General features: G+C 43.4%; 12 protein-coding genes across 21 annotated transcripts; 8 read left to right on the forward strand and 4 right to left on the reverse strand.

Moving 5' to 3' along the window:
• Positions 1-15,551: 15,551 nt before the first annotated feature.
• On the forward strand, positions 15,552-66,105 carry nrxn1a (neurexin 1a; the record flags this gene model as incomplete). Of its 6 annotated transcripts, none has more annotated exons than XM_084568020.1 (25): positions 15,552-16,284; positions 22,559-22,576; positions 23,332-23,361; positions 24,382-24,393; positions 35,025-35,326; positions 36,356-36,379; positions 38,280-38,441; positions 40,250-40,321; positions 40,633-40,857; positions 41,379-41,526; positions 42,277-42,407; positions 43,125-43,377; positions 46,597-46,800; positions 47,869-47,895; positions 50,728-50,850; positions 51,125-51,506; positions 51,919-52,109; positions 52,831-53,004; positions 54,260-54,379; positions 55,189-55,370; positions 57,035-57,206; positions 58,166-58,255; positions 59,371-59,681; positions 65,068-65,146; positions 65,759-66,105. In XM_084568020.1, 25 exons carry the CDS (start codon positions 15,552-15,554, stop codon positions 66,061-66,063), a joined length of 4,470 nt encoding a protein of 1,489 aa, XP_084424146.1. In that variant the 3' UTR covers positions 66,064-66,105. The 6 variants fall into 6 exon arrangements, with proteins under 6 accessions (XP_084424146.1, XP_084424144.1, XP_084424145.1 ...); XM_084568018.1 differs by lacking the exon at positions 24,382-24,393 and adding an exon at positions 53,338-53,364; XM_084568019.1 differs by lacking the exon at positions 24,382-24,393 and having other exon boundaries at positions 36,356-36,400.
• A 6,873-nt stretch (positions 66,106-72,978) lies between these two features.
• Positions 72,979-84,494, forward strand: fshr (follicle stimulating hormone receptor; the record flags this gene model as incomplete). Its single annotated transcript, XM_084567728.1, has 14 exons — positions 72,979-73,166; positions 76,172-76,243; positions 76,354-76,428; positions 76,637-76,711; positions 76,802-76,876; positions 78,076-78,150; positions 78,478-78,558; positions 80,221-80,289; positions 80,383-80,457; positions 80,916-81,101; positions 81,200-81,417; positions 81,591-81,772; positions 81,869-82,060; positions 82,771-84,494. The coding sequence occupies 14 exons, from the start codon at positions 72,979-72,981 to the stop codon at positions 83,323-83,325; spliced, it is 2,118 nt and encodes a 705-aa protein (XP_084423854.1). The 3' UTR covers positions 83,326-84,494.
• A 1,572-nt stretch (positions 84,495-86,066) lies between these two features.
• On the forward strand, positions 86,067-98,299 carry fbxo11b (F-box protein 11b). 2 transcript variants are annotated; one of them, XM_084566973.1, is made up of 22 exons: positions 86,067-86,528; positions 87,827-87,990; positions 88,146-88,227; positions 88,444-88,588; positions 88,702-88,831; positions 89,928-90,011; positions 90,110-90,242; positions 90,418-90,524; positions 91,648-91,759; positions 92,449-92,555; positions 92,660-92,797; positions 92,873-93,090; positions 93,174-93,354; positions 93,449-93,571; positions 93,734-93,819; positions 93,927-94,003; positions 94,081-94,224; positions 94,321-94,431; positions 94,513-94,620; positions 94,710-94,818; positions 94,915-95,013; positions 95,377-98,299. In XM_084566973.1, the coding sequence occupies exons 1-22, from the start codon at positions 86,441-86,443 to the stop codon at positions 95,504-95,506; spliced, it is 2,676 nt and encodes an 891-aa protein (XP_084423099.1). In that variant the 5' UTR covers positions 86,067-86,440; the 3' UTR covers positions 95,507-98,299. The 2 variants fall into 2 exon arrangements, with proteins under 2 accessions (XP_084423099.1, XP_084423100.1); XM_084566974.1 differs by having other exon boundaries at positions 88,447-88,588.
• A 539-nt stretch (positions 98,300-98,838) lies between these two features.
• msh2 (mutS homolog 2 (E. coli)) lies at positions 98,839-108,610 on the reverse strand. The gene is made up of 16 exons (XM_084566972.1): positions 108,392-108,610; positions 107,922-108,070; positions 107,551-107,838; positions 107,298-107,444; positions 106,874-107,023; positions 106,549-106,682; positions 106,129-106,328; positions 105,491-105,600; positions 105,262-105,385; positions 102,411-102,561; positions 102,215-102,312; positions 101,663-101,908; positions 101,167-101,371; positions 100,823-101,070; positions 100,215-100,390; positions 98,839-99,134 (listed from the first exon to the last, which is right to left on the reverse strand). Exons 1-16 carry the CDS (start codon positions 108,597-108,599, stop codon positions 98,958-98,960), a joined length of 2,811 nt encoding a protein of 936 aa, XP_084423098.1. The 5' UTR covers positions 108,600-108,610; the 3' UTR covers positions 98,839-98,957.
• Positions 108,611-115,571: 6,961 nt separating this feature from the next.
• On the forward strand, positions 115,572-121,239 carry gch2 (GTP cyclohydrolase 2). The gene is made up of 6 exons (XM_084567730.1): positions 115,572-117,550; positions 117,969-118,078; positions 118,279-118,334; positions 118,885-118,916; positions 119,599-119,683; positions 120,165-121,239. The coding sequence occupies exons 1-6, from the start codon at positions 117,178-117,180 to the stop codon at positions 120,292-120,294; spliced, it is 786 nt and encodes a 261-aa protein (XP_084423856.1). The 5' UTR covers positions 115,572-117,177; the 3' UTR covers positions 120,295-121,239.
• A 1,174-nt stretch (positions 121,240-122,413) lies between these two features.
• On the reverse strand, positions 122,414-124,971 carry cript (cysteine-rich PDZ-binding protein). Its single transcript, XM_084566819.1, has 5 exons — positions 124,797-124,971; positions 124,497-124,562; positions 123,990-124,044; positions 123,767-123,870; positions 122,414-122,775 (listed from the first exon to the last, which is right to left on the reverse strand). The coding sequence occupies exons 1-5, from the start codon at positions 124,810-124,812 to the stop codon at positions 122,711-122,713; spliced, it is 306 nt and encodes a 101-aa protein (XP_084422945.1). The 5' UTR covers positions 124,813-124,971; the 3' UTR covers positions 122,414-122,710.
• Positions 124,972-125,700: 729 nt separating this feature from the next.
• pigf (phosphatidylinositol glycan anchor biosynthesis, class F) lies at positions 125,701-129,506 on the forward strand. Its single transcript, XM_084566923.1, has 5 exons — positions 125,701-126,116; positions 127,077-127,168; positions 127,441-127,557; positions 127,661-127,769; positions 129,060-129,506. Exons 1-5 carry the CDS (start codon positions 125,889-125,891, stop codon positions 129,171-129,173), a joined length of 660 nt encoding a protein of 219 aa, XP_084423049.1. The 5' UTR covers positions 125,701-125,888; the 3' UTR covers positions 129,174-129,506.
• Positions 129,507-137,873: 8,367 nt separating this feature from the next.
• On the reverse strand, positions 137,874-144,486 carry cox7a2l (cytochrome c oxidase subunit 7A2 like). Its single transcript, XM_084567012.1, has 3 exons — positions 144,328-144,486; positions 138,856-138,987; positions 137,874-138,250 (listed from the first exon to the last, which is right to left on the reverse strand). The coding sequence occupies exons 1-3, from the start codon at positions 144,397-144,399 to the stop codon at positions 138,110-138,112; spliced, it is 345 nt and encodes a 114-aa protein (XP_084423138.1). The 5' UTR covers positions 144,400-144,486; the 3' UTR covers positions 137,874-138,109.
• Positions 144,487-147,954: 3,468 nt separating this feature from the next.
• kcng3 (potassium voltage-gated channel, subfamily G, member 3) lies at positions 147,955-151,059 on the reverse strand. 2 transcript variants are annotated; one of them, XM_084567926.1, is made up of 2 exons: positions 150,360-151,059; positions 147,955-148,841 (listed from the first exon to the last, which is right to left on the reverse strand). In XM_084567926.1, exons 1-2 carry the CDS (start codon positions 150,983-150,985, stop codon positions 148,196-148,198), a joined length of 1,272 nt encoding a protein of 423 aa, XP_084424052.1. In that variant the 5' UTR covers positions 150,986-151,059; the 3' UTR covers positions 147,955-148,195. The 2 variants fall into 2 exon arrangements, with proteins under 2 accessions (XP_084424052.1, XP_084424051.1); XM_084567925.1 differs by having other exon boundaries at positions 147,955-148,907.
• Positions 151,060-152,990: 1,931 nt separating this feature from the next.
• Positions 152,991-179,158, forward strand: mta3 (metastasis associated 1 family, member 3; the record flags this gene model as incomplete). Its single annotated transcript, XM_084567729.1, has 19 exons — positions 152,991-153,221; positions 154,966-155,033; positions 156,808-156,901; positions 159,412-159,538; positions 159,718-159,781; positions 161,885-162,002; positions 162,204-162,306; positions 163,256-163,355; positions 163,441-163,629; positions 164,256-164,330; positions 165,825-165,883; positions 165,999-166,117; positions 166,861-167,018; positions 168,705-168,927; positions 170,647-170,739; positions 170,862-171,023; positions 171,644-171,675; positions 171,768-171,886; positions 178,987-179,158. The coding sequence occupies exons 1-19, from the start codon at positions 153,194-153,196 to the stop codon at positions 179,156-179,158; spliced, it is 2,103 nt and encodes a 700-aa protein (XP_084423855.1). The 5' UTR covers positions 152,991-153,193.
• Positions 179,159-189,178: 10,020 nt separating this feature from the next.
• Positions 189,179-215,937, forward strand: ppm1bb (protein phosphatase, Mg2+/Mn2+ dependent, 1Bb). Of its 3 annotated transcripts, XR_014699609.1 has the most exons (7): positions 189,182-189,998; positions 202,734-203,576; positions 205,961-206,078; positions 206,569-206,680; positions 209,052-209,109; positions 214,220-214,815; positions 214,996-215,937. XR_014699609.1 is itself a non-coding variant. In XM_084566860.1 (6 exons), the coding sequence occupies exons 2-6, from the start codon at positions 202,746-202,748 to the stop codon at positions 211,400-211,402; spliced, it is 1,458 nt and encodes a 485-aa protein (XP_084422986.1). In that variant the 5' UTR covers positions 189,179-189,998; positions 202,734-202,745; the 3' UTR covers positions 211,403-214,206. The 3 variants fall into 3 exon arrangements, 2 of the variants coding, with proteins under 2 accessions (XP_084422986.1, XP_084422987.1); XM_084566860.1 differs by lacking the exons at positions 214,220-214,815; positions 214,996-215,937 and adding an exon at positions 211,064-214,206 and having other exon boundaries at positions 189,179-189,998; XM_084566861.1 differs by having other exon boundaries at positions 214,220-215,937.
• A 10,827-nt stretch (positions 215,938-226,764) lies between these two features.
• Positions 226,765-230,237, forward strand: six3b (SIX homeobox 3b). The gene is made up of 3 exons (XM_084566862.1): positions 226,765-227,984; positions 228,085-228,768; positions 229,416-230,237. The coding sequence occupies exons 1-3, from the start codon at positions 227,947-227,949 to the stop codon at positions 229,552-229,554; spliced, it is 861 nt and encodes a 286-aa protein (XP_084422988.1). The 5' UTR covers positions 226,765-227,946; the 3' UTR covers positions 229,555-230,237.
• Positions 230,238-233,225: the final 2,988 nt, after the last annotated feature.

Raw genomic sequence — 233,225 nt, forward strand, 5'->3', positions numbered from 1 at the left:
TGAAAGTAAATAACTTCATGCATATAGGTGGCAGTAGTCGGTATTCATCATTCAAAAGGGAAAATGAGAAGTGCTACTATTAGCTGGGAGGATAGAAGGCTAGGAAGACCTGCAAACTGTCATATAGAGTTGCCCTCTCCTGAATCGTCTGGATCAGTTGGTCTACATCCAAGATGATCACTTCTTTAGAAGAATATTTGTGTATTTGAATGTGAATTTGAATCAGAAGAAGATGTAAAACAACAATAGCCATCTGAGTGCCCCTTGAACTTGAGTTCTCCACTGATTCAATATACTGAATCGGCTGAAAAGCTGCCGACAAGGGTCTGACTGGGTGCAACGGTGCCGGACACGCTCCAGAAACTAGGGGTCAAGGAACAGTCGACGGTCGGCTTTGTGTGTCGCCTCCCTTGTGGCTTAAATCTGTGACTTGCAGTTCTCTTAGCTGTACGGAAGCATAGGCGTGCCCCTTTAAGATGAGCTGCACTCCTCACTGTTTGTTTTCTTGTATTGTCCGTCCTGCTCTTAGTGGATTTTGATGTCGGGACCAAAACTCCAGGAAAATGTGCCTATTCCCCTCTTTGTCGCCTGCGTTCTGTGCCAAGGTCTTATTCTCTGACGTTGTACTTCGTTTAATGGAGCTTCCGACGTCCAGAACTTCTTTTGTGTATTCCTGCCAGAAGTGGAAGGGTAGCCAGAGGTTCTGTTTCACTCTGGCCAGCTTAATCAATTTACAGTCAATGTTCCTTGCTCCCACCTGTAATGAGCAAACACTGCACTGTCACTGTTGCTTTCTTTAGTCCGTCCTCTGGCTAAGCTTTGAAAGATGATTTTTATTTTCTGCCTTTTCTTCCCACCATCCACTTGCAAGATCATCCGACTAACCTCCGATATTTAGTTGTTCTACCGCGGCGATTGAGGTCTACGAAACCCATCCAAAGGTCTCCTCCGTATTGACTCACTCTAGCAGCACTGGTTTCACACAAAAAAAGCTCTTGAACCTCTGACTCTATCTCGGCAGCTTTAGTGAGGAATTGGCCAGCTGAGCCATAAAAGTATACTATGTGCAGGGAGCAGAGTTGAGTGGGCCATTTTGGGCTCTGAGGCCTCGGACTGTTTGATCCTGAACTGTTCATATGACTCCCGAGATTTCTCTTGCAGGCTCACACACTGTACGGGCTCGGTGCGTGCAGCCACATCTATCAGCAGTATTGTACTTGCCCGAGAATGTGAATCTATTCCGGTATAACAGCTAATAATGATATGAAGGACTGTAAGATAAGAAAACCATTATTACAGAGTCAATATTATCTATTTTGACTCAGTTTTTACACTGGGACTGCAAAAACCCAATTTGTAAAAAATGTCAGACCAGCACAAGCATTGACTAATTAGAATAAGAGAGAATCATGTTCACACATCGGCATAACAGATATTGTTCCTCTGTCTTCAAACACTATAAATGTATAAATAGAAATGATGATTTTAAAAAAAGGAAACGATTATTAGATGATGAATTCTTCTCCCTATTAGAAATTAAAAGCAACACATTTGGAGTTCACGTGATGAGCTTCTCATTTAACAGAATTTATGCAATGTCTCAGGCCTCTTTTAAGACAAAAAACTGCCAGCTGGTGTAGACTTTTCTCCACCATTAAGAAGAGAACAATATCTAAATTTGGGATAATTTAGAAGAACTGTCCAGTCGCTACAGAGATGCATATTCCGCACTTGCGGCTGATGTTACGGAAGGGATTTGAGATATTTTCCCTTGCAAAATTGGTATAAATAGGGCTTAAGTACAGTCATTGCAATGGAAACTAATACTCTAAATCTTCCTTGAGCTCTTCTCTTCCCAAAGCAATAACTGTATCAGTAAGTTTGAGTGAGAACCATAAAGTGTTATAGGAGACTGATTGGTAAAAGGAACTCCCTTTGGTCTTTCAGGCTGACAGATTGTTAGTTTAAAATTAATTCCATCTTGGGAATCCATTGCACATTTTGTAATGATGTGGGGGATATTAAAAAAATGTGAATATCTTCATAAAAAATAATAAAGGAGGAATATGGTACGGGTGGTTTGTTGGTACAAATCGGTAGTCTCTTTGCTCCATTCAAAGTGTGACTCTTAAATTAAGAGTAGTCACCCATGCCCCCTTCTTCTAGCTAATGCTACAGTATTTGTATTGATGGCAATCCTCAATGATTGAGCAGCATTGTCAGCAACACCTCGAGCTAGCTGCTAAAGTAAGCCTGCTACCATCTGATAATTAGCTGTAAATGCAAAGTAGAGCTTGGCAGTCACTTGGTCCTAAATCTATATTGATGGTAGCGCTAGGTAAAGACAACAGGGGATTGTCAACATCCTCTGGGGAACATGAGAGTCTACACCAAAATTCACAGCAGTGCATTTGGTAGTAGCTGAGACATGTCACTGAGAACCGCTTCTAAACCTTGTGGTGAAGGGGAAAAAAATGAAAGGATCTGTAAGCTATTCAAGATATATCATCTGGAAACCATGAACGACAACGTTTACTGCCAGTCCTTTTATGTTGAATTGTTTCACTGTGTTAAAGCCATCTGTCAGCTGGATTCTTCCTCTGGGCACTATGAGTAGGCTGTTTACACCAAATTCCACTTTTCAGGAAAGACATGGAATCTCTAAAATCATAGCTCATGGCCGTCCTTGCGATTTGAGATTGTGCTAAAGTGGTGAACTGAATGAATGAGAGACCAACATTGCTATATAGCGCTCCGGGCATCACGTGACTTTTTTTTGTTGACGTCGCCATATTGGCAGGAAAACTCTGAGGAAAAATGAATGGCGCCAGCGCTGATTTCAGGCCGTCAGAGTTTACTGCGCACTTCAAACAGATAGAAATTGACCAGTACAAGGCAGAACTCGACAGATTAAATGTCACAGACCCTTATCATTCCCCAGGGGTGCTTTTTTCGAACGTTGAAGCCGGCGTGGACAATGTTCCTGACCTGCAGTATCTGGATATATGTCACTACCTCATTAACTTTCCTTCGTCCACTTCCAGAGAGTCACTGAAAGCATATATTGAAGAACCACAACAAGAAGTAACTGTTAAATCCCGAATTTCTTTCTCGGCGTGAGTAGTTTTAGTGCTGAATGAGCAACACCCCTTTGTAATCCACATTATAAATATTAGCCTAACCTGCCTTTATGAAAAAAATAATCTGTTGGACATCGTGTTAAAAACATGCTAAATAAACCAGACACACTGCACTTGGAAAACGCTGGATTCTGTACCTGATATAAAGTGATCGCTACACAAGCGAAATCCGTTTGTTGAGGGATGCCACCGCTCAGTTTTCTCGTGCCTGTTTCTTGTGCGTTTTATTGCAGTAATTCACATCTGCTGTCTTGCGGGATCTTTGGGAATCCTGTAAAACAATTTCCCTTTTGCTTGTAATAGTAGCTCTTCTCGTTTCCCCTTGTTGTTATTCTGGCCTCCTGGGGCACAACAGCTGTCGACCATTTTTGGATATAACTGGTGCAAGGATAAGTTAGTTGCTTGCAGTTGTCAACCAAATAGTAGTTCGAAAAGTGCGCTTTCCTGCCAACAAGGCGGTGTTGTGATTGCTGATGCAGGGTGACGTCAGCTACCGGAGCTCTCCAGAGGAACACTGCACCCTTGAACGGGCTGCAACTCAGGCAGAACTTCGAGTACAAAAGAAAGTCTCGAGCCAGGACTGCGCTGGCATAACTTTTGGATTGGAAAGAGGACAGACTTGCGTCTGAGGTTTAAGAGCAGAGATGAGTCAAAGATGGATCTGGCGGGCAGCTGGCATGGAGTCAGGGCCAAAGCGGAGTCATAGCCACATCACAGCAGAGGCAGCTTTTGGTGTCAATCTGACTGAAGAGCCACAGTGGAGATGGAGATGAGATTTAGTCAGCACCAGAGAAATGTTTGAGTAAAGATAGAGCTGATGCCCGTTTTGGAGACGAGTGGGAGTTTATGTCAGAGAGGGAGTCTCGCTTTTACCGAGGAAGCAGGAGCTGATGACGAAGAAGAAGATGAGTGGAGTCTTGAGTTGCGTCAGAGTGGAACCGACCAGATAATTGCTGGAGAAGAGCCAGCATAAAGCTGTTGGAGTACTGAAGTCAGAGAAAGAACTGGAGTGGGGGAGGAGAACAGAGAGGAAGAGGTGTAGGAGAATGGGGATTCATGAAAGTAATTTTTTTCCTTTTCATTTTATTTCATTCTTTTTTCTTTTTTTTTTAAATGTGTTGATTTTAGGAGCGTACGCCAGTGTGAGGCTGACGAAGAAAAATCGCGCTGTCAATGAATATGTTGAGCTTGGCAGGTGAAGAGGACTGACTTGATATGATGAAAGGGAGTCTGTCACTCTGGCTAGAGACAGAACATTTTGGCTCTGGACACTTGACAGACGCACTGAAAAGAACATTTTGTGTTTCTGCTGTAAATATTGTCATCTGCAGCTCCTTTGCTGACCTCCAGCGATGAAACTACTTTTTCAAAGCTCGAAATCAAATCAGTCATTTATTTAATTTTCCCTTTCAGCCAGAGGACCTATACTGCCTTCTCTGAATGAAATTATTCACTGCGGTGAATGAAATCATTTGCCGCTAGTGAAATGAATGGCATATTTGTCTTTTTTTTTGCCTTTTTCAGTCTATCTCTATTTTTCTATCTGCTCTCCCGTGTAATATTTCATTAGAAAAGAAAAAGTGCCCAGCATAATCCGTTGATTCGACTGTCATAATAAAAATATTAGGTATACATTTAGTGTCCCCAGAGGGTGAATCCCTCTTACTAGCTGACCCAAGAAAACCTTTTACATTCACATCTTACAACGTCTTCAGCTTGTCCTTGATGCAACCGAATGTCTTCGAGCTCTTCGCTGAGAGTCTGTTAAGCGTATTTACCTCTGACTTTATCACAGCGACAAGCTTTTAGTGTTTTTACTGATGCATCTCAAGGTCTTTATCTCAATGAACCATTCTTCTCTCTCTGCCTCAGCCTTCCAAAGAGCCCCATTCAAAAGTCTTTCTTTTTGTGTCCAGGCTTTAAGTTTAATTGATGAGCACGCAGCGTTCAAGGTCCCGGCACGGTATGCTCCGTACTTACACATGTTATAATCGTCTCTTTTTGTTTCCTGCGCCGTGAGTTGTCAGAATATGTAATCACAGCCATATTTGTAGTCCCCAGCTCTAAGATAAAGCTCGCACACCGCCACCTCAAATATTTTTTTTTGCTTTTTTTTTTTATTATGAAGTGCAGAAAGAATTTATGCCATCGTCATTTTCTATTTTCTACTTTTTCTTATCTACCGTACGTCTGTATGTTGTTGTAGAGGGCATCGACATATTTTTTCATTAAATTCGAAGGACGCCACAAAATTGTGCGTCACTGCTCTGCTGACTACAGCGTAGCACAAAGCACATTAAGGCCACGGGAACTTGACATTGATGAGCAGCAGGAAAGAAAGGAGGAAAGTCTCATTAAGTCGAATCTTCTGGAGGCACGTGGCATACGTACATTTGAGACGAAAATGTTGGGTTTGGGATTTTTCGAGTGAAAGTGTTTTGAGTTGCGACACGTGTTCTCCCCGTGTCTGCGTGGGTTCTCGCCGGATACTCCGGCTTCCTTACGCCTTCCAAAGACATGCTCGTTAGGTTAATTGGTGATTCCAAATTGGACGTAGGTGTGATAGACTGGGGACCTGTCCAGGGTATACCCCGCCTCTCGCCCAATGACAGCGGGGTTAGGCTCCAGCCATCCGGCGACCCTTCACAGAACAAGCGGTTACAGAAGATGAATGAATGAATGACTGAATATCATTTGAATTGTCGTTCACGTGTTCCCGCTCCTAATTATAAAAACTCACTTCTACAAGGCCAGACAGGAAACAATTCCCCCCGAAGGGGAACGACACATTTTAGAAAAAAATCATTTTATTCACTTTCTTTTTCGAGATGGGGAGGAAGGTCGGCGTCACTCTCGCGTCTGTTAAATGTGAAGCCGAAGTTGATTAGTTGGGGATAAAGACGCCTGAGGGAACAGCTTGTTTGGGTGTGCCCAAAGGTTAAAAAACAATGCAGCCTGTAGCACTTCCAAAGCTGACAAATTAACACATTAAACCTGGTTTGTTTAATAATTACACTTAGAAGTATAAAAACTAAAAATGCTTAAATAACCTAAAAAAAAAATAATGAATGAGTAATGAGAATGAATGAGCAACAATTGTATCTCTCACTTCATCTAATTGACAGAATTGGTTTATTTGAGCAATTTGTCACTTGATTTAACGAGAAAATTCAAGCGAATTAAGTTTAGCCCTCTGCACGACGTGCTCGGGAAAACCCGTCCATTTTACGCCAAGTCCTCGGACCGCTTCTCCTTCCACCATCTTCTCCTTTGTTTCATTTTATTGTGACAGTGCGAGTAACGATTGCAGAAGTGGAGGCACAAATGGAACGGAGCCAGTTTGTAGCCGCCGATGATGAGGTGGCCGTGACTGTGTGATGGGTCAGATTGGAAATTTAGCCAGGCCAACGGGGAAGGTAATTGTTTTCCAGGGATGGCAAGGGTTACACTGGATAGCTGAGGGAAGAAATGAGAGGGAATGAGGAGAGGGAAACGGTGAAGGGAGGGCGTGAGTAGGTAAGCAACACAAAGAGCCATTCTCTCCTCCTCCTCCTCCTCCTCTTCTGTCATTTGTATCACTCTGTCCCTCCTCCTTGTCTCCTCCCGTTCCTTGTCCTTATCAGATAAGCGGACGCCTTCGTTCTAAAGGTGCTACTAGACATCTCCAATAACTGCGTGTGTTCGTGTGTGTGTGTGCCTGCGCGAGTGTGTGTGTGTGTTTTCATGACAGTTATGGGAGCTTGTCATCGTGCTCCCCTAGATCAATGGAGCACAGTTGCCTAGCAACCTGCTGATCGGGAGGAAAGAGGCGGAGGGGAGAGAGAGGAAGAGAGAGAGCAAGAGCGGCATAAGATTAGCAATGAGGGAGATGGAGAGGTCTGGGGAGGGAAAGAAAGAAAGAAGAGAAGAGAAGTGGGTGAGATCAACAGTGGAGAATGCTCTGGTTGGATGACAAGAAACAAAACCGAGGACTGTAGCGCTTAGCGTGTCATATGTCCCTTTGTGTGTACAGTAAGAGTAGGAGGAGGAGGTAGGAGGTAGTAAGTGGAACATGGTCCGCGAATGCGCGAATTGTGCGTATGTGCGCGACCGTGTGCAACAGTAGCTTGGGACTGATGAGTTGATGTTGATACTATCGCGCCGAAATAGAACATCAAAGTGCTACCATGGTGACGCCAGCAGCACAGTCGCTCTCTCATTTAGCTGCTGATTTAATTATCTTTATCTTAAAGGGGAACAAAGTGGTTAAACGCAGTGCATTGGGAGGGAGCGGCGGCGGAGATAAACAGCAGGAGGCTGAATAAGAGGAGGGGAGGGGACTCGGAGGGAGATGAATTTGGACGGGAGGAAATGAGGAGAGAGGCGGGGAGCAAGGACGAGCGCGATGGATGGAGGAGAGTCTGATGATCAGGTGTTGGTGGGCCTCATGAGACGCGCACACGTATGCTCCGCGTCCACTGTGATATTTACATAGTCTCCCCTACCCTGCATGTAATGGCAGGAGGAAGGAGGGGGGAGATGAAGGGCGGGATGAGGGAAGGATGGAGTGTCATTATAAATGGGGGGAAAAAAAAGAGAAAAGAAGGGAGGGTGAGGGAGGAATAGCTGTACATCCCAGAGGTATACTCTGTGACTGAGTTAGAATAACATGTGGAGGCAGAGTGGCTGTTAAAGTTTATGGAGGATTGAAAATGGACAATTAGCATCTCAACGATCTCACTGTCACCTGGAACGTTCTCCCCTGTTGTCATAGTAACCCTCCTCTCCCCGCTCGCACTTCCCTAATTCATGCTTCTCCTCTCCGCCACGGCCCGGGTGCTCACACTTTGCACCTGCATGCTCCTGCACGCACAAATGGAGCAATTCATGTGCGTGATCAATGCAAACTGAATTTCGTGTGCTCCTGGTCCGGGACGGTTTTTCATTGAGGGGAATCTTGTAACGTCGCAGCGTCTTGAGTGATGAGACGACGCCCGCGGCCTTGCAGATCCTGAAAAACCCTTTAAAATCACATACAAAGCAGGGTCGGGGAAATAAACGGTTCCCAGTAGTTTAGTGTGGAAGAACCTGATTGCGCTGCACAAAGCCATGACCTCAGCCCCGTCCGGCATCTTTGGGACAAACTGAAATGCCGACTGTGAGCCAGAACTTATCGCCCAAATTTAAGTGTACCGTGAACCAGCATCCAGACTTTGGTCCTGTGTTTGAACACCTTCTGTCTTGTAGCATCCTGAAACACATTGTGGTTTGTGTGTTTTCTCTGCAGCTCCGTCCGCTTTATTTGATTCCCTCCTTCACTGACTGCGAGGCGCATGTACCCTCGGGTAACAGGGCTCTGTAGCATTCTCCGTGCGTGCCGCGCAGCTAATATGACATTTTGGAGGACACGAGATAAGAGGTCAGGGGTCGGAGGTAAAAGGTGGCAGTGTGTTCCTTGTTACTGGTTTCCCCTGTTCATTATCCACTCTGAAAGTCCGCTCCACAGCACAAAACTGCTCCGACCCCTGACCCCTAACTGTAGGGCATCGAGTGCCGCCGGGGCTGAGAGGATCTACATCGCCATGACAACCAGAAGCCGCTCTCGGGTCAAGATTTATGGTCACTTTGATGCGTGTAGACACACTGCAAAGGTCTGCACATAGACACACGCAAATCAGTGATGCAAAGGCTAATGAACTATGGATCTTGATATATATATATATATATACATTTTTTTTTATTGTCCATTTTGGCCACTCATGTAAGCAAGCCCAATCTGACACACCTCCCCTCCTCTCATTCATCCTCTTCACCCGCTCCTGTGCACACACATACATACACACAATCAGACCGGCTTTGTTTGGTCCTTGTCGGTCACTCTCCATCTGCTGGTCAGATGATCAATGCTAATGCCTGCTGAGAGTTCTAATGACACACAGATCCATACACAGATGGACTGCACGCTTGCGCCTACGTGTGTGTGCGTGCCTTGTGTGCATGCCTGTGCACGGGGCGTGGGCACCCGTGTGTGGACGTTTCGCGCACATGAGCTAATGCTATTTGTGTTTAGAAATTGCAATCCTTTGATGAGGACAGGTCAGTGCTATTGTTATAAATGAGAGTAAGATTGCAGGGAGGTGACCTCTCGCACCTCGCCGGCGCAGGGACACGCACACACGCATGCCTGCATGCATGCACGTGGCCGTTCGCACTATTGGCAAGTGGAATTAGTAAATGTATGAGCTACACAGAAACTCATTACAACACGATTAGAGACAAACCTCCCATTTAATCTCATTTAGAAAAGGGTGGTTGCCTGTCAAACACACTCACACACACGCACGCTAACTCACTTATGCGCATGCACGGATGCACGCTTACACAAACGCCGCCCTCTCCGCCTGACAGCAGGGGGTTCTGACTCATAAAATGATACCCGTGTAATCATATTCTCATATTCCCCGCCGTGGACGTGTCCTAAATGACGGAGGAAGCCTACATACATATAATCTCACCTTTCATTTTACGCCGCCGTTAAAAAAAAAAATAAAAAACCTCCACGCGTTTGTCACCGCTCACTACTAGGTAAGCCTTCACCGCCTCAGACTCAAACACAGAGGCGCGAACTGACACGAGCACAAGCACAAAATACGAGCGCACAAAAACACACACACACACACACACACACACATACCCACTGGATGCTGACAGATGAGTTTTTATTTTTGGCTGTATATTCTCTCTGCTGGCAGTTCAGACACACATTACCCGTGCACGAGCGCTCCTGCACACACGCACGCACACACACACATATATATATATATATAAAAAAAATATATATCTACACACACTCAGACACACACACATATACAGTGACCTTCTGTTTGCTGAGTAGGCAAAGAGTCAGGGGTCACTGCCTGCTGTCAGCCTGTCAGAGAGAGGGGAAGTGGGAAGAGGCTGAGGAAGAGAAAATGTGGTTGGAGCAACGTACAGAATGGAGCTCCTGCACCTCATCATTCAATAAAGACTAATGCAATCAGAGGCGGCCCATATCTGTCACGGTTAATGTTGGCTGATAGAGTCGCAGCAATTTAAAATGCTCATGGTATAATGCATTTCCCCGTGCCTCTTACAGACTGATGATGCATCACATCACGCCTTGATGGCTCTTGTAGAAACAGATAACCTGCTCCGCGGCATGCTGAATCGAGTCTCCCATTATGTCTGACCATTTTGCCCGTTTTTTTTTTTTTTTTTATCTCCGGCCCGGCTGCGAGTCTCATTCCGAAATCCAATTAATAAAACAAAAGTTACCTGAAGTTCACTGCTCGTTCTTTCAGAATTATTGCAGATAATTATATCCTCTGTTGTGATGTCGTCAGGCAAAAATAATGCTCTCTCGACGGCCACAAAGGGGGATCCATCAATGAGCTTGGGTTTAGCAATTACTTTTTCTGTGAGGTTCTTTTTATGCACATACTTTTAGAATATGCTTGGTGATTTATTTATTTTTTTATTTTTTCATAAAATTGATTGCAGTGCCGTGATTTGCTTCATTCTGAGATGTGCTTACTTCAAATTACCTTATTTAAAAAACACATTACCGACTCAACGTAAACCTTCACTGTGTTCGTTATGAAGTATTTGATCAATGCTTCGTTTGTCAAGGCACTAATCAATCTCTTTTATTGTTTATTCCTCCAAACTGACAGTGTGTTTCTACCAGATGTTTCTGTGGTGTTTTCATTCCACCAGGAAGAATGCTATTATTTGATAATGTCATTTGGTCCTAAAGGTCAGCACATGGGGGGAGGAGAAGGAGTAGAGTATGAGGGAGTTGTGCTGCTGGTGGTGGTGGTGGTGGTCAGTCCAATGGGAAACCAGGTGGTGATGTTGAGATAGTTTCCATAGTAACTCCTCCTCCTCCTCCTCCTCCTCCGTTTCTCTCTCTTACTGTCTTCACTCTGTAACACTCTCCTCACACACAAAAACATGTGCACAACTCCTTCCCATCTTTATCTCAGCGCTGCTCTCTGTGGTCAACCCCTTTCGCTTTAATATCTGTTGCTCGAATCAATTTGAGCCTCCGTGTTCCAGCTGTGCGGTCATACTGTGGCTCAACCATAAAGCTGCCTCTTTAACAAGTCGTCTGCCTCGCCCTCGGAGTAAATATGTGCGTAAGCGAATATCTCATAGATTTAAACAGCTGTCTGGCTGTGCATTCCTCTGCAGACAGACTTAAAAAAATAAAAAAATAAAAAAATACTGTATAAACATCTGGAATAAAGAATGTGTGCAGGTAATGTACATCTGTGTAAAGTGCTCCGTTCTTTGTTTCTTTACAGTGCATCTCTTCCAGTGAGGTCAGGGATGTTCCTTTGAATTCATCCAGCTCGTCAGCTCTAGCTCCTTCAGCTCCAGCGCCCGGCGATAGTGTCGGTATGAGAAAATAGTAGTAAAGCAGAGTGAAAGGAGTAAAGCCGGCCAGTTGGAGACAGACAGATCCAGTGAAAGAAGAAGGAAAAAAAAAAAAAGAGCAGCAGTAGCAGCTGCTGCAGCTGGCCCAGGGAGCCCAGGGAGCCCAGGGAGAGCACCTCTGAGCTGGGTGCCATACAGCTGGAGTCCCTCCATGGGAAGGGGAGAGAAATAGAAAAAAGCTGTGTGTATTTACTGATCAGGCTGCATGAGGTTGTGTATAGCCTGTTTAAGAACATGTAGGCTACATTTAGAACAAATGTAGCATGGGTGTAAATGCACAAACAACCAACACCTCAACAGTAAATCAATATGTTTTTGCCGTACTGTAAAAGTCCTTATTTTATGCATCCAAGCGGATACACCTGCATAAAATAAGGCCTGGCTGGCGCACAGTGAGACGTTCATCCCAAAGGTGTTGGAGGAGCGGCTGAGGTCAGTGTGTCGGAGGGTGTAGCGGAAATTTGAGTTAGATGGGCTCACAGCACGGACAAAAAGCACAAAAGCATCGATAGCGGCAAAACGAGCAAAGAGTTCCCAAAACAGATTCGCGTCATACCCCCCCTATCTGCTGAAGGTCACATTCCTCCAGCCCTTCCGCCAGGCTCTTCCCCCGCCCTTACAGAGATAACACGACCTGAACTGAAAAGCAGTAAAACAAAAGTAATATAATAAGCGTCGGTGGCAGCAACTCAACTTGCTTCTCAGCTATGCGGTGTTTTTAAAACGAGTGACGGGTGTCAGGTCCAACACGTTAAAGTCAGAGTTCAAACACAAGAATTCAAAACCGTGTGGATGGTTTCAGGTACCGCGTGGTACAGAGTTTTAAATTACATTCCCCCCATTTGAGCATGAAAACGCTCATAGGAACATAAAGAAAGGACTTGGTTATACTCCTGCTCAGTTTCAATAAAGATTGATATAAATGTGATTATGTTAAAAAGGATATATGCATATGGATTAGCTCAGCTTTATTTAAAAACAACCACAGCCGAAACAAAGTGTTGTACATAGGTGGGAATATGAATATAAGGGAAGCGATTACAAACAATAAAACAATAAAAAAACACTAAACAAAAGCAGGTTCTCATTCTGGGTTGAAAGCCAAGGAATAAAAATGGGTTTTAAGACCAGTTTTAAAAATGGACAGTGAAGGGGGCTTGTCTGATGGGCAGTGGTAGCAACGAGGCTAATAGCTACTGATTAAAAAAATGTTAATAAAACACACCACTGCTGGAAAATTAAGATTTTTATTCAATTGGCGATAAATCTAAACTTGTACTTTTGGTGGTAAAGTGTGCATTCAGGTGTTTGTCTGTGCGAGGAGACGTTTGTAAACTGACACGGCCTTTCCTGTTTCCTTTTCATTCACCACCACCACCACCACCACCAAACCACGGTTCTCCCGCAGTCGCTGTCTTTCTTGAAGCTGCTGTGCGAGAGAGAAAGAAAGAAAGGCCACCGTGGCTGCCACCCGCGGATTTAATCACGCGCATATACCCCGGGTTCTCGCCTTGTTTTCTGCCTCCGGTGAAATAAAAAAAAAAAAAAAAAGCGTTTCGGGGTTCGTGCTGGCGGTTTATTAGTGCGCGCTGTCCAAGGTGCTGCAGCAGCGCGCGGCCCCGCCCCATCCTTCCTCTCTCTCTCTCTCTCTCCCTCACTCACCACACATTCACAGTCTTTCTCTCTCTCTTGCGCGCGCGACCACGTGACGCTCCCTCTGCCGAGTCTCGCGGAGAGCATCAGACTGCACCTTTTCCTCCTCAGGAGAACGGAGAGAGAGAGAGAGAGAGAAAAAGAGAGAGAGACATTGAGTCAGACAGAGAGAGTGAGCGCGAGAGAGGAAAGGAGAGAAAGAGAGAAAGAAAGAGAGAGAGAGAGAGAGAGCGCGAGGCGGAGAAGCAGTAGCACCTTGTCACCTAAAGGCGAGCCGGTGGTAGTTGCTGTCCCCGTGTTCGATGACCGGCTCTGTTCGCCACCGGGATACCGGGAGCGCCGCTTCTCTCTCCTCTCTCGCGGATTCCGAATTCCTCTCAAATGGGAAGGAAAATCGATGAGTCGCGCGCGCCGCTGTTGCCACGGAACCACAGGATGCGCGTGAGGTAGGTTTGCTTTCCAACGGCTGGTGGAGACAACGGCTGGTTTTGCTTGTTTTTTTTTTTTTTTTTTTTACCGGGGCGAGGCTGTTACACATCACAACCGTTACAGGTGTAATGTCATTTATTAATTAATTAATTTTTTTTTAAAAAGAAAAACTAATTAGCCTACCGGTTAGCGAAGCTGTAGTTAAAGTGCTCAGGTGATGAGACTGAACCCCCCCTCCCGGTGTAGTCGAGTAACGGGTGCTTGGGAGGAAGAAGAAGGGGGAAAAAAAAAAATGGAGGTATGGCCGCAAATCGGGAATCGATAATTCAACCGCATTCATTCACCCCGTCTATCAATAACTGTGATGTCGCTTGCTTTTCGCCTCTCGAAGACTGCGTGCAGCCTACCGTGTGTGTCTCTCTCTGTGTATGTGTGTGTGTGTGTGTGTGTGTGTACATTTGCTGCCGGTGTGGGTTTGCGTGAATGCGTTGAACTGTTATCGGAACGAGGCTCGGGAGCCGTTAATTCGATAAAGAAGAAAGCGAGGCGGTTTGAGTCATCCGCCGCAGCGCGCGGATGCTGCTCCCGCTCTTTGTGATGTAGCTGTATCAGGATCCTTGACGGCGGCGGCGCGAGGCACCCTTGCTTAATTCTTTAAACAAAAACGAATAAACAGACAGATAAATAAATAAATAAATAATAAACTAAAGCACAGAAGATTTAAAGTGTCTCGTTACGAATACATGTAGCCTCAGTATAAACAGTTAACATATGCTTTAGGAGGTTAAGGCAGTCGCAGGTATGCCACCTAATACGAAATCTCCTGCGGCATGATGGGAGCTCTACTGAGGAGGTGCTGTTTATGTGTGTCTTTGTGTATATGTGTGTGCGCCTATGGCCTATACTGTATGTGTTAAATCATTATTTTTGTTAAGCTGTGTGCAAGTATGAACAGTTTATATGTGTCACAGTTTGGGCCTAGCTGTTAATTGTGTGTAATGTGACAATATGAAGTGTGTGTGTGAGAGTGTGTGTTTAATGCACAAAATGCACAAGAGAGTAATTTGAGAATAACAGCAGGCTGGGCTTGTGTATGTTGTGTGCGAGAGTTTGTGCGTGCCTGTTTACGTGTGTTGCATATGCATGTGTATGTGTGTGTGTGTGTGTGTGTGACCCTGGTTGATTGTGCCGTCTCTGTTCTCTCTGTAGGTCGCTGGAGAGAGTGATGACGCGGCAGTGAGAGGCACACATACCTCACTCGCACACACATCCACACACACACACACACATCCACACACACACCTATTTGCCCACACACACTTTTAAGTCTTGCCCTACTAAGGTAGGGAGGGAGGGGGAGAAAATACTGCTATGACGGTGTCATTTCTCTCCATTACCAGTGTGTGAGCCACACACACACACACACTCATACTCATACTCCGTGGGGAGTCGCCTGCATGGGGGATAAGGCCCTATCTAGGGCACGGAGATGGAGTTCACATCCTATTCGTTTCATATCTAACACTCACACACAAATACACACTCCTGGAGTCGCATATGTCAGAAGTGAAGAATGAAAGACTGAATGGAGAGAAGACATTGAAGAAATCAGAGAAGACAAGGCAAAGAAAGATGTCCAAAGCGTGCTGAAGGGACGGAGGAGCTGCTGTTCAACCCCCCTCCCCACAGGAGCTGTTGGACCCCCCCTGCAGTGTAAAGCGCACTACCAAGAAAGCAGGGTGCACCTGACACCTACAAGTGTTCTACAAAGTGCCCTACAGTTGTCGCCATGAGCTGTAGGCTAGAGGGAAAACCTCAGCTCTAGCCTCTATCTCCTCTCGTGTGTGTGTGAGTGTGAGAGCGAGTGCGTGTATGAGTGTAATGGCAGTTTGTGTTTGGGCGGCAGCCCCTCTTCTCTTCCTGGGGCTCTGCCTGTGCAGCGTGGGGGGCCATGCCCAGGGAGAAGTCCTGGAGTTTGGAGGCGTATCCAGCCAGTGGGGGCGGTTCCCCGTGTGGAACGCCTGCTGTGAGAGCGTGCTGAGCTTCAGCCTGCGGACTCACAGCCAAGAGGGCTTGCTGCTCTACCTCGATGACGAGGGATTTTGCGACTTCCTGGAGCTGCTGCTTCTCCACGGCCACCTCCGCCTGCGCTTCTCCATCTTCTGCGCTGAGCCGGCCGAACTGCAGTCGGGCGTGGCGGTGAGTGACGGGCGATGGCACGCGGTGCGTGTCAGGCGGGACTGGAGGAACACCTCGTTGGAGGTGGACGGGCGATTGGAAGGATGGGCAGAAGTGAAGAGTAAGAGAAGAGACATGACGGTGTTCAGTCACACTTACATGGGCGGGCTGACGCCAGAACTCCACTCCTCGCCCCTGCGTCTCACCTCTTCTTCGGTGCGGGAATACCCCGGCTTCCGTGGCTGGATCACGGCGGTGAGCATCAACGGCTCGCTGGTGGCGCTGGACAGCTCGGAGGGCGTCACAATAACAAGTGGCTGTGGGCCAGACCACCAGTGCCAGAACGGAGGAGTGTGCAGCGTGGTCAACGACCAGGCCGTCTGCGACTGCTCCGACACCGGTTACCAAGGCAATGACTGCAGCGAAGGTAAGGCCCAAAACCATGCTGACCCATCATCTCATCATGTGCATATATATACACATACACTTCAATACACACATGCACATACATTTACTTCCAAATACAAACACAAGGCCCTTCAATGGATTCTTTTTGTTTTCATTCACACCTTCACAACTTCCTTCTGTTGGTGTGTACTGTATGGCCTATACACATACACACTGATTGTGCTTTATATTGATTTCTTATGTCTGCAAACGTTTAGTAGGTTCCTCCAAAACCCAGAGGTAAGCCCCCCCCCCCCCCCCAAAGCAAAGAAGAGCAGTCAGTTTAGCGCATCTGTTCTGTGCTACATGCTTGAGAGTTTGAAGACTTTAAACAAATTTTTTGAATCCTGCTGAAAAGCCCTCACATGGCTGGCAAGCTCCGAAGGGGCTCAGTTGGTGTATTTGGCAAAACACAATAACTATATGGATCCGTTATGGATGCGGTCGCTGGCTCCTGTTGAGAGACTTTAATTGGAACTGGGCTAAGAGGCTGGAAATCAGTGGCTGTTACATGGTTGACACCTGGCTGCCTGTGTTAATGGATTTACATTGATCGTAGGTGTGCTCCAGAGGTACCATGCATAGGGTGCTGAAATGATGTGCGTACAGTCTATCACCTGCCATTAATTAATGGCCTGTTAGGTTGCTCTGTTTGTGTGTGTGTGTATGTGTGTGTAGGGTGAGGTTTTGATAAACCAGAAGTGGTGTGACTGTAGTTGGAAGTATGGACTAGAGAAGAGAAAAATACACTTAATTAATTTTTAAACTCTACAAGGATACCCTTCTATAATACTGCCAAGCACATTTTGGTAAATAGCGGCACTATACAGGGTGGTGTAATGACGACCATTACAACAATCAGCTTGCTTAATGAACTCAAGTACCTTGTTTTGGCCAATTCTGCAAAGGCTTTCATTTCCCCCCGCCAAGTTGTGCGCGTGTTGTCAGATTTGCTCCAGTTCATTAAGAGCAAATCTGCATTCTTAATCAATAGCTTTCTAAGGTGCAGTATGTTTTATTTCTTTTTTTTTTTTAGCTTTGCCCCAGAAATAGATTTATTTATTTATTTATTTATTTATTTTATTTTTTTTTAATGGCACAAATACATCTGCCAGAAAAGCGGCAGAGTGGCCTTGGTGCTTGGCCGCCGTTTGTCACCAGCATGACCTTACACCCAGCCCAGCGGTACTGCCAGCATCACACATCCCCTTTAGCCACCCACCATAATCACACCCCTAGCATTTAGTGGACAGTGGGACGGTCTAGGTTTCCATGGAGACAAGACCAGTAGGGAGACTTCATGCCGGGAGTGTTGCTTCATCTTCCTCTCCTCCTCCTCCTCCTCTCTATCCTCCACTCCTGCAGCTCCCAGTGACTTCAGGCGTCATGTCTGCCACACAAACCTCTGCTCTGTTAACATGTTTGTGGTTGGTGAGTGTGTATCTGTGTATTCTTTGTGCAGAAGGCATCAAGGCAATAAATAGGGTCCCTAATTCAAGCAAGCAGGTGTGGAAGGTGTTGTAGCTTGTGCATTGTGTTTGCTAGTGCTGAAATAATTGCGCGATTAATTGCCTGACAGGAAATTAATAAGCAGCCATTCTGATAATTAATCATTTAGCAGAAAAAAGCAAATTATTTTTGCTTAAAATGCAATAAAAATGCAAATGTTGCCATATATGATACTAGTTTTTGTCTGATAATTGAATAAAAGTACCGTAGGCTTTTTTTAGTTTCTGCCTACTTATAGAAAGTGAGATTTGCTGTTTCTCTCTTAATTATATCACTGCAAATTGAAGTTTGAAGTTTTTTTTTTTATCATTTTATAGAAGAATTTACTTGGGGTAAAATAAATGACAGCTCTAGTGCTTGGCGCTGCTGCACGTCGGGTGTCTGTGCATTCAGGAAGTGACAGGTGAAGCTATGATCAGCAGAAACTCTGTGTTGCACTGAGAATTGTGTGTGTGTGTGTGTGTGTGTGATCCAAGCCAGTCTAATCCAGTCTTCTGTTTTTTGTTTTTTTTTAGTTAGGGCAAAGTGGGAGACACAGACACACGTACCTGCTCAAGCTCACGTACCACAAACATACAACTCCATAATTAGTCACGTCAAGGGGGGTGCAGACATTTTGCAAGCGGCTCTCACCAGATAGAATTCCTCCTTAGCTGTGAACAGGCGCTTATTGCTCAACAAGAGGCTGCTTCTACCTTTTAAGAGCATGTTTTATATTCCTAGAGATGGACTGACATTTCAGTTTTGAGCGAAGCCAAGACTTCAGTATAATAATGTTAAAAATTTCTTCCCAAATAAGATTAGAGCTTCAGATGAAAACATATTAGCTTGTTATTCTTGGTTTGATTTGTGCAGAGGATGAAATGGAGATACAAACTCGGGTTTTCCAAATCAGGTCGACCTCGTCTTGAAAGATTGGATATCGATTCATTAAAAATCTTCCGATAAATCCTTTAAATACGCTCCTGTTTCCTGCGTCGCGCAGCCTTGTGAGACTGAAATGCGAGATTAGTCCGAGCGTGAGAGCGAAAACGTGACAGAAGTGACAGCACTGAGACTGGATTTAATAAGTGTGACAACAGAGCAAAGCCATATGCGAGATGTGCCTTTTGGAAACAAAATGACAAAATCTCTTTTTAATTGTTTTGAATCTGAAATATCTCAAAATGAATGAATGAATAAAAAAAAGTGGGAAATCAGTTCAGATTATTATTTCACTTGTGTGTTCTTAGTTTATCAGATTCACATGTCAGAGTTCCTGCAGAGCAATGACAGATTCAAAGAGCTTTATTCATGTCTTTTCTTTAGTTACTCCCTGCTAGTCAAATTATAGCAGCTCATGGACATCAGTTCTGGGAGCAGATTCAAGAAGAGACCAAGCTTCCCACTGAAACAGCAGCTCTTTGAGAGCCCGTTGACAAAAACATAAATCTTGGAAAGAGTGCAACAACATCTTAAGAGTATTTCCGATGCTTATTTCTTCTCTCGGACCTCTCTGATTCATGTTGCACTGTGACTGTAAACACAGTGGTTCAGAGAAACAGAGAGGTGTGAGAGCTTATGTTCTTTTGTGGATGGTTAAAATTTTTCAGAGCGCTGTTTTTTTTTTTTTTTGGTCTAAATTCTTTTCTTAAAGGAACAGTATGTAAGATTGTGGCCAAAACTGGTACTGCAGTCACTTTCAAAATACTGTAGAACGGTGTATCCCCTCCAACCTCCCCCCTGACTAGAGGTTGCCAGGTTACCGAGGTAACGTTAGGCTACTCAATACGTCTCAGTTACGTTTCACATCGCCGTAATCGACGTGCTAATGTTGTTTTCCTCGGCGTTTCAGCATAATGACAGAGAAACGGGCTCATAATGCGTCGCTAATGTTAGCAATGACGACTCGCCGTTTTTATTTCCCAAACAATTCCTTACCTTTTCAATTCGATGACCCACCTCCTCTGTGTGCGCTAACGTAACGTTACTTTGCACGAACATGCATAACTTTGTTCGACTGTCGGGAATATTTTAAATGTCCATTTACATTATGTACAAGTAAGTTAGCCAGGAGGAAATTAGCAACGTTGGCGTCTGACTTCAAATTCTTCTCCGTTTTCAGCCGTCTCCATCTTTCAAAGGCATCTCCTATACAAATCCTTGTTTTATTTCGGACTTTGTCACGACGTAGTTCGGATTCATAACGAGGTCTTAGGTTTCGTAACGTTATACATGTTTTATCCGACACGTTCGTAGCTGCAGCTGCGGTAACTAGAGCAGAGCTGGCAACCCGGAAGACGAAACTCTACTGACTTCGTGATTGGTCGATAGGTGGAGGGTGGCGCCTCAGACCAAAACACAAAATGACAACAATAACATCAGTTGAGGGCTGCAACTCTCACTTTTAAATGACAATATCCTGGCCGCACCACTGTTGTCAGTGATATTTGAAATGAACATGATTTCTTCATGTCTAGTGACATATCAGGGCCATTTTATGATTAATTGAAATACATTTCTTACATACTGTTCCTTTAAAACCAGACCCATGCAGCCCCCCGTGCAACTGTTGTGCTTTTTGATCTTACAAGAAGCGGCCTCGCAGGGATATGTCCAACCACAGGATCTGCAGGCTGATCTAATATCCCTGCATCAGTATCACTATACTAGAAAATAACTATTACCAACCTATATGTGACAAGAAAGATTGAATTTCAGGTGCAGCGGTGCACTCAGCTGAAGAAGAAGAAAAAGGTTGTATCTGAGCGAAATGAAGTGGATGGAATAGGGAGTAGGGAATACTGGATCAGGTCAAGAAATTCCTTCTTTGACCGAGTTGAGCATCTAAAGTTATACAAACTGAACTGTGTATTTAGAAACCATAGTTTTCTCCTCTGTAGTTGTTGTTTTGAAAAAGGCAGAGTTAGGAGTTTAAGATTTAGTATCTCTTACAGGTTCTTTGGAAATGTTTGTGTTGTTCTAAAACCCAGCAACTGTGGACGTTTTATGGAAGCGAGACTAAGTTGTCCTGATTTGAACATGCCTCGTGCGTGTGTGCGTGTTGTTCTTGTGCAGCTCATTTCCAGGAATACTGTTGGAAGTGAGCCTGCCATTAGGAAATGCCTGGACATGACAAGGGTCTCTCTGACTGATAATATTAGGATATCTGGTTTGAATCTAATGTTGGAACTGTGCCGCCTAGGAAGGGCCAGACCCAGTTCTGTTGAAATCCCCGCAAACGTTTGTGTAACCGAAAAACAATTTTGGTTCTTTTTGCAACAGAACCCTATTCTGATTCACAAACAAAAAAAAAAAAAAAGAGCGTGACGTGACTCTGCGCTTCAACACAACCTCACTGAAGCTGCACAGTAAAGCCCTGAAATACAAATTATAACTCTAAGTCTGTTATGAATCTTTAATACAGAATGAATAAACTCCGCAAGAGGAAAAATGGTATCGTCGGGAAGCCAGGAATAAGCAGTTTGGCCGCGACAGCGTTAGCTTCCGCGCACATTTACAATTACACAATATCTTCAAGCCTTCCTAATGAACCGTTTTTATTCCTGCTTGTGTTTTTTTACACATTTGTGACGAGCTTGGAGACTTTTGCAAAGCAATATGATGCTATTTACTGTAAGCTATGTTCCCCCCGCTCCTCCTGGAAGACTGCAGTATATTACATATTTCATACCAGCGTGAGGAATGAGCTATTTATATGAGGGTTTTGTTCCAAAGCGCATCAGTACGTCAGTGTTGGAGAAACATGATTATGTGAGATATGCAAGAATATAGACTTAGTAGGTGAAGGCAGCTTGAGCAGGGCTGTGCATAAATGTAATTACTGTCTAGGCCATTTTTGCCCTCCGGCGAAGGCAGAGTGAACCCGGCTTGTTAGGCCCGGCCCGGCTCGCATTGTCCTTGAGGGCAAGTCGCTGTTAGCATGCTAATGGCTCCACCTGTTTCTGCCATGCTACTAGCACAAGGGCAGAGGCAAGGAAGCACTCAGATGAGCACACACACACACACAGCTCGAAATACACACACACTCACAAACACGCACATAATCTCCCATATGCACACTAACACACACACACATACTCTGTCTCAGTATTGAACCATGCATGCCCCCTTGTCTTCCTGCACTGCTAATCCATCCCCTACATGTTTACCCTGCTATTTCACATCATTATTACTGCTGCCATAGTCAACATTAGTGTGTGTGCGTGTGTGTGTTTGTATGTGTGAAAGGCAGAGAGAGTGTGCGAGAGACTGCGAGAGCAAATGTGTGTGCGTGCTTGCATGCTATCTGTCGGGGGGCTCTTGGGAGAGGAAGCGGCTACGAGGTAAGTTCTGGGGTAAACGGCTCTTGAATCCAAACCTACAGGTAGGAATGTGTATATATGTATACGTATATATATATATATTTATGTATGCCAACACCCCCCTTCTTCACCTTCTGTTCCTACAAATCAGGGTGGGTATGTGTTTGTTTGATGCGCTCAGGCATTCGTAATCGAGTCGTATTGTGGAGGGGAAACCGTTTCATTTTCTTACGCATAGACCCGACCTCCGTTTCGGCTACCGGTGCAGCATGGGTGTCCATTGTGGCGATTGCCGTGGACTTTGCATGTACGTACGTTGCCACGGTAACCCTGGATGGGTGTGCATGTACAGTAAGTAGCCATGGTAACCCGAGGGCTGAGCATGCATGTTAATGAATGTCTGTCTCTCTCTCTTCTCGCCCGGCCGCGACACCCTTCCAGAGCACAGCTACACTCCAGGTAGGTTGTACTCGCTATCTATCTATCTATCTATCTATCTATCTATCTATCTATCTATCTATCTATCTATCTATCTATCTATCTATCTATCTATCTACTTGAGTTTTTTCTTTCTCTCTTCAAACACAGACTCTTTGAATTCCCCTTTGTATTGTTGTTGGATTAATTCTTACTTTAGCTCTGTCGTCACCTTACTACTCGCCTCCCTTTTTACATCTTGCCCACGTCAGTTTTGTCCTTCACATTCCCTCTCCCTGGCCTTTTGTTATTATGCATCACCACCACATCTGCTGTGGAAATACGGCGCTATTAGGTAGCTAGGTAGCCTGCGTAAATATATATATATCTGTGTGGGCATGTAGGGTTGGTTGCTGATACCTGGTAAGTACTACATCCCATGTGCTGTCATCTCAAGTGGCTCCTGCCTCAAGGTTACATAGACATAGACATGGTAATGCCAAACTGCATACGACCTAGTTATATGGCTGTGTGCAAACGTCTGTGTGCGTACCTGTTTGTGAGTAGGATCGGTGCCTACGATAAGTAAGTTTTTTTTGTGTAGTTTAGGTGACTCATACACCCACGGAAACACACACCAACACAGACAACTTTAGCCTTCACCAGCATGGCGTTGACAAACCACTGTATCACAGAAACACATATTTTTGAGCAAACACGCAGACACACACACACATACTTCACTTCACGGCCCATAATCCTTTGCTGTGCTGACTGTGCTCTTGTCTTCTTTTAAGGTCTGGCACACCTGATGATTGGCGACCAAGGTATGGCCCCCTTCTTACTTCACTTCCTGCTGTCCTCTGCTATACCATCATCCCCTACCTCCTCACTCCCCCCCCCGCCCCACACACTTAAAATCCCCTTGTACCCCTTCCCCATCTCATCTCCACCTGGCGCGGGAGGAAGTTGTCTCTCTAGGCACTGAACTAAGGTCAGTTTTTTTTTTTTTTCTGTAAATAAGATTTAAAAATTTTGATCAAAGAAATTTCAGTTACAGTTTAACCTGAAATAGATGGTTTTCAGTTAAACAAGAAAGATTATTTTAGGTTTGATTTTGAAGATAGTGACGAACCTGAGAGCAACTTCTACAGGGATATATGCATTAGTTGTGTGGCTGCTGACGTGGGAGGGAGTAGCGGGAGGGTTTTACTGTAGATGGCTGCTGCTGCTTGATGGCGCTTGGCTGGGTTAAACTTGGCAGGGCTCCAGGACTTGGAAATGGAGCTAAGGGCTGACTGACCGACTGACACCATGGATGGTTTGATTTGGTCTTTACTCTTCCACCTCATTTCGTTTTTTCTCACATCTGTGTGTAAGATTGAGGGGGCGGGCGGGGGTGGGATGTGAGCACTGAGTGTGTATACGTATTCGTGCACAATGTATACATCTGCGCGCATGTGTGCTTTTACATCGGCGTCCGAGTCAATGACTTTCACAGTGACGCTCATCCGCATTTCCTCCATGGCTTTTCTGCGGCTTTCAAGCATGTCCCGTTCAGCCGTCGCCGGTGCTCACATGGGCTCCCGTTCACACGTCGGCGAGCGCATGTGATTCTGAACAGATGTTCCCGCAGTGTATAAAAGCAATAATGTTATACCTCCACCCCTAATTTGTCCCGTTTTTTTTTTTTCTTTTTTTAAACAACCTAAAAACAAGCTCCACTGGTTTGTTTTTTTTGGGAATTGCTCTCTGATGACCAAAACTCACAGTGCCACCTCTCTCTTCTTGCCCCCTTTTCTCTCTTTTCCTTCTTTGTTCCACCCCCCACCCCTCTGTGATTTTAGGAAAGCTCAGAGGTACCCCACTGATTGTTTTTATATGTATGGCTAATGGACTGTTCTGGATGGTTTTGAACCCGAATGCATTGACAGGCTATTGCAACGTAGACTTTTAGAACGGTTCGGCTTCAAATTCTTATTTGCGGTTGCCGATTAAATTCAAATGTTTCATTCCTCGCTAAGGTAAGCTGTTGTGTGTGTGTGCGTGAGCGTGCCCAGGCTTAAAAGCGTGCATGCGTGCGAATGAATAGAAGCTCCAGTCTACCATGCTTTTGAAAATCCGAAGGTAGGTGTTGCTCGATCGGTCGGCTCTGCATGACGCTGATGAATACACTGATTGGCCCACATGAGGACAGGCCCGACCGTGACAGGCTGATCTGCATCTATTGTGCTCTTTGATTGGATGAGAGAAGACGTGGTGACGGCTGTCTCCCATTGTGACAGGGCCTCTCTGTATTCGCTGAAATGCGCTGTTTAATGAAATGTTCATCCAAGCCCGTGGATAGAAATATCTTGAAGGGAGAACAAATGGTGTCGTCAGCCGTCTATCACATGAGGCATCTCTATTATGACAAGTATATTTCTATCTGAGCGTTTTTTTGCGGTGTTTTGATTGCTAAATAAACTCCCACTGCTGAAGTTTCAGCCTTAAAATGTCTGCCATGAATCATCCAGGTGGCAGTGAAAATTTAATTGCTTCATCTGGCTTATGCTCGGCATTTTAAATCACCTACTTAAGAACCGACATGCATTAACATATGTTTCCAGCATTATTACACAATGTATTTAGTGTATTTGTGTATAGTGGATGCCCTCACTATTACGGGTGCTTGGATTGTGATAGGCTGAAAGTGGAGCTGTGTCTTTTGTTATTTTTTTTTTTCAACCTTTTGAAGTCTCTTTCAGAAACTCGACACATGAAAAAGCGGTGTGTGTGTGTGTTTGTGTGAGTATGTTTTTGCTCTGCATACTGAGATGTAAAGGCTGTCAAATGGTGCAGACGAAGCCTAGCTTAGGTTAGCTCAGCGTAAAGAGGCTTTTTGAGGAGCCGGCAAAGCTGAAATGAGTTTCTTTGAGGGGGCGGATTGGGTATGGGGAGGGGTGTCTTAGAAAGATATATACTGTGTGTGTGTGTGTGTGTGTGTGTGTGGGCTGGAGAAATAGTGAAAAAGAGACCGTGCCTGTGAGAGAGGAGCTAAAGGAAAGAATGATAGAAGGAGCAGAGAGGGAAAGAGGAAGCGGGCGAGAGATAAAGTGAGTCGTCTTCTCTCCTGTGATGTAGAGCAACTGCCTGTATCTGCAAAGGGACAGCGGTGCTCCTGTCTGCCCTCCCTGCCCAGTCATTCTCCGAGGGACATCAGCCCTGATGGGAAGCCCTGGACCTTTCCCCTCCTCCATAAAACACGGTTATCATTCTCCCTGGAAATGATACCCACAGATCACTAATCACTTTGAGTGGGTGAAAATGCGCGAATTGTGGGGGAAAGAAAGAAAAGAGGGAGCCAAATTGGATTTTCATAAGTATCGAGCAGCCAAAGGAAGAGGGGGAAATGGATTTTTTTTTTTTTTTTTTTTTTTGAGAAGTATTGAGCAGCAATAATCTGGATGGAAAATGTGCTTAAAGCCAAGTAGCAGATTTTGCCCTTTTCTCTTCTTTCCGTCTGGCCAAGAATAGACCGTGAAGGGTTCTGGGTGAATGAGTGATTGTAGATTCTGAACAGGATTGAGGCGTGGCTCTCGGATGTAATTGGTAGCTGTTGTGCTTGTTTATATGATGTTTATATGTTCTTAGAGCTTCGAGGCAGGTTGAACACTTAATAAAGGTTGTTCGTCCGCACGTCCAAGTGTTCTTGATATCAATCCGACAATCTATGCACAGCGTAGACAAGTGGTCGGCCTCGCTTGAAGTGACCTTTAAAGACGCGCGTACGTGAACGGACGGACAAACAGACACACACACTCGCTCACAGTAACCTTTAGAGTGTGCCCGCTGAGTAGGTGAGTGAGTGTGTGTTCAGTGTAAATATGCATGAGTAAGGCTGCCTGCACATATTCTTCACGGTCAGTGGATGAAGGCAGGAGAGGGAACGAGGTGTGTGTGTGTGTGTGTGTGTGTGGCTGTATGTTAGCGGCCGTGTGAGTGTGTGTTCAGGGGAGGTGGATTGTGAGTCATCACTTGTGACTCATAAAGCGTCGGCAATCAAAGCGGCTCATTTTAACACATTGTCTTATGGCTGAAACACACAGATGGACGCACATTCCGCTCGACACGCACACACACACACATGTTCGGTGTCACACTCGCTGGATTTCTCTTTAAATTGTCCCCTTTAGTTTTTGTCCCTCCTCCCACCCCTTTTTTGTTCTCGCACGGAGACGCACATATTTTGTGCTTTTCTCACAAACACACACACGCAAACAAAAACACAGTGGACGAGCTCCGTGCTGACTCCACCATATGTGGGGCTGGGAGTGGTAGCAGACGCCAAGACAAGAGGAACCAGTCAGTACCAGCAAAGTACAGCATGTCTCCTACCTCTTACTCATCACCCTCTAGCAGTCCTAATAATAAATCGCACAAGGACTGATTATTTTCCAACATAGCCCACTGAATCTAAATAAAAAAAACATATTTCTGTTGGTTTAATTACGCTTGAATAATTCCTAAACTTAATCTCATGTCGCTGCGCTGTTTTAGGTTTTAAATGGTTTGTTGCTGATCAGAAAATTAATCAGCAATTGGATTTGGAATAATTTATAAATGACGTTACTTGATTTCAGGTTCTCTAATGTGGAGTTTTTCCCTTTTTATTTAGCTTTTATATCATTTAGCAACTAAAGGACGAGTACTTATAAATTAATCAAGTGCTTATTTGTTTTGACTCTTAAATGACGTAAAAGACAGCATTGATGTCTTCACGTACCTTGTTATGTCTGACAAACAGTCAAAACACCATATATTCAAGTCACTATCAAGTCTGGTAAAGACACACACGTATAGACTTTTAATTATATTTTTATGTTTGTAGTTTCTGTAGAGATTGTACATAATTTATATCTTGGTTCGGTCCGTCGTTTGCTCTTTTCCTTGGCAGCCTGTGGTATTTTTCATTTGACTAAACAATTAATCACTCAAATGAAAACAAATCAACAGATTAATCATCAGTGAAAATATATAGTTAGCTGCGGTACTTTCAGAAATAAGCAAAGGAAGTCGCCTCACATTTGTGCCTGTAGATACACTGAAACTGTTTGTCTGGTTTAGCAAACACAGAGTCGTCGCATTATAATCAATTTCCCGTATTACAGCTTACGTTACCCATGCAAAGCTCGCTAAATATTATTTGTGCACCTGCTCCCGAAAGGTGTGTCATAAACTCTGAGCTTTGGAGTAAATCATGTGGTGCGCAGTGTAATTGTCAATGAAAGATATTTGTCAGGGGCACGTTAGCCACAGTTGCTGTAATGCCTGCATAATTTAGTAGAACGGCAAGTGAGCAGCGTCCAACTCGAGGTGAGATAGAGAGGCGCTTGGTGTTAAGAGGCAAGTGTCTGGTGATTGGCTGCCTGCCTCTCTGACTGGCATGAATTTGGCTCCTGATGGCCACATCTTGAGCTGTGAAAAAAAAACAAAAAAAACAACAAAAAAAAACAACACACTGTGCCCCCTCTGGCCATCAGCAGTGGAAAAGCAATTGCGGCAAAGTTTTTATTGCAAAATGTACAATTTTCCGAGATATACCCTCTCCACTAATGGGACTAATTCTGCCTCTACTCTCCACTACTAACACCCAGCCATTACAGTACTGTAGTAAAACACTCATTAATTCTTAACACCCATGCAGTTCTTGTAATGAAAGTCACAGAGCCACATACAGAACTCTGCCCCCACGTTATCAGGGAGATGCACAGTTACTGAACTCAATGTGGGGAAATGTGCAGCAATCCCAATGGTAAATGTATACATTTACTGGTAATTGTATGCAATTAGTAAGAGTACACATGGATGTTTTTGGACTGCAACGCTAATAGGGAACACACAAATCCGATGCATCCTTTAATCGCCTAAAAATAAAGACATCAAACGGACTCCCCGTTTACGGAGGATGAAGGAGAAAGATAGAGCAGAGGCTGGCTGCGAGTGTGTCTAAGGGAGGGCGGGGGGGGGGGGGAGGGGTGGGCGGGTGAAGGAGTGTAGAAAAGTGATGGCGAGGAAAGATAGGAGCGCGTTCAGAAAGTGGGAAAAGAGAGGTGGAAAGAGAAGGTCGGAGACGCGCAGGGAGACAGGAAGGGAGATAAGACTGCAGCGTTTCTCAGCAGGAGCACTGCATCTCTCCTTGGGCTCCCCGAATTGACACAGTCTCGCATCAGCCAGGATGGTATTCATCAGCGATGCAGATACACACACGCACACACACACACTTTTTTTTTTTTTTTTTTTTTTGGAAGAAAGCGAATGAAATAGCCTAGTTGTTGCTCCAATTGTCTCCTACCTGTTCTAGCAATTTCCATTGTGTCTGGACGGGTGCTGAGTGTAGCGGCCCAATTGGCGTTTCACTCCAGTACCCCATCTGGCATTTGAAGTTCATTTCTTTGCTGTTTGCCAAAACAAGAACAAACACACGAGCAAGCACGCACACACACACTCACAGGAATTGTGCACACAAACACTCATTTGCTAGTGGAACTTGTCTGGCATTACTACGACAACTGAAATAGCCACCGCATTCATTAAAAACCCATTATATTAAGTTCATGAAAGGAGATTTTATGCCCTTGTTATTTGTTAACAACCTGCTGTAAGGGGGTTTCATTAGGTGTGTGTGTGTGTGGCGTTGCAGTATGTGTGTGTACATACATGCAAATCTGATCATTGTCTTTTGTGGGTATGATTTAACTTCCATAAATTTAAGTCTTTTATGTTAAGTGTGCGTTGTTTCATGCCAATCTCTGCTGGTCTCTGCTGTGCACATGTACCACGACGTATGTATGTATGTTCGTGTGCACGCCTGTGTGTGTGTGTGTGTGTCTCTAAAAGGGATGAAACTGACTCTGATCTTATCCAGCTTAAGACAAATACACTGTTCTGCCTGAAGACATTGTCATGGAAACAAGCTGGTTTCCCTGGGTACCGGAGAGAAGGCCATATTCAAGCTGGAGACAGAGATGAGCTCAGATAAAACGGAACAAAAAGGGACAAGAGAGAAAAGATTCAACGTTAACGGCAGGACGTTTGCCGTTCATTGTTTTGCTTTTTCTCACAATTAAATTTGGGGGGGATTGATAATATAGTTATGCCCTGTTTCTGTTCGTTTTAAAGATCAAATCTTCTCAGTATCAGTCTTAACTTTAACATGGTTTACTGTCTCTCAAGCAGAACAGACCCCGTGTCTGTTTGTTATTACTATAAATTTAATCATGAAACTTGTGATGGCGATTTTCTTTTTTTCTGTTTCGTAGCATATGTCATAGAGCAAAGGTTTTATTGACTATAAGGCTGCAGATTAATAATAATATGTTTTTTTTTTCGTTTAGTTGATTAGAGCTGGGGCTAATCAACAGAAAACATGAATCAATCTCGATAATCAGGAAGGAAAAATGTCAAGATATGAGGTTTCCAGCTTCTCCAAAGTAAAAACTGGCTGCTTTTTATTGCTTTGACATCATCGTAAATCTTTGGATTCATACGAAACCAGACTTTTGATGACATTTCTCTGATGACAACCAATAGAATTAAATAAGTGAGAAAACAGCTGCAGGGATACAAAACGGAATAAAGCACTGATGCTCGCTATAAATAACCTGAAACAGTCATTAAAACTGGTGCTGCACTAGTTTTACCTTAGGGTCAGTAGCATCTTTTGTCTCCCTTTTTTTTTTTTTTAAACTAAACGTGTCTCATATTGGGAACGAATGCCTTCAATTTAACAACACCACCGACAAAAAAGAAGTGAGAGATTAACGTTGCAGACAACCAATCTGTCACTCGTGTCCTGACAGCAATATCCTCCTCTACGCTATTGCTCCCTTGGCTGCGGTGTGATATCCCAATCGGTTTCAAAGCCAGATGCTGTATATCACTGAATAGAGATGAACTGAAGCAGCAGTCGCAGCCTTTAGGGAACTTGGGCTTGTATGAATTTTCACACTTTAACTTAATGTAGGAGCCATGCATACGTTAGCATACATTTGCATACATTTCCAATACTGGTCATCCGTCGGTATACAGTACGAGTGTGTAGTTAATCCACCTGTATGTCATTAACGGGGGGGGGGATGCCTTCATGCAAGGCGTTTGAGTTTATGTTGTGTGTGTGTGTGACGTCTTGCATGTGTGGACACTAGTCTGAGAGGAGCTGATAGCAGAACTGCATGGTGGGCTAAAAACGAGGTGCAGGGGAATTGCAGTGTGCTATCTCCAGAATGACAGGGCTGCCATGATTGAGGCTTGCTACACTGGGATTTAGATGCACCAGCATTTTTTCCTCTGTTTCGTTCTCTCAAGCCATCCATCCCTCGCTTTCCGCCACTCCCTTTCCTTGTCTCATCTTTCTATCCCTCCACCTCGTCCTCGCTCCCCTTCCATTTTGCGTCCCGCCCATCTCAATGAGTCTCTCCTCTTTTTATTTTGCTTTTTTTTTTTAAATATTTGTTCTCTTTTCAAATTCCCCATATGCATCTTTCCCTTCCCTCTACCCTGCCTCTTTCCACCCTGCTCCCTCTATCAGGTGCTGTATAACGTAGGCTCCCCTGATGTGCTCCTAGCCTCCATCCTCCATTTTGATTCAGTACAGCTGTCCATGATAATGTACTGTTCACTCAATCACTCTTTCTCTCTCTCTCTTGCCATCCTTTTCCATCCCTCTTCCTGTCTCTCTCTCTCTCTCTCTCTCTCTCTTTCCGCGAAACACACACATGCACAAACACATTCATATTCGCTGTGGCCACATGTAACACATGGTTGCCATGGAAATGACAAATTAGTGAGGGAGATGTTGAGGAGGAGACCCATGAGATGAGACAAAGCCATGAATGACACACACGTACATGCATACACACACACACACACACACACACACACACAACATACAGGAAAATCCAAGTGATGTGTGTTTGATCATTGGACGTCTGGTGCAGATGCAGCTGGTCCCTGAAGCTGCAACCATCAGATCAGTTATTCTCTCTCTCTCTCTATCTCTCTCTATCTCTCTCTCTCTCTCCCTCCACTGCATCCCCACAGACTACTTTATTCATTACAGTTGTAGTTTAATGATAGCCTTCAAGGTCTAATGCCAATCACCCTCCATCTTTACATTTCTTCCTATTCCCACATCCCCCTGTAGCCTTCACACTTAATTTAATTAAAAAATTTTTTTTGCGTCTCTTACATATTTTCCTGCTTATTTCTCAAACAGATTGCCTCTGTGCATCTTCTTCTTCTCCTGCTCTCCTCTCATCCCCATATTTTATTTTGTTTCCTTTCCTTCCTCGTCCTTAACTTAATAAAAAAATATGACCTCAGTGAGATCCGCATCCGTTTTTTTTCAATATCTCGAGAAAATGAAAAACATGCTTTTGATCAAATGCAGCTGCAGCTACAGATTATTATCGCTTTTACTTTTTTTTCGAGCAAGTGACTGATGATCGATTCTTAAATAAGATAAAAAAATGAAATATTCAACTTGCTTTGTTTTTTTCGTCCAAACTGTGGTCTTAAATCCTTACGATTGTTTCCGGTCGCGTAAAACAGAGAAAAGCAGCAAACCTGCGCCAACAAACATTTCACATTACTTAAACGCCTAATTATCAAGGTCGGTGTCAGTTAATTTTCATTAATCAGTCATAAAAAGCATCGGTTAGTGCAGCGTTTTCAGCGAAGTCTTCCGAAGATAAACCAGTTTGAGAGATTTTTATTTCTTATGTTTTATTCATACCGTGTAATTTAATCAGGTAGTGTCGTTAAGATCAAGGCCTGTTTTGCGAGAGAGATCTCGGAGCAAAGGAAAGCATTTTGCAGTCAGTCGTCACAGCCTGCGAGAACCATAACGGCTAAAACTGAAAGAATATTACGAGCCATAACATAAAATCATAAGAATATTTTAGAGGCTTCCATTATTTTCCTTTTCCCCCCTTCTTTCATTTAAGCGTTTCTCCCTCTTTCGCCTCATTCTCCGGCTCCCTTGCTTTGATCGACAGTGCTTTCCACAGGATGAAGTGTGACATGTGGTGTGTATGTCAGTGTCTGTCTCACTGTTTACTCTGAGCTAATACTGACTCACTCCATTAATCTGAGCTACAACAGATCCACTCCAACCTGCCCACTTGAGAGAGTGTGTGTGTGTGTGTGTTTTCTGCGTGTTTCAGGTGTGTCCGTGCGCCACGCATGCACGGCACACGGCCTTCTATACGGTCGTTACACCCAATATGCATTTCCTCCGTCTGATTTGTGTGTGTGCCTGTTGTGCGTGTGATGTAATAGAACAAGGAGTGAGTGTTTGCGGGGGCCAGAGCTTCCAGATCGATGCAGAGATGCTTTATGTGCTCCTGTCTGGTCTAATGACATGTCTGTAAATTAGCAACAGAATGCTGGAGCACCACACTGAAACCTAATGGCACCTCTGTAAATTACCGCTAGAATGCTGCTGGACGGCTGCGTGTGTTCTCATTGTGAATAACTTCCCCCCACCCCCCCCAACTCGCTCTGCCACCTCATCTACATTTGTCTGCGTGTGTGTGTGTCACCGAGTATGTGTGATTGTGTTAACATTTGTGGCTGTTCTTTCTGTGTACGTTAGTGTGTGTTTATTTTTTATTTTTTGTGTGTGTGTGTGTTCCTCCCTCCTCCTCCTCCTCGCTCTCGCTGCTCTCAGTAAAGACTAGCCCGAGGCCCTGAGTTGGTAATAGCTTTTCTGACAGCAATACACCAATATTTACAGAGACCAGCACCCACCCACACCCCTGCACATTTCATGCACACATAAAAAAACATATATTGGGCTGTGCACACGTACGTACACTTTCAAACGCCTGAACGCACAGTTGCGCACACTCTTTTGCAGCAGGCACACACACATACATGCACACTTAATTAACATGCAGGGAGGGAGGGAATCACTCACTCGGGGGAACTCACACACATCACACACATCACACACATGCTGGCGAACAACGTGTTGTTTCGCACTCATACATTGGCATTCACACTTTGGAATTTTTTCATGCAACAGAAGCAAAGAATGACAATTTGCCACAATTGGTCTTTGAGTTGTGATATAGTCTCACTTTTTCCCCGTCTCATTGTTCACTCTGTGCTATATTCAGTCAAGTGCGGCTGATTCCATTTCAACACCGCTCTCTCTGTCTCTCACTACCTTAATAACCTATTACACTTCAGTCTATTCATTATGTGGCAACCCCCCCCCCCACTTCTCTCCAGCGGTTCCTCACCAAGTGTCTGTCTTGCTCCGGCTTCTGCTAGCGCGCGTTCAAATTCAGCTCCTCGTTATTGTCAACTGCAAGATGGTGGTTACGCCAGAGGCTGCACAGAGCGGAAGAAAAAGAGGCCAACGAGATGTGCGGAAAGGAATGGTGGCGCGAGGCCAGGAGGGAGGTGTGAGAGATATAGGGATGTGTGGTGAGGAGAACATTAGCGTGGATGAAGAGGAAGGGTGATGCTGTAGGGGGATGGGTGTGAAGGAGACAGATAATGTCGCCCCTGCTTGTTTATGCCAGCACAATGGTATGATCATTTTTTGCATGCAGATGTGCGTGTAGGTGTGCATATTTGTTCCTGCGCCGGCTTGTGTGTATGGTTGTGTGTGAGTGTAGGTGCGAGAGAGCAGATAAGTGAATGTGAGCTTAAGAATGATGGATTGCAAAACCTTGGTCTAGTGTCCTTGGGGGTCACTAAGGGTGCGCAAGGTAAGTTGCTATTGGCCGTCTGCCTGTTACTCTGAATTCTAATTGGCCACTCCTGCCTGCTTTGGCTGCCTTGACGCTTACAGGCTGCTGTTCTCCATCTTCACCATCAGTTCTTCCTGCTATCCACCTCGAAGCCTAACCTCTACTCTGACTGCACATGTACATGCAGACACTCACTTTCTGGCATTTACCAAACGTCATGAAACGAGCCATGTTGTCAAACAAGTCCACGCCACTTCAGACTGCCAGCACAGCTGTTCTCTCAAAAGAGAAGATGGCAGGTTTCATAACGAGTATGGAATGCTACAGACTCACGACTGTCTCTGTCGCATCCACACTGTTTAATCTCTAACCCACATGACTGATCAAAGCTTGTTTACACACCACTCCACGGTACGATTAGAGGTAGGGAAGGAAGTGTTTCTTCCAAGCGCTGGCATCAGTGCGGCTTTGCTTGACAACAACATCTGCAACATCTTAAACAATAAGTTTTGTACTGCACATCCGAATCAAATTTAAACAGGCCCAGCTGAGCTTTGTTTCATTCGGCTGGCTCTGATGAACACCCACTATTTTATCATCTTTGAGCATTTTGTGAAGAGCTGTGTGGGAAGAAACAACATAGCTTGGATATTGTACTAATCACTATGATGAGTGTAACGGTTCCACATTTCTTTGTTTTTTTTTCCTCTCTGTTTCCTCCTCCTCCTCTTCCCTTTCCATCTCAGCTCGAGAGGAGTTTGTTGCCACCTTCAAGGGCTCAGAGTACTTCTGCTATGACTTGTCGCCCAACCCCATCCAATCTAGTAGCGATGAAATCACGCTTTCCTTCAAGACGCTGCAGCGAAACGGCCTGATGCTGCACACTGGCAAGAGTGCCGACTACGTTAACCTGGCACTCAAGAACGGTGCCGTGTCGCTTGTCATCAACCTCGGCTCCGGGGCCTTCGAGGCCTTGGTGGAGCCCGTCAACGGCAAGTTCAACGACAACACCTGGCACGACGTCAAGGTCACCCGCAACCTGAGACAGGTAACCAGACAACAGGAGATGGAGGAGGGAGCTGCTAAGCAGAGAGGAGAGGAGATACAGAATTTGTTTCGATATTCTTAAGACTTCAAAATAAAAAAGTCGGAGACAAAACAACAGCAAGTGCCGGGTGAACGAATGAATGGAAGTCTTAGTAATCAAAATAATTAGAACTTGACAGAAATTAGTCAGCTGTAATTTAAAATAATTTTACATAAGCTGTCAAATCGTTTAATTTGAGTGTTTTAGATCTTTGCACTGGCCAACTGTGAAATTTAAAAACTTTGGGAAGTTCTGCTCCGTGGAGAAACACCAGAAAAATCAATGCTGAGAAAAATGATGCAAAGGACGTAGACTAAGTGGCTACAATAAATGATTAGACTGTTAGATTAATGAAATGACGATGTTTATTAGTTGCAGCATTAATTCTGATTCCTTGTTAAATAGTTTCAGTGTGTATTTGACTCCCGTCAACCACAGTGACTGCTGCGGATGATCCTGGGGCACTGGGCAGCTGAAAAGGCTATAGTCCGCAGCAGGAAACTAATCAATGTAGACGCTACGGTCAGTGGTCTGTTATCCAACTGCAGTGATGCTGTGGTAGTAAGAAAATACCTGAGGTTTTGGTCTTAGTTTACAGTGGGTTAACCACCAGACCAGCACTGCTTTCCGCTCTAGGTGAGTGCTTTTTCAATTGTGTGTGAGCGTGTGAATGAATGAGGGAGTGGATGCGAGGAAGAATGAACTAGAGAGCATTGAGGGTCACTCAGGTGCTCGTAACCTACCTGTGCCCTCCCTCTACCGTTTGCCTGTCTGTACTACTAACTACTAACTTTACTAACCTGCTAGTGAAACTAACCACCATCCATGGAATGATTCATACTACTAACCTAACCTGTGCCCTTCTCCTAGCGAAACCACTCCAACCAACCTACTAACCTCACCAGAGGCCTTCTAGCTTTCCTTTTTTTGTTCCCGAAGTTGTTCTGTTCACAGTTTTTTTGCTTTCCTTTCTCCCCCTCTCCTACAAAGCACTCAGGCATTGGACACGCTATGGTAAACAAACTCCATTGTTCGGTAGATATCATTCTAATTGTTTCTTAGTTTGGGTTTGCCCCGTGTCTATTTCCTTTTGAACCATAGACATCAAAACTAAACCAATAAAAGGATAAATGCGGTTGGTAATCTTTTACGCTTAAAAGCCCCCGTCCCCACCTTCCTTGCCAACCACTTTTTTTTTCTTTAAATCCCCCCCTCCCCTCCCGTATCTCTACCGTTTTTTTATCACCCCATCAATCTGTGACTGACATGTACAGTAGGCGTGCACTGATTGGCTCATCCCTCACCTGCACGCAAATGACGTGCCCCCCTTCCTCCTTCCTGCATGGCGTGAAACAGAAACCCTCCCCCTCTCTGATTGGTCCCTAAAGTGGCTAGAGAGATCCCTCCTTCCCTTCTTTTTTAATTCTTTCTTTTTGTTGTTATTTCTTGTCCTCCACAATGCCACTGCATGTTCTCCATGGTGCCTCTGATTCATCCTGCCCTCTGTTGCCATTTTTTTATTAATCTACTGTGTCCTCTTCGCCAGCGGTTGCATGCAGAGAGAGGAACAGGCTGCATGTTTTATATGTTTCTGTGAGTGTGTGCGTGGAATGAGCTGTAACCCATCTAACACCTGTGTGTGCGTGTACATCGATATCTGTTTGTTCGTCCGTGTGTGTCATCTCATTTGGACTCGCTGATCTAACAAACCCCCCAAACCACATACTAACTAACACCATCATCACAACTCACCCTAACAGCACACTAACATAACATCATCACAACTACTAACAGCATTGCAATCATTGACCCTAACCTCAGTAACCCAACACAGCTTGGCCTGACACAAGTAACACTACTGTGGCTGCCAGCCGTGCAACAACTAACAACTACTAACAAGTAAATAGTACTAACATCACCTGTATAGCACGAAGATGCCTGCGGAGACTTACTAACACCTGCCTGGCTGGGCGAGTTTGCCTGGCACTGATAAGCACTGTCAGTGAGAGAGAGCCCACAACCTTTATGGGCAGTTAAACATGGTCAGTAATGTACGGTAGAATATCAGAGTGGTAACGCACCACTAATTGCGACTTACATGTGACAGCATTTGATATCAGTGACAACTAAAAGCCCCTATACAGGCTATTACACAGCAGAATGGGCAGATTAAATTATGAGCACGAGTCTCACTTTGGGCAAAGCATTTAGGAAAGTTGTTGCTAGTATATTAGGAAATAAATCAAATTGCTTTTTGTACCTTAAACCTGAAGGAGCCTGGAGTGTGAGGCAATAACAAAAGGTGAAAAACTTTTAATGTTAACGGTGTAATTGGTGTTCTTGTGACAGACAAGGCTCATCTTTCAGTGCAGTGCTGCACAAACCAGGATGGTTTTAGTCTGTTGTGTAAAGTTAGCACTGTGCAGTCACGAAATAACAAATTAGCTTTGAAGAACGTGGAGACTCACAGTCCATCAGTGGTGGCCCTGCAGCAAATCTTTATTAATCACACACAGGATTTAGTCAATATTCTGCACAGTAGACTATTGATAGGCTAAAGATGGCAGAACATGTAGTTTGATTCCTGAGTGCGCGTTGGGACTCCAAACTGCAGCAAGAGTGAATGAGTTGCATTAAGCTGTGATGAGCAACAATACCAGAAATACCAGCAGAGTCAAGTGGCGGCACATCTCAGTTACACCACACAGCCAGCACTGATCCAACTGCACCAAGTCCCAACAGAACAAGCGGCCAATTCCCAAAACCAATCGGGCCTTCTCCCCACCAGAATGCATATACATTTGTTACCAGAGAGTAACGGGGGCTAATTTGGCTGGTCAGCGCCTAGCTAGCGCTTAGCGCTACCTTTGGTGTGAGTATATAGCGTGTCCTTTCCCTGTGCTTTGTTGTGTAGGTGACCATCTCTGTGGACGGCATCCTGACCACCACGGGCTACACACAGGAGGACTACACCATGCTGGGCTCTGATGATTTCTTCTACGTGGGAGGGAGCCCCAGCACTGCAGATCTGCCGGGTTCGCCAGTCAGCAATAACTTCATGGGCTGTCTCAAAGAGGTGGGATGCATACATGATACATATATTTACATGCGCATATGTATATATCTGCTCAAAAAACACTGTGCTGAGAAAATACTGTGATACTGTTTATTTGTATTAGACAGAACGTGTTTAATACTTAATTCATACTTTTTAACTACAGTTTACCAAGAAATATTAATCTAGACAAGTCCGTTGACACACAGAATTAATTTCCGTTATAATCCACACAATCTTGTCGTCTGCCGAAAGTAGATGAATGATGTTTATCCATGACACATCCCAGTTTATACACCGCACAGATTTCTGTACACAAGTTTTAAGAAACAGCCGTGTCTTTTTCCTCACACTTTCTTTCTCTCTCCTCCCTCTCTCTTCTGTCATGCATCACGCAAACATTTCACACACCTTATTTTACACAACGCACACACACACAGAGAAATGCTCCCATTTGGCAGACTCTCACAAACAGTCCCAAACACACACACACACACACACACACACACACACACACACCCCAGCATCAGAGAGAATCAGTGATGAGTGTCGTTGAGGGAGTAGATACAGCACTAAGCACTAACATGCTAATTAGCTACGCCACAGAGATGCTCCATCCATGCACTGGGCTTGAAATGGGCCACAACACTGCAGCAACAACAACTTGCACGACACACTAATGCACATGCTTCTACGCACAGATGTGTGCATGCGCATGCGTGAGCTAAAACGAACTAATGTTGCCATTAAAACACACACAGGCAAGAATAGCCAAACACGGATAGAAATACATACGGACACACCGCATTTGACACAACGGAAGAACTTACACCCATCGAATACACACCCCGTCTGAGTCTCCTTTTCGTTCACACAGATTCACACAGAGGCATAAACAAACAACCAAACAAGCCGACAGATGATGTGCCAAACAGAGAGCTATCTGTATCAGCGGTGAATGCACTCTGTGTTACTTCATTAAGACTGGCTGCCGCTGTCAATGTGAACCCTCCACTGGCACATTTACATATTTAATACGATGATATGATAATCCGTGCGCGCAAATTAAGATGTATGCAGTGAATCACACACATGAACAATCATAGCTGTAACAATATTGTGCATTTGATGCGGCGTGGGTACACTCCTCCACACAACGCACCCGCGCCATTTTGCACACTTGCAGCCCCTATTATCTTCAAGAGTCGCCCTCCTTGCCCTGCGCACAGACCCAAGAGCACATATACAACAAATGTAAAGCAGAGGCGAAAAGCCACTGCAGAGGAAAAGTTTGTTCGTTCGCAGGTCATAGAAGGAGGTCTGGATTAATAAAGCAGAGCCTGTGTGTGCTTGTCTCTCTCTCGACATCAAAATGCTCAGCACAAACACACTCTTTACACTCGCTGCTCAGTCAGAGAGCGGACTGTGTCAGGGAAAGGAAAGAGAGAAACACTGAAGCAAGGAAGATAGAGAGTGTGAAAGCGATCGTGCAAGTGTTGGGGACAAATGCCAGTTTTTCAAAGGCTGGAGTGGCTCGCTGGGCTTAAGGTTGCTTGCTTTCATATTAGAAATGCCAGAACATTTGAATTTAAAAAAAAGTTTCCTGGCTTGAAAGATTTATGGATGTCTGGCCATATTTAAAATCTCTGGTCCCCACTATATCTATTCAACTTCACCCGTGAAAAGGTTATTCAGTTATTTTTTTTTTTGCTTATTATAGTGAAACAAGGAGAGGTATAGCTACAGGCCAAAAGTGACAAAAAAGGCTTAAATATATGTGAAAGTGAATTCAAGTTTCATTCTTTTCTCCTCAATCCTCTCCTCTTAAGGTTGTGTACAAGAACAATGATGTGCGGTTGGAGCTGTCTAGACTGGCTAAACAAGGAGACCCAAAGATGAAGGTATGCACTTGCACTTTCAGCAGCATGTACAACGTGAGCCAGACAACGCATTATCCTCTTAAACACAAAACACAGACACAACCTCCTGCCTGGCCCTGTGAGTCCTAGACTGTGGGGATTTTAAGTAAACGGGATTATATTTTTTTTGAGAGGTAGCCACAAGCTTTTGTCTTTTAGTAAGTTCACAGCCGGGAGCTGGCTTTATTTCAGTCCCGGACTACAAAGGAGCCATTTTGGTCTTCATATTCACTGCAGCAATTTTAAATGCTAGAACGTCTAAAAATATGTTTTCCTTCCTGCATCTGTCCCAGGTAAGTGGGGTGGTGTCCTTTAAGTGCGAGAGTGTAGCGACGCTGGACCCCGTGACCTTTGACACCCCAGAGTCTTATGTGGCGCTGAGCAAGTGGACGGCGAAGAAGGCAGGATCCATCTCGTTTGACTTCAGGACCACGGAACCCAACGGGCTGATGCTCTTCAGCCATGGCAAGCCCCGACAGCAGCAACGCAAGGACCCACGCACCCCTCCCACGATGAAGGTGCAAAATAAACCTTATATATGTATCTATGTAGGATGTCTTCAATTAAGTATGTTCATTTGGGTTAGACTACATCTCCTTATTAGCATTAAACACAAACCACAAAGTAGAGAGGGGAATGGCATCTACATTGACTTTGAAAGTATGTGGCATTATATTTATATGATGGCGGTTCTAGATGAAAAGAGATTTCCAGAGCTAATGCTGTCTGTCCTGAGCAATGTTTGTTATCAGTTCAACAGAATCTCCAATATTCAAGATGGCTCCCAGTATTATTCTTTCACTCATCTTATCTTACAGGCCACTGAACTCCTAATTTTCCCTGAAAATGTGGATTTATTGGCATCTGAGGGAATTCGAAAGCCAGTTTTCGTCGGGGCTGCATAGATTCTGCATAATCTGTAGTTTAACTAACCTCATCTTAAACACTGTGCAGTGTCTTGCAGCTTTAATTTGCATTTTAATTGTCAGTGTGCCTGCTTTGCCACAGAATACTGACGCTGAGTCTGTTTGACACACAGGTGGATTTTTTTGCCATTGAGATGCTGGACGGACACCTGTACCTGCTGCTGGACATGGGTTCAGGAACCACCAAGACCAAGGCCATCGACAAAAAGGTCAACGACGGAGAATGGTATCACGTCGACTTCCAGAGAGATGGACGCTCAGGTACGCGCGCAGCTCTCCTAGCTCTGACGCTAACCCTGACCACAGAGGTTAATAAGGAGGAGGTGGAGGATGATGAATAGGTCTGACTGCCATCTGCCTGCTGCAGCCTCCTGTTTGTATTTCATTCAAACTGTGTTTATTGAATCATACATTAAGGCTTTTTTAGTTCATTTTCTAACTATAATTAACACTACTATACAATTAAAACCACCATTTTTCATCCTACTACATGTGCTGCTAGTGTTGGTAGATACGTATATACACAGTGCCTTTTGTAAAAGAGTACAGGATTAAATGTTTATCAGCCAGGTACCAGTATATAGTTATTATTTGAAAGTGTGTGGTAATTACAGTCTAAGAGGCCTCTCTTCACCGCGGGGGTCCTGTTTGTTTTCTGTAACTGTACGACTAAAAATAAATGCATTAATGATTTATCGGTGACGAAAAGTTCAACATAGCACTTTTGAACTTGCGCTGGCTTAAAAGCAGAACTCGATGACTAAGGCTTCTGTAGTATTTGGATTTCAATTGTTTCTGATTATAGCAGTGCAGTGCGGTGGCGGCAGTGATGATGATGATGATGGTGATGATGAGGAGGAGTAGAAAGAGATGGGCAAGAGTGATGATGATAAAGACGATGATGATGATGATGGCAGTCATAATGGTGGTCGTGGTGATGATGATTGTGATGAGGATGTTCACAGTGAAGGTCAAAATGATTACTGAAGTTGTTTTCGTGGCGGTTTTCAGGGACCATCTCGGTGAACAGTGTAAGAACAGCGTACACGGCCCCGGGAGACAGTGAGATCCTGGACCTGGATGACACCTTGTACCTCGGAGGGCTGCCTGAGGACCGTGCCGGACTCATCTTCCCGACAGAGGTTCGTGCGTCCATAGCAACGCATACTGTGATTTATACTAGAACTGCAACAATCAGTCGGTTAGTTAATTGACAGATAATGACCACTCATAAGCAGTTAATCATTTCAGTCTTTTTCCTAGAACAGAACATTAGATGGTTTTAGCCTTCCTTCTCTTAGATAACTGTACATTGGACAGTCCAGCAACAAAAAAGAAATTTAATGACGTCACCCTTAGCTCTAGAAAACTGTTTTCTTGGTCAGATTAGTCCTTAATGATGAATGATTGCCTGTATAAACATTTTATTTTATTTTATTTTATTTTATTTTATTTTATTTTATTTTATTTTATTTTATTTTATTTTATTTTATTTTATTTTAATTAGACCTCCATAATCAGTTAATCAATCATGTAATTTTTTTTCAATTAACTCATGAAGAAAATAATTATTTTTATTTATTTTTATAATTTATTTATTTATTTATAGTATTAATTTATTTTTAATATATTTTTTTTAATTTATGTTTATTTTCTTAAAGCAAAAATTTAAATTGGTTCAATAATTTATTATAAAAAAAGCACCTGATGTGTGCAGCTTGCGTATGGCTTGCCATTGATTCCCGTGCTAAGCAATCTTCACATCACTATTTGTGTTTTATTTATTTAAACTGCAAACTTCGCAGTATGCTGACGTATATCTAGCAATCAGTTTTCCAAACCGGCGACATTTTCTTCAGGTGTGGACGGCTCTGTTGAACTACGGCTACGTAGGCTGCATCAGAGACCTGTTTGTGGACGGTCAGAGCAAAGACATCCGGCGACTGGCTGAAGCCCAGAGAGCGGTGGGGGTGAAGCCCTCGTGTTCCAGAGAGCCACCCAAACAGTGCCTGTCCAACCCCTGCCAGCACAACGGTATCTGCAGGGAGGGCTGGAATCGCTACGTCTGTGACTGCTCCGGGACAGGTTACCTGGGACGCTCCTGTGAGAGAGGTGAGAATAACAAGCTGGAGGGAGGAGGAGAAAAAAAGACATCTTATTTTCACAATAGAGATGAGTAAGCTGGCTAATTACAGTCATTAAAGGGCCTCGTTTTGTGAGAAATACGTCATGATGCAAAGCACAGTCATACAGCTTTGTCATTTGGTTTTTGGCCTGAGAACGCTGAGTAATACCAACAGGTTGAGTGACAGAGGACAGATGGCGTGGGGTGGAAAGACTTAAACCTTAAAATCAGAAATAACTCCATCAACCGAAAATACATTGTGATCATCAGTTATACTGGGTCATGAATTTTTTATTCATTATACCTTTGAGTTGTGCTTTTCTTCCTTTAAAAGCCCCATCCTAACAGATTACATCAGTTTGATAGTCTGGCGCGCTAAAAAAGCTACCCTCATAAAAATTTATGGTAGATAAAAATGTGACTGAAGTATTATTCAAATAAAAGAGATGGAACTGAGTTTATGTAGGTTTACCGTCCGCTACGTCCCTGGCGATGCAGGATAGGAAGCTGAAAATGAAAAAGGGGACTGCAAGGAGACAGTAGGTAGAAAATAAAATAAGGGCAAGGGAGGGGGAAAAAATGAGCCAGCTAGCTCAACAACAACAAAAATAATAACAGCGCAAGTTTTCTATCTTTGGCTGCGTCTATTTTTTATTCAGAATTACACATTTTCTGTGTCAGAGGGGGAGTAGTAAAATGGAGGCAAAGGGGAAAGGAGGGAAAGAAACACAGGTGAAAGAGAAGGGGTGGGTGGAAGCAGGGCTGCAGACAGGACTATTGGACTGCTATGGATGTAGTGACTGGGAATCGATAGCGGAGGAAATGTGCAGAAAGCAGGGAGCGGGAGCTGTGACAGAGGAGGGTGGAATCACCGGGCCGGAACCGCCATGTGACAGCAGGTGAGGAGATGAGGAGGAATGAGACATGGGAGTAGAAAATCTGACAGAGAGAGGGAGAGGGAGAGAGAGGGAGAGAGATGAGAAAGGGTATGAATTCAGGCTGAGAGAGAAATGGAAAGCAGGGAAGATTGGCAGAGGGACTGATACAGGCCTGCTGAAAGAAGCGAGATGGAGTCAGACAAGAAGAAGAGAAGAAATGTTGTTTGTGCCACAGCCGCTGATGCGTCTCCAGCGATGATTGTACTACGTATCATCTAACAGGAGATATACGCACGCAGACGCGCATGCACTTCCTGAAAGGCGTCGATATGGAAATGTTTTATTTCAGAGGACAAACATCCGCAGTGTATGTTTATCATAGCAATGCACCCCCCACCCCCTCCCTCCCTCCCTCCCTCCCTCCCTGCCTGCCTGCCTCTTTTTTCTTAGCTCTGCCTATATCTTTCTTCATCCCTCTCTGTGTGCACTGAGGGGTCACTAACTGGTGGTTCAGTGGATTAAAGGAAGCACAGATGGAGAAGCAGATGGAGAGAGTGATTGGCCATGTTTATGCCTTCTACCTGCGGTTTCTCCCTCCCTTTTTATCCCTCCCTCATTCTCTCACTCTCTCCTTTGCCCCCCCTCCCCCTTCCTTAATGAAGCCACACTTTGGCTCTGAGATTGTTATTGTTTTAATGTTGTAACGACACAATCTCAAATATAGTAACATATATAAATTAATATATATAATAGTGAATAACGAGTAATCTTGAAATAGTCCCCCAACTAATCTTTGGGGACGTTTTTTGAAAGCTGAGGTCATAAATATGTTTAGGGACTTGCTGGATGTTTATATCCATCGTGCAAAAACCTTAGAGAAGTTTGCAAAAGTGCACTTAGACGAATGGGTGTTGTTTGCAAAAGGTCGTGACAGCGGATATTGATTTGGCTGCATTAAATAAACTTAGTAAGCATCCTCATATTTCTTTAAAACATCTGCAGGGTACTTGGTTTGGGCCTATACACATATAGACTACTGCTGGTCTTATCCTTTACTTCTATGGTTCATCAGTTGCAAGCTACAGGCTTCAAATGATGCAACACAATGTGACACAGCCAGTGTGCATTGTACTGTCATTATTTTTTACTTCACTTCCTGCCTTAAATGGGCTTCTATTTTTCCTTCTCACCGACTCTGCTTGTCTGGTAGTCAGTCAGGTGCCGTGGTGAGGAAAATTTAGTCAGCTGTCTGCCTTATCAGAGACGTGTGCACGTGCATGTGCATGGGCGGCGTATGTGTGGCTGTTGGTTATGTTATCTGTGATATAACAGGCCAACCACCTTCTTTTTTCCTCAAGTTAATGAGGGTTCATTTGCATTTTAGCCAAGAGCTTTTCTCCCCCCGCCCCACCCCTCTCCTTTCTCTCCTTCTTGCTCTGTCCCTATTTTCTCTCCCCCCCCCCCCCCCCTGCTCTCACTTTACTAAACCCTCCTCTGTTCACACTTAAATTCACTCACTTATTCTGACATGCACGCACACACACACACACTATCTCTCTCTTTGCCTCGTTCTCGCCTCATCAGTATTCATGACGCCTTCCTCTCTTCCTGTTCTCTTGTTTTTGCCTTGGCTTCAACCGTCTCCCACAGAAACAGGGAGCGCAATGGGGAAAGAAAGCGAGGGAAGAATGGAGTGGAGAGATGTAAGAAGAAGAAGAAGGGAAGGGGGAAGAGAGGGCGAGATAAAGACGCAGAGGCATGGAGTGTTTAGCTGTGTATGTAATTGGCCAATAAAAAACAGGGTCCTCGGAGGTAAACAGTTTAGCGGTCGGGGATTGGCCCCAGCAGGTAGCAGGGAGAGGAGATTATGAATATGTAAATGAGTATGCAAAAGACATTAAAGAGGGATCACCTGAGCTTGTTACATTATGACTCCAGGGTCTGGGATGTCAGCGACGGTGGCTAACACACTCACCACCATGCATTCTGATTTAACCGGATAATAGGGACAGCCAACCAGCTGCAGCTATTTTTACACCCTCCTCTGTAAGGCGGCGGGGAGTGATGATGAATTAAGAGTGAAAGTGATGGGATAATTTTGCAGCAAGCAGGTTTTGAGTTTCAACATGTCGTGGCGTCGGGGAACGAGGGAGTGTATCCACACAGCAGCATATTTTGTTGCGTTTAAATCTGACCCACTCCATGTCAGATATCCGCTGTCTTCCCCCACCTCACGTGTTTTCTCTTTGTCTTTTTTCTGTCTTTCACGTCCTCCCGTCCTCTCTCCTTCGCTTCTCGTCTGCCTCTCTATCTGGGTATTGTGTGCAGATGCGACTATCCTCTCGTATGACGGCAGCAAGTTTATGAAGGTGCAGCTGCCTGTGGCGATGCACACCGAGGCGGAGGACGTCTCGCTGCGCTTTCGCTCCCAGCGGGCCTATGGCGTTCTCATGGCAACCACATCCCGCAACTCCGCAGACACACTTCGTCTGGAGCTGGATGGGGGCCGCGTCCGACTCACTGTCAACCTAGGTAGACACATGCACACAAACATGTCGAACCTCAAAGATTATTTTAATTACCTGTCATGGGAATGCAGCTGACACGGGCCTCTTGGCAAATGTTAAAATGTTGATTAGTAATTTTAACTTCTCAGTAATTGTATGAATCTTCCTGATTATTTTGCCGAATTCAAGACACGGGTTTCACAGCCTTTGGCAGATACATGTATAGCTTATCTATGAGTACTCACACACCCAGGTATACAGCTGAAGGTTATTTTTCTTGTGTTGAACAGAGGGTCAAGCCTCAAGCTGCATTCTCTGCTCACTCCCAGTAGACCTGTGCATCCCCAAAATCTTCAACAAGCCACACAATGCCTCACAAACTGGACAGACACACACAACTCAGGGAAAAAAAAAAGCACATTTTGTACACTTCTCTGCCACAGTTTATCCTCTAAACACATTTTCAGCCTCACTCTTTCACAGTACACGCACACGCTAACACACACATCCTTACAGAGGGGTGCATGTGTTGGTCTCTGGTTGTCTGCAGCCACGTCTTTTCTGCGGTTGACGCCACACGACACACCAAGGCATCGTAGGTTAACGCAAAAAAAAAAAAAAAAACTACAGAGGCTGAATCTTCCAACCATTTGTGGAGATTTGTGCTCTGGGTGGGCGACGAAAATTATGGGATGTGTTCGGTGTCATTAGACAAACTGAAACGCATGACCCAACTCAGTCACCCGGTGCTTTTGATTGGTGACTGAAACTGTCGCTCAGGCCAGAGCAGCCAGTGATCACACCGCTCGTGCTGTGACACAGCGCTCTTCTGGCCATGTTCAAAGTAAAGATCCGCCAGCCTCGATCCAAACGTAACTCTTTATCGTGTAAAAGCCACACAAATTGCATTTGCTGCACACTGTTGTGAGAAAATACACGGCCCATCTTGTGACGTGACCAAGGACAGTGTGTGTTTTCTCAGCAGCGTGTGTGTTTGTATATATGTACAAGGTGTGTCGCTGTGCGCGTCCCCAGGACGTGGGGAGTATGTGTATGTGTGCAGCATTAACCCTCTGCTCTGCTTTCCCTCCAGACTGTATCAGGATAAACTGTACAGCCAGTAAGTGATCCTCCATCTCACCTAACTCCTCCCCCTTCCTCTTCCTCCTCAGAATGCGTGTGTGTGTGTGTGTGTGTGTGCTTTTAATGTTTCTGTCTGACTGTTTCTCACTCTTTTTGTCCTGTCAGTCCATTGGATCGTAATCTCTTATACAACATGTCTTTGTGCCACCTGTCTGTGTGCAGATATGTGTGTGTGCCGGGCCGGGTAGGCTCACATATGTGTGTGAGTGTTTGCATGTTCAGCCACGCTGCAGGAGAGGTGTGATTTTTTGCTGAGGGCCAGGGTTTTCCAGGACGGCCATTTTAGCAAAGAGCGGTAGGTGGAAGAGAGGAGAAGGGTGGGCGATAAAAGGAGGAGAAAAGAAAGAGAGGAAGAACAGCAAAAGCGGAGTTGTTGAGGTAGAATTAAGGAGTAAGAGAGTGATAGCTGGTGGATGAATGCAACTCAGAGCTGCAGGCTAATTACTTCTTCCTTCATGCAGGAGCCGAAAGATGTATTTGCCTCTGTTTCTTTCCGCCATAGCTTCATCACAATGTGTGTTGGGTTCTTTTCTTTACTTGTTTGCTTGTTGTTTCGCCATAAACTGCACATGAGGGATTTTTTTTGGTAGTGTTTCATCTACTGAGCTTGGTGTGAATGAGCGCCTGGGCATTCTGTATTCTTCCCATCGCCCTTCTGTGTCTGTGTGTTTTTCTGGGTGTGTTTTCCTGCGTGAGGGTGAACGCTGCTGCGAGTTGAGCTGAATCCCTGATGAAGTTTTAATTCCCTCACATGGAGTTTCTCTCTGTCACGACCGCAGAACAAGCGAGAGAGTGAGCGAGAGAGAGGCGAATGCCGTGTGACGGCAAAGAGGTGGTGAAATGGACGACTGCAGTTGCCATAGAAACCCAACTAGCCACACAGCAGCACTGTTGCTATCCCGCATGTCTGCTGGCCAATTTTAGACCGGTTGTCTCAATGAACATTTCAGTAGGCAGCCACTTTTCTGGCGCACTGTGTGCATACAATAAATTATACATATGATATTCAGAGAGGAAGGGGAAAAAAAATTATTTAACAGCCCGGCGCCACCGAAATAGTCCACTCAGCAGTCAAATAAAAGCCTCGGCATGGGAGAGATTTGAGGCTTATCCTTCAGAAAAGCCATTTGTTATTTGGAGCTAATGAAATATGAAACGCTTTTTGTCAGTTTGTTTTCATTATCCTGCTTTTATAATCTGCAGTAGCTTATGTCATTTGGTTTGAATCGTTTTTTCCACTGCAACAAACAGCCTCTCTTGTCTTTCCGTTCCGAGTTGTTTCCCTTCATTGTCTTCAGCTTTAACCCCACACCGAGGTTAAAGACCGTCTGCTGACCGCCGCGGCAGTCACTAGTTGAATTAACTCACCATATTGGACGCTCTTTTAACGCCGACCCAAAATAGTTGCATGAGTGTTTGCGCCTCTCCCTTTTCCCAGGCTGACACAGATCACTGCCCTCTCACATCAGTCCGCCCGTTCTGTCAGTGTTCAGTTACATGTGAAAGAACACACAACACTCGTAGACTCACATACATACACATATTCTCTCCCTCACTCAGTGCTAGGCAGTGATCCATGGTAACAGGATGAGATGCTCATGCCCAGAGCACAGCTGAGTCTCCTCAGGGGAACCCTGTGTCCTCTCCGACTGCACAACACACTCTTTTAGCTCGGCAAACGCACACACACACACATACACTTCACACTGCCATATCCATTTTGATTGACTTCTCCTATTTCTTTAATTATGTTTGCCAGCTTGCCTGCAAATCTCGATCCTTCTTTACCTCTTTACCTTTGTGTGTCTGTGTGTGTGTGTGTGTGTCTGCCTGCGTGGTTCCATGATAGATGTGGGCATGCTTGACATTTTCTGCAGCAGAATCCGTTCGGGTCAGTTTACTTCTCACCTCCCCCGTCATTACCTCCTATAGGTCACTGTAAGCAGACTCAGTCACTCTCCTCAAACCAGAAGGGCTTGGAGAAGGAAGGGGAGCATGTGTGTGTGATATGAGGTGGTGGGTGTTGTGTTCAAGGTTGGTGGGGTGCTTGTAAAGAGTAGGAGCAAGGGGACACTGAGGTTTTGGGAACAGTCAGCCTGTCAAATGTGTGCAGTCAACTATGTGAAGATATGAGCTGGTAGATGGGCAGAGAGAGAGACATCATGAGAGGACAGCTCAGCTTCTTTCATTCTGCTGCACATCAGCACCTTGGAGAGCACTCTGACACTCCGCTGTGCATCTAGTGCCACCGTGAGGCTCGCTGCAGCACTGCGCTCTTCTTGAAAATGCAACCGCTGCCACGTTCTGGCACGGAAAGTGATATATGTTGCGTGTGTGGAGACGAGGAGGCGGTGGGGGCGTCGAGCGGGAGCAAGTGTGCTGTCTGTGCCTGTGTGAGTTGTTGGTGGTCATCATGGCGGTGCGATCTGTCCACAGATGGATTGTCTCAGCGTGGGCCTGTTGTGACTCACAGTCTCCATCTTAGGCACCCATACCATCCATTTATGTTAATGTTTCTGTCTTTCTGTGTCACATCACCTGTCTCTCTGGTATATCTGCAAAGATGTCTGTCTGTGGAGAGAGTGCGTGCGTTGATGATGCAGAGGTGTTTGTCTCCCCAGGTTATGTATGTTCCCTCCCCCTGCTGCTACTAGCTTCCATTTTTTTTTTCACTTTACCTGCCTGGCTCTCTGCTTCTCCTTTTTCTTCTTCTGGATCTCTTCTTCTGTCTCTGTCTCTACATATCTCTCTCTGTGTCTCTCTCCACCTCTCTGTGCAATATGTTAATGGTGCTCTGGGCTATGTGTAGGTAAAGGCCCAGAGACCATCTTTGCTGGGTCCGGGCTCAATGATAATGAGTGGCACACGGTGAGGGTAGTCCGGCGTGGCAAGAGCCTCAAACTCACGGTGGACGACCTGCAGCCCGTCGAAGGTAACCACAGCAGCCTAAGTTATAATTTTCCACACAAAATGACACTCTACCCAGAGTGGGTGTGTAGGCATGTCTTTAAATTATGTGTAAAAATGTTTTTGAATGATTTGTTTTACGCAAACAATAAGGGCTTGATTTTACAGGAGTATTTACAATAGTAATGGTGTCTGCACTAGTTAGGTATTAGGATTAGTATTAGCATTGGTATTAAAGACTTCCACTTAACACACAGCTTTCCAAAGTCCTCACCTCTGAAGTTTACCCCCGCCACCAGGTCAGATGGCGGGCGACCACACCCAGCTGGAGTTCCACAATGTGGAGACGGGCATTGTGACGGAGAAACGCTTCATGCCTGCCGTGCCTTCCAACTTCATCGGCCACCTTCAAGGCCTGACGCTGAACGGCATGCCCTACATCGACCTGTGCAAGAACGGCGACATCGACTACTGCGAGCTCAACGCCGTCATCGGTTATAAGAGCATCGTGGCGGACCCCGTCACGTTCCGCTCCCGCGCCAGCTTCGTCACGCTGCCCACGCTGCAGGCCTACTACTCCATGCATCTCTTCATGCAGTTCAAGACGACGTCCTCCGACGGCCTCATTCTCTTCAACAGTGGAGACGGCAATGACTTCATAGTGGTAGAGCTGGTTAAAGGGTGAGCAGGAAAATAACCAGTATGTGATATTTACATTGCACTACAAGAGACAGTGCAGTAGCTTCAAACCAAATAGAATAAACTTTAAGAGTAAAGAGCGAAAAGTGAATTTGATGAATATGCTGTATTATGTTTTAATGGTAATATTCGGTTAAGATTGCCCTTGATGAACAAAAAAGAAATTCTTGACTTGAAGGATGAAATGGGCTATTTAAAAAGTCAGACAACTCTTTTTTTTATTTTTTTCTCCCCATTCTTGTAATTAAGTTTCGCCGAGACAGATAATAATGGCCCGAAGTGTATGACCCCGTGTTGTTCTTCATCACAAGTACGATTAATTTGCCTTTTTTTTTTTTTTCTCCTCGCTTGTTTAATCTCCTCCGCTCTCCCTTTCCTGTTCCCTCTTTTCCAGCTACCTTCATTACATCTCTGACCTGGGCAACGGAGCACACCTGATCAAGGGCAACTCTAACAGTGTTCTTAATGACAACCACTGGCACAACGTGCACATATCCAGAGACACTAACAACCTTCACACAGTCAAGATTGACACCAAAGTCACGACGCAGACCACCATGGGTGCCAAGAACCTTGACCTAAAGGGTATGAAAAACACGAGTGGTGATACATCAGAGGGGCTTAAATGCAGCACGGGGGTACTTATAAGTAACTGACAAAGAATAAATAAACTATTCTCATTAGTCCTAAAATGAAAAGATTGACAATTGTGAAACAGACTTATTCACGTTCTTAAGAATAGTCAAATGGTCAAACACCAGTGAAAAATAAGGAAAAGAAAAACATACTAGAGCCTCTAAATCTCACAAATAAAACACATTATATCCCAGTTTTGTTTTATAAGGGTGTTATATGACAGACTATGTACCGGCGTTTATATGCTAACTCTCTAACCCTCCCGCTGTCCAAAGACATGCTCGTTAGGTTAATTGGTGATTCTAAATTGACCGTAGGTGTGAGTGTGAATGGTTGCCTGTCTCTCTGTGTTAGCCCTGAGATAGACTGGAGACCTGTCCAGGGTGTACCCCACCTCTTGCCCCCCCCGCGACCCTCCAGAGGACAAGCGGTTACTAAAAATGAATGAATAATAAGCATATTATTAACTATTCTCTTTCAGAAATTCACAGGTGCCATATCACTGAAAACTGAATGTCTGTATTTGGGTTTTTCCAGGGACGTCGACTCATAGAAATTAATCACGATATCATATTTTCATAATTAGATGAATTAATAGAGGAAAACAATGATTCTCTTGCTTAATCTTGTGATTCATGAAGATGTCATACGCCGTGCTGCTCCTCAACAGGTGATCTGTACATCGGGGGTGTCTCCAAAGAGATGTACCGCGACCTGCCGAAGCTGGTTCACTCTCGCGAGGGATTTCAGGGTTGCCTGGCAACAGTCGACCTAAATGGCCGGCTCCCGGACCTTTTGGCTGATGCCTTGGCAACCGTAGGGCAAGTGGAGAGAGGTTGCGAAGGTGAGGTGCAGACATAGACGCGGGTCCCCTACCGGTGGGGATCTGCGTCGAGGTTGACCCCCCTCCCCCAACCCCGTGTCCCTACTGCTTTTCTTTTCAGTTTTTCTTTTAACTCATGCTCTCTGTTATTAGGATAACTCACTAACACAGCTCTCGGCCTGTTAGATGTAAAGTTTACTCTCTTTCTTTTCATCTTCTTCTCTGTCTTTCTGCACATTATGTTCTCTCTCTCTCTCTCTGTTCCACTCTTTCAGCAGTTCACTGGCATCTGTGTGCATTGACTAACCATCTAACTTAATTTGCTTGTTTGCTTTTTTGTTTGGCTGACAAAAGTTACATTGATGAAAGCTGACTTGCAAGGTATATCGCTTTGTGTGAGCACAGGGTGGGAAAATGTGTGCGTGCGAGTGTGTATGTGTGTGTGTGTGCGCGTGTGTTTGTACGCGTGTGTTGATACTACCCAGTGGTGTTTAGTGTTGTGCGGATCCCAGTGATCCAGAGTTAAGGTCAGAGGTGACCTGTCCTCTCCTCGCCACCATAGTGATTTCATCTCAGTAGTGGCATTTCCACCGCCTGTCTTTAGTTGACCACAGCTCCCCCACCTGGGCTGCCTATCAGCATGCTCTCTAACCCCACTGACTCCAAACCTAAACTTCAATACTCCATTTGTGAATCATTTTGCACCCTTTCCTCCATGCCTCATGCGAGCGTGCAAAGAAGGAGAACCAGGTTTGGAGCTTTGACATTCTCCTTCTGAGTGATTTCTGCACGAGGCAGGGAGAGAATGGTGACAGTCTGCCGAAGAAAGAGTATTGAGACGAAGGCCTTTAAACATAACTCTGCCTTTGTATGTTTAACTCCTCCTCCTCCTCCTCCTCCTCCTCCTCCTGTCTTCTCCGCACTCATCTAGCTTCACCACCTGCATGCTCTTCACATTTGGCTCTTTTCACCTAGTAGCACAGCTTCCACTTTAGCCTCAACTCTCTTTGGCTACTCTAGCATCTTTTGTTGGTATAAAGGCAAAGAACTGTAGCCTATCAGATATATTCTAGTCTCACTAATACTACTAATCATAACACCATTACAGCACAGCAGTTTACCTGGACATTTCAAACTGCAAAATGGTCCTCTAAAAATAACTACTCTGTACTGCCATAATGTCGTGAGACGAAGCAATAAAAAAAAAGGACTGTGTCTTTTTTTCCTCTCGCCCTAACGATGACATCCTTCCACCCCACCACATCTGTCACTGCAGGTCCCAGCACTACCTGTCAAGAAGACTCCTGCTCAAATCAGGGAGTTTGTTTGCAGCAGTGGGAGGGCTTCACCTGTGACTGCAGCATGACTTCGTATGCCGGGCCTCTGTGCAATGATGGTGAGTCTTTTATTCTCTCTTGTTTTTCAGACACAGTTGGATAACAGATGATTTTTTTTTTTTTTAATTCTGCAGCCAGCTTAGAGTGCAGGAGAGAGTTTTTTGTTGTCAGATGCCGTGAACACAGAGTAAATATGATTTTAGAAATGTTGCTTGTATGTAGATGGGAAAGTTTTAGATGTGCATTTCCAGATGATACATCCTATTTACTTGATTTAACTGAAAAACCTAATGACTGAATCTCCTACTGAAGCATCCTTGTGTGCATTTTATCACAGCCACCACAGGAGGGCACTATGAACTTCTGAAATGGCACAAAAAAATACTACACCTCTCAATTATTTGTCTTCTAATCTGATGCGTCTCTGTGGCATTAAATAAAATCATCTCTACATTCCCAAGCGTTAAGCGCTAAATTCTAATCCTCTACAACCTTAGAAGCGAGATGTATAATGGCTTTGTAGTCACCCCATGAGTCAAACAATTACACGAGTTGTTTTTCGAATGAGTCACTTATTACATTCAGCCTCCTGCAGTCATGTTGATACGTAATCTGGGAAACACTGATGTGTTTTTTTCGAGCCCGTAGGCGGAACAATCCGAATGTGGAAGGCCAGTCAGCTGTGACATTTTAAAGTTTTATTACTGTTTTGCAACGTGGTCCTTGTGAATAAAACATTGCAAATAAAAATCGGCAGAGAAACATCTGCAGTCGAGAATATCTGATGGTAGATAGTGCTGCTGTGGCATGCGGACATGTCCACACTTATTTACGTTTATTTTAATTTTTTTTTATCTCTGTGGACCAGCTGGGACCACGTACATCTTCGGTCGTGATGGAGGATTGGTGGTTTACACGTGGCCCCCTAATGAACGTCCCAGCACCAGGGCGGACCGGCTTGCCCTCGGGTTCAGTACCCAACAGAAACATGCAGTTCTGCTCCGGGTGGACAGTGCATCTGGCCTGGGAGACTACCTTCAGCTGCAGATAGTAAGTACAAACTGTACGTTCCTCCTCGAAGGATATAAAGAACAGGAATATATAGAGCAGAACATGCTTTATTTATTATCTTCATTCAACCTTTATTTGACTGCAGAGTTTCATGAGCTGCAGTTGGTCGCTTCCAATAACCACAGTTTTTGATTAGCTGGTCCTTGGAGGTTCACGTATGTGCACACTCATCCTAATAACACTTGAGAGCAAAGAGTATCCACGCAATTTATTCTAATTGTTGAATTCGGCATGAATATCATAATTATTCACATCAAAACAGCCTGTCTAAACCTGCACAGATGGTTCTTACGCAGTAATGTATTCTTGATGAGAACAATGTTTCTTTATCTGTAATTAAAAAGATTAAATGTTTCTTCCCTAAAACAAAAAAAAAACTGCAAAATAATATGTTGTGTCTTGTACATGTTAATTCCATACTTATGTTAGTTAATTTAAATGATTTATTAATTAGTCCTTCTTTCAGTTCCTGATTGTTGAATGTTGTTCCTACTTATTTGCTCGTTACGGTGAAACTGAAACCAACCCAGGAAATGAGCTCCACTGAGCCACATATTTGTATTTGACTGGGTGAGTGGATGGCGTCATTAATCAGCTGCTTCCCAGCAAAGCTCTCCCAAGGCTTAACATGTTTGCAGTCATAACAGACATCGTTGGCAATTAGTGGAAATGCGTCACAGTAGAAACTCGACTAGAGCAGAGCAATGACGCCTAAATTAATATAATTACCTATCACACTTACTTCTGCAGTGATTGATGAACAATATTTTCTCGGAAAGACTGATTAATATTTAACATTTCTTATTCAGTAGTTAAGAACAGCTGCTCAAAGAGGAAAATATAACCAACTTCTTCCCACTGTTTTAACTCTTTGAGTAAAACTGGACTGGTGTGGTTAATTCAATAACTTGAATACAGTGTATGGGACTAAAATATGGGTCAACCACTACAGTATGTGTGACTGCATGCAACTCATGGTATTTGGACAGCACCATCGTCTTGCCGTCACGAGACCAAAATGGTGGCGTAAATAGAATAGAACGTCCTTGCAACGAGATTTTGTTTTCAGCTCTGCGCGATGCTCAATAGAAACAGTAAAAACAGTGTTAATAAAAAGAAGAAAAACAGTCGTAAAAAGAAAATATATGATCTGAATCTAAGTCAGAGTGGAACGGAACTGGATGTAATGTAGACTTTATTGATCCACAAGGGAAATTGCTTGGTCACAGTAGCTCAGTTGCACATAAAATAATAATAATAATAATACAAAAAAACGCTATTAAGAACCACAAGTAAAAAGAAAAATATGTGAAGAAAAATAATAAAATAATTTTAAAAAATAAATAAAATTGTATAAGCTAAAAATAGACAAGATTTGCATATGAACAAATGCACAAGAAATAGAGACAGAAGTAAATTCATTAAGTATAGATGTAGGTTATTTACATACCAGCAGTATGGTTACAGTGTAAACTTAGTTAGCCAGAGATTAAATTAGTCACAACGGAGCATACGCTGTCTAGCATATTGTGTAATAAACCTGACATTAAACATTAAGTCAACAATATCCTTGCCCTTATCTATATATTTATATAATTACGTAGCTGGTAACATGTTTCCATGCCTCTCCTCCTCCTTCTCAGGACAAAGGCAACATTAGGGTAGTGTTTAATGTTGGCACTGATGATATCAACATCGAGGAGAGCTCCAAGTTTGTCAACGACGGGAAGTACCACATAATCCGGTTCACCCGCAGTGGTGGCAATGCAACCCTCCAACTGGACGACCTGCCGGTTATAGAGCGTTATCCCTCAGGTAGGCCCTGCCGCGCCCTTATAAGCCCAGCCTAACTGACTCATCACAGCACTGCCGGTCCTGGGGCAGAACTAACCACACCTTAGTCCAAATCAACCCACCTTCTGATTGACGAACCACATCTTGTTCCTTTCAATGTTTCTATTCAAACTCTGAGGTTGAGAAATATAACTGAAGCTTTGTTTTTTTTATGTTATTGTGTTTGAAATGGATTATGTGTGATCTGACATTGAAACGTGACTTTTTAAACTATAAAATGAGAGTTATTACAACGGTTTGTATATTAGTCAGCTGTGTCATGTTAGGCCTGTTAAATAGTGTTAAAGGTAATTTATGAAAATATTCAATACAGTTGTTTTTCCTCACCATAAAAGAAAATAATAACAGTTGGTGCATTTCTGGTCAAATAATAATTTAAAAACATGTCATATTTTGAGATAAATGTTTAACTAGAGAGAAAAAATAAGAAAAAGAAAAAAGTGTATTTTGTTGAGCATAGTCTTTGTTTTTACATTTGTTGTTTTTAAAAGTGGTAATCTTAGGTAGCAGTCTTTAACACAATGAGGTCCAGGCTTTAGGTAGCTGATAGATAAAATGCTAAATGCTAGTTGTTGTGAGGTGTGTGTGAGGGTTCTTCCTGTATGTAACTCTAAACTCAGACAGTCATATAGACAGTATGTGGCAGCTGTAACATTATTTCCCTGTGCTCTTGCAGATGTTAACTCCTGAAATGTCTCTTTAAATTAAACCCAATGAACAGAGAGTAAGAGTCCGCTCACTGGAAACACAAGTGAATTCATCTCCTCCTCTTTTAGCATATCCAGCTCACCGTAACACAGTGACATGCTAACAATGAGCAGACCATTACTTTCTTTTCATTGCTGTTCTTTTTGTATCCAGCTCCTGTACCACGTTTGGATGTGCGTAATTACTACTGTGTTTTCATCTCTAAATTAAAGGCAACATTGATAGCGAGCGCCTGGCCATCGCCAGACAGCGAATCCCCTATCGGCTCGGTCGAGTAGTTGACGATTGGCTACTCGACAAAGGTAAAAACCCTGATTAAAATTCCTTAAAACTTTCAGCTTTAAAAATACAATTTGAAGACAAGTTGACTATACTATATTGTGCACCATCAACTAACATCTAAAAATCTAAATCCATAACTAAGTATTTAAAAGTTGGGCAGCTGTAGTGTGTAATACTGTGTAAACTGTAGTGCCTGTGAACGTATCTTGTTAGTGTGTATCTGATAATATCAGGTTAAAGGGACGATGGAGAGATTTAAATGTGACTAAATCAGAGACTAGACGAGAAGTACTGATAAAAGATGCTTTATTAAGACTGGTAAATAATGTTGTCTATTATCAAATTGTAAACAATAAAGCATTTACTAAAGATTATATGTTGAAAAAAAAACGATTTTGTAATCAAATTAAAGTACATGCAAAGTATTGTGACATGTAAGAATTATGTAAATTTGAAATTACTAATAGAGCAATGCTATTTGACAAAATATATATATATATATATGTAAAAGTTTTCCTCCTAAACTTCAGCAGAGCTCCTTAAATTAGCCTCTAGTCCCTTTAACAGTGAGCAGTGCTAGAGCTTATAACCTGTGCATGCTTCATAGGGCTGTGACAACAGTTCTCTAGATCTCTGTCTCTCTGTCTGCCTGTCTGTTGCTCCTTCAAATACAATGTCGTGCCGCACAGCCATCACCATAGCAACCATCTGTCAGCCCCGTCTTCTCAGGGCCCCTCTGACTCCTCTCATCTGCCGACTCTTCCTCCTCCCTTCTGTTCTTTGCGACTTCATCCTCTTCCTCCTCCTCGACTTCTCAGTCTCCTCATCCCCTCCTCCTCCTCCTCCTCCTCCCCCTCTCTGTCTCCTTGCTCTCGCTCTTATCTCTCTCAGTCTCAGCCTTCTCCACGGTTCTTCCACGGCTTCGATTTGCTCTGCCATGCTTAATCTATCCCATCCTCTCACCATGGCTTGGGGGTGGTGGATTGTGTAACACTCAGACACTCTCGTTTGTGTATGTACGCACATATGTGACCAATGGTATGTGTGTGCGTGTGTGTTTGGCTGTATTTGCGTGTCTGTCCCCCCTCTTTTTTTTCCGGGTGCGCCTCTGCGTGTTGGGTGTGTGTCCGTGTAGGTCGCCAGCTGACCATCTTCAACAGCCAGACGACGGTGCGCGTAGGCGGAGGTGAGCAGGGTGGAGCCATGTTCCAGGGACAGCTGTCCGGCCTTTACTACAACGGCCTCCGCATCCTCAACATGGCCGCCGAGGGGCACCCCCACATCAAAGTGGAGGGCAGTGCGCGTCTGGTCGGCGACATGCCCTCGTCCTCCATCACCCCGCAGTCCAGCGCCGCAGCTGGAGGCAACCGCTCAGACTCCGCCCCCTCCATCAGTGACATCACAACCACTACGGCCACCAACAGGAAGCAGGGCGCGACACAGCAGGTCGGATTCTCAATCTCTTTCTCAGGCTTGTGTATCCATGCCGTGTGTGGTCACATAAAGATCTCCTGTTCACGTGTAATCCCTCAGCTATCTTGTACATGTACTGTACGTCTAATCACCACACTGAGATCATCCCCTGGTGTGACAATAGGTAATTAAAAAGTGGTAATTTCCTTTGATAAGTTTCTTTTAGAACTCAGTAAGAGGATTATCACGCACACATCCCACTAATCAGGGACTAGAGAAGCGCAAGATATGTCAGACGAAAATGGGATTGTTTAAAACTCCACTCGAGGCACGGCGAGTTTGTTCATGTCACACATTTCAGGCAGTAAAATTAGAAGCAGAGCATTAAGACATAACACCTCGACAATCAAGTAAAAGTAGTAGAAGGATAATAAGATTCAGTCACAGCCGGGGGAGAGCTGAGAAGTTTTGAAAAAAATACTTTTATAGACGTTTTAGTTCCGAGTAGGAAGAAAAAAATCAGGCGTGATGTGTACCAAAAGGTCCCCAGCTGAAAGCTCGAACGTTGGATGGCACAATTACGGAGTCAGCCACTTAGATCCCCAGGCCCCTACACTGCTCCGACATCAAAGTTTTTAACCCGAATTTAAAAGCAGTCAGAGCGGCTCTTACGTAACGTGGAAGTTTGTTCCAGCTTTGTAGACAACAATGACTAAATAATGTGTGGAAGGAAATGCGGCACCCACCGCGTGTATGAATCTGCACCCGTGAGTGCTGTAAACCACTTAACGAGATGACAAAAAACATCAACAACAATCAAATATTTAAAACGCGATTCCGTAAAAATTAACGTCTTTTTTTTCTCTGTTTGCTGTGAAATCCTCATTTGCACAAGGTGAAAAATGTCGGCGCTTACAAAGACATTTCTGCTGCAGCACATGGATTAGACGCCAAATTCTCAACTAAGAGATCCAATCTCCACTAAATCACTGAAGAATAAATGTTTGCGCTAATGGAGGGTGTAATAGCATCCCCCCCCCCGCCCTAATATGCGTTTAGTAAACTGATCCAAATGGGACAACACAAACACATAATTGTTATTGAGGCATATTTATAGTGGCTGCAACGGCAGAGTGGATGCTAATGTCAGTGGGTACATTATCGACAGGACTCTCTTTGCGCTATTGTTCAGATCACTGCCGAGATGTTGCCAGGCTCTTTGTGGGCGTCTGTGTTTCGCTGCAGTTCTTCTTCTGCGTTATAAAACTGTGTGCCTGCCGCACTGAAAAAGATTTCTTTTTTATTTCTCCCAGTGATACAAGTTGCCATGGAGATAGTGAGCCCCACTACCGACTGCTTGCCTTCCCTTTCTCTCTCTCTCCCCCATCCAGACTCCCACAGAGACTAGCCCCTCTGTGTATAAAGCCGCCAGCTGTTTCAGACATAAATAATAGAAGGCAGAGAGCTGTGAGCTAAGCCTCAGGCATCAATAATGGATATGGGAGCTGGATGGATAGCACTGCAGAGTGACAGTTTCGTCGCGGGGGCTTGTTTTCACACCTCACCTTTTGAATCTCTCCCTGTTTATATGTGTGTGTGTGTGTGTGTGTGTGTGTGTGATTCAAATGAACTATACTTGCTCTTGTCACATCCTCATGTCAGTGCTAAATCTGGGATGCGGAGCTGTGCAGTGGAGTTCGGTGTATGAGAACTAGGTCAGACCGGGCTATACGCTCGGTATACCGCAGTGTGAACGTTTGCTCGTCTGAGCGAGCCAAATTACTCTCGTTGCCCCCCCACCCCCCCACACACCACCAAACTCGGTTTAATGTGTGCGCTTGTGCGTTTGTCTTGTTTAAAAGAAAATCTACGGCTTCTCCATTGAGGCTGCCTAGTGTTGCCTGGCAACCGACCTGGCCTTAAGCAGCACACACACATAAAAAAAGAAGTAGAGAGGAACACAGAATGCGCTCGCACCAAACACACAGGTGGATGGGGAACAATAGGCTCGAGTTGCAGCACATTGCATCAGAGGAGGGGCCGTGAGAGACGTCTTACAGGGGTTCTAGGGGTTCAAGCGAATTAGCGATTTCACGCACACGCCTCGAGCTTTTGGATTGTGCGTTGAAGTGGATGTGCCCAAGTTGCCTCATGGGTTTCTCTCCCGCCGTCAGTACTTTTGTGCAGCGGTGAGAATGTGGTATGTGTTTCGTCCTGAAGTCCACAGTGTGTTGGGTTTTTTTTTTTTTTTTTGTGTGTTGAAAAGTGGAAGGGATTAATAATGCATGACAGCTGAGCACCAGTGAGGAGAAGAGAGTGGTGGGTGGGGGTGGGGGGGCATGTGAGCGCTTATGCTAGAGGCTGCTCTGAGTCACAGAGCTTGAGTTGGGTTTTGATGTATGGTGTCTGTTTTCGAATGTGTGTGTGTGTTTGTGTGTGTGTGTGTACCTGTATTGTGATGGAAAGACAGACAGAAGAAAGCCGAGGCTCAGGAACGTCGTCCGATTGGCTACCAGGAATCAGCTGACCCAGACACTTCCACTTCCACAAGCTCTCTCTGAACATCTATCTCCCCCCCCTCCTCTCTCCAGCTTTCTCCTGTCTCTTCGTCTTCACATCTTTCTCATCTTTGTCTCCATCTTGTTTTTTTTTTTGTTTTTTTCCACTTGCCATCCATCTTCTGGAGATACTTTCTGCATTTTTTCCCTCCCTCACTTTCTCTTTTCCGTCCCCCCCACAATCTCCTTTGCTCTCTCTATCTTCATATCTTTCCATATTTACTTGTCACCACCTCTCCTCTCTCTCCTTCTCTCTCTCTCTCCCTCACTCCCTCCCTCCCTCCCTCTGTCTGTGGTTGAGCTCCAGTGATAGGCTGTTAATGCAGGCGGTGTATGAGTCTATCTCACCATCTGCAGTAGTGGAGCTAGCTCCTCTCCTCTCTCGTCAGGATCTCTTCATCATCCTGCCAACTTCAGCCTCATTTGGTGTACGCCTGTGTGTGTGTGTGTGTGTGTGTGTGATAGAATTAGACCACTGGACCATGTTTGGGCATTATAGGGGTTGCGCGTGTGATTTCCAGTTGTGAAAGAAGTAGCAGGCAAGCTGTTGAATCTTCTCCAAGAGTGTGTGAGGACAGGGTGCAGCTACTATGTGTGAACTAGGCAGTCAGGGAGGCATGGACGGTCGTTGGCACTGTTCGGCTGCTCAGGTAGATATTTTGCTCTTTAAGCATGCTGATACTCGTGTTTTTATGCTCTCTCTCTCTCTCTCTCTCTCTTTGTGTGTCTTTTATTCTGTATGTGTTTTTTTCCGCTCCTGACGAGATGTGTCCACCATTATGTCAGCATGCTCTACTGATAGGTGATAATACGATGGGGACAAAGAGCGAGGCACAGCAGAGGCTCTAGAGGTTCTTTGGCCATATATTTCTTTAGCTCTTCTATGAACTTGCGTGGGATGTTTTCTAAGTAGTGTTAAGCACGTTCCTACTTTTCCTCGTGGTCACTTTCTCCCATGTGATAGGTGGATCGATACTCCAATTGGCACCTTCCTGTTTGAATGGGGCGGTCAGCTGATGGGGTGATGTCACAGATCAAAGGAGGGACCTTGTAAAATTTACTCGTCTGCTTTTGTTTTAGCCGAAATCAGAGTGCCAAACTGTTGTAGCGGAGGCCACGTAGGTGTCTTTGGATCGATAATCAAGCGTGGTGGCCCGGCATCGATCAGGGGCAGATGTCAGGGGTTGATGTGTTTCCTGCCGGCTGATTGGCTCATGTGCCATTTGGATCCTGCCAAAGGCGTAGAGGTTTTATTGACTGGCTGGATTCCAGAGGCTAAGCTCACCCTAGCAGCATTTGACAGCTCAGTGGGCAGAACTGATTGGAAATGCAGTGGAGGAAAGAGACAGAGTCAGGCGTCAATAACCTAATGTTCGGTTCAGGCCAAACTGGACCAAAGTAGACTTGTCAGGACCAACCTCAAACCGTACAAGGCCAGTGCACGCAATTTCAGATGAATAATATATGTATAATAGCGGTTTGCCTCTCCATCACTGACACAATCTGTGCTCTCACAAAGACAAGGGGAGGCAGAAATGGAGAAAACATTGTTTTATGGATTTCAATTTGAAACCCCGCGTCTAATTATCAGACATCATCGACTGCTTTAGTGCTTTGGTTTAGATTCTCCTCCCGTTCGGTTATAATCTGGCTCTGGAGCTCTCCTCTTTTATAGCTCTGCTGCTCTCTCCAGTCTCCTTTATTCTGTGGGTTACTAACATCTACTGCAATGCATCACAATCCAATTTTAATTTAGTGCTGGCACTGAGCGCCCAGTGTGGTTAAAACACATGCACACACACACTAACACACACACACACAATCATATCTCTCATGCCAAAGCGTCAAGGCGGGCGATGTTTAACAGTAGTTCATGAATATGCGGCGCACATTAGCACGGTGTTAAGTAAAGACCGCAGCACTTTGAAGTCATCCTCTCTCTCTCTTTCTCTCTTTTCTCCCCAATCGCCTCCTCCTAAAATTCCTTTTTATCCATCCATCTATCTTTAACTCCCTCCCTCTTTTTTTTTTTTTTTTCCCCCCTCTTCTCTCCCCTCTCCCCTCACACTCTCGGCTAGAACTGCAAATCAATGCACAGGTCCCCACCGCGGGAGCTCACTCCCCCTTTTTTTTTTTTTTCTTCCCTTTTTATTCCCATCATTTTTAACAGCCTGAACTTAAGAGTTGCCATGGCAACAGGAGGAGCAGGGACGGAGAAAAGGGTGCCTTTTTTCCACGGAGAGGGAGCGAGGCGCAGAAAGAGAAAGAGCTGCTGCTGTCGAGATATTAGTCGGTCGACGTCGTAGGTTAGAGGTTGACCGTTAGCGGGATGTCGATTATGGAGAGGTGTTGAATTAAGGGGATTTAAATTAACCATCGAGTGCTCAGCTAGAATATTTAATGAAACCTGGATTAATTCCTGTCTTTGGCCTCATGCTGCGCATTCTCCAACACGTGTGAGCACTTGCCAATATCTGATGGAGGAGGCTGAACGCAGTGAGGCAGGGAGATAGACAGACCAGAGGAGAAGAAAGGAGGAGGATTAGGAGAGTTGGAGATGATAATTGGCTGTCCCCTTGTGGTTTTAAACAGGATTCAGTGTTTCTCTCCTCCCTCCTTTCTTCTTCTCTCCTTGGCAGTCAAGTTCTGGCCGCCTGCCATTGCTGGGGGCAGTAACAGGCAAAAGTGTTTGTGGCAAAATGGAGAACGGGTGGGCGATGGATTGGCGCTGTGTGCTCACACATGTAGAAAATAAACAGAAGGGGTGTGGAGCGCGGGCTGTTGTGTTTTTTTTCTTCCTTGGAGAAGTTGTGGATAATGAGTTTGCGTCTGTACATCCTCAATCCTCTCTGTCTCCACAGTCGGCAGACGACCTGCTGGTGGCGTCGGCCGAGTGCCCGAGCGACGATGAAGACATTGACCCCTGTGACCCCAGTTCAGGTGAGAAACATCCACAGATGTACAGCACGCTGCCTTCTGGGGCTTTTTCTTCCTCTGTGTCCTCAACACTGTTGCTGTTTCTCTTCCACTTTCTCACTCGCCGCAATGAATTTTTCATTTCCACCTCAGGTTTCTGCCTTCAGGCTAAAACTCTCCATCCACTTCCCGTCTATCCATCCTTTGCTTTGCTTCTTCTACCTTTTGTTATCTATCCTTTATTCTAATACCATTTTTGCACCTGAGCATCTTTACACCTCCATTGAATCATATACATTCATTTCATATGCTACCAAACAGCACCTCACTGTCAGTGTACGCCATAAAATGCCAGCCGTATCTAATAAAACTTGATATAATGTGCGCCCGTGCTCTTTCCCTCCACACAGCACTGTGTAATGTAATCTGTTTGCACATTATGTGATAATATGTAAACAGCTTTGGCACTGAGCTGCACCTCTCCTCTGCCAGCATGGAGCTTAATGCAAAATGCATGTAAAATAATTCATCACCACGAAGCACCGTGCTTTCGTGCTCCTGCTCTCCACTCACCCCATTCATGTGTAATTCAAATGAATACTGTATGCGGTAAAAACGTCACCTCTGTGCTCACAGCTCGCCCTCCCCTGCCAGAGGTTACGGGGAGGTTCCCGGGTCCGTCTGAGGTGGTGCGAGAGAGCAGCAGCACCACGGGCATGGTGGTGGGCATCGTGGCGGCCGCCGCCCTCTGCATCCTCATCCTCCTCTACGCCATGTACAAGTATCGCAACCGCGACGAAGGCTCCTACCACGTGGACGAGAGCCGCAACTACATCAGCAACTCAGCCACACAGCCCAACGGCAGCGCCAAGGACAAGCCGCTGGGCATCGCCAAGATCTCCAAGAACAAGAAGAACAAAGACAAGGAGTACTATGTCTGAGGAGGAAGACTTCCAACACGCAGGCATATACGCATACACCTTTATATATAACGGTATATGTACATAAAATAGATATATTCTCCAAAAAAATAAAAAATAAACAGCACACACATACACACTGACAAAGACATGCTGATGTTAATGTTTACTCTCAAATAATCACACGACACACACACACGCTGGCAAGCACAAACATTTACACACACAAACACACACACATTCAAGCACAAACATACACAGACTGGCCTGAGGGCACGACGAGCCCTCACTGTACAGTATTTACCAATGAGCAAAGCCTCAGAGAGAGGCGTGTTTTATGAACATAAACACCATTCCAAATGATTTAGAAAGCACCAGTTCAACTCCCAGTTAAGAACCATTTTGGGACCAGCCAGATCTAAATACCAGTCACTCCCCTGCCACAGCGAGACCTCTCCAGTTGGACTCAGAGAGGTCGAGGAGAGGACTTTTAAGTGAAGCACATGGCAGACTGAGTGTATTGAGCGAGAGGCAGAGCACCAGAACAAAGATGATGTTAAAGCACCAAGACAAACACTAAGTGTCTCTTCCAAGCTTCTTGGCCTTCCTCCCTGTTAGCAGATGGGACTCGATGAAGCACTCGAGGATGCTGAGGAAACAAGCACACCGACGGTCCCAAGTCTTATCCCCAAAGCAAACAGGAACGGGAAATTCGGGATGTAGCCATAGAGACATTGAAATACGAGCGAAGCAGGGCAGAGGCAGGGCTGGTGACCGTTAACATAACGGATGGGCTGTGGTTGTTACGCTGCAGAGCTGATGTTTTACGACACCCTGTAAATCACAAAGGTGGAAATCAGCAGAAAACTGAGAGATATTTTCCTGGACAGGATACTTGAGACTTCAGATGCTACCTACAGAGACCAGTCAGTCTTGCACGACTGCAGCGTCACACACATGCATACATACGACACACACACACACACTTAAATATAAACAATGTACACATGCAGACATGCACATACCTGCTAAGGACCCACCATATCTTCATGAAATGACGCTGAAGACTATTCAAGAAGACAATGGTGAACATGATCATTACGATAACTGTTATGGCGATGATAATGATGAATATGAAGAACATTTGGGCAGTATAGACTCCGGGGAAGGGAGGGGGGATCTTATTGCACGTGAATTATCTTACTCCGTGTGATTTATACCGCGTTGAAACTCCAGAGGTTACACCGTGACGCGCCACCCATCATAAACGTACCACCCTGGCTTGAAAGTGTTCCTAAATGTGGACTTCAAATGGTTTTTCAGTCTGTGGGATTCAACAATGATTTAAATCTCCAATCTTCATTGACAAAAGAGTGACCATCTCGAGTGTGCTGCATGCCTGAGTCTCTAAGCTGTGCTGTGGAGTGGTGGCGTGTCCCACGAAGTTCAGAGGTGGTAGGTTTGTAATGTGGGGAGAGGAGGAGGAGGAGGAGGAGGAGGAGGAGGAGGAGGAGGAGGAGGAGGGTGTCGCAGGTTGCAGTGTAACTCCAGTGCAACACCACCACCGGTCACACGTCCTCTTTTCTAGCCTGATGTCTCATAGGCCACGCCCACTATACCTGCGCTAACCAACCACCTTTTATAGCAAAAAAAAAAAAACCAGCCGAGGAAAAGAATCAAAAACAGAACAAAGTAAATGTTACCATGTGTTGCTAATAGATAGAAAAGTCCAGTTCTTGATGCCATTGGCTTTACCACAACTTGAGTTGCTTTGATTTCATCGGCTTTTTCCCTCTTTCTCTTTTGCGTCCTCGTGTGTTCACGCCGTCGGCTGACCGGTTCGTCAGTGCTCTTGACCGACAAACACGGGACACACAGATCGGGTTGGTGATTATCTGCTGATGGACTTTCGCAGCGTCTGAGCCCTCTACAGGTCAAGAGTTGTAGCCCCCGTGAGATATCAATACAAACAGTGCCATGACATTAACAAGCCCCTCCAGTTCTTCCAAGCAGTGTAACTAACCATGTCAGATGCATGCAAAACGGACCAGGACAAGGGAGGACACGAAACAGACTGTGTGTGAGATTTCAAAGTATAGTGTCAAAATTAACTTAACATTTTCCCTTCTTCTTCTCTCCATCCTTAACCGGCCTTTTTGACCTCCTTCCCCTTACCTTTTCTTGTTGAGTATGTTTCCCTCCCAGTTTCCTCCATGTCTATCGCTTTCTTTTCCCTCTATCTCTGTTGTGTTGCCATCTGAAACAAAGGAGGCGTCTCCACCAGTGGGATTCTACATCTAGGTGTTCATTAACCATGTTTATTTTCTATATGTACAATTTTTCTACAGTATTTACTTTTATTTTTATTGTTACAGTTCTTTGATGAACATAAAGTGGAAATTTATTATGAAAAATAGTTTTGAAGATTAATGAGTAAATAAAATATTACCCAAGTGAGCCTGGAGTGCGTTTGTGTGTTGGTTCTTGCTCCCGCCCGCCTGCAGACAATCATTGAGCTGGGGAGCAGATCTTTAATAAATGAAACGATCGCGGCCAGTAAATCTTATTTTAAGACAAAGACTGGAGTCTGCAACCTTGGATTAACGATCTATCAACCAGACAGTGTCTCTAAACCTACAATCTTCAGAAGGCGTTGCATTTGTCATGTTCACAAGTAAACTTCATATAAACGGCGCCCTCTGTTGGTTTTCACAACCTCATCAAGGAACGGTTTTGATAAGGTCCAATTCTCATGTTGTAAGGATTTCCTTTGGAAGGAAGGCGGCAAGTAAATCTTATTGTCTGTAAATGGTAAAAAACAGAAAGGAAAATATTCGTTTTCTACTTCTCAAATGGGATTTCTTTTATTAAGCTGTTGTGTTTTTAATAATTGCAAACTGAATATCTTTGGTAATGGTGTGTGACGTTTTACCTCTCATCCAAGCCGGGGTTCTTCAGTTCTGGGGCTTCAAGCCACTTGGATAAATGGTGAAGAAAACCAAAAAAGTCCAAATGCCTTTGTCTGAGCTCTGTTTTTAGATGCATATGTTTGGGTTTGGGGCTGATAACCATTAAAAAGACATCTACAGACGTCACATTAGACTTTGGGAATATTTTGGGTTTCCTGTTTTTTTTTTTTTTCTAACATTTGCAGAGTACTTTGGACACATCCAGGCTAGCTCTTTCCAGTCTTAATGCTAAGCTAAGCTAACCAGCAGCTGTAGCAGTAGCCGTACAGATCTCCTCATCTAACTCCTTGTCAGACACTGATGAAACCTTCCTTTCTCTACTTGCTCCTACAAACTGCAGATTTCCCCACATTCACCTTTTGTTTCATCAAACTATGGGAAGCTGCAACTTCACTTTCATGTCCCAGCTCTAACTGGGACGATGCTCATAAATACCCCCTCTGCACGCGCCAAGCGGGCCTTTGAAGTGCGGCTCAGTAAACGGTTTAAATTCTCCGCAGAGTTGCAGCTCGCCCGGATGAAAGATCCCTGAGACTGCGGAGCTGAGCTGAGCTTGCGTCCTCAGGTGAGAGGCGCCACAAGGACCCGCTCTTTCAACAAACACCTCCCGAGCCTCACTATCTTTCTGCTCTCTCACACTTTCTCGTTCTTTTTTTGTCTTCGCTGAGCAGTCTGTGCTCATGACAACGCTTGTGTTAGGCTGTAGCCATCTGCTGCTTCTCCTGTCCTTGACCACAGCCAGCCAGCACAAAGATAAAGAAGTAGCCCTGCTGTATTTATAGAGTCGGGTCAAAACAACTCTCCGGTGGTCAGTCAGTCATGGAAAACACGTCCAATCAGACTGAAGGCAAACCCGTGCACTGGAAATAGCTAAAGATTCTGTGTGACATGGTTTTCTTTTAACTGGTGATCATCTAGGATTAGTAAACTGTAGAACAACTTATCAGCAGGATTCAGGAGATGGCTTGTAGCTCTTCCTAGCTTCCTAGACAACGCAAGGCTACATCACAGTCGGCCTTCGTTGCCAGTAGTTCTAGTTGTCGGTTGTTAACACGCAAGATGATCTTAACAAGCTGATATGTAACGTTTGGCATGATTTTTCAGGATGCAAAAAGTCCCGCTACCAGGAGTACAATTAGCGTGTTTTAGTCAGTTTTGTTAGCGTAGATGTGCCAATTGTTGATATTCAAGATTGTTAACAGATCTTGGTGAACAGCTATGACTGCACACGTGAGAAAAAGCTTTAATTCCTTTTGAAATGGAGATTGAAAATGGAAAAGATCTGACATTGTCGAGTGTAGATCTGCAGACGTAAGTGAAACGTGGGTGATGGAAATAGAGCACCTGATGCCATTTTCGTTTTACCCCAAAAAGTTATAATTGCTTTAAATAAATGTATTTAAAACCAGGCTTCTTCAGTGTAGTGATTCCATATCATGACGACTGCAAGAAACCTATTGAGAAATGATGCTAATGTATGACTGGGTGCAGGTTTCTGCATCAGAAATCTGCAGGGTGGCAGAGGGTGTGGAGCCAAATCTGGGCCAAAAATGTCATTAATCTGTTTTAAAGTTTTTTAAATTAAAAACTCGAAATTTTATATTTGAACTTTGAAAAACATAACATTGTACTCAGACTCAAAGGAAGCGTTGGGTATTTCAGTTTAAAGATAATTTTTATTCATTTCGGGAATTCTTTTGAATAAATTGCTTATGTTCAATTTTTCACTTTCATTTATATTTTGATATTTGAGTTATTACTACTTACTTTTTTTTTCACTTTCATTTTGTATTTTTTCAGTTTTTCTTTTGGCCTTGAGTCGGTGCATGATGGGAGACGTGGCCTAAAATGAGAGGGGCGTGGAATCATGAGTGACAGCGTGACAATGACAGCTGAGGACCTTTCTCAATCACTTTGCCTTTAGACAAACAGAGGTATTTCTGGATATATAAGACTTTTTTATTCTATAAAATCATATTTGCATGAATAAATTGAGAAACCACAAAGACTACAGTCAGTTGCCAGCTGATATGTACCTTCTGTGGATTAATTATGCATAGGCTGTATAAAGATGGACAGCGAAAGTGCTCCTCAGAAGTGAAGCCAAAGCAAGTAGAGCTCCCCCTGGTGGCTGGCTGCAGTATAGGTCATAAGCTCCACCCCCTCCATGTTAGTGGATGGGACTTGGGCCAAACTAAAACACTAGAATACACGTCAAATAGGTTTTTTTCAAGGATGTTTCTGTCATTTTAGGTAGTTAATATAACGTTGATGCATGTTCAAGTGTCTATTTTTTGGATAAACGAAATGAAAACATGAGTGAGTCTGGAGGAAGCGTGGCCGGGTCATCGATATCGCAGACTCCGCCATGGGCTCCGCGAGGGTCCACTCTCGGACCGTACTATGCAGACTCTGGGCAGACACCAGAGTGTCTCTGGGCCAATGCGAGGAAGTGGGAACACGTTGTCCATATATATTTTGTCCATATATAGTATGTGTATCTATCTACACACGAAAAAAAGCTAAGCTAGGGCCACCGACTCCCGGCTAACGCCCGACCAAATGCTTGTTGCGTCGCAGCCCAAACATGGCGGCCCGATCAGTTGAATTAAAACTGCTCGCCACGTTTTCTTCCATCAAGTACGGCCTGCTACACTTGCTTATGACTTGCAAAATGCTTTATGGCCTGCAGGAGATTTTATAGTTGCAGCATCATGAGGGGCACAAAATAAGAGGCTTTCACACACCACTCTCTCACACCCTGAAATTTGTTACACCCGCGTTTTACTATCAAAATATTTGCCACAATAAAGGTTTATTGACTTTTTAATTTCATGCATTCAGCTTTTCAAAGAGCAATGTTTTATCGTCCTCCTTCGCACAGGTGTAGGACAATCGGCAACACACGCATGCATGCCAGGGATCCTCCTCTTCCTCGGCTCTTCACCCTCCACTCCTCCATCTGCATTTGTTGGACCCAGTCGGTCTCATCTTCCTTCGATTTCTTTTTTCGCGCAAGCAGCTGTGGGAGAGTGTATCTGTGTGTGTGTGTGTGTGCGTGGTCGTGTCAGGAGCTCAAGGCTGCATTCTTCTTCCCCGCCTCGGAATAAATCACAAAGAGCGCCGTTCCTCCACATGAAGTTCCCACAACACACACACACTCAGTTATGTATCAGCACAAGAGAGAGGCAACAACACACACATACGGAGAGGAGAAGCTAAACATTTTAAAAGAAGAAAATCTCAAAAACAGTTTGCTGCAGAGGCTTGTGTGTGTGTGTGCGTGCGTGTGCACGTGAGTACGCAGTGTCCTTGCAAGGTGGCGACATGTCCTGGCGGTGTGTGATGAGCGGAGTAGAAAGGAATATTATGTCCATTGTTATCCAACTGTGCTCATCATTGGACACAAATATGAGACAGAAGACAAAACAGATTCACACCTGCACGCTCTCCAAACTTGTTTTTTTTTGTCTTCGGTTGTTGACTTGAAGCTAAAAGGGATAATATTTCCTACCGTCTGTTATTTACTCTTAATCTGAAAAGACTTAATTGGAAAATAGTTAAACCATAAAAAGAAATTTAACATAAAAACTATGGAGCCCTCAAACTGGTAAAGTGGAGAAGGTGTTTTTTTTTAAATCACAGCATCCTATCAGGATCTACTGTATGGTGTGCTGGGGGGGTTTTCTACACAGTAAACACACACACACACACAAACCCAAGCAGAGAGACCTCCTCCATCCTCATACACGCCCCAAACATTCACCACTGCCCGGCAGAAAACGCCTCACATGTCCTCTCTCGTCACCCGTGGCGTGTGGGCTCCGGTGGAAGGCCTGTCCGCATGTAAACACAGCAGCAGCAGGGGGAGGGGAGGCAAAAATCAAAGATCAAAAGACACAAAAGAGGACTTGAAAAGTGAAAATACAACAATTTGGATTTGAGTTTGGACCCGGACGGACTGAAGATGATGACGGTACTGACGGTGATAATGCTGAAGATTGTGACGATAAAGATGGAAGCGGCCTCGGCCCCCGGCTTTGAGCTGGGCTCTAGACCTGAACGGGAGACCGTTTCGGCCAGACAAACCTGCTTCCCCGTGGGACCCGGGGCCACGGCGATTCCCTCCAACATCTCCAGCAACACCCAGTGCCTGTGAGTACACACAAACACCCAAAGCAATCATGTGTAGCGTGCGACCGCAGCCTTCGAAGGTGTAGAAACGAATTCCTAGAAGGCTAGTGTAGTATCAAGTTACTTCGTGGTATTAAAGGTAATTTCTTGACAGCACCATCCTTCATCTGCCCCGAAATGAAGTGTATATTGTGCAGCTAGCAGCTATTTTCCTGTATTCGCTGTAAGATTGCTGCATTTTTTTACATATATATATATAAAATTCTACAGTATGCATCCATTTTGGGGGACAGAGAAAGGTCAAGACTGAAGCAGAAAAGCCTGAGATATGCTGACTTTTTCTCCCAAGCCAAGCTCCAAAAACTCTTGATCCCAGGCGTTCAATAATTTAATTCGGCACGCCTTCATCTCTCTCTCTGTGTGAAACGCTCACATCTCTCAAACTCTTACAGGCCTTGTGATGCCGTTCGGGGGTTATTTTTCAGACTTTAGTACGCTCGCTTTCCAGCTACAGAATATGTACAGGTGTCGTAGTCTGAATATGATGAGGAGCAAGTGGGCTTTGATGTGTGAAATGTGAACTATAAGCCACACTGTTATTGAAATGCCACCTTCCATTGGACATCTTACAGCGATGCAGGTTCAGGGGACATTCAGTGTTTACAACTAATAATCTCGTCTCGTGTTGCATGCATAATCATTTACTTTCCTCTCTAATCCTCCTTTATCTCCCCATGGATGACATTTGCGCTGAACTTTTGGTTTTATTAAACATTCATTAACTCGGGGAATGCACGTCAAGCATGCGTGTTTATGCATCCTCGGCATATTACTACTATTACTGTTGGCCATGCGGTATCCTCAGGTTGAAGATGCCCGACAGAGTCTTCTTGTGAGTTTTGTTTCTGAACAAAAACTCCAGGTTACAGTATTCTCCTTCGTTGCATTTGTGAACACACATGCTGCGTTGCACGTGGCGGCCATTTGCCATTTGTTGAGCCGCGAGGCGAACAATAGTTCTTGTGTCGTGCTCCACACCGTTGCCACTAGTTGGAGCCCTGACGGCTGCTTTTCAGATTCAGTTCGTTGAATCAGCGCTTTGATCCCAGCTAATAGTAGCGCCTCTCGTTTTTAATTCTGAGTCACGAATGCAGACTACTGCCACCTGCTGGTATGAACAGTTATTACCTTTTTTTATGTAGACGAAGTGCCTATGTGCCAGCTGGCCGTTGGCTGGAGTCTACCCAACTTTTTGGTCCAGACACAGGCGACGTGAAGCAAACGGTTTTCGTGGCCGGTTGTTGTTTCATGCATCGTGTCATAACACTACTGTTCGTAAATTGCCTCTGCGAAATAAATGCAAATGAGTCTCATAAACAGGAGAACATCAGGAAAGTCCCTAAGCAGTGACAATTACACAGCAACGCCCTGCCAAAATATGACATCCTATTTTAAAGGGGACTTTCCATTTTTTACAACCTGGACCTAATTTCTGGCATAAAATACGATTGTTTACTCACCCATATAACTTTGGTGTCATTTGGAGTCGTTCAGATGATATTTAGATCCGCATATATCCATATAGTGGGAGTGAATGGGGCACCAAAACGCAGCCTCTAAATAATGCATTATCTGCCGTAAAACTTGTTCATTTCACCAATATTTTGTTACGATACGCTAGTGCTATTCCCCGTTGAGTCCGGAGTTGCCTGTTATCTATTTGCGGACGTGCAGCGGTTTGTTGTTCTTTGGCCAGCTGTTCCCCTCTCTGCCTCCGCATCCTCCTTTCAACGAGCTCCTCATCCGTATACTCTGGCTCAAAACGTTAAGGACGTACCTCAGAATCAGAAAAATGTTCAACCACGTTGCAAAAAACTAGCAGTAGCAAATTACAGGTAAACACAGCGCTCAGAGATGACGTCATCCAGGTCAGAGGTTAGTAGGTCAATCTACAGACCCTGGATGATGATAACAGGTAACTCCGGACTCAACAGGGAGTAGCACTAGCGTATCATAACAAAATATTGGTGAAATGAACGAGTTTCGCGGCAGATAATGCGTTATTTAGAGGCTGCGTTTCGGTGCCCCATTCACTCCCACTATATGGATATACGCAGATCTAAATATCATCCGAACGACTCCAAATGACGTATTTTATGCCAGAAATAAGGTCCCGATGGTAAAAAACAGTAACTCTCTCTTTAAAGTTAAAGACAAATATTCACATATTTGCTTTTGTGACAAGAGAAGATTTATAATATTCTTGTGTGGCACTAAATATGAAGCTACTGCCTGCAGTTAGCTTACCCAGCACAAAGACTAGAAACAGGTATAGTCCTTACGCCTTGATGGAGTTACCTTTGGATGAGCAGAGGCTGACGGAGGCGTCGTGTGTAGCATATAGACAAATGAGCGCATGTCAAGGCATCCGACTTGTCACCTAAACCTCTGCCAGACTTGCGCGTTACATTTCAAGGCCGAGTGAGAGCTTTCAGACCTTTAGTTCTTGACACAGTGGCACGGAGCTGAAGTTGTTTGCCGCGCGAACACATGATGTTTTGGTTGTCTACGCATCTGGAAGGAATCTCAAGGCCTCGAAGAGAAAGGAGAGGGCCGGCATAAAGATTGCATTCACCTGAAGCGTTTGCGGGAACATGCACCTTAGCGTGCACTAGGACAGCTTAGCTATGCATACTCTCAGGTCATAGACATGCTTTGTAGCAGAGTAGCAGCCACTATTCCCAACAAATGTACGGCGAACTCCCAGGCGGTGACGCGTGTGTTCTCATCCGTTCTGTTCTGCTCGAAGGTCAAGGCTCAGGAACAGTGGGGATATTCACAAGTATGCAGCAGCTGATGGCCATTTCAGAAGAGATCTACAACAGGCAGATGCAATTAGCTTGGTGTGTTGTGCAGTTTCTATACACAACAGACACAGGTTGTTTCCTGTATGAAAAGAAAATGTGAGTAATTAGCCTCCTGTCCACTACAAACGTGTTGATGTGTTGATGTTTCTGCATCCACAGCGATGTCAAGCAGACGCAGATCAGAGTGATTCCCAAGGGTGCCCTCACCAGCCTGCAGCACCTCAGGAGACTGTAAGCTCTAATGAAATTAACAAAAAGAAATATCTGTTTCGATATCTGTACCGACATTTAAAGCCTTTTTTTTTTCTTTTTTGTCTTCTCTCCACTGCTTCCAACTTTAGGAACATATTGCAGAATGACGAACTGCAGAGCATCGGCGAGCTTGCCTTTGCCGGCCTCCCTCGTCTCACTTACATGTGAGTATGTGGATTCCCAAGAGCCACTACATGCGGAGTATTTTATCCAACATGCTCGTGTGTTTAGTCTTTAAAATGGAACGAGAAGACCCGCAAAACAATAAGATCGCCCAAATAGCTGTGAAGCGAGCTGGGCCGGCGTGGTGGAGACAAAATATGTGAAATGTCCCAATGTTTAAATATATTGTGTGTCTTGTGTTTCCCTTAGCCTAATATCGGAAAACGTTGCTTTAGAAATGATCGGAGCTTCGGCCTTCTCTGATCTCCCTGAACTCGTTGAGATGTAAGTATAACCAGCAGGATAAGGGCATAAGGACGCTGCAAGACCAGAGGTTTATACTAATGAGTCCACTGTTGACTGTGCTTCTTTCAGAACCATAACAAAGTCAAAAAACCTGCATTTCATCCACTCTGATGCCTTCAGAAACATCGTGAAGCTAAGGTTTTTGTGAGTACTCGGTCAAAGTGCACCGGACACATATACTTCTCAGTTTGGGTTTTTCAAATATGGGCCATGGGTGACAGGCCTACTTCTGAATGGCCAGAGACATCATTTTTTAATTAGCTTGGCTCCCCTGGAAGAAGAAATCAAGTGTCACACTTAATACAGAGGATAAACTATCTGGAATGGTGGATAGACATAAATTTCAGATATGGGACACTTTCAGTGTAAGGGGTAGCAAACTAAAGTCCCTAACAGACGGTATCATAACGGTTGCATTTGTCCCAATTTATGTAAAGTGGGACACATAAACACATCAGTTTTATTACTTTTTTTACTTTCAAACAAGGGCACTGTAGCATGAGAAACCAAAACTGTTGTTGCAGGTGGTAATTTGTTTAAGATGAAATTTAAAAGTTATTATTCTTGGACGTTCAGTAAAAAACTCTCATTTAAATCCCAAAAACATTCTAGCTGATTATTTTGATGGGTGATAAATATGGACGACGGCGGTATAGGTACAAAAGAAGTCCAATGCAGAAATAAATCTAAAAGCTGCTTTAAAATATGACTTGATCTCTTTGGTGTCTCTTCTAAATCTTTGCAAAAACATAGCCTTTAATCAACGCAAGTGGAAACCATGAATTGAGCAGACATTCATGGTTTCCTGAGGATTATTACAGACTTGGTGCTGCTCTCAAAGATTTTCTGTCGAGCCGCCATGAGGTCGACATTTATGGTTGCAAGTGAAATGTCTTAGTATATCAGAATTGGAGGGATTTCTTATTGATTGTACCAAGAAAACGAATTTGGTGGCCCTGGTTAAATTTAAATGTGTCAGCAAATACGTGCGAAGTGTCTAATATTCTCCTCAGCCTCGGCTCATATTAGAATCCTGAATATGATATACTTTATCCTGCTAAACATCTGCATAGGTTAGCTTTAACAAACTATTTTTACTGCTTAGCTTAAACCAATGCACAATGGGTTTGGGTAATCTTTTCAAACTGAAAGCTTGTATATAATAACAATTAATGTTTTATAGGCCGGGAAACATTTTAGAGATACTGAATGTCTTAATTTTGTTTTATCTCTGTTAATACAATGAAAGCTGCACTGCATGTGTAAAACTGTGACTCTGTGTGTCTGAGTGTGTGAATAAGTGATACGTAATAACACTTGGGGCTTCATTTCTCCCACCACAGGACCATCTCCTACACCGGGCTGAAAATCTTTCCCAACTTTTCCCAGGTCCACTCCACCTACAATGAATTTCAGCTGTAAGTCTAAACGAACTAGAAACACACGCAGAGATTCGCACCCACACACTGCTACTGTGTATGCTTCTGCAGAAATACAACCAGAAGAAATCACATCAACATATAGAGTATACAACACTGCAGCCACAAGCTATACAATGAGTAGTGCTAACAGAACCAAATATTCAACTGTCTACCTTCTAGGATGAGTTTAGCATGCATTCATACACATGTTCATACTTTTGTGCACCTAAAACATACATACTGTAATTTTTCCATTTGAAAAATCTCCTATTTTCTCCTCAGTATTTCTTATTTATTGTGTGTTTTTGGTCTTTCGACGCTCAGTCACCTGCAGGAGAACAGCGACATAAAGAAAGTCCCCTCCAATGCCTTCAGAGGCCTCTGCACTAAAACCATCAAGAAGATGTAAGGGCTTCAGCTCTTTCTTTTTTCTTTTTTCAGAAATACACCGCCACCCTCACACACATCTGAGTGGGCATTTCATGCACGGTGATGAATGTTTCCTGAAATGCTCTCTGCCCTCTTCACTGAGTGTACTTTCTCCTACTTCTCTCCTTTTTTTTTCTGAAATTCTGCAGAAACACTCTCGCTTGTGTCGATCGGCTTTTATTTTCCTTCCCTTTTAAGCCACAGATATTGATTCCTGCTTAAAATGACGTGCTGAATTGCGCCCAGGCAAATTTAAAGATGACATGAATTGCTTTTCTTATGTAAATAATAAAAAATTAAGCGTTAGAGAGTGATCGAAAACATTTACTTGAGTACTGTGCTTTCCTTTTGTGTGCCATTTTAACTTGGGCAATTTTACCTGGCAGTAATAGCTGCTGATTACTCAAAAACCCACGTTACTGAAAACGTTTTAAACACATATTATTACTGAAGATTTCATCAGTTTAACAGAAGAGACATTTCCTGTTATAGATATCAACTGCTGGAGGCACTAAGATGTAAACACATTCACTATTTATCAAAATGTTCAGAAACGTTCTTATTAAAGATCACAGAAGAAAAATAAGAATGTATCACAGTGTGTGCCTTTCATACAACACATTTAATACGGGACTAGATACGGTAAAAGAAAAGTAAAAACTGAGCTGCTTTTCCACTACTGGAATATAATAATAGCCTATTTTACACAGCTTTTTATTCTTTATTTCTGCTCAATTAAAATTTTGTACACTTTTTTTCTGATAGTGAGATTAATATTTTTATTTTTTATTTTAAAAGATTTCTTCCAGCTGCAACATTAAAACACAGCCTACAACATTCAGTAATAATAATCAAATTGTATAATATATCCCACGATATGATAACATTTGACGTAAAACTAACAGATGCTACTACTTTACTATAGCTAGCAGCAGGTTAGCTTAGCTTAGCACGTCTGAATTGCATCAGTAAATATCTGTTTAATGTGTACAAAAATCCAGAAAGCAAAAAGTTGTTGTGTGTTGTTTTACTTGTCAATTAATGAGGTTTTTCTAAGTTGTGGACTAAGCTAGACTCGCTGTATATCCTTCAATTTTACTTTTGTGTATAGCTATGCTATAGCTAACAGTAGGTTAGCCTAACTTGGTTTATGTTTTAAAAAACCAAAGTGTAAAAAATAACATTTTTACACTCACAACAACAATACAGTGTGTTAATGGGTGACTTTTAGGGGTTAATTAAAATAATAATAAAAAAAGGATGTTGACAAAGCTACACTAGCTGCAGTTGTTGTGCTAAGATGAGCTAACTGCTAGCTGTAGCTTCAGAGTGGCATCAATCTCATTTACCGTAACTCTCAGCAAAAAACTTCACGGCAACCATATTAATTTATTAATTTTTACTTGTAAAAGTCTGAATGTGTCTCACAGGTTCTGTGTTTATCTGCTGAAAGGGAGCCATTTACTAATTTCTTAATGTGTTTGACTGAAATCCTGGGTATTTCTGTCGCTTCGGTGAAAGAGAACAAAAGAAGTGCAAGCGCTAAAATTAGCGCCGAGAGTTCAGACAAGTTTGCTGCTGGAAATGCTGCGCGTTGGAGCCGCATGACTGTAACTTGGCGTCTCTTTCTAATGACAGATGGCTCACCAGAAACGGCATCAAGGAGGTGGCAAGTGACGCCTTCAACGGCACAAAGATGCAAAGACTGTGAGTCACGGGCAGAGACACAATTACAAACTGAAGATTTGAAGGAAAAAAAAAGTAAATCTAAACAACTCGCTGTCTTTCTTTCTCCCTCAGGTTTCTGAAAGGCAACCGGCAGCTTACTCACATCAGTCCCAACGCCTTCGTGGGTTCCAGTGAGTTGGAAGTGCTGTAAGCATGACATCTCGCAGTAACTCATGCCCACATGATTCACCCTCCTCATCATTACTTGACTTGGGACGATGTAGGAGAAACCCAGAATAAATGTGGGGAGGCTAAATAAAACCTTATAGAAAATACACAGAGTGAAGTCAAATCAATTTACCTGGAGCGAGGAACCTGGTTATTTCTAAACACCAGACACCTAGGAATCAGACATGTGTTGTTATTTTTCATTGCTGTGATGTTTTTGTCTTCGCTCCCTGCAATCACTTGGCAATCAAACAGAGGCTCATCTTCATTTTTTATCCTGCATTTATTTATTTATTTTTCTGGCATCAGTTTGTCCTGTGAGAAATAAGTTTTTATAAACTGATCTGAGGTCAAATCTATATAGCGAACAGAGAAGATAAAAAATAAAAGGAATACTTCAATTAAAATCGCTCCTGTGTTTCTCCTTGCTCCTACAGGGACATCTCCCAAACGGCCCTCAGCTCTCTGCCGGACTCCATCCTCGGGGGACTCAAGAGGCTGATCGCAGAGTCAGCCAAGAACCTGAAGAAACTCCCTCCTCCTTGGTTCTTTACCAAACTGCACCAGGCCAACCTGACGTACTCGTCTCACTGCTGCGCCTTCGATAAGATGCAGAGAAACAAGTACACATCTCCTGCTTGACTTTTACAGCTCGTGTTTTACCTGAAAAATAAACAAATACATACGTTGTTCACAAGTACCGTACTCGTGTGTGTTTTAGATCGAGGATCAACCACAACCTGTGTGCTATACCTGAGGCGAAGAATGAGCCCTACTTCTACAGGGCTCACTGCTCCACCTCCATCACCTGCAGCCCGGTGCCGGACGAGTTTAACCCGTGTGAGGACATCATGTCCGCCGTCCCCTTACGGGTCCTCATCTGGATCATCTCTATCCTGGCGCTGCTGGGGAACACAGTGGTTGTCCTTGTATTGTTAAGTATGATATGGGATTAATTACTTCTTCTTCCACAGTTTATTTCAGTCATACTGTAGTAGGAGTAGTAGTAAATGTGCTTCTTACACCATTTTTCATTTTCAACTTTCAACTTTTTCAACTTGTTTCCCTTTTACTTCAGTAAACGAATGCACTTTTCTTCCTTCCATTGTCAGGCAGCAGATCCAAGCTTACCGTTCCCCGTTTCCTCATGTGCCACTTGGCCTTTGCCGACCTCTGCATGGGCATCTACCTGGCGGTCATAGCAACCGTAGACATGCTATATCGTGGCAAGTACTACAACCACTCCATTGACTGGCAGGAGGGCTTGGGCTGCAAGGCCGCGGGCTTCTTCACGGTGCGTGTGTGTGCTACGAGTTTCACGGCTTACATCACATTACAGCATTACAGCATGTTTGAACAGTAAATGAACACGTCTGTGTGTCACGGGCAGGTGTTCGCCAGCGAGCTGTCGGTGTTCACGTTAACAGCGATCACAGTGGAGCGCTGGCACACCATCACACACGCCCTGCGCCTAGACCGCAAACTCCGCCTGAGGCATGCCTGCCTCATCATGACGGCTGGCTGGATCTTCGCCGCGCTGGCCGCATTTCTGCCCACGGTCGGGGTCAGCAGCTACAGCAAAGTGGGTGTTTCAGTTCTCTGTTGAATCCTTGCAGTTTGCTTTCCTGCATGTTCCTTTTCAGAATTTGCTCAGGTCCTTGTAGACTGGGATGCAAAATGGAGAATAAAATTTAATTAAGTTTCAAAATATACAAGGAAATATGCAACTAATGTTTGCATTCATGATTAATCCGTTAATTACACACTGAATCAAACAACTGATTGTTTGATCCATAAAACACAAAAGGAAATGTCGATAAAATGATAATCCCCTTTATTATAATTCCAGTTATCATAATCAAATGTCCTGTCTTGTCTATGAAGATGAGGCAAAGCAGCAAATTCTCACGACTGGGAAGCTGGAACCTCCAAATTTGGGGCATTATTGTTTCAAAAATGGCCAAAAGACGTGTAGGATATACAGAAACTGAAAGCTCTGGGTTTCATACTGTGGGTTCTGTACAACGCCTTGAAACTATTTGGATTGCATTTGACATATATGAATAAAATCTAACTGAACTAAACTAAAAAGTGACAACAAACACTGAGAAATTGATGAAGCAAAGGTTTATAAAGTTGCAGTAACAGGGTATGCACCTTAAAACGTCACACAAGGACTATGCAACATGTTTAGTCGGGTTTTAACTTCTTAGCAGGAAGACTTTTAGCCGAGGTTATGAAGTGGAAATGAAGTGCATTATGCGTACCCTGTTTTTGTGTCTGTTTGTGCAGGTGAGCATCTGCTTGCCCATGGATGTGGAGACTCTGGTGTCCCAGGTCTACGTTGTATCTCTGCTCCTCCTCAACATCCTGGCCTTCTTCTGCGTGTGTGGCTGCTACCTCAGCATCTACTTGACCTTCCGCAATCCTTCTTCGGTGCCGGCCCACGCCGACACCCGCGTGGCTCAGCGCATGGCCGTGCTCATCTTCACCGACTTCATCTGCATGGCTCCGATCTCCTTCTTTGCCATCTCGGCCGCGCTCAAGATCCCCCTCATCACCGTGTCAGAATCTAAAGTCCTCCTGGTCCTGTTCTACCCCATCAACTCGTGCGCCAACCCCTTCCTGTACGCCTTCTTCACCCGTACCTTCCGGCGGGACTTCTTTTTCCTCGCGGCTCGCTTCGGCCTGTTTAAGACTCGGGCGCAGATTTACCGGACAGAGACCTCCTCCTGCCAGCAGCCGGCATGGACCTCTTCAAGGAGCAGCCGTGTGATGATGTACTCCTTGGCCAACACCTTGAGTCTAGACGTCTGTGTAGACTCTCAGTCATCCAAGTCATGGTAAACCAAATGAGTGGATTTGTGGCTTTTGTTTCGGTTCTTGAAGGTGTTTCACCTCTTATCCAGGACGCTTCCTCACGTCTGGGTCTAGACGGGAAACAAGAGTTCTGACTTTCATCCAAATGAAGCAGAAGACACACATTCCCCTGGTTTGTGAACAGAATGGTTCTATTTTATCTCCACACAATAGTTATTTTCTCTCAGGCACAGACGAAGGGTAGGTCTGAAGGACATATGGCAGTTTTTAATGCATAAACACCTGTATTCAATATGCCACTCTCGAGGTGATTTGTTTTGAAGGTCGCAGGTGGCAGGGGTGTACAAACATCTCTGACATATCCACCGATTCTTTGGACACAAAAAGAAAACCTGCATACCTGCACACAGCTATCTTGTTCCCATTTCTGCTTTAACTCCACACGGACATTGCAGCTTTTCAAGCTCGATATTGTCTGTGATTCTCAGAACATTTGACCTTTGACGGGCGACAACACAGGGCAGACACAATGTCCAGTGTCCTCCTCAAACCTCGTGATGCACGGGCAAAACTCTGTAGCAATCGAAGAAAAGAAAGACACGAAACAACTGCAGGTATAGTTTAATCGGATCTAGGTCAAACAGCTGTCCTAGATACCCCTGTGTTTGTTTTAACTTGATTGCAGTGCCAGATGGGTGAGGTTCACCGCAACATCATTTAGAAATAAAAGTAGAGAGAGTAGAAGAAGTAGTAAACTGGTGACTTCATTCTTATGTAACGAACACCATCCATCTGGTGTCCCAAGATAACAAAACAAACTACCCTGAAACAGTTTAACAAATGCTTGATACTTGAGATATCAGCATACGCACGTCATGAAATCAGCTATCGTTTAACATTCAACGGTCTGATTGGATGATCTTCACTAAGATTAATACAGCAGGGACCTGCTGATTGATAATCTCCTTTTACACTCAGTCTGCTGTTGCCCTCCAAATCCACTCCAACACTTCAGTATTTTATTTTATTTCTTTCAACGGAGGACCTGCAATTACCTCTGAAAACTAATTGTGCATGTTGCTGGCAAACAAGGTCTCACTTTTTATACCAGTGTGTTTTGTACAGGATGTGTTTTTCATGTCGTTTTTATAAAGCCGTTCATCTTCATCCTTTCCGTCCGAGTACATTTTGTGCGACGAATGCATGATGAGATGTGACAAAAGGAAAAACTCAAAACACACACACACACACGGGCAAATAATTGAGCCGTCTTTATCTCGCGATGCTGTCCTTCAGAGCATCCAAAGCTCTCAAGGACAGAGCGACCCCACGAACCTCTGCTCCATGTATCAAGGTAGGTTGGTGTGGGAGGAGAGACTACACAGCTGCTCTTTCTGCTTATTACAGGAGGATGGATGTTGCAGCTAGATAAGATGCACACACACACACACACACACACACATGCTCAGCAGCAACCTGCGAGTTTCAAGGCTGCAGCTGCAAGGAGGAATCTGAGTTCATCTCATTGATATGGATACACTGCCTCCTGCAAGCCAACGCCGAACGCGTGGACGCATTTATGCACTGTAACCACCAGGTGACGCTAGTGATGCAGGATGCTCTGTTGTGGTCTTTTCAGCTGTGAACGACGAGTCACCCTCCAAAGCAACTAACAATTAATTGTTAGACTCATGCACTGCTTATCAGGGAGTCAACAATTTCCTGCATGTTCTGTATTATTTCCCCTCATGCACACAGTATATGTGGGACAAAAAGAATCATGTAATTACACACCCTATACTACAATGCAGATGAATACTCTCTGATTGCAGACAGAATAAAAACAAAGGATGACACCTTGTAACTGAACATCCTCAGTAGGATGCTGTGCCTTCAAGTAGCTAGTAGTTTCAGATTGCAAGCGTCTCTTTTGTAGCTAAACAATGCCCTCTGGTGGTCTTTTTACTAAAAAGCAACACTGAGTGATTTACAAATGTATTAAAATTAAAGTCCAGCCAAACATTTCGGCCTCAAACAAAACACCTCCTTGTGGGTTCAAACGTGTGAATGTGGCTGTAAATTGCAATCCCCGTACAAAATGAAGGCTGTAGACAACTTGCGTCCAAGGAGGAGTTCAAACAAGTGCAGAAAAGGGGTTTTAAATAACTCAAGGGATTTTAAATAACTCAAAACATTTAATGCAAACAAATTAGTTCAATTCTAAAAATCCAAGTAGGACGTAAAATTCAAAATTGTTAATTGTTATGCTTTTATGTGCGTTTAAATTAATGAACAACTGAGAATTCAGAAAAACAATTTGCTTTTTGCATGTCATTCACAAATGCGCAGCTATTCCCATCGCACTGTATGTGTTAACACTTTAATAATACATCTAATTTAATTTAAGAATCAAAGTATTAAAGTAAGCAAATATCAAATAAACAAGCACGTCCCTCTTTTGCACTTGTTTTTCCACAAAACATGCCAAATAATAAATATCAGCTTCATTACAGCGGTTATTTTTCAGTTAAACTGAAATTTGTATTCTTTGTTTAACTAAAGTCAAATTCTAGTCTTTGTGATCCCACAATAAAATATAAATTGTTAGATAAAATATACTAACATGTATCCCAGTCTTTACCCACGCATGTATTTGTGTTAAGAGGTGCAAACTTTCTTTATTTGACGACTGTAAAGCACCTTATGTGTCCGTTTATTGACCGAATCGCCGCTTGACCGATTCCAAACCCCAACAGAAAGGTTTGTCAACTCATCTGTTACGACGGCTCTGATTGGTCGCCGCAGGAGCGGATTCTAAAACGCCCGACGTGATTGGCCCGAGCCGACATTCTGTTCTTTTTTTCTCGCGATTGTTTCCCGTGTGGGTAAATGGCTCCTCCTGCTACAGACTGAGACGGAGCTGGCACCGAGCGGTGAAACGGGGGGAGCTGTGACACCACGGAGGAGAAAAAAAAAAAAAAAAAAAAAACGCGATTACACCCCAAATACCAGCGGGTTTTAATCGCAATTGTTTGGGTGTATCCGGGAAAAAGGCTGTCCGGGTGGCCGTTCGGGTTGTGGGCTAAATTTAGTAGCGGGCGCTCGAGGATAGCAGGCTATTTTTCAACAACCAACTCCCCAGATGAACTCCGTCAGAGCCACCAACAGGAGACCCAGGCGAGTGTCGAGGCCGCGCCCGGTGCAGCCCGAACGGAACAACGGGGATAGAGGTAAGCTAGGCCACGGTCAGCTAAAGCTTCCGGACAGCGCACTGTCAGCCCGCCGCGGTCTTTACACGAGCCTCGTTTTTTCCGCCGGACTGCTCGGCACCCCTACAGGCGGCGGGTTCAGCAGGAAAACCCGAGGCTTCTTGCTCTGTGGCTCAGGCCAGGCCGCGCTTTGTTTGGCTTGAGTGATTGGAGCTAGCTACCGCCGCTAGCTAGCTCACCAGGATAGGTGGCGGCGGCGGTGGTGGTGGTTGGGGGTTGTCTTCGCTAAACGTAATGCGTATGTAGCTGCTCGGTCCACATTAATAGCTCATATTCAGGTAACCCCAGCTGGAGGCAATGTAGGCTCGACTTCACGGACCCTGAGCCACAATGTCCGTGTCCCGGCCGCGGCCGTTGCATTCTCAGCTGTCGCTACGGTTTCCGAGGCTGTGCAAGCTGCGGTGTCTTCGGACTGCCATTTTTGGGGTGTAACGTTAACAAAAACATTAGCAGCGAATCGGGGCAATGCTAGCTAGCTGCCCCAGCTTCGAGAGGCCACACCGGATCAGCTGTGATAGATGATACGGTGCGGTTTTGGATGAATTCACAGGGTCCATTTTGTGCGCTTTTTTTTTTTTTTTTTTTTTTGTTTGGGTGCTAATGCAGCCCAGCAGATCTGAGCCATTATCCCCCTTCCTTATTCCCAGAGGCTGCTAGCCGTGGCTTGATTTGTTTACACCGCGGATTTGCCAGCTACGCAGTTCAGTTTCTAGCCATTAGCCGCACGTCTGATCGACTTCATATGCGGCCCTTAATTTGACAGCAACGTAGAAGATGAGGCTGAACCTGCCCGCTGTGGACCGGGCTGGAGGCAAACGCACACCGAGTCATATCTGTTGAGAATATCTAAACATGAAATGCTTGTTAATGTGGCTGCAGGAGGAGGAGGAGGAGGAGGAGGAGGAGGAGGAAGGGGGGTGCATCTGCCATTATCAATCACTAACCTTTGTCTGCCTTTACCAACTATTACCCCTGTCTGCTAGCCTGCGCACTTGGCATACAGCATCCGAGCTAAATGTGCACCATTGTGTCAGTAATGGCAAAAGCGTGTGGTTTAAACGTTTGCTGCAATTTCTGGAAGCTGTGCAGCCCCGAGCAAAATAAATAATGCTAGATGATGACAGAAATGCCCTGTTGTTTTATTTTATTTTAGTTGCATGAACCCTGCTCACTGCTGCATCTTTGTCCATCTAGTCGTGTATGTATGTATGTATGTAGATATATGAATGAATGGGAGATCTTTGTGGTCTTGTGTCTAGATGAGGAGGCTCCTGCAGCAGCTGCAGCAGAAATGGCTATTGAGGAATCCGGACCAGGTGCTCAGAACAGTCCCTACCAGCTTCGACGCAAGACCCTGCTTCCCAAGAGAACCGCCGCTGCCTCTGCCACCGCCTCTGCCTGCCCCAGCAAGGGCCCTATGGAGGTTAGACTGATGCGAATGAGAGCGAATGACCAAATTGACTGTGTCCTCCTTAAAAGGACCGCCGATTTGGTGACGGCAGTAAATTTCCCAGTTGATTACTTAATGCTTGGGTTTAAGTTTAAGTCGCGATGTTTACATTTCCTCTCTTTTCGCAGGGAGCTTCCACCTCATCGACAGAGTCCTTTGGCCATCGAGCCAAGCGGGCACGAGTGTCCGGTAAGAGCCACGACCTGCCAGGTGTGTGTTAAATCTCCGCAACTGGGCAAGGAGAGTGTTTGCTTTTTTAGTTGAGCTTGTATTGATTTTCCTTTTGTCTGCTGGTAAATTGTGTTTTCCTTTGCAACCCATTAAATAGCATGACTGCATAGTTTAATGTGCCCGAAGTGAAGACGTTCTCCTGACGCTTACGGTGTGTGTGTGTGTGTATTTGTGTGTTTTTTGTATTTTTTTTAGCAGCCCCAGCAGAGCAATATCTGCAGCAGAAGCTACCAGACGAGGTCGTTTTGAAGATTTTCTCCTACTTACTGGAACAGGACCTTTGTCAGGCAGCATGCGTGTGCAAGAGATTCAGCCAGCTAGCGAACGATCCCATCCTATGGTCAGTGCTGCGCCCGAAGAGCTGGAAACCGCTCCCGTCCCCGCTTTGCATATCACGGTCATTAAAAGACTGACGGCCGAAATGTGTTTTGTTTGCGGTGTTTAATATTCTAGGAAGCGCCTGTATATGGAGGTGTTCGAGTACACGCGTCCCATGATGCATCCCGAGCCGGGCAGGTTCTACCAGGTCAGTCCCGAGGAGCACGAACACCCAAACCCCTGGAAGGAGAGCTTCCAGCAGCTGGTAAGTTGGTCTCTTTATAGGTTTATTTATGAACGCATGCATGTTGCCTTTAATGAGGTTGAGGGTGCTATCAGAGGGACTCCCGTATCTTTGCGATGACCTGGTTTCTCTTTACATCTTGGTAATTTGTTTGTGACGTGCACAATATAGAAGTCTGAATAGTGTCTATAAGGCTGGGAGAAGAGTGCCTGTGAAGACCCTAAAAAGCAAATGTCTGCGTGTTTATTTTTTTTTAATATCACTGATGCTTCAAATATATTTTGCATCACCCAAATGAGCAATTAGAAATGTGAGTTATTAAGCATCTTTAACCATTTAAATCCAAAACAAGAGTGCAGGGTAATTAAGTCTTCTTTATTATTTTCTGGAGACGGCAAACAAAAAAAAAAAAAAACAAATTTTGTCTGGGGACATTTTTAGTCAAACTAGTGACAAGTAACGTCCAAAACATTTTTTTTTCTCTACTGCTTATGCAAAGCTTCTCAGTTTATCTACACGGATCTGTAAAATTAATCACATCCGATCAGTGTGTTGAGTGTTTTAGTTAAATTTGGCACGCTAATGGAAGACGACGCTTGTTTGTTTGTTTTGCATGCTTTATTATTTGAATACGATAAAGCAAAGAAAATAATCAAAATAAGACGAGATTGATTGAAGTCAGACGTTGTTATGTTAAGATGTGTCTTTTAACTGCATCTCTTACTAAATTTGCTGTCTCTGCATATGGTAGTGTTCTTTTGTGGTTGGTTTGTGGTTGGTTTCGTGCAGTTCGGCGAATCTCATGTATTGCAAGATGTTTAATTAGATAAGAACCAGAAAAGTGCGTCTCTGCGAGTTGAGTGTGTGCTTACTTTTAAGTTTTAGAGTTGTCACGATAATTTCTCTCAGCCAAAAAACGATCACCTGCCAAAAAATAAAAAAAAAAAAGGTCAGGGTGCGCTGGCTGGGTCACGTTTTCCGGCACCTTTTTTTTTTAGATAACACGTTGTGCTTCTATTTAAAAGAACGCTAAAGATATAATATTTTTGAGTTTTAACGCATAGGTTGTGTGAGGACCGTTTAAACGCGGCAACATTGGTTGTCTTCTGTGTTGCAGTACAAAGGTGCGCACGTAAAACCAGGCTTCGCCGAGCATTTCTACAGTAACCCCGGCAGATATAAAGGCAGAGAGAATATGCTGGTAAGCTAAAACTCTTCTGTACAAACGTTTTGCTTTTAATTTAACGATCCAAACTGCAAATTCTGATCAATTGCTCGTAATCTGCCTTTCCTCTGCAGTATTATGACACCATTGAGGACGCGCTGGGAGGGGTGCAAGAAGCCCACTTCGACGGCCTCATCTTTGTTCACTCGGGCATCTACACAGACGAGTGGATTTATATAGAGTCCCCCATCACCATGATCGGCGCAGGTAAGCGCGTTGCCGTCGCTGAAAGGCACTTTAGGCGTCGTCTCGTTGCCCGTGCCGCGTGAAATCAATACCACACTTAAGAATACACACTCAGCTGTGTGTGCATGTCTGTGTACACATATTTATATTTATACACAAAAGAGCGTTAATGAGAGTCCTCCGCTTTGCCCTCCAGCTCCCGGTAAAGTAGCAGACAAGGTGGTGATAGAGAATACTAGAGACTCGACGTTCGTCTTCATGGAGGGCTCGGAAGATGCGTATGTGGGATACATGACCATCAAGGTAAACTTATACACTCAAACGCAAAGAATGGCTGTATATGAAAGACTGTTTTAGATCCCAACCACAGTTCTCCATGGTTAAACTATACAGTCATTACGGGGGAAACTCCAACTTTGTGTCCGGTTTATTACTTATTCATAGGTAAGGGTAAAATAGATCTTTCCTTAATGAAGACTCCTGGGTTTCTGTGTAGTAAGTAAGCAAGATTCACAAGAAGAAGAAGAAGAACTTTATTGTCACTGCACACAAGTTACAACTAAATTTAGTTTGGCAGCAATCTCTGGTGGTAGCAGCTTGAGTCAGGTGTTTATAAAGGTAATAAATATATTTGAAACTGGGGGTGGGAGGGGAGGGGGATATGATTTAACGTTCCATCAGCAGCCTTTTCACAGCCATGAGGGAAAAGCTGTGCTTGAGTCTGTTGGTGCAGGCCTGCATGACTCTGCCAGAGGGGAGGCTGCTGTACAGAGAGTGTCCTGGGTGAGGGGGGTCCCTACAGATCTTTGTGGCCCGTCGAAGGAGTAGATCTTGTCCATATGTGGACCTGCGGAGCCGACAGTCTGCTCGGGCCGTCTTGATTGACAAATGAGTTTAGTAACAAGCACGCTCTTTGTGATGCTCCTGAGCTCCTAATAACAAAACCAAATGTTGTGGTCATATATAAAATTTGCCTCTGCGACGCTGAGAAATTGAAACGGATGCTAACAAATGAGTGTTGTCTGCGAGAGAGTTAAAAGCTTTTATAGCTTTAGATTTTAATATCAACTGTGGGCTGTGTTTCAGAGACAGTAGACGTGCACTTGTATGTATTAAGGCCTTGTTATCCTGTTGAGTCTGGCCACTTCATAAAATGCCATTTGAGTTTATGTTTGAGCAAAAGACGAGGCTTGAAATTTTATTGAGGAAAATCCTAAATAACACAAAAGCCTGGCGCTTCACGTGTTATCGCATAAATCATTTTGTCTTGTAGTGTGACGTATCAGTGATCCAGATTACGTCCTCTTATAATCCTGAAGCATCTGTGGCTCTAATGAATTTCCAGTAGATAAAAGTCCGTCGTGGACGCGTCGTCAGTAATTGTTGCCTCCGTCTGATCCGAGCTGCTCTTCTCTTCTCTCCTCAGTTTAATCCCGACGATAAGTCGGCGCAGCACCACAACGCCCACCACTGTCTGGAGATCACAGTCAACTGCAGTCCGAACATCGACCACTGCATCATCCGCTCCACGTGCACAGGTAACTCGCACACAGACCTCTTGTTATGGGGCTTGAGAATGCACCCTTTTGCTTTCTGAGTCCATAATTCTTCACAAAACGGTGTTTTAATTATGTCGCAGGGTAAATTTGACATTTGCCTCTTGGATTAAAAACCGAAGACCTGTAGACAGTCGTTTGATTGTCCGGTTCTTTTCTTTTACCAGCTAATCCCATTCTTCTTCTTCGCAATGGGGAAGAAATTAGTTGTTGGATTATAGGAGTAGGGAATCTGGAAGAATCTGTGCCAGCGAGGCTCCTCCCGTATGGTGGCCGCGTGACCTAGTTATATTTGTTGTCTAAATTAGAAGCATGTACCATAAAATGTCACACCACATTCAGGATCAATAAACTGTGCGTCCTGGGAGTGATTTATAGTCTGTGGCTTCCCTCCCTCCCTCCCTCTGAGATTGACCTTTTGATATTTTTGTCAATGGGTGTAGTGTTGGAGCGTAGCAGGGCAGCCTTCCCATGTTTTGCCAGTACTAAGGTGACAGCTATTTGCATGTGTGTGTTGCCCGGCTAGTTTCCACACACTAATTTTATCGCAAAGTCTCAATAAAATTTATTGGGTTTATCGTTTATAATGTAAGGTTATTCTTGTTTCTTTGCTTATTTAATAACTTTAATAACTATTGTGTGACCCTTCTGTTGTCCTCTTGTGTGTGTAGTGGGTTCAGCTGTGTGTGTGAGTGGACAGGGAGCGTGTCCAACCATCAAACACTGCAACATCAGTGACTGTGAGAACGTAGGACTGTACATCACGGACCACGCACAGGTAACAATCGTAAACTGGTGTAAATACATGAACATGCACAGAAACATTCAGAGACTTTGCTTCTGACTCTCAGCCGCTTTTGCTTTTTTTTTTTTTCGTTCCAGGGCATTTATGAAGACAATGAAATCAGCAACAATGCGCTAGCGGGAATTTGGGTTAAAAACCACGGCAATCCCATCATCAGGCGAAACCACATCCACCACGGACGAGACGTCGGCGTGTTCACGTTCGATCACGGCATGGTAACTACTGTCGGCGGCGTATTCTCTCGGAACAAACTTCACAGACGTCCTGATTTTGTCGTCTTGTGTTTTCAGGGTTACTTTGAGAACTGCAACATCCATAGAAATCGCATAGCGGGCTTCGAGGTGAAGGCGTACGCCAACCCCACGGTGGTGCGTTGTGAGATCCACCACGGCCAGACGGGCGGCATCTACGTCCACGAGAAGGGGCGGGGCCAGTTTATAGAGAACAAAATCTATGCCAATAACTTTGCCGGTGTGTGGATAACGTCCAACAGTGACCCAACGATACGGTAAGAACACACTTCACTGACGGTTTTGAATTTGTAGTAAATTTAAGGATTTTATTTCATTGATTTTATTTTTGCTTTATTAGGGGTAATGCTATATTCAACGGTAACCAAGGAGGGGTGTACATATTTGGAGACGGGCGGGGTTTGATAGAGAGTAACGACATCTACGGTAACGCCTTGGCGGGGATCCAGATCCGAACCAACAGCTGCCCTATCGTACGGCACAACAAGATCCACGACGGACAGCACGGGGGCATCTACGTGGTAAATATACTGCTAACCTAACGAACCGAGGGCTGATGTGAAACTGTCATGTGTTTGACATCGACTCCCCTTTTTTCTGCTCCGTGTTTTTCAGCACGAGAAAGGCCAGGGAGTGATTGAGGAGAACGAGGTTTACAGCAACACACTGGCTGGAGTCTGGGTGACCACGGGGAGCACCCCCGTCCTCCGCAAGAACCGCATCCACAGTGGCAAACAGGTAAACCGGTTAAACTTGATTAAAACATTTCTCAGGTTTAAAATAATCTCAAGCGACCTGTAACTGAAATCTGAAATCTTTAAATTTAAATAATACATTTATGGGAAATGATTTTCCATCTGTTAAACGTCATGGGCATCTTTCCTTTTTCTTTTTCCCCAGGTTGGTGTATATTTCTATGACAATGGCCACGGCGTGTTGGAAGACAACGACATCTACAATCACATGTACTCTGGCGTACAAATAAGGTGATGACTACCTTCTTTCTTCTCAGCGAATGTAAAGCAGGTGATTGTAGGTAAACGTTACCAATTTGAGAATATTTCTGATCGTTGTTATTGAATCTTGTTGACAGGACGGGGAGCAACCCAAAGATCAGGCGCAACAAGATATGGGGAGGCCAAAATGGGGGGATTTTAGTCTACAACTCAGGTCTGTATCCTGCTCTGTTTGTCTTATATATACATATATGTAACATCTGTGTCTAACCCTGCTCTTAAACCGGACAGGTCTGGGCTTCATCGAGGACAATGAGATCTTTGACAATGCCATGGCCGGCGTGTGGATCAAGACGGACAGCAACCCCACCCTGAGAAGAAACAAGATCCACGACGGCAGAGATGGAGGCATCTGCATCTTTAACGGAGGCAGAGGTACTTCAGAGCTACCGCTGAACTCTAGATATAAGTCGTCCTGTTACGTGTTTCCTTGGGGTTTGCGCCTGTAGCTCATTATAAAACTCTGCGCAGGTCTGCTTGAAGAGAACGACATCTTCAGGAACGCTCAGGCCGGCGTGCTGATCAGCACCAACAGCCATCCGATACTCCGCAAGAACCGCATATTTGACGGCTTTGCTGCAGGTTAGCTCCATACGAGCGCAGATAATTCCTCAGCTCGTGCGTCCCTGTGTTCAGTGCTGACACCAGACTTTGCTTCTCCAGGTATTGAAATCACCAACCACGCCACTGCAACGCTGGAGGGCAACCAGATCTTCAACAATCGCTTTGGAGGCCTGTTTCTGGCCTCGGGAGTCAACGTCACCATGAAAGGTAGGCAGCAGCTTTGTTGGGGCATTAACGCTCAGCGCAGTGTGGTCAAAGCCTGCCTGCTTCCTCACAGCTGTTTTCTGTTTTGTCAGACAATAAGATTATGAATAATCAGGATGCCATTGAGAAGGCAGTGAGCAGAGGACAGTGTCTGTACAAGATCTCCAGCTACACCAGTTACCCCATGCACGACTTCTACAGGTAAACAGTCCATTAAGTTTACTGTGTTGAGTCTCTTTGGATATTTAGAGTTTCACTTTTATTTGTAAGTAACCAAACTGTGCGTTGTCTTTGCAGATGTCACACCTGTAACACGACAGATAGGAACGCCATCTGCGTTAACTGCATCAAAAAATGCCACCAAGGACACGATGTAGAGTTTATACGGCACGATCGGTGAGATGCTCAGTTTCTTGGTGACATTGTTTTTATTTGGGGAAAGAATCTGTGTTTTACTAGCGAGCTTGTACGCGTCTATTTCTGCTACAGCATTAATCTGCGACAGGAGGCTGTAGCTGCTACTTGTGTTCATCTGTGATGCATTGAATCTCTGGCAGGAGTTCTGTTTTGGACATTTCAAACATTTTCTGCTTCTTTGTAAACTAAACGGTTTACTTTGAGGAATAAAAATCGGCAGTATTACTGATCATTTAAGAAATTAAGGAAGGAGACGGCTCGAGTAGATCTCGTCCAGATGTGGAAGCGGGGAGCCTACAGTCCACTCGTGTTGTCGCTAAACTTCTTTTTAATCTACTCCAGGTTTTTCTGCGACTGCGGAGCAGGAACGTTGTCCAACCCGTGCACGCTGGCCGGAGAGCCCACACACGACACAGACACTCTGTATGACTCAGCGCCGCCCATCGAGTCCAACACGCTGCAGCATAACTGAAGGCGTTAACACTCTCTCTCACATTAAGCATACAGACACATTACATTGCACACAGCCATACACGCACATGAACCCACACACTCGCACGCACACATCCACTCGCGGCCACAAGGACCCAGAGAGACTCTGTGATTGCGGCGCTCTCGGACGGGATCGAGGTGAAAGAGGCTGCAGAGGAAGCGGCTTCCTGCCGGCTTGCGGCCGAGACACGCTGCAGCGGCGGCAGACTTCACTAGAGGGAGCAGTGGAGCTGAGGGTAGACTGACAGAACGGCCACAAGAGATTCCTCACTGGAGTATTTCTTACTGCAGTCTGAAAACAAAGAAGAAGGGAAGAGAGGGGTTAAGCAGAGGGGGCTGCTGACGACGGCTTGTGGCCCTTTAGCAGAGTGTGAAGATCTCCTCAGTTCCGGCCCTCTTCTTCTTCATCTTCTTCTTCTTCTTCTCCTTCTTCTCCTCAAGAACTGCTGTCTAAAAGACTTCCTGCTTCCTCGCAGCTGCCATCCCGCAGCCAGGCAGTTGTAACTAGGCAACGGATGTGCGGATGTTGCTCTGTTGTGTGTGTGTGTGTGTGTGTGCGCGTGTGTGTGGATAAAAAAAGCAAGATTGTGTGTGTGTGTGTGTGATGGAGCACTTGGGCTTTTTTTAAAAAAAGAAAAAAAAAAATGTTCTGATCAATGGATTTTATTTCAATGCTTTCTCATGTAGTTTTGTATTTTCAAGCAAAAAGCTGACTGTATTTGAATGTCTTTTATTTTATTATATATTATTATAATTATTATTTTTCTTTGGTTAGCGTCCCTCCTCCCACCCGCCGCCCCCCCACCCACACGCCCCCGCCCGACACCCCCGGCAAGCTGCAGGAACTCAAAACGTCCCAGTGGTGAAGTTCTTTCTGTGAAAGAGAATCTCGTTTAAACACTAAAAACCCTCTCCGGTATCATAGCTTAAATGGCAGGTGGAGCGGCTCCACCCGTGTATAAAAAAAGGTGTGCGTGCGTGTAAATGTGTGTCCTGTACAGTGTATGTTGTGCGTGCGTGTGTGCGTGCGTGTGTGTGTGTATATGTTTATAAGTTGATGCAGTCAGTGTTTCGTGGAGAGGGTTTCAACAGGAGGCGTCAGAGCTCCTTCGAACTGGAACTAAAGAGTCAAGTTTGCAGTCCCACCCCACCCCCGTCCTCCCCCGTCCCGTCCCGCCCCGCCCCGTCCCGTCCCGTCCCCCGTCCTCCCTCCCTGTGTATCGTGGTGACTGTGGCTCCTCATGCAGCCTGAATCGTATGCATGTACCATAACATCTAGACTTAATATATTGTGAAGTATTCAATAACCATTATGTAGATGCTAGTTGGAATTCAAAAAGGGGTATACTTTCTTAGAAAGACAAAAAAAGAAAACAGGAAACTGGCCATTTCTAAGAAAATAAAACTTTATTAGATCAGAGGTGTCTGTCTTTAAATTCACGTCCTTCATGTATAAAACTCTGTACAGCCCAGGAGAGTGTGTTTAATGGTCAATAACTGCCTGAACATTGATCTGTTGTCTGTAAATAACTGCTCATAATTCATGTTTTTTTTACAGAGAAAATTCTCAAGCGGCTACCGATCTTTTTGGGTGATGTTTGTTTTACAGAATTCATGTAAATATATGTGACCCGTGGTAGAGTTTGCTGGCGTCGCAGGCTGTTTGAGAGACGACACCGGACGCTTTTAATTCTGCTGTCACACTCGGATCGAGGCTTGAAGGCAAGGAAACCAGTGAGCTTCACGTAACCTGACTTGGTTTTCAAAAGTTTTGCCTTGGGGTTGGTGTTTCACAGAAACGTCCGATGTATTTTAAGAAGACATGCAGCTAACAATTGTTTTAAGTCGGCCTATTAAACTTCAGAATTAGCCGTAGGTCAGTTATTTAAGCACCATCTCTAGCAATCGATCTGTTATTTAAATATGCCGACAACGAGTTTAGTTCAAAAGCACTAAAGTTTACAGGAACTATTAATATTTACTGATAGGAAAGGGATGAATATATCTGTCTGCTGCATTTTCAGCGTCTGATACTTGAGAGTTTACTGGAGAAAAGTGTTAAAATTTGGCGTTTTCCCTGTTCTGTTTGTTCTTATGTTTTACTATAGGTGTCGGGAGGTAGCAGTAAACTTTCCAAGTGGACGGCATCCCCTTCAAATTTGGTAAACTTAATCCCAAGCAATTTTAACCTCCGCTTTAAAATAATTCGGCATATTTTACAGATTATCAGTAAGGAGGATTAATGCAACTGTTAGAAACAATATAGAGGGGTTGTGACTTACTTTCTAAACAACATATAAAAGAAAAACACCGAACAGTCCTTTTCTGCAAATTTATGTTGGTGAAAGTTCAAACGAAATGCACCAAAACGTAACCTACAAGTGGTAAAAGTCAGCTGAGGTTGTCCAAAAAAGAAAAAGCCAGCAGATTGTCCTCAGTGTGATTTCATGATGGAACGAATTCCATTATCCACGTTGCATTGAGGATGATCTCAGTTACACACACACAGCATCACTCGTGGTTCAATCATTCCATCTGATGTGACAAACAGGAAACAACTACACACCAATCAGGCATAACATTATGACCACCTTCCTAATATTGTGTAGGTCTCCCTTGTGCCTCCAGAACAGTTGTGACTCATCAGAGAATGGACATGGGCCTTCTGAGGGTGTCCTGTGGTGTCTGGTAACAGGATGTTGTTAGTGGGGGGGTCTTTGAGGGGAGGGGCCTCTGTGGATCATCCCACAGATACTTGATCAGTTTGGGATCTAGTGAATTTGGAGGCCAGGTCAACACCTTGTGCTGTTCTTCATGTATTATTGAGTTGTTCCTAAAGTGTTTTTGTTTTTGCATCCTGTTGGGGATGGCTGCTGCTATCGAGGAGTGTCATTGCTATGGGGTGGGGGGTGTCTGGTCTGGTCTAGGGGGGAGGTACATGTCTCAGTAACATCCACACTAATCAGAGGTCCAAAAGTTTCCCTGCAGAACATTGTATTGTCACGAAATGCTTAATGTTATTTACTTCTCCTGTCGGTGGTTTTAATGTTGTGGCTGATCGTTGGAGATCTCTCTCTCTCTCTCTCTGACACACATCTCCAGGTTTAGAGCGACACACAGCTGCGCTCACAATCCCTGGAAGTTTCTGTTAATCTGGATTCCTTGAAAACCTGCAGGTAATCTAGTTAGTGACAGAGCAACAGTCCTCTGACGCTCCAGGCAAACAGCCATCACGTCACATCTCATGACGCACATCACGATCGTGTCGTGTGAGAAAATAACTGGGTTAAGAAAAACAAGAGCAAACTAGCATCACATTTGAGAAAAGTCTTTATTGAAAACTATACAGTGTAAGCGCTCTAGTGTTGTTCCCTACAGTATCAGAACTTTAGCCTTTGCTGAGCATATGATGGAAGTTTAAAAAAAACAAATCAAGCAGTTTTTACAGAAACACAGCGTGCAAGGATCTCGCCGATGTACGTGTTGTTTTTGGCGACCAGCTCCTGCTTCATTCTCCGCAGCTCCACCTTCACCTCCTCCTCGGTCATGGTGGCGACGGGAAGTGACTTCACCTTCTGCAGAAAGTCCTGGATCAGCTTTTCCCCGACCTGAAGGAGAGGGTGAAACGGCTTTATGTGTTTTTGTTTTTATAATTTTAGCTTCCGCGAATTGTCCTCCTAAAAACCAGGGAGTCTACAGCACACGGTTAAGGGAGGGATTCAAGTGAATGACGCCAGCTGCAGCTAATGTAGCCTCAAGCTGAGATCCTAAGAGATTCTTTTTCATTTTCAGACCAAACAGACGCCGACTAAAATGACATCCCTCGCTGACATTTACCAGATTCCTCTCTCTCTGAGGTCGCATAATACTGAATCCAACTCTGTCCCTACACAGAGGACATTACAAATTATACTCTGATGTTTAAATAAATCTCACTGATCTGACTTATGGAAACTATTAGCAACTATCTGCATCTGCTAGATGTGTTGGCAGCTAGCTGCTAACTTTTTATGTTTAATGTAAAATTGTGGCAAAGTTGCAGTTCCTCCGACGGCCACTTGAGGTACCCGTGCCATCAGGGAAGTAAAAAATCCATTGATGGAATAACCTGGTCATTCAGTATATTCAGGTAGTCAGCTGACCTCATTCTTTGGGCAACATAATGTTGCTGAACCTAGACCTGGGCAACTGCAGCAACCCCAGATCATAGCGCTGCCCCCACAGGCTTGTACAGTAGACACAAGGCATGATGGGTGCATCACTTCATCTGCCTCTCTTCTTACCCTGATGCCCCCATCACTCTGGAACAGGGTAAATCTGGATTCATCAGACCACATGACCTTCTTCCATTGCTCCTGAGCAAAGTTTTTCCAGTCAGCCTCACTGATTAGTGGTTTTCTTAAGGCTACACAGCTGTTCAGTCCCAATCCCTTGAGTTCCCTTCACATTGTACGAGTGGAAATGCTTTTACTTTCACTGTTAAACATAGCTCTGAGTTCTAAGACGATGGTTCCCCACTATCCTTCCAGTTTTTAATAATGCGTTGGACAGTTCTTAACCCAATTTTAGTAGTTTCTACAATCTCCTTAGATGTTTTCTCTCTTTCTCGATCCAACTGTCAACTACACAGACCAGACAGATGGTCACTCCTCATGTCTAGGTTAGTGAAGAAAAAAAAAAAGTCCTACTTGTTTGTCCGTCCGTCGCCTCTTGGCCTCGGGCTCTTCCTCCTGCTCTGACGTCTTTCCCGCAGGTTCCTGGAACTCCTCCAGCTCCTCCGCCTTCTCCTTCGCCACGGCCAGCACCGACGGCGGGAAGCAGGCCAGCTCGGCGACGTGGATCCCAAAACTCTGGTCACACACTCCTGGAGACACAGAACAGTCAAAGTTTTGGGGTCAGTCAGTGCGGAGCCTTCATGGAGGAATCGCATAATCTGTTGTAACATCGGGCTCAAAGAGCACATGCAGGCTGAAGAGATTGGTTGATAAATTACTGCAAATGCATCATAAATACATCATTGATAAGATTTACAAAACAGTTACTCTTACAGCATTTTTTTGCACTCAGTTTATCAATTTGTACAAGAGCGACGAGTGAAAAAGACTGATTAGTGATTAGAGGTGCTTTAGGTGGATTTCTGCTAGCTTATGAATGAGCCAGGCTATGTTTTTCCTGTGCCTATGCTAAGCTAAGCTAACCGTAGCGTCATATTTCACAGATGGACATGAGACTTGCGTTCTCATTGAACTCCCAGCATTTCAGCTGCATTAAGCTCATGTGTATGTACTCTGCTGACCTGGTTTGACTCTGTACAGCATCGTGAGCGTGTTGTGGGAGGTCAGGGCCGTGACGTGCAGGTTGTGGACGGTGGGCTGCTGCGCCGCCAGCGCCGTCAGCTCGTGGAAGTGAGTGGCAAAGAGGCAGAAGGAGCCGATCTTGGAGGCGATGTGCTCGCTGATGGCCCAGGCCAGGCCGAAGCCGTCGTACGTGGACGTGCCTCTCCCGAGCTCGTCGATGATGATGAGCGAGTTCTCCGTGGCCGAGCTGGAGGGATGACGACACGGATCGGATGATGAGGAGGAGGAGGTCACCTTTAACGTTCAGTTAACCCGTTAAGAGAGCTCGTGTGTGTGTCCTCACCGCAGAATGGCAGCGGTCTCCAGCATCTCGGACATAAAGGTGGACACGCCCTTCACCTGGCTGTCTCCCGCTCCCACTCGGGCCAGGACGCTGTCAATCACGCTGAGCTCCGCCTTCTCGCATGGCACAAAGCAGCCGATCTGAGCCATGAGAGCGATCACGCCCACCTGCCGGATAAACGTCGACTTACCGCCCATGTTTGGCCCTGAAGATGAGAAAGAGGTACAAAATGTTGTCACAGATCTATAACAACAAATTATTAAAGGTCCTTTTGGGAATACTTAGAGATTTAATGCGTATTTAAGCTTATTTTTCGGCCAATATAGCACACAGACACAAATAGTGACACACCGATGAACATATTGGAGCTTTTAGCACCTCAGGAGGCGGTGGAGACCAAAGACAGAGCTACAAGAAAGTGGCTGTTGGACTTATTGAATGGCTGAAACAGGAGTCTAGTTTCTGACATTCACTCTCCTGCGTCATCGCTTTTCACCTGTTATGATATAGAAGCTCTTCTCGCCCTGGACGAATGCGATGTCGTTGGGTATGAATGCGGTGTCCGCGTCGGTCTCCATGCACGGATGCCTTGCCTGCAGCAGCTCCATGCGCCTGCAGCCATCGGCCAAGATTCGAGGCCGGACGAACGGCACGGGGGCGGAGACGGACGCCACGGCGAAACTCGCCACCGCGTCCAGCTGCGCTATCACGTCGCTCAGCGTCTGGAGGGGATCCACGTAACCTGGCGGTTCGGAAAGGTCAGAGCGTTAACTGGATTATCACGGGCAGGAGGCTGCAGCGTGTGCAGGTTTCTAAATGGCTTTTACTTAGACAGGAGGAATACTTAGAAGTTCAAAGCACTGTAAAAGGGTGCTGCCCTTTGAAGAGAATGTGAGTACAATCAATTAGCAAAGGTCACATAAAGCAAATGGCGTGTAATTAACAAATCCTCATTTCCACATAAGCCAGGGATCATGGCTCCTTCTGTTGTTCAAATCAATGCCATGCTGACGAGACACAGCGAGCAGCATGTGATGAGATTCCTCACCTGAGGCGATGTTGATGATCTCCTTGACGATGGCGTTCTGGGCTTCCTCGTACTCCTCCCTGCTCTTGGTGTACTCCTCGTTGAGGGAGCTCAGCTTGCTGTAGACACGTGGGAGGGCGCATACAAGAGTGCAGACCATCAGCTGACAAGGAGAGCGGGGCTATCTGATACGGAGATCATCGGAAGCGTGACTGACCTGTTTGTGAAGCGCACGCCGTTCTTCTGAACATCCAGCGTGGTGAATTTCTTGTTGTTCCTCAGGCTCTTCTCCTCCTTGCATGTGACTCTCAGGTAGAAACCCAGCATGGCGTTGGACTCCAGCTTCACCGTCTTACCGGCATCCAGACCTGGAGCACAAAGTTGAGTTCAAGCTGAAATGAAAACAGTTTCTAATATTTGTTGCTCCCCGAAACCCATGGCGGACAGTCGGGCAGGTGGTGCAATTACCTGGACGGCCAAGGAGGATCTGAGAGTATGAGACGGTGGCGTTCTGTGTTAGGGACGGGCAAAGTCGATTGAGTCTACTAATTTATAAGGTATAGGAAATGTCCGTATTTACCGTAATAACGCGGACATTGGATTTAGCGACAAATAGCAGCAGCCTGTGTAGTTAATATACATGAATATTAAACATAATAGTGTTGAGACATGGACTTCTATGAACAAATGTATGTAAGATTAAGTAAAGTATCAGCGACTAAATCTTATTTACAGTAAACCGTTGACTTTCAATCTTACCTTGCTAGCTGGCGCTTAGAAAGTTTAGCTAGTTCAAGTTACGTCTGGAGTCGTTTCCTCCAGGTTTTGACCAACTTTCTTAATACAACTGTAAATCTCCATGGTTTTAAAAATCAAGAGCACAAACATCGGGTTTTAAAAAGTGGCAGTAACGTCGATTTTTATTACACAAATAGCTTCATATGCTACGTGACTTGTCCCGATCCATTTTCTCCGTCAGGTTAAATTCAGTACCGAGCGACTGACGTGTGTGTGTGTGGAGGAGGGAGGGAGGAAGAGATGGTTTTGGGAAAACAACAAATGTTTTCAGAAACACAACGCAAGCCCAACGTCGTTTGAAACGTGCAAAATTATTTGCAATTTGTTATGAGACCAGTAAATTACCATGAAGGCCACAAGGAATAGACTGTGGCCTTAATAACGTAGCAGTCGATGATGCAAATTCTTAGCCTGGTCGTTACCATCCTACGTTTCCCCCCAAAATTTGATTTCGGTCTCGTACGTAGTCTGGCCCAATGTAATAGGAATCTGTCTCCGTAATGGGCGGATGCTTATTTTGAGGTTTAAAATCATTGGAGTTCCCTTAACCAATCAGCAACGTTTGGTAATGACGTATATTGTGCGCCGGAGTTCAGGCTCTTACCACTTCCGCTTCCAGTTAAATAAATCAAACTTTTCCCAAAGCCAGTTGGAAGGAGAGCTACGACGTCCTTGCCATTTATAAAATTGACAAGACAAGACTCTTGTTCTGGTTTTAATTCCGTGATGCTCTCGAGAGTTGAGACAACTTCACGGATGGCTTCTAGCGTCTCTTCCTCCGTCGCCATTGTTGCTATGCTGTTGAACTACAAGCTTCGCTGGACTACAAGCAACTCGGCATGCGAGTTCCGCGTCATCGCTCAACTGTTCGCTGATTGGCGCGGTTACACGCGAACCGCGGAAGTGCAATTGGGCCAGACTCCGGGCCAGACCGAAATCAAATTTTGGGCGGAAACGTAGGATGGTAACGACCAGGCTAGCAAATTCTAGTCAGTAATAGTGTTAGTCAAAATACATTTTACTTAGGGATGCACCGATCCGATATTGGTATCGGGTATCGGCCCCGATATTGGAAAAAATAGCTGGATCGGGTATCGGTAAAATTAACCGATCCACGGGCCGATCCAGTTTTCTTTTCTTTTCTTTTCTTTTTTTCTTTTCCTCCGTCGCAGCAAATCCTTCGTCATTCGTTAGCAGCATGGTGGAACGAGTTGGAGATCCTGTAGTAGTCCAGTAGGTGGCGGTATGTCGTAAAGATATGATCCGCCATTAAACAGAAGAAGAAGAAGAAGAACGAGCTGGAGCGTTTAACATGGAGCGAGCGAAAGAGTCGGGTGTGTGGAGGCATTTCACGGGTTATATTCTCAGGTTCAGCTGCTTTTGTATTTTGAATTCCTGCAGTACTTTGCACTTAATATATGTTTTACATGTTTACAGTGTTTGGTAACTTGTTTTGATTACTGTTTTGTTTCTACTACTACATTTTATTTATTTAAATTTATTTTAAGAAGTTTGATTACATTTTATTTTCAATTTGGATGCACAATTGTTCAAATAACAAATAAATAAGTATTCAATACATTACATCTATGTTATTTTGTCTTAGTTAGGAAAGTCTGGTGCCTTTAGATTCTTCTACATGGTGGAAGGAAGGTATAAGGTGGAAGGTATGCAGTTTATTATATTAATTCAACGGGATCGGATCGGTATCGGGTATCGACAGATATACAAAGCCCAGGCATCGGTATCGGTATCGGTATCGGGACTGAAAAAGTCGGATCGGTGCATCCCTAATTTTACTACTAAATAACCTTTTTTTTAAAGCAAAGTGACACTGAATTTAAGCTGAAGTAAATAAACGTTTAAATGTGTCCTATATTTCCTTCCTGGCTATTCTGTTTGTTTCTCAGGGTTTTATTTTTAATTCTAAAGTCTATTTTGACTCATTCATAAAACTGTATTTAATCACATGACGACTGACTGGTGTGACTGACTCGCTTTGGCCTTTTGTTTGACTGTGTGTGTGGTCTCATTTTTATTACGTTGTGGGGACCAAACCCTTTCAGATTACCAACACAATGGAGCCATGTCGTCCTTGTGAGGCCATTTCCTTAAACTTTTTTGGGGTTAAAACCTGTGAAGACTTGGTTGTAGGCTAAAATCAGAGGAAGGTCAGTAAGGGGCTAGGGAATGCTTTATATCAAGGGAAAGTCCTTTTGAAAATAAAGAAGGTGTGTGTGTCTGTGTGAGTGAGCGGGCGCTGTGATCACCTAGCTCTCTGGCTGCACTGTTCAGCACCGCCTGCATGCTCTTCTCCAGCGTGTCCATCTTTTCTCTCAGCTCGCTCAGCACCGGATCAAACGACGCCTTGACCAGGAACTCGTGGTGGTCGATCTACACGCAAAAAAAAAAAAAAAAAAAAAGGTTAATTTTGATAATATGCAAACAAAAAGCTTAACATAATATTCTTACATTTTACAATATACTGAAGAAACAGACCTGGTTCATGTCCAGCGTGGTTTCAATCATCTCCTGGTACTTAACGAAGTCACTCTGCAGGTCTCTGAGAGGGGAGAGGAACACTGCATGCAGCAGCACCTGGTAGCTGCCTACAAAACAAAACATAAATGCAAATCTGATCCAATTAAACTGTTTATATGCTTCCCACAACTTTATTGACAACACTGAAGTCATTCAACAGAAGAAGATGTCCAATATGAACCCATGTTTGAACAACTGGTTGTTTGGCTTCCTCCATGTTTTTGCCCATCCTAGAAACTCGTCACGTCAGCTGATGTTTTCACCACGTGGGGATTTAATCCAACCAGAGATGAAACCGACTGGATAAAGTGTTTACATCGTTCTGTTTTAACACCTTGCAATTAAAACGAAATCCTTTCCATCAAGTCTGTTAATGTCTGAGACAATTACACAAGGCTTTTCCATTCTGATTGGGCCATTATTCCAGTTATTAGCAGAATAGCGCAATCAATTTAAGCATCTGCCAAATTAAAGCAGGTACACTCCTGCAGAACAGATGCTGCAAAGACAATCCTTTTCTGAATACAAATACAGAGCTTTCCTAGCTATGCAGAGCACACACACACACACTGCATCCGCTGCAGGTTTGAGCGTACCTGAGTACCTCTCCAGGGCTGCGATGAGGGCAGGGATCTGGCTCACGGCCTGGTAGACACGGTAGCAGTCCTGCAGAGTCGCAGTGTGGCGGTGAAACTTCTTGGCCAGGCGGTGGAGATCGGGAAACCGCCGCAGCAAATCCTCCTGACAGGTCTGCCTCAGCTCGGAGTCGCACACAAAACTCTCCACCAGGTCCAGCCTACACAAACACACACGAGTCCACGAGGTACAGTCAGTGCAATGAATGCAGACATCATATATTATGTCTCTGTATCCAGTAGCTGTTGATACGTGTTTTCACCTACTATGATTCAATAAACTGATTTAATGGAGGTCCTCTGTCAAATTTAATATAGGTGAAAATCTAATAAGATGAATACGATTTCAGAAACTGTTAAAATGAACAGATCCTGTATTACCTCTCCTCTATTCTGGTTTTGTCCATGAGCGGTTGTTTGATCCACTGGTTGACCAGCCGCTGACCCTGAGGCGTACGGCATTTGTTCAACAGCCCGGCCAATGAATGAGCTCCACTGGTGTCGTCAGGTGAACCCTGCAGGAGGCAGTTCACATGTTTTAATCACAAACAACTCAGACAATCATTCTGATATTATTTGACCCAGTATCTAAGAGGAATGTCTGGATGTCATAATACATGAGTGTCTTGTACTTCATGTTGTTCTCCAGAAATTTATTTCAGTCGCGTAAACATGAGTGTGTGCGTCTCCGGTCGTGGTCGCTCACCTGGAAGAGGTTAAGGGCTCCGACGGCAGCGTTGTCCAGCCTCATGTACTGACCCAGGTCCAGAGTGGTCAGACTGAAGGAGTTGAAGTTGGACTCGTCGGAGAGCAGCTCAAGGAAACGCACAACTGCAGCCAAACACGACATAGCCACCTGTGAATCAAAACAGAGGCTCCTGTCAAACATTGAACTCTTATACCATTTAATTATTATGCTTTCATACTATATGCAGACAGTGCAAGTGTATAATAACGCCATCTTCATATTTTAACATGTTGTTTCTGACCACTCACAAATGAAACGTCAATAGGGGCCAAACTGGCTTAGAGCATCTCTGACAAAGGTTCAAAGAAGGGCAGGGAGTTTGGGGATGTACTACGACAGGTCTGATCCGTGACTACAGGAGGTTTTTTTCCCTTTCGTTCACCTGTTTGTCCAGCTCAGGCAGCGTGTTGCTGGCCACAGTCTCTCCTCTCTTGGCTCTCAGCAGCCTGTTGAGATCTTGGACCATGTCCTTGCTGCTGAAATCTGCTCTCTTTCTGTCAGATACCAGCACACCTCCACGCTCTACCACCTGCAAAAGCACACGACAACAAGGGCATTCTTGAGCTTATGATCAGTCAGCGTGCACTAAAATTGAAAAATGCATCTTATAAGCGTACAAATATAAAGTTACATACCTCCCGCAGTTTGTTCCCATCAGCGTTGCCTTCACCCTGGGCTAACAGACACTCTTTGGGGCTGATCTGGACGAGCAGGGACTCCAGGTTGGAGAAGATCTCGTTGTCTGGAAACTCACAAACGCCCATCGTCCTCTGGGCTGCATCTACGTAGCCGACGCCGACCACGCGCTGTCCGTCAGCCCCTGTTGCAAACCGCACGGCTACGACTCCCGCGCAGCCCTCTGCTCCGGTTCCTCCACCACCAAACAGGATCTCTTCCAGCTGTGTCAAGTTTCCTGGAGAGGCCTGCGTGGAGAGGAAACAGGCATGGTTTTTTTATATTTTGCACAAATAGGAACCATGCCAACACTTCACAGTCAAAGCAATACCTTGTATTCGATCTTCCAGTCGTGCTCCTTGCTGCTCTTGCTCTGATTTCTGTACACCTCCACTCTGTACTGCCTCACCAGCAGCAAGTCTTTTACAAAGGCCTCAAAGTTCAGCCTGCTCAGGATCACACTCTCTAGCTTGCGACTCCCTGTTGATCAACACATTAGCATTAGCAAAGACAGTCTCTAGATTTATTAATTACAGGAATGTTATGCACTCTTAATAAAACACATTAGGAGTTGTTTTTTTAATGAAATACTCATTTAAAGTCATTTTTTGAGCATACAATAGTCTGCAGGACAGCAGTTAGCTAGTGGATTAATTTGTAGCTAGCTTAGCTTGTGCTACATTTAAGCCTCTAAAATGCTTCAAACAACACGCATCTGAATCAACATGCTAAACAGCAAACGAAGCCTCCAAGCTTCAGCTAAGTTGTCTACACGCACAGTTAGCCTGCACGCTAGCTTACCTGAGCCCAAGTATTTGATGACCCCGTTCGTCTTGAAAACTTCCTTCGCCGCGAATATGGCGTCTTTCCCGTGCACGGTATAGTAGTCGTTGCGGTCAAACACCCTGAACGTCGTGTCCGGTTTCTCCGGCATGGAGAAAATGAAGTTGATGAAGCCGTGCTCGGCCGCGCTGTCCATGGACAGGGTCTGCTTCGGTTGCACCGCCATGCTGGAATCTCCCGCCACTGCCGCGGCACAAACAGGAAGCGACGTTCTTCTTCTTCTTCTTCTTTGGGGTTTTACGGCAGCCGGCATCCAAAAAGTTGCATTGCTGCCATCTGCAGGACTAGCACCTTAGTGCACTATATTCTGCTATATAGACCAGAATCTATTAAAAATTTGAAAAAACACCGTTTTCCCCTCCTGCTTGACCCTACTTCTAAAATATTTTTCAAAGATACTTCTTTCAATCCCATTTCACGCATTTCTCTGACAAGTTCTTGTCTTTGGAGGACGTAATTTCTACAATAAATCAACACATGTTGTACTGTCTCAGGTTCCTGGCATGAACACAAACCATTCTGATGTTTTCCTAAAATAAATAACGTGCTGTTCAGAAACGTGTGACCAATCCTCATCCTAGAAATAATTACCTGCTCCTTACGTCTCATTCCTTCTCTTTTAAAAACATTAACTGAGTCAGTTACCTTGCTAGATAATGAGAATAGGTGCCTCCCTTTGGTTTCTTGTTCCCAGAGCTGTTGCCATTTTAAAATGGTTTCCTGCCACACAATACTTTTACCCTCAGCCTTGGATAAATTTATGTTGACATCTATGTTTTCCTTTTGAGCAGCTTCCTTAGCCAATTTATCAACTTTTTCATTTGTTACAATACCTACATGAGCTGGGACCCATATGAATGATATTTCTACTCCTCTCATTTTCACATCTCTAATTGCCAGAAGTATATCATATACAAGGTCTTGTCGACTCTTTGATGACCCTTTCCCAATACTATTGATAGCTGACACAGAGTCACTACATATCAACACTTTATGGTCTTGAATCTGTTCAGTCCATTGCACAGCCATCAAGATTGCAAATAATTCAACTGTGAACACACTTAGAAAATTTGAGGTTCTCTTAAAAGCTTGAACATTCCACCTCTGAACAACAAAAGCTGCTCCTGTAGCACCTGTTTCTTGATCCTTTGACCCATCAGTGAAAATTAATATGTGTTCCTGATATCTTTCACTTATATGACACTGGAATTCATGTACCAAATTTGACTCTGGGTTTTTTAACTTAATCCCAAGTATCTCTAGGTCAGTCTTTGGGACCTCCAACTGCCATAAAGGAACTGATGGCCACAGTACTCCTGGACAAAAGGTCTTATCCCGTATAGCCATTTCCTGTGCCAATGTCTCCCCTGTCCATCCAAAACTTGTAATTCTTGCCCTCCCTCTCTCCCAGCTTGACTGAATTGCTATTTTAACTGGATGAACATCCCTTTGGCCCATCAAATTAACCCAATAGTTAGCCTGCAGCTGCTTTCTCCTCAAATAGAGTGGCATTTCTCCTATTTCTACCTGTAAGGAACATACTGGAGAAGATCGCACAGCTCCTGTACATATTCTTAATGCCTTAGCTTGAACTACATCTAACTCAGCTAAAACTGACTTGGCTGCAGATCCATAAATCAAACACCCATATTCAATTCTTGCTCTGATTAAATATATATAAATTTGCTTCAAGGAAACTACATCTGTTCCCCATTCTGTTCCAACAAGACATCTCATTAAATTCATTACCCTCTTACATTTATCTGCTACTTTTAAAACATGCTCCCTCCATGTAAGTCTAGTGTCAAAGACCACACCAAGAAATTTAAAGCTATTTACCCTTTCCAAATTCCTACCATACAGTTTCAATTTTATACTTTCATCAACTTTCTTCCTAGTAAAAAACATAACCTTAGTCTTCTCAATAGAGAATCTAAAACCCCATTTCCTTCCCCAATTTTCCACTAGGGTTAGAGCTTCCTGTACCTTCTTCAAAGTATACTTTACATTTTTCCCCCTTTTCCATATGCTACCATCATCTGCAAACAATGACTTTCCCATTTCTGGCTGAACATTAGAAAAAACATCATTAATCATTATATTGAACAGCAATGGACTAATAACACTCCCTTGTGGTGTCCCATTTTCTACCAAACACCTTCTAGAGGTTTCTGTCCCTATTTTCACCTGAATGCTTCTATTATTTAAAAAGTCCATTACCCAGTTAAACATATTTCCCCTAACTCCTAGCATATGCATTTTGATTAAAAGACCCTCTACCCATAGCATATCATACGCTTTTTCCACATCTAAAAATACTGCTACAACTGTTTCTTTTTGTATCTGTGCTTTTCTTATTTCATCCTCAAGACATATGATAGAATCAATAGTGCTTCTCCCCTTTCTAAAACCACTCTGACAACTAGCCATCAGCCCCCTTTCTTCAATAAAGTGCATTAACCTTCCATTCACCAACCTTTCCATTAACTTACCTAAGTGAGAAGTTAGCGCTATTGGTCTATAGTTTGCTGGATTACTTGGATCTTTTCCCGGTTTTCTTATTGGAATAATAACTGCCTCCTTCCACCCTGCTGGAATCTTTCCTTCCTCCCAGACTCTATTAAATACATTTAAAACCTTCTGAATTCCCTTATCACTTAAATTTCTTAACATGCTATAACAAATTTCATCTTTACCAGGAGCTGAATTCTTACACTTATCCAACGCATTTTTTAACTCTCTCAGTGTGAATGGAACATTATATTTATCCTCTATTTTTCCTTTCTTTTGAATAATCTCAGCATACAGACTCCTTGTTTCTTCCCTACCCCTTCTTTCTTCTTCTGATAAATTACTGGAACTATGCACTTTATTCAGTGTATTCACCATCATTTCTGCTTTCTCTAGGTTTGTTACAGCCACCTGTTCACCAACTGAAAGGATGGGATAATTCCACTCTCTTCTATTACCCTCCATTTTCTTGATCATTCGCCACACATCATTTATATTAACAGTACTTCCAATTGAGCTACAATACTCCCTCCAGTATGATCTTTTTCTTTGCCTTATGATTCTTCTCACTATTGCTTGTGCTTTCTTATATTCAATCAGATGTTGAAAATTATGAGTTCTTTTTAACCTTCTAAACGCTCTATTCCTTTCCCTAACTACCTCATCACATTTAACATTCCACCATGGAACCCCTTTTCTAGCCAGTTTTCCTGAACTTTTTGGTATTGTAGTCATTGCAGCCATATAAATACTTTGTCGCAACTCAATTTCACTCCTTTCAACATCATTTGTTTCTTCAAGTGAACTAATATACAAATCACTTGTTTCCATAAATCTCTCCCAGTCGGCCTTTTTAAAAATCCACTTTCCATGACTATCTTCTACATTCACCCTTACATCAACATCCAATTTACATATAACTGGGTAGTGATCACTTCCAATAGTGCTTTCTCCATGCACTTCCCACTCACACTTTGACACCATTCTACTAGATATAAATGTGAGGTCTAACACTGACTCTTTACCAGTTCTAATATCAATCCTAGTCCCTCTACCATCATTTAAACAAACTAAGTTCCTATCATTCATTAGTTCTTCAATCACCTGCCCATTTTTGTCTGTTTTTTCCCCTCCCCACAGTGTATTATGGGCATTAAAATCTCCACACCAAACAACATTATCTTTATCCTGGCCTTCTATTACCTCTAGTTCATTTAATTCTAACTGTTTACAAGGGTTATAATAATTTATCACTACTATTTTCTTTTTGTCTGTCCATACTTCCACTACCACATATTCGTGTTCCTTCCCTGAACCCAACACCCTATAAGGTATACCCTTCTTTACAAAAGTAGCACAACCCCCACCACTTCCTTGCTCTCTGTCTCGTCTGATAACAATATAATTAGCTAAAGCAAAATCAAATCTGGGTTTTAACCATGTTTCTTGAATACACATTACATCTGGTTTTACATTTTTCCCCTCTATAAACTGTTTAAAATCTTGACCATTTGCCAACAAACTCCTTGCATTCCATTGTAGAATGAACATAATAAATAATATCATCCTTTACCTACCTCTTGGCTTGAATGTACAGTAAGACAGTCCCTAATATCTTCCCATTTTAACTCTAGCATACCCAAATGCTGGATTGCTGCCTTTGTAACAATTTGAATCCTTTCAGTTTTAGATTTGACCTCAGCTGTTGCATTAATTACCCCTGCAATAAAGATAACCAAGTCCCTCTTTTTCTCCCACTCCTTTTTCTCCTGCTCTCTAAGTTCTTGCCTCTGAATCCGTACATTCCCTGTTGTTATTTCTTCTCTAACTTTTCCTCCCTCAATCCTCTTTGTTTGCTCCACTCTTTTAACTGCTTCTGCGTAAGAAACTCTTTCCTTCCTTTTCACACTCTGAATCTCGGTTTCCCTTCTCATTACTTCACATCCCCAGTAGGCCGCACTGTGCTCTCCTCCACAGTTACAACATTTAGGTCTAACCTCCTCTCCACATTCCCCATAATCATGCTCCCCACCACATTTAGCACACCTTTTAGTCCCTTTACACAAATTAGCTACATGGCCAAACTTCTGACACTTGTAACATCTTGTTGGTTTAGGAGTGAACTCTCTTACTCTATATCTCATATACCCAAAGTATAACTCTGCAGGCAATTCTTTTGAGCTGAACTGTATCAATACTGACTCAGTTTCTTTTTTCTCAACACCCTTAGTTAACCGCTTTGCACTCTGAACAACATCACATTTTTCTTTTAAGTTTTTGACCAGCTCCTTCATCTCAACTGCTACAGGAATCCCATAAATCACTCCTTTACTTCCTTGTTCACCCACTTTCACCACCTTTTTTACCACTGCTTTCCCAACATTTTGCATCTTTAAAGCTCTTCCAACCTGCTCTTCAGAGTTACATCCAATTAATAAATTTCCATCATTTAGAACTCTAGCATACTTAACCTCGCCAACCTGATTTTTGATTATTTTCGTCAATTTTAATGGATCCAAATTCTTCACTCCTGATTCTTCAAACCTCACAACAACATTCCATTTCTCCTCACTCTCTTTCATTCCTCTACTCCGCTTTGCTTTATTTATCCTCCTTATCTGCCAATTCCCTTCCTCTTGGTCCAACTCATCCATACTACAAGCACTATCTTCATGATTGTTTGCCATGGTAGAGAATATAAGCTGCGTATCGTATACCGGACCTATACAGGCCGTCGGCCGATACTTTCGCTAAATACTCTCTCCACTTAATCTACTCTAATTACACCTATCTCTAGCAAATGTTGTATTGTGACTTTTAGCTTGCAAAACCGAAACAAAACAAAATACTGTAAACTTTTTCTCGCTACTGAGCTCAAAAGCATAGACCGCCAACACCGCTGTCACCACGAGGTCCGACCGAGTGGTCAGGAAGCGACGTTGCCTTTGCGTTCCCATGGAAACCGAGCAGGTTCCGGTCCTCGTCTTCTTCTTCTTCTATTCTTTAGTTTTATGGAGAGTGTCCCTAAATTTAAGGTTTATCCAGCCACTATGTGAAGTAGCTTGTCTATATTATTATCACGAAATAAAAATAAAACAAGATAATGTCTTAGACTCATTTCTTCCACTTGGAGTTTTCTGATTTCCCTGATTTTTGATTACTTTTGGTTCAGTTCTTCTTTGAGATGTTTACTGACGGTTAGCAAAACTTCACAGGCACAGTAAAGCTGCCAAATGGCCTAAAGTTTAGTCTAAACTAATATAATGAGCGATAACAGCTATGTTTTGACTTCTGTCTTAGAATATTTGTGCTTTGTCTTGAATCCGACGTCTCAATTTATGCTCAGGTATACCTATTAAATACAGTGCTTAATAGTCTTAATATTAATATCTAGAATATCTAGTTTCTCGCCTTGCTTTTCCCTTCATTTCTGAAAGTTAGTGCCATTAATTTCTATCCCGCTAAATAAACTATTTCTATCCCATGATAAACATGATCATTCTTGTAGCCTTATTTGCCTTTTTAACTTCATTCGATCCCAATCCTGAGTTCATCCTGAATGGCTGTAAACTGACCAGCGTAGAGACCGTGTGTGGATTAATTATGGCTCTCAGTCTACAATAAAGCAGTAATTTATCGCGTGTCAACTGCTAACCCTTCACTAATTCTTTTGCACACTTTGAAATCGAAGAACTCTGAAACAATAAATGCCTCTCCTACTCTATTAATCAAACTCTTTGATGGGCCTGTAGAACGGAACCATTTTTAAATCCTGTACCTTTTTGTGTCGCTATGTGTAGCTTCTTCTGCTTGTTCCTTCTGTTTCTGTTTTGAATTCGGCTTTGAACTGACGGATTGAATGGTCAAAGCATTTACATGCCTGCATGTGAGAATGTGTGACATATGCCTCCCTTGTTTCCAGGATCTGTAAAAGCACATGTGGCCATCGTGATTCTGAGAAAGTAGCTCTGCTAAAGTCATTAGACATGGGCCATTAGTTAAAAAAAAAGAGTGACAGGGGGTCACAGTTACACTGGTTATTCCATTGTTGACTGTGTGCAAAAAATCTGAGAGTTTGGTTCATGTTGGTCTTAATACAAATCATGAGTTAACACTAACCCATATCCTCTGGTTACCCCCGTATGTTGGACAATTTCATAACAGGTGATGCTAAGAAACACAGTTTGAGTTCACCTGAGCACTATAATGTCTGTACTTTCCGATGTACATTTCTCTTCTGATATGCAAACACTTTTTATATGCGTTATTTTCAGTTATTTGTGTCTTTTAAAACAGAGGCTTTGATTGGTTGTAAGCTATATGGATGGATGTTATCGTGGATTCTCATTTTGCTGGCCTTTGTGGAGACAGATTGCAAACTGAGAGGATCTGAAACCTTGTGTGTGTGTGTGTGTGTACAGTTATAGTTTGCATATGCACAGGGCCAGGTGAGAGTAAGAGCAATGATTCATGTCATCGTAAATCTGGTTAAATGATTTTAGATGAGCCACAATTTGTTTTATCTTGACTTTACACTTCATAGACTACAATTTAAAAACACACGTCCTCCTTTTCTTCTTCTTATGGCATATTCTGCAGCCATCTCTAATTCAAACACTGTCATATGTAGTGCTCATTCAGTGTAGATTCTGCATGATCGTTCGTGTGCACTGTGTTTGTATAGTGTGTGTCTTTTATTAAATTCATGTTTGAACAAAATGTCTCTAATGGGGGCTGAAGTAATTAAAGGGAAATTACCATTTTTTACAACCTGGACCTTATTTCTGGCATAAAATACGATCGTTTACTCACCTATATAACTTTGGTGTCATTTGGAGACGTTTGGAAGATATTTAGATCAGCGTATATCCATATAGTGGGAGTGAATGGGGCACCGAAATGCAGCCTCTAAATAACGCATTATCTGCCGCGAAACTTGTTCATTTCACCAATATTTTGTTATGATACGCTAGTGCTATTCCCCGTTGAGTCCGGAGTTACCTGTTATCTATTTGCAGACGTGCAGCGGTTTATTGTTCTTTGGCCAGCTGTTCCTCTCTCTGCCTCCACATCCTCCTTTCAACGAGCTCCTCATCCGTATACTCTGGCTCAAAACTGTAAGGACGTCCAACATAAACAAAGTCGTCGTCCACAATTTCAGAATCGGAAAAATATTCAGCCATGTTGCAAAAAATTAGCAGTAGCAAATTACAGGTAAACAAGCCGACCGTCACGGGTATGTGCGGCGCTCAAAGATGACATCATCCAGGTCAGAGGTTAGTAGGTCAATCTACAAACCCCAGATGATGATAACAGGTAACTCTGGACTCAACGGGGAATAGCGCTAGCGTATCATAACAAAATATTGGTGAAATGAACGAGTTTCGCGGCAGATAATGCGTTATTTAGAGGCTGCGTTTCGGTGCCCCAGTCACTCCCACTATATCGATATATGCGGCTCTCTGCTGGATCTAAATATCTTCCAAAAGACTCCAAATGACACCAAAGTTATATGCGTGAGTAAACGATCGTATTTTACGCCAGAAATAAGGTCCAGGTTGTAAAAAACTGTGATTCCCCTTTAAATGGTTCTTTAGGGCTTTTTCAGCAACCAATTTATAAAGCAAAAGACTGATTAATTCCATGTGTGGTGACTATGTCTTTAGATTCTGAACTACTGTATTTTTCACAACATAAAATAATTAATCTAAATACAATTGGGGATAATATTTAATAATGAAAACAGTCTCCACCAAATTTGTCAAACAACCAGTAAAAGAATATTAGCTTGTAAATGAATAAGCTTCAAACCTCTACATTTCACATATTCTTTCTCTCTTTGTCTCTATGAACTGGCTTCTTTCGAGGCTTATCAGTGTGGTTCACGTGGATATGTGACCTCGTCTACAATTTAATCTCCGTGCAGTTTCAGTTAAAGACTCATAAAAGGCTCAACTTTCCAAAAAATCATGCCTGCGCTTCACGTGAAGTCATGAGCCTTGCGTAAAACTTAATTGGAACAAATGCACGGAGATACAGTAAGGGTCAAGTGATGCGAGATGCATGAAAATCCGGTTGCTGTTCCCAGCTAGGTTGGGAGTGGGGAGAGGTGGGCTGCTCTGTGATGACATGTAACCCCCCACTGATGACGCTCGGTGTTTTGACGTACGCGGCACCCTGACAAATGGGAGACTGATGCGCACCCGGCCGGCTTTATAAGCACCGGGAGCGGAATGAACAAACCAGACTTAACTTCGAGACCTCTCATCTCCTCTTCCTCGTCTAGAAAAGAAAAAAAAAAAAAGACAACCACGATGAACGCACACTGCAACGGAAAGGTCAGCGACACCGTGGAGGAGTTCCAATGCAACAACAGCTTCAGCGACCTCATCATAGACACCAAGAAGTCCGTCGTGCACCGCAAACACGAGACGTCCCGCAAAGAGGCCGAGGACGAGTCCCGCTTACCGGCCCTGGAGACGGCCTACACCAACATCCTGCGGCACCTCGGGGAGGACACGGACCGGGAAGGGCTGCTGCGCACGCCGCTGCGCGCCGCCAAGGCCATACAGTTCCTCACCAAGGGCTACCATGAGACCATCGATGGTAAGTTAATTGACTAAGTAACTTGTGTATGTTTAAACTAAACGGGAACACACTGAGCTGGAGAGAGTCTTGACCTTTTTACAAGGAAAAGTGAATGTACTAAACCTCAGTGACATAGGAAAGATGCATTGCTGAGTGGCCAAACTAAATAGAAAGCAATGCACCAAGTGATCAGCATCAGTTTAACAAGATTTGAATTGTAGATGAATTTGTAGCTGTATTTGGACAAAGTGAGACATTTTAAGTCTCCTTGGTGGACATTTTCTATCATTTATACATCAGCTAGTTAAAGAAAATTAAGATAATTATTACTTTATGGCTTCATAGAGTTCATAAGGGATCAAACATTCAACAGTTTTTACTTTAGATCAGATTTATTGATATTCCTGATATATTTGCCCGTGTTTGCACCCTCCAGACATCTTAAACAACGCCATTTTCGATGAAGACCACGATGAGATGGTGATCGTGAAGGACATAGACATGTTTTCACTATGCGAGCATCACATGGTGCCCTTCTTTGGCAAGGTAAGTGTCAGATGCGAGATTTAAAGGTGACGCGTGTGGAGTGTGTTTTAGGATTAATGAATGTCTGCAAGCTTGTGTGTGTGTGTGTGTGTAGATGTCACAGCCCTGTTCAGTCAAGTTCAGGGTTAGATTGCTATCATTCACCAGCCTTTTCTCTCCTTACCTGACCTCTGCTCCTACTGGCTGTCATCTTTCTCCAGGTTCACATCGGGTATATTCCCAACAAAAAAGTGGTGGGACTGAGCAAGCTGGCAAGGTAACACACACACACACATACACACACACACACACACACTGTACCCTCCTGCCGTCGCTGTGGCTGTATGTTTCTGGTGTCACTGCCGGGTGACTGCGTTCTTCTGTTATCTCAGTGCATTGACCTGGAGGCTTAGAGTCTAAGCCCACTGGCCATCATCTAGTCCCCTCATCAAGCACTCTCACAGGCACAAGCCTAAACTCCATCCGCTCTCGAGCCATGTGAAAATCCCTTCTGACCTGTGGGAATCACCCGTTATCATCACAGCCTCTCTGTCTGTCTCCTTCTGTCCGTTTCCTAAAATATCTGAACATACAAGCCCAGAACAACAGTATCCGAGTAGACAAACTTTGCTGCTGTTGAAACTTGCTCGACAGATTCAGAGAACTCTGCAGGGTGAATGATTCACAGATAAAGAGTCTGTACAGTTGGATGGCCGGTGCAGGGGCGCAGGGGTCAGGGACTGATGCCAGTCTGTGTTTATCAAAAGATTAATCATTATTACGTCTAATCATTCCTCTCCTCTCTCCACGTGTTCTGATTTTTGCAGGATTGTGGAGATCTTCTGTCGGAGGCTTCAAGGTGAGCAACCAAAGATTTGTGCACAGTATTGTGTACGGCATTATGGCACTTTTCCTCATGCTATGAATCACAGAAATTACCTTCGTGAATTTAAACAATAGTTTTACAACTCAGAAAGTCCCACTTGTTGTTGCAAAGACTTAGTTTTGTGTAAAATCTCTCTCACCAACATCGGTTTCACATCATTCCCCGAGATTGCTGGTGAAAAAAAGCGAGTCAAAAGAGGTGAAACTATTTTGCGGCTCACGGTAGCTTGTGGAGAGAGAAAGTTATAATGGCATCACGTGTGCAACCAACATAACCTTTTAAATTGACATGCATCATGTGGCACCGTTCAAAGGGGATCATGAGCGGTTTTGAAGCTTGGTGAAGCTCCACTTAGCTTCTGGCTAATTTAAAAATGAGAAAAGAGGAGGCACCCACAATACACACAATAGTCATGAAAGTGCAAAGTAGCTGTAGACATGAAACACGCTTTTGTGCCCAGTTGTAAACATGTTTATTTCTGCTGTAAAGTTGGACATTTTAACATGGAGGTCTATGGGGGATAGACTCACTTTTGGAGCCACCCTCAAGTGGACATTTGAGGAACTGTAGCTTTTTGCGTGTTGGCAACAGTGGTCCAATAGAAGGAGCAGGGTTTTATCTCTCTCTTAATGCTAAATCATTTTGTTTCTTTCAGTTCAAGAGCGCCTCACCAAGCAGATCGCTGTGGGAATATCCGAGGCTCTGCAGCCTAAAGGCGTAGCTGTGGTTATTGAAGCAGCGTAAGTACACGCACGCGCATTTACAAACCCTTATCATTATTATCTGCATGGTTTAACGGGTGTGGTACTGCAAAGGCAAATGCAAAAGTGCCACGCGTCCTTAAGAACAGTGACAAAACATTCAGTTTCTGTCGACATTCAGTTTCTGTATCTAGTATCGGCCGGCTGTTGTTCTATGGCACATATTACTGAGCCGGTTTGCACATTTGCTATTGTCTTAACGTTTGTCCTGTGCAACAAACGTTACATAAATGTTTTTTAAAAGCATGTTTAAAGACAAGACTGGCAAAAATGAATACAGCAGAAATACAGATTTCAACTTGTATTACACACAAAGGAACTGATCCGTGTGGGTGGCATTGGTTTGGTAGAGCTTTCTTCTCAATCCGGTTGAGTTTCCCTTTAAACGCATTACCTTCAAAATGTTTTCTCAAGCTCCAAACGTGAAACATGTGTGTGCATATGTGTTGTGTGTTCGCAGGCACATGTGTATGGTGATGCGCGGCGTCCAGAAGATGAACAGCCGCACGGTGACGAGCGCCATGCTGGGAGTTTACCTAGAAGACCCCAAAACCCGGGAGGAGTTCCTGACTCTGTCACAGCGCATCTAAGAAACGTTGCGCACCATTCACTCCTGAGCCTCTGTAATCAGTAGCACACGGGTCCGCATCTGATTAACCAACCTCACAACAACTGATGCCTGAACTATCTCAGTCCTGCAGCTGAAATCCGTCATTTGAAACGACTGTTCACACAACAGACTCACATTTATGGTGCCTTTGGTAGATATTTTACGGTCTTACATGGCAATATTGTTGTTATAAAATATGAAACTTGAGTGCAATTTTGTAATGTGATAATAACAGTTGAATTTTCTTTCTTTTTTTTTTCCTGATGGGAATTTCAATGGTGCTTTTGCTGAGTTTTACACCTTTCCTTGCTTTATTGTTGTATTTACAGTCAACTGATTTGAATAATTTGACCAATGACGTGTCCTTGATAAACACATTTTTAAAGTCTTTGTATTATGTGACACTGTAACATGCAAGTGATTATATCTATAGTCCAAAGAGTAGAATTAGTGGATGTGCCGAGCAGATGTTAGATTTGATCTGTAGCTTTTATTCTGAATATTCTGGATTTGCTTAAATAAACCAAGAGCAACACAATGAAAGTTGTCGACCTTGCTTATTTTATGTCAACAAGCATTTGATGGGAGTGCGTTTAAGTGTGTAGAGTGTTTGTAACGCAAAAGAGTGTACAACTGCACTGGATAAAAGAAATATTTGCATGGTGGTTCACAACTTTAGCGTAGCTGAGGATGATGGGATGATTTCAGTTGAACCTAATGCCTGGACCAAATTTCATTCATACATACTTGACGGTACGATTGGTGGGACAGTCCATCCACAACTTTAAATCAATCTGATTACATTTGTGCAGAGCCAATAACAATCAAGACTGCTTCAAGATGGCTCAGAGCATGAAACCTCCAAAGCAAACATAAGGCAGCAATGGTAAAGAAAGAAAGAAGTCTCTTTTAACAGGAAGAAACTCTGAGCAGAACTCAGCTCAGATGTAAACTTGTGCTCGATGCTGACTGGGTAGAGATGAAAAAAAAGAGAGAGATGGGACTACGGAAGAGAAGGGAGGAGAGGAGGAGAAGAAACCAGTATGTCTGTGAAGGTTTTCAGTCATCCAGGTCATGGCATATCCAAAAAGCGTTTCAAAAAAAGGCAACTGGCAACTTGTTGGAGTTTTTCTGAGAAGACGTTTCACCACTCATTCGAGTAGCTTCCTGATGAGCTGTCTCTCCAGTGTTGGCACATGCGTTTGTGGATGGGTTGTTTGGTTTCCCTGATGTGCAACTCTCTACAATCCTCACTGCACTGAACAGTGTCTTTAGGGTGCAGAAAACACCACATTCCAGTTTATTTCAAAGCCAGTGAGCTAGCTCACCAGGAAACGATTCAGCGGTCCACCTAAACCTGAAGGACAAAGGACACTCCTCTGAAGACAACAACGTCCAAATCTTAGAGAAGAGAGAAGACCGATGGTTTGAAAGAGGAGTAAAGGAAGCCATCTACGTCAGACTGGAAAAACCTTCTCTAAACAAAGGAGGTGGACTGAGATTTAACCTGCCATCAATTTACAATACAGCTTTAATTTCTGTTAATGTACCTGAACATATCACAACACAACAGGATGTTGCTCTGTGTTGTGTGTGCTCAATGACATAACAAGCAAACTAAAGGATCCAGAATTATGTAACCAGCTACTGTTTGGTTACTCGTAATAAAACACTGCTAAACTTTCATAAACAACAGACTCATTTATATTTACTACACTCACACTTTACCTTCTGTATATTCACTGTATTAGCTGCAGACTGGGGCCGTTTTTGTGTTGCGGTGGAGCAGCATAAATCAATAAGGTACCATAAAAACAAGTGTGTGCACATGTGGTTGAAGGCCTGAGGGAGGGAGAGACCTTTAAATATCAAAGGAAGAGCCTGTCGTCATAGACCGCCTGTGAACTATAACCTCCATCTGTGGCAGCAGCTGGGTGAGGGGCACTTGACAGTGCTGCGCGCAGCTTCCAAATATGATTATATCTGAGTAAACCAATTATTACAGGCATACAGCCTTAATGTGGATATGTTGTGTGCGCAAGTGGCTAAAATTATACCGTTTATGGCTGCAGGCAGAGATACAAAATATGTCAAATGTCCTCATGTTGGAACCTTTAATTCACTGAAAAATGCAACACAATATATAATATACAGAAATTATTTAAAAAGTAAAGAAATGCAAGACTTAAACGCGCAAAACTTTGGAAACCTCTCCCAGAAAATCAGATGATAACTGGTGGTATACCCGGAGACAGGTGTACTTAACTGTGTACGGCTACTGAAATATTTCCAGCAGCATTATGTGATAATCTATAGTAAGAGGAAAAAGCCATCTCCAGATCTCTCTTTCACAGTCTGTTGTTCTTTCGTAGAACTGTCATCTGATCAGCACGCTGTCACACGGACGTCTGTTTGTAGTTCTTGGTGTCCAAAACCTTCTTTCCACACATTGCACAGATTCCTGGAGACGCAAAAAAAAGACGGGAAATTAAAAGCTGATTTAGGAACAGTCAGCTGAACCATCTGGTAATATGGCCATCTTGGACTTATACTTCATTTGTATATAGTGTTTATTGTACGTGTCTGTGTGTGATTTAGACCTGCAGCAGAGATTACTTGTTTTCTCCTTTTGAATTTTATAATCCACTCTGCATACAGTAGAAAACTTGCACTAGCAAGCACATTACATTCAAAACTAACCTTCTATATCAAAGTAACCAACCATCTCGATCCTGACTTGACTTTTACTCTGTTATTCTTGGATTTTCTCAGACTTAGAAGTGCTAACATATAAACAAGTGAGTCAAAAACAAACATACTGACAGATCAGTGTGTGAGGAAAACCAATCCAATCACACAAATGATTTGTGATTAATGTCACGAAAAATGGTGTCATCCAGACGATTTGAGGTGCAGGATGAAACTGTAATTATCTTGGAGGAAGAGAGAGCAGTAAGAGACTGGCAAACAAGTTTAATATACCTTCTTCAGGAAACCTGCATACCCCAGAAACAAGTTGCAGCAACTCATTGGACTAAATCTGCAGATGCAGGGGAGCAACACACCATCCTCATTTTTTGCACATACATAACATCACATTAGTGAAAAATACGGTTAATTGATCTGACGTCTAATTCAAGGCTGCAGATTATGGTTTCATTTTGGAATGGAGGGGAAATGCAGTAATTACCTACTGCAAGGCTAGAAACCCCTGGCAGCAGTGAAAGAACTTTTTCTACAATTGCCTCACCGAAAACAAAATACATGCCAAAGCTAGACTCTGAGGTAAGATTCTCACACTCTCACACTACTACTCTATTTTCAGAAAGCACAAAGCAAAATGACACCTGCCAGTGAAAATATTGCAGGACTAGAAGTATAATTCTTTCAGAGAAAATGAGCAGGTCTTCTCTCAACTTCCTGAATTCAGTCCAGTTCAAATGAGCTTATACCTTTCTTGTATGCGCAGCCCTGGCAGTAATGTGATCCAGACTGATGAACTGAGCTCTTGCAGATCCGGCACGTAGCAAAGCCTGTCTTGCTGTAGGGGTCGAACCTGAGAGAGACAAGCATTACAAACACATAAGACATGTTAGCTCCTGTTAATGCTAATATTCAACAATCAGGGGGAAGGAACTAAATCACAGTTTTGTAGATGGAAACAGAGATACCCACCTGGCTTTCTTAGAAGTCAACATCTTGTTCTCATTCAGCTTACGCCCACCACTCTCTGTATGAATGAAAGAAGAACAAAGAACCTCATTAAAAATCAGGATCTAAGTAACATTACAAGGATGATTTAACATGTAAGGCATAACCCAAAAAGGTCAAGCCTGCTGTGCAGCAAAATGTGACGTTCATCAGTGATAAAACTGAGAATCAAAACACTCCAGGCAAACTTTGCACAGCTGATATGGTAACCTAAATAGGCCACAGTGGACAGATTAGATACTATACACAAACTACTCCCACTGGTTGGGATTATCTGTTCAGGATAACATCACATAGGGTATTAAATTCCTACTTCTACTTTCCGCATCCCTAGCCAGTAAATAAAATAAAATGTCCCCTCAAGTCTATAGCAATAATGCCTGACAGTAGATTTAACCAACGCATTAATGATAATGTACATAGTCTAGGCATCCTAAATGTAAACAAAACTGTCAAACGACTGATGTTTACCTGTTGTATTCCGTGCTCCATCCTTCCAGGTGTCCGGGGTGATGACCCTACCAAGCTTCTTCTCGCCTAAAATAACAGTCAACAGAATACTTATACAAAAAATAATTCACAATTATAACAAAGTCAAAGTGACACTGTCGAGATTCATAAAAAATAAGCGATACGCAGGATAATAACAAGAGTTAGCATCACAACAGATAGCTAGCTCTCGAAGAATATCCAACTTTCGCTGACAACAATAACGTATATACGTTATATTTAAATATATACAATAAATGTAACTCTCTGAATTGTACGTACATTTCTCACAAACCATTTTTCCTATGCGTTGGTTTTAGGAGATCAAAACAAATGAAAAAAAATGTTAGCTAGTTTTTAGCTTCTTCGATTGGTGTAAACTTCCGGTCGTTTCTTCTGCGTGCTAGCCTTTGACGCAACTTGATTGGCCAAAGCTGGCCTTTCAAAGCTGGCATTCCATTGGTTTATGGTACCGTCCGTCAAGGTCACGAAGGGCCCAAGTAACGCGGTCTGTGATTGGTTAAAAGATGATTACTTCCGTGGTATGACGTTACTTAGACACGAATACTTCCTGTTTGCTGCTGACTTCAAAATATAACTTAACAATGTAGAAAAACCTTCGAAAACAAAATCAAAAAACGTTTTTTAAAATAGAAATTATTAATGAATTACCCAATTTCAAACAACTGGAAGCAAATGGAAATAAATATTTGATATTGTTATCAGGTTATATCCAGTTTTTGTATGTATGAACATTTTTTTAGAGCTATTATTTGTCTTTTTCTTTTTTTTTTCCTGTGATTACTTTCATTCTGATAATGTGTTAACATTTACAAATATCATGACAACATCTTAAATTAGTTAGAAACTCTTCTAAGTAGATACACACATACAAATATCTTTTTTATGTTTAATTAAAATGCAGGAACATTTCCCCTGATCATAAATGTCATGAATATCATGACAAATATTCTCAATGGGCACAAACAATTACATACATTTGTATAAATAATATATTTAAAGAGTGTCAGGATACCAGAATTTAATTAAAAAAACTTTTTGTGTGGCCTAGACAGAGGCAAACAATATGTATTATAGTTTAAGTTAATAATTATTATATATTATATTATATAATATTACATTTTATTTTATTAAGTTTTTTAGAGTTTGCATCTGCAAGGTACAAATTAAAAACCTTTATTTTGAAGTGCAAGCGGAAGTCAATGATGCATGTTTACGGAAACCGGGTCAAGACATTCATTCATGGATTTGGCCCGCTCTGTGCGTCCGCTGTTACCTTAACATTTAACGTATTTTATTTTACTTCTGTCCGCCGTGTTAGTCTCCTGTTTCTAGATCATCACAGTCGTCGTCATGTGGGACCATGAAATCAGAGCCATGGCGTCCACACACGCCATCATCGCCGCCTCGGTGTTCATGGCCACCGTCCTACCTGCGGTGTTCGTGCAGGGCTTCTCGGTGTACGGCACTCACCTGCTGTGGCTCTACTCGGTGTCCGGTGCGGTGACCGCGGTCAGTGTCGCCGTCTTCTGGCTGCTCGGCATCACACCACCCACCAAGAAGCACACGCTGGGATACAAGGTGCTGACAGGCTGCTATAAGGAATTATTTAGTATTTATTGTGCGAAATGCCTATATGATTGTATTTACCTGTCACTATTTATGGTTTTATTATTATAAGGATTTAGTAGGGGCTGCCTTTGACTTTAAAAAATGTGTCCTGTGGCGTCTTGCAACAGGGTTAGTGGGGGTCTTTGGGTCATATAGGTTGAAGGGGAGGGGTCTCTGTGGATCATCCCACAGACACCTGATCAGTTTGGGATCTAGTGAATTTGGAGGTCATCCAGGTTGGTGCTTCATGTCACGAAAACCAGGTCCAAAAGTTCCCCAGCATAATATTGCATTCTCACAAGATGGTCAATGTTATTTACTTCTCCTGTCAGTGGTCATAATGTTATGCCTGATCTGTGTATTAAACTCGAGAGCTTTGGAGGTAGTCCTTTATTTACAGGGACATAGAGTATAAACAGTATATAATTAGATGACCAATTATAGTATAACCAATTAGATGATACAAACTGTTTGTATCACCCATAGAGCCACTGTAGTTACAGTAATGAATAAATAATTCAGAGTTAAAGGATGGTGCAAATAAATTTGAACAGTCAGAATCAGCACCTTAGTAATTTTGTGAATAGTGTGCCAGCTAAAATACAGTACTGATGGGATGACACAACTAACCTAACTCAGACTTGCTTGTCTTCAAAAAAATGCAGACATGAGATGAGGACTAACAATGACTTTCTGTTCATAATTAAGAAGGCAGTGACAGCTCAGCCGCACAAAAGCACACAAGAGACAAGCTATGAGCCACAAACAAAACCCAGTGTCTTATAATCATAGGGAACGCTGTCACAGTGTGGCTTGAAATATGGCCGAACATTTATTTAATTTACTAAGCAATTAAATGTTTGCAGACGGTGCCTTCTTTTCTTACTTTATTTGTACTTGAATCCTTATTTTATTTTGTTCTTTCTGCAGCTGTCCAGATTGTTTCGCTCCTGCCTCTACTTCTTCCTGTCATGCCTGTTCTTCCACACTGTGGTCGTCCTGTATGGAGCACCGCTAATCGAGTGAGTAGCTGCGATCTCTCGTGTGTGCATGTGTGAACGAAAGGTGGTCTGGCACTAGAGGGGGATTTATTGCAGGGACTTTGCATGGAGAGATCTAATCCTCATGTCATGTATCGACAAAGCACATATTGCAAGAGAATGAATGGGAACCAACTGCTTGAAAATAATTAAATAGTTAACGGGAAGTAAGGACAATTCTTTGTAGGCCACTCTCTTATGCTACGTAAAACGTTGACAGGTTGAGACTGTAATATCTCACACGTGTATTTCAGATCTGCCTTAGAAACGTTCTCCCTCGCCGTGCTGCTGACCTCGCTGACCACTCTGAGGTGTCTCTGCGTCCTCGGCCCCAACGTCCAGGCCTGGATACGAGTGTTCAGCCGACACGGGTAAACCTAACATCATGTCCTTTTCCTCCCTGTCCCTTCAGTTACAGTACATGTCTGTAAACCGCTCTTGCTTTGGACCGTCCTTATCTCTCTCTCTCTCCAGAGCCATGTCGGTGTGGGACACCTGTCTGCAGATTACAGTGGCCTGCACGGTGGTGGGAGCCTGGGTGGGAGCATTCCCTATACCTCTGGACTGGGACAGGCCTTGGCAGGTCAGCACACACGTGATTTAAATGTATACAGTGGGGCATCTTCCAGAGATTGGACCAACTCTCTTACCGGCACAGACTTGCCTCATTTGTGGAGGATTTTCATTCACAGGAAAAAGGAAAATTTCAGTTCAGTTTTATTTATAGTCCACCATGCAAATAGTGCAATAATGCAACAATCTCAAGATGCTGAAATAGCCTGAAACCTATGGTAGCATAACTAAAAGCTTAACCTTTTAAGTATGGAGGATACGTATTCAAGCTTGTATTAGTGAATCAGTGCAAATTGTGGTTCTAGAGCAGGGGTGTCCATCTCATTTTAGTTCAAGGTCCACATACAACCCATTTTGATGTCAAGGGGGCCGGACCAATAACACGATAGCGTATTTACCTATGAATAACACCAAATGTTTCCCTTAGAATAGCAATTACCTTTATCGGAAAAATTGCAGTTAATGTCTTCAGTGTAATTTTTGCATTTCGCAAACTCATCCCGCGGGCCAGATTAGACCCTCTGGCGGGCCGGTTTTGGCCCCCGGGCCTTATGTTTGACACGTACGTTCTAGAGGAACCAAAACCACTTGAAAATACTGTTGTCGGTGCTGTACTTACATTAAACCGGACCCTAATCGTAGCATAATAACCGCCGTAAAAAGTGAATTCATAGAACCTTGGTTACATTGGTAACTCTAGTTTCTCCACCATACTCCAAGACGCTGCAGGCTACTCCACCACCGTCCCTACATTAGCTTCAGGCTGGCAAACCAGTCATTGTCGGTTGACATAAAAAAAAAAAACATTGCTACAGCTTGTGTCGCCACAGACTCAAGATTTAAAACGTCTGTATAGAGAGATTGACATATACACTGGTTAGCTTAATCCTTTAAATGTATCCACTATAGTGTTCCGTTGTCTTTGGTTACACAATTTAGTATAGCTGATTTCAATATTCCACCTCCAAAGTCCCCATAACTGTGTTCCTTTTAATATTTAACTCCTTTAAAACCTTTTTATTTTATCCTGTTCTCTCGGTGACAAGAAAAAAAAGATTAAAATTGTGATTGCAAAGGGAATTCTCTGTTAAAAAAAAAAAGAGAAAAAGACAGAAAAGAAAATGTAAATTAGAGACGGAGGTAATTGGAGCATCAGTCAAAATGTCACCAGCGCTGGATTATGCCATTAGAAGTCCTTCTCTAAATTACCAGAGTGCAGAGATGCTTGTGATTCCTCGGGATGTGGGTTATCTTGCCATGCTCCATCTCAGTCTTCTTCTTCTTCTTCTTCTTCTTGTAGGTTTGGCCCGTCTCCTGCAGTCTGGGCGCTATGATTGGTTTCCTGACCGGGCTTGTTGCTGCTCCCGCGTGGATCCACTACCACCGCAAACAGCTAACGTACAAGTGCAAGTGAGAAGACAGACGTGCGTTTTTTTTTTTATGCCTGCGACTGTGTGACTGTGTCCAGTTTCTTTCCCTTTCCACTGATTATTATTTATTGGGAGGATTCGCCGTGTTTGCAGCCTTTGGAGCCGTGAGGTGATTTTGTAACAACACGAGGATGTTATTTTGTATGTGTGAGGGCTGAACCTGGGTACTTTGTGACATGAATAAACAATGACTTCATTTACAATGTTTTTTCTTTTTATCTTAATTAAAAAGTTGAGCCCTCATCGAACGCTGATTCTAGCCCTGTGCTCTCCCTCCTCTCATCTATCCTATTACTTCCTGTCTCTCTTCGCTGACAGCTATCCAATAAAGGCACAAAACACCAAACAAATAATAATTTCCATTAGAGGTTTAGAGCCTCAACATCTGAGTTGTTTTTAAACGGTTGAATCTGAAAACGTTCGAGCCTGTAGGTGGGGCTGTTGGATCGCAGCGTGCATGTGTTTATTTGAGTTTAAATGAAGACGAAGAGATTTAACCTCATGTGGGACAGAGACATACAAACTAATCAGTTTCACGGCTGAGTGATCATTTATTGAGAGAGTCTTGAGGGAAAGTTAGAAAGTTAACGTGTAAACTTGATGCAGAGCGTGCTTCCTCTCTGGGACACACACACACACATACACACATACACACATACACACACACACACACACACACGCTTCAGCACCTGGAGCTGACTACTGATGAATACTGTTCCTTTTTAAACAACCATTAATCTTGCTCCGACTCTATTTCAACACCCTCCTCCCGCCCCGGCTCTCCTCCTCCTCCTCCTCCTCCTCCTCCTCCTCATTCCACCTTTTCACATCCTCAGGCGACCATATTGATTCACTTTCATTTTAGGGACATTAATTTTCCTCCTTTTCGTGCCGCCCACGTCTCTTGTTCTCCCTCGCAGCCAGAAACCGCAATGAAACTTGCATTTTCTGCATCGTGGTGTCAAATGGCTCAGTGAATTGAGGGATGTTTTTCTTTTTCTCGCACGGTGTCTCGACTCTTGTAACACATTGCAACTTAAGTAAATGCATCCAAGAACTACAAAGAGGTGGTCAGCCTTTTTTTTTTTGGCAGTTTGAAATTTATTGAGACTAATGGACAGTTTCAGTACGTAGCCGGGGGGGAAAGCTCTCATGTAAGGTTGTTGCCAGGGAAAGGATGGGGAAAAATAGCCTGGAAGAAAAATGTGAAGAGAGAAGAAGCCCACCCAGACCAATTAACACACTTTTTTTCCTCATGCTTCAATCTCATCCGAATTCAATCGGACCTCATGCTGGTAACTCCATTACCCTTGTTCTCCGTGCTTCTTTTTTTCTCTTTCTTTTTCGATTTTCCACCTCGGCTATGATACTCCACTACCCGAGGATGGAAGAGGAGCTGGCCCTTGGAGAGCAAAGGGTGTGATCAAAGTGATTTCACCCTGACTCGAGCTAAATCTCACCCCGATTTCACCTCCGGTATCACTGCAGCCCGAGTGTGTATTTTTAGGACAGCTCAAGCGAGCCACACGTGTCAGATCTGCTGATTTATAAGTGTGTCTTCTCTGAGTACCTTGAGATGTTTCTTTGTGCATGTAATCGATGTACTTTATGGACAGAAATCAGGTTGGAGTTGCTTTGTTCCTCCTCTCAATTCCACTTGTAGTCGTTTCATCTGTGAGACGAGAACAAGGCCATTTGCTCTCACACACACACACACACACAAGGCTTCACAAATTGCTCCCCTCATTCAATCTCTGGGAACTTTATTTATTCATTATTTGTTCTCAGGCAGCGCTATTGTGGCAGGGCATTGTGAGGAGAGGTAATTTGTCACTCCCTACCCGTCCTCTCTCCCCAGCCTCTTCTGCAAGGCGCTTGTTATATTCTGTGTTTGCAGATGTGCTGTGCGTTGCTGCTTTGTTCCCCCGAGGAGCGAGACGCAGAGAAGGAGACTCTATTGAATCATCTGCTCTTTGTGGTGGACAGCCGTGCCCAAAATTAAACCTGACCGAGTCGATATTTTTGACAGTGGCATTCAGTCAATTTGTCGTGAAAAGATCACTCACGAATTTGACAACACAGCAGCTCCATCTGCAGCTTGGTGCAGCCTCCGAATCTCGTCTATATCAATTTGGTTTTACAGCCTGCATATTTAATGTGAGGTTCAGTCTCACAGCTCTTATTAACTTATAGTTCCTGCAAGAAATATCTGATCAGCTCATGGTACAATACCAGCCATGCACCAGAGAGAAAGAAATTCGTCAAGAAAGTCCAACAAGTGAGTAGTGGAAATCAAAAGACGGTGAAAATCAGTGAGGGCATAGGGTTTATTTTCATCTGGGGACTAGAAACATGACACCATATAAATGCTAATGCCTTTCTTGTTGTGAAAAAATAGTGGTATGCAAACATGTTACACAGGACAAGCTATAAATTAAACGATACAGATGTGGTAAGGGAAGGGAACAGAAATGATTATTGTCTTATTTGTTTATTAGACTTCAATTAAGGCTAAAACTGCCTGTTAAAAAACTGACTTTAAGCAACTTGTAGCTATCTTAGGTATCTAGATCTTCAGGGATTACAGTCAGTTTTGTCTCGAGGTACACTGAACATTACTGAACAGGCTGAAGTACTTCAATAGATTTCTTATGAGTGGTGCAGAGGTGTGAGCAAATAGGATAGAGTGCTGGAATAAATATTAAATGTGTACTGAGAACAAGTTATTAAATAGGGAGGGGTTATAAAGAGAGAGCCAGTGAAAATAGCGCTGAGGCAGCCTTTTCACCTTTTTCAGTGAACACAAGTGTGTGGCCAAAGTGTGTGTCTTTTATTCTAAAATACAACTATAAATCTACAAACCAGCCTCAATGTCCAATCATACATAAAAAAAATAAATGAATAAAAATAAAGCGATGGAAAGCACACTGTGGATTACAATGAGAAACAAACTGTAGTCCTGCAATGCTAATCATGCTTCTTCCTGTCTGCCCCCTAGTGGCCATAAATAGATTGACGCAGCTTTAAAACAAAAGAATACAGGTCAGGCAGCACAAATCTGACCGGACCGACTGAAAGTTCACCCAACTTTCCTGTGACTTTTCTAACAAAATACATATTGCACATACTGGCTTGAATTTTTGCTTTCCTCCTGTCTGCCTCCTAGTGGCCATAAATAGATTGATGCAGCTTTAAAACTAAAGAATACGTTTACTGTAAAGTATCTAAAACTTGATTTCACTTTCATCTGTGCCATAGAGCTCTATTGTTGTCCAAAAACTATTAAACACATGTCAACCACCCGCACAATGTTCACTATTCCTTCAGTTAACATTAGCTTTCCAGTAGAATCCATCCATTAGGTTATCATTTAGCTAAATCAGCTTAATGGCTTACGCTACTTGTTGGAGTTTATGTGTTGCCATATCAGATTGGCAAAAACCCTTTCCATTTCATGTGTTTTTAGATAATTATTAAGACAGTTTTCACACTGAGTTGAGGGAAAGCACAAAAGAACTTCTCCACGGAGGAGATTTAATTAGAAAAACAAGGATCTTCTGAGAAAATTGATGAAAAATTAGTGGGTTATTTTGCCAGTATTTAGTGAGGCCCAAAAAATACATGTTCAATGCATAAGCCTTAAGAAAAAGTATTTATGGCAGTCTTTGTCATAAAAACCCCCAATAAATTATGCTTAATCTCACATATGTGTATAATATTCTAGTTCTGCGGCCTCTATTTTTTTATTTTCTAAAAAGACTCTGGCAGGCAGCACAAATCTGACCTGACCGACTGAAAGTCCACCCAACTTTCATGGGCACTGTGTCAATTTTCTACAACAAAATACATATTGCACATAGTGGCTAGAATATTTTCTTTCCTCCTGTCTGCCCCCTGGTGGCCATAAATAGATTGATGCAGCTTTAAAACTAAAGAATCCGTTTGCTGTAAAGTAGCTAAACCTTGATTTAACTTTCATCTGTGCCATAGACCTCTATTGTTGTCCGAAAACTATTATACACATGTCAACAATCCGCACAATGTTCATTATTCCTTCAGCTAACATTAGCTTTCCAGTAGAATCCATCCATTAAGTTATCATTTAGCTAAATCAGCTTAATGGTTTACAGTACTTGTTGGAGTTTATGTGTTGCCATATCAGATTGGCAAAAACCCTTTCCACTTCACGTGTTTTTAGATAATTATTAAGACAGTTTTCACACTGAGTTGAGGGAGAGCACAAAAGAACTTCTTCACGGAGGAGATTTAGTTAGAAAAACAAGGATCTCCTGAGAAAATTGATGAAGAATTAGTGCGTTGTTTTGCCAGTATTTAATGAGGCCCAATGCATAAGCCTTAAGAAAAAGTATTTATGGCAGTTTTTGTCATAAAAAATCCCCAATAATTTATACTTAATCTCACATATGTGTATAATATTCTAGTTCTGACACCCCTTTTTGTTTTTTTATCTAAACAGAATGTGGTAGGCAGCACAAATTTGACCTGACCGACTGAAAGTCCACCCAACTTTCATGAGCACTGTGTCAATCTTCTACAACAAAATACATATTGCACATACTGTAGAATAATTGTTTTCCTCCTGTCTGCCCCCTGGTGGCCATAAATAGATTGATGCAGCTTTAAAACTAAAGAATCCGTTTGCTGTAATGTATCTAAACCTTGATTTAACTTTCATCTATGCCATAGAGCTCCATTGTTGTCCAAAAACTATTAAACACATGTCAACCACCCGCATAGTGTTCCTTCATTCCATCAGCTAACATTAGCTTTCCAGTTTTCACACTGAGTTGAGAGAGAGCAAAAGAAGAGCTGCTCCGTGGAGGAGATTTAATTTGAAAAACAGGTGTCTTCTGAGCAGATTCATGAAAAATGAGTGGGTTATTTTGGTAGTATTTATTTTGGAGTGCATAAGGCAGTTTATGGCATTTTTTTGTCAGACAAATTGTGCCTAATCTCACATAAATGTATGATATTCTAGGTCTGTCACCCCTTTTTGTTTTTTATCTAAAAACACTGTGGCACACAGCACAGATCTGACCTGTGGTACTGAAAGTCCACCCAACTTTCATGAGCACTGTGTGAATTTTCTACAACAAAATACATATTGCATACACTGGCTTAACACTGAACATAATTACGAGGGAAGATTAGAATGAGAGGATGCTATGACAGGGTGGATGAATATTTTATAAAGCGAGATGTAAACAGCTTCCTCAACAAGGGATTCCTTCCTGTTTAATTTTTCCTCAGATAAGTCACACCCATCCTCCATTTGACAGCCTTCTTCTCACCCCCTTCCTCCCCCTCCTCACATTTCACTTGCTTCCTGTGTTTAGTCTCTCCTTTTGCCCCAGTTTCCTCTCTTCACACTCATCTCCCCCCCTCGCCAGTGTGCTCTTCATTAACACTTTGAGCGCTGTGTTACCGGGTCGTAAACATGTTGCTGTGGAGCTCTCATGTCTCTCCTGTCTGCTCTCGAAGCAACAACAAAGAGACCCATTGTTAGTGAGGGAAACACGAGTGGGCTGTCATGACGCAAGAGGGATCGGGGAGACGGCGTCAAGGGGACGCTGAAGGATTTCTCAATCAAAAGCAGGTACGAGGGGTTATCATCAAAACAAGATATCAGGTGACTGTGCTGAAAATTTAATGAGCGCACGTAATGATTATGCATTTCCAGGAAAAACATTCACAGCAACTAGACTATGAATCCTACAATGAATCTCTTGCTCTAGCAACATTGGATTAATGTTAGAAAACACTATAAAAATATATATTTTGTCTGCACATTTTTCTAATTCTCTCTGATAAGATTGATTGTGAAAACTGGGTATTCCCAATCTAATAGATGGGCAATTTACTTGAAATGGTTCAAACTCTTTCTGTGTTAAGCACAAAAAAAATAAAATAAAGACTGGGTGAATAAAAGTTAGTCTCTGAGCCACGTCTCCATGGCAACACCCCCTCAGATCAGTTGACAGGGGACCAAAGAGAAAATCACGGCTCCGTTTGTGAATATTTACACAACTCATTTCACATATGCAGAAGCTGCAACGTTAAATAAAGTCATAACATCTATGCTGGTAATTCGTCTGCAGACAAATTACCAGCAGATGGGCCGAGGTCGGATGGCTGAACCCATGTCCACCCCTGCTGCATGGGCTCACTGATTTCCTCCTGCTAAGGATGCTTAAAATGTAGGTGTCGCCCTGCTGGCAACTGGCCACAAATAGCTGAAATAATAGCCTCATCAGTGAGCAATCAGCGCAAGAAGGCGCCGGGCACATCAAGGTGTAACAACTTACTGCAGTCTCGCTGATGATAATGGCTTCTAAACACCTTTCCAGAGCAAAAAGAACTTGAAAATAAGGGAAAAAAGATTTCCTTAGATATGTGCAAATCAGGAAAAATGTTGGGCAAAGAAATAAAAGGAAAAGAACGTTTCTGATCGTGCTGAGAATAACATATAAGACGGACAAGTTGTAGCTGACAATGAAAATCTTGCTGAGAGAATATTTTCCTATTCCACATTTAAAATTTAGACACGAGGGACGCCGGCTCGGTGTAGTGCAGTGCAGTCAAACAGCAAGGCCTCATCGTTTTATATATTTTGTGACCGTATTCAGATGGAATGGAAGGAGGAAAATGTCTCACAGACAAACCAGACAGCATTTAAATTAAAACAAAACTTAATGGAGAAACCGATCAATAATCAATGCAGGGACTTTCAACTGAGCACATACCAAATACCAGGCAGGTAATCCTTTTATTCTCAAAACAGACTCAATTCTTGGTAGCATCGATTTTTATGAGATGCTGAAATCTTTTCTTTGAGACACTGCTATTGCTCTACTGTGCATTCTCCTATATCTGGTGCCTGAGGAGGCTATTGAAATGCACTTATTCCTGTTCATTAAACCTGTTGGAGACCTTTGTGTCTATGCTACACGATGCACTACAGACGTCATTCGAAGATGGTAAATTGTGGCCCCAGATGGACGCACGTGTTTAGCAACAATGCTCGGATAGGCTGCAATCAGCGACCGATTTGTATTAATAGGCCCAACGTGTGCCAAGAAAACACTCCCCGCCACCGGCAGCCTGGACCGTTGACACAGGGGAGGCTGGGTCCTTGGATCCATGCTACTGATGCCAAGTTGTGAGACAACCATCTGTGTGTCTTAGCAGAAATCAAGATTCGTCAGACAGGCTACGTTTTTTTTTTTTTTAAATAATTTTTTTTCCAGCTGTCCAGTTTTCGTGAGCCTGCATCCGCTGCGGCCTCGTATTTTTGATCTTGGCTCACGGGAGTGGAGCCCAGGATGGTCTTCTGCTGTTCGACATGTGCGTTCTTCTGCTCAGCACAGTTGTAAAGACTGGCGGTCTGAGTCAACGTATCCTTTGGCTCAGCTTTTACACCATTCTGTGTAAACTCTGGAGACTATTGCATGTGAAAATCCCAGTCACTGCGCTCACATTTTCCCTGAGATATCTCTTGACCTATGCACCGACCAGCCACAACATTAAAACCACTGAGAGGAGAAGTAAATAACATTGACCATCTTGTGACAATTCAATGTTCTGCTGGGAAATGTTTGGACCTGGTGAATGTTACTTAGACATGTAGCACCCACCTAGACCAGACTAGGCACCCCCACCCCATAGCAATGAGACTCCTTGATGGCAGCAGTCATCCCCAGCAGGATGCACACATGCACACACACAGGAGCAACTAAAAAAAAACACATGAAGAACAGCATAAGGTGTTGACCTGGCCTCCAAATTCACTAGATCCCAAATTGATCAAGTATCTGTGGGATGATCCACATAGGCCCCTCCCCTCAACCCATAGGACCCAAAGGCTCCCCACTAACACCATTCTGTTTCCAGACACCGCAGGACACCCTCAGAAGGCCCATGTCTATTCTCTGATGAGTCACAACTGTTTTGGAGGCACAAGGGAGACCTACACAATATTTGGTCATAATGTTATGCCTGATCGGTGTATGTCTGCCACATGATTGGCTGATCGGACAAATAAGCAGGTGTACAGGGATCTATACCCAAGTACAGCATTTAAGCATAACACCGTATGCATATAGTATGTGAGGAATTTACATTTTCTTAGATTTGCACTTCAGGGACACTTCACATATGCTCCCGTTCAAGTGTTACGTTGCAAGCGCCAGCCTAATTTGCCCGAGGACACAAACAAAAATAAAATAAATCAGTTCTATGAGACAAGAGAGAAGAGGCAGAGACGGAGACAATCGTCTGCCATGAGACGGAGAGGAGCATCTGACATCACACCAGGGCCCACACATATAAATACTGTATGAGACGTTATTTAAGCCAAGTGAGCAGCAGCTATGTTCCAGACGGGGTGCCTGCATCATGCTTGCTCGCTCGCTCTCTCTCTCTCGCACACACACATATCACCGCACTACTGGGAGCCTGTTGAAAGTGGCGAGGGAAGAAAATCAATCTTAACGTCTCAATTTCTTCTCCGAGATGGATAACTGAGGCCTGGACCGCTTAGGTGGGTTCATATGGGGCCCATTCGTTCTGACGGTTGATTGGCAATAACGGCGTCACTACTAGAGAGAGTGAGGCCACGATACAGAAAGAAGAATGGAAATGACTTGAACTCAAGCATCTTTCATCCTTTCTCCCCTACAATTTATTAACTCAGACGAGATCGATTTTATTCAAAGACAGACAGACAGGCATTGTATTTGTCATCATTGGTTTGATGTCCTGACAGCGATGAATTCTCATCTAAAAAGAGTCCCAAGAGGTGTATTAGCGAGGGTAGATGGGACGCTGTGAATGTTGAGGTGATTGCATCCCGCAGCGACTTCACAGAGGTGCTGCGCGAAGATCCGGGTGTTTGCGTTGGTCACTTTTTGCTGGGCTGGGACGCGATGTAAAGAGCCACCAGACAGTAGGCGACGCCTCCTACTGTAAGAGCCATGGTGGTGCGGTACAGTAGCCTGTCGGGATAGCCGCGCTTCAAATGAATGGGGATGCCGTCTGATGTCTGAGAGAGGAGGAGGGAGGAGGAAGGAGGGGGAAAGTGGGAGCAAGAGAAACAAAAAGGAGAAAGAGTTAATGAAAATTAATTCATGAAATCCTGCCAGTCGGCGAAGGTCAGAACATCATTTTATAAATCAATTTTCCTCTTTGTCGCACACCACAACACAACAAGGTCCTCAAACAAGAGTGCGTGCTTTTTAACCATAGTAAAAAGACATCCAGTGATTGCTGGTTGATGAAAAGTGGGTTTCTGCACAGTGCAATTTGCCTTGAAAGCTGATGTTTTTCTTGAAGCGCCTCTCTGTAGCAGCTCGGCTTTAAGAAAAAAAATAAAACAAAATAAAAGGCAAGCTGAATATTGCAGCAGTCGACGCAGTAATTTTCATTTACGTGAGTGATTGCTGTGCTCAACATCACCCCGCTCTTATTATTTCAACTGCCTGCCGAGTGATGAATACTGAGGGGATGGGAGAAGAAGGCTATTAAGAACAGAGAGACTTGAATAAATATCAGTCATCACCACGTTCTAATTCATTGCTGCGGTCATTCTGAATACTGGTTTCATTATTAAAAGGCATGATTCACAAACTCGAGGGAGCTCTTCGTTACCTGGAATATCCTCTGGAGGTCAGGAACCCTGTTTGATCCCATGTACTCCACCGCGCCAGCTTCTGACGCCACCTTGGTTGGCGTGGCGAAGATCATGGCCGGGGACTCCGCCGGGACGCCTGGCTTCAGCCCCTGAACAAAGACAAGCGGTTGGTCAGAATAATGTACAGTTGGGTTCTACAGTTGAAGTCAGAAGACTAAATTCAACATAGTTATTTCACAATTTTTCACAACGGTAGCTCAGTTTTATGTGCAACTGAGCTACTGTGACCAAGCAATTTACCTTAAAGCAATTTCCAATAAAGTCTGTCTAAGTCTAAAGGCTCATTCAAGGTCCTGCAGGACATAGACGCCGTAACCTACGCCGGCTCGCTCTGTAAAAAACGCCACCCAAATGCTAGTCTGGTTATGTTTCAACTTCCTGCTTCACTTTCAACAACGGCGACTGAAACTTTAGCCAAAATTTCACCGAAGACGAGTCATAAAAATGTATCTCCGTACCTCCTCAGTTAACCTTTCTGTGATGTGTTCCATCTTTATTGATCCAAAACAATCAATTTTGAAAACTAATTTCAGAGAAGGAGAAGCCGCCGGAAATACTGAAGCGGGAACGCGCTACTACCAAGCGGACCAATCACAGCTCTTGCAGTCTGCATCGCCGTGATGCGTAGTTACATTTCTGGGGAGGTACACGTCAGTCTACGGCGTTAGGGTCTGTGCTGTCGCCATAGCTACGCTGTCAAATTGATGCAGAAGTCTATTTTAATGGTGTCAAGAATCAGAATAATAGCAGAGAGAAAGATTTATCTCCGATTTTATTTCTTTCATCACAATCCTAGTTGTTCAGATGTTTAAATACACCAAGACACCATTTGGTAGCATTGACTTTAAACCGTTAAACCTTGGTTAAATGTTTCAGGCAGCCCTCCACAAGCTTATTACAGTAAGCTGCAGTTATTTTAGCACCGTTCGTCTTGAGAAAACCGATGCAGGCCTCCTCGCTCGCAAGCGCCTTTTCAGCTCTGACCACAAATTTCTTACTGAATCGAGGTCGAGGCTTTGTGACGTCAAGTCCAAAACCTCAACACCTTCCACCAAAAGTTTCACCAAGTGTGCTCGCTGTTACTGTCCGTTTGGGACCAAGATTTGACTTCCTGACCGTTTTCTTGAGGTGTTGCTTTAGTAAATTCACATGACTTTCCCTCCTAGTGACGTTCCTCTGCAGCGAAGCACCCCCGCAACATCATGCTTGAGTTGGTGATGGATGGTTTTGTTCGGCATGACTTCAACTGTGTATTCATAATATTCACTACTCGCACAAGAAAAGAAAAGACTCGCTACCCGACTGCTGTTCCAGTTCATATAAAAACAAACACCTTACCTCGACTTTTCTTTATTTTTTTTTCCTTCTTTAGTAAACCCACTGTTACACTCAAACGAACTAAGAACGCCTCCGCCCACGCAATCTAGACCTGCTTTTAAAATATAACAAACAAAAAACTAAAAAGAATACAGTGAAATTAAACAGGAGACGCCAGAGATAGAATGGGATCTCCCAACCGCAGCATCAAAAGACACCAGAGTCAACAATGTTATATTTTTTCCGATGCAGTTCAAATTTGTGGGCTTAAGTATGCTTGCATTTCAGAATAATAAGGCGCCTTGACCACACAGTAATGATAACGAAAAACCCTTTGCAATGTTAAATTACTGTCAAAGGGAATGCCAGCGTTTCAAATATTTCAGCCCAGTAGATAATTAAGGACTCCAGAATTTGTGTCTCCCTGCATTTCTTACAAGTGTACACGTGCTTAGAAAACATGATTATGATACGGTTATGATTTACAAGATAAAACATTATTACTAGGATGGACAGCTAATAATAATAATGAAGAGAAAAGGCTCTTAAACGTCTCTTCATATTGATCTCCTCTATATTAAGTATAACAAAAAAAAAATCCATAGCTGTTTTGTAAGCACTCTGCTGAGCTCATAGCTGTTGCATTAATTCAAGTGTTTACAAGAGGGCTTGATTGATCTCATCTTGCAAGTTATGGATCCACCTGTGAGAGCGTTCATGCGCCTGTTACATTACTAAAGAGCAACTCAAGTAGGATTGACAAAGAGGCTTATTTTTGTGCACAGCACTTCCAAGTTATATCAGTAAGTGTCTCCTTACTGTTAAAGGGGAACTACCGTTTTTTACAACCTGGACCTTATTTCTGGCATGAAATACGATCGTTTACTCACCCATATAACTTTGGTGTCATTTGGAGACATTCGGAAGACATTTAGATCCAGCGGAGCGCTGCGTATATGCATATAGTGGGAGTGAATGGGGCACCGAAACGCAGCCTCTAAATAACGCATTATCTGCCTCTAAACTCGTTCATTTCACCAATATTTTGTTATGATACACTAGTGCTATTCCCCGTTGAGTCCAGAGTTACCTGTTGTCTATTTGCGGACATGCAGCGGTTTGTTGTTCTTTGGCCAGCTGTTCCTCTCTCCGCCTCCGCATCCTCCTTTCAACAAGCTCCTCATCCGTATACTCTGGCTCAAAACGGTAAGGACGTGCATCGTAAACAAAGTCGTCGCCCACAACCTCAGAATCGGAAAAATATTCAGCCATGTTGCAAAAAACTAGCAGTAGCAAATTACAGGTAAACAAGCTGCTCAGAGATGACATCATCCAGGTCAGAAGTTAGTAGGTCAATCTACAGACCCTGTATGATGATAACAGGTAACTCCGGACTTAACGGGGAATAGGACTAGCGTATCATAACAAAATATTGGTGAAATGAACGAGTTTCGCGGCAGATAATGCGTTATTTAGAGGCTGCGTTTCGGTGCCCCATTCACTCCCACTATACGGATATACGCTGAGCTCCGCTTGATCTAAATATCTTCCGAATGACTCCAAATGACACCAAAGTTATATGGGTGAGTAAACGATCGTATTTTATGCCAGAAATAAGGTCCAGGTTGTAAAAAAACAGCAATTCCCCTTTAAGAAGCTATGCTTGTTATGCTCACTTCAGATTTATGTGTGTTTCATATGTACACTTCAGATAGCAGCCTTTGTACTTTAAGGCACACTGCGGTGATAATGAATGCCTACTTTGTGTCCTCTCGCTTGGCAGAAGCTTCTCACCCACCTTGCTATTGAAAGTTACCGGGATTACCCATTACCTTGCTAGAACGTGCGGGGGAGGCAGATGTGTGTGGGAGCGGGGAAATTAAATCTGACACATGAAAACGCGGAGCTACTGAGAGCAGATTATTTTTACTTGTTATTTAAGAAAGGCCTTTGCTGAATGTGCTCACAGCAGGAACTCATTTGTGTGGGTTATACCAGATATATTTGTTTCCTCTTTGCTTTTCTCCAGCTTTACACAACATGCCGTACAAGTGAAATGCAAAAGAGAAGTAACAAAAAAAAAAAAACGCTGTCGTCATGTACCTTAAAATCTCGTGCAGATCGAGTGAATTGAAAACTCATTCTGTCAGTATTTTTCTGACGGCCTTTCAATCAACCTGTCTCTATCAACTTGCCAAACGTGTGCGAGTAGAGGCGACTGTGAAAGAATAAAAATGGACTCAAGGTCACACCTTTCGCCGGATTGAAAGGTGATAATCAGTTAGTGGAGAAAAGCTGCAGTTGCCATGAGATTACAACTGATGCTGTAAAAAGAAATCCATCAACAGCTTCCGGTGAAGGCGAGAGGACCATTAACGATGTAAGGATGTGGGCTATTGCTTTCCAGCATTCTTCACTGGCTCCCATTTCTTACGTACGTTCAATATATGTTTTTTTTTCCCAGGTTTTTATTAAAACGGCACCCGAGTGTCCTACCTTTGTGTTCAGATGTCTTGTGGTGCATCTGAACTACATTTGCCCCGTAATTAGGTGTACCAGTGAAAACTAAGTTGTTCTAATACATAAGCAATTTTCCTTGTGGATCAATGAAGTTTATCCAAGTCTAAGTAAAACAGTCCTGCAGTCTTAGCTTCATGAAGGTTACGGTATTCAACCTTCATTTAAAAATAACTGAGAGTAGTTGATTGAAATGTGATTTCATTTTTGAGGCTGTGGATCTGGTTCCTACTATATTTGACAACCACAAGTTAAAATAACACCTTTGTGCTTATTTAAATACAGTTTAACAACACAACAATTCTCTAAAATGATCATATGGTTGACGTGACACCTCGGCTGCACACTAACAGGGATTTAGTGCAGGACTGTTATATTACAGTGCATTAGTTTTCACCACTGTACCTGATGAACAGGCATGTATCAGTATAATGCCCTCTGCTAAACTGTCTGCCAATAGCTTTGTAAACAACACAGAAAAATCACATATGACTAGAGGCTCCATGAAAATGGAAAAAAACATGTTTACTGAGACCATTAAGCCAGAAAAATATTAAGTTCAAATTTATCACATGATCTCTACAACCTGCTGGTGTTTGATTATCAGCTGTCACACGCTGACTGCAGTATCCGGCACCTCATATTCCGCTAGTGACTGAAATTTGTCGTAATGCTGTACACGTGGACTTTGCTCTGAGGTATATCTTGTGTAGGAAAACATGATCTCCATGGGACTTCCTTTCTAAATAAAGCACAGTGATCCGACGTATTTGTTTAGGAGTCTACATAAATAGCATTTATTTCTGAATCTTAACAAAGCAGAATCAGCACAACATTTAAATACTTTGCTTGAGCTACTTGCACTAGGGTTAACGTATATGACATTATAATATTCATGTTCCAGACGTATTCTTCTTCGAAAAACGAAATGTTGGAAAAGGGACATCCGAGCTGAGACGCAGGAGAGCATTCATGGTCGTTTAACCCACAATCACAGCGAAACAAAGAGACCACAGGATAAAGGGCAGAAAGAGGAGCCATATTAAAGGTCACATCTGGCAGATGCTGTGAGAGGCCACCGAGTTTTCGAAATTGGCTGTAAAGTCACACAAAGGCCAGATCCACAGATTGTAAATAACCTTTAAAAAAAAAATAAAGGTTCCCAGATACGGAAGTAATGAGAAAGGGGAATTACACTGTACAATGCAATTTAAAAAGAAAGGCCAGAGCCTCTCTATTCTTAGCATGGCCATACAGCAAAATGTTGGCTGTGTTATAAAAACTAGAAATCAAGTTATATTAGTTAAGGATGAAGTCTAAAGAGATTAACATTTAACCACTGCGTAGTCACACATGACACTACCGTAAATAACTATTTCTCAACCTGGTAAAAACCGTCAAGGAAGCAGAGGAACGTTTTAAAACTACGTAATATACTTTAGCAAGTTACCTGAACTGAACTTCATCTTAGTTTTAAGCCCCAGTAACGAGATTAGAGAACCAACACCGGTTCGTGATGCAACGCTCGGACATCAAGGTCATCCCTAACGGTTACCGACTCCATATCTCAACGACACACCGCTTCCCGGACTCACCTGGGGGCTGTAGGCGACCGTGTGAGGAGCACCCGTCAATTTCTGGGTGAAACCGCTGAACTTGTAATACATTTTACTGCTGAAGGGCAGGGAAAGGTGCCGTCCACAACAAAACTCAACCGGTAAGGGACTTCCTGCTGCGACCGTCGACGGAAAGTGACGTAGCACTCTGGCTGGCTCAACCAGTGCCCGTTTAAAAATCGACAGGCGGAAGGTAAGAAAATGTTTTTCTCTCTTTATTGAGTGGTATTATCTTCAAAACAAAAAATTCCAGGCGAAGTAACACAAGAAAAAAAATAAATTAAATTAAATTTAAATAAAATGTAATAATTAACAAGCAACCAGGACAGAGAGTAAACAAAACAACAGAATAAAGTTAGATAAAGAGCTAAAAACAATGACTTTTTTTTTTTTAACAAACTACTCATGAAGATGAAATGTAGCGAGGGTAATTATAAGACTGATGATTTTATATATTAGTTTCCATTCTTTATTTCTTAACTTAAAGTCACCTTGAAATCAGATTCAACGTTGGGTTATTTTCATATATGTCTTACAATATACGTTGCCAAGGCTAGAGAACAGTATCTGACCCAAAAGCTAGTCTTTGTCATATTCTGAAAAAATGCTTAAAGAATGTTGATGACTCATCCTGCACTCAGGGGCGTATACTGCTTTTGTGAAATGCTTTCTTGAATCTTTATGCCCCTCCCTCCTTCTGAAGACACCTTGCATATTTTTTGAAAATGTTTAACTGCAATGTGTGGGATGTAGTTTTTCTGAACTGTTTTGCAATATTCAGCCTAACCTCACTGACATAAACCGAACAGCAACATCCAGGTCTAAATTACGTGCATCTGATTCATTCCATCTTTCCTGAATACCTCTAGTTTCAGTCCTGACTCAAATAGGCTGTTTCAGTGCTTGTAGCTGCTGTTGTCCGTGCTTCTCTCTGGATGTGACCTGTACCTATCCTGCCTGCACTATGAATACCTCACACGGGAGTTCACTCATGTACTATGATTCAGAATTTGACCCAGAACAAAGTGAGACTCCTGCAGAAGTCCCTACACGGGAGTCACGATTTTTCCAAATGGTTGGCTAATAATTTGGTCTAACATTTTTTGATAGTTACCTGATGAATGTTTCTGCAGTACATATTGCGTATTTAGGTGGCTAACTTAAGCTTCCTCTGCTTTCTACTATGATATCATTTCACAACCTGGACGTGGTGTTTATCCTCCTGTGACATCCCAAGGGGCTGCAAACCTGAATGTCTCTTTTAGATGCACTCTTTCTGATTGATGGAGAAAGGAAAGAAACAAGGGGGTGGTTGTTTTGTCACATTTTGTGGGTCTCTAAACACACTGGGAACAAATAACCGAGTTAAAAAACAACAAAATAGAAGATTCTGCACAATATATTTCGAGGTACTTGTACCCCACTCAGCAATTTCCACTTTATTCCTCTTCTCAGGATGAAACATTGCTGTTTGCGCTTGACTGGAGAATAAGCCATTCAAACATAAAGAAGGTGTGAAAAAACTAACCAACTGCAGGAAGAGATGCAAACAAATGTGCCAATATCTTTAATGAGAATTTTGTTCATATGTATCTCCAGTAGGATTAGTCTTGTAGACGCTACGGTGAGAAGCACTGAAGCAGGATTTATGGGGAAAAACTAAAGATTAAGATGTTTCTCCATATTTTTTATTTACCTTTTAGTTGTGAATATTTTTTAAAGAGCTGAGCGAGTTTACGCGCAGCTACAAAAGCTCACTGATTGATGTTCAACACGTTCAGCGCGTCTGAACCCTGAGACTGCAGCAGCAGTTTATGGCTCGATTTACCCTTATAGCAGTACTTTGTGAAGCAGACTGTGGTGCAATGCTCACCCCAGTGTGAAAGTGATGAGTGCACTGAATGCCCTTGCCAACGGGCTCAGGTGTTTCTCACATCAAATGATAGGTCTTATTGCCTACAGGAGGCAGGCACTGGGGTTTAAATAGTGCACCCTCGCAACACAGACGTTTCTACTGTGAAGCCCCAGCCTCCTAAAATTCTTCCCCCGTCTATCATGTCTTGAGGTCATCTAGTGTGACATTAATTAGTTTTGTTGATTCAGTTAATTAAGAGGAATATTTTAGGCCGCAAATGAGGAATGTGGACATCTTGAAAGCAACGCCTTGAAAGCAAGATGATGGAATCTTATGATCTCAGTACTTAAATCTGATCATTTTTATGGTGTGGTTTGATTTGTAATATGCTGTTAGACATTTACAGACATGTCGCACTGAGTAGTTTTATTGTAAAAGGTCATACATTGATCACATTAATTACAAGGCCGTAATGTACTGATGAAAATGTGCTGACTGATGGCTTCAATCAAGGCCAAGATTCACCGGGCTATAAACTATGCTACATGATTTATGCATATTTATAAGGTCGGTAATAAAGCAGCGATCGAGTTTCGTGACAGTAAAACTACTTAAAAGCACAGCAGCAGCAACAACAACAAGGATATTGAGATGTCTTACAGAACATACTAAACTCGTACAGGGCCACAAAGATTATGAAGGAAATAACAGACTTTAAATTTAGAGACGGACAGATAACGAACGGGCTCATTAATTGTTTAATTTCCTCTACGGGAGAAGAGTGTGTGTGCATGTGTGTAAAAAAAAAAAAAAGAAAGAAAGAAAGGATAGTTGATGGCAAGAGGAGGAAGAGGAGAGGAGATGCAGAGAAAGACTGTTGTGTGGGAGAGGTGTTGACTTGTTTGTTTGGATCATGTGTCTCTTCAACAAATCGTATACTCTTGGCAAACCATGAGCAGCGCAATCATGTCTGAATCACGAATGTCAGAACCATCATCTGTGACAGACTCTGATGTTCACTTTATTTTTTTTCTCCACGCTTGTCGTAATTTCAACTAATTCCCTCCAGCCACAGGACGAGAAACGCTGTCTGCCAACCGGGAGGTGTGTGTGTGTGTGTGTGTGCGTGCGGCCTATTTACACACAAATCAACCGCCGTTATGATTGACACGTTGGAGGATGAGGTTGCCTTGGAGACGCAGAAACACAAAATGCCTCTCATTCACTCGCAAAAAGAGAAGCAGTACGCACTCCATCTATTGATTCTCTGCGCTCAGGCTTGCTCCGCGTACCGTCAATTTTGTTCCATAATCTCCTATCCTCCACTTCACGTCAAATCTGCCCTGTCATTTTGTCTGCCACCTCCTAGTCCTCTCTGACCTCTCTCTATATTTCATTAGCCTCGGCTTAAGCTGCTCCTACACGCCGGGCCCCGCTGCGCAGCCCCCTTCTCCGTCCCCACTTTGCACTCTGTTGTTCGCTCCTTTCTTTTTATTTCACAGGTTTAACAGAACGCATCTAGGTCACACATCAATCTTGTGTAACTTGGACCATCTGGGTCCGGAGCTTAGACAAAGTGAACGGCTGACGGCCAGACGAGCACAAACACATTGCACTTGACGCAGCCATCTCTGCCCGTGTTGTTACCATGGGAATACAGTGTAAACAGGAGCCACTGTCAAAACTGGATTGATTGCACCTGTGTGTGTGTGTGTGTGTGTGTGTTAAATAAATATTTATTTGTGTATTCCTGTTATTATCTTCAAATGGCGAGCTGTCAAGGAGGCAGTCACTGAGCATGCTTGTTGAAGACGGTGACTGAAGAGCATCAGCGCAACGGGCAGGAACTAGACGCGGCAAATAAAATCTGGTGCTGCTCAGGCAGGGAACAGGGCCGTCCACGCGTTTGGTCATTACTTCCGCAGGTATGTAGGTTTGTTGAGTCTCTTTCTGATGTAGTCAGTGTCACAGATGTTTGGTGTAAATGCACGTTCATCGCAGCATCTCCACTGACAGGTTGCGTGCACATCTGGCCGAGCGCATTTTGAGTTCATGGTAGCACTGGACAAAACTGTGATAGATGAACGTTATGGGCAGCGCCAGGAGTACAATGCCACTCACTACGCACATTCCCCCAAGCACCCGTCCTCCGACTGTCACTGGGTACACGTCCCCGTAGCCCACGGTAGTCATGGAGATGATGACCCACCAGGCGGCGGCTGGGATGCTGGCGTAATCCGGGTTCTGGGTGCCCAAGTCCAAGCCGTGCTCCAAAAGCTGGGCAAGAGCGCTGTATATTGCCATGGCGACGCAGACAAACACCATCAGCATGACCATCTCCCGGTAGCAGCGCCTGAGTGTCAGCCCCAGTGTCTGCAGGCCCAGGAAGTGTCTGGCCAGCTTCATGAGCCAGAACACTCGCATCATCCTCAGCACCCGCAGTATCACTCCAGCAACCCCGAGCCCGGCACCTGGCATCCCTGCCCGGGCCATTGCCATGGTGACATAGTAGGGGGTGATGGCAATCACGTCGATGATGTTGAGCGGCCGGCGGAGAAAGTCCCACTTGTCTTTGGCCACCAGAAAGCGCACTATGCACTCTGCTGTAAACCAGCCAATACACACAGCCTCCACTATCCTACAGGGAGGAGAGGAGAAGAGCAAAATTAGCTGCACATTCTGTAAACAGGAAACGACAGTGGAGCTACAGAGCGATATGGATGATATGAGATACTGCTTGGCAATCAGCAAACACGGGGAAGAAGGAAGCAAAGCAGAGATGAAGCAAATTATGGGAAGTATGGAACACATGTGACGCAATCCAGGACTGACACGGGTAAACAAAGTCGGGAGGACGCGCGATGAGCACGGAGGACTAATAAACCACAAGGAAACTTCACAGAGGGGGGATTAGAGACCTTCAAAGAGAGATTGTGACACTATTATCCCATTGATTAGCACAGCAAAGGCGATCAAACTGCATTAATGAGTGGCGGTGCTCAGAAAGCAGACCGAGCAAACACACTACCGTGCTCGAAGGGTAAACTATCAGCACAATTAGACCAAACTAAATTATGGGGCTGCCGAGAGAACTGCATCATGTACTGGCATGAAACGAAATTGGAATCCATTTGACCCAGAGTATAAACTACACTTTTAGTTGATTACCTAACCACTGTATCCGATCCAAAATTCGAAACTACGTCCAGCCAGAGTGAACATAACCTAGCCTTATATAGAGAATAGCCGCCTCGGGCTTCCTAGAGGGGAGACTGCGGCCAAAATAACCTAGAAAGGGATATGCACTTTTTCACCTTGTGTCCACAAACTGAAGTTAAAACAACAGACTAGAAATGTGACTTTGCACAGGGGGTGGCTCCTGCGATCCCTGTTTTGTTTGCTCACATCGATATATAATCCCTCAGCACACATTCTACTTTCACCTCATTACGCCTTCAAATATTATGAATCTAATATTATCTGATATGTTTGTCCTGCATGTGTGGTGTGCAATATAAACTAATCAAACCAATAAGATGGCCTGAGGAGAAAGAGAGGGGGGGCTATAAGGGGAAAAACTAGTAAGACAGAGCAAAGAAGACCTTTTTGTCTAATAATTAACACCTGACTTTTTGTGGATTGGTTATTGATTTGTTTCCTTGGGAGCTTCTATGCCTGTCATGTGAACATCCTACTGTTTAATGCCTGAAACTTGTCATTGTGCACAGTGACTTCACTAAACGAGGACAAATTCCTCGTAGGCCTGCGCGAAGATGCTTTTAATATCTTGCGTCCAAGTCATTGGTAATGTTTTTTTTATCCTTTAATAGAAATATATTAGCACAGAGAAAGGGGGGATATGGAAAATTTCCTCACTGCGGTAACCTTCTGGATAATGGTGCGCATCCGTGCAGGCGTTGGCATGAGATTCTGAAGTGTTTACGAGTGTGTTTATTTATCAATAGAGTGTTTGCAGAGACAGAAACGCATCCTTGACATGTTCTATCCTGTTGTTATCACTTTTACGCGCCGGACTTTTAAGAGCACCCTCTCACTTGTAGGATGCCCGCAAACGCAGTGTTTAAAACATTAGGCAGCATATTCGTGAGCCACCGTTTCATTCCTCAAACTTGATCCACCCCTGATCGCCGCCTACCTGTGCTCCTCCACAGTATTTCTCTTGGCTGTGTCCCAGTCCGGCAGGGTGCTGGCACACAGCATTATCATAGAAACGATCACAAAGATCACGGACACCGAAGCCAAAAGCTGCGCTGCAAGAGAGGAGCTGGGCTCCTCAAACATCTTGCGCATCTTCTCCATACATCTAGCGCGGCCGGTGAGAGCAGTCCGTTGCACCGACTCGCCCGGGCTCTGGGACTCATCATCTGACACCCTGATATCCCCCTCAGACAGAGTGTCTAGTCCGATATCGGACATCCTGTCGTCCAGGCGTTTCTGGCAGCAGGAGTCCAAGTGCGCGCTCTCCAGCCCCCAGTAGAGCATCTCTGTGTAGAATGACAGCTCACACACTCCGGGAACAAATCTGAGTTTACCGGAGCGCACGTAAAGCATAATGAACACAAAAGCTTGAGCGTGGCGATCGAAGAAAAACTCATTCCGGTCCCGGTCGTAGTCGTCGCACAGTTCAAGGACCTCTTTCTCAGTTGCGCAGGCATGCAGGCGACTGACGCGCCGAAGAGGGAAATCCCTGATCACCTCACGGGTGAAGGCGTACCGGGTTCCCCCAACGTTGAGCACACAGATGCTCTTCCCGAACTTCATCTTGTCAACCTACTAAAACTCCTGTTCACAGTCCATCCCTCCTTCCATGGCAGGAGTTTGGGCAGTTGGGGTGCTTGCAGTATCCCATGCCCCCGGGGCGTGGTTCACTCCGAGTGGAGGTGGCTCGGCGTTGAGGTCCGTGGCCGGTGGAAACTATTCTTTCAGTCCCTCACTCTCCTCTCCTCCCTCTGTAGCCTCAAGAAGAGACTCTCCACCCCAGCCAGGGCGAGCCAATCCCATCAGTGATGTCACAGGCGCGCACAGACGCACGCAGCGAGGGAGAAAAACCCGAGGAACTCTACAGAGCGTTTTTACGCACAGTTATCTCCAAAGGGGAGGCTGTTATGAATCGATCTTTATGTTGTCGTGGGAGCGTTGTTTCTCGTTTTTTCATCACCAAACATGAAGAAAATAATAGCAATAAATTACTGGATTTTGTTGTTGTTGTGTTGTTTTGAATATTATTCGTTAATGACTTCTCCCACTACTTCCTCTATTGTATTTCCTTAATACGTAACAATATAGAACAAGCACCCATTACACAAACACACCTTTGGACTCTTAACCACTCACATAAGTCACCGTAAGTTACATTAATCAAACATGCAGAATCAATTGGCTACAGTTCCTTTCATATTTATATCCATTTACACCTATTTTTAATATAATCTTTCTATACACTCATTTGCCAGTTCATTAGGTGCACTGAACGCATTGCATTCTTACGTCCATGCACTAAATCTCAGCTTCATGAAGATATTCAGCCTCGGCTTGAGAAAAACTGAGAGAGCAACTGTATCATTGAATTTTATGTTTCTATTATTATTTTTGACAACCCCGTTTAGTCAGTGGGCTAGACTAAATATCAGAAACACGATAGAGTTTAATCCAATGCAGTTTAGCAGTACCTCCATAATAAACACTTGTATGCTTTAGTCAGATATGTGTATCTATGACAGATGTATGTTTATCTTGCTGTTCTCTTCTCTCTTTCTTCTGTCTGTACCCGGCTGGCCTTAGGCAGATGGGTCCCTCCATATGAGCTGGGTTCTGCTCAAGGTTTCTTCCTGTTAAAAGGTAGTTTTTCCTTGCCACCGTCGCCTTCAGGCTTTCTCTTGGGGTTTCAGGCCGGGTTTTGTAAAGCGCCTTGAGACGATTTGTATTGTTACTGGCGCTGTATAAATAAATAAATAAATAAATAAACATACAGTTGAATTACCACCTTATAAAATAGGATCTTTTCTATCCACCTGCAATCCGTCTGCTCAACTCTGAGCCTTAAACTGGACCTAAATACCACTGCACTTTGCTCACAGAGCTGTTTTCAACACTGTAAATGTACGTATATACGAGCTACCCCCCTCTAAGTTCAAGTTTACAGTCTATATTTTATATTACAGACTATATTTTTCTCAGTTTTATATTTACACTTATATTGCTTACCTTGTGTGCTATGTGCAGTTACTACTGTTTTACTGTAGTACTTTTTTTTTTTTTTACTACTGGCTGCAGGTACAATTGTACTATGTATAACTTTGCGTGTGACAAATAAAACCCATCTTATCTTATCTTGTCTTTAGTCTTTAGTGCAGAACTGTTATATTAGAATACATTTATATTCACCAGTGTACCTAATGAAGTGGCAAGGCAAGTTAGTGTATGTTGCATATATACACAGTATATTTTTTTATATTTATTGCACTAAACACCAGCACAAATGTGTGTGAACATACATGTTTGATGTCATATTTTGGTTTAAAGTTAATTTTTTTATCAGATATGTGTATGGTCACCTGAAAAAAAATAGAGTTTCATTCTGCTCACCGAGTTTAGAAACATTTATGCGTTTTATTTTTACAGGTAAAGGTGTATGGTGTCTTTTTTTTGTGTGTGTGTGTGCGCATCTGTGTCTGTCTGTGTTTGCGCCTGCGCAGTCGGCCCCCCCTCCCAGCAGTGGTTTTTCGGGTTGATCCGACTTCTTTTGGCTGCCGTGAGTTCACTGTATTGTAAACGGTACTGTGAAACGTAGGAGGAGGGGGGGTTGAATTGACAAAAATCGCCCGATAGGGTACACATCCGGAGCCTCGACGATCATAATTTATCGCATCTTTTACCTTTTAAAGAAAGCAAGTTTTATTGTTTCTTTTATTATAATTTATTCTATTTCTCTTAGTTTATGGTTTACGTTAACGCTCTGGGAGGGCAGAAATGGCGGCCAACATGTACCGGGTCGGAGGTATGTATGTCAATGTGGATCTTTTTTTTTTTTTTTTTTTTTTTTAATCAAACTGAAACCCCTCTGGTTATTTTTTTTTTTTTTTACATCTCTTCTCCATAATGTGGTGTTATATTTTCACTTCGCTCGCCTTTAGTAGCAGGGCATAGCTGTGCTAGGCTAACAGAGATGTGTTAAGTTGGAGCAGGAAGGTGAGAATTTCTAAATATTTGGGATCCAAAATGGGTCAGGCCTCGCGTCTGTCGTGGCCACAGCAGCTAGCCGCCAGCTTGCTAAATGGCTAGCTTGCAATGTAAACATTTTTTTTATTCAGTTGCCGGCACCTTTGTTGCTCTCCACGGGTTAAATACTTACACTGGAGGCGGGGGGGGGGGAGACAGTCCTACACAGCGGGGGCTTCATCACTAGACATATCCTTTAAATGTTGTTAAAATGCTACTACGGGTAGTCTGAGGCTGCCTTTGTATTTGCCTCTTCTGGCATGCAGCCATTAGTACGAGTCCTTATTTAGCTAACGTTAGCATCAGCAATGGCTCCACTGATTACCCCTCATTGCCAATTCACTGCTCGGCTTGTGGTGTTTGAGAATTTTTTTTGGTGAGCTTGGTAACAGTAGTTAGCCCGTGTTTGCTCTGCTTTGCTTCCTCCCCCCCACCCAGCTTACATTCAACCACGAGTTGGCAAGTTAATTAGCAGAATTGGCTTGGTTGGGGTTAGCTAGCTAGCTAGCTCGTTAGCACCACTGGAATTCCACATCAAATTGTTGTCTCGATTCATGGCGTCGTCGCGTCTCGCTGGCGTACAGTTTACACCTCTGTTCACTCCGCTCACTCCAGCTGCAAATCATCACCGAGACTGCGAATTAGCCTTTAGTGTGCAGATGTTTGACAATGCATTATGATCTATAACCATCCTGTTGTGCGTGTGATGTTATTAGCAGCAGTTTATCAGTGGCATGTTTACAAGGTGTACCTGTTTGTTGGACATATGGTCACCTTTTTTTTTTTAAGTCAAGTTCTCCTGCTGCCTTCAGGTGCACTTTGTAAACTCCACCTCAAGTTTTTTTTTTTCCTTCCTGACTGAATAATAATAATAATAACAAAGGAGATTTGTGTTACTTTCTTTTTCTTATTTATTTATTCTGTTGCTGCCAAATTGGCAAATTATAATGAAGGATTTACATGATGCTTACCGGATCCTTCTGACATATTTATCTTTCTTGCCGGAGTGTTTATGCGTCCTGAACTTAGGACAGTACAATATTTCTGATGGTGCGTGAATGTCCCATTTGTGCCATGCACTGAAGTTGTGCAAAGTTTAACGCACATCCTGCCTTGACTGATGTGCAGTGGAATATGTGCATTTAAATAAGCTATCGTGACAATTTTGCTTCCTTGATTTATTAAACTTACAAACTTTATGGTAACCGTCTCACATCTCAAACTACATCAATATTTTTTGCACCTGTTTAACTGCTTACAATTATTCTTTACTAGCGGACGTACAAAGATGTAGTTTGCATAGCTTTAATAACGTGTCCATGGCTTCTCTTTTTAATAAATGAAGGCGAACACTATGGTATGTTACTCAGCCAGTTTCTCTTCTTTTAATTACTTTCGCAGTGAGTTGGGAATGGGATGGTAGTTCCTCTGAGATGCATATATTTAAATATATTATTTACTTTTGGTGTGAAAGGACGATTAAGTGTCACAGTAAAATAATCACTTTGTGTTTTGTGTTACAGATTATGTATTCTTTGAGAACTCCTCCAGTAACCCTTACCTGATCCGCCGGATAGAAGAACTCAACAAGGTACTGAAGTGCTTGGGTGTCCCTTTTTTTTTTTTTGTCTGTGTGTTTATGACTCTTTATGCCCAAGGGTGAATAGCTTGGATTCTTCTCTATTCCTGCCCACACCCCCCCTTTTCTTTTGCCATTGTGTGTGTGAATTTGTGACTTTTAAGTGTTTGCCTTATAACTGAAGGAGACAGGTGCGCTCGCCGTCCTCCTAACTGTCATTAGTAGTGTTAGTGGACACACCTATAGGTGTGTGTGCGTGTGTAGGCGGGGTCATTATTGTAATAAGCTTTTCAAGAGCTCACGTAGCGTTTTAACTTAAAAAAAGAAAAATAAATGCTATGAAGCCGTGTGTAAGTAGACACCAGCTTTGTAAAGTTATACCCCTACTTCACAGGGAACATTTTGAGCTGCCGTAGCAGGAAAACCACAAGTGAAGCAAAAATTGTTTTTTTTTAATTAACAGTGACTCGGTTCTTTTAAGCGTCCCAGTAAGCCATGTGGGTCAACATGAGCAGCGGCTACGCCTTAAGTGGAATGCAGCCATCATTAACACACCTGTGCTTCTCCTGCTATGTTATATTAAAGCCAAGTTTTGTGAAAAACTCTTATGTGGCTTTTCTGCTAATGTCTGATCAGTCGTGGAGTTTCCTGTTTTAACTTGCGTCCAAGGAGATTGTAATTTATCTCAATTAAGAAAACTGGCACAATATCCTATAAACATATGAGAAGACACTAGCCACATTGAAAATGTTTATGGAAAGCTTGTGGAAATTAAGAAAAACAAGAATGAATGCACTTTCTGAATAAGCTCTGACGTAGCATTGCTCACACGACTGATTAGCTGTTTGCACTTCTAGTAAAGACGACGCTTCAGTCCCACATGCGAGGGGTCCTTTTGTGGTTTTCTTTTTGTTTGCAACCTCTGCTTCTTGCAGCCACTTGTAGCACAGGCCCTGTTCAGACCTAGTATTAATATTTGTCACTCAGATCACATTTGGAGGTGGTCTGGGTAATATACGTTTCCTCCTGACCTCATAAACGGACTGCGGTCTCAAGTGGTGTCCCCTCGCAAGAGCATAGTTTTGCCTCATTCATTGAGATAAAAATCTTTCCAGTTGCACACGTTGCTACCGAGCCTGTAAAGAGCACTAGCGTATGTTTCCATCCTCAACGACACTACGCAGCCACATTCATGGAAACTCTCTTTAATCTTGAGAGTTCAGAACTGGTTCACAATTAAATGGAAACACGGCTACTTTAACAGTTATCAGACATAAAGGGGGGCAGATGAAGTCAATTCCTGTAGTGTGATGCAGTTTAATAAAGATTTGCTGCAGCAGATGCAGATGCAGACAGTATGCAGTGTGGGGTTTATCAGACATGATGGGTATCTCTGTGGCTGCAGGTTTGTGGTGTTGCTTTGTAGTGCACATCACTGTTACTGCTATTTTGCCCACATCCTTTATATGCCCCAAAATAACGTTGCAGAACTTGGAGACGGGCAGTTTTAAGTGGGGGTAAAAGGTTTTCTGAGCCCTTTCTCAAAACTCACACCCCCACATCCACTCAAGTCTACATCAGTCACGGCATTTAATGCTGGCTGAGTCTTAAAGCCTGTCAGGCTAATTATACGGGGAGACAATAAATCAATCATCTGATCAAAAACACTGTCGCTGCCCTGGTCACAACGGAGCCAGGTCTCTTGGGAAATTACAGGGTTCTGCAAGGAGGTGTTGCCCCCCCCTTCTCTCAGTCAACCTGGAGCTCTCTGTCCCCTCTTTTTCAGACCGCCAGTGGGAATGTGGAGGCCAAGGTGGTTTGTTTCTACAGAAGGAGAGACATCTCCCACAGCCTCATCCAGCTCGCAGATAAACATGCAAGTGAGTAGGAAACCCCTGTTGCTCATTCAGACTTTTTTGTATAACATGTTGAATGTAAGTTATTACTATGTCAGAGAGAAAGCTAAAACATTTAAGTTCATTTTAGTCTGTTGGTGTGTCGGCTTCACGAAACAAGCAGTCTGCAGGATTAGTTGGACAAGTCATTAAGGGAATAAACGGCAAATTTACATTCGAGAAGTGAGAATCTGTCTATTTTATAGATAATTTTTTGTTAATTAAAAGACATTAAAGCTCCAAAATCTCATTACAACCCTTCTGCTTCATGTCAGTCATGCAGACATGCCGAGCAGCGTTTCTATTTAGCACCTTGCACATTTTAACAGTCGGGTTTTTCTCATGTCACCCGCGGTCTCAAGAGTGCAGCCGTTTAGTCACGGCTATTTTCAGAGATGCTGCAATTGAAGTATAAATAGGCGTCTCTGCGCGACTTAAAAATATGACGTCATTCGTATTTATATACAATCGCATTAATTTCTCGATTGTTTATCACTGAGAGCGAGAAAATCTGAGCCTTAAAAAAGATCCCGCTTGCCAAAGAAATCTCAACACTTAGATGAGGAGCAGCAGCAGGAGGCCGAGTGAATATATGTGCTTATAAAGTTTACATTACAGGCACTCGTCCCAGACGGGAGCGCGCTGTATTGTGGCTACGCGCTGTTCCCTCCACGTGTCAGATCAATTGCAAAAACGAGTTTTTCTGGTTTAGCTGGACTCCATGCCGTACGATGTGCAGCGACCGTTGCATTGATTGCAATCGCCTCAAGCTATTTGTAGTCCGTCATCTACCAGCTGGCCAGAAGAAGAAGAGGCAGAATCATTAATAAAACCAGTAGCAGCGCAAAAAATAAGTCACTCAATTTATGGTGCAGGGGAAAAGCGGTAGCACAGCCACTAAATGTGATTTGCAGAATGTGCAGAGTTAATAAAAGTCGAAGCAGACTGAAGGTGGAGAAGAAGCGAGTCGTACTGAGCGTTTTATTTCCTAATTTGAGTAAAAATCTCACTTGGAATCACCGGGACTCTGCGTGGAGTTATGGCTGAGCCTTGTCACGAAATTTGCATCTGTTTTGTCTGACGGGCTTATTAATCACTGTAGCACACGATCAAACAACAGCTGTGGGTGAAGCATTAGCATGGCAAGAGACTTAACAGGGAGTCGCGGAAATAAACAAATATTTTCCCGCTGGAATCTATCCACAATAAAAGTGTTTGGTACCAGTACAATAGCTTGGAAGGCGGGCTGCTCGTTTTAATTTTCTCCCCCATTCAGCCGCCTTGTGATGGACCGCTCACAGTCTTTCATTAAGCACCAAGATAACTACGTCGCATGTGTCATTACTGTAATTGATTTTTAGGTCCATCCGTTTCCATCCGGCGTCGTGTTGGTCTGCATCTGTAGATAACTGCCCTTGCAAATAAACGGAGAGGTTCCAGACTAATACGCATTTGTGAATAAAATAATTATCGACTGAATGGCAACGACGGCAACCTGCTGATAATGTGAGCAGCCCCTAGCTCACGTCATGAGCCGGGCCTTTTTCAAAACACGACGCATGTAGCGTGACGAGGCTTAAGTCAGGAGTTGCTGCACCTGCATTGGTTGTTGTTATTGTCCGGTATCTCCAGTTCCTACCATAATCAAACAGGCATTGTCATCTTTTCAGACTCTTTGGCACTGACTTGAAGTAACGCAGCAATGCAGATAGCTTTGGTTTTATGTGCCAAGGACTCTGCCAAAGAGCCGCTCACCCTCCAGCACAATAAATTTGAATAGAAAATGTGTTTGTGGCAGTCGGGAGTGTCTGAAAATTTGATTTGTCTCCGAAAATTAGATTTGAGGAATCGACAGAGCCGATATCGACTTCTTTTGCTACCATGCCGTGTTTTAACGCATGGACTCGCTAATATACTGACAAAATCCCCTCGTTCGTTTTATGAATTAACGACCAGACTGCTTATCTCTGTGATAAGGGAGTGACTTAATTACAAATGACAACATTAAAGCATCCGGGTTAGTAGGATGTTTACGAGGTTGTGAACACCGCTCTAGTTGTAGTACACTTGTAGTGATGTAGTCGCCAATGATGGATGATCTTTAAGTGTATGTCTGCTCTGTGTAACAATGATTTAAAATGTTTGTATACTGGCTGGTATTATGCGCCGACTCAGCACTGTGTTCTAGTCATAGTCCCGAGCATAATAACTTGGGTTTCTTTACTGGATCGCAGCTATTGTTTGTGATTGCGAAGCACTCCAGAGCAATTTTTATTTCTGCAGACAGCACAGCTCTGCAACTTCGTATGAAGTCCAGAGACAAATGCATCTGACTTTGATATCTCCTTTGATCTGTGGTTCTGTAATTTATCTGTCACGAGTCCTTATTTAGTTTGCGCCTGTGATGCATGGATAGCAGCATCAGTTAATCTTTTATTAATACGTTCACCGATGTGATTTTCGCCCGATTTAATCGTCTGCCTGTGCCTTTACAGAGGAGTTGGAAGAAGAGAAGGAGAGCCCGACAGAGACAGAGCTAACAGACAAACAGAAACACCAGCTTCGCCACAGAGAGCTCTTCCTCTCCCGGCAGTATGAGAGTCTACCTGCGACACATATCAGGTACTGTGCGAAAGCTCGTGTACACAACAGAGCGTACAGACCCTTGTCATGTGCAGGCAGTGCCCATGGATAGTCGCTCATTCAGCCATGAACCTATCCGTGAAGGCCTGGTCACTTCCTTTGTCTGTGTTTTACATGGTGTGTGTGTGCCTCCCTCTCTCTCTCTCTCTTTCCATTAGGGGGAAGTGCAGTGTTGCTTTATTGAACGAGACGGAAGCTGTTCTTTCATACCTTGACAAAGAGGTAAGCCAGAGAGGAGAAAATTTTATGTCACTTACCGGTTTTTGTTAGATCAGGACTGTCATCGTAGAAGGGCCTGTCGTACACATGCATACATGCTTTGATACAGGCGGCAGAGGCGTTTTCACACTTTATTATGTTGTAAATTTTATTTTAAATGAATAAAAACTGGTATTTATACGCCCATTAATCTACACCCGATGACCCGCAATACAAACGTACCTGTGTTTTGGAAATTAGAAGGAAATTTGAACCCAAATGTCTCATTTACAGACGTCTACAGACATTGTGCAACGGCACCCCCAGATTGTGGTAATTTGCATCCCATTTTCTTTTCTCTGTATCTGTGGTAACCTGTGGTTACGAAATGATTTGATTGGAAGCAGTTTGTAAAGGCAAACCCCCCCGAACGACTCGTCAGGTCAAAAACCGAGCCGTGAAGTCCGAGGACGTTTAGCTCTTTACGTCTGTGAAGGCTCTCAGTCATCCAGGTCATGGTGTATCCAAAAAACGTTAAAGTGAGGCAACTGGACTTGTGGAGTTTCTTGAAGATGTTTCGCCACTCATAACTGACACTAGTCAAGCAAGTTTCTACACCCACACGATACTTGGATGGGTGGCGAAACCTCTTCAAGAAACTTTACGAGTCTAGCTGCCTTTCTTTAACGTTTTTGGATATACCTCTTTAATATACTTTCGGAGAATCATTGTATCCTCAGGGCAAGGATATAAAACTAAAGCTTTGAGTGTCCCCCAAGGCAGTGGCTTTAATAGTTGAAGAATAGAAGAAGCTTAGACCCACTGGCTACAGACTGTGGCAGCACATCAGCTCTGACTTAAGCTTGTTACATACTCTGCGAGAAGTTTATTCTAGTCTTGACACATCAACCAGGCAGAAGTTTGTCCAGTTGTTAGTCTGTGATTGGTCAGAAATTGGAAGTGGGTGTGGATATTGTGGAAAAGGGGAAATGCTAGTAGCCACCTCTGAGCTCCCAGATGCTAATATTCTGTACTGCAGAGGTCTTCAACAGGGGGTCCACGACCCCTAGGGGGTCCGCGAGGGTACTGTGGGGGGGGCGTGAATGCGATTATTTTTTTTCCCCATAAATTTAAATGTCTTTAAATACACATATACATAAGTAGGGGGTCCTCGCTCCATGTCTCCATCAGTTTGGGGGGCCTTAGCCTGGAAAACGTTGAAGACCCCTGCTCTACTGGGTAGAGATCATGCTGAATGATGAATGAACTGCGTGATCCGACAGACACGGTCGTCAGAACGACTGGCTGACATCGGAAGATAATGAGAACAGTGCCTCTCATCGTCCGTCTCCCGCGTCAACTACAATGCTTAGTGACGTATCCTGCAGACGTATGCTGCCCTATGAGAACTTCCTTGACTTTTTTCTTGTTCTCGCAGCCCTATTAGCGAGAACAAAGTTTGTGGAGTATGTAACAAGCTCTAAACCCCACATAAACTCTGAGGAGAGACCTGAAGATGGTCTCCGTTTAAAATAACACAACAGGTAGAAGGGGTTTGAATACTTTTTTGAAGCAACCATACGTTGAATATCAAATACTGAAGGACGATTCGGGGCCTGCAACTAACGGTTGTTTTTATTCTTAATAATTGAACTGGTTGTTTTCTTAAATTGTAGTTGGTTCCACAAAAAAGTAGGAAAATTGCAGGTTTGCTGGATATATTCCACCAGCTCCTCAGACTAAATCAACCAGAGCAGCAAATGTGCACATTTCAGAAGCTGCAATCTCTGCTGAACAATGTCCTACTTAAACACTTAAATATTAAAATACTCTAGGGTAGATTTTTCTTATCTTCTTACTAAAACTTTCTTCGTTCTACCATGGTGTTATCTTGCTATGACTGTGCGGATTGTTATGTCTATTATGCAGTCGGAGATTATGAGTAGACCAGCAGAGTGTCTTGGTAATATCACTGAGAATAGCGGGGAACTTCCAAATGATTTAAGTTTAAGGTTCATATGCATTATAGGAAAGTTCAGTGGCCCATTAGAGGCGTCATCAGATTCCTGTGGCCCAGTCATAGAGGCTGATGCTTACGTTTGCTGACTGATCCATTGTTTTCTTCAGGATACCTTCTTTTATTCGCTGGTGTACGACCCGACACAGAAGACTCTGCTGGCTGATAAAGGAGAGATCAGAGTGGGGCCGCGCTTTCAGGCAGACGTACCTGAAATGTTACAAGAGGGTATATTACACAGTTTGTACTTCAAAACCAAATATGTCCCGTTATGTCGTTTGTGATTTCCTTGGACAGTAAGTAGATTATTTTCGGGCAGCTCTATTTATATACACAAACTTATAGACTCATACATTTCTACATCTTTTGTGTGCAGTTATGTTCCAGTGCTGCCTATAAGCTGTTGCCTCTTGTTTGTTTTCTTTGCAGGAGAGGCTGACGAGAGGGACCAGTCCAAACTAGAAGAAAAACTGTGGGATCCAGAGTGTCCGCTCACCAACAAACAGATAGACCAATTTCTAGTGGTGGCACGGTAGGTCACCTTTGTCATCTACACCTGCAACCTCATCAACTCCATATTATACACCGATCAGCCACAACATTATGACCACTGACGGGTGAAGTAAATAACATTAACCATCTTGTGACAATACAATGTTCTGCTGGGAAACTTTTGGACCTGGCATTCATTGGTGTGGATGTTACTTAGACATGTAGCACCCACCTAGAACAGACCAGGCACCCCCACCCTATAACTCCTTGACGGCAGCAGCCATCCCCAGCAGGATGCAGCCTGACACAGACACACACACAAAAACACTTTAGGAACAACTAAAAAAAAAAAAAACATGAAGAACAGCACAAGGTGTTGACCTGGCCTCCAAATTCACTAGATCCCAAACTGATCAAGTATCTGTGGGATGATCCACAGAGGCCCCTCCCCTCAAAGGCCCCCCACTAACAACATCCTGTTGCCAGACACCACAGGACACCCTCAGAAGGACCATGTCCGTTCTCTGATGAGTCACGACTGTTTTGGAGACACAAGGGAGACCTACACGATACTAGGAAGGTGGTCATAATGTTATGCCTGATCGGTGTATACTATGTATGTCATAGAAAATGGAATAATTCTTTCTTACACCTGTAGACCCGTAGTGGTGTCAAGAACACATAATGCAGCTCCTTTATTTTGTCTATTTGTTGTGTGATATTACAAAAAAAGAAATGAAATCACATTGTTGTTGTAGGTAGGGCTCCTTATTTAATCTGTTATCCAATATTTGGATGTATCATGGCTTTTCTTTATAAGAAAAGGATGGAAATTGGATTAAAAAAATCCAATCAACCTGAGGTTTGTGTTTAAACCAAAGTAAACAACAACAGTTAATTTTGTTAAGGGCTCGTTTGCATGCGCTTGCTTCGTATTACCGCAAGACTATATATGTAATAAATGCATTCTGTGTTCTGGGTGTTTTTAGGGCGGTCGGGACCTTTGCCCGAGCGTTGGACTGCAGCAGCTCAGTCAGACAGCCAAGCTTACACATGAGTGCAGCTGCAGCCTCACGAGATATCACACTGGTGAGATACGCACATTCCCCCCCTCTTATCAGCAGCTAATCTGGAATCGAATAATGGATCATAACCGTCTTTCTGTATGTCTCAGTTCCACGCGATGGACACGCTGCATCGCCATAATTACGATCTGTCCAGCGCGTTGAGTGTGCTGGTCCCAGCGGGCGGCCCGGTGCTCTGCAGGGACGAGATGGAGGAGTGGAGCGCATCAGAGGCCGCCATGTTCGAAGAGGCGCTAGAGAAATATGGAAAAGACTTCAATGACATCCGACAAGACTTTGTAAGTGTGTTTTGAATTGTTGTGAGAGAATTCTGCAGTTCACAGCCCGTTGTTGTGAAAAATAAAACGATTCGAAACTTACTTACTTAGCATACGGCTGGACATGAGAGAAGTTTCTAAAACTGTTTTGGCAGTTCTTTCCTCCTCCTCTGTGAAAATCTGTCACAATGGGAATCCATTGTAATCGGCATAAATTCAACGGGACCACAGCTGCTGTTCTGTGAAGGACGAAATTATCAATTTCAATACTCGCATTTCAAGCCTGCAGGGGTTAGACTATTGGAGTCTTTTGAACTTTTCCTTACCGTCGTCTACCTCTACTGTACAATAAAGCCAGGATACGGGTGTACGCCTTGACACCAGGTGCTCATGAATACTTATTAAATGTGTGAATTGCCGTGTGTGTGTCAGTGCAGGAGTGTGTGTTTTCATCTGGGGCCTAGAACCAAGCAAAGCCAGTAGAAGCCTCAGCCTCTGCGGTCACGATGCCTCTCGCTCATGAATATACATGAAGACTTTCGCACCCAGATGGCAAGAACATGAGATATTAATATCATTAATTTGCTCTATGTCTCTCTCTCTCTCTCTCTCGCTCTCTATCCCTGCTCTCCTTTCTGCATGTGAAGCTTCCCTGGAAGTCTCTGACCAGCATCATAGAGTACTACTACATGTGGAAGACCACAGACAGATATGTGCAACAGGTGAGACCACGAAAGTAATTATTTCTTGAAATAGTCATGTGCTGTGGTGTGGTGTGGAAGTATCAGTCTCACTGGGGAGTTTTTGTCAACGCCTGTTGTTTTTCTTACTAAAACTAAACAAGAACAAACAAAACCAATAACTCCTCAGTGGTACATGTTTGCTAAAACTCCACTCTATGCTGCCTAATATAAATAAAAAGTGAGTTATAGAAAATTTTGTGATTATTATTATTTATTTTTTGTAAAGTTCATATGAGATTATTTGTCCTTTTAATTCTTCAATTGACGTTTTTGACACAGGGAATGGATGGTTTCATTGCCTGTAAAATTATAAAATTTTTGAAACATAATTTCCCTCATTAATGCAGGTTTTCTAAACTTAATCAAAAATTTAAACTCTGAAGATGTTAATATTCTCAGCCTGTGTGGTTAGACCATAGACTGTATAAAGATGGACAGCGGAACTGCTCCTCAAAAGTGAAGCCAGAGCAAGTAGAGCTCCCCCTGGTGGTTGGCTGCAGTATAGGTCATAAGCTCCACCCCCTCCATGTTAGTGGATGGGACTTGGGACGAACTAAAACACTAAAATACACGTCAAATAATGTTTTTTAAAGGATGGTGCCTGTCATTTTAGGTAGTTAATATAACGTTAATCAATGTTTAAGTGTCAATTTGTTGGGTGAGTTTCGTTTTAGTTGGGTATTTGATGCTTTAGTAACAGGATGTGACATAATGGTGACTACCAGTTGCCATGCCAACCGCTGCGTAAAGCGGCCCCATGTGACTGTGAGAGTTGTAAAAAAATTTTAAAAAATAAATAGGAACAGTGTATAATCAAACATTTCTTTGTAACTGGTGGAAGTAGAGCAGAGCGTAGTATTAATTAAACGAAAATATGAGTGAGTCCGGTGGAAGTGTGGGCGGGTCATCAATGTCACTCTCGGACCGTACTGCGTAGACTCTGGCTCCAAACTTGCAAGATGGTGCTGCACGTATCCCCGGGAAACTAGCATCAGTTTGGCCAGTTTCGAGGCAGTGGCGACACGTAGTCCATATTTATATACAGTCTATGGTTTATGCCCTTCACCCAAAACGTGCAAAAGGCGACAAATAAGCTACGATATTAGGTGCAGTGGTCACTCTGGACTGCCGATATCAACCAAACGTGCAACACGAGTGAGTCTTCACTGTACGCGAAGGGTTAACCTTCTGTGTCAGAGCGTTTCTCCCGTGTTCAGAGAGAAATCAACCTCATGCATTCACTCAGTGGAAGGTGTCAGGAAACCATCACTTGCCAAGAAATGGAAGGAAATGACACCTTTTGAAATGCATTGACACATTTAATGATTTTCTGTAGTCCCACGGTCCTATTTTGAAGCTGCAGTTCTATTTTTCTTTTTTTTCTTTTTTCAAGGTTTTAAATTGTATCCGAGGATGCTGTTTGTTACAAGAAATTAATTAACGATTGTGTTCTTTGCGTTTCTCCATGAGCAGAAGAGACTGAAGGCAGCGGAGGCAGAAAGCAAACTGAAGCAGGTTTATATCCCCACGTAGTAAGTTTCTTTACTTCTCTGTTCAGTCGTGGATTCTAGATCTCATTGCCGCAATGTAAAGTGCTCTGCAGCCATTCAAGCTTCTTAAATCTCTTCTCCTCCTCCTCTCCGTCAGTAACAAACCCAACCCCAATCAGATCTCGATGACCAACGGCAAGATGGCGACGGTGAACGGAGCGGGCCCCGGGGCCTACCATACAGCAGGCGGGGGCAGAGCCTGCGAGAGCTGCTACAGTGAGTTTGTTTTTGTGTGTGTGTTAGTGAGTGAGTGTGTGGTTAAGCATGGCAAGTGTGAAATTGAAATCGCCAGGCCAGTGAACATAAGTCAATTAGAAATAGTTAGCCCGTTAAAAGATTGAACTCCGCTAATGACTTTTTCTGACTCGACAAGAGACGCTTTCCTTTAATTTTCCCTCCCCTCCCTTCTTATCTGCTCAGTAACAGCAGCTGTTGCAAATCCAGTGATCAATATCTCCCTTCATTTGGCTCTCAGTGAGGGTTTCATATCGGACGGTCTCTGTAAAAATGTGCGTTTTATGAAGACGTATTCTGGACCTTCTCTTGTACAGGCGCTCCAGCTGGCAATTCTATTGATTATTATGTAGATTAATTATCAGAAAATGGTGAAAAATTTAAGTTTCACAAGCAGGTGTCTTTAAATGTTTGACGCACGGTGCAAAACTTTTAAGATATTTGCATTTATGGAGCTGCAAACAAATCCATATTTAATTAAAATAAGCTAAATGTGTCCAACTCGTCCGTCTGCTTATTGTGTCTTTTATTCTCTATCTCTGCGGGCAAAGTTTCAGATGTTTGTTCGGTACTTAGAGTCACTAGGAAGCACGAGTCCCTCCAGAGTACGAGTATTGATCATTTGGAGAGAGACGGTGGAACAGAGATCGGTTTTCCGGGTCCCTTGAGACCACTTTCTCCTGAAACCCCTCTAACGAGCGTTAATGCGTTTTGTACATTAACAGCCATGCAGTCGGCCCAGTGGTACTCGTGGGGGCCTCCGAACATGCAGTGCCGACTGTGCGTTTCCTGCTGGATGTACTGGAAGAAGTACGGTGGTCTGAAGATGCCGAGCAGAGCCGAGGCCCCGGAGGAGAGGACCTCGCCCAGCCCGGCAAGCAATGTAAGCGTCAGTCAGAAGAAACACGCAAAAACTGACCATTTTGAAAGTTTCTGCTTTATTTTATTTTAACAGAAGATTAAAAAGGAAAAAAAGGCTCGGAAGGAAAGTTGTGAATCATTTAGCTGTAGGTTATTGACTAAACCACATTAGTTTAAATATAAAACGTTGGTAAAATTGTGTTTATACAGTATAGAAATAATGATAATATGCCAAGGAAGTGTCTAACAGGAATTGTAATATAGCTCTTACTGTCGGTATTAATTAATTCATTAATTAATTACTAGTCTGAGTACTGCTGTACATGTCTAAGTGCATTTATCTAATACAGTCTAGTGGAAAAGCATTGCAAGATTCAACTTGATGGATGTTTTAGAGACTGTAATTATCCTCAATGGCGTACACGGCTTACACTGCAGTTTCCCCTCTGACCGATTGTCCAGTTTAGTGAAGTCCTTAAAGTATCAAGAAAAGCTAAAGATTGCAACCATGAATTTTTTTTAATTATTATTATTATTTTAAAGTAATTTTCATGAACCTCAACTCCTGTTGAGTCTTTTGCTTTGTTCACACTAATCAACCACGGGTGTTTCAGCCACATTTTTGGTGTTGAAATGTTGCTCAGGCTGTGAAGTCATGATCTCGTAATGGTTCGATCTCTCTGCCGAGCTGCATTCTTTCATTTGTTCTCTGTCAAGGTAAAAAGATAAATAAATAAACGAAAGGGCGTGTGGTTAAATAGCACTGGGGATAGGCTAAAAAGCAAGAATACACCTGTCTTTCAGTATCTAGAGAGTAAGGAAGAGGATAGGTACATACTGCGGGACATAGACTCCGTCACCCAAACTCTAGTTGGCGATGTGTCTTTTTTTTTTTTGCCAGTCGGGTTAATTTTTGTTTCTACTTTCAACAACAGCGACTGAAACTTTTGCCGAAACTTCGCAGACGGCGAGTCGTAGAAATGTTTGTATCTCCGAACCTCCTCAGTCAACCTTTCCTCGATGTGTTCCATGTTTGTTGATCTTAAACAATCAATTCGAAAGTTGCGGAGAAGCAGCCGGAAATACTAAAACGGAAACATGCTACTACCAAGCGGACCAGTCACGTACAGTTACATTTATGGGGGAGGTGCACGTCGGGCTACGGTGTTAGGGTTAGCTACAGCGCCAAATTTACGCAGAAGCCTAAACAGCCTATTACGCTAGCAGCAAGAGATCAACAAGCTACAATATATTTCCAATAGAGTCTGGCGTTACGAAGCGAGAAGTCGATGTTTGACGCTTGTTGCTACGTGACGGTCGAGATGTGCTACAAGTCAAAGTTGAGCTGGCTCCACCGACGCGCCAACCGATCATTTTTGTTCGTTCGCTAGTTATCAGTTAAACGCATCACAAACACTTCAGCGGTGACAGTGTAGCTCGTAATGGCTTTTGTCGCAAACTCAGCTTTCAGCACGTTAACGGCATCGTTTCTTCAAATTGGCGGCTTCTGTTCAACAGGAATTGCTGCTAGTTGCTTTTTCCCCTGGTATCTTGAACGCACCATTTGCCACGTGCATCCTTTCAAGATAAAACACACTGACCCAAAGACCGTTAGACAGTTTCCTGGACTTGCTTTCTAAATAATCTGCCAGCGGTTCAACCGTGTTCACGCCTCATTCCTCTTCTCTCTCCCCTCCTTCTATCCCAGGAGTCTCGCTCCAGGGGTCACGCTCCTCGCCAGTCCAACCACATGGTGCCGATGCGAAACAGCGGCAGCCCCAAGTCCTCCATGAAGACCAAGCAGGCTTTCCTGCTGCAGGCCACCCGCCTCACCAAGCTGGCCCGGCACATGTGCCGTGACATCATCAGGCTGCGCCGTGCCGCACGCCGGCCCTTTGTCCCCATTAACTGTGGGGCCATAAAGGCAGAGTGTAAGAGCTCTTTCAATTCCTCCTAACTTCTGCCTACATGGACGCGCACACACACCAACACAGACACACACACACATCTGCAGACGAAACACAGCATACAGAAACACAATCACACACCTCTCCTCACCCCGACTACCCCTCCATCAACCCCCCCTCCGCCCCCCATTTCTGCTCCCCCGTCTGTCTCTTTCTGTTTTTATTATTATTGTTATTATTATTATTTTGTTTTTTGTATTCTCCCACCCCCTGTTTCCAATAAAGACTGCCTGTCCTCATAACTATGAGTTTTGATCATCTTTTCATTCGTGATTATTTTTTTTTGTTTTGTTTTGTTTCGTTCTTTTTATGGTTCTTGGTTTGCTGTGATTTTCGAAAAGCCATTGTTGCAAACATATACAAAGATTAATGGTGAAACGGGGCTCTTCTACATAAACCCACCCACACACACACTTTGAAAACACACAACTGAATTTGCTCCTGTCTGAAACGAATAGATTGTAACGGTATCCAATAGAAGTCTTATTGTAGTCTGAGCCGTATCCTTGCTGAAGTTAGATGTAGAGAAAATGTATTTTACTAAGAGAGGCTCTATTTTGCACGGCGCCCCTGGAAACGGCGGCGCCCCCCCCCTCCCCCTTTTCTGTGCTGTCTCAGCCACAAATGATCACTGTAAATACCAAACCTCGGCTTCAGCGTGTTTTTTGCCATCTCCATTTTTTTGTTTTGTTTTGTTCCTTTCCGCGCACATTTCCCCGTCATTCTGTTAACCGTGTGTGTGTGTGTGTGTGTGTGTGTTCGTCGGGGTTTATTGAACGTGATGTTTCTACCGACTGTGAGCTTTTAGACGGATGAAAAGAACGGGGGGGGGGGGGGGGGAGAGAGAGGACGAGACTTGATAATCGTGTACAAAGAATAATGTGGCTGCTCTTCTTTGCTGCTGGCTTCGTCGGCCCGCTGTATTTTAGGCTCACCTGCGAGGAGTCAGGATGGACCCTACCTCGCCATACCATTCACTCAGATGATCATGCAATATTCATCCAAATCCATCCTGTTGCCTCTTCTGTCTTGCAAATCCCGTGGACAGGATTTGCCTTTCAGACTCATTCTCCCCCCCCCTCCTCGCTCTTCCCCCTTTGCAGTTTGCCTCCTCACCCTTCATTTTTCTAACGACTGTTGCGGTATCCTCATCTCACCTTCTACCTCTTTTTTGCTCTTTTCTTTCATTGCTGTGTGAATGTGAGAGTAGACCTCCAAATAAAGCCACACCTGAAAGCATCTCTTCCGAGTCCTTGTGCTTCATGTGTCCGTGTTATCTGTCCATCAACTCCACCACACTCAAGAGGAGAGACACACCCTCTCAACCTCCTCCCCCTTCCCCACTTCCTCCTTCCCTCCCTCCAGCATGGGACTCAACCTTCAGTGCCTGCTGTCATAACGCCTCCATAATTTGATGTATGTGTGTTAACGGTGTGTTCTCTTTGCATGTGAGCATGTACTGACACCTGTATGTGCATGCGGCGGAAGAGGATTCCTCTGTGGGCATCCCCGAAAGCGCATTAATCCATCGGTGGTTTGACTCTTTCTCTACATTCATATGCACAAGAAGAGGCATTTTGCATTCACGTAGTCGTCATAAACATTTTAGGCAGGGGTTCAGTATATAGAGAGAGAGTTTGTGCAGTCCACGTGACACTGACAGAAGTTTCTGTGTGTATTTAGACATGTTGAGGGTGTCGGAAGGTCAAGGGACTCGCCTACCCAAAACCAGAGCCGCCCAAAGGAGCACTCTGACCAGTGTTGTGCAGTTTCTAGGTAATAAAACCAACAACAACACACACAGTGACCGTCGTTCCACTCCAGTGCTTTGGAGGAGGAAATATTCAGATGGTCTATAGGAGCCGGTTTATGCAGCTCCAGTGTGGTGTCTCTTCCAGAGTCTCGTCCGGCGGCCCACGCCCCCCGCTCCCACCGCACGCCGGGCCTGCAGACGCCGCCTCCGCGACGCCTCCTCTCCTCTCTCCCGCACGGCCCCCACGGCATGCTGGGCAAACGCAGCTACCATCACCACAGCAGGGCTGACCCGGACAGGCGCTCAGGTACACACGCGCACCTCCTTTTATATTAAAATTTTAAAAAAAGAGAGAGAAAGCTGAACTAATTCCACAATTATGACTTGTTTTTTTTTTCTCCAATAAAAATGTTATTGCTTAACTTAATTTTGCCCCGAAGCAGAAAGTCATTACTTAACTGTTAAAGCCACCCCCCCTCCCCTCCAAAATATTGGAAAATGCATCCCCTCTCTCTTTTAACTGAGTTACTTATAATGTGAATGAACCTTGGGGACCAAACAGTGTTGATATCCAATGTTTCTGTCATCCTTATGCTTGATAAAATCCAATTAGTGGAGATACACTCGGAGTTGATAACCTTTTCTGCCATTTCTTATCTAAACTAGCTCGTTGGAGAGAATGACAACTAATTCTAATGAAAGCGAATCAGCAGATGGGGGTCATTTGGATAATTTGGATGATTCAACTTCAGTCTGACACTTTGTTTTTTATTGGTAACTTCACTATTTTTACTGCAATTGAAACACAGTCATTTTTGTTGCACCACTTGTTACTAGGAAAAGTCATAAACTAATCAATACTATTTACAGATTCCCCTCACGCACGCTTTGCATCTTTCTCTCACTGCTGTGGCTTTCTTTTTGCAGAGAACCCAGGTACGACAGGTGGACCCCTCATGGTGGGTGTCTTGTGTTTTGACGACCTTTGTTTTACACATTTTCATCGCGTCTCGAAGAAATAAATAATATTCAATCGTCTTTTTATTTTTAGCATAATGGCCGCAACAGCAGCGGCGGAAGCACCCGTGGTGGAGTCATGATCCGCAAGAGACGCCCCAATTGGATCGATGCGCCCGATGACAGCTTCTTCCTCGTCACCCGGGAGACCAGGTAAGCAAAGGTGACCTTTTACTGACCTCTGATTGGCTGACTGTTTGTGTTGTGTGCGTGCACGTGCGAATTAATACCGAGAGTGGAGAAAGCAGATGAGGCTGCAAAGGTTATTTTTGTCCCGTGGTGACTTCAGGCAGCTGCAAACACGCAGATACAATGCAATACCCGAGAGCTCTAAAACAGCTGAAGCAGCCCGGGAAGCCGAAAGGCTGAGGCTTGTTTTCATTATGCAATATCTAGTGGTGGAATTAAAATTGGAGAGTTGGCTTGAAATTCAAAATTTGATTTGAATTAAAAGTGCTGATTTTCACACAAAAAAAGAAAAAAACGGTACCTACATGCAGATAATTGCAACCAAGAAACATGAGCAGTGGGTAAAAAGGGTCCTAGAACAGAGTGTAACTGGGGTTTTAACAACACGAGAGGACTTTACAGACCTGGTCAATGTCCTGCATGTTTATTAATTTAAATCTGACCACTTTCGGATTTAGTATTTGGCTCATACAGATGTATTGAACACTAACTCCACCTTAGATAATCAAAAATTGGCAAACGAATTTAACCGTGAATGAAGCTGAGGTGGGTAGGCGGCAGCAGCAAGATGGACAGCTAGCAACATAAGAGCTAGCAACATACGAGCTAGCAACATACGAGCTAACATTACGCCTTACGCTCACGGCCTTAACTACACTTAGCTTTAACCCTTGATATGATTTGGATAAAAAAAATAAAAAAAAACACAGCAACACAGTTGTCACGATGAAACCAGACTGTAAAAATGTTTTATTTCCGCTGTAAATTTTGACAGCGCCACCCCCAAGTGGCCGTTTATGGAACTGCATTTTTTTTTTGTTTGTTTGTTTTTTAGAACTTCCACTTTAGCTTCATTTTTTTTAAATCCTAGACTTTGCTGCTTGTGCAGACCTTGTTGTTGTTAAATGAAATGGAAACTCTTAATACCTTTGGACATTCAGTTCGTTTTAATATAAACGATCGCTGCCGGGATCAATATAGCAACAGCAGCCATGTGGCTCTAAGGGTGCCAGCAGCGGTCGGCAGTGCAGTCTACCAATTTGTTGCAAACAGATATATATCTCAAATATTATTTAACTTCAATTATTCATGTATGAACCCCAAGTGGATGAACCCTAAAAGTTTTAGTGATCCAGCGCCACCATGAGGTTGGAGCTTATTGGTGCCTATGAGAATTCATAAATGGATTCGTGCCTTACTCATGAGGAACTGTAACTGTAACTGTAGACATTGCCCTCTTTGCTGGTTAGAAAATGTTAGCATGGCAAATGTTAGAGCTGCTAAAAACCAGCATATTAGCATATTAGCTTTCAGACAAAAGCAGTGTTGTGCTTCGGTGCAGAATCACAGACCTGCAGGGATATTACGCTTTTTGAAGACTGAATCATATGAACTCGAGGGCAGATTCGATGACGCATCCCGCTGAATGACTGAAAAGAAAATATAAACTTATTAGCTCCTCCATATGCTTGCAGAATGTACTGCCTCGGCATCCTCCAGCATTCTGATTTGTACAAGCTGGTATTTATTTTTTGCCTTGTTTCACAGTTTGACTTCAATTCACATATCCATTTTTGAAAAAAAGAAAAACTGCTGATCCAAACATCTTCAGAAGCGCAATCAGATTACTCATGGTGTTTGGCTCTTTGCAGATTGTGGCCATCAGTCAAAAGACATAACTGTTGTCGACGTAATTGAATATACAGTTAAATAAACATGCAGTTTTTTTTTTTTTTCTTCCTCAACGCGCACATAGACATATTCTCCCGTGCACACGTACAAGTGTGTGCGCGCATAATGAATCAAGGTTTGCATGTCTGTATGTGAGGGAGAAATATGTTCTTCCATTAAGCCTGTGTCTAAATGAGCCATGGCACCCGGCTCTCACAGCCGCCCTCGGACCGCCGGGGCTAAAATTAGAGTGGCTAACTGGTGCAGATGGAGCCAAGCACTGCTGGGCCCTGAGTGGAAATATCATTACCACATTAACCATGGCTGTGCACCCGCATGGATCACTCACTTACCGCCGAGATCAGCATGGCCGTGTGTTGGTGTGCAAGGGAGAGAGCATCAATCTGAGTTCTGTGCTCTTTGCTGTATTATATTGTCATTCACTCTCTCTAGTAGAGACAAATAACGCCTCTCTGAATGCAAGTCATTAATAGATCTGTTCCGAAAGGCTGGTACTAATGAGAGGTGATTGGGAGTTCCATTCTCTCTCCTCCTCGGCCTCTTTGTCCCTCTCTTTCTCTCTCAGTGTGATGAAGAATACAGCGTGTCACGGGGCAGAGAGAAAGAGTGGGAGGTCACTCCCACTTAGCCGGGGAAGGGAGAGAGAGAGAGAGAGACAAACAGAAACGGAAATAGACATGACAGATTAACTCTGTTTTTTCATAGGTTACACGGTGTATTGCAAAGTGTCATTAACACGATTCAACCTGTTAAATGGGTCAGAACATGTCCCAGTTAACAGGTTGGAAATTAAAGGGATAATGGATATTTGTGCCAACGTTATTGACATTTAAAGAAAAAAAATGTAACACCACAGTGGCGCTGGAGGATAAGTCAGAGGATCGTTAAAGGTCAAACCTCTGGAGACCATAAGTATCCGTAGAACATTTCATCGCCGTGCATCTCATGATCTGTTATTTACAGTGGATTAACAAAATACTGACTGGGTGATGCTGGTACTTAAAAATCTATCAGAACTTAGTTTTAATGCTGAGTAGAAACCTTAGACCAAGCTCATTTTGGTTTGACGTCCTCATACAGCCCCCCAACTAAAGCCCAATTTGACCTCCAGACCAGTAACATAATAGCATAATAACCTATGGATTAGTCCATGGCTGAGGTGGCCTGAGCAAGTATCTAACCCCCAAATAGAGGCTGCATTCCACTGCTCCAACTGTACATACTACTGTGTGATGGGTCAAACAACGGGAACTGAAATTTCCCCATTGCGCGACAATTAAGGGTTTAAATTATAATTATTATTATTAGTAGTACATTATAAAGATTGCTGCCACCTGCTGTTTAGTTCTGTGTCTGCAACTCTTAGCAAAACAGCGCGACCCTTAGTCAAAAACAAAGAAAAAAAAAGAAATAGGTCCCAGTTTTATTGAAAAATTTTGCGTATTCATCCAGATGGACAGATTGGACCCTCTGGTGGGCCGGTTTTGACCCGCGGGCCGTATGTTCGGCACCCCTGCCTCAGACGCAAGAAAAGAGTTTGGGTTGAAAGATGATATCTACAAATGGACAGCCTTGTTCAAGGTTTTGAGCTTGCTTACCAAAAGGATATGACAGGGCGTTATGGCTCCTTCAGTGTGCACACGGACAAAGCTCGCTCAGACAACAATGGGTGAACGGCACTTGGAGCACAAAAAGGGAAACAGAAAGCTTCTGGTACCACAATCTTACCACTTTATCTACAAATATCTGTTTATGGAGAGTTCTTGAATATAATATCAGACTATGAAGATATACAAAGATGAAAATGATTAACTTAATTATTACTTAACCCTTGTTTGTAGCCTTAAAGGGGAATTACCGTTTTTTACAACTTATTTCTGGCATAAAATACGATCGTTTACTCACCCATATTAGTGTCATTTGGAGTCATTCGGACAACATTTAGATCCAGCAGAGCGTCGCGTATATCCATATAGTGGGAGTGAATGGGGCACCGAAACACAGCCTCTAAATAATGCATTATCTGCCGCGAAACTCGTTCATTTCACCAATATTTTGTTAAGATACTCTAGTGGTATTCCCCGTTGAGTCCCGAGTTACCTGTTAGTAAAAATATTCAGCCATGTTGCAAAAAACTAGCAGTAGCAAATTACAGGTAAACAAGCCGCGCAACTTGTGTGCGGCGCTCAGAGATGACATCATCAAGGTCAGAGGTTAGTAGGTCAATCTACAGACCCCAACTGATGATAACAGGTAACTCCAGACTCAACAGGGAATAGCACTAGCGTATCATAACAAAATAGAGGCTGCGTTTCGGTGCCCCAGTCACTCCCACTATATGAATATACGTGGATCTAAATATCTTCCAAACGACTCCAAATTACACCAAAGTTAAATGGGTGAGTAAACGATTGTATTTTATGCCAGAAATAAGGTCCAGGTTGTAAAAAATGGTATTTCCCCTTTAATATCGTTCACAAACTTTAAATGTTAGTGAAACTTTAAGTATTATTCAAGTAGAAAGAAAAGTTAGAGCAGATTTGTGCAGCAGGACCTTGCTCCGTCCTTTCCCCTACATTATCAATCCTCCCATCATGCCTCCAATTTATCTTCTTTCCATTAGAATGGAATCAAAACAATGGCACTGTATATAAAATAGAAAAAAATAGCTCCTCCTCGACCAGCTACAGCGGTGTAATGCTGCTTACGGTACCCAACAACACCATCTAATAATGCCATAAATAATAAATGTATGTATGGCAAAGCAGCGCAAATGGGAAAACAAGAGACAACAGAAAACAGAAATGTAAATGAGACAGCTTGACATGTTTGCGGATAGGTTTCCATGTTTGCTTTCCTCTCCACCGCGGCCAGCTGAGCCGACAAACAGCGGAGCTTTAAATAATGTGCCACCGGAGCCAAATCTGTTGTGTTCTCCTCCGTCTTTCATTCTGCTCTGACTCCAAGCGACAACATGTGCACGTCTGGCTGTGTAATAATTGCTCTCCGGGTAGCGTATTGAACTTGAAAGATGCGTGTGGCGCGAGATGCATGATTGCTCCGTGCGCGTCCAGACGCAGCGTTACGCAGGAACATGATGTGCTGCGGTGTTTTCATTTTTAGCACGGTTCTGCGGGGAACTGATGTGTTTCCCATTCACAATGGGAGAAAAAAAACATTCACGCTGTTGCTGAGAGAGAGGAGAGGGAGGAGGAAAATGAAACGGCGTGCGTTGTATGCATAAAATCTCAGATTGCCTGAAGGGAACCATGAATAATTACCTATACACTGTGGTTATGTACATTGCGACTGTCTCCAATTCAATTCCATTAGTCCGGCAACTGAGTGTGCCCCATGGTTTTGAGTTTAGTGCAGTCGATTGCTGTGGGCTGTTAAAAGTGCCTTCCTGTCACAGCAGAAAGAGTCTGGAAATCACAACTGAGCTCCTTCACAAGCTTTAAAATCCCAAAGTGGTGCTCCTGTCTCTTACCTCATAATGTAGTGTATTTGTTGTTCTATTTCTGATGCTCAGTTAATGCCATACGCTCCCCTTCAGCGAATCCTCCTGAAATTAGAGAAACGACTGGTTTCTTATCACTCTCTTATCTCAGCAGCGTGGAGCTGCAGTTTGCTGCCCCTTAAATGAACCTTTATTCTCCTATTGAATCATTTAGATCGAATTAAACTTTACTGGTTCTCTCTTTATGAGGTTCATTCTTTTTTTTAGTGGTGTGTCAGGTTCATACCAGCCTTGTAAAGCTTTTGTTGGATCAAATAAACCTTTTTTTTTTTCTCTTGGTTATGGAGACACTCTTAAAATATCAGACCCAATCTTGAGCCAAGTCAGCTTTTGCTGCAACAGAACAACAAAGTGATTAACTATAATAGTCCTGTAAAAAACACCAATCAGGCACAACATTATGGCCACTGTCAGGAGAAGTAAATAACATTGACCATCTTGTGACTATACAATGTTCTGCTGGGAAACTTTTGGACCTGGCATTCATTCATATGGATGTCACTTAGACATGTAGCACCCACCTAGACCAGACCAGACCCCCATCCCATAGCAATGACACTCCTTGACGGCAGCAGCAGCCATCCCCAGCAGGATGCAGCCTGACACACAAAAACATGAAGAACAGCACAAGGTGTTGACCTGGCCACCAAATTCACAAGATCCCAAACTGATCAAGTATCTGTGGGATGATCCACCCTAACCCTAACCCTCAACCCTCAACCCATAAGACCCAAAGGCCCCCACTAACAACATCCTGTTGCCAGACACCACAGGACACCCTCAGAAGGCCCATGTCCATTCTCTGATGAGTCGCAACTGTTTTGGAGGCACAAAGGAGACCTCCACAATATTAGGAAAGTGGTCATAATGTTATGCCTGATCGGTGTAAGTCTCATAAAGCTAGTTTTATCATTGTTTCAGTGTTCTGTGTATTCCTGTAGCAGTTGCAGCTCTTGCCAAACTGTGGATAATGTCTGCAAGAAGTATAACCACATAAGGCACAATTTAAATTTCATTACTTCCTTATTTTGTGTCATTTTCCTGACTAGTTCCCCCTCCAAGGGAAGCATGGCCAGTACCTTAGGCTAGCTAACCGGCTGCCCCAGTGATATGCAAGCACGTTGAAATCGCCCCAAAAGAGGAAACCATCCATGTCCTGTAGTAGTCTGCCACGTTTCAGTAATGACATTAACCCTCTTCAACATGAGGATTCAATAAAGAATTAGTGGCTACTGCTAATGCTTGAGCTGCGTGGCTTATACATTAGCTCTCAAACAGCCCATTTGAAAACCTTTTTCACAGACAATGTTGTGGTTTTAAATAGTTACGCTCGCCCTGAGACCTCTGGCTCACAATTAAAAGATTTAAAATGAATTATAATAAAAACTTAAACGGCGCACAGTTTAAAAATCTTAAATGCTTTTCGCTTTCTTGGTGAAAATGAAATGAGAATATTGTATTATCACCATAAGCTCCATTTTTTGCTTTTAGCTGTCCTGGAGCTTTAAAGCACACAATCTTCTGCAGACGTTTAACAAATTTTCACTGAATAGTGTCCGTGTTGACTTAAAAGTTGCCTATTAGTGGATTATAATTACTGACAGTGATCTTATCTCAACCTATAATCATTCAATACTTGGAAATAGTAGTGTTTTGTCTAAACTTGAAGTAACTAGTAAAAGGTTTTGTATTTATAAATGTAATAAAAAATAGTTGATGTTGGAGAGAAGTTGCAGAAAAAGGTAAACCACGCAAATAAAGTAGATGCAGATTGTACTTAAGTTTTTATTTTTTACTTATTTCATCTTTGCATCACTGACACTAATGTCCCCTCTCGTCTCCACCCCTGCAGGAGGGCCCGGCGGCTGCTCTCGCGCTCCCAGCTGAGGCACGCTTGCCGGCAGCCCTGCGAGCAGATCACCCTGCGCAGGGTCTCCCAGGGCCCGCCGCAGGGCCTCGTCCTCGCCCCTCCACACCCTCACCCCAGCCTGAGGATGCGAGGCCCCATCGTCATCCACGACTGATCCGGGCCGGGCCAGCACACTGACCGACTCTCGCCTCCCGTTCTCCCATTGAAACCTCCCTTTTGCTTTTAGTCCCTATAACTACGAGCTGTCTAAGAAGAAGGAGCCGCGATGCAATAGAAACATAAATCTGACCTGGCTGCAAATGCTGCCTGTCTTTAACCCCCTGGGAATGTGTTTTTAATGTGTATATACTGTATTTGGGTGCATGTGAGTGTGTGTGATCCTGACAACGTGGGAGAACGAAAGGATGCTGTTCTTAGTTTTCATGGACGGACATACCGACGGATTTTATTTTTTTTTTTTGTGAGGACTTTTGTGTTGATGGTGAATTGTTGTGAAGTTTTATCATTTTATTTTGTTTTTTCAAGGGGTGGTGGTGGAGCTGGAGCTCTGGGTGGGTGCAATTTTTGGGGGAATTTCTTTTTAAAGTTGGAGAAGAGACAAAATGTCCACACACATACACGAAAAACAAACAAACAAACAAACAAAAAAACATAAGAAAAAGAAGACAATGCACTATTTCTGCGGCCCTTTGTGAAACGGCTGCTTTAATTTGTGTTCCGCAGTTCTTCTCACGCTCATCTCGAAGCCTAAATAAATCATCCGGAGCCGGCGTTGAAGAGCGATGACCCCGCAGACATCGTTTATCAAACCTTCCACGCGGAAGTCTGCAGGCTTGACAATATGAGGAAGAAATAGAGAGCCGGCTCGCATCAAACACTGTATAATAGACTGTATATCTCATTACGGCACTGTAAATTCTTCCCATCCTATTTCTATGGCCTACCTAGCCCTGACATGGGTACCTAAAGCACTTCCTTTGCAGCAGAAGAGGGCATGGATCTGACATATTTTCCCTCGAGGCTGTGATGTAGCGGCAACTTTTTAAGGCAAAAATAACTGCGACGTTGCCAGCAGCTGTTTGCTATTCGCTTACAGCATCCTCTTTAAGACCTCTCTTCCCCTATCTCGGCGCTGCTGCGTGACAATATTGCCAAAACGCCTCAAAAAGTTGCCCGTCCAGCCTTGGGGTTCTGATTTTTCTTTTAGAAACTGGCATCGCCGCCGCATGTCTTTGAGGCGAGAGCCTCCGCTGACCCACGGGGTCACTTGATTTCTTTCATTCAGAATGATTATGTTAGTGTTTCCTGTATGTCATGTGTTGAATTATGAATATGCTGAGAATAATGAAAACAATAATAATAAAAAAAAGAGAGTTGCCAGATCATGGTGTTCGTTTCCAGTGAGTCATTTTGCCAGTGTTGCACTCTGACATCCTGGCCTGTCTAGCAGCCACCTACCTCATGTCTCTGTGGGTCTTTGTGTCAGCTCTTGAGGGGGGAGTGTGATAGATGGGAGCTTGATAAACGTCGGGGCCTGCGCGAGTACGTCGTAAAATATAATGCACCCACAAAAATATGGCAATTTGACACTGATGAGGAATGAGGAGCGCTCCCGGAATATAAATCATGCTTGTGGAAAGCCTCCATCTCGCCTCGAGCTACTTCTGCTGTGTGTGTGTATTTGTTGATACGCCCCGTGTTGTTCTGTTCGAAAAGGTTTTTCGCATGCAGCCTGCCCTCTCATCTCTGCACTCATCGCAGCTCTGAAAACGTGACCGCGGTTAAGCACATGTGAGGCATTTTAAAACACCTCGCAGTTGCGGTGAGGTGAAAATTAGAAACCGCTGGGGAGTGTGAATGGCAATGTTTGGATCTGTTTTACAACATGAGATCGTCTGTCACGTCACGTCAGATCATGTGATTGTTAAACATTATTCTAACTCTGTGAGAATTAATTAGCTTGTGCAGACTTTCAAATCAAAGAGGTACCCATAATTTTTTTTTCTGAAAGCAAATGAATCAAAGTTTCATTTAACTGAATCTAATTTAAAAACACTTATGATAATCCCAGAGTCCTCAAAAACAATTCATCTGGCATAATAAAATAAAAGATTACATGCCACTTTGTGAAGAATATTTACCATTTTTACCACTTGGACCTTATTTCTGGCAGAAAATACGATCGTTTACTCACCCATATAACTTTGGTGTCATTTGGAGTCGTTCGGAATATATTTAGATCCAGGGGAGCACCGCATATATCCACATAGTGGGAGTGAATGGGGCACCGAAATGCAGCCTCTAAATAACGCATTATCTGCCGCAAAACTCGTTCATTTAACCAATATTTTGTTTTGATAAGCTAGTGCTATTCCCCGTTGAGTCCGGAGTTACTTGTTACCATCATCCAGGGTCTGTAGATTGACCTACTAACCTATGACCTGGATGATGTCATCTCTGAGCACCGCGCACACCCGAGACGGTCGGCTTGTTTACCTGTAATTTGCTACTGCTAGTTTTTTGCAAAATGGCTGAATATTTTTCCGATTCTGAGGTTGTGGACGACGATTTTGTTTATGATGGACGTCTTTACCGTTTTGAGCCAGAGTATACTGATGAGGAGCTTGTTGAAAGGAGGATGCGGAGGCAGAGAGAGGAACAGCTGGACAAAGAACAACAAACTGCTGCACATCTGCGAATAGATAACAGATAACTCCGGACTCAACAGGGAATAGCACTAGTGTATCAACAAAATATTGGTGAAATGAACGAGTTTCGCGGCAGATCATGCGTTATTTAGATACTACGTTTCGGTGCCCCATTCACTCCCACCATATGGATATACGCACCGCTCTAACGAATCTAAATATCTTCCGAACGACTCCAAATGACATAAAAAAAAAGGTTGTAAAAAACTGTAGTTCCCCTTTAATTCAAGCTGTTTCAAAACTACCTCCAGGTTTCCTCAGTTATCTTTTAGAGAAACCGATGTTAAGGTTTATGACATGAGAGGCACAAACTGAACCGAGGGCCTTAATATGCTGCAGTAAAAGCTTTTCTTCAAATGCTTTTCACAAGAATTTTGGGAGCCAGCTGCAGGGATTTGATCCCATTCAGCTGCACAAGCGTTATTAAGGTTGAGCGCTCATGCTGGGAGGTGCATCTGGCTTCACGGTCAGAGTTCAACCTGAAGGTGTTGGTTGGAGATGAGGTCAGGGCCCTGTGCAGACTCCGTACTGCGCTTAAAGCTACACCAGTCCGGATAAGTCACGGCCACTCATCACACAGATGTGTTTAGGTTTACTGTGACAGTTGCCACGCTCTAGACCCACTGCTGTTTGCATACCAGGAAAAGGTGGTAGAGGTCGGCTTCCTCCACCTGCTCCATTGGACTCTCTCACACTTGGACAAGAGGAATGCTGCTGCGAGGATCATGTTTTTTGACTTTTCCAGCGCATTCAACACCATCCAGCGCTGCCACAGAGAGACCAGCTAATAGAGACGGGAGTGGACTCACAACTCACTTCCTGGGTAGCAGACTATCTCACTGGGAGACCTCAGTATGTCAGGTTGGGGAACTGCACATCTGGAACTATCATCAGCAGCACTGGGGCACCACAGGGGACTGTGCTCTCCCCTGTCCTATTCACAATGTACACCTCAGACTTTAAGTACAACACAGCGTCATGTCATATGCAGAAGTTCTTAGATGACAATGCAACTGTGGGGTGTATCAGGGATGGACAAGAGCACTAGAGTACAAGAGTGCGGAGCGAACCGCCTTCTGATCAATAGAGCTAAAACCAAGGAGATGGTAGTGGATTTCCGGAGGTCCGGAGGTCCAGAACCCACCTGGAGCCCATAACCATCAATGTGTTGAGGTGGTTCACACCTATAAGGACCCACAGCTGGATCACAAACTGGACTGGACGGCTAGCATAGATTCAGGAGGCTAAGGTCGTTTAACATCTGCAGCTGGACATGTTCTACCAGGCTACCGTTGCCAGTGTCCTCTTCTACACAGTGGAGAAGGACACCTCGCGGCTGGACAAGCTGATACAGAAGGTGGGCTCTGTGGTAGGGAAAGAGCAGGAGTCCCTGACATCGGTGGCAGATGCAAGGACCCTGAGTAAAATCCAGTCCGTCATGAACAATGTCCACCACCCTCTACACGACACCATAGTCAAGTAAAGAACCTCGTTCAGTGACAGGCTGCTGTCTCTGTCCTGCTCCATGGACATGACATTTGTCCCTCAGGCCATGCGACTCTACAACGCCTCCCTGTGAGGGAACAACTCTACTGTGGTCATTGCTGATTATGCTATGGTATTCGGGATAAATAAAGCATCTATCTATCTATCTATGAACATTATTAGTTATTAACTGTGCTTTGCGCTTGCAGGAATTGTCAATGAAACAGGAAAAAGCACACTCACTTTCTTGGAGCTACCCCAAACTATCAAGGTCAACCCAAATGACAAGGGTGTCATCTCATACTTACATCTCATTCAATCATCACAGAACCGGTTTTTAGTTTTCTGTATCTTTTAATCACTTTATCAATCAATAAAGAGACATTTCTATATTTTTTTTCTGGCCAGATTTTTTTTTAAAGACCTTCTACATGTATGGAAAGTGGAAACTTAAAAAAAAAAAAAACAGACTCTAAATGAACAGTTTTTCATCACATTTTAGATTTTTACATTCATCTTTACTTACCTTTTTTGGATTGCTTTTTTATTTATTTATTTTGGTCTGATAATGAGCATGAGCATTTTCATTTTGAAATCTGTTCTTTCATTTTAAATGACGGTCAATTTTGTCTGTTCCTTTTGGCTTTTGATGTATTTACTTTAGTCGTCCTGTTTTTATTTGAGCTTAATGAGAGGTACTGAACGCAGCAGATAAGATTGCTCTCTTTTTTTGGAGCTGTTAAAGACCAAAGTCGTTTCCGTGTGTCCTCCAGTGTGTTACAGTCTTAAACCCATTTCCTGGCCGACAGACGCCGGAGCTCCAGTGGCGCAATCGGTTAGCGCGCGGTACTTATATGACAGTATGCAGCTGAGCAATGCCGAGGTTGTGAGTTCGAGCCTCACCTGGAGCAGAGTTTTTAGTCTAACATCACTTGACGGCTACAGGTAATCTGTCATGAGAGGTCACTTCCTGTTCTGCGCACAAGAGACCTCCGTGACATTCTATTAGCTGTAATTATGTACAGATTAGAAACGGGCGTCGTACTTCCGGTACCATGAAAGCGATTAACTCTCACAGCTCGTATATTTATATTTTGTGTAGAGGCCCTCACGTATTTAATTAGACTGAAATGTATTTACTTAGTAATACGTAAATTAACTCATGTATTTGACTGGTAGGATTAAAACAGGAAGTACTGCTGTCAAATGAATTTATTAATGATTAAATACAAATACAACTACCAGTAGTTCAAATTTGACTGGAATATCTCCCACCCACTGCATACTACTACTTTTTGCTTTCTACAGAGGACATTTAGGCCTTTGGTACCTTTCTCTTTCTCATTAAAGAAAATGCCTTCCATCAGTTATATGATATCTTAAAAATAAAACCTTTAAAAAAAAGTTTTCAGTATTCTAATTACCTTACAAAGATTTTTCCTGGTAGTCAGTAGGACATACCCAGCCAGCATTTCCATGTGGGCCCCACAAGGGTTTAATATGGGCTATGTGGGTACTGAGTGGGCATGGGCCTCAGATAAATTGCCCAGTTGGGCCCCATTTAAGATCTAGTCTGATCCCTCTTCATACCTATATGGGCAAACATATGGGGCCTACATGGGTCCTGTGCAACTCACCAAGTTGGGCCCCACCTGAAACCCAGTCAGAACCCTCTTGTGACCCATATGGGCAAACACAGGTGGGGCCACCGTGGAAACTGCGGACAAACCCGCTTGGGACCCTTATCAGCAGCCCAAATTCAACCCATATGGGCCCCACATGGACATGCCGGCTGGGTAGAAGTCAATAAGAGAAGAAGAGAAATAAGCCACCACTTGCATAAACTTCTGTCCATTTCTTCTTCTTTTCCTTTCCATGACATTGTTGTCATTCTATTTTCTGTAATTGCAAAACCTATATGAAAGACAGTTCTGAATTAACGTTGTATTTTGAGCAGAAACCCAAACTTTATAAACTTGCTTTTATAAACGTGTCGATGGCCAAGTTATAAAGCACCTTTTCGCAACAAGACAAGCCAAAGGGCTTTCACGGGATACATGAAAAGACAATAAAAGACAAAACAGACGTAAAATGGTTTAATATGGTTGGCTTACACACGTGGCTTGTCATCTAATATTCCTTTAATTATAAGAGTTTTATTTGTTTTTAAATTTTAACTGCTCCTTTTACATCGCTACTGTTACTACTATTTTGTTTCAACAGTTTAAATGCATTTTATTAATTAAGCAGCTGTTTTAATCTAATTATTGATTTATTTTTATGTAAGAAGAATGGTATAATTGTTCTAAAAAGTGTATAATCATACTATGATGGGGAAAAAAACATCAGATTTCTTCGGTAGTCGGCTTAGAAGTATTTTCTTATGTATCCATTAAGTAAACATTATGAACATGGACTATAATTAGGCTATCTTGGGTAATTAAGTTGAACAAAATACAAACAAGGGAAATCATTTTATAGCTCTAAAGCTAAATTAAAAATGTCATCACTCAGGTATATATTGTTCAACAGCACCCCCTGTCGGTCAAAGAGTGGAACTACTACTTCCATGTGAAATCGAGCGTCCACCGCTAGAGGGCGGTGTTACTGCACAAACAGCCAAGAACTAGTTCGCCTCCAAACATATTTTTTTAATTTCATTTTTCGCGTCACTAAAAACCCACACAAACATGTGAATAAAATAAATAATTAAATAAATCTCTCTTTCTGTCTGTCTGTATACAGATATAGATAAATAAATAAAATTTAAAACAGCAGCGGGCTGCAGGAGAGTATTTATTGTCTGCTACTTTTGGACATCTTTGTAATTATTTTACAAGTTTGTTTAATATAGACATAACATTTCTCAGTCCAGTTTACACAAATCTTCAGGAATGTCCCCAAGCGTTGGTTTTCAGTGGCTGCATGCTGCTCAGTTTGTTTCACCGCATCTACAAATCTGTGTTCATCACTTCTAATCTTTTTTAAGACGTTTTCTTATTTTTTTATTTCACAACTGTTACATGCTGTACACGCATCTCTATCCTTGTGTGTTTATGTGCTGTGTGTATGTGTGTGTGTGCAGGTCTGTCACTCTAAGCCCCGTAAAGCTGGGAATGAACAAGCAGAAGATTGCAGTAATGATGTGACCCAGATGTCCCGGGTGCAGATCTCCAGGCTGAAAATGAGAGTGCAGATCAGGATCTCCCCGTCACCCCCCCACCCACCCACACCCAACCCCACCCTTTCCCCCCCCCCCCCCCCCCCTCCATCCGGCCCGGGACACAATCACAGAGCATTTAGCGTCGGGGGGGAATGTGTGTGTATAGCATTTGGGAGGTTGAAATGTGTGTGTGTGTGTGCACGCTGTGTGTGTTTAAGCTCATCCAGATCCATGTAAACATCAGATTTTGGAGTGTGTGCCACTTGTTCTTGGCGCTCCGGATTAGATGTAACAGTTTTTTTTTTTTTAATTTACTCTCCTCAACTGCCTCCATAAGACACTAAAGCCCGGCTTCGGCCTCCCCCCCTTTCCTCCCCTCGACTCACCCGTCCTCTGAGGTCACCAGGTGGCTGAACAATCACATAACACACACCAGCTTGACAGTAGGCTCAGTGGGCCACTTTATTCAATGAGAAGCTCTGCGGGCCGGAGTGGCGCAGGCATCTGTGTGTGTAGAGATGTTGGCATGTGTGTGTGTGTGTGTGTGTGTTGTTGTTTGAGGGATTGAGGGAAAGGGGGACAAAAGACAGAGAGTTTAATATTTGGGATAAGCTGTGATTGAACATCCTGAGATCAGAGCGGAATGATCAAATTCTGCCAGCGATAATCCCTCATCTTGGAAAATTAAATACCACTCTGCAGTCGTCTTTCCGCTCACTCTCTACCCTTCACGCGCACACACACACACACATACACAGCATTTAAACGAGGTCTTAATCTGACATGTGTCTCATAACCCTGGTTGGTTCCTTGGGGAGCTGCTCTGATATCTGATGAGTTTTTCATTAATAAGACACAAGCCTAATCCTGAGGGAGAAACACAAAATGACAACGGATAAGCCCTGCTTTCCCTCCCCGTCCCGCCAACACACACACACACACAACACAGATACACTGATAACAACTATAACTTAACATCTTTATACAGTACATGCACTTATATTATAGTGCCTGTCTTAATCTGTCCAGCCCAGTTTTGTTCACTCCGGCCTACATCGCTCCTCAGTGAATTAAATGTTGTCGACGTTTGTAATCTTAACAGTATAAGCTCCTCTTCTGCAAAGTTTGCAGCAGTATGAATGCCTCCATCTGTGTGTCTTTTGCACGCCGTCTTGATGCAATGGATTGTGCAAATGTGCTGCTTGTGCTGCTGCTGCTGCTGCTGTCGGTTGCAGCCTTTGTGAGAGGAGGAAAGCCCCTCAGCTAATGAAGTTCCACAAATGGATGAATCTGTAAACTGAAGAGATGTCTCCCCACACTTTTAATTTACATTTCACACTGTTTACTGACTTAGAAACCCAGGTAAACCTATGATATCGCGACCAGTTTGAATTATTTCACCTCATGATGGATAGCTCCAGCAACTACAACCTGAGATTTTATTCACTTTTGATAAAAGCTGTAGTTAAACTTGGCTCCGTTCTGAAGGTTCAAGCGTCAGAATTAAGTGTAACTTCAACAGTAACTGACTAAACACTTGTTATGGAGAAAATAAATGGGCCTTTTTTCTCAAGAACTGGGGCGGCAAAGTGGCGTGGGTTCTCTCTGGGTATTCCAGCTTCCTCTAACCATCCAAAGACATAAATGTGGCCGTAAATGTGCATGTGAGTGTGAGTGGTTGTCTGTCTCTCTGTGTTAGCCCTGCAATAGACTGGAGACCTGTCCTGGGTGTACCCCGCCTCTCGCCCGATGACAGCTGGGATAGGCTCCAGCAGACCCCCTACGTCCCTTCACAGAACAAGCAGTTACAGAAGATGAATGAATGAATGAATGACTCTCCAGAACCAGAGGCCACTGAAATAGCTCCTCCCACTCCACAGCCCTATTCCCACATTAAATAAGTTCTAAGATGATTTTAAGACCATCTTATCTGAATTATATAGAGGAATTGGTTGAGCTGGGCTGCTCAGACTACTTGCATGACCTGCAGCAAGGTTTGGTCTGAAACCTTTGTTGCTGAAATACGTTGCACTATGAGACAAAGCAAACCTCCACATTGTTTCTGTTGTCATCCCAGTAGAGAGAACTAAATTGCATTTATTATTCATAAATATATACTCTTCTGCAGCTAATCGGACCTTGGTGTCAGTTTGTCGGCTCGACTGCACGCATGAAGTTCCCATGTACGACCTTACTGGATTCTGTACTGTAAGTTGGAGTTCCTTCCCAGCAGTAGAGAAGTTAAAATTGGAATCCCACGGTGTTTAGCAGAACAGAAAGTTTGAGTAATAATTACAATCCCCTATAGTGTTCCTATACGTGCGATGAGTGGTGAGATAAGAGAGTCATTGCTTTGCAGAAGAAAAAAAAAAATCCCATGTGTCACGCAATAATGCACAGGCCAATGTCCAAGTGTCTGTCTGGCTCAGACTGAAAAAACAAAAACATACAGTACAGACTGGATCACATGTGACAAAAGCATGTGATTCTAAATTACATTTAAAGTGCATTTTATGTGATTTCAGAGTCTAAAACTATAGGTCTGCCAATGGGACAATGTCAACAATCATAAAGTAAAAATGAAGGAGTACATCTGCATATTTAGTCCAATAAGAACATTAACTTTATCACAACTTGTATTTTGTAAGATTGTTTTCCCCCTTAAGAGAAGTTTTTTGTCAAGCTTGATATTACTATTATTATTTTTTTTAATCACAAAATGTATGCCACACCAGGTATTAAGGGAGTGAGTAAAACTTTTAAATAATATAAAAATTGCATTATAACAATCCTTCCTGCTGGAGACTCCTTCTGGAACCTCTTCAATCATCCACGCTGTACTAAATTAGATTGCGCTTGTTACGTACTCCGGGGCAGTTAGGCGCCTGTGTGGTAACTTTCAAGTATTGATGAGAACGGAAGAGTTTAACGTCACTTGTGCCCGGTTTTGCTTTATTTTTATATTTTAACACTTGCTTAACAAAATTAGAAAAGTCGACTTCCGTCCTTTGAGTTGTACGTTTCTACTCCGAGACTAACTCCGGCTAATCCAACTGGATTCGGCGTACGCCAGCAGAAGCAACGAGTGCTCCCTGTAGATCGAGCGCATCACAGAACTTCGTAATAGACCAATGAAATTGTAGCGTTGGACAGGGGCATATCTGATTGACAGGCGAACTGGCCAATTAAAAAGCGTTATGTCTCCACTTTGTAGCCAATCACCGCGCAGATGCCAAAAATAACACCTCCTCTTGTTCAGCACCCAAAGTCGAAGGATAGCTCTGGCCTTTCAATGGAAGAAAGTGCTAGATTTGTCAGTGTTGTATAATATAACCAATTCTCAGTGTCCATATTTGTTTTGGAACGATCGGAATTGTCTTCGTTTATTGTGAGAGACAGAACTGGCGTCAAACATGCGTAAAAATCAACGCTGTCCAAGCAGGGAACCACCGAGAAAGGAATTATCGCCGCTCATCTGAGGCCAATCTCGATTATTTTTGTCAAATAAGGAAACATAACATAGCTAGCCGGCTAACGTTAGCTCCGTAGGTAGCTAGGTTAACGACACATCTTCACACAAAAGCAGAATCCGGCAGATAATCAAGATTGGATCAACATTCGCACAGGAGCAGGAAAACGTAAGTAGCATGCTAGTATGTGCGCTAACGTCATTAGCTAGAGTTTGACAACCCGGAGAACGGCGTCGGCTCCAACGACAGCTAACTGTTAAGTTAGCATGTCGGCTAACGCTAGCTAATATTAACACTAGCAAAGCAGGCCTTTCCGTAGAGGGTTACAGTGTTAAGTGGAGGGGAGTTCAGCATGTGGTCAGTGGATTGGTATTTAACGCAAACGTATTTCCGAAATCAGTCAGTTGGTCCGTGCAACGTTAACTGTTGTGCAATAGCGTTAGCGTACAGATAGACCGTTGCCAAAAATAAAACCTGATATATGCCCTGAAGTTTTTGAAGTAACTTAGCTACCGCCAGCGTTAGCCAGCCAATCCTGAATGAAGCATATTTTTAAGTAACACCAACAGTTTAAGGACACGTTTGGCCTCCAGTGCTTAATCTGGTCCCAAAAGCGTGCTAATATAGCATGGTAACGTTATAGCTACACTAGCTATAACTAGCTAATGACAGCTTAGCGGACTTTGTCATATGGGTGTCAGTGGCTAGCTACGTGACGTTAGCTTTGGCAGACTAATGGCATTTGTAACGATATAACATATTTAAACAAGTGCAGTTTGTTTATTTCAGGACGTAACGCTAGCTATGCAACGACAATAGTGCTCAGTGTTCATTTACATAATAAGTGCCAAATGAAACCATGCAGTGCCAGTAGGTAGGTAATGGATGTTGAGGTGTATGCAGCGGTCTTGCAGGGTAATTATAACCGCAAGGCCTCTTTTTTTTTTCTTCTTCTTCTTTTTTTTTTTTTTACCTTCAACATCTTAAACCAGAAAAGCTCAAATACAATCTATAGGCAACGGTGTAAAATGTTTATTGACAATCAGGTTTCACTGCGACACCAGCACTGTTCCATCTTTCATCTCAATTCAGCAATTCTCTATTCTCTCAGTTCTCTGTGTGTTTACTGAAAATATTTCATATTTATCCGATTTAACACTCAAAACATCAGGTGCACTAGTGAAAACAAATGCATTCCAATATAGCAGCCTCCCCCCGGCACCAAATTCTCCTCCGAGGCTGCTGTGATGTCCAGATTATGTTGAAACGGCACCAGAAAGGTGGTGATTCAACTTGTAAGATCATTTTGGAGGATGTTGCTCAAGGTGCTGTTGTGTCCACTGACTAAAATGGGGTTGTCAAAAATAATAGAAACGCAAAACCACAGCCTCCAAAACGAAAACGCGGTCGAATCGGCGGCGCCCTGTTATTTTAAGCAAGTGCTGAATAGCATAATCTTTATGTTGCTAAGATTTAGTGCAGGGCTGTTGTATCTGAATGCATTTGTTTTTTTGCAGGTGTACCTAATGAACTGGCGAGTGAGCGTATAACAGTGCACGGCGTGTGTGTTTTTGCTAGAGCTCGGTGCTCGTTGTAGAGCCATAAAACGGTCAAAATGACCCCAATTAGCTGCGATAAAATGGAATTTGCCTTTGATGGTGCACAGCAAAGTCAGATGATTTGTTTCTGTCGTATTTTATTTACACTGTGCGTATTCCTGGCTGCATGAGGGCACCGCTGTGTTCATTGACACAAGGCAGTTGTGTGAAACGTACAAGGGCCCGATCTTACTATAAACATGCGCTCGCGTATAAACCTCACCCTGAATCAGAGACCCTTAGAAAGTTTTTTGTTGATTAGATAATGAAAAAGCACAGTTGTCCACGGTTCGAGGAGGTATCATCATTGATGGACAGAATTATTGTCCAAATTGATGCCACTAATTTCTTGTTCTCTTCCGCAATGGCCAGTTATACTGTTTTATAATAAGATTAGCAGGTTGCAAAAAGCGCTTCACCTTTAGATGCTAAGATTTTTATGAAAGGCTTTCCATGTGTATGGTTTTGCAAAATTTTATAACTTTTATATGTAATTCTAACCTGCCACACTATATTGCAGCGTTTTATCATCAACTCCATGTCTTATATATATATTTCACCACCAATTTTGTATCGTCCTGCGTTGATATTTAGCCGCCCTCCTCGCCCTCTCCTGTGTATCAGATTTGCGATAAGGTGCACAGGTGACCAGTACGTGACATCACTTGGCGTCGGGCTTGTGCCCTGCTCGGCAGATACGGGAGGAGTTCAATAGCTGATAATCTTATCTGAGTCAGCAAGTCACTGTGTAAAGACTGAGGAGCAGATGAAACGCAGTGTCAGTTGGAGACTGAGACGGTCAACAACACGCTTATTTTAGAGTTTTAACATATCTTGTCAGCCTTAGCCGTGGCACGGATGGAACTGTAAGTGTCAGAATAAACTTTCGAGAATCACTATAGAAGCCCATGTTGGTCTTCCATTATAGAGCAGGCGCGAAAAGACTCACTGAAACGACCATTGAGTGGTGACCCCCGGCTTGGTTATGCAGTTTTATTCACAAGAAAAGGAAACATCACACCACATGAAAGCAGACGGGTAACTATAGTGATGTCTTGTGCAGATATAGAGCATGTTTTGAGCAGCTTGCAGCGATTAAATAATTTTAGTATATAAGCGGTCGCACAAGGGTAAAAGGCACATATTTGCCATGAATGCTGGTGTGTTCATGTTACGCGTTTTCTATTTCATTTATGTTACTTACGGATTTATCCATTGATGGATCTTACTTATCGGTCAAGCGCTGAACCTGAATATATTCGAGTGTGTTTTGTTACAGGCACTGATAGTTTGTCAGGTCTGTTGAGAAGTGAGATATCCACAAGACAAAATTTCCACTCTCCATGGTTTTTAGGTTGATGTCTCTGGCAGTGATTTATTAACAATCCTGTAAATTTCACCTAAAACGCCTAAAAAAGGTAAATTTAAAGCTCTTCTTGAACCATTTTGGAGTACAGACGTGGTTTTGGCCTCTTTTGAAAGATAATACTTATCCCCAACAGCCAGAATCTGTCTAAGTATTGGCAGTAAGTAATAGGAGCTTGAATACACTGAAAAAGAAGGATTTTATGTCTGCCGAATTTTTTTTTTCCCTCATATAATATTTGGCTTCAAAATGACTGTAGCTTGGTGGTGTGGACTGGAAAAACACAATGAGACCACAGCTTGAAGTCTTACCTAGTCCCATTTCAGATTTGACAATTACACTACAGAAAATGAGTACTTTACACAGTTTTAAGGATAACACCAGGCTTGCCAACACTAAATTATATACAAAGAGTAACTGAAGCATAAACACATTTTTTTTTTTCTTTCTGTAAACTAAGCTTTGTGCATACAATAGATAAAAGCACAAAGGAGCGGTATGAATAACAGAACGATTCGTCGCCATCGCAACGTTAATTTTCCAACACGGCTTCCTTGAGCGCGTATTTCCTCATATCAAACTGATTTACCGTAATAAAACCAAAGAGAACTGGGAGACTCAGTGTCTCAACGGAAACCTACTTTTACGCACGTTCTTACGCATACTAAGACGCCGTTGTTGCGCACATTGACTGGTCGTTCTGGAAAGAAACTAGCCTGGTCGTTACCATCCTACGTTTCCGCCCGAAATTTGATTTCAGTCTGGCACGTTAGTCTGGCCCAATGTAATAGGAATCTGTCTCCGTAATGGGCGGATGCTTATTTTGAGGTTTAAAATCATTGGAGTTCCCTTATTAACCAATCAGCAACGTTTGGTAATGACGTATATCGTGCGCCGGAGTTCAGGCTCTTACGCTTACCACTTCCGCTTCCAGTTAAATAAGTCAAACTTTTCCCAAAGCCAGTTGGAAGGAGAGCTACGACGTCCTTGCCATTTATAAAACTGACAAGACAAGCCTCTTGTTCTGGTTTTAATTAAAGTTGAGACAACTTCGCGGATGGCTTCTAGCGTCTCTTCCTCCGTAGCCATTGTTGCTATGCTGTTGAACTACAAGCTTCGCTGGACTACAAGCAACTCGGCATGCGAGTTCCGCGTCATCGCTCAACTGTTCGCTGATTGGCGCGGTTACACGCGAACCGCGGAAGTGCAATTTGGCCAGACTCCGTGCCAGACCGAAATCAAATTTCGGGCGGAAACGTAGGATGGTAACGACCAGGCTAGGAAGAAACACCCTGAATCACCAAATTCATTAGCTGTTCAACGCGCCCCTCACCAGTAAAGAGGGCTGCAGTTGGCTTGAGCTTCATACGAATGAATAAGAACAGTTACCTTTTGCGGACCAGCCGTTCAGTGGCTATTGTGCGACTGTAGACACGGTAGACATTATCTATTGGGTCAAAAGAGGTGTCAGTTAAAAGTTCAGAGCTGTTTTGGTATGACGGTGTGGCTAATACATGCAAGCTAACTGAAGTTACATGGAAAATATGAAGTTTTTAGAAAAATGCTGTTGGACTGGGTTTGTTCTTGAAAGGTGTGTTCAGATATAGACCGTATACATTTCCTCTCAGTTAACCAATAGGGATTTTCCAGTGATTGCTACATTTGTTTAGTAAAGTAAAAATACATTTTTGATTTTTTTGTTTTTTTGTATGTTTCGTGTTCTTATAAATTGAATTCCTCTGAGTTTGGAAATTTTGAAGCGAGCAAAACAAGACATTTGAAAACATTAGCATTGACCCTCAGATCTTAACCCAATTCTTATCAGTCTGTTCACACGCCATTGAGATTTACATACGGGGGAGTGTTTCAACCGATACAGAGGAAAAAAATAAACAGCCGCCCACATTTTGATAGTCCCACGACAAATCAGAGCTATTTTGTTGTTTCATCTCCACAGCACTCAGATAATGTGGATGACTATGTCTCTGTTACTCGTCTTTCTATCTCCACATAAAGCCTGCCCAACGAAGCAAGTCAGTTCTGAAAGTTTTGGGCTGGCTTCCAGGCTATATATTATTCAGTGTATTTAACAGTAGGCAGAATAAACACAGCTCCGGTCCTTGCTCTCTTCATGTGGTTCCACTTCAAATTTTATGAGTGTCATTAAGTTGTGATTTTTTTGGCTTGTTGGTCTTCGCTTTGTGAGCAGTCTTGCTTAAATGTACCAATGCAGCCATTAGCCTGTTTTTGTAAACACTGTTTAAGATGCCGAGTAAGATGCCAACCTGTGGTTCAGTTCATGGACCGGTTGTTGTAATTCTGGAGCGGTAATGCCAACCTTGGCAGCATTACACTGCAGATACACACACAAAGGACAAACATGCTGCATGTTCTTGTACGCCTTTTGTTCTGTTTATAATGAATGAAGTGTAAAAATGGAGGCAAGGTCAGATCAGGGTTGGAGTGTAATAAAGGTTAAAAGTGCTTTCAACACACAAGGCATTGTTAAGAGCGCCAGATAAGATAAAAAAGACTGATTTAAACGTGTAACGCTATGTTTAGGTGTGTGAATAGGTGTTACAGTTAGGTGTGGCTGTGGAAGTCATTTACATTTACACAGGGGGCCAATTACACAATATGAGCTGTGTCCCAATTCAGCGTTGCCTGCTTCAAAGTCCGTAATTCAAGCCTGAATCCGTCACAACAGTTCACGAGGCTGCCCCATTCCAGAGGCTCCTCCAAATGCGGCTGTGAAATACGACCGGTGTATCCTCTGCAGTCCTCGCTCACTATCCCACAGTCCTCTCTGGATTGGCTAGTTCAGCGGTGCACTCACATGGGGTTTCTTCACCATGTAAATATAGAGAAATGTCGTGGTCAGGTTTTCAGGTATTTTCCACAAGGTAGTCATCTGTCACAAAGTCCAAAAATGTGACTGAAAGCTACAGCAGACCTGGACATGTGCGACTTGTGAAATCCAACTTCACCCTGAACTGGGATTTACTGATAATAGTACGAGGCAACAGGACGGGAACGTCTCCATTCAGTTAAATTACAGTTTGCGGCGCCATAGTTGAACTTGGAATCAATTCTCAATTCGCAGTGGATCCAGTAAATAGTAAACTGGTTCATAACTTCCTGTTCTTCCTCCAGTTTAGTTTAACAGTGATGAACGGAAACATACAACAGATATGCGTGTGAAAATGAAGAGCTTTTTTTATTTAAAAAGGTTAACTGCACAGACCCACGCCGTACAAGAAGAGAAGTGAAAGTGCAATTAACGCCCAGTTCACTGGTCTGATAACTTTATGGAGCCCTTTGTTATTCCAATAATAATGTTATGTCACAAGTATTGGAGGACTCTCTGACATCTGATGTAAAACATTGTTCGGTATCACATTCATATGGCATAACATTATGACCACTGACAGGAGAAGTAAATAACATTGACCATCTTGTGATCAATTCAGTGTTCTGCTGGGAAACTTTTGAACCTTGCATTCATTCATGTAGATGTTACTTAGACATGTAGCACCCACCTACACCAGACCAGACCAGGCACCCCCACCCCATAGCAATGACACCCCTTGATGGCAGCAGCCATCCCCAGCCGGATGCAACCTGACACAGACACACACACACAAAAACATTAAATACAGCACAAGGTGTTGACCTGGCCTCCAAATTCACTAGATCCCAAACTCATCAACTATCTGTGGGATGCACTGGAACAAGCCTGATCCTCAGAGGCCCCCTCCTCTCAACCCAAAGGCCCCCACTAACAACATTCTGTCGCCTGAGGACACCCTCAGTAGTCTCATGTCCATTCTCTGATGAGTCACAACTGTTTTGGAGTCACACACACAATATTAGGAAGGTGGTCATAATGTTATGCCTGATTGGTGTACATCTATATGGCATTTTTTTTCTCTGGTGGAAAATTGATGGCCAGTTAAAAATACTATATTAACTCTCTTTAGACTATTAAACTAAAGTTTTGTGGACATCAAATTATGGTTATCGTATTTCTTGTCTTGACCATAGACTCCTGAAAGTTGTGCGAGGGGGCGGCATTGTGCGTTGGTTCGCCAAGAATATAGGAGTGTAATTTGCTGGTGAATTTATGATTTCAGTCCACTAATTGTGTGTTTTAAGTGATGACTTTATTAAATGCAAATGCATTTTCAAGATGAACGCGTCTCTAGCTGTGTACATATATGGATGTTCAGATTATTTTCCATCTTGCCCGGTGTTATTATGACTCAATACGACGGCGCCGTCTTGCCAGCCATTAGCAGGATTGTAATGGTCGCTAACATATAAACTAAGGAAGCCAAGCACTGATGTTAGACTCGTCGTCAACATGCGTTTTCTGATGCAGTGTAATATAAACTGTTGTCTTGTTATCCGCCTTAGTGCTGCTGCCCATAAGAATTGCCTTGTTTATCCAGCAAAGGAAGCTGCTAATCGTGAAAACAACAGGCTAATTCGTACTGCTTGACAAAATCTGACATGTGGGCGGGCGAGGCAAAGGTCTGGATGTTCCAGGAGAAACCTCTCGAAATGTCACAGATGTCATTATGAAAATGTAGGGTTTCAAATAGACTTCTAGAGCCTTAAAACTGTAATCAGATCGAAGTTTAGATGTCAGCATCCCGAGCCATTTTCTCCGTAGATATAAAACATTAACTGCAGGGTTAAACGTACACGGTGAGTCCCAATCATTTCCAGCATAGCATTGTGTACATAGGTCTGCGTTAGCCTTTTCGGTCAGGATAGCATTCGCTGTTTTGTGTGAATGTGCCTGTTTCTCAGAGCAGCGTTTGGTCTCTCTGCAGCATTATGTAATCCCCGACCTTCCACTTCCCTCTTCGTAGCCAGCGGTTTTTGGCAGCCTTAGCATCAGGGGGTGTTGGTTTCGACCTGTGGTTACAGCCTGGGTGACAGCAGTTTTGAGGGGGTTAAGTGGTTGGGAGTTCCTGGTTTCAGTCTGATGTCTTAATGGAGATATTTTCTGGGGGTTTCGGTTGTGTGTGTGTGTGTGTGTGTACGCGTGTGCATGCGTGTGTGTGTTTTTTTTCTCTCCTAAAAGTCAATAGTAGAAAAAATTCACAGTATCTGCATATGCACGTCTCCTTTTGGGGTCTGGCTGCTGCAACTGCTTTAATGGACGCATGATGCAACTCCCCTTCCTCTCGCTACCGAGCGTTTGAGTGTGTGTGTGTGTGTCTTTTAAAGCGAGCGAGCGAGAGAAAGACACTGAGAGGGGGATGTCGCTGAATGAAGCTTAGCCTGGATGTTTGCACTGCAGGGTGGGTGGTTGCTAGGCAACGGCAGTGTGTTTGTTTTATTTTTAGAGAGAATCACTGCTGGTGAGCATAACAGATTTGTCTTTCTCTCCTCACACACACATATGGGAACGCTTGCTTTAAAAATACGTGAAAATATAAGCCGCATAAGTCGAGCGCCGAAGTGAGCCCGATGGAGAAAATTTGTTGTCGCTGTAATCACGCGCCCGGGAAAGCAGTGGAAATGTGAATGGTGTGTGTGTGTGTGTGTGTGTGTGTGTGTGTGTGGCCCGTTGCCTCACCCTGGTCATGAAATCTAAACCGGCTCGGGCGTATTTATAGAGCATCTTTTTCTCGCGCATAGACTATGACGGCGGTGTAGACATGCGCAGACACAAATACACACACACACACACACGTTCCTCTGAAACCAACTGTAGTCACTCCTCGCATGTACCAGCCTTTTTTGGGCACATGCCTGTCATGCCGCGTGTGCTCATGTGTAAAGTAAAGGAGGGCGAGGAATTAATATGTTTTAAAAAAACGACAACAACAACAAAAAAACACAGTAGTATCAGAGCACTTTAGATTTTTATCGCTTTTCATTGATTTCAAGCTCTAATAGCGATGCATACTGTAAGTAGCGGTCGCTCATTTAGGTCAGAATTGATCAGCGTGATGGTGAAAATATAGTGCGGGTCAGCAGTGCCAGAGGTATTATCTCCACCCTAACATTAGTTGTTCAAGAGACCCGAACAAAGCTCATCTTAAAAAGAGTAATGTAAGGAAAACGTACTCTCCTCTAATGATTGTGAGTAAAAACTCTAGTCATTGTTGGGAAAATATGTGACTTGACTTCACATTTAGAGTTGTCACGATACCAAAATGAGTAACCAGACAAAGTGTCACGGTTCCGGGTATTGTCGCGCCTTTTTTTATTATCATAATTATTTTTATGAAACAGAACTTTAGCTTGTTGTTTGTTTTGAAGCGAATTTCTATCGAAGCGGAGCTGTCTTCATGGAGTTCGTTCTTGCCGGCAGAAATGCACGAACAGCCAATCAGCTAACAGACGGGCGGACCCAGCGTGCTGAAACAGCCTATCATATCCCTGGACGTCACCAGTAACAGGCAAACAGCCAGCCATTCAGCAGCTGTGTAGTCCGGTTGCAGAAGCCGGGAGGAGAGTAGAGGCGGCCGCCATGTAGTGGAAACTGGCACCGGTAGTATCCACGGTAGTACCGTCATGTGGAATTTCTAGTATAGTAGGAACCGTTACGATTTGGCACCGCGGGGTATCGTGCAACACTATTCACATTACTACTTTGCATACATCAGCTTGGACACCTTGCTTATGCAAGAAGACATCATTGTGCCCAGGACACATGTGTGTTCACACTACTAAAGGAGTGTGGTCCAAAGTGGCCCAGACCACCTCCATCTGGTCTGAGTGATCAGATCTCAGATGTGTCGTTAATGCTTCTTGGGTGTATTCACCTGTACTTCAAAATGATCAGTTGCGATCAAATCACTTAGGATAGATGTTAATACCAGGTGTGAACAGAGTCTTTGTCGACACACAGTGCTTTCTGGCAAGGCTCTGAAATGACCAACCAGCCTTGAAAGTGCTCATTACAGGTAGATTAAGGCCTCGTCCACACGTACGAAAACAATCTTTTCCCCCTCTCCGTTTTCCCTGGCATCGTTTCAAGAATATCTGCGTCCACACAGATCCGTTTCAACACGACTGAAAACGCTACTTCATATTCCAGGCCTATAGGTGGCGCTGTTTCAGTTTCAGAAATTCACCAAAAACGGAGAGGAAGAGGCGGAGCATGCGCATAAAGCTTGAGCGCTGTTTACAAATTAGGGCTTTGACTTTTGCCCAAAAATCATATTCGAAGTTCGTTTGTTTATTAATATTAAAATTCGAATATATTCGAATATTTATTAATTATATTTTGACCATTAAATGTCTTCAGTAAGACTGATATTGGTATCAAACTTAAGTTCTATATGTTCTGTCCACCAGAGGGCAGTGTATCAGTCAATGTTAATAGACTACGTGCACGAAAGGCTGAGTATTTATGCGTGTTAAAATTTTTATTATTAAGCAAACAAGATATGCAGTATCGGAATGAAGATGTAACAAGCAGAATATAACAGAAGATGCTGTTACGACACAGTTAACGCTCCATCGGAAATACACAAGCTTACAGGAACCTAGCATGCTAACGTTACCGACAGGAGCCCAGATGACCAACAATAGCCTTGCTAATGAGCTCGCGATTTTACTTCACCAGGCGTGAAAAAAAAAAACTCGGAATCTGAATTGAAAACAACGTTTACAAGCAAACACATTTTCAAAAAATAATTCCCATACAGGTTCGAATATTAAGAGATCCCTAAAATTCATTCGAATATCTTCAATTTTTAAAATAATCGAATTATATTCGAATAACGAAGTTCGGAGTCAAAGCCCTATTACAAATCGGCTTTAGAAGAAACCAAACTCAAGGAGAAATGATATTTTGTCCTGGTAACCCTAATAAGCTCAATGTCTTCTCCAGCAGGAAAACTAGCATGTAGTCCGCCATTGTTGTTGATGTTGTTATGAGACGTCTCGCGGGATATAAGAGGTGGAAGGCTGCTCGAGGGGTGTGGCGATGACATCATCGAAACGCACGTATGCGTTTTTCGCCGTCCACGCGAAAACGCAAGAGCTGCGTTTGCGAATTTTTCCACCCTGGGACCAGGTTTCAGAAAAGTGCGTTTTAGGGCAATGTGTTTAAAGGATTCGTGTCGACGATTGGCCAAAACGATGCAAAACATCTGCGTTTAGACCAAAAAACCGTCCCCGTGTGGACGGGCCCTAACTCTTTCCAGAGCAATAAAAATGATAATATTTCCTGATAATATTTTGTTTTATTGCCTCTGTTTATATGGCTTCGGCTTCCTTCAGATGTGTGCGTATGTAGCCCGAAAACCTGAATTAATGGTTGCTTTTTATTGTCTCACCAGTACCCAAATCAGCACACCCACTAACCCGGCCCTCGAACTGTTAAAAAAACACAAACAGCTTTCACCCAACAACAAATCAATGGTGCAGTCTGCCTGCCTGCCTGCCTGACTGTATCAGCATTAATAATTAAACCTTCGATTGGGATTAATTTGCGGGTGAAAGAGTGTGTTCAGTTTATGGAGAGGTGTAGACCAAATCTACTCCAAGTCAGAGTAGTTTTATTTCCATTCAGCTCTCTTCAGGTCCAGATAGTTCAGTAATGCCACACTCCTCCTTGTTTCCTGCCAACAAGTTAACTAATAATATTAGCTACCTTGTGTTCAGAGCGTAAGAGGCTCTGTGTGCTCAAAGAAGCTTTACAGCTACAGTGTAATCTCTTGTGGTTCCTCCTCTGCTGTCGTGTGTTTCGTCAGGATCACCGGCGCTCGTCATTCATTGACTAATTAAAAGCGTGCGGTAATCAAAGAATGAAGCGGCCTACTAAACTACTTTCATTAAAAAAAAAAAGGGTGATTCACAGAGATGTGTGTGTATAAAGCGCCATTGTCATAGACAAAAGAAGATAATCCAATCTTTTCTTGTGCCAACAAAAAGAGTCAGTTTTGTTTTGCGTATTTGTTGACCAAACTAAAGGCTCATTTAAAGTTCTGTGGGACATAGACGCCGTAACCTGTGCACGTAGCCTACGCCGGTGTGAGCCATTTATATTTGGCTCACTCTGTAAAAACTCCACCCACACACTGATCGACGCTGTGTCTTTTATGCCAGTCGGGTTAATTTTTGTTTCTACTTCCTGCTTCACATTCAACAATGGCGACTGAAACCTTCGCTGAACTTTTGCCAAAGATGAGTCATACAAATGTGTTGTATCTCCGAATCTCCTCAGTGAACCTTTCCTCCATGTGGTCCATCTTTATTGAGACAAAACAATCAATTCGAAAATTGCGAACATATGGAGAAGCAGCCGGAAATACTGAAGCGGAAACACGCTACTACCAAGCGGACCAATCACAGTGTCCATGCGACGTGTAGTTACATTTCTAGGGAGTTGCACTTCAGGCTATGGCGCTAGAGTATGTGAAGGGCCGTAGTTTTGGCATCAGATTGACGCTGAAGCCTAAACCGCCTATTAGAAAATACCTGTACAGACTCACAACAAAGAAAGAGTTGAATACAGTGTTATGGGTTTACATGCCATCACAATAACCATTGTTTTTAAAGCTGCAACTGAGAACCTCTACAAACATACCAACAAATATGATCTCTTTGTAGTTATAGCCTGTTCAGTACAGGATTATCGACATTCAGGAGCTTAAAAATCTCACAATATATCTACCAGCTGTGTTTTTTTTCTCTCTGTATCCTATGTTCTGTAGCGGATTTAGCATTTCTAAATTAAATTAAATAATCTTTGGCATTCAGTCGTTGAGTTTGTTATTATTTATTGGTCACGCTGACAAATGTACCTGTCTTGTTCTTTGTAGATATGTTTATGATGCAGTAGCGTGTTATGATAAAAGCTTACAAGCCAACTTTTAAGATTACAGATGATTTTCTTTGCTGTTTCTGGATATCGTTTAACATTTCCTTTCTCTGTTTCTTTCTTCTCTTCCCTTGATGAATCTCCAGCTATAGGCAGCAATGGGTGCATTCCTGGACAAGCCGAAGACGGAGAAACATAGTGCCCACGGTGAGGGCAATGGGCTGCGCTATGGCCTGAGCTCCATGCAGGGCTGGCGAGTGGAAATGGAGGATGCCCACACAGCGGTGGTGGGCCTTCCCCACGGACTCACCGACTGGTCCTTCTTTGCTGTCTACGACGGCCATGCAGGCTCCCGGGTGGCCAATTACTGTTCCGGCCACCTGCTGGAACACATCTTGTCAGGAGGGGCCGACTTCAGTTCAGGATCCGGCTCCGTGGAGGGCGTGAAGGACGGCATCCGCTCGGGCTTCCTGAACATTGACGAGTACATGCGCAGCTTCTCCGACCTGCGGCAGGGTCTGGACCGCAGCGGATCGACGGCCGTGTGCGTGTTGCTCAGCCCGACCCACCTCTACTTCATTAATTGCGGCGACTCGCGGGCCGTGCTGAGTCGAGACAACAAGGTGGGCTTCTCCACCCAGGACCACAAGCCCTGCAACCCCCGGGAAAAGGAGCGCATCCAGAATGCTGGCGGCTCGGTCATGATCCAGAGGGTAAATGGTTCCCTGGCTGTGTCCCGGGCCCTGGGGGACTACGACTACAAATGTGTGGATGGTAAGGGCCCCACGGAGCAGCTGGTGAGCCCTGAGCCTGAGGTGTGCGTGTTGGAGCGAGCGGCCGAAGGAGACGAGTTTGTGGTGCTGGCGTGTGATGGAATCTGGGACGTCATGTCCAACGAGGAGCTGTGTGAGTTTGTCCGCTCACGGCTGCTGGTGTGTGATGACTTGGAGAAGGTCTGTAACGCAGTGGTGGACACGTGTCTGCATAAGGTGAGTGTCTTTTTTTGCGTATGATGTACATTGATGGGAATATGGCGCAAATTTTAATAGGCTCTTGTTTGCAGATAAGATTTACTCATGTTTTTCAGTATTAATGATCATTTTAATTGATTAACAACCTTTGCATTCATTGTCACTCACGCTGCACTTTACAACCGCCTTTATTTCTCTATACAAGAAACTAATATTATGCATCTTGAAATAAACCAGAGTAAATTAAAATTAAAGCTTAAATTGTTTTGCGAAACTTAACATCTCGGAGTGAGCGATCAGATGGTGCATAAATAATGCATCAGCTCTTTGAATTCTGTTTCTGTCTATTGGCTTCCTCAGCTATCGATTCAAGGTAAAGCAAGAGTGTCTCTTTACCTTAGCAGAACTCATTCACCAGTCACACCACATCTTTCGCCTTCCAAGTATCTCGTATTTTGCGTCTTGTGTACTCCAAGAACCGGCCTTCTAGTTATTTTTACCTTACCGGTTGGGTTGTCTCAAGTAACAGCCACACGCTGTCATAAATCTCCTCTGCTGCCGCTGCCTTTTGTGATGTATGTGACACTGTACACTTACATAAAGTCGCTGTGACCACTACGTTGACTTTTACAAGGTAATGACAAGGTGACTGTGCGTTTGGTTGAAGGCCAGTGCTCTCGTCTTGTCCGTAAATACCAATTGATGTACTGTCCAGTATTAGTAGAGTGGCCTTCCAGCCGGAGACTGAGCTGCTAACACACGTGATGTCAATCAAATGTCAATAAAGGTTTTGCAAAACATTTAAAGAGTGCTTTTTTAGGTTTAAAAGACTGGAAAATTAGTCAATTCATAAAATAACTCAACCAACAATCAAAATAAGAGACAACATAGTCCTAAAATTATTAAATTAAATCCAGCACCTTACCTTTCAGTGGCTCGCACTAAAAAGTGAAAGACGAAATGTGTTGAAAGTAATCTACTGCATAAAACCTTTTCTGCTGCTAGCCTTTCTGTTGCTTTCTCCAAATAACAGCCCGTCCTTATTTTATACTTTTAGTAACAGGACAAGAAAAAAGACAAAGAAACCCTGTGGAGTTTCTACTGTTAACTTGTCAAAATTCATCGTGCGCGTACTATAGAGAGCCGAAGTCCCGCCCCCTCTACTTCCGGGTTATGGGACCTATCTTTCGAAAAAATATGAACGGCAGTCTATGGCGAAAGATAAATTATTTTCTGGTCCCGATCGACTTGTGCCTTGGATTATACATATGTTGTTTTTCAGAATAAAAAATGATTTTACATGTCAAGAATGTCGCAGTTTGTCGCCAGATAGTTAAGTAAAACGCTATGGAAAATACGTAATTAAACGAACTACAAGTCCCGCATGCTGGCGCGTACAGAACCGACCAAAACTCCCTTCGTGTAACTACAGCTCTCGACATGACCCGATTTATAATGATTTTCACCTCGTTTGATGCTTCTGCCTTCGTCCTGGAAGAAGACGGTAAAGCTCAACAAGGAGACAGCCATAGTTCTCTAGTGACGTACACTGTTCAAGACGAGAGATGTAGTTCACTAAGCGATCTCATACAAAACCTAATGTTGTTCAGCTTATTTACGTCAAATAATTTATCTCTTGACGTGAAAAATTATCTTTTAAATTCACACACATCATATGTGAAATTCATGCCACAATTCGATCGGGACCAAAAAATAATTATGATCTCTCCATAGACTGCCGTTCATATTTTTTCGAAAGATAGGTCCCATGACCCGGAAGTAGAGGGGCGGGACTTCGGCTCTCTATACACGCTTTTTTAGCTAGCGGTGTTCTTCTTGCCTCTGTTTGCTGCTGCATTACTAAATATCTGTACACATTACTGCCACCTACAGGTCAGAAAGCGAAAATCATTGCCACTAGGGCAAAACGTATTGGATGCCCACTTGCACACATAAACAATTGTTCCACATTTTAACTAAAGTACTCCACAGAGTTACTTGTGTTTAAAGTTTGAGCTTGGCATCTTTACTCTGTAAAGGAAATAAAAAATGAATAATTAATTAAAATAAAGACATGAGAAGATATAAAGTGCATGCTAACTATGCTCAGTTAAAACCTTTACCAGGGGAGTTTGCCTTTGCATTCTTCTTCTTCAACTATTGATTGTTTTTCCCTTCATTTTAAAAACAGTAGAAAAATGATTTTGACTGCTGGCTGGTTGATTTAGATTTACACCGACAGGGATAGCCCAGCGTTGTTACTGCTTAGACGCCACATGTCAGTCAGGGTCAGTAAACCACAGTTGTTTAAAGATTGATTTCTGTCCTTAATTTACGAAGCGTACCATACGTATTACTGCAAATCTGATGAACTCTTGTCTGTCCCTACCCTCGTTCTGCAGGGGAGCAGGGACAACATGAGCGTGGTGTTGGTGTGTTTACCCGGAGCTCCCAAGATCTCAGAGGAGGCTGTGAAGAAGGAAGAGGAATTGGATAAATTCCTGGAAACCCGCGTTGAAGGTCAGTGAATGCGCACACATTACAATGTCACACAAACAAATACAGTACACATTTATTTAAGCATTCATTAGGAACAATGTTGTTGGTTGATCATTAATTGTTTCACTGTTTTTGTAGAACAAGACTTATTTTCCTGCCAAACTCTTTTATTATTAATTCGTCACTGACTCATATGTTTTGACAGAAACTTAAATGTTATTATATTGCAAACCTTAAAGTTGTACTTAAAGTCCCACACTGTTAAGTTAAAGAAGAGGCCGCATGCCGTGCTCAGATTCAGCGTAAACGAAATACGCATTATTTAGGAACCATGAATATTTAAAATCAATATTTTACAGATAAGAGCACACAAAGCCACACTGTGACTAACTGATTTTTTTATTTTTTCCCACTACTATGCATTATTTCTCCGTACAGAATGGTGGTGGTTAAATCTCAGAAAGCTCAGCGTGTAATACTTTAACATAACCCTCTTTACATTTGTTTGTAGAGCTCCTGGGAAACTGTGGCGAGGCAGGAGTCCCTGACCTGGTGTCTGTCCTAAGGAGCATTGCCTCAGAGAACATCCCCAACCTTCCACCTGGTGGAGGACTGGCCAGCAAGTAAATATACAATTAGCTGTATTTTATACACATAGAGCGTATCGGTAAATTCAAGGATTCAAGGATTCAAGGATTCTTTATTGTCATTAAAGCACATGTTGGTACATGGGAAGGAACGAAATTGGTTTCTCTGGTCCCGATTCAAGCCATAAGTAAAAAAAGTATAAATATAGAAAAGTATAAAGTATAAATGTCATCAGAGTTGACTTTCCCCTGAACTTGTTTTGTTATTACTTAGAAACGTGTCACCAGAATTGTTGCATTGTAACTTATAAGTCATAATTTCACATGTTAAACTGCAAATTAGATCTTTTACACATCCCAAGTCACCATTAACTACAGTTTTGTTTGTATTGCATGTTTCTTAACATAGTTGTGAAGTTTTTTTTTTTAATAATTAATTTGTCTAGAGCACAGGTGTCAAACATACGTCCCGTGGGCCAAAAGCGGCCCGCCAGAGGGTCAAATCTGGCCCGCAGCATGAATTTGCAAAGCGTGAAAATTACATAAAGACTAGACTCCTAATTTGTCCACTGTGTTAGTAACAAACTTGGACAAAACACAACACAGAGACCCAGGACTAAACAGCAGACAGCTACGTTCCCAAATTGCACTTATTTTTCTTAAGAAATTTTATTTTTAGTTTAATAAACAACATTCTCCTAATGTACTTGTTCTTCTTTGCACTAAAACAAATGGAAAATATCTGGAGTTGTGGTTCCTTATAGGTTATTATACTATTATCTTACTGGTCCGGCACGCTTGAGGTCAAACTGGGCTGTATGTGGCCCCCAAACTAAAATGAATGTGACACCTCTAGTCTAGAAATGAGCTTTTTCATAATATGTTGTCCATACATGTAATAAGTTTAAATACAGTAACAAATGAAACAGTATAATGGTGTACAGGAAATCTAAAATCACACAGTGTAGTACAAGCCACGTTAAAAAGGTGTGTTTTCGTCAACTGTCAGCAAGAAGAATAGATACATGTAAATGCATGTAAATAAGTTTTAATATATTATTTAAAGATATCAGCCTGAGCCACGGAAAACTTGCTGCCTTCATAGTGACACGGAGCTAAGCATGTGGCCACACTGTGTTGATTACAACACTGACCGTATGCTGTGTGCAGTTTATAAACTGTTGTGTATGATTTTGCAGTTTTGCACTACACTTCACTGACACTGTATCTGGCCAAACATTGACCAAAAAAAAAAAAGTTGTAATCGTGTAGATGTTCTTAATGGTGTTTAGTGTGTGAAAATTATTTAAATATATTGATGACTCATCCTGCACTTTGAGGAGTTTATTTATTTATTTATTTTTTGTTTTACCTCTCCTTCTGCTCCAGTGTTTCCCATACAATGCTAATACTACGGTGGCCTGCCAGGGTCTTAATTTACTCCGCTATGGTCTCATAACAAATCGGAAAGACCTTGTGCTTGCGTTGTATTTCCCTATTGATCACTCTTTCCCTTCCCTCCCCAAGGCCCCGTAGCCTGATGGAGAAAACGTCACGGAAAACTTGCGTAGCATGTGAAGCAATTTGTGTTGTTCCGCCGACGTCACCGCCATTTTTTAAAACCCGATATCGGTGCTCTTGATTATTTTTTTTTTTTAGACCATGGAGATTTGCAGTTATCTAAAGAGAGTTGGTCAAAACCCAGAGGGAAACACTCCAGACGTAACGTGATCTAGCTTAAGTTTCTAAGCGCTAGCTAGCAAAGTCAGCTTTTTACTATAGATTCGATTTTTCGCTGATACTTACTCCAATTTAATTTTACACGCATTTGTCCATAAAATGCCACGCCTCAGCAGCATTATGTTTAGCATTCCTGCACGTGAAATGCACAGGCTGCTGCTATCTGTCGCCAAATCCAATATCCGCGCTATTATGATAAATTAGAGACGGGCTGATACAAAATGCATGCTCTCGTTTTACTTGCAGACATTTCATACACTGATTCTTTTTAATGGTTGGGGGTAGTACCATAATTAGGGGCTTTTGTTGCTACAGTAGAATCGTGGGGGAAACACTGCAGCTCTCAGTTTATGTATTTGGTGGTTCCTAGTAATTGGAGTTGACTGGGCTTTTTGGGAGAGCACCCTAGCTTCCTGTTTTTACAGGAAACTCATTAATTTGCAGAGACTTCAGATAACTCTCATCAGAACAATTCAAATGCACTGGTGAATACAGAGATACTGTACTGTCTTTGTGCATGAACGGCGGATTCTCGCGCATCGATTGAGATGCTTTTTTCGTTCCATTAAAATCTTCAATCAATACACATTTCCTAAGAATGAACAGAGTGCGCTTTATTGGGAGTTGTTCATCTTCCCCAAGCATTAAACTGTTTGTGTGTTCGCAGGCGGAGTGTGATCGAGGCGATGTACAACAAGCTGAACCCTCACAGAGAAGAAGAAGGGGTGAGTCGATCTCTCTCTAAACCCCTCACCTCTTCAACTTTTCACCCTTCCTCAACATGACCTCATAAACACAGCCCAGACAAGGACACTCTTTTTTTTTTTTTTCTTCCCCCCCCCCCTGTGTGTGAGAGTGAGAGAAAGTGGAAGTGGATTAAGTGTGAAAGAGGGTGGAGGATAGACAAAGCCGAGTAACCTTGGCAAGCAGGTTGAAAAGCGCTGAAGCCCTGCGCTGGCTGTTTCAATTTTGTAATTATTGTTGAAACCGGATATTCAATATGACCTCAGTCAGCCTGTTGAACTCCTCAACGATAAGTGCATGACCTTTTCAGACAGATTTTATTCTACTTAATGCTTCATGAACCTGGTTTATAAACCATGTGTGTGAATTAGAAGAGTAGACGCCTGTCAACTAAGAATCAATCGTATAAACCACACAGAAGTTTTAATACTGCAGATTAACTGAATAGTTTTAGCGTACCACACTAGTCAGAAAAAAATATATAGAAATATAGATTACTGATTCGTTTGAGATGCCTTTTTCCAGTTTTGTGTCAATTTATTGTCACCGCACAGCAAATTATATATAGCGATATATATCTTTCATGTTTTATAGACAGATTTTTTTCTAGGGATGCACCGAATATTCGGCCACCGAAAATTTTATCACCGAAACAACACGGCAGAAACAGGATGTTGTGATGACGCAAGCAAAAAAACCTTCATTTTCGGTTTTTGGTTTTGGCCAAGAATTTTCATTTCGGTGCATCCCTAATTTTTTCTTCTTCTAACACACAGGTGTCAAACATACGTCCCATGGGCCAAAAGCGGCCCACCAGAGGGCCAAATCTGGCCTGCAGTATGAGTTTGCAAAGTGTGAAAATTACATAAACACTGCAATTTTTCAATGAAAATGCCTGCTGTCCCTAATTTGTCCACTGTGTTCGTAAGAAACTGGGACAAACACAACACAGAGACCCAGGACTAAACAGCAGACGGCAAATTGCACTTATTTTTCTTAAGAAATTTTATTTTTAGTTTAATAAACAACATTCTCCTAATTTATTTGTTCTTCTTTGCACTAAAACAAATGGAAAAAATCTGGAGTTGTCGTTACTTATAGGTTATTGTACTATTATCTTACTGGTCCGGCCTGCTGTGTGTGGCCCCTGAACTAAAATGAGTGAGACACCGCTATTCTAACACATCAACTTTGCTGACGCAATGTTCACTTGCAGCCTAAAATAAAAGCTTGATTAATCATTTGACTGCTACTGCTCTGTGTACATTTAATTTAGTTTAAAAGCAACCTAATTATCAATAAGACACATTGCTAGCCTGTGGTGTACTTCCTACACAGGCATTTCCTGGAAAATATTAAAAACAACCACAATGTAAATGAAGGCCTCTGGGCAAACGCAGCTACATAATCTTAGTTTTAACGTTGTCTCTAGGTTCACAACTCTTGTTTAAAGTGTAGGAATGTTGTGTGTAGCTTCAGGAGGAAGTATCAGATCCGTCTCGCATGAGTAGGTAAGAAGACTGCAGGCGCTTTTTTCAAATGTCTTTATTCCGTAGAAGAGATCAGCGTCAGATCTTGAACCGCCCGCCGAGAGTAAATGTGAAGGTGTGTGTTATGTTTGTTGTGTTAATGTGAGTGGAGTCTTGACTTGCAGGCTCTTTTCTCTGGGCTGTGTGGGTACTGACCAACTCACCCCCCCCCTCTGTTACACCACACGGCGAATATCACAAAGGGTTGTTGGTCACAGGGTCAGAGGTAGCGTTTGCATGTGCCTGTTCGACTGGTGCAAGAATGTCTCTGACATCGTCACGCAACTGTGTGGAATATATTTGTGTGACAATGATGTGAGCGTTGTACCGCTGCTTGTTAGATGTGTGTGTGTGTCTTTGACCATGGAGCGTGCCTGCAGAGTCTGACCCTGGCGTGTCACCTCAGGCTTGCGCGGGGGGAGAGGAGGAGGAGGAGAGTGAGGAGGGAGGTGGCAGCACGGCAGCTCATCTGCTGGAGGCTCTGCGGCAGTTCCGCCTGCACCACCGGGGGCAGTACCGCACGGTGCTGGAGGAGTCCCTGGCTGCCTACCACCTGCGGGGGGAGAGCGCTGCCGAGGGAGCAGGGGAGAGCAAGAGGACCTGCGGCTGCGGCGGCGACGACGACGACCAGGAGCAGCCCGCCTCCCCTCCCTCTCCCCCATCGCCCCCGCCCTCACCCGCTACTGCAGAGCCGGAGGCCAGCCAAGATGCGCCCGCCCCTAAGTCTGATCCCTCCTCTGACTGAGCACCCACCCGCATTCCCACCCATCCTACCCCAGAGCTCTAGCCAGATATGCTATGACCTCTCCTCCTTTGTCTCTCATCGCAGAACTTGAATGGGCACATTGGCCATTTTTAACTCTATCACGGTTATTCAGCCATGTTTTGATAATTAAATGGCAACTAAAATGGCACTTCTGTCTATTGAAGTTCTGTCTCCGTCACATATTCAGTATTTACCTTCCACCTGCTCAGGACTCTTTCTTTTTCTTCACTTGGCTTGGATTCCCAGGCTTGCTAGTCACTTTTACTACTTGACTTAACAACTAAATGTTTACAATAGAAATGTATTAACAACCGCTTATTATTACCTGCAAAAGTGGCCGGTGAAGCCAAAGTGAACCTTGCATTCTATGGCCTACATTTACCTGTATTTGCTTCTGGCTGACCCCTCCCCCTCCTTCTCAGCCGCCAGCCTCACCTTTACACCTGCTTACAGTGGACACACTGACAAAGAGAACTCTGAAACACTCTGAGCTGCAGCTGTGCAACGCCCTGCACTGTCTCCAGGCCTTCTCTACAGACTCAAACCACACTCTTTTGTCTACATGTATGTATGAACGTGTGTCTTCATGAGACCGAGCAAGAGAACAATCATCACTATGGAAATTTTGCGGTACCTGGGAGTCGACCTGTTTATCAGCATGCCTCAGCGGTGTTGTCGGTCAAATGAGGCTGGGTACTTAGGAAAAATAAAAAAATAAATCCTAATAGGTCACCAATAAAACATAAAAGGTGCTCCTGGTGATCGTTATTCAGATGGACGTTAATGTGACCATTAAGTCTGTAGCCTGAATAGTGACCCTGGAAGGCTGCGAGGGTCATTACACATCGGGAAACTAAATTATTGGATGGTTGAAAAAAAATAAAAATAAAAAATGGAGCAAAGCTAGTTGGCCTCCGAACAAAAAGCATATTGAGCGCTACAGCGTGCGACACGCCCTGCGTTCGTGCTAAGATTTGAAATGCTAGAGAGAGGCATGTTAGCATGACAGCGCTAGCCTTTTGAAGTGGAATTGATGTCACCTGTAACATGCTATCTTCAGACAAGCTGAGCGGCCATGTGCGGCTACAGTGGCAGAGTAAACGAACAGATAAATATCAAGCTATAGAGCTCAAGCTGACTTTAAATAACAGTACAGGTCGTAACTCAAGAGACCTGCGATTGATATTTTAGCATACCGCTTAAAAACTAAAATGTTAACAAGCAGGCATTTAGCATTTTGGCATGCTAACGTTTAGTATGTAGAGTTTAGCCTGTTAGCTCGCTAATATGGAGACATTTTGTTTTTGTTAACGTGGTAGCAGCAATAGAGGCTTCATGTGGGATTGTGACCACAAGTATTTCCTCCGCGTATCGGTCCATCCAGTAATTGCAAAGATATGCCACTCTTGACCAAAATGTTGTGCGGGCCAACCGACGTGACACTGCTAACGCCGCACGTCTATATCAGCGCGGTGGCTAATATCACACCGTTAAACTTATCTAAGCCATCATGTACAGTCCATGCCTTAAACTCCAAGTTTAGCACATGTACAGTAAATTACAAGTTGACCACAATTCATACATTCGCAGTATAAGCTGAAGTATTAATGAACCTGGCGTTCATGAATTTCCCACCGCTTACTCTCCTGGTATTATCGCCGACTTCACTACTTGATATAAAAGCCCACATCTCATACTTCACAGGTTATGACATTATGACACAATCTCAAACACTTACCTCGTTGTGAAAGTTGGATTGAAATAGACTGCTTAACCTACAGTGTTTATTCTTGTGTGCAAGCAGGCTGAGGGAGGTTATTGTGCCCGGTGACTCTGGCGATGCATGCTAATGCACTTATCTTTTCAATATCTGAAGCACTTAACTGTCAGAGGGGAGGTTATGCTAAACACTGTGCGTATGTGTGCGCGTTTGTGTATGTATGAGTTGTATTTGTATGCGGTTACGCCGGGACAAATCGCTCCCGCAAATGAACAAATAAAAATCGATTTGAGGTAAAATGCTAAGATTTGTGTCACGTGTATGAGTATGATCTCTCACTGCAAACTGACTGTGTAGCTTTGTGTCTCCTCTTATGGTCCTGTACCAAATCAAGTCGCCTTGCAAAATGTGTAGTTCAGGGACACAAAAAAGAAGGAAAAGTCACATTCTCCCACTCAGAATTGATCAGTGTGGTCGCATTTGATACAGGGCCAGTTGTAGTAGAAGTTTCCCGTGTTTGTATACGTGTCTGTGAAGTATTATTTTTATGGGGGGGGGGATAAAAGCTAAAGCAGAAAACAAACCCTTCCTCGCTCTCCTCTGTCAGCTTTTTAGCCTGGACTCGTGATTTCACCTGAGCTGCTCAAAGGCGTTTTTGATGTGTCGCCTCCTTTAAAGCGATGGCAGCTCTCGGGGTATGAAATCCTCAAAATAAATGTCTGCCGCCGCCGCCGCCGCCGCCGCGTTGCGTGAGCTGGCGGCGAGGAGCGAGGGGGAGGCTGCGTAGACTGTAGGGACTCCATTCTCTCCATTCCTCCCCTGTTTTTCAGTCTGACAGTTGGCCTCGTGATTCTCCGCAAGGTGAGTCATCAGAGGTTCTGGTTGTGTTAACTAAAAAAGGCCGGGCAGGGGAATATCACTGCCTTCCACCGTTATCCATTCAATTTGAGTAGACAAAAGTGAAGTGAGGTTCTAAACATCGTTGTTTAAGGTGTCAGGAGCAGTCTCTCTAAGTAACTACGAAACAAACCTAACACGTACCTCTCTCCATCTCTTTCCTCTTTTCCTCACCCCAGAGTGCCGGTGAGCTGGATGACCCCTGGTAGCCGTGGCAACAACCCCCCCCCCCCGTCTCCTCCTGGTGATCTGTGCATCCACCCAGAGGAGGAGTGTCTCCATTGCGCCATGTCTTTCTCCACTAAAAGAGGACATGTGGTGTGTGCTGGAGTGCGTGAGTGTGCGTATGTTGGTTGTGCATGTGTGTGTGTGTGTGTGTGTGTGTGTGCGTGTGTGTTTACAGCAGTGGGACAAAGACGACGACGATGATGATGATGACGACGACGACGACAACCACACACACACGCATACTGCTTTAAACCTGGAGGAAAAAAAACAAAAAAACAACAGAATCACTTTTCAGAAATGTCAAGATTTTATGAACTGAAGCATTGTGATGGTAGAGATGATTTTTACCATTGAGGTGTTTTTTTTTCTTCTTTTCTTTTCTTGAATGTTGACATTGAACACCTGACTTCACAATGACATGAGGACCTATCGTGCGTGCGTGTTTGTGTGTGTGTGTATGTGTGTGCGAGAGAGAGAGAGAGAGAGAGAGTTTTGTGAGTGTTTTTCAAGGAGGGCCAAGAGGAGACAGATGGTGGATAAAGACTTTGTATGTAATTCTTCTCCTGGACATTTTTTTTTTGTGCTCCTGGGTCTGATAATTGCCTAACACCTTTGCTTCTTCCCTCTTAAAAGACACTCTCTCTCTCTGTCTCTCTCTCTCTCTCCCCCTCTCCATCTCTCTCTCTCTCTCTCTCTCTCTCTCTCTCCCCCTCTCTAACACACACAGACACACTAAAACATAAACACCCGCCACCCGCCCCCACTTCCACCTGTGCACGTATGTGATGTGCCACCTTCGCAGGGCACTGCATGAGGACTTTGGTTCTACATGTACAGCTACGTGGTTTTTCTTATCGACCCGGATGGACAGCCATTGGTTGGGACTGACTGAACCTGAAGAACCTCCGGACACTGATAGGCTCCTGCCGTGTGAGAAGCGGAAATGATTTGGATTTTATTTTTGTCGATACTATTAGGATGACGATGATAATCATGATTGGGGGGGGTAATGGGAGGTTATCACTGAAGAGCCGAGTGCAAGTTGGACTCATGGCTTCGGGGGTGGTGGGTCGGGCGGGGGGTAGTTGTTGTATCACTGGTTGGACTTCCTGTCGCAGGAGGGTTAGAGCAGGAGGGAGGGGTCCAGTGGGCTTTCCCCACCTGCCTCACCACCTTCGTGGTTGGAGGTGCACACGACAGCAGACTGTCCTGACAGAGGAAAGTTATTTTTTTTTATTTTATTTTTTTTTTTAATGTTGTCCATGAGGTTACTAGCTGCTCGCTGTGTAGAGTGAGTGAACTCCCTGTTTTAACCCTGTTCCTGGTTCTCAGACTGCATTGGTAATGTTTGTATTGCTGTTGTTTGATTGCACTCACATTTGATTACAGAAAGCGTCTATATATGAATAAAATACCTGCCAAGGAACCAGTGGTGGCCGCGTATTTTAATAAGAAGTCACGTCTCGGTGTATGTGTCTGATGGCGGCGCGTAGGCCGTCAAACATCTGTGTAACCTGTTGACATTCAAACCACATTTTCGCTTCCGGGGACGTTTAGAAACACATGACATGGTCATTCAGAAACTTGCAGCCTACTTAATTTCCATTTTCAACCGTCAAACCTTGTTTTGCCTCTGTGTTGCTGCTGTGACAGTTGATTTTGATTTTTTTTTTCCAGGACATACTGTCTTACAGTGTGGGCAGCAGTTGGTAGTCGTCCACAAATCGACACGATGCTGAAATCTTTAGGCAAGATAGTGAGGTCCTGCGAACTCCTAACCGTCCTGCTTTGTAGCCAACCTTGACCTCTGACCTCTGAGCACAGACTGCTTCTTTAGGTAGGTAGTTAGAGATGAAGGTACTCGTAAAAACCAGTATCAGTAGCAGAAGTACAGTATGTCTGCTAACATGTTATGATAAATAATATGTAAGTCCACATATCACATTAGTTCAGTGGTTCAAAAGGATCAAACCTTCTTACTGTCCTCCGGGTCAAATTGAACCATTGTCAAATGTTTCTGTGTCACATAATTTCATATAAAGGTGGTCTACTGTCCATGGAGTGTACAATATACACCGATCAGGCATAACATTATGACCACTGACAGGAAAAGTTAATAACCATCTTGTGACAAGTCACTGTTCTGCTGGGGAACTTTTGGACCTGGCATTCATTCATGTGGATGTTACTTAGACATGTAGCACCCACTTAGACCAGACCTGGCACCCCCACCCGATAGCAATGACACTCCTTGATGGCAGCAGGATGCAGCCTGACACAGACACGCACACAAAAACATGAAAATCAGCACAAGGTGTTGACCTGGCCTCCAAATCCACTAGATCCCAAACTGATCAAGTATCTGTCGAATGATCCACAGAGGTCCCTCCCCTCAACCCATAGCACCCAAAGGCTCCCCACTAACAACATTGTGTTACCAGACACCACAGGACATCCTCAGAAGGCCCATGTCCATTCTCTGATGAGTCACAACTGTTTTGGAGGCACAAGGGAGACCTACACAATATTAGGAAGGTGGTCATAATGTTATGCCTGATCGGTGTATAGCCTAATAAAGTCCACCAAATAAAGACAGTAGGCTGTCCTGTTTCTTGTCTTGTTTCAGCTTCATTTTTTATTTTTTGTTTTGTTTTTGTTTTTTTGTATATGCTAATGCTAATATTTAGCTGCTATAATGTTAGTCAATCATATTAGTATAATTTATTGGCCTGGTAACATTTGGCAATAGTCACTAAACACAAAATACAGCTGAAGCTAATGTGAATATCTTTAAAGCTTCATACTAATCCATCCAATTCTCATATAGTTAAATATATATTTAATTATATTAATTATATACAGTGTGCTTAAATATTAAGTTAATCTCTAAAATAGATATTTATGAAGTTTGTTGTCACATGGACCTGGTGTTGAGGAACAGTGTGTTAGATTTTAGTAGTAGCCAACAAAATGCATCTGTTGCCTTTGTCAAAAATTCCTGCTTTGACACGACCACACCTCCCCTACCCACACACACACACACAAAATACCCCTGTATAATCTGTCACTCTGTCATAATTTGTTCATAATCCCTAATCATAATCACATCGTATCTTAAAGGTGTTCTCAATCTGGAGTGGGATTATGGGATTGCGGGAGCGTGTGTGTGTTGGACTGTGAATGAGCGATCTAAATATATTATTATTGTGGTGGTGGAGGTGGTGTGTATGATGTGTGTGCTCGGGGGAGGCAAAACCGGGTAAAATTAATTTGATGATGGTGGGGTACGGCGCGCGCCCTCTCACTGACTCACCCGCTGAATCCACTTTAAGCCTGATATTATAATAAAAAAAACAAAAGGCAGACACTGACCTGTTAAAATCGTGTTTTTCATGCGCTGTGGTTCGTCTTTAATCTCTTTCACTTTAATTTGTTTTCACAGAAGTACGTGACAAAACAGAACGGAGTCCAAGAGACACGGATCAACCGTCTCTTTGGTCAAAAACAATCACAACTTTTTTGTTTTTTTCGTTTTGGCTAGCTTCTTTTGCCGGTCCATCGCGTTAACACTAATTTGAGGTGCTGCCATGAAATTTGGCCCAGACATTCATGGATCCCAGAGGATGATGCTCATTACTTTTGTGGATTTTTACATTTTGTATGTAGGCCCACAAGGAGGGCACGGTTCTAACTTAACCAGTGAAATATCTACAATTAATTTAGTCCTTTCTCTTTAAGTGACAGTATTAATAATGTGTAAAGGCTTTGCAATTGCAGTCAGAAAAATGTACTTAAAAGTAAAAGTATTAAAGGGAAATTACTGTCTTTTACAACCTGGACCTTATTTCTGGCATAAAATATGATTGTTTACTCACCCATATAACTTTGGTGTCATTTGGAGTCTTCGGAACATATTTAGATCAGCGTATATCCATATAGTGGGAGTGAATGGGGCACCGAAACTCTAAATAACGCATAACTCGTTCATTTCACCAATATTTTGTTACGATACGCTAGTGCTATTGCCCGTTGAGTCCGGAGTTACCTGTTGTCTATTCGCGGACGTGCAGCGGTTTGTTGTTCTTTGGCCAGCTGTTCCTCTCTCTACCTCCGCATCCTCCTTTCAACGAGCTCCTCATCCGTATACTCTGGCTCAAAACGGGAAGGACGTCCATCATAAACAAGGTAGTCGTCAACAACCTCAGAATCGGAAAAATATTCAGCCATGTTGCAAAAAACTAGCAGTAGCAAATTGCAGGTAAACAAGCCGACCGTTGCGGGTGCGAGTGACTCATCCAGGTCAGAAGTTAATAGGTCAATCTACAGATCCCGGATGATGATAACAGGTAACTCAACGGGGAATAGCACTAGCGTATCATAACAAAATATTGTTGAAATGAACTAGTTTCGTGGCAGATAAAGCGTTATTTAGAGGCTGCGTTTCGGTGCCCCATTCACTTCCACTATACACGGATCTAAATATCGTCCGAACGACTACAAATGACACCAAGGTTATATGAGTAAACGATCGTATTTTATGGCAGAAATAAGGTCCAGGTTGTAAAAAACAATAATTCCCCTTTAAATTACTTAAATACATAAGGCACCGATAGATGGCATCATGTTGAATACGTAGCAGATATTTACCCCTGTGATCTCGTGGAATAAAAATCCTTGTAAACCCCAAAAAGGCGATTGAATAAACCATCTGTCTATCACTGTCTATAACTTGCCGAAGCCAGTAGAGAGTTGTTATCTTCAGTCTGGCATTGCTGCCACTGTAAAAGATTTCTGTAGGGGGGATCTAGAGTTGGGGGTAGAACATATGTTCTATCTGTCTGTAAAGGTTTTTAGTCATCCAGGTCATGCTGTACCATGCAATATCAAAGGCTACTTGCTTGACGTTTTCTCAGAGTACTTGCATGAGGAGTGAAAATCAAGCTTTGTTTTAAATATCTTTTCCATTGAACAAAGCCTTCAGTGTTGTTCTTTGTTCTTTCAATGAAGAAACACCCTCCATTTCTCATGTAACTGATGCTACAGCACCATCTACATTAATCTCTTAAGGAACCTCCATTGTTGCACATATGTGATTGAAATTACAAGTTGAAAATACGCAATTAAATCAAAGTTCTACTCAAGTGCTTGTGTGAATAAAGCAACTTCACCCCTCTCCACCTGTCACACATTACAAGCAAAAAAAACAGTGGTCCCCAGAGGATGAATCCTGCTGATGTGATATGCTGACTTTACCTCTAGCGCTACCCAGTGGTTAACATTTGTGCTTTTTAGGCAAATGTTTGGACGGTTATTAGATCGTTATGAATTCAGTAAACATTTAAATCGTCCACCTCTCTGGTATACCTGCAAAACGTATTTGCATTCTCATTATCTTAAACTGCTTTTTGTGTTTACTGCTTATTTGCAAATGTAATAGTTAGTCAACACACCAAACCAAAGCTTGGAGCAAAGTAGCACGATAGCATCCAGATGCAGACCTTCTTCTTCATTTTTGTCTCTTCCTTATTTTCCCTCTTTCTCCTCGCTTCTGAATTGATAGCAGCTTCGGCGTCTCAGTGCACAACCTTTGACCTCTACCTGTTACAAAGCTTCACCTGCTTTTAGAAACTCAGTTTACAGGGTCACACATCGCTGTAACCTAGCTTGTTTTTACTCTGTCTATATAATATGTCTTTGCAGCTGTGTAAGCATTGTGTATATTTCCTCCTCTCTAGCGGAGATATTCAGTGCCACTGTTTGCCGCACGCTCTTCATTTCAAGATCAGCCGACCTGGTCGACCTCGACGCGCTGAACAACCTGTGCCAGTTGAAAAACCCCGAGCTGAATTGCTTTGTTCGCAGGGAGAGAGATGTTCTCGGTGTTTCTCTATCTCCTCTCTGTTGGTCTCCTTCTTTCTTACCCCTCCCCACACACACACACCTTTCACTCGAGTTCTTCTTCTTCCACCCACTCTTGTCTTTTCACAGTGAAGGATTTTCCGCTTGTGGCTGTAACCCTGGGCGAGAGCAGTGGTGGCGGGGTGAGTCTGCAAAGGCGTCATGTTTCAAATTTAACAACTGTGAACGTTAACTCGCCAAATGAGAGCTCAAAGAAGTGCAATTTATATATATATATATTTAAATACACATATATATACAGACTGCTCCCTACAATCTGTGTGGGTGCCTGAGCCTGAATAATGTGTGTGCGTCCCTCTCTGCGTATTTGTGTGTCTCAGCATATGACTTTGAGTGGAGTAATTTAGCAGATGAGCATGTGGCCATTGTTAGAGAGATGATCTGGCTCTTGCTGCTCAGATAGGTTAACATCCAGCAGATTAGACCAGATTACCCCCATCCACACCAGACAGGACGGGGGCCGGCCTCTCCCCTAGCTCCCTCCCTTTCCCTCCCTCCCTCGATCTGATCAAACCCTCCCCTCCTCGCCTTCCTCCTCTTTTCACTCGTTCTGACCTCAGCTTCATTTTCATCCTCCGTTGGATATTTTATTCCTGGATCCTTGTCCCGCTTCTCATCAGACTTTGTTTAATTTGAACTCTTCCAACGTGCATTCCTTGGGATCCAACTAACATTACAGTTGTTTCTCATTTTTTTAATGAAAGTAATATAGAGACATACACCTTTTTTTTGTCCCATTCTAAAGCAGCATAGACAATTCTGTTATTCATGAAAATAAAATCTCAAACTTACATTATTAAACAAAGTATTTTTTAATGTGCTATATTTGCTTCTATTGGCTTGTGAAATTTCAGTGTAAAGGTTTTACAGCAGCCTTTATGAGGGATCACATGATTATATTTATCAGAAACTGGCTGATAATTAAAAGAGTACACGCCGATGTGGCATTGCACGCCTATAAACTATTGTCCATACAGTTCCATTCTGACTTGCATTCAGATTATATTTTTCTTTAAATACTGTTCATACTGAGCGTCTTGCAGAGCTGAAGACAAAATCTCATTGCACTGTACAACCTCTGTTCTGCAATGACAATAAAAAACGATTCTATTCTAAAAGGCCAAAAATAATTAGGGGAAAAAAAAACACGTATTTTACACTACATATTCTTCTTCCTTTTGTAAACGTGGCTCCTACATTACCCACAATGCATTCCACCCACCAGACAGTTTGGCTGAAGATACAGCTATGCTATGCTATGCTATGCTGTGCTATGCTATGCATTCCACCCACCAGACAGCTTAGCTGGAGATACAGCTATGCTATGCTATGCTATGCTATGCTATGCATTCCACCCACCAGACAGTTTGGCTGAAGATACAGCTATGCTATGCTATGCTATCCATTTCACCCACCAGACAGTTTAGCTGGAGATACAGCTATGCTATGCTATGCCATGCTGTGCTATGCATTTCACCCACCAGACAGTTTAGTTGGAGATACAGCTATGCTATGCTATGCGATGCTATGGTATGCATTGTTATGCATTTCACCCACAAGACAGTTTAGCTGTTGATACAGCTATGCTATGCTATGCTATGCATTTCACCCACCAGATAGTTTAGCTGGAGATACAGCTATGCTATGCTATGCTATGCTATGCATTTCACCCACCAGACAGTTTAGCTGGAGATACAGCTATGCTATGCCATGCTATGCTATGCATTTCACCCACCAGACAGTTTAGCTGTTGATACAGCTATGCTATGCCATGCTATGCTATGCATTTCACCCACCAGACAGTTTAGCTGGAGATACAGCTATGCTATGCCATGCTATGCTATGCCATGCTATGCTATTCATTTCACTCACCAGATAGTTTAGCTGGAGATACAGCTATGCTATGCCATGCTATGCTATGCATTTCACCCACCAGACAGTTTAGCTGGAGATACAGCTATGCTATGCCATGCTATGCTATGCCATGCTATGCTATGCATTTCACTCACCAGACAGTTTAGCTGTTGATACAGCTATGCTATGCCATGCTATGCTATGCATTTCACCCACCAGACAGTTTAGCTGTTGATACAGCTATGCTATGCCATGCTATGCTATGCATTTCACCCACCAGACAGTTTAGCTGTTGATACAGCTATGCTATGCCATGCTATGCTATGCATTTCACCCACCAGACAGTTTAGCTGGAGATACAGCTATGCTATGCTATGCTATGCTATGCCATGCTATGCTATTCATTTCACTCACCAGATAGTTTAGCTGGAGATACAGCTATGCTATACTATACTATTAGCGGCTAATGTAGCATCAGTCTAGAGGTCTGTTAAACATTTCACACAGTTTTATTTGTAATTTCTTAAAAGGAGATAACAGCGCAGAAATCTGTATTTGAGAATACACATCACCTGAGCATATAAAGTTAAATAGTTACTGCGATTGCAGTTAGTAATAGCAATTATTAATTTTGTGGATAATTTTTGAAAAAATAATATATTAATTCATGTTTACTGATGAGTGAAAATGTCCCCAGTTCTGTTAAAAGTTTATTTATTTCTTCTCTTTCCCTTCCAGGTTTATTGGAGGTGCTCCAGGTGCAGTTACCTGAAAGATATCAAACAAACAAACAAACAAAATCTCCACTCCTGTTAACTCCGCTCCAACCGACAGAACTTTCTGCAACAATATCTCCAGGTGCAGGAATGTAAGAAGTTTTAATCTGACTCATTCTCTTCATTTCCTTTTCGGTGACACACCTTTTTTCATTTCCGTCACCCACTGCGCTTGCATGAAAATGTGTAACTGGAGGGTGTTAATGTATTAGCTGCATGTGTGCGTGCGTCACATCTGCGCGGCCGTGCGTCTCGGCCTTGAAAAACCCGAGGGCCAGCCGTTTGCAGCGGAGCTCCAGCTGTTTGTATTTTTGGCCCGCCAGTGTTTGTTTGTCGGGCGGCCGCTGTGTTTATCTCGTTCGGGCTATTAATTAAAATCACCCAGAGTGGTGACACTAACAAAACACAGGATAACCATGTAATTACTGACTTTACATCTGGCCCGGCTGTCCTAATCTATAGTTTTAAGGCAACCTAGAAAGCAGTGAATCAAGAGGAATTATTAGTCAAATTATCAGATTATTTTTGTTTGTCCGTTCGTCAGTAAGGTGCTTTAACGTCTGTGTCGCCCATCTGGATACGGATGCGTATCTGTGAGCATCTGTGTATGTTTTGTGTGTCGCAAACCTGGTGAGCTGCGTTGCGAAAACCTCTCACACACAGCTGGACTCAAGCCTCACCAATAAAACAGCAGGATTAAGGTGGTATTGGGTTACAGACCAATACCTTGGCTTGGGATTAGTCGCTCAGGTACAGTTACTTGAGTACCTGTCCTCCTCAGCTTTCTGTGACAGAGGTCAAGATGCGGCCAAATAGTGACCACACACATGCACGGGGGGGCGGGTCTGCGTGGGAAGCGAGCTTCACTTCCTTTGCAGGGATAACGAGGAACCAAACACTTTGTTATTGACAGTGGTCTGTGAGGACTTTTTTAGAGAGTAGTTAGAAGAGTGGGCCGATACAGCTCTCACATCTCTGCCTTAAATATGAAGCCAGGAACTTGTTAGCTTAGCAGACGCAGCTCACCACAATGTCCTTTTTAGTGCATAAAACGCCAACTTTTTTGAAAGGGTAACACGATGCCCCTTCTGTCCATAGGTGCATCATGTTTTTTATAAGGGTCAGTATCACGGGAGATGGATACCACTTACGGCTAACAGAGGAACAGCTAACCAGCTCCTAGCTTTGTATTTAAGATAGCTTAAATATGAACCTAGAAATGGTTAGCTCAGTGTACACCTGTGTCTCTCTCTGTCCTGTACCTGCATGTTATCTGTTATCTTGAACCCCCCCCCTCCCCCCAGACCCCCAACTTGCCTAGTTTTCACTGCTTACAATTATCTACCTACCTAACTGGAATGATAGATGCATGTATGAATTTATTTGCCTCCCCTCTGCTGTTTTTCTCCTTTACCTCCCCTTCCTTTTCTTCTGTCCCATCTCCCTCTTTGTTCTGTCTCTCTAACCAGCTGACTTCTAGCAGGTGCCCCCCCCCCCCCCCTTTTCCTCCTTCACCTTAGTGCTTGCTCCAATTTTTGATTTTGACACTGCCTAAATTAAAATTGGACTGAATTTAAATACCTGCCCATAAAAATCAAACAAGATAAGGGTTTTAGAGGTGCCCGTGCACTGATATCGTTACTTCCAGGCCGTCCCTGCTTCCAGTCTTCGTGCTGGTCTAAGCTAACCTGCTGCTAGCCGCATGTTTAGTAGTAAACAGATATGAGAGTCTCATCTAAACCTAACAAGAACACATCAGCGCATTCGCCAAAATGCTGAAATTCTACTAATCAATTATCCGACAGGCTATAAATAGACACTCTGATTAGTACGTATAAAAAGCTCTGTTGTCCCACTCTCTCCATATCCTTCTCAGTCTGCTACATTTTACCCCCCCTCCATCTTTTTATTTTTTTTTTTGGGCACCATTGTGCACCAGACTCTCCTGGAGCCCTGTAAGAGCACAAAAGCACAACAAAGACTCAGGAAGTGATTAGTGGCTTAACGAGGAGGAGGCTTTGGGGGGGAGTTAGGGGGCTGCGCAGCCTCTTCCAAGAGACGGGTGAGGGGGTTAAAGTTTCAGGGCTTAAGAGGTCAGTGTTAAGTTGTGGAGGTCAGTGGAGAGGTTAATTAGGAGCAAGGCTTTTGTTTACGGGGGGATAAGGAGACGCAGAGGCAATTCATTTCGTCTCCTCGCTGTGTTCCTGCAGCCACCCTGGAAGTGCCATCCACCCGCTCTCAGCCAGCTCTGCTTTTTCCTCCTCCCCCTCCTCCTCCCCGTCTTCGTCCCTGATAATTGTCCCGTCGCTGAATGGAGATGTAGCTGAATTAACTTAATTGTCACCATTATGACACGCTCGCCCCCTCTTCGTCGCCACAACACACACAAACACCTCGAGGATCTCTCCTCAAGTGTGTTTGGCATGTCCTTCCTGCTTCCATTAGAGGAATGTCTTTTCAACTTGGAGGAGCTCTGGCCGTGACTGTCGCTCAGAGACCGCTTGTGTGTGTGTTTTTGCCCATTGTTCCGCTGTTACAACACGGGGGGGGGGGACGCCGCGTCCGTGTATAGGCGCAGCCATCTCGAGTGGAGCAGAGCGAGCGGCGTGAGCATGTGTGAGGAGGAGAAACAGAAAGAGAGCTGACGCTGAAGCAGCTTTCTTGTCTGCAAAAACCTTTAATGTGACCTTTATTCAAGTTTGTTTGAATTATTCCTCGTACTATGTTACAAGACCCACAAAAGCCAGACACTGAAGTTTGTCTTTATTCATTTTTTCCGTGGCATGTAAGCCAAATAGTTTTGTAAGGCATCGTGGGATTAATTACACAGGACCCAATAGTGGGAGAACTGATTACATTTGTCTGCTATCTTTACAAAGTTCTGCAGAAAAATGGGCAACAAACATGAAACGCAGCGTAGAGTCAGTAAGGCTGAGCCACAGCTGCATATCCTACACCGTAGCCTGGCACGCACCTCCAGAGAAACGTAACTAAACGTCCTCGCGTCTCTCGGTGCACGAACAAGCACATAAAACCCCTCCTTCTGCCTCCTAAACTATTCAGACTGCTGATCGACACTTTTGCCGGGGGCACAGGACGCTCGCCATGGCTGGAGTATAAACCAAACTTTAGTCTTTGAAGGAGAAGATCATAATTTAACTAAATGGGATTCCTCTTTCTCTATGTACTTGGTCTCTAGGATTACGTATATAAACAAAAACAGTGAGCTGCTCTTCTCACTGTTAGGTGTTGCAGAAAGTTCTCTCAAAGTCGTGGTCGTATTATCTATAGTGTCAAGCAAGAAGTGGAAGAAGCAAAGTTGTAGGATTTGTTCACTTCCTTCATAACAGCCCAAAGATGTGCAGCCAACATCCACACCTATTTTCAGTAAACACAGAGTGCCAACCGGCAGTACGCTTTGAACTAGTTTTTAAAATACTTTTGCACGTAGTCTGAAGTCTTCATGCACTTCGCATATCGTTTAAGACAAATAGACGTTTGCGGTTGAGCTGACTGATAAACATCTCGACAAAATCAGCATAAAAACCCTTCCTTTAACCGTAAGAAGCTCAGTTCAAATACGTCTTCTTCATTTCCTTTTCGGCTTTTCCCTTCAGGGGCCGCCACGGCGAATCATCCGCTTCCATCTCGCCCTATCCTCCGTGTCGTCTTCTCTAGCACCGACTACCTTCACGTCCTACTTCACTACATCCACAAACCTCCTCTTTGGTCTTCCTCTAGACCGCCTCCTGCCTGGCAGCTCTATCTTCAGCATCACAAATGTCCAATTGCCCTGTCCATCCTCTTTACACCCATGGACATCCAAGTCATTTCTTGTTTCCTTGTTTTTTGCAAAGCTCTTTGTAACCTGTGATTTTTTTATTATTGTGAAGCTGAGTTTAGTTGATTGACATATGATTGAACCATATGCATCACCCTGGGTGGAAAAACTGGCACACTGCTCCTTACGCCACTGTGAAGGGACATCTGTCTGTTGGGGTAATTGGCATTAACCCTTTTAATCTGGGTGACCCCCTTTTTCACGCCCAACACATCTGCACTGGGGCGTTTGTTAGGGTCTGTGTGTGTGATGAGGTAGTGAGCAACAATGGTATAAAAGATTGTTTTTGGATATTTATTTATTTTATTTCCTTCACTTCACATTTTTTCCATCCACTTAACCGAACCGTAATCACTGTTTATTCTAACCCTAACCTTAAACCGGGGCTTCATTCGATTTACATCGTGTGGCTTCTTTTTTGTCCCCTCATGGGTGCCACACTCCAAAGCATATGGTCCGGGGGCAGCTCCAAAATGTGTTAATGCTGATTGAATATGCCGCTCCATTACACTAATGTCAGCGGGCTGTATAGGCCTGATGCTAATCCAAGGTAACAGAATGGAGACGGAGCGCAGCTTATCTCTGAACTTATGGATATTAGAAAACAAGGAAAGTGATTAGAGTGGCGGGAGACCACTTAGAGAAACATACGCTTTCAGCTCTCGACGAGATTTCCAATCACACCAGTACGGTAAGCATTACTGCAAGTAGCTTACCGGCAGGACTTAGTTTTGATTTAGTTTGTGATTTTTTATTTTTTTTTATTCCTCCTTCATTATAATTACATCTTGCATTTATGGTACAGAGACAATTTTTTTGGTTATTCATCTTTTTTTTTCTGTTATCATGACTTTTTCCTCACTAGAATAAACTGGAGATGACAGCAGTGTAGGTCTACTTGACCAGGAGGTGTGAAACTGTCTCAGTGTTCAATCAAAAATCTAACAAACCCAGAGGAATTTACATTCCAACAATGTAATAGAAAGACATGTTCACAGTGTCTGTCTGTATTTTTTTCTGGATGCCACAACTCTTATTTAAATGAGGAAGAACTTTTGTGTTTAAAATCCTGATTTGTGTCATTTTGCGCTGATTTTATTGCCGGAAACGTCTTTGTAAGTTTCACTCATTGTAATGTAGCCGATAGGCTGTGGGGACAAAACTGTCACTGACATCAGAAAGGCAGTTCAGAAAAGACTTCATGTGTCCAGCTTTGGCACAAAAGGGTGGAGATAAATCCTCTGATTGACAGTGCTGCCATGACAACCCGGCATCAGCAGGGTGTCCAATGAGGAGTCGGATCCAGGGGCCCTCCCTGACTCCCAGGTGAGCTAAAGAGTCAGACTCCTGCAGATTTCTCTCAGATAGCCCCCGGAACGCATTTCGTCTCCTTTTGGTTTCACGCTGAATTCCAGATGGTTTTCAGGTCGCCACTCGACTTTTTTTCAGCCTCACGTCTCCTCTTGCCCCACTTTGCGGATGGGACCCCTGTCCTGCCTCGCTCTCGGTCCCCGGAGGATCCCCCCGCCGCTTGCCCTCCCCTTGCCCTCCCGGGACTGTGTTTCTCTGCGGCGCAGATCGCAAGCGTCTGCGAGACCCTGGAGGAGACCGGAGACATCGAGCGGCTGGCCCGCTTTCTCTGGTCGCTCCCGATGACCACCGACGGTCGCGACTCCATCTCTGAGCACGAATCCGTGCAGAGGGCGCGCGCCGTGGTGGCGTACCACACGGGAAGTTTCCGCGAGCTTTACCACATCCTGGAGACGCATCGCTTTACGCGCGCCTCGCACGGCAAACTGCAGGCGATGTGGCTCGAAGCCCACTACCGGGAGGCGGAGAAGCTGCGAGGGCGGCCGCTCGGACCCGTGGACAAGTACCGCGTGAGGAAGAAGTTCCCGTTACCGAGGACCATCTGGGACGGAGAGCAGAAGACGCACTGCTTCAAAGAGCGCACTCGGGGGCTGCTGAGAGAGTGGTACCTGCAGGACCCGTACCCCAACCCGGGGAAGAAGCGGGAGCTGGCACACGCCACCGGACTGACGCCGACTCAGGTTGGAAACTGGTTCAAAAACCGGAGACAGAGGGACAGGGCGGCAGCAGCAAAGAACAGGTCAGTTGCTTTGACTGGAATTAATAGTCTATTGAGTGTCACAGTGGGAAACGGAGTTGAATGGGCAGCATTTGAGCGCATCCGATAAAAAGCCACTTTTCCTTTTGAAAATATATTTAGATCTCGAGACTCAGGTTATTTAGCTCTATATGCCCATTTTTTTATCTGTCTTTTCATTTGTTACGTCGTCTTGATGCAGTTCCTTCTCCAGATTCGGCCAAGCTTGCGCGTAAAAGGGCCATTCATGCGTAAAAGCGCACGGTCATTCAGCTTGTGGGTTTTTGTTTTTCTTCTGTGAGTGTGACCTGGTCGATCTTTCTTCACCTTTCTCTCACTATGATTTGCTTCAGGGTCAGTGTCCGGGTCAGTCACTCCTTTGGTGAAGACAGACCATGAATGAATTGGTGCAAATTGCTTACATGCATTAGGCAGCAATTTATATGACGTGTAATTGGTATTTATGCTTTAACACTAGTTACATTTTAAGGTTAAATTCTATGATTTGTCTTTTTACAATAACAAAAAAAGAAACGTTTAGTTGTACTTGTATGGTTTTACATTAAATGCAACGTTTTAAGTTTTTGGTGTTAATGCCAGCCACCTTTTTTTTTTTCAACCTTTTAACGTCTTTTCCTTTTCGTCTCCAGGTTGCAGCACCACCGGATGTGTCCAGACGGTGTGCGGTCACTAAGCGGAGGGGACTGCAGTCCAGACGGGAGCGCAGAGCGCGCCGATGGAGAAACACTCCTCTCAGTTACGGACAGTGACTCTGACTTGGATGTTTGAGACTTTTAATCTATGAACTGGACCTTGAGGGGCCTGCGATGGTCGTTGTGGGTTAACGGAGTGAGAATGAGGAAATGTGCGGACAAAAGCTGGTTAAATTTTATGTTCGGGCAATAAAACAGATTCATCCTAAATTTTATTCTATCTTGTTAAGCCCGGTTTTCTTTTTTTCTTTTTCTTTCTTTTGTTTGTTATCTAAAAAAAATAATAATTTATATCTAACATTTTGTGCTCGTTTTCGGCCTTCTGGTGGTCTCCAGGTGCACATCATGATTTCGAACCAGCTTTTTGATTTTTTAAGTGGATGGTAACACACACATCTGTTGACCCAGCTTACATCATCCCACCCAATTAAATAGACCTCAAGCCGTGGACCCCATGTTGGACTTTAACGCAGGGGCCCCCACAGAGGAGGACCTTTACAGACTGAAACCTGCCAGTGAGCAAATCACTCCTATTTTCTCTCATTATGTCTCATTGTAATTTTTTTTAAATAGTTTTTCCTTTAGAGGCCCCTGGAGGACCCCTGGATGTCCACTGCTGTAGACAATCGATCAATACCACTACCTCTACATCCGTCTGTCTGTCTGTCTGTTTGTTTGTTTATAACCTTTTTTTCTTTTCTCTACCATCTTCATTTACTTTATTTAAAGTTGTCAGTGCTCAGCCTGTGTCATTCTACGTCCTACTTAATGTTCAACTTGATGCTGAATAAATGTTTTGGTATTTTATATAAATAAAATTATTTAATATATGGCTGTTTAACAACTCTTCTTTAATGGCAGTCCCTGTTATGGACTTTGTGTGTGTGTGTTTGTCTAATCAGTACTAACTTTATGATGATTTAGTTTAGTTTAAGGTCAAGTAATTTCAAGCATTAACTAAAAATATGCTTATTGAGCTAAACTAGCAAAATAAATTAACTTACACCAAACAAGTTCAAACTTTGGAGGAGAAAGAAGAAATGGTTGAATGCAACTTATATAATGTAGCCAGGGCGTCTGAATTGATTCTCCAAGGCTCTGTCCACCAGACTGCTGCAGGGATAATCCTGCACAAAGGGTCATCACACAGTCAACATACTTTTTTTTTTTTTTTAATGTGTCACTATTTGATAACAAGCATCACAGTGCACATGTGCAAACGCTCACAAGTAAATGTGTTAAATATGTTCATTAAATGTTTCCTAAAATGATTCAGCAAAGCGGTGCAATAAGAAACTGTGTGCACATTATTTAAAACAGTGCACGGAAACTCATGCTGGAGTTGCATTTGGTGACTTTTAACTTACATTGTCCCCAAATTTTGCTTGATACAATAGAAGAGAATAGAATAGAATGTTTTTATTGTCATTGCACTAGTACAACAAGATTAAGGTGACCTAAGGCCCCCCTTTAGGTGCCGTAGAAGTACTGGAATAAAAATAAATAAAAAAGTAAAGGAAAAGAAAGTAAAGAACTAGAATTAAAATAAAACATGACATAACAATCCCATTCACACATAATAAGACAACTGTTATTGCACATCACATGAATTTATTGCACAGATGTGTTGCACGTTGTTGTGAGAATTATTGTGTGAATTATTGGACATTATTCACATTATTATTTCTTTATTGTTTGGGTTGTTCAGTGCGATTATGGCTCTTGCATAGAAGCCATTTCTCAGTCTGTTGGTGCTGACCTCCAGTGTCCTGAACCGTCTACCAGGTGGTAGCAGTTCAAAAAGTGAAAGAACGGTCTATGCAACTCCTACATCGTTTTTTATGCAAAAATTCATGCATATTTAATAAATATCCCCAGAACATGCCTAAAGATCTAAAAAGATTGCCAGTACGCAGACTTGTTCGTATCAGTGGTCTTTACGCGCCTCACTTTGTACTCACACGCTGACCTGGAGATCAACTCCACCCGTGAAACAGCACGAGCACACGCTTCAGCGCCACCCAGTGGTCAAAGTGAAGTCTGCTCCTCTCTGCTGTTCTCAGACATTTATGTACATTCACTTCATTATACAGAGAATAAAAAAAGTTTAAAAGTTCAAGCAGAATAAATGGGTCAGGTAAAGTTCCTGGTACATTTTTATTTCCCATAGTTGCTATTTATCCAGTTAAACGTCTGTTGTAGTTATAAAAACTCCGTCCTAAGAGGGGACATATAAAAATAGAGTGAGTGTGATCAATCTAAACGAATCATGTGTTTACGTGACAGTAATAAATAGTGATGTTTTTTCCCGCAGCTTTGTAGAAGTTTGTTTTGATCGCCGGTGAAACGTTCCTTTCCGAGGAGCACTTGAACACAGCATTCAGTGACATCACCACCATTACAGCGGCGATGCGTCCTGTGGAGCAGCAGGTGGCGCTGCTGACCAGGTATATTGATGACCCAGCTCACAGTTTGTTTTGGTTTGCAGGCGTCTGCTGATATTTATCTTTTCTAAATATGCTCATCGATTTGTATTGCTAACTTCTGTCATACATCACTTTCGTTGTCTGATATGAAATAATAACTCACTCATCTCCTGTTGATTTATGTGTGTGTGTGAGAGACAAAGACATCTGAGATGAATGACCCCCACAGAGGAGGACCTTTACAGACTGAAACCTGCCAGTGAGAAAACCACTTCTGTTTTCTCTAACTATGTCTCGTTTTAATAATAATCACAATTATTTTTATTATTGTCTCTGGAGGAGCACTTGATGTCCGACCCGTGGACTTTTCTTTCCACTCTCTTCACCTACTTTAATTGGAGTTGTCATTGTGCAGCCTGTATCATTCTACATCTACAGATAGATGGATGGATGGACGCCAATCAGGCATAACATTATGACCCCCTTCCTAATATTGTGTAGGTCTAACTTGTTGTCTCCAAAACAGTTGTGACTCATCAGAGAATGGACATGGGCCTTCTGAGGGTGTCCTGTGGTGTCTGGCAACAGGATGTTGCTAGTGGGGGGGCCTTTGAGGGTAGGGGCCTCTGTGGATCATGCCACAGATACTTGACCAGTTTGGGATCTAGTGAATTTGGAGGCCAGGTCAACACCTTTAGTTGTTCCTAAACCGTTTTTGTGCCTGTGTCAGGCTGCATCCTGCTGGGGAGTGTCATTATGGGGTCTGGGTGCCTGGTCTGGTCTGGTCTAGGTGGGTGCTACATGTTCCAGTAACATCCACATGAATGAATGCCAGGTCCAAAAGTTTCCCAGCAGAACATTGTATTGTCATAAGATGGTCAACGGTATTCATTTCTCCTGTCAGTGGTTTTAATGTTGTGGCTGATCGGTGTATACTCATGTAGGTGATGGATGGATATAAATATGTGTCTACACAAGTGAAAAAAATAAATAAATAAATAAAAAATAATTCAGGACTATCCACTCATTGAATGTACTGAGTACTACACCGGATACAGGTAGTATTAATATCACTGAGGGTGAACATTGTAAATATAGACAGGTGACACATCGACGGATAAATAGACAGGTGCCAGTGAGGACGTCTCTGCATTAGTCAGCGCCCAGGGCTGACTAATAACGTTATATGAATAGGCGGCGAGAGTGTAGCACTCGAGAGGCAGACATTTTAAGGTGGTATATTCCGGCAACTCGCAGCCTTAATCGAGTCATTACGGTGTTTGCTGTGTCTCCGTGTTGTGTGAGGCCGTCTGTGACCACG

Source organism: Chelon labrosus (genome assembly GCF_963514085.1).
Source record: "Chelon labrosus genome assembly, chromosome: 19".
In the NCBI taxonomy this organism is placed as follows: domain Eukaryota; kingdom Metazoa; phylum Chordata; class Actinopteri; order Mugiliformes; family Mugilidae; genus Chelon; species Chelon labrosus.

Coding starts and splice junctions, on each gene's coding strand:
- msh2 (XM_084566972.1), bottom strand. CDS start 108,599: ATGGCGGTGCAACCGAAGCAGACCCTGTCCATGGACAGCGCGGCCGAG. Junction 106,683..106,873: donor GAGCCCTTAACCTCTTCCAG/GTGAGCGACCAC, acceptor TGCCTCCTGCAG/GGTTCACCTGACGACACCAG. Junction 106,329..106,548: donor AAAACCAGAATAGAGGAGAG/GTAATACAGGAT, acceptor GTGTTTGTGTAG/GCTGGACCTGGTGGAGAGTT.
- cox7a2l (XM_084567012.1), bottom strand. CDS start 144,399: ATGTATTACAAGTTCAGCGGTTTCACCCAGAAATTGACGGGTGCTCCT. Junction 138,988..144,327: donor CGGTCGCCTACAGCCCCCAG/GTGAGTCCGGGA, acceptor GTCTTTGTTCAG/GGGCTGAAGCCAGGCGTCCC. Junction 138,251..138,855: donor ACCTCCAGAGGATATTCCAG/GTAACGAAGAGC, acceptor CTCCTCTCTCAG/ACATCAGACGGCATCCCCAT.
- six3b (XM_084566862.1), top strand. CDS start 227,947: ATGAGGAGTCGGATCCAGGGGCCCTCCCTGACTCCCAG. Junction 227,985..228,084: donor GGGCCCTCCCTGACTCCCAG/GTGAGCTAAAGA, acceptor GATGGTTTTCAG/GTCGCCACTCGACTTTTTTT. Junction 228,769..229,415: donor GCGGCAGCAGCAAAGAACAG/GTCAGTTGCTTT, acceptor TTTCGTCTCCAG/GTTGCAGCACCACCGGATGT.
- gch2 (XM_084567730.1), top strand. CDS start 117,178: ATGAACAAACCAGACTTAACTTCGAGACCTCTCATCTCCTCTTCCTCG. Junction 117,551..117,968: donor CTACCATGAGACCATCGATG/GTAAGTTAATTG, acceptor TGCACCCTCCAG/ACATCTTAAACAACGCCATT. Junction 118,079..118,278: donor TGGTGCCCTTCTTTGGCAAG/GTAAGTGTCAGA, acceptor ATCTTTCTCCAG/GTTCACATCGGGTATATTCC.
- cript (XM_084566819.1), bottom strand. Junction 124,045..124,496: donor TGGAGCACGGAATACAACAG/GTAAACATCAGT, acceptor TCATTCATACAG/AGAGTGGTGGGCGTAAGCTG. Junction 122,776..123,766: donor GGGCTGCGCATACAAGAAAG/GTATAAGCTCAT, acceptor TTGCGTCTCCAG/GAATCTGTGCAATGTGTGGA.
- ppm1bb (XM_084566860.1), top strand. CDS start 202,746: ATGGGTGCATTCCTGGACAAGCCGAAGACGGAGAAACATAGTGCCCAC. Junction 203,577..205,960: donor TGGACACGTGTCTGCATAAG/GTGAGTGTCTTT, acceptor CTCGTTCTGCAG/GGGAGCAGGGACAACATGAG. Junction 209,110..211,063: donor CTCACAGAGAAGAAGAAGGG/GTGAGTCGATCT, acceptor GTGTCACCTCAG/GCTTGCGCGGGGGGAGAGGA.
- kcng3 (XM_084567925.1), bottom strand. CDS start 150,985: ATGAAGTTCGGGAAGAGCATCTGTGTGCTCAACGTTGGGGGAACCCGG. Junction 148,908..150,359: donor AATACTGTGGAGGAGCACAG/GTAGGCGGCGAT, acceptor ATCGCTCTGTAG/CTCCACTGTCGTTTCCTGTT.
- pigf (XM_084566923.1), top strand. CDS start 125,889: ATGTGGGACCATGAAATCAGAGCCATGGCGTCCACACACGCCATCATC. Junction 126,117..127,076: donor AGCACACGCTGGGATACAAG/GTGCTGACAGGC, acceptor TTCTTTCTGCAG/CTGTCCAGATTGTTTCGCTC. Junction 127,770..129,059: donor ACTGGGACAGGCCTTGGCAG/GTCAGCACACAC, acceptor TTCTTCTTGTAG/GTTTGGCCCGTCTCCTGCAG.
- fbxo11b (XM_084566973.1), top strand. CDS start 86,441: ATGAACTCCGTCAGAGCCACCAACAGGAGACCCAGGCGAGTGTCGAGG. Junction 92,798..92,872: donor TCACGTTCGATCACGGCATG/GTAACTACTGTC, acceptor TTGTGTTTTCAG/GGTTACTTTGAGAACTGCAA. Junction 93,355..93,448: donor AGCACGGGGGCATCTACGTG/GTAAATATACTG, acceptor CGTGTTTTTCAG/CACGAGAAAGGCCAGGGAGT.